The sequence below is a fragment of the Choloepus didactylus genome, chromosome 22 (assembly GCF_015220235.1).
Source record: "Choloepus didactylus isolate mChoDid1 chromosome 22, mChoDid1.pri, whole genome shotgun sequence".
NCBI classification, from domain to species: Eukaryota; Metazoa; Chordata; class Mammalia; order Pilosa; family Megalonychidae; genus Choloepus; species Choloepus didactylus.
This window is the reverse complement of record NC_051328.1, coordinates 29,958,374-30,175,019: the sequence shown is the minus strand read 5'-3', so window position 1 is coordinate 30,175,019 and position 216,646 is coordinate 29,958,374. Positions and strand designations below refer to the sequence as shown.

Genomic DNA, 216,646 nt, shown 5'->3' with positions numbered 1-216,646 from the left:
ACATATTCACTCAACACTTTTTAATGCATCTAACAAAATATTTAGTGTCCACTAAGTGTCAGGCACAGCACTGGGTTCTGGGATATAGTGTTGAACAAGACAGATGGAGTCCCTGTTCTTGTAGAACTTCAATATAAAGGGGAAACCACACCCACTAGGATGGGTATAATAAAAAAGACAGGTAATAACGTGTTGGCAAGTTGTGGAGAAATTGGAACCATTACACACTGCCAGTGAGGATGCAAAATGGTGCAGCCACTTTGGAAAACAGTTTGGTGGTTCCTCAAAAAGTTAAACATAGAGGTATCATGTGAGCCAGTAATTGCACTCTCAGGTGTATATACCCAAGAGAATTGAAAACATACGTTCACATAAAAACTTGTACACTAATGGTTATAGCAGCATTATTCATAATAGCTAAAAAGTAAAAATAACTATCCATTGACCGATGAATGGATAAACAATGGAATATTATTTGGCAATAAAAAGTAAGAAGTTCTGACACATGCTACAACCTGCATGAACCTTAAAAAGATTATTCTAAGTGAAAGAAGGCAGAGACAAGGGACCACATTATATGATTCCATTTATATGAAATGTTCAGAATAGGCAAACACAAAGAGACAGAATTTAGATTCGTGGTTGTGTAGAGCTCAGTGGGGAGAGGAAATGAGGAGAAATGGGGACGTGAATGGGTTTCTTTTTAGAGTGATGAAGATATTTCTGGAATTAAATAATAGTGATGCTTACACAACCTTGGGAATATACTAAAAACCACTGAATTGTACACTTAGAAAGGGTGAATTTTATGGTATGTGAATTACATCTCAATTTAAAAATTATAGACATAGAGATATACAAATGGGAAGACCAAGAAATACTGAAATAGGCAAGGACAATATGACATGTAAGCTTAGAACTGTGTCTGGCACATAGTAGGTGCTCATTAAATATCAGTCAAATGAATGAGTGGATGACTCAATGCTTTGAGAGTGGAAGACCATGGTGCTCATGGGAAGACAGAGGCAGGCATTAACAGCAATTCTAAGCTGAGACCTGAAAAGTGTATTGGAGGTTAACAAGGCAAGGGAGTGGGGAGAGGAGAAGAACGTTCCAGGCAAAGTGAGCAGCATGTTCGAAGTCCCAGAGGTAAGAAAACATGGCATGTTTAAGGAACTGAAAGATGCAGTAGAGCTACAATGGTAGACAGCAGGAGGCCAAAAAGGAAGCTGGTTGGCCGGGGCAGGCCACGTTACAGAGCGTGGACTGTATCCTAAGGGGATGGGGAGCTATGGGAAGATCATCAGCATCATTGTCACTACTACTAATAATAGTTGCCAAGTATTAAAGAGCACTAAGGTTGTGCCAGACTTAGTGCAGGTTTCTTTAAATGAATTTGACATTTAATTCAAATGCAGATAGGTACTATCCCCAAGGCTCAAATTGAAAAATGTGCCCTCTCTCAAAACAAAGATATATTTTTATTAGCTTGTTATGCATTAAAGAGACATAAAGCAATATGGTGCTCCTTGGGTGGGTGGAGGGGCATAGAAAGTGGGAGATGTCTTTTTGTATCTTGTGTTTTCGAGCCATGTAAGTTTGCATATGTATCATATCAATATATATATTTATGATATATACCACATGCACAATAAAGTTTCAAGCAACCAGTAGGAGCAGAATTGGACTTCTAACCCTTACAGTGAATATGCTCCTCGAGGAATTTTCAGGTGACAGTTTTGTTTTCTGTGTATGCTTTCCAATAGGAATATCAGAGCTGCCTGACAGCTCTATTTCCTATTGTAAATTAATCATTTGACCTTAAAATTTATTCCAGCCTACTGGTTGTCTTTAGCCAGTCTCTCACATCTAACACCGCAGTCTCTCACATCTGAACAGCTGGATCCTGAATTGCAAAGGGGAAGCCCCCATTTACTGCCTGGGATGTGGTGACACAGTTGTAGGTGCCTTGTGGGACCCTGAACTGGAGCCTTTCTCAGACTTGTTATCTCATGCACATTTCAAATTACAATCCCTCCCCACCCTGAAATGAAACTCTTAAAACATAGAGCTAGGAAAGTTCTTCATCTAGCATTCAATATTCAAATTTACATTGTGAGAAAGTGACTCGTGACATAGTGACAGGCATCTCCTGAAACCTGCAGCCTCAAATTAGTTTCCTTTTGTCATTTGTTGCATCGAGTCCCTGTGTGTTTTGCTCCAACTTTCCCTTGTGGGTTCATTTCCCCACTGTTGGGTAGTTGAGTTCTCTGGGGAGGTGAAAAGTCATTTTGGGGACTCTCAACACAAGGCGGTCAGATACAGAAATGATTCCAGCTAGATTTGGAACCTCAGCTCTTTCATCTTCATGTTCTCACTGACCCTGGGTGAGCTGCATCTTGGTTTCCTTCAGCTGTGGCTGTGAAACAGGGTTAATAAACTGCTGACCCACCTTCCAGAACAGTCAGGAGAAAGAGCTAATAAAATCGGTTGCCAGAGCCATTTGCAAATGTGGGTATAACAAGGTTGCAAAGCCTCAGTTATAAACATCTCAGGGAAAAACTGTTAAGTCTGGAACTTCAGCAGTTCAGAAAGTAGGAGGCATGATTCATTAGTGCCTGCCTACTCCTGGGAAGCAATGGGAAACCCCTGGCCTTTCTCTGTCTTGAGCAACAGAGGATTAGGACAGTGTCCCTGAGCCTTAAAGCCAGCCCCAAGCATCTCCTCTGAAGGTGGGCAAGAGTTCCTCAGTGGAAAGCTCCCTCTCAGCCCTCTAAAATTTCTTTACATTTTCATTGTTTTACTTGAAAAGGGAAAATTAAAACAGAGAAACCAAGATAATGAGCAACCAGGTACACATAGCAAGAAGATGATATGGGCATATCCATAAATATTTGGTTACTGATGAAGAGAGGGAAATTACTAATGAGGCTGGGGCAGGGATCCAAGATTCCCAGCCATAAAGGGACTATCTCCACATTCTGCAGAATAGGAAACAGAGGACTAGAAAGATAAAGGATCTTGTTCAAACTTGCTTGACTAGTTGCCGATAAAAGCCAGAGGAGGCCCTAGATTTCTGGGTTTGTTGGGTAGGCTGCTTTCCTGTGTCTTGGCTAGCAATGTCCCTCTGAAAAGACATTGTTTAACGATAAGGGCCCTGTGGCCTGGTCAGCAAGTATGGTTTGCTTGGCAAGGAACCCCAACAGACCCCAGCCTCCGATTTAGGCAGGACGTTTTCATGCGGATCTCAGAGGTACAAAGCAAAGAAGCAGCAGCCTGAGAGTTCTAGAATTAGCTCCGGAGTCCCCACTCTTTCATAGTGACAGTGTGGGCGGGAAATGGAAAGAGGGGCCTGAAGAGGCAGTTTGAAAGGTGCTCACATTCCCTCTCTACTGGGTCCTTTTCACATTTTTAAGAAAGAAAAATTGAGAGAACAGAGAGCACTAAGGATTTGAAACCCGAAGTACTTTCTGTGCCTACGAACCATGACAAGCAGATTTTTGAGAACTAGACAAATGTGAACTAAGGAGGTGGGGGAGGGTTGCAGGGATGCTCAGACAAGGGCAACCCTACTGGTTTGGGTGGGAAACAGGTCTACAAAGCTATATGTAGAAAAACAGATAGGGTGCTTTGGAACCCATATATATTTGTCCAAAATAAAACTCAAATGATTAAGCATGACCCTTTATAACTAGCCCTTTCCCAACTTTTCCAGCCTTAATTCATGCTACAACCAGCCGTAAACCCTGAGTTATAGCAATGCCTGACTATTTGCTAATCATTCATTCAGCAGGGATTTATTGAGCACTTACTACATACCATACAAAAAGCAAATAAATAAGTATGTGGTATGTTAGATGAATTAATTTATTCATCTATTCCTATGTGATGGCATAAGCATGCTTTGGAGGTGGACTTTGCCTTTCCTCTCTCCCTGCCCCTGGGCTTGCCTGGCATCTTTCCCCTTCCTGGCTGTCCGAGCTGAGGTTCTTCTCTATAGAACAGTCCATAGACTTAAGTGATGGAAAATTGGGAGGAAATAGAGGCAGGAAGAAAGGACCTTAGAGGATGAAGTTCTGAGCTTGAGAAGTGTTTCAGGGGCCACAGTGTGTGAGAATAGCTGATGGGTGGAAGGGAAAGAAAGCAAAGGGCATTTTAAAGAGAATGATTGGTCATTATGTGTTCCCTTCCTGGTGTAAAGAATTACAAGTAAAGACTCTGAATAGTTTCTGAAATTACTTCTGACTGCACAGAAGTGTCCTTTTGACCTTGACTGCACACGGGTTATGACTTTATAGGCTCTTCACATTCATTCATTGGACATTCCTCATGGAGCACCTAGTATGTTAAGGCACCATGCAGGGCCCAACAAAATAGACCTGGTACCTGTCTTCCCAAGGCTTGAAAATATTAAATAAACAAACACACAAATAAATTACAAATTGTGATGTGTGTTTAGAAGGAAAGAAACATGGAACTGCTTTATATTTCCAGAACACATCCTAGTCTTCACAATTTCAGGGTCTTTTTTCAAACTCTTTATGCTGAAATACTTTCCACACTCTATCAAAACCTAATATTACACTATAAAACTCAAATATCATCTCCTTCAGGAAGCTGTTTCAGGTCCCCCACTTAGGTTGTTCTCTCCTGGCACCCTGCTTGCAAGTCTATTATAAAACACAATTCATTCTGCCAAGTATATACCTATTGTAGAGCAACCAACTGTCCTAATTTGCCTGGGACTAAAGGGGTTCCCTGGATGCAGGACTTCCAGTGCTAAAACCTGGAGCAAACTGGGACAAGTTGGTTACCCTAACCTGTTGACATGTCCATCTGCCTCCCTTACGTCCAACATTCCATGAAGACGGTGAACCGTACCTTCTTATCTCCATTCATGCAATGACTTGTACATGGAAACAGTAATAATGTTAACAACAAGAACAACAATAGTTTATACTTGAGCATTTACTGCATTCCAGGCCCTGTGCTTAGCACCTTACAATAACCAAGTGGGGTAGATCATTCCCCACTTCTGCAAGAAAACAGGCTAAGCCACCCAGTTAAGCCAGGGTGGGAATGAAAGGGTAAGACAGAAGAGGGAAACTCAATCACTTCTCACCATGATCTAGCAGTGATTCTCAAACTTTTTTTTTTTTTTTTTTTTTTACCTCAGGACCTATTTACATATTAATTATTGAGGACCCAAAAAACTTTTATGTGCGATATATCAACTGATAGTAACTGTATTAGAAATTAAAACAGAATTAAAAAATATTTATTCATTATCTCATTTAAACATTCATGTTTAATGAATTACCTTTTTTATTAAAAAACAAAAAACAAAAAAACAAAAAAAACAACAACTATATTTTCCCAAACCAAAAAATTTTAGCGAAAGAGCAGCAAATCTCTGTAGTGTCTGGCTTAGTAGAGAACAGCTGTATTCTTACATCTGCTTCTACATGTAGTCTATTGCAATATGCATCATGTAGCCTCTGTACACGGGTAAGAGAATGAAAGTGAAAAAAGGAAATGGCTCCTTACTATGATTATGAAAATTGTTTTGCCTTTGGAGACCCCCTGAATGTGTCACGGAGACCCCCAGGGGTCCTTAGACCACACTTTGGGAGCCCCTGCTGTTCTGTATGAAACAATACATTGTGCAGACTTTGAAATGCCTTTACGGCAGGCCCCACGGGAGAAAGTAACCTTGGGTTTGCACGGATGTTGGGTTTGGGTTTCTAGACTGGTTTTGCGTCTTTGTCAGGAATACCTGACAGGAGATAGGGCAGACAGCGTATACCTCCCCTCTGCCAACCCTACCAGGAAAGCGTTTCAAGTCCAACCCAAGCCCTGCTCCACCTTGGACTACAACTCCCAGCAGCGCTCGCGGCAAGGGGCGGTTCCGCGGCCTTGTGCAGCATGAGTGACCCGAGCTGAGTGATGGACGTGAGAGGGGGGTGGGCCCGTGTGTGGCAGGCGCGGTGTCGCAATTGGAGGAGCCGGGAAGAGGGTTGGACCGGGTGTGTGGGTCAGCCAATGGTTTGCGTTCAGGCGGAGGGACCGGGCCGGGACGTAGCAGGGCTGGTTTGCAGGCTGCGTGGGGCACGCTGATCCCCGGAACCTGGGTCTGGGGGGAGGGCACCATCCTGGGGCCGGGGCGTTGGGACTGGGGAGATGGCGGCGCGATGGAGCAGTGAGAACGTGGTGGTGGAGTTCCGTGACTCCCAGGTGAGCTGGGGGCCGAATGAAGCCTCTGGGCATGCGCTCTGTCTTGGTTCCCCTCCCCCAAGCTGCCAGGTCTGCCCTGGGGATTAGGGGGAGACGCCCCCACCCCGGGCCTGGTCTATGGAGATGGGCAAGGGGTGTTCCGGAGCTGTCAGATCCGGGAGGGCGAGAGCCGCCTCGATGACCGTTGTGGGCAGTTGGGACGGGCGCGGACGGGGTTTCGGGGGTCTCCTTGTAGTACGGAGTGTGGAGTCCACTTTGGGCCACTGAAGCGCAGAGGTTGCGCGTGGTTGAGTGCTGAGTGAGGGGAGGCTTCCACGACCCGGGGTGAACCCGGAGGTGTTTGCTCCCGGGTCTGCGCCTTGTGACAAGTCGCCGAACTTCTCTGCGCCTCACTGTTGTAGAGTTAACCCTGCCTCACAGAGTTGGGGGGAGGAGTCGATGAAAAACTGCCCGCGGAATGCCTCTTTCAGCGCCTAAGTTTTTAAGTGGTTGCTGATGCTATGATATAGTGAAAACTACTGTGTGGTGAATAGAAATGCGGACCATTGCACTGAATACACGGGTTCGAATCCCGGCTCCGCCCCTAGCCTGTCGTCACCCTCTGCGCGTCAGTTTTCTCACTTGAAGAGGGAGATAAAAGTGCTCACCTTGTAGAGTTGGCCTGAGGGTTTTATGAGGCGAGAAGCCTGAAGAAACGTTAGCACTTTTTTTTAGGATTTTTACCATTTTTCTATTCCCGGTCTTCCACATGCCAGGCCTTGTGCTAAGTGGCTGATCTACATGTTTTGTTTTTCGAATTCCTGAAAGAACGGTGCAAGATGAGTAGGGGGTAGCCCCTTTTTTCCAGATGGGAAAGATGAGGCCGGCCCCAAGTGACATGCCCAAGGCCTCATAATGTTGCCTAATTGGGATGCTAACGCAGGGGTCTGCCCTAGAGCTCTACTTTGTCTCTGGCAGGAAGCTCAGCCTGCCTCAGGTCGTTCCACAGTAAATATTCCCCTTCCCCAGTGCCTGAGTGGATCTCTTCATTTATTTAAAACACATTTATTGAATACCTTCGTGTGTCAGGTTTTCATTCCTCGTTTATTCAACAAGGATATATTGCACTCTTACCATGTGATTTATACTGAAAGGCAATCTGCATTACAGTAGAGGGGATGACGTGGTTTCTTCTTTCTAGAAACCCCTTCCCCTTTTGCCATAAATATTAACAAGTGGAGATGCCACCCATCGGTTTGCCCTGGCCGAGAATTCGAGCAGCAGCTTTGGGATTAAGGGATCTTGAAGCACTTTGCACTGCCAGCATGGTGTCTCTGGGAAGCCTGCTCTCCCAAGAAAGGCGCCAGGCTCCTGGGGAAAAAGAACCATGTTCCTGCTACCCTTCTTGTTAATTGCTTTCACCGGGGACTAGGACAGAACAGAATCACTGTTGTGCGTCTACGCCTGCTAATTTGGAAGCTACTAATCTGCAAGCCCTTTAATTCTCACAGAAACCCAGGTAGTCTCACCCCTGCTTGTTGGAAGAAATGTAATTGAAGAAACCTGCAGAGAGGGTGCTGACACGTATATTAGGATGTTAGGAAGTAGTATCAAATAATTAAACCTAAACAGCAGTTGTCATACTAAGGGAACAAAGCAATTTAACTGCCTTATGGGAGGTTCTGTTTTTCTTTCTGATTTTTCTATTCAGTTGGAAGGGTACCTCTTTGTTGTGAATTAACATGGTTTTGTGGTTGAATCTTGTGACAGTTAGGAGTGTTGGGAACCAATGTAGAAAGGAAAATAAAACCCTTCATATTGGCTTTCCGAAAAGACTAGAATGATAAACTTTTCAAAACACCCACATCTTTTAAAAATACTTTGTCTAAAATAAAGATTTTAGACTTTTCAGGGAAAAACCTCAACCTGAAATGTGAAACTCCTTTTTACAGTTTATACAAATGTCATCTATTTTATAAAACAATGCCTTGAGATATTACCACCCCTAATTAATAGTAAAGAGTCTGGGCTGCTTGGCAACAACCCTGGAATCATTGATCAGTGTACATCAGCACTACAGGAAAACTTTTAGACTCTTCGGGAGCAACACCATCCAATAGAACTTTCTGTAATGATGGAAATGTGCCTGCTGTGACCTTGAAATGGAGCTGGTGTGACTGAGACATTGTATTTTTAATTTTATTTAATTTTAATTATTTGCCATTTAAATTCCCACTTAATGGATAATGGCTATGGTATTGGAAAGTGCAGTTTCAGGTCCTCAGAAGAGTGGAGGTTAAATAGTTTCTACTCTCAAGGAGAGGTAAAATGGCAGAATGTGCAGTTAAGAAGTCTCTAACTCAGTGCTATGAGCAAAGATATTACAGAATATAAATCTTGTGATGAAGGTAGAAACTGTAGACTCATAGCCAACTGCCCACTTAATATTCTCCACTTAGGGAGAGGTTTATCAAGCTCAATATGTCCAAAATAACTGTTTAACTCTCCTTGCACCCCAGCTTCCTGCCCCTGGAAGTTCCATCCTCCCCATAGCCACAGTGATTTTTCTTCTAATGCCAGGCTTATTGAGGCATAAATAATGTATAATTAAATTCACTCTTTTAAGTGAACAGTTTGTTGAGTTTTGACAAATTTATATAGTCATGTAACTACCACCACAATAATTTTCTGTCACTCCAAATGGAATCGTACATTTTGTAACCTTTTGAGTCTGGCTTTTCACTTATCTTAATACTTTTGAAATTCCCACATGTTGTTGCGATTATCAGTTAGTCTGTTCCTTATTGCTGCGTTGTAGTTCATTGTATGGATGGACCACAATTTATTTATCCATTTGGGCTGTTTTTGGTGATTATGATAAAACTGCTATAAATAGAAAGTGATTTTTAAAAAAATAAATTTGTTCCTATCTTTCTCTTGATGGAAATCCTTCAGTGGCTTCTTACTAAGAATAAAATATAAATTCCTTATTTTGGACTGTTCTCTGTAGTGGCCTCTGCTTCCTTTTCAGATCACATCTTTCACCACTTTCCCCTTCACTTACCATTTGTTTGTTTTAATCTTTCTTCCCCACTACCGTGTAAGCTCCCTGAGGGTGGAGACTGTTTTGCTGGTAGTTGTATCCCTAGTGCCTAAAATAGTGCTTAGTATGTAGCACTCAACAAATATTTGTTGAATGAATAAATTTTAAAAATCAACTATATTAAGAATATTAACAGGAATTAGGGAAAAAGTAGGTTTTCACCATTTTAAAAATAAACTTTTATTTTTATTTTAGAATAGTTTCAGACTTACAGAAAAATTGGGAAGTGTTCCCTTTTGCCCCATACCTAGTTTACCTATTTTTACCATCTTCAATTAGTAAGGTACATTTCTCACAATTAATGAACCAATATCAATATATTATTGTTAACCCAAATCCATACTTTATTCAGACTTCCAGGGTTGTTATCTAATCACCTTTTTTCTGTTCCAGGAGCCCATCCAGGATACCACATAATGTTTTCTCATCATGTCTCCTTAGACAATTCTTAGACTTTGTCACACTTTCTTTGTTTTTGATGGCCTTGACAGCTTTGAGGAGAACTGGTCAGGTATTTTGTAGAATGTCCCTCAATTGGGATTTATGATTAGATTTTTGTTATGGGTTTTGGGGAGGTAAAGTGCCATTCTCATCACATGGCTTATCATTGTTGATGCTGACCTCAATCACTTGGCTGAGGTAGTGTTTGTTAGGTTTTTCCATTGTAAAATTACCTTCCTATCCCTCTTCTGTACTGTCCTCTTTGGAAGGAAGGCCCTATATGCAGTCCACAATTAAGGAGTAGGGAGTCATGCTCCACGTCTTTGAAGATGGAGTATCTACATAAATTATTTGGAATTCTGCTCAGGAGATTTGTCTCTTCTTTCCCACTTATTTATTCAATCATTTGTTTATACAAGTATGGACTCATAGATACTCATTTTCTACTTTGGGTTATAATCTAATACTACTTTATTTATTCTGTTGCTCAAATTGTACCAGCTTTGGCCATGTGTTTCAGTTGGCTTCTTTGTTACTTTGACATACTATCATCATTGTGGTGGGGTTTTTTTGTTTGTTTATTTCTTTTTTTTTTATAGCACTTTCTTACTTTCTGGCACTTCAAGGTGCTCCACCCTCAGCTTGTATATTTCCTGCCCAGGGTCCTAGAATCCTTTCTCCAAGGAGCCCTGGTTCCTTTTATTGGAGAATGGAATTAGAAACCAAGATCTGGGCTCTAGGTGTGCTCACTGTTACTGGGGTGTCATTGCTTCCAGACTCTCTCAGATGACAGATCTAAGACATATGTATGTGCATACTAACTTATGTATATCTATAAATATTTCTTTATGTAGCCATCTATATCAGTATTAACCTGTACATGAGTTCATACGGATGTTTCTAACTCTAATCCATTATCACTTGGATCATTTTAGGCTCTTCTCCTTGCTTATCTTTAGCCTCCCACTCCAACATTCACAAACCTGTCTCCTACCATCCTCTATCCATTTACTTAATTGTTCAGTTTCAGTATACATGCTTATGTGTTTCAGAATTATTACCTTGTACACTTGTAAGAAACTACTTCATCCCTTTCTCTTTAGTCTCACAGATTCCACTCAGGTTTTTGCTGTTTTCAAGCAATGATTTTCTCTTCTCTGCATTCTGGTCTAGTCTATATGAGTCATTCTTTTAATCACATTTTAAAACATTTTACCTTACAAGTTGTTTTATTATGGAATATATCATCCAATATGAATAATAGAGATACCATATAAATAATAATAATAAAATATACCCTCCAGTCTGCTTAAGGAATAGAACATCCCCATTTTAAAGCCCCAAAGGCCTTTCCCTCAGAACTTATCTCTTTTCCCTGTAGAAGCAGCAACTCTCTTGAATTTTGGATTAATCATTTCTCATTTTCCTTCATAGTTTTACCATGCATACACACACACTCACACGCACACACAATATTTTGTTTCATTTTGTCTCTTTCTGACCATTATATAACTGGAATTATAAGGTATGAAGTCTTCTGTGACTTACCTTTTTTGCCCATTATTTTTGAAGTTCATATTCACGTTGATTACTATTGCTGAAGTTCTCTAATTTCTTTGTGAAGTAGTGTTCAGTTGTATGAATGTGCCACAGTTTATCCATTGTCATTACATTTTTGGGTATTTTCAGTTTTTTTTATAATTACAGATGTTATTATTATATCATGAACATGGTATTTTACATAGGCATGGAATTGCTGGATTGAGATGTTCGTGTTATTCAGCCTTATCTTAAAATGTCAAGCTGTTTCCAGAGTGATTGGGAATTTATACTCTCCTCAGTAGTACTTAAAGAGCCCCTAATGGTTCATATCCTCACCAAAATTTGGTGTTAGCAGACATTCAGATTTCTCATTCTTTCAGCAATTAGTTTTTGAAAGCCTGGTATATGCCAGACTCTGTGGATACAGGTGAAGAAAACAGACAGAAAGCCCTGCCAAGATCAAGCTCTCATCCTTCAAGTCTACTGATTTTCACCTATCTGGTGCATATGAGGTGGTCTATCATTTGGGGTTTTGATATGATTATCAAATCAATCATGTAAGTTGCTAATATGGTGATTTATATTGTATTTACATGTTTCTGGAGCAATCCAGCTTTGGTCCCTATTCTTCTAGTTTCACTTGAAGCTATATAGGGCTGTTTCTGTTGGAAGTGATTAATTAGGATGTGAATGCTGCAAATTATTTGTTTCCTAGAAAACTTAATATGAAGATGTAATGGTGAATTGGGAAGAGCATTGTATAGATAGAAGGTAAGCGTTTGGAGCTAGACTGCCTGGATTAGGATCCATGTTATGCCAATTGTCTGCCATGTGATCTTGGCAAGTGTGCTGGTTTGTATATATCATATCCCTTAGAAAAAGCCATATTCTTTAATGCAATATTGTGGGGGCTGATGTATAGTGTTGATTAGGTTGGAACTCATTGGTTCAGTGTTTCCATGGAGATGTGACTCAATCAACTATGGATGTATTGCCCCACCCATTCAGGTGGGTCTTCATTGGATCACTGGAGTACTTTAAAAAGAGCCACATAGGCCCAGATGCAGAGCAACTAAGAGTGACATTTTGGAGGTGCAACAGCCAAGAGGAACACTTTGAAGAATGCACAGGAGCTGAGAGAGAAGCTGGAACACAACCTGGGATTAGCAGACGTCAGCCACATGTCTTCCCAGTTAACAGAAGTTTTCTGGATGCCATTGGCCTTCTTTCGGTGAAGGTATACGTGTTGACACCATAGCTTGGACACTTTTATGGCCTTAAGACTGTAACTTTGTAACCAATAAACACCCTTTATAAAAGCCAATCCATTTCTGGTATTTTGCATTCTGGCAGCATTAGCAAATCGGAGCAGCAAGTTACTTAACTTTTCTAAGCTTCAGTTTATCCATAAAATGAGGGTAATAGTATCCATCTATGTTGGGGATCCCAGGACCACCCAGGTTCTGTGATTTTCTGGGAAGATTCACAGGATCAGAATATAGTCAAATTTATTGTTACGATTTATTACAGTGAAAGGATACAAAGCAAAATCAGCAGAGGGAAAGGTGCATGGGGTGAAGCCTGGAGGAAGCCAGATACAAGCTTCCAAGAGTCTTTTCCCTGTGGAGTCACCCAGGACATGTATAATTCTTGCCGCACCAAATTGTGACAACACATGTAAAATATTGTCTGCTAGGAAAACTCATTAGAGGCTCAGTGCCAAAGGTTTTTATTTGAAACTGGTTGTCTAAGCACCCTTGTCCAGCATGTACCACACTTCCAGACTCCCCAAAGGAAAGCAGGTGTTCAGCATAAACTACATTGTTGTATAAACTGTTTAGGGACAGTGAGCTACTCTTACCAGTTAGGGAATGGTGGGAACCCTCCCAAAATGCAGGTTCTCAGGCAGCAGCCAAGGGCCAACCTTGCGAGCAGGCAATTCTCAGGATAGCTGTCTCAGACCCGCTGTGGTAACTCTTCTCTGCATACTACTTCTAGAGTTTCTGTGAGGATTAAATGAGGTAATTGGTGTAGAGCACTTTGCACATGGTTAGCATATGTTAAGTGCTCAATAAATGTTGCTTATTATTATTGTATTAGAAAACTTGCTTAAGAAAGCAACAAATTTGGCCTAACAACGGTGTTTAATAGACTCATGGAGCTGAAAGGAACTTTAGAAGATGTCTCATCTCTTCTCCTATTTTACACACAAGGAACCTGAGACTCAGGAAGATTAACTGATTTACCTAATGATAACCACTTTGTACCATTTTAGTTTGTGGGGAAGTGAGGATGTTCTCATTTTAAAAGGGGAGACTTTCCGAGAAACACCCATTGTGCTAAGCATGTGAACAAGAGCGTCAGATAGATAACTTCTAGTAAGCTCTAGACAAGGATGGTTCAAAGGTGGTGTCTGTCCCCCATTTAATGAGATTGGATCTTGTCACTTGAAATGGTCTGATCCTTGTTATATCAGTGAGTTTCAGTTTGTGGTTTTATTCTATGAAACCTGATAATACATACATTATAGTCTTTGCTCAAGCCTGTGACAAAACTCGTATAAGGGGAACTGACCTAGCTCTGATTTGCATTGATTGGATGTTTCCACTTTGCAGCATTTGGAAGGATAAACAGGCAAAGTGCTTTCATTTTTTTAGAACAGCTCTTTCTAATTTATCTGGAATTGAAAGGGGAAGAGTTGATTCCTTTTTAGTCACTTCAGATAAACCCTAGATTTTGTTTCACAGACAGCAAAGGTCTCTTGAGAGGTTTTCCTTTGCACTGAATCAGGATGGAAAGATAATCCTATGAAATGTTATTATGGATTCTTCCCAGAAAGATCAACTTTCTAAAAAAGACTTTTGTGTTTGTACCAAAATATAACTGTAAATCCTGAATGAATTTGTAGTGTAAACTATCTCATTGTCATTTTACAATTACACAATGTCATAACTGTTGTTTTTTGAAAGATGAGAATGTTCTATTATAAGCTTTTTTTTTGGGTACAGTTTCATTGCAATGTAATTTACATGTCATACAATTCACCTATTTAAGCGTACAATTCAATGATTTTTTGGTATATTTACAGAGTGTGCAACCATCTCCACAATCATTTTTAGAACATTTTCATTGCCCTGAGAAGAAACGGTGTAACCATGTACCTTTAACACCGTCCAATGCTTCCGGACCCCATCCCCTGCCAGCCCTAGGTGACCACAAATCTGCTTTCTGTCTCTATAGATTTGCCTAGTCTAGACATTTCATATAAATGGAATTATATAATATGTGATCTTTGTGACTGGTTTCTTTGATTTTGGTTAATGTTTTCATGGTTCTTTCATATCATAGTCTATGTCAGAACATCATTCCTTTTTATTGCTGGATAATATTCCATTATATGGATATATACCATATTTTATTTATCCATTTATCAGTTGATGGGCATTTGAGTTGTTTCCACTTTTTGATTACTATCAATAATGCTGCCATGAATATCTGTGTACAATTTTTGTATAGCATAAGCTTTTTAAAATTTTATTTTATTTTATTTTTATTTATTTATTTATCTTAATTGAGATTGTTCACATGCCATACAATTATCCAAACATCTAAAGTGCACAATCAGTTGCCCCCGGTATCATCATACAGCTGTGCATCCATCACCACAATTAATTTTTTTTCAATGAACATTTTCATTATTCCAGAAAAGAAATAAAGACAAAAAAAGGAAACTCAAATCCTCCCCTACCCCTAACCACCTCCTGTCTTTTCCTATCTGTCTGTAGTACTCCCTTTAGTATTTCCTTAGAGCAGGTATCTTGTTCACAAACTCTCTATCGTTGCCAGTTTGTCAGAGAATATTTTAAACTCTCCCTTATATTTGAAGGACAGTTTTGCCGGATATACAAGTCTTGGATGGTGTTTTTTCTCTTTCAGTATCTTAAATGTATCACACCACTTCCTTCTTGCCTCCATGGTTTCTACTGAGAAATCTGCACATAGTCTTATCAAGCTTCCTTTGTATGTGATGGATCGCTTTTCTCTTGCTGCTTTCAGGATTCTCTCTTTGTCTTTGACATTTGATAATCTGATTATTAAGTGTCTTGGTGTAGGCCTATTCAGATCTATTCTGTTTGGGGTAGTGTGTTCTTCTTGGATCTGTAATTTTATGTCTTTCATGCGAGATGGGAAATTTTCATTGATTATTTCCTCTGTTATTGCTTCTGCCCCTTTTCCCTTCTCTTCTCCTTCTGGGACACCCATGACATGTACATTCATGTGTTTCATGTTGTCATTCAGTTCCCTGAGATGTTGCTCATATTTTTCCATTCTTTTCTCTGTCCTTTTGTGTGTAGGCTTTCAGGTGTCTTGTTCTCCAGTTCCTGAGTGTTTTCTTCTGCCTCTTGAGATCTGCTGTTATCTATGTCTCCATTGTGTCTTTCATCTCTTTGTTGTGACTTTCATTTCCATAGATTCTGCTAGTTGTTTTTCCAAACTTTCGATTTCTACCTTATGTACGCCCAGTGTTTTCATTATATGCTTCATCTCTTTTCCATATTTTCTCTAAACTTTTTGAATCAATTTAGCCTTAGTTGTTTCAATTCCTGTATCTCAGTTGAAGTGTAAGTTTGTTCCTTTGACTGGGCCGTGACTTCATTTTTCTTAGTATAGGTTGTAGTTTTTTGTCGTCTAGGCATCTGGTTTCCTTGGTTACCCCAGTTAGGTTTTCCCAGACCAGAACGGGCTCAGGTACCAGAATGGGGCAATATTCAGTATCAGGTTTCCCTGAGCATGTGTCTTAGAAGATTGACACACCCTGTGATGCCTCAAGCCACTGTGCTTTTCCTAACCTGCCTAGCAGGTGGTACCTGTCAGCCTGTTGCTGCTGACTGCTGTAAGGAGGTGTGGCCCGCTTAGTTTCTGTTTTGGCTGTTTTCCCCCAGGCTCTGGGGTCTGGTTCTGAATGGAAGGTGGGTAGTAGAGCTGGGCACCACCTCCTTCCTCTTAGGGAAGATACACCCCTTAGGGAGTTTTCATCTGCATTTAAATAGGTTCTTTGTTTCTCTGACACTGCTATCTGCACCCTTGTCTGTGTCAGAACTCTGGGAACTAAAAATGACTGAGGCTTTCTCCATTGAGCCACTCAGGTTGAGAGAGAGAAAAAGGGACAGAAATCTCCCGTTCAGGTCCAGTCCATGGCCCCCAGTTTCACCCATCGGCCAGAGACAGCACCTGGTCCTCTGGGCTCCCTTTCCTGGGACAGAGAAGTCCCCTGGCTCTCCAAGTTCAGTCATCACTAAAAGCCTCTGTCTGTTTTTTGGGGATTTGTAGCTTGCATTGAGCAGTCCACATTTGCCAATTAAAACCCCAGTTGGAGCTGGACTGAGGTATATTAGCTTTTTCAGAGAGTGCTGCTCTTTATCAAAGCAAGGCTTTGCGGTTTGAGCTGCCATGGGGGGAGGGGGCTCCTGGCTTGGGTTCGCAGTTTCTACTCACAGGTTCCACGCTGCAATCTCAGGCATTCCTCCCAATCCAGGTTGGTGCGCAATGTGTGGACAGTCACGGTTGTCCCCCAGCAGTTACTCCAGATCATTTACTAGTTGTTCCTGGTTGTTTATTAGTTGTTCCAGGGGGACTAACTAACTTCCACTCCTCTCTATGCCGCCGTCTTCTTCCTTCTCTCCTAGCATAAGCTTTTAAGACTTATATATGATAGCTAATATTTATTGAGTATACACTATGTATCAGGCATTGTGCTAAGTGAATTTTTACCCTCAAGGAAATTGCTGTCTAATGGGGGAAATATATCAGTAAATAGATAATTATTATAAAGTACCATAAGTGCTGCATAAGGGTAAGCCTTGGGTACTGTGGCAGCACATGGGGAAGCACAGCTAACTCACATTGGGCGTGTGTGTGAAGGGATGGTTCAGAAAACGTTTCTCAGAAGAGCCTGAACTGCATCCAGAAGAACGAGAAGGAATTACCAGCTGAAGAGTGGAGAGAAGTGTCTTCCAGGCAAGGAAAGTGTGAGGTCCAGAGATGAGAGAGAGTTTAACTGAATTGGGAGGACTGTGAGGAATTCATCATAAAGAATTAATTATAGCTGAAGTGTTGGGATGGGATTGGGAGGTGGGAAACACAAGATGGGCTGTAGAAGTGAGCAGGAGAGAGATCTTCAGTGACCTTTAATGCCTTGCTAAGGTTGTTGTACTTTATCCTGCAAACTGTGAGGAGCCACTAGAGGAGCCTAAGCAAGCAAGCAGCATAACCAGACTTACGTTCAGCAACACCACTGAGAGTGAAGGGAGTGAGGCTGGTGATAGGTTGGTGTACTAATCCAGCCGAGGACTGACAAAGGCCTGAAACAAGGCAGAGGATGGAAAGAAATGGACTGATTAGGAAGAGATGAGGAAGGAGAGTCCAAAGTTAGGAGGAGTCCTACGAAGGAGTCTCGTCACTTAAACCTAGCATTTTTTAAGGATTGATCATTAGTTCAGGTGCTACTGAGAGATCAAGTAAAATAACTACTAAAAAGTATCTAATGATTTTTTAAACTTTTTTTATTATGAAATATATATACAGAAAAGTGATAACTTTCAAAGTATGATTTAACAAGTAGTTATAGTATAAATTTCAAAGAATGTTATGGGTTACAGTTCCACCATTTCAGTTATCTTCTTCTAGCTGTTCTAATCCCTAGAGACTAATAATATATATATATATATATATATATATATATATATATATATATTTATTTATTTATATATATATATATTTATTTATTTATATATTTATTTATATAAAGATTCAGTATTCATAATCCTTTGTTAAATCCTATCTTGTCTGTTGCTACTTCTCCTCTTGTTTGATCACTATTTCAATCTTCAAGGATATCTGGGCAGTGACCACCCTAACTTGTTCATATTAAAAAGGAGTGTCGACATTAAGGGGAAGGGGGATACTTCTGGTTGATGTTCTTGAAGAGGTTGTTGCCTTTGGGTTTGGGGACATATCTGGCATAGGAACACTCTGGAGGATTTAAGTTTCTGAAAAATGAACTTAGTGCGTGAAACTTTTATAGAATCTCAGATAGGGACCTGGATATTAGGATTTTTGAGACTGCTGTGGATTTGAGCTTGGCATACTGTGGCCATTTGGAATATCTAACTGAAGCATGCATAAGAGTAACCTCTGGGATAGCCTCTCGACTCTATTGGAAATATCTTAGCCACTGAAACCATATTTTGTTACCTCTCTTTTCCCCATTTTGGTCAAGAAGGCACTCTCAATCCCTCAATGCCCGGGCCAGGCTCATTCCTGGGAGTCACATCTCACGTAGCCAGGGAGACTCACTCCCCTGGGAGTCATGTCCATGCATGTATGTGTGTGTGTGGGGAGGGGGGAGGGGTGTTAATGATTTTTAACAATGAAAGAGGTAAGTGACAGCATTTGCTCAATCATTTTTTATTTTTTTACACCTAAGAGGTGGTAGAATTGGGTTCTGAATTGAGTGCTGACTACCATGAGACCACACATGCCCTTTCTGCTGCACCAGACTACCCCTGTTTCATTCCTGGAGAGCCTTAGGTGGTTGCAGAAATGGCAAGTAAAATCTTCCTTTTGATGAAGGAAGGCCTGTTTCTTTGGATTGGTGAAACCAAATGCTTAAGGGCACAGCTGACTTTGGGGGTTGGCTCTTGAATAATTTACTTTTTAAATAAGGAAACAGCAATTTGTGTATGGAGGCTTACAGAATCTCATGGAATTTTATACTTTATTAGCCATTATTTAGCCTGCCTTTTCCAAATAAATTACATTTTCTCCACCCCAATAAGAATCAAACCTCACTGTCAACACTATGGTAGTCTTATTTCATAAAAAGCATATGATTCCTAACTTGTTCATGTGACAAAAACCATCATCCTTACTGCGGTTGAAGGAATAAGGGCTAAGAACTTTATTCTATTCTGTTTGAAGAGGTCTCTTTTGACAGGGTGCAGTTCTGAACAGTAAGTTTTTTTTTCCCACAGCTGGGAGAAGACTTTTCAATATGGAAAAACAAAGATTGAAAGAGGATATGATTGAAATTTTCTATTATAGAGTATGGGTAAGGTACACAAAATTTCTTTCATCAGATTTCTCTTTTCTAGTAGGTTTCACACAGTAGGCAGTAAACAATCAAAGTTTATTGTCCTAGAAGGTAATAAAGAAGCTGTTATAGGTTGAATTGTGTCTCCCACCCCCAAGATATTTTGAAGTCCTAACACCCAGGACCACAGGATGTGACCCTATTTGGAAATAAGATCATTGTAGATGTCAATTAGTGAAGATAAGATCACACTGGAGTAGGGTAGGCTTTTAATCCAGTATGACTCGAGTCCTTAAAAGAAAAGGAGAAAAGACACAGAGACAGACAGATACAGAGGGAAGAGGGCAAAATGAAGATGGAAACAGATTGGAGTTATGTTGCTGCAAGCTGTGGCATGCCAAGGATTGCCAGTCACCACCAAAAGCTAGGAAGAAGCAAAGAAGGATTCTTCCCCCAGAACCTTCGGAGAGAGCTTGGCCCTGCCAACCCCATGATTTTGGACTTCTAGCCTTCAGAACTGTGAGAGAATAAATTTCTGTTGTTTTAAGTCACCCAGTTTTTTGTGATTTGTTATGGCAGGCCTAGGAACCTAATAACAGAAGCTAAGGGACTTTAGAAATACAGCAAAATTTATGGATGATAAATTATTAAGGCCAACTACTGAAAAAATGCTTTGAGATTGTTGTATATTCTTTGAGATGCTTGCCAGATTATGAGCTGGAAGGACCCTGATTTTACCTTGTTTCTGACTTAACAAACATGTCATTAGGAGCTCTGGGGAAAATGAGGTAGACCTGCCATGCAGCCGCTCACCAGCTAGTGGGAAAAGATAAATACGTACAGAAACAAGCAAGTTGTGGCAAGTCCTTTGACAGAGGAGCAGAGACAATGCTTTCTTAGAAGGTGGAACTCCCTTGGAGGACTCTGGGAAAGCTTCTTAAGTCTTGGAACTTCAAGGATGAGTAGAATTTGAACAGCAAATTAGGAGAGAGGGGCTTCCCAGGCAGAGGGAAGAGCTTACACATCTCTCCAGTACTGAGAGACTTGCTGACCTTCTCTGAGAGAGGCGAGTGCTACAGATTAGTATGGCTTGAGCAGGTAGAGGATGAAGGGTAAAGACAGATATTCTGTATGCATCTAATTTGGAAGTGTTTTAAAGACTGAGGAATTTCTACTTTATTCTATTTGTAGTGAAAAACCAGCAAAGGTTTAGGGCAGTAAATTGACAATATCGGAGCTCTGTTTTCAGAAGGTTTAATGATAGGTAGGATGGAAAAGGGAGAAAGAAGGGAAGAGAGACCATTTGGAGATAGTTTCTGTAGACCAGGCCATTGGCATTGAGGGCTTAGGCCAGGATGGGAGGAAGGAGGGGAGAGGAAACTTGACCTAGAATGCCTTTGGGAAAAAGTATGATTTTATTATAAAATAATGCAAAAACAGAAATAGTGCAAAAATGTAAACTCATCTAGAGGAATAAAATAAAACCTCATAGTAACAACTACTTAAATATTTTGATATACCTCATAATAGCAAAAACTTAAATATTTTGATATACTTTCTTCAGTGTTTTTCTTAAGCATATATTTGTAAGTAGCAAGTTCAAAGTTTGCTCCATAGTAGGGTGTAAGATGCTGCTTTACTTTACTTAAAGCTCTTCTTTAATTGGCAACAAGGCTGCTCCTGTGGGTTGGTGAGAAACCCCCATATCTCAGTCATTATTAGAGTTTCCTGTTCTGTCTTCCAGTGGATGATATAAGAATCCCATGGTCACATGGTTCTTTTTTATTTTTCCCGTAAACTTTTTATTTTAAAATAATTTTGGACTTACAGGACAGTTGCAAAAATAATACAAAACCTGTATAGAGACACCCACAATCACTGATCTACAAGCTTTTGACATTTTGCCACATTTGCTGTATTATTCTATCTGTCCATCTGTTTATCCATTCATCCATCTATTTATCTGTCTTCTAAACATTCAAGAGTAGGAGGTATACATCATGTTCATTGAACACTTAATACTTCCATGAATATTTCCTAAGAACAAGAATATTCACTTATATATAATCACCTTAAGTACAGTTGTCAAATTCAAGAATTTTAACAGGGATATAAAGCTTATGGTCTTAATCCCATTTTTTTCATATGTCCCAATAATATCTTTTTGGACCTTTTTTCCTCCATTATTAGATCCAGTCCAGGGATCATGTATGACATTTTTTTTTTTAAATCTTCATTTTATTGAGATATATTCACATACCACGCAGTCATACAAAACAAATCGTACATTCGATTGTTCACAGTACCATTACATAGTTGTACATTCATCACCTGAACCAATCCCTGACACCTTCATTAGCACACACACAAAAATAACAAGAATAATAATTAAAGTGAAAAAGCAATTAAAGTAAAGAAGAACACTGGGTGCCTTTGTCTGTTTATTTGTTTCCTTCCCCTATTTTTCTACTCATCCATCCATAAACTAGACAAAGGGGAGTGTGGTCCTTATGGCTTTCCCAATCCCACTGTCACCCCTCATAAGCTACATTTTTATACAATTGTCTTCAAGATTCATGGTTTCTGGGTTGTTGTTTGATAGTTTCAGGTATCTACCACCAGCTACCCCAATTCATTAGAACCCAAAAAGGGTTGTCTAAATTGTGCGTAAGAGTGCCCACCAGAGTGACCTCTCGGCTCCTTTTGGAATCTCTCTGCCACTGAAGCTTATTTCATTTCCTTTCACATCCCCCTTTTGGTCAAGAAGATGTTCTCCATCCCACGGATGCTAGGTCTACATTCCTCCCCTGGAGTCATATTCCACGTTGCCAGGGAGATTCACTCCCCTGGGTGATGTATGACGTTTAATTGTCATTTTCTTTCAGTCTCTTTTTTTTAAGTTGTGGAAACATATGTACAATGTAAACTTTCCCATCTCAACCACTCCTAATCATACAGTTAAGTGGGGTTAATCACAGTCATGGTGTTGCACTACCCTTACCACCAACCATTACCAGAACTTTCCCCACATCCCACATGGAATCCTTATACTCATTTTGCATTACTTCCCCCTTCCTCCCACCCCTGGTAACCTGTACTCTACTTTCTGTCTCTATGCGTTTGCATAGTCTGGCTATTTCATATAAGTGGAATCATGCACCTTTCCCTTTGTGTCTGACTTATTTCACTCAACATGACGTGTTCAAGGTTCATCCATGTAGTGGCATGTATCAGAACTTCATTCCTTTCTAAGGCTGTGTAATGTTCCATTCGGTTTATCCATTCATCCGCTGAGGGACATTTGGGTTGCTTCCATCTTTTAGCTGGTCACATGGTTCTTAACTTCATGTCCAGACTTAGCTTCTCTTGGCCATTTCCCCATCTGGTCCCTGAGGATGGTGAGGTCTGGGTAGTAGATTCCTGTCCCCCACAACAGGCCAAATTTACTCGTGAGGCTGTTTTTTTTTTGTTTGTTTGTTTTTGTTTTTTTAACTTACAGTTATGGCTTTATTATAGTAAAAGGATACAAATCAGAAGCCCAAAGAAGAGGTGCATATGGCAAGGTCTGGGAGGGTCTCAAATGCAGCTTCTGTGTCTTCTCCAAATGGGGTCAGAACACGTTACCTGGCCTGCACAGCAATGCATCTTGTCAATGCTGGAAGCTTTCTTGAGCTTCAAGTGTCCCAAGTTTACATGGAGTTTCATTATGTAGGCCTGATTGGTGGAATCCAGAACCGTGCTGTTGAGCTCAGTCCCCAGCACCCTCTTATGCTATCCCCCTGATAGCATATGAACTATCAGATGTGGTCCTGCATCCACCATGAATAACAAGAGATACTTCTATCAGGGGAAATTCCAAAGATTTGGAGAAGATCTCCCAAGAACTGGGGGCAAATACCAGCCTAAGTTCTTTGTTATGCTACAATTCCCTTTTAAAAAAAATCCCTTTCCTGCCCTTTTAGTAGAATTTAGGAATATCACAGAGGTAAAAATTTGTATTCAATCTGCCATTTTTAAGCAGGAGCATCTCATTGTATTTTAGCCCCTTGGTCAGGCTGTTTTTACTTCCTCTGCTCAAAGCATTTCCCTCTCTCTGTTTCCCCTTTGGGACAGCCTAGCAAAACTCTCCTTAAGGTGTCCTACAAACACAATGTGGGCCTCTATTTTCTGGGGTAGGGATGAGAAAGATCAGTTAGATTTTTTTTTCCTCTTTTCTTTAACTAACTTCCTCTGATACAGTGAGCTATGATACTTTATTGCAGTTTGGCTTCTGCATTTTTCCATGTCATTTTTTAATGCTTCTAGAATATTCCATGATATAGATATGCATAATTTATTTGCAGATAATATGAAATAAGCAGCTTTTTGCATAAAACTTTTGCTGTATTTTAGATAGATTCTGGAGGTGGAATTACTGAGTCAAAGGGCATTTTTTTTTATTATTGCCATTTTTTTTTTATTATTGCCAAGATCACCCTTTGTTAGTTTTCTGTCACTGCATGCCGCAAACGTAGAAGCTTAAACAATACCCATATATTAGCTCTTGGTTGTGTAGGTCAGAAGTCTGGGCACTGCATGTCTGGGTTCTCTGTTCACTGTCTCACAGGTTGAAATCAAGGCATCAGTTGGCTGCGCGCTCATCTGGAGGCTTGTCTGAGGAAGCCAAGCTCATTCCAAACCCATTCAGGTGTTGGCACAGTTCCTAGTGGTTGTAGGACTGAGGTCTCTGTTTTCTTAGTGGTTGTCATTTAGGGGTCACTCTCAGCTCCTCTCGGCCACTCTGAGATCCTTACCGTGTGGCCCTCTCCATCTTCACAGCCAGCAACAGAGAATCTGCCTGGTGTTGAATCCTCATATTTTGTGTCTCTTACTTCCTCTGTCTCTGACCTTTAGATCTAGATTGAAAGGGCTCATATGATTAGGTCTCTCTACCTTAAAATCAGCTGATTTGGGACCTTTAGTTACCTTTATAAAATCCCTTCATGGCAGAACCTAAATTAGTGTTTGATTTAGTGATGGAAGAGAATGTGTGTCAACCAAGGGCCCAGAATATGGGGGGCCACCTTAGGATTCTGCCTACCACACACCCTCTAGGAAGATTGCAGCCCCCTTGGTTAGAGGTACTGTGTTGCCCTCTTTCGTACCATTTATCTATAAATTACACAAGAGAAGTTCTGGAAGTGACATCTCATTTTGCTATCTGCTTTTACAGCTGGGCTTTTCTCTGCTCACGACTCTAGCAGAATAAAGGATGCATATTAATCACTTTTCAGCCTCCAGTAATAGCACCCTGGCTTTTTGTCCCCAGTATTACCCATGACATGTTGCTTGAAGATATGCAAGTGTGAGAAATGCATTAATAAAACCTGTGGGGATGAGTGAGAGAATATCTGTGTACCATTTGTAGCTGTGGCAGAATGTGCAAAAAGGATTATCTCTTGATAGTCTTTTGGAAAGGACTTAAAACATTTAATAACCAAACAATGACATAAACTGCTTCATGGTAATGCCTTGGGGATGCAGCAGTATTTGAACTTGTCCAAAGAAGAGAATTTAGGACTGTAACTGCCATGATTAAAATCAACTACATACTTTAGACTGAATGCAAATTCACTTGACTTCATGTTGTCTTTTGGGAATTGGACATTGGATCTTGAAAAGATGGTACACCCTAAGAATTGTGAGACCTGGGAAATGGAAACCAGTAAAACATACTAGAAATTTCAGACTGAGTATGAACTGGCCATCTCACTAACAAGAATATGAGCTTGGATGCAGTGGGGATGATATTTGAATATTACCAACTACCATTTGGCTTGGAGGAAGAGTCCATGCCCTTTGGGAAGGCATGGATATTGTTGTTGGTGTGTGTTTTTGGGGCAGGGATGGGTTAGGGAGGTCCCAGGCTAGGTTTTGCTTGGAAGAGACTCGCTGCATAGAAGCTGCTGTTTGCTGTGAGCTAATCAGACTCCTCAAGGGCTCCAGGACCTCTGTCTGCTCAATTTTGAATGCTCTAGCTTGGTTGTGTGTAGTCCTGGTGTGTGTTTGGGGTAACATAACAGCTGGCCTACTGTGAATGGCGAATGTGAGATTTAGATGGGAACCTCGAAGGGGCTGAAAGTATTCACTGAAGAGGCCTAATGATAGTTGCTATCTGGGAACTACCTGGGAGCTGAGAAGGGGAGGAGTCAAACGTGACTTCCTCCCTTCTCTAAACTAGGCTTAGTTTGCTTGCAGAACTGAATCTTTGTTCTCTCTAACAGGCAACTGCCATGTCTGTGGACTGTCTTGGGCAGCATGCAGTGCTTTCTGGGTAAGTGAGCTTTCGGAGTTCATCTGCTACAATTTCTGGGAAGAAGTGACAAATCAAGAGATTTCTGGGAAAATGGAAAAATACTCTTATATTTAATGATTACAGTCATAGGTTTAGTTTGGAGATCATCGTGATCTCGGAGTTATTTGCAGTTTATTTTTGTCTCTGCCTTAAAAGGTAAGCAATAAAAATCCTCTGAAATTTCAGTGACTGGTAGTGTAATCTTGAAATTGCAATTTTTAGTTTATTGCCCAGGCTTTTTAGAAGGATGCTGCCTGGTACGGTCCAACAGTCAGTTATTAGGATTGAGGGGATCTGGGATCTAGTTAGCAATGCCGCTAATTGTGAGCCTATGGACATTTATTCAGTTGGACTCCCTAGACTTCAATTTCCTCACAAAAGAATTCTGTTTTATCAGGAAGGAATTGAGCTACATAGTTTCGGTAATGCCTCTGGCTCAAATCTTTTAAGATTCTGGCAATTAAAGACCATGTTTGCAATTTGCTAATGACCCTGACATTGTAGCAGTATAGTGAAATTTAATGGCCTGTGTCCCCCCTTCCCTTGCATATTGCTCTAAATTGGAGCCCATTAATAGACTGCTATCAGCGTCAGGCCCGACTGCTTTCCTGAGAACCCTCCAATTACTTCCCCCCACCCCAAGTTCAGCTGTATTTTTATTAACTTAGTTGTTTATGAACGATTTACAAATCAACGAAAGGGTTTTCTTCTTTATTAACTTATTTTATTTTTGAAATCATGTTTTAATTTACCTTTAAAAACATACAGGCACATGATAAGCACTTAGATAGCTCAAAAGGGTATAAATACACAATGAAAAGTTTCTCTTCTACCCCTGGCCTCTTCCCCAGAGACAACCGTTGTTTCCATTTCTTGTGTTACACTGAATACATAAGGAAAATTAATTTTGTTTTTTTTTTTTTTTTTTTGCCACTAGCTCCCTCCTCACTTTTAAAGCTTTTTTTTTTTTTTTTAACCAAGGAACTACCTGTACATAGTTTAAAAAGTCAAATAGTATTTCAAGGCTTATATTGTAAAACAGTAGTCTCCTACCTCACTTTTTGCCATTCCTGATGCCACTCTTCAGAAACAAATACTTTAAACTCTTAGCTATTTATCCATTTTTCTAAATAGTATACATATACTGCTATTTCTTGATTTACCCATTTTAACTATTATAAACTTTCTACAATGGAAGATGAGGATTTAGCATTTTTACTTTGCCTTATGGATCTCTTACATGCATATCTGACCTCCTGCCTCTTTCCAATATAGTTATGCGACAGTTGGATTGGGTTGAATCAGTATTGAAGTTCTTTCTTTCAGAATTGTTGAGCGGCCCAATGCCATTCTGATTCTGGACTCTTTGTATGTGACCTATTTTTCTGTTTGGAAGCTTTAAAAATCCTGTCTTTATCTCTACTGTGTGTGAAATTTTCACTATGGTTGCTTGGTATGTGTCTTGTTTTACATTATTACTTGTTTTGTCTAAACAATTAGAGGCATAAAATAACTTGGCGTCATGTAACCTTACTAGTGACCCATAAAATACTCTTCAGGTGCCCTGGAGTAACTCTGGTTCAGACATTAGACTTCCCAGCATTCAGTGTGTCTGATGCCATTCTTAGCATTCTAGGAGAGAATGGAGTTAAGTAACTGAAAGCATGTAAGTGTTTTTGTTTTAGTGTGTTCTTAGATAAGTATATGTCCATATTATTTTCAGCATGAGCTCAGAGCTCTCCATTTCATTTTCTTATATTGTATTTTAAAGTATATGTAGTAATATGTATACAGTACACTAAACTTAAGTGAGCAGCTCAAATAAATTTTACAAATATATATATTCACCCATGTGACCACCATTCAGATTAAGATACAGAATATTTTTTAGCATCTTGGTAGGCCCTTTCATCTGGAAATCTATGTATTTTAGTATGGGGAAATTTTCTGCAATATGTCTTTGATAATTTCCTCCCCTCCATTTTTCTTCTCATTCTTTCTTTCTGGAACTCCTGTTAGTTGATGTTCGATACCCTGCATGGATTCTCTTTTGGTCTTTTGTTACGTTTTGTATTTTGGGAGTTTCTGTCAACTTTATTTCTAACCTTTCTATCAGATTTTTCATTTCAATTAATATTTTAATACTCAGTTGCTATTTCTTGTTCTCTATTCTTTCATTGTCATCTCTTACCTCTCTGAGAATGGTAATGATAGTTTTTTCTTTCCTTGCATTATCCCTGTTTCCTTTGAATTCCTCTATTTCTTTTGATTGTATTGGTCTCTTTCAGATTTCGTCAAATGACTGATGATCTTTGGCTCTATGATGATATTAAAGAGTGATTGCAATCTCTATATATTTGGGCAATAGTGGGCATCAGGTGGGAACCAAGCTCTTTTGTTGGGGTATGCCCAAATGACATTATCTGTAGCACTTTGTTATTGTTATTACTATTATTATTTTTGTTAGCTTGCTTTTGTTTTTTCTTCGCCTGGTCATTTTCTCCTGAGAAGAATCCTCTAATGTCTTTCTGAAGAATAAAAGCCTAGCATTGTGAGCACTGAACAAGGGAAGAGGTCGAAGGGTTTCACATTTCGCTCCATGCCTTCTGCTTGCCTCTTGTCTTAGGCCCAGATTAGTCGCAAGCCTGGATTCTTCGGATTAGTTTCTCTAGGGAATAACAGCACTACCCTCCCCGGGGTGGGGAGAGGTGGTCACCTGCTGTGTGGGATAGACTAAACCACTCTCCTTAAAGTTTTTTTGGACAATTCTCCTTGTTTTGTTCTGCTTGTTGCTTTCTAGCCCTATCCCTTACTATTGCCTTTAGACCTAAACCTCAATTCCTGAACCATCCTGGGGCTCTGCAGTGTGGATCAGCTTGCTTCTCATTCAGTTCCCCTCTGCAGGCACTTGGGCTTTAGCTTTCTTTATTCTAGTTTAGTTACCATTTGTCAATTTGCTTTTCACTTCCTTTCTCATTTTCTTTTTCTTTGTGAGTTTCCTTTTCTCTTTTTAATTCTGATTTTAGTGGGGCTTCAGGGGGGAATAAAGATAAACATATATGTTCAGTCAGCCCTGTTTGTCCTGAAGTGCCCATTTTCTGCTATTCTACATTTGCTTTTTAATATCTCTGAAGTCACCTATCAAAGCAGCTGTGGCCTCCCATTTGCAGGCCTCCAGGGCCTCCTGCAGCACCAGTTTCAACCGCCATTTGGTGTTTTCTCAAAGAATTACTGTCTTTCTTTTTAATGGGAACATGCTGGCCTGAGTGCCACAGGATCAGGTGATTCTGTAGGTGCAGTCAGAGGTTATAGGTCTGTTGTGCACTGACTTTCCTAGGATTATTGGAAGTTCTGTGAATTTGTATCTTACCTGTGCTTTCCTTCTTTTTTCTTAACCATCCCTCCTTGAGGTTTCCATACCACCTAGAGTCTTACCTGCCATTTTAACTCTTCCATTTCCTTCTCTTCTGAACAGGGATGATTAGCCTTTCTTTTCATTATTGAGCCTGTCTATCCACACTGATAGACAGGGACTTGGAGCTCTCTCTAACAAAGATTCTATAGCTGATGGCTGCAGAGATATTGATTCATACGGCAAGAGTTTTTTACTTAAAATAGAAAGAAAATAGGATCCCTGTTTCCAGATCCTTTATATTGATAGGCACTTTGAAAGTTATTGGCACTTAGTATGCTATTTTAATTATTACTTATTATTTTTTTTGTAGTTATTTTCCCTCCTGGTAGATTTAACTTAGTTCCCTTCATGAGGCCGTCAACTTGCAAGGGGATCTGAAATTCTCTACAGGATATTTGTCTAAGTGAAAAGTGAAGTGTTTAATTCCAAATACATCTATCAGGTTATCACTATGTGCAAAGCACTGTGCCTGATGATGTGGGGGATACAAAGATAGTCAAGACCTGGTCCATGCTCCAAACACTCAGCAGATTTGGGATGAGAGCCTTAGCATTAGTTCTGCTGCAAGATAAGTGTTGTGGTTGAAATGCAAACCATGCAGTGGGAGTAATGTGGAAGCTGTGATTTATCTTAATGGGGAGAGTGGAAAAGGCTGGGAGCAGGGACAGGATTGGAGCTGAATCTGCTGGGAGAAGGTTAGACTTTTTTCCTGGATAGCTCTGATGGGGAAGACCATCTCTGGAAAGGGACTCTCACAAGGGTATGGTTTGTATTGCCCTGAAAGCACTGAGTTATTCTTTTATTTTTTATTATTTTATATTGAGGTGAAATTCCTATAACATATAACCATTTTTGGAACCTAAGATGGTGGCTAGAAGAGACAGGGCAAAAAAGCACCTCCATGAAAAATACTAGATAAAAGCCAGAAAGTGACCCAGAACACCAGTTCCAGCGATGCACCAGCTGGACAAGGTCTGCTGAATCCACAGGGACCATGCACTTGGTGAAACCAGGAGTCTGCATTCTGAAACAAATGAGTAAGCCACTTGTTATCTGTCTGCCACACTGCAGTGTGGGGAAACCGAGGATTGGCATTTGGAGGCGGACTAGTTCTTTTTTAAAAAAACCCAAATGGGGCTGCAGATACGACAGTGAGAACTACACAGTGAAGCGCAGCAGAAATGGGCTATGCGAATGCCTCAATATCTGGCACGGAAGGTAGCCTTTCTCACACCCACTGCTAATTGTCTCAAAGCGAGGAAGGCAGAGGTTAGCCAAAAGAGGAAAAGAACCACACCCCTTGCAGCCATCTTCCCGGTGGGGTGGGAACGCTCCTGCCCGGCACTGGGGCCACAGCCCAGAGCTGCATCAAGAAACCCAGTGTGATGGGGGTGTTTCCAGCGGCAAGTGCACACACCACAGTGTTGGGCGTGGACAGTAGCCTTTCACGTACCCACAGCTAATTGTCCTGGAGCTGGGAAGGTGGAGCTGTGCGAAAAGGGGGAAATTGGCACGCCCCATACAGCCATCCTTACAGCAGGCTGGGAAAGCCCCTACACAGCCCAGCAGCCCAGAACTTCCCTTGAGGGATGGCGCACACTTGTGACATAGCACAACCTTCCCTCAGCAGAGGCCCTAGAAGGGCATGGCTTGGAAGAGGGACCCACTCAGAAATCCCAGGAACCATACGCCAATACCAAAGACTTTGGGTCAGCGGCAGAGACAATCTGTGGTGAGACTGAAATGAAGGTTTAGACTCTTGCAACAGCCTTAAATCTCCAGGAACACCTGGGAGGTTTGATTATTAAAGTTGTCCTGCCTCCCTAACCGCCCAGACACACACCCCACATTCAGGGTGGACAGCACCAACAACACACCAAAACTTGGTGCACCAGTTGGACCCCACAAGAATCAGACCCCCGCACACCACAAAGACAAAGTTGGGGAGAACTGACTTGAGGGGAATAGGTGACTCATGGATGCCATCTGCTGGTTAGTTAGAGAAAGTGTGCACCACCAAGCTGTAGATTCAACAAATTAGAGATTCGTCTTTGAATAATCCTACATATCCTAAAAGAACCCTGTCAAGTAAAGCAAATGTCAGGAGGCCAAAAACAAAAGAAAATTTTAAAACATATAATAAAACCAGATGATATGGAGAACCCAAACCGAAACACCCAAATCAAAAGATCAGAGGAGACAGTACTTGGAGCAATTAATCAAAGAACTAAAGACAAACAATGAGAGCGTGGCACAGAATATAAAGGACACGAAGAAGACCCTAGAAGAGCATAAAGAAGAAATTGCAAGAGTAAATAAAAAAATAGATGATCTTATGGACATAAAAGAAACTGTTAGCCAAATTAAAAAGATTCTGGATACTCATAGTACAAAACAAGTACAAGTACAAGACAATATCTGGGGGTGGGGTGGTGTTGGAGTTCTCTGTATGGGGTTTGCATTGTATTTGCAACTGTCCTATATGTTTTAAATTATTTCAAAATAAAAATTAAAAAAAAAATAATAAAGTGACTGAGTAGCATTTAGTTGTGAAACCACCACCTCTAGTTCCAAAACATTTTCATCACCCCCAGAGGAAACCCTGTACCCATTAAGCAGTTTCACCCCATTCACTCCTCCCCCCATCCCTTGGCAACCACCAGGCTGTGTTCTATCTCTATGGATTTACCTATTCTGGGCATTTCATATAAAAGGAGTCATACAGTTTGTGGCCTTTTGGGTCGGGCTTCTTTCACTCAGCATAATGTTTTTGAGGTTCATCCACATTGTACTCATGTTAGTACTTCATTCCCTTTTATGGTTGAACAATATTCCGTTTCATGTTTTTACCATATTTTGTTTATCCCTTCATCCATTGATGGACATTTGGGTTGTGTCCACTTTTTGACTATTGTGAATAGTGCTGCTGTGAACATGCATGGACATGTATTAGTGTGAGTACCTGTTTTCAGTTCTCCGTTAGTTATTCTTGTCACTTGAATGCCTTTGAATACATAAATGTCATGTATATCTGGAGTGTTTTTGAACACTGCTTGCAAACCATATGCAATCTTAAATGTGCTTTTATATCATATGTTAATGCTTTGCATGTATTTCATGTTGTTCTCCTAGCCGCCGATTCCTGTACATCGTTAATCTAGATGCCCCTTTTGAAGGTCACCGAAAGATCTCTCGCCAGAGCAAATGGGACATTGGAGCTGTGCAGTGGAATCCTCATGACAGCTCTGCACACTACTTTGCAGCTTCGGTGAGCTCTTTGAGGAGTACAGAAAAAAGCTTTTAAATGTGATCTGGTGCTGGCAGGCCTTTGTCCTGTGTAGAGAAGAGAATGTAACCCTCATTTCTGAGTTAGAAAAGGCATTTGGGTGGTTCTAAAAGAAAGGCAGAGGCAAATTAGAGATTAGAGAATATGTATGTAAGAATGTTTACTGGTACCATGGATGTCAGACTTTGTATTTCTAGGGATTGAATTCAGATTATGAAAGGGAAACAGACAGAGCCTGCCATTTCTGTGTGTGGTTAGAACTCATTTTCATCAGCAGCGTTGTAACTAGCCGGTGACACAGTGGCAGATCACGCTGAAAGTGGTTCTTCCTGCTGTTCTCCAAGGTGTAAGGAGGGTACTGGTAAGCTGCTTTGTTGTCAACCTTCATCACTTTCACAGGGGCCACAAGACTCCATGCACCCTTCCACTCAAAGGAGGGGAGTCTTCCATGATTGTGACTCATTAGATTTATTAACCCCCTGAAATTTTATGCAAAAATTTACATGCCTGTTTATATGTGAAGTTTTCCAGGGAAAAGATGTATAATTTTTATTAGGTTTTCTAAGAAATTCATGGTACAAAAAAGATTCTGAGCTAGATGTCTCTGGTATCTTTGGCCAGATTCCATTGCATCATTCCATTCTCCCAAAACAATTAGAGATCTAAACCTTTTGCTGCATTTGCCCTGGGCATAAAGAACAGTATTTAAGAGAATCCTTATTAGCCAGGGGATGGAACCTTGCTTCTGTGCTGCTTGGGTCTGTTCTTATCACCAGTCACAGGCTGTGAAAGGAAAGCATCTGAAACAAGAAAGAGCAACCTGTCAGCTTTAGAAGGAATAAAAAGCTGTTCTTACTGGTCATTTCCAAAACAGACTCTGACTTTGAGTTTAACCACAGATGTCTGAATTGGGACTGTTCTGAAAGAGAGGGGAGAGTTTACTGCATTTCCATTCTCAACCTCTGTCCTCTATGTTAGGAAGAGTGCTCTTTGGTTTGGCTTGCGCTTCTTGGCCCTTTAGCTCCCCTCTCACCCTTGACCCCTGAACATTTAGGCCAGGGTTTCTCAGCCCCTGCTCCACGGACATTTTGGACCAGAAAATTCTTTGTTGGTGGGGGCTGTCCTGTGCATTGTAGGATGTTCAGCAGCATCCCTGGCCCCTGCCTACCAGATGCCAGCAGCAACCCCTTCAGATGTCCCCTGGGGAGCAAAACCACCACAGTTGGCAACCACTGATTTAGATTGACCCCTCAGTACTCAGTCTTAGTGGACTAGCTCTGCATTCATGCAGGAATGGCGAGAGGAAGGAAACCTTTTGCAGTGGAGAGAGCATGGACTTTGGAGTTAGGCAAATCTGAGGTCAAGCCCCAGCTTTGTCATTCACTGTTTTACCTTGAGTAAGCCTCCTAACCTCTGAGCCTGTGTCACCTCAGCTCTGAAATGTGGGTGAGTGACACCTCCTGTGCAGTGTGGTAGTAGAAATGAGAGGGCAGGCTTTTCAGGTACCTGGTGCACAGACTGGCTCAGAACAGGTCTGCAGTAAATGGATAGAAGATGATTAGAATGAGGGGACTTTTCTTTTCACTCCAAGTCCCACTGGAGGCTATTTTGAATCCTAACTTTTTCATAGAAGCTTTGCCTATTTTATTTGGAATTGGAAACTAGCATTTCAGGATAAAAATCTCAGAACTTTATATATCTGTCTGTCTCTAAGCTAAAATGAAAATCAGCCTATTCTCTAAATCAGTTCAGAAATTGTTAAATAGCTTGCCATTGTTTGCAGTCTGTTAATAATCTTTATTCACTTTAGTGTGTTTCATAAATTCATGATATTCAAGGAGCCTGCTGGTTGGTTGTTTCTTTTAGGTTAAACGTACATTGCTGAAGGCTTTTTCCTTTTTCTTCCTTTATCCTGTTGTAGCTGTAGCTTCTTCTGGCCCATTTTCTCTGCCTTTTCCTGCTTGACCCATTAAGAAATTAAGTATAGACATATTTCAAAAGATCTTATATAATTTACCTTCTAGGACACCCCTTTGGTAGTGTTTCTTTATTCATTCTTAGGCATCTGCATTTTTAAAAGTGTGGTAAATGAACTGTACGTATGTGATAGTGGGAAGAGTGGGCTGAAAGCACCTGATGTGATGGGAGTTAGCTGGAGATGGGTGCTGTGACCTTCAGAGTGGGGAAGAGTTTCTCTAGGGGCTGGAGGTGTCTCAATAACCCATAACCACATGCTCAGCAGTGAACCCATACACTGTAACTGTTCAGGATGAGTTTCTTTTGAAGATAATATTACCTTCCCTTTTTGAAATTCAGTGCTCTCCATATGAATTGAGCTGAGATTAGTTCAGCTAATCTTAGCTGTACTTACGTCTGATGGCCTTTTAGGAAATTCCAGTCTGTAGGATATTTGCCAGGCAAGTTGGTTCTTACATGGCTTCCTCTTCTCAGCTTTAAACAGATCAGGGTGAGAGTATATATTCTGATGTGCATGTTATGCTATGTTCTGCTTCCCTTCTCGTGTTTCTTTTTAGAGTAACCAACGGGTCGACCTTTATAAGTGGAAAGATGGCAGTGGAGAGGTGGGCACAACCTTACAAGGCCATACTCGCGTAATCAGGTAGGTAATCAGCCCTCCACAGATTCTTGCCTGTCATTTGTCATTCTGCTTCCAGATTGGACAGAGGACTGCTGTCCTTCTCCCACAGATCTCTATTCAGTGACCCTCAAAGCTCACAATATACAGCATCACTTTGTCACATTCCTCTGGGGACCAAGATGAAGATGTCATCCTCCCATTGCCTTGGTTTGATCTTCTCTGTTGCTTTGGCCTTGGGCGGCTAATGGGTCATTCGTATTCACTGAGGTGTAGGCTTTTATAGCAAAAACAACCCATATTTACGAACCAGCACCCATGTAGCTATTAACATCAATCCCAGAAGGCACTAGACAGATACAACCCAGTCTAGAGTAAAGGATTAGAGCTATTTTTGCTTCAGAAGGGAGAAGAAATTATGCCAGTAGAATCCTTCTCTTCACAACAGTGCCCAGGGGTACCTGGAGACACCTGGGAGCAAACCTCTGCTCTTTCTGCAGCAGCTGTAGATTAGCACATAAAACTGTATCACATTCAGTTATCCAAATCCAGACTTGCTTCCCATTCATGGTCTTCTAGTTGGCTTTTGTAGGGTTCCTTGATCCACTCTTTCCCTGGGTCACTATGCCTGGGTAGGGAAAACTTGTTCTTGGAAGTAACAGCAGGAAGTGCAGGGGTGCTGAAGCTGATCTGGGAAGTGATGGGCAAGATTAGACACCCTGGCTTGAGTCAAATGTTCTGTGCAGTCACCTCCTTTGTAGGAATGAAGGTAAGAGGAGCTGTGTGGCAGCATGGCTGTTGGTCACTGCTCTAAGAGATGTTGGGTTACCTCAAGGCACCTATGGTTGAGTCCAACTTAGAAAATGGTATCTCAAAGATTATGTGTTTTTTCCTTTGTTTTGTCTGTTTATTCAGTGGGGTATGTGTGTATTTTAAATGGAAATGTTCCATTTCTTTTCAGGAAACAGGCGATAGCTGGAGACTACAAGGGAAAGAACCTGAAGTTTCCTTCAGAGATCAATTAAGTCTTGTTTATTCCCAAAGAGTCTTTGGAGATTCCCAGCCTGAACCATGTTAAGAGACCCATTAACAGTGGCTTTCTGAAGCCACTGGAGACGAAATTTCCTAGTGCTTTGGAACCTGACTCTGATTTTTTTTTTTTCTTTTCTTTGTTCTGTTTGTTTCTTATGTTCCCAGTGACTTGGACTGGGCAATATTCGAGCCAGATCTCCTGGTTACCAGCTCTGTGGACACCTACATCTATATTTGGGATATCAAGTAAGAACAAGAGGCATAACCACTTGGTTGTGGGACTATTTGGGACCTTTGTCTTAGAGGTCAGATGTCTTAGTTTTGTTTTCCCTAGCAGCAGACCTTGGACAAGGACATTATTTAAGAGGTGTAAGAGGTGAGAGAAATGCTGGTGGGGGAATGGAGAAGAGAGACAGCATCGAGAAGGCTGCAAATAAAGGGTGTGTTAGCAACCTGGGTACCACTATGAACAGCTTAGAGCATTATCTTACTTGAGAATGCTGAGTGCTGGTGAAAACCTCCCTCCTCAGAGGTATCCCACCCAGGGCTAAGGAAGGGGGATATTTATACACTGTCAATCATTGGTTGAAGGTGGCCCCAGGAGGAGGGGTCTTTATTCCCTGGTACTTCAGGCCTGCCACAAAGGTTGGCGAAGTGGACTGCAGCAGCTAGGGAAATTCATTTGCAAAGAAACACGGGTGTTGGCATTTGGAAGTTGGGCTGTTTGCTGAACTGGTCAGGGAGGGGGTGGGAATTTGGATGGGGCACAGACACACCTTCTACAGCAGGCGGGGCTAAGAGACATCTGCTCAGCTCTTCACTCACTCTGGTGAGGCTTCCATTCCCCATCTGGAAAGGGGGCTTATCACTCCCACATAGGGTTACTTTTCATGGAATAGAGAGTAAAGGAGCACCCAGCCCAGGGCCTGGCCTGTCACAAGCTCTTAATAAATCTCTCTCTCCCCCTTCCTTTGTATACAAAATTCCCTTGGCTGTTATCATTAGAGGTGGGTACTTGGAAGGTGAAGTCTATAGAGTCCCCCAGAGTATACACCCACTCCCCTAACTGGGCTTCTCCACTTCTTAAATGGCAGTGTTGTGAAGCTTTACAGCAAACAATGGGATGGTAGGTGGAAGACAAGCCAGGCATGGGGCTTGCAACCAACCAGACAGACCAGCAAAAAAGGAGCTCCTAGGGAATCAGAGTGTGCAGCCGATTTACAGAGTGTCACATGCAGAGTGGCACTTTAGGTGACTGGTCTAAAGTGAGCACCAGAGGGGAGGATCACGAAATCCAGGGGAAATAGAAGAGGGAAGTCCCCAAACAAATAAACAAAAACCCAGGGTATCCCTCATTTATACGAAACAATCATTTTTGTAATTTAAAAACTTAATGACACTGGGCTGATGATTCTTTTTTAGGTTTTCTAAATAGTAAGCCGGAGCCTCAGTTTTGCCTTGTCTAGCCCTCTCAGCCCTAGGGTGCTATCATTTTACCATTTGGTGTAGAAGTTGCCCCTCCAGCTTTGTAGTGAACTACGCAGCCTCTCTTTCCACGAGACTCCCATTGTGTTCAGTAGTAGTTTTTTAATTCACCATTGAAGTGCTGTTGGGAAGGTTCTTGCACAGTCACGCTTCCATGGCTATCACCTGTTGCCACTAGGAGAAATGACACCAAGAAGGGCCTCTTCTCTCCCTCCATCAGGGTTACCGCAATCATGATGAATCATGTAAATTGTTTTGTACAGATACAACTGCATTATTTGAAATTTAGAAGCTGGCCAAGAAAATTCATCTACCTGATGGAAACAGGCCTCTTTTTACGCTTCTTCATTTTAAGACTTTCACAGCAGATCTAATTCCAAGTTTCCATTGAAAGGAAAGTGAAGAAATGAGTGCAAAGGGTGAAAATTACCAGATGGATAGTGGCATATGGACTGGGCATTTGATTTCTGACTTTTATATTTCAGAGATACCAGAAAACCTACTGTTGCACTGTCTGCTGTAGGTGAGTGTGTACTCCCCGCTGGCCTGCCTTCACTCCATTCCTTCCACTCCTTCTCACACTCTGACCACCCTGCACCTCCACTCTGCCATGATGGGGTGAAATTTTAAACCCCATGTTGCAAGGGGCTTGCTTTGGGCTACTCTCAGAAGATAGATTCAGGGATGGGGAGTATGGGTCAGGAACTTATTTCGGAATTCAAGAAGAAAAGCCAAGGCGGTTTGTTTTTAAATTTTTTATTGTGGAAAATTTCAAGTGTATATAAAAATAGAAGAAAATGAACTGCCTTGTGGTCACCATCCAGCTTCAATGATTGTCAACATATAACCAATCTTATTTCATCTTTACCTCCATCCACTTTCCTTTTCCCTGCCTCCACCACCACAGGATTATTTTGAAGCAAATCTCAGATATCATTTCATCAAAAAATATTTCAGTATGTATTTTTTACAAGATAAGAATCCTTAAACACACATACACATAACCACGATACCATTAACACACCTAAAAATGTTAACAGTCATTCTTTAATGTCAGCAAATGTTTAAGTAGTGTTCAGATTTCCCCAATCGTCTCTTAATTTTTTAGCAATTTGTTTGACTCAAGATCCAAATAAGGTCCACAGTTGCAAGTGGTTGATATCTTTCTCATCTTTCTAAATCTATAGTCTCTTTTTCCTTTCCTTTTTTCATTTGTTTGCTTCTCTTTTCCTGCAGTTTTGTTTTTTTTATTGAAAAAACCATGTTGTTTGTCCTTTGGTTTTCCCACAATCTAGATTATGCTGATTGTATCCCCATGGTGTCGTTTAATACGAACGAACTGAGCCTTTCAAGTTACTTTCTGATCTACCTGTTTCATTGCTTACTTGAAATTGACTATTTTTAGAATCCTGAACAGGGGCTTTTATGGAATACTTCCATGCCTTCCCAAGAAGACAACTTGGTTGTAGAACTGGTATAACTTACTCACAATGATGAAGTCCAGTCATCAGCACTGTGTTTTGGGCTCCTTGATAAAAATTATCATCTGTCTCTTAAACCCTGTTCCTTTATTCCTTCTCATCGTGTTTGGTGGTTGCTCTAAAATGGTTACATGATTCTTCGTGTCTCTCTGTACCTCCTTGCTTCATTATTTGAAGATATTTAGCATCAGGACTATTAAGTAACTGGATTTGTTTTTTTTTATGAATTTAGGGACCACAGCTATCTTGTTCAGTGTTAAAGACTAATGTTAGCATTTGTACTTGACCAGAGGAGATAGATACTCAGGAAATGTTTGTTGCATCAACTACCTATACTTCTGTGCTAAGTGCTTAAGAATTCCGTTGATCTAGCCACGCCTTTTTTGGCACTTAATTATCTGAGACAGGCTGAACACAGAGGACACTGAACAGAATAAAAATGCAGATGGTCTGTAAAATGCTTAAGTCACATTCCCCTGACTTTGTGACTGTTCTAGTTGCTAATAGCTGCCTTTTTGCAAAACACCAGAAATGGATTGACTTTTATAAAGGGGGGTTATTTGGTTAAAGAGTTACAGACTTAAGGCCATAAAATGTCCAAGGTAAGTTTTCAACAATCAGGTACCTTCACTGGAGGATGGCCAGTGGCATCTGGAAAACCTCTGTTAGCTGGGAAGGCACGTGGCTGGCATCTGCTCCAAGTTCTGGTTTCAAAATGGCTTTCTCCCAGGAAGTTCATCTAGGCTGTGGCGCCTCTTCAAAATGTCACTCTCAGTTGCTCTTGTGCGTTTGTCCTCTCTTAGCTTCTCCGGAGCAAAAAGTCTGCTTTCGAAGGCCATCTCCAAAATGTCTCTGTAAGCTTCAGCTCCTCTCTCAGCTTCCAGGCATTCTTCAAAGTGTCCCTCTTGGCTGTAGCAAGTCTGCTCCTTCTATCTGAGCTTATATAGTGCTCCAGTAAACTAATCAAGGCCCATGCTGAATGGGTGGGGCCACACCTTCATGGCAATTATCCAGTCAGAGTTATCACCCCACAGTTGGGTGGGGCGCATTTCCATGGAAACAACCTAATCCAAATATTCCAACTTAATCCCCACTAATATGTCTGCCCCCACAAGATTGCGTCAAAGAACATGGCTTTTTCTGGGGAACATGATATATACAAACCGGTACAGTGACTTACACGGGTTTTTAAATTGGATTAGTTTTAGAGGAGCCCTAAAAAAGAAAGACAATTCTTGTTTTCAGCCCACTTGTTCTAATTGCTTTCCTACTCTGTTAAAGGTCCTAAAAACTAGAAATATGAAACTTTTTCCCTCTTTGCATCTCAGTGAGGTGGCAGAGCTACCCTGGAAGAAAAAAGACGAAGAGGCTTGTGGGTCTTTATAAGCTGCTTGATCTAACATTCCATGACAGATGCAGTTGTGGTTACTGCCTTCTCCCCAGAGTCTGTGATCCCTGTCTGTCACTGAGCACGTTGTTTATGCCCTTTGGGATAGGGAGGCAGTAAGACCGTGTCTGTGTATACTTCAGTGCTCTGTGTCTGAGAACTTACAGTCTGGAACTTCCTTTTGACCCTGGTGTCACCCATCCTAGTAAAACAGTATTGCATTAGGGGGATCCCAGAATCTTTTGGCAGCCTTCATGTTTCTGATGGACTCCCCCACTGAGAAAATTATATTCTCTGGGAACTCTTCAAGTAAGTGTCAAGAGGAGCTAGAGCAAACTCTTCTCATTTACTTTCTCTGATACCCTTTTTTGCAAAGGAACTGAGTCTCTTAAGTAATACATTTGCTTGCTTCATCTCTAGCGGTCTTCACCATTCATTCATGGATGGTTTAAGATGCCCTGTGGCTCAGGGGACAAACAAACCAAACAAACAAAAGATACCTTCACCAAAACCAGCACAGTATATCCTTGGACAAGGACAAGTTCTGGGCCTAAACTCTCTGTTTCCAGTGAGACTTTCAGTCCCGCTTTATCATATGCTTTCTGGATTTCTTGGATCAGGTTGCTTTCCAAAACCCTATATCTAATTTGGTTTAACCCATCAGTAAACACCAAAAGGGAAAGGTGTCAAACAGTAATGACATCTTTTTTGTGAGCAAGGACAAGGTTCTGATTTAACTTAATGAACTCAAATTTTTTAAGAGTCAGCTAGAAGAGCCACGTGTTTCAGGTTTTCCACATCTCAGCCCTATCTGGCATCTTACTACATTATGCCTCCTCTCTTAAGCAGCTCTTTCATCATTGTTGTCACTTCCTTGTGTTGGCAGAGGGAGAAAAGGAATGAGTACACATAGTGCCGGGGGGGTCCCTTTGTCTGAGTCACCGTAGTGCCAGTGGCCATGTCTGACTCTGCTGGTGGGGAGATGAGAGTCCGGGAGTTGTGCATATAAACTTGTGATGGCAGAATTGGTTAACACTAGAGGTTATGCTTCAGCTGAGCTTCAGCTTGAGGCTGTACTTTTCCAAGACTGTCCCTAAAAAAAAAAAAAAAAGTGGGAGGAAGTAGGCATTTGAGCAGAGGTGCTTCTGATTAGGGGCATACACTTGGTCTCATTGAAGATGATAAAGGCACAGGTTGTGATGAGTCTTTACTATTGAGCAGTGCCATGCTGAACTACTGCACTATAATAAACTCCATTTTCCTGCTGATTCTGCTGGGAGGTAACCTGTAGATTTTTTCCTATGCTAGATTATTTCCTCAATTAAGTGACCATGATCCACTTCCCATGTGTTAATGCATTAATTTTTTTTACTTCATTCTATCTTTAATGGTAAAGTTGGTGTAGTCATAGAAACTCAAAGTTTTATGTGCTTATTCAACCAGAACTCATTATCTAACTCCCCTGGAACTGGTTCACTGTGGTTCTGAAGGCATTGAGGGCAGCAGCTTTCTTCCCTTGATTTTTGTTTGCAGCGGGTGCCTCACAGGTCAAATGGAATAAAAAAAATGCTAACTGTCTTGCCACCAGTCATGATGGAGATGTACGGATATGGGACAAGCGGGTGAGTAATCTCTTTTCTTTCCTCCCAGTTGTTTTTTGAGTATGGTTGTAGAGTATGAAGAGGATATTATGAGTACCAAGACTTACCTTGAGAATCTTGGGTACCCTGTGCAGCATTGTAAATTGCCATTTTAAGATCATAGTACCAGATGCCACTTGATTCCCAATCAACTTGGTAGAGAAATGAGATATTATGATCAATGGCTAAGAAAATGAACTTGGCTTGACCTAAGTTTGAGTCCTAGCTTCACTGCCTCCTAATTGTGACATCAGATAAGCCATTATAACTCCTCTAAGCCTCAGTTTCATCATCTTTAAAATAAAGATAATCATGAGTGGACCACTGGGGAAGTCAAGCCTTGGGGACCAGATACTCTTATAGAATGGTCAGCAGGTATCTTCTGATCCCTGCCCCAGATTGCAAAGTGAAAACTAGTTGTTCTAGGGTGTATTAGTCAGGGTTTTCTAGGGAAACAGAACTGACAGGAGTTACGTGTAAATATTATGAGATTTTATAAAATTGTCAAACACAACTGTGGGATTGCACGAATCCAAATTCCATAGGGCAAGCTGTAATCTGGGGTCTGAGGCAGATGTTCAGTGAATTCCCCAGCAGAAGCTGGCTGGCTAAGTAGAGATGAAAATTCTCTTCTGACTGCTGAAATCATCACTTCTCCTTTTAAAGCCTTTAACTGATTGGATGAGAAGTATCTCATTGCTGAAGGCAATCAACTTACTGATTATTTAAGTCCACAGAAAGTCCTCACAGTAACAATTAGGCTAGTGCTTGCTTGACCAAACAACTGGATGCCATTACCTGGCCAAATTGACACATGAACCTAACCATCACACAGGGCATAGATCATCTAGACTGCTTCCACTGTAAATTACCAAGGTGGAGTACTCATGCCCAAATCCTCCCTTAGGTCAAGAGGCTGTCCTGCTAGCCTCAAAATAGCACACAGAGCATACCTTTTCATGGCAGCAGCCTATGTAACTGATAGGCATGGAAGAGGTGCGAGATCTCGGGGTGCTGCTGTAATGGGAAGTCTGCTGGAAGTGTGGTATATTGGCATCAGTGAGAATATGATGCAGGGAAAGGGTCTCCCCACATCTGACTGCCAGAATATTGGGAAGTAGTCCATAGCGCCGTTGACTTCTGTAAGACCTGGAGTGCAGTCTGCTTCCTGCCTTGTGAAGCCTTAGGCTGCAGATCCCCAGCCTTTTTATGGGAGGGAGCTACTTTGAATTTTTCTGAAACTTGTTCAGGGGATGTCCCTGATGGGGTGTTGTTGATCATAAAGTCTCAGCATTCCTTCTGGCTGTACTCCTCCCTTCCCCTTCTTGTGGGGATATGGTCATCCATTTGGAGAAACAAGAGGGAAGTGAAACAAAGTTTGGGTGTGGCTTTGGGCTTGGGTTTAGGACCTGCTGCTACGGCAGAGTGCTGGCTTAGGTAGCTCCTTGGTGAGAAGATGATGATAGAAACAGAGGTTGGCATGGGGGCATCTTCTATAAGGTTAGCTTTTGTCTTCTGTCCCTTTAGTCCAGTCCAGACTGGCTCTTTTTATTTTTTAAATTGGTGATTGGTTTTGTTCATTTTGTCACCTGCATAGCACTTAAAAGTAGAAAATGTTTTAAATAAAATGGGTTTAATTAATTTGTAGTGCTTATATATTTGCTTTAGATTGTTTTCAGGGCTCCAAGAAAAATTGAAAATCTGTTATTTAGACCTGAACTCCTTCAATATCTGTTTTCCAAAGCCCTTACGTTGTAGAAATATACTGTGAAACTTTTCCTTTTTAGTCTCCTGACTTGTCCACTAATAACACTGACTTCCCTCAGCAAGTTTTTTATCTATTTTGTTTAAACTGATAGAGGGTTTTAAGATTGATTGATTGATTAATTGGATATTGATAATTAGAACTTGTGGTCACATGGTTTCTAAAACTTGTTGGTCATATTTTCACCTCTCTGGTGTTTTGTAGTGTCAAAGCAGTGTTGATAGCAAGTATCACAGGCCTAAACAAATACAGTGTCAATGATAATATTTGATTTTTATTCAAACTCATGTATGACTAATAATATTTGCTAACATTTACTGAGCATTTATTATTTGCAGGCACTGTTCTAAGAAATTTACATGTATTGATTTATTTCCCTTTCTAACAAGCCTGTAAAGTAGACACTAATATTATCCCCATCCTACAGGTGAGGAAGCTGAGGCACAGTTTGGAGCCAGGATTTGAACCCAGGGAAGCTGGTTCTGGAGACTGCTCTCTTAAACTTATAGACTAATAATGCTAATGATAGGAGAAATACATGCTCTTTGTAGAAAATATAGAGAATACCTAACATATTAAAGGGAAAATAAAAATCATTCCTAATCCTACTATCCAGAAACAAGCACTAACATTTTTTTTAACTCAGGTTATCATGTTGTGTGCATAGTTATGTGTTCTTTTTTTCCATTTAACATTACAACAGATGCATTTTCCCCATGTTATAAACTTTCTATGTATACCTTTTGGTAGCTACATCATATTGTATCCAATAGGTTTACAATAATTGATTTAATTATTCCCTACTTATTGGGCATTTAGGCTGTTTCTGGTTTTCTAATGTACCAGATAACACTGAGATGAACATCTTTTGTGTATAAGACTTTGTGAATTTGGGTTATTTCCTTAAGGAAGAAACATTTTTAAATCTCTTAATATTGCAAATTTTTTTCCCCAAAAGGATGCACCATTTTATATGTACACTAGCAGTGATTAATGCACACTCACCAGCATTGAATATTATTTACAAATGTCTTCTAATTTGATTGGTTAAAAATTTTTGTTTTAATGTGAATTTCTGAGGTTTCCTTCTGAGTTTATTCATTTTATATGCATGTATTAATCATTTGAATTTTCTTTAGTGAATCATGTGTTCATTCCCTTTTGGGAACTTAGTGCTCGATGCCTTTATGATTAATAGTTTTATTCTCAGGTTAGAGGGTGGGTCTATTTGTGTGTCATAGCCGCTCTTCTTGGGTGATTGTGGGAAGGGGAGTGGGAGCTGCAGACTGCACTATCAAACGCAGAGAAAGCCCCATTACTTCATAACTTTCATCGAGGCCACGCATGGGACTGGAGCAGAATATTGGTTAGGCTCACAGGTCCATTTACAGAGCATGTGTGAAGGAGGTGGACAAGTCTTTTGTGGTTGCTTAGTTTAAAAAAAAACAAAAAACAGAGTTTCTTGGAAGTAGAGACTATCCCGTAGTATTTTTGTATCTCCCCTTTGGCACCCAGCAGACTGCTGGGTATATAGTAGAAACTCAGTGATTTTTTTCTGAACCAATGACAGTCATTGCTTATCTGTTGCAGAAACCCAGTACTGCAGTGGAGTATCTAGCAGCCCACCTTTCCAAAATCCACGGCCTGGACTGGCATCCAGAAAGTGAGCACATTCTCGCAACCTCCAGCCAGGACAACTCTGTCAAGGTCAGTGGTGCCGGCTGTGGTGGAGCTGTTTGGGAGACGTCAGAGATGTGTGATAGCACTTCCTTCAGAAGGAAAGCTGCGATATGTTAGCCTCATATCTCTGTTTAAGGCGTACACATGCTCCTTGAGGGCTTGGCAAGTAAACCTGGCTATGTGGACCAGCAGGAGTGATGTAGAAACATCTGTCTGATCTGGCTTCTAGAATTTGTTCATATAGTTTTCTTCTTTCTCTTTGTGAAAAGAAGTCAGAGACAAAAGCATTTAGGAAAACAAGTTTATTTACAAAGAAGTTACAAGGAACAACTGGCTCATCAAATAAAAAACTACAACAAATATTTAAAAGGAAAACTCCAACAACATTGTCAAGGTTATCAAGTTTACAATCAATCTGTTTGTGGTGGAAAAACAGCAATTTTCTCACATGACTGTTTTATCTGCAAAAGTTATGTATCTTCAGACATCAGAATTGCATAGGTCTGGGATTCTCTAACTTAGAGGAAATGCTCAAGGTTTTGTGTGGTTTGATAACTCTTGTTATTTTTGGTTTGTCTCAGAGTGCAGCGTTTCTTTTTGTGTGTTTTTCCTCCCAGACTATGGGATGTGATGTGCATCCTTCTTCAAAATGATGGCAGGGCATGGGGTCGGTTTTGCTCCAGAGTTCTTCCTTGTGGTCAGGTCACCACCCCTAAGGACAGGGATTTGACCACAGATTGACCACAGGGATTTGACCACAGCAATTTTGCAATTCAGCATTGCGGTCGCGTTTACTGCTTCGGGGGGCGGCCGGTTGCTGAACCCTCGGCTCTCGGACTTGTTCGGAGGGTACCGGCGGCGGGGGCTCTTTCCCGGAGGCGAGGGCGAGGCGGGGGACTTGGCCAGGTCCCCGGCGGTGGCGTGCAAGGTGTGGAGGGCGGCGAGAGGAAACAGGCGGGACGCTTTTTTCAGGAGGGTAAAACCAAGAGCATTTATTCAGGGGTGAGCACAAGTTATATAGGCTGGCATAGAGGGCGGAGTCGGTGTAGGGGTGTGGGGTCCTTATATGGCAATGCTGAAGGGATAAAGGCTAGGATTGGTTCTGAGAGGACGCGGAAGCTGTTCGCAGCGGGCGGGAGTTGCTTTGGCAACTGTGCTTGCGCACTGGCGGTGGCGGGAATTGCTCAAGGCAATGGGGAGTGTGGTGCAAGATAAGGGGTGGGGGGGGGTTTCTCCGGCAAGCTTCCTTTAACGGTTGTATTTTGGGTGAGGAAATGGGGCCTGCATCCGGCTCCACTTTCTCAGGCCCGGGGGGCTGTGGAGGGCGCTACCGCCCGTGCCCACCACCCTCCCCAGGGGCGGATCCGGTCCCCCGGCCCAGGCCCGCCAAGTTGAAGCACGTAATCAGTATCCCACAAGCATCAATTTAATGCTTCATTATATTTACTTAAGCAAATAAGATGTCTCCTTTTTATGGTCAGCAAAATTAGAATCATAATACACTAAGGCTTAAAGTTGACTTCTATATTGAGGTTTGTAAGTCCCCTAGGGTTGTAATTTACTTTTTGTTGTGTTGTGTTTTCTTTTTTTGTCAAGTCTTAAAATATTTTTATTTATTTTTAAAAATTATTTATTTTAATTTGTGGTAAAATATACTTAACATAAAAATCATTTTAACCATTTTAAGTAGACAATTCTTTGACATTAAGTACATTGATAATACTGTAACTTTCACTGCTATCTATTACCAGACTATTTTCATGATCCCAAACTAAAAGTCAAACTTACTTAGCATTAACTCTCTGTTTCCCCTCACCCCACTGGGGTAACCACTATTCTGCTTCCTGTCTCCATGAATTTGCTTATTCTAAGTATTTCATATAAGAGAAATGATGCAATATTTGTCCTTTTGTGCCTGCCTTATTTCACTTAACATGATGTCTTTAAGGTTCGTCCATATTGTAGCATGTATTAGCACTTCACTTCTTTTTATGGCTAATACTCTGTTTTATGGAAATACCACATTTTGTTTATCCATTCATCTGTTGATAGACACTTTGGTTGGCTTCTTCCTTTTGACTGTTGTGAAAAATGCTGCTGTGAGCATTGGTGTACAAATAACTGTTCAAGTCCCTGCTTTCAGTGCTTTGGGGTATGTGCTTAGGAGTGGAATTGCCGAGTCATGTGGTAATTCTATGTTTAACTTTATGAGGAACAGCCAAACTGTTTTCCACAGTGACTGCTCGATTTCACATTCTCTCCAGCAATATATGAGGGCTCTTATTTCTCCACATCCTCTCCAACACTTGTTATTTTCAGTTTTTTTAATAATAGCTATCCTAATGTGTGGGAAGTGGTAACTCATTGCCGGTTTAATTTGCATTTCTTTAATGGCTGTGCAGTTTACTTTTAAGGATGGAAAATATGGAAAAGCATGTAAGAACATATGGAAAGCAGTGAAAAGGTCTGACAGATGTATAATTGTAGTTGCTCAGGGAAAGGAGAGAGAGAATAGAGTAGAAGCAATATTTGAAGATAAAATAATGGTTGAAAATGACCTAAAATGAGGAAAGCCAGCAAACTGTAGATCCACAAAGTACTTCCTCCCAAAATAAATAAAATATTTAAGAAGAATTAAAATTCAAATCAAAATTTTTTAAATTAAAAAAATATATATTTCCCCCTCCTCACACACAAAAAACTAGTTTTCCTAATGACCTTTTATAATGATAATCTGTTCTGTATGTACTTGTTCTTTCTTAAAACTTTCGAAAATTTAACTGGTCATAAAAATTTGCCTTTTCTTTTGGCCGGAACCGCCATCTTGCAGTAATTTGCCAAAATGACGAACACAAAGGGAAAGAGGAGAGGCACCCGCTATATGTTTTCTAGGCCTTTTGGAAAACATGGAGTTTTTCCTCTGGCCACGTATATGCGAATCTACAAGAAAGGTGATATTGTAGACATCAAGGGAATGGGCACTGTTCAAAAAGGAATGCCTCACAAATGTTACCATGGCAAAACTGGAAGAGTCTACAGTGTTAGCCAGCATGCTGTTGGTATCGTTGTAAACAAACAAGTGAAGGGCAAGATTCTTGCCAAGAGAATTAATGTACGTATTGAGCATATTAAACACTCTAAGAGCCGAGATAGCTTCTTAAAGCGTGTGAAGGAAAATGATCAGAAAAAAAAGGAAGCCAAAGAGAAAGGTACCTGGGTTCAACTGAAGCGCCAGCCTGCTCCACCCAGAGAAGCACACTTTGTGAGAACCAATGGAAAAGAGCCTGAGCTACTGGAGCCCGTTCCCTATGAATTCATGGCATAAAAGATGTAAAAAAGAAATAAAAGACTTGTGGATCATAAAAAAAAAAAAAAATTGCCTTTCGAGTACATTATGGGGATATCCAGTTCAGACTCAAAGATCTCCCATCAAAGAGGAGAAAATATATGTAAGTATATATATAAAAGACTCTGGAACTGGTTTAATGTGCTTAGAACAAAGAATACTTTCAAAAAAGTTTTGCTGGTAAGTGCCAACAATAAGGTGTTAATAAATCTTAGAAGTTGTTCCCCTATTAATCCATAATATGAATGAATGAGTATTTCAGAACACAGTACATAAAGAATAGGTAAAAAAAAAATCCTGTAAATTCCCAGAGTTCCCTAACTTGCCTAGGATAAACTCTTCCATCGTGCAAGTGTAAAATAATTTCTGAGCAAACAAATTGGTGCACTTTGCTGTCCTCTAGAAAAACATTAATGAATTAGATTATGATGAATTAGATTATAAGGTCTGTTAATTTTAATGGAGTTTCTGTTTTGATTCACTCAAGGAGAATAATAATCATTTATTTAAATTTAAAAGGAGAAAATTCAAGAATTTCTGGGAAGGAGAAAGAAATCAAATTTCTAATGCTTTAGATATACTGCTCTTTAAAAAGGCCTCAAATGTTTGCTGAAGCTGTAACTCAGGGGAAAAAAATTAGCAAATTTTTATAAAGTTTTAAAAGAAATATTGAGTATATAATGAAGAAAGTTCAGATAATGTTCCTAATGAAAATGACTCCCTGGACAAATTAGACTACTTTGATAATTTTGGTTTATAAACATGTATTCTCCTGATTTTATCACAGTATAAAAAAGATGTTAGCATGCTCTTCTAACTTAAGTAAGACTTGGATTTATTTTCTCATGGTAAGCTTAATTAAACTTCCTAAATTACATAAATATTTTTATGGATTATATAAATTATCATTTCCACAAATGTTTTTTTTTTAATTTTATTTTGAAATAAATTCAAACTTACAGAAACAGTTGCAAAAACAATACAAACCCCATACACAGAATTCCAGCATACCCCGACTCCCATCCCCCGATACCCCGATCCACCAACTTTAACGTCCTGTCACGCCACCATTTCTTTCTTTCCCTCCCTCTTTCCCTCCCTCCCTATCTATCATCCATCATCTATTGCTCTGTCTTCTGAACATATGAGAGCAAGCTCTACACATCTTTGAACAAACAATATAATTCACATACACATTTCCCATGAACAAGAACATTCTTTTATGTAATCCCATTAAGTGCAGCTAAGAAGTTCAAGAAATTCAGCATTGATACAAAGCTTACATTCTATATTTCCTTATTTTTTTCTCATGTCCCAACTGTGTCCCTTTGAGCCTCCTCTCCTCCATCCTCAGATCCCATCCAGGGTCATCCTTGACATTTAATTGTCATCTATTTAGACTGTCTTTTTTTTTCAATTGTGGAAACATATATACAGCCTAAATCTTCCCATTCCACCCCCTCCCTAGCCTTCCATTAGTGGGATTAATCACATTTAGAATGTTACAATGCTATCACCTTCCCACCATCCATTCCTAGAAATTTCCCTTCACTCCAAACAGAAACCCTACACTCATTTCTTAACTCTTCATTGCCCCTTCCCCCACTTCTTGGAACCCCTGCTCTACTATTCATCTCTATGGTCATATTCTCTGATCCTTTCTTTGTGTTTACCGTGGGGCTTAAATTTAACCTCTTAAATCCGTAACAATCTTGTTTTTCTTTGATACCAACTTAACTTTAATAGGACACATAAACTATGTTCCTATACTCCATCATTCCCCCACCTTTACGTAGTTCTTGTCAAATATTACATATTTTACATTGAGTCCAAAACCACTGGTTTATCATTGCAGTTTATGTATTTTAGATCCTGTAGGAAGTAAATAGTGGAGTTACAAATCAAAAATGCAGTAGTATTGGTATTTATATTTACCATGTGATCTTTACTGGAAATTTTTATTTCTTCATGTAGTTTCAGTCAATTGTTTAGTGTCCCTTCCTTTAAGCCTGCTCAACTCCCTTTAGCATTTCTTATAGGACTGATCTACTGGTGATGAAGTTCCTCAGCTTTTGATTGTCCGGGAATGTTTTCATCTCCCCCTCATTTTTACCCTCCAGGTGTTTGTGAATTCTCCAAGTTTCTGATGGTTATTGACTTCTATTTGTATTCCATTGTGGTCAGAGAATGTGCTTTGAACAAATTCAATTTCTTTTTTTTTTTAATTTATTGAGGCTTGTTTTATGTCCCAGCATACGGTCCATTCTGGAGAAAGATTCATGATCACTAGAGAAGAATGTGTCCCAGTGACCTGGGATGTAATGTTCTATACATGTCTGTTAAAATTCTCTATATCTCTCTCTCCTTTCTTTGTTTCTCTGTGTGTAGGGCTCCCTTTAGTATCTGAAGTAGGGCAGGTCTTTTATTAGCAAAATCTCTTAGCATTTGTTTGTCTGTGAAAAATTTAAGCTCTCCCTCAAATTTGAAGGAGAGTTTTTCTGGATAAAGTATTCTTGGTTGGAAATTTTTCTCTCTCAGAATTTTAAATATGTCGTGCCACTGCCTTCTTGCCTCCATGGTGGCCGCTGAGCAGTCACTACTTAGTCTTATGTTGTTTCCTTTGTATGTGGTGAATAGCTTTTCTCTTGCTGCTTTCAGAACTTGCTCCTTCTCTTCAGCATTTGATAGTCTGATCAGAATATGTCTTGGTGTGGGTTTATTTGGATTTATTCTATTTGGAGTTTTCTGGGCATTTATGCTTTGTGTATTTATATTGTGTAGAAGGTTTGGGAAGTTTTCCCCACAATTTTTTTGAAAACTCTTTCTAGACCCGTATCCTTCTTTTCCCCTTCTGGGACACCAATGACTCTTAAATTTGGATGTTTTATTTTATCTATCATATCCCTGAGATCCGTTTCGATTTTTTCATTTTTTTTCCCCATTCTTTCTTTTGTTCTTTCATTTTCCATTCTGTGGTCCTCAAGGAGGCTGAGTTGTTGTTCAGTTCCCTCTAATCTTGTATTATGAGTATCCAGAGTCTTTTTAATTTGGCCAACAGTTTCTTTTATTTCCATAAGATCTTCTATTTTTTTATTTACTCTTGCAATGTCTTCTTTATGCTCTTCATGTCCTTTATATCCTGTGCCATGCTCTCATTGTCTGTCTGTAGTTCTTTGATTAATTGTGCCAAGTACTGTGTCTCTTCTGATCTTTTGATTTGGGTGTTTGGGTTTGGGTTCTCCATATCATCTGGTTTTATCATATGCTTTAAGATTTTCTGTTGTTTTTGGCCTGTTGGCATTTGCTTTACTTGATCTCTCATTTGTCAGAACTGCAGCTTGGTGGCATACAGTTTCTCTAAATAACCAGCAGATGGCGTCTGTGAGTCACCTATTTGCCTCAAGTCAGTTCTCCCCAACTTTGTCTTTGTGGTGTGTGGGGATCTGATTCTTGTGGGGTTTAATTGGTGCGCTAAATTTGGGCGTGTTGTTGGTGCTGTCAGCCGTGAATGTGGGGCATGTGTCTGGGTGGTTAGGGAGGCAGGGCAGCTTTAATAATCAAACTTCCCAGATGTTCCCAGAGATTTAAGGCTGTTGCAAGAACCTAAGCCTTCATTTCAGTCTTGCTACAGATTGTCTCTGCTGCTGACCCACAAGTCCTTGGTATTGCTGTAGGGTCCCTGGGATTTCCGAGCAGGTCCCCCTTCTCAGTCATGCTCTTCCAGGACCTCTGCTGAGGGAAGGTTGTGCCACGTCAGAAGTGTGCGCTGGCCCTCCAGCCAAGCCATGCAGGGGCATTCCCAGCCTGCTGTAAAGATGGCTGAATGGGATGTGTTAATTTTCCCGTTTTCGCACAGCTCTGCCTTCCCAGATCCAGGACAATTAGCTGTGGGTGCACTAAAGGCCACTGTCCAAGGCCGATATTGTGGCATATGTGCAGTGCTGCGGGAGAGACTCCCCATCACACTGGGTTTCTTGGCGCGGCTCTGGGCTGTGGGTCCAGCCCCGGGCAGGAGCATCCCCAGCTCACCAGGGAGATGGCTGCAAGAGGCGTGGTTTCTTTCTCCTTTTGGCTCCCCTCTGCTCCTCTGGCCCTGAGACAATCAACAGTGGGTGTGGGAAGGGCTGTCCTCCATGCCAGACACCAAGGCGTTGGCCCAGCCCACTCCTGCCATGCTTCACTGCTCCTGCTGTGCTTCACTGCGCGGTTCCCCCCATCCTATCGGCAGCCGCTCCTGGGTTTTTGTTTTTTTTTTTGAAAGAACTAGTCCGCCTCCAAATGGCAACCCACCATTTCCCCACACTGCAGCGCAGCCACTGGACTCTCAGCCGGCTCACTCACTCATTTCAGAATGCAGACTCCCAGTTTCACCAAATGCACAGTCCCTGTGAATTTAGCAGACCTTGTCTGGCTGGTGCATTGCTGGAATGGGTATTCTGGGTCACTTTCTGGTTTTCATCTAGTATTTTTCACGGAGGTGTTTTTTTGCCCTGTTTCTCCTAGCTGCCATCTTAGGTTCTCTCCACAAAATTTTTAAAATTATAAAAATGTAAAAATTATATGTTAAGTAAATTGAATTATAGTAACTGATGTCTTTTAAGTGTTTGCTTTCATGGACTTTTTATAATACCAAAGATCAGAAGGACTTAGCTATTTTGTTGTAGTATCAGGAGAAATTTGTTTAATGGCTCTCTGATAAACATTTTTTTTACATTTTTTGTGAATTATAACGTATATACAGAAAAGTAATGACTTTCAAAGTACGTTTTAACAAGTGGTTATAGAGAATATTTCAAAGTATAGTGTGGGTTACAGTTCTACACTTTCAGTTATTTCCTTCTAGCTTTTCTAAAACCCTAGAGACTAAAAAAAAAAAAAAAAATCTGTATAATGATTCAGTAGTCATAATATTTTGTTAAATCCTGTCTTGTCTGTTGCTACTCCTCCCTCTCATTTAATCACTGTCTCAATCTTCCGGGATATCTGGGCAATGACCGCTCTAACTTGTTCATATTGAAAAGGGGTGTTGACATCATAGGGAAGGGGGATGCAGCTGGTTGATGTTCTTGAAGAGACTGATGACTCTGCGTTTTGGGATTTATCTGGCATAGGAACAATCTGGAGGTTTTAAGTTTCTGAGAAATAAACTTAGTGAGTGAAACTTTTATAGAATCTCAGCTAGGAACCTGGGTATTCTTTAGGATTTTTGGGAATACTGTTCGTTTGGGCTTGGCTTACTGTGACCATCTGCAGCATCTAACTGAAGCTTGCATAAGAGTAACCCCCAGGATAGCCTGTCAACTCTATTTGAAATATCTTAGCTCCTGAAATCTTATTTTGTTAAAGTTCTTTTCCTCATTTTGGTCAAGAAGGCATTCTCAATCCCTTGATACCAGAGCCAGGCTCGTTCCTGGGAGTCATGTCCCAGGTCTCCAGGGAGACTCACAGCCCTGGGAGTCACGTCCCACATAGGGGGGAGGGTAATTAATTTATTTTTAGAGTTGGGCTTAGAGAGAGAAAGGCCACATCTGAGCAAAAAAAGAAGTTCTCTGTAAGTGACTCTTAGGCATAGTTATAGGAAGGCTGAGCCTCCCCTTTACAGCAGTAAGTTTCATAAGAGCATGACTCAAGATCGAGGGCTTGACTTGTTAAGTAGGGGATACCTAATTTCCCATAGCAAATACTCTGTCCGGAATAAACAGTCATCTCACACTATGTTCACTTAGTTGTACAATCATCAGTACTCTCAATTTTAAGCAATTATCGTAACCTAGAACACCACATAACCTGCCCCCCCACAATTATTTACCCCTAGTATTCGTGTGGTGTGGTACTAGTAAGGTATTCCTATTAAATATAGTCCATAGTATACAATAGGTAGTTTTTCACATATACCACTCTGTTGTTAACTCTTTGTACAAGTCTCATATACCTTGGAAGTAGATCATGCAAGAACTTATTTATTTTTATAGTGCTAATCTGTGGGATACACAACTTTAAACAATCCCTTTCAATCATGTTCACCTTCAATACCACACTGATACTTAGAATCCCTTTAACAAACTGTCATCACCCCCATCCATTCCCATACTTTAAGTACAACCTCGTTAACAAGTCTGTACATATTAGGTAATCATTCCCCCTTCTCTAGCTTCTGTTTCTCTCTAAGTCCCTTTTAGTCTACATTTTAAGACACTAATTTTGCATTATTAGGGGGTTCATATTAGTGATATCATACTATATCTCTCCTTTTGTGTCTGACTTATTTCACTCAGCATTATGTCCTCTGGCTTCATCCATGTTGTCACCTGTTTCAGGACCCCATTCTTTCTTACTGCTGCATAGTATTCCATCATATGTATATACCACATTTTGTTTACCCACGCGTTGGTTGAAGGACACTTGGATTGTTTCCATCTTCTGGCAATCGTGAATAATGCCGCCATGAACATCGGTTTGCAAATGTCTGTTTGTGTCACTGCTTTCAGATCTTCTGGGTATAGTAGTACAATTATAGTAGTGCAATTGCCGGGTCGTAGGGTAACTATATTTAGTTTTCTGAGGAACCGACAAACTGTCTTCCACAGCAGCTGTACCATTATACATTCCCACCAGCAGTGGATAAGCATTCCATTTTTTCCACATCCTCTCCAGCATTTGTAGTTTCCTGTTTGTTTAATGGTAGCCATTCTTTTGGTATGAAATGATATCTCATTGTGGTTTTGATTTGCATTTCCCTCATGGCTTATGAAGATTAAGATTTTTTCATGTGCTTTTTAGCCATTTGTATTTCCTCTTCAGAAAAATGTCTTTCATATCTTTTGCCTGTTTTATAATTGGGCTATTGTACTTTTGTCATTGAGTTGTATGATTTCTTTATGCTGGGTATCAGTCCCTTATCAGATATATGGTTTCCAAATATTTTTTCCCGTTGAGTTGGCTGCTTTTTCACCTTTTTGATAAAGTCCTTTGAGGCATAGAAGCATTTGATTTTGAGGAGTTCCCGTTTATTTATTTGTTCTTTTCTTACTTGTGCTTTGAGTATAAGAATCAAAGAAGCTATATCTCCTATTACTAGGTCTTGAAGTCTGATAAACTTTTTTTTAAATTCAGTTTTATTGAGATATTTTCACAAAAAACACAGTCATCCACAATGTACAGTCAGTTGTTCACAGTTGATAAACTCTCGATATCAACTTTTGTTCCTTTATGGAATGTCAACTTAAATAGTAATTTCAAAATCTTTAAGTTAGTTTTCAGACCTTGGACTAATATTAAATTGAGTTTAATTAATGAACAACCTTTGAATATCTGGACAATTTCAAGTAAGATGAATTTTTTTAAATTAGATTACCAAAAAATAGTTTATACATAGACACACATGCACACAAAACACACCTATCCTTGATTCTTTTTTTTTAAAACAAAAATGCCAGTATTTTATTAAAAGTTTGCAAACATTTCTGAAAGCTCACACACATAAAACACTATACAGTATTGACAATCTGGTAAAACTGCTGACTGAAAACAGGGGTTAATTGTTATATGGGCAGAGTTCTTCTGTTTTAATTATATTTTACCAGAAAGAAGCTGTAACTCATACAATGAAACTATAAAATAGTAGACTTATTTCCATAAGCTACACTGGAACAAGTAATATAGCTACCCCTATACCACTTTTCAGTATGTTTCCAATTAATTACATTTTCCCTCCGTATGTTTCCAATTAATTACATTTTCCCTCATTCCTGTTCTTCATACATTTGAGTTGCCCTGAGCCCAGCAGGGTACTAATGGGCTTTCTAGCTGAAAAGAGGCATAATGTGGATGATCTTAGAAGTAAGATTCATCATCCAACAAGTATTTTGATTCCGTACTGTGTGGCAGATGCTGGTGTATAAAGCTGCCTTCAACTCACCACTTACTCAACGAATAAAGAAGGTGGGGCTTACCCAACAAACAGGGTATAGAGCTGATTCTTGGTAAAATGACCCAAGGTGCTTATGAACTTGTTCTTCTCTCTTCTCTCTGTGGTCCAGGCCTATTCCCTAGAGGATTCTGCAGGCTTAGCAGAGCCCCAGTGCCACAGCATCATTATGCCCCATTCTGCATATAGTGTTCAAGGGAGCCAGAGAATCAGCTGATAAATTCCTAAGAAATTTTACTCTCCCAGCTTGGCTGATCAGATTTTCTTCTTAAGCTCTTTTTGTTAACTTGACCCTTATCTACATAAAGCAGTGTTTCTTTGGTAAGTTTCAAGGTTCATTCAAGTCATAAATATTGGTTTCTGAACTTGGAAGTTGACCACCATTTCTCACCCCAACCTTCCCTCCCCATAAAACCCATTGGTATAAAAGATTTTTCACCTGTAGTAAACTAACTAATCAATTTAGATCCATTTAGTTTTTTTTATGCAATTTTATTGAGCTATAATCATATAACATACAGTCATTCAAAGTGTACAATCAGTTGTTCACAGTATCATCATATAGTTGTACATTCATCACCGCAGTCAAACTTTGAACATTTTCATTATTTGAAAAATAAAATACAGATTAAAATAAAAAAGAATATCCAAACATCCTATTTCCCTCCTCCCCCCATTGTTCATTTATTTTTTTAAAAATACAGTATAATTGAGTAAAATTAAACACACACCCTATAGTCATCCACAGTGTACAGTTATTCACAGCACCATAATATATTTGGGTGTTCATCAACAGAATCATTTGAACCTTTTCCTTATTCCAAAATAAAAATAAGAGCAAATGAACACCTAAATCATTCCATCCCTTCCATCCCACCCTATTCTTCATCTAATTTTTGTCCCCATTTTTCCACTCATCTGTCTATCTGGGTAAAGGGAGTGTGAGCCACAAGGTTTTCACAATCACACAGTCACACTGTGCAAGCTACTTAGTTATACATTAGTCTTCAAGAACTTGATTCTTATTTTTATACTTTATTTTCCAAAAGTTAAACAGATCAAAAAGGATGTACAAATACCTTTTCATCATGTTAGTATACAGGTCTATTTTTGCTGCTTTAAGAATGTAAAATATTCAGTATCAGCACATATTTTGTGGAGAAAAGTGGTCTGAAATGCTGGGCTCCCTCCCCTTCTGGATTGGGCCCTGCAGTTACTCACTGCTGGGTCAGCTCTCTGAGGCCTTCAGACAGATCCTTTTCATATTTTGTTCAGCTTTCTTGGTTGTTCTCAGTGGGAAGACTGGTTTAAACTACTTAGTCCATCATTGCCAAAAGCATAAGTTCTTTTATTTATTATTTTTTTCATTAAAAAAAAACTTTATAACATTTCAAGTGTATACAAAAGTAGAGAGGATAATAGGAACCCCGTATGTCTATTGCTCAGCTGCAACAGTTATCCATTCATGGCCAGTCTCATTTCACTTGGGCCACCTTGTGCCTTCACCCCCCAGATGTCATGTTATTTCATACACCTCTCATCTCTTTTTCTTTTAAATTCAGTTTTATTGAGATATATTCACAAATCATGCAGTCATCTGTGATGTATGATCAACTAACTGTTCACAGTACCATCATATAGTTGTACATTCATCACCCCAATCTATTTTTTGAACATTTTCCTTGTACCAGAAAAAGTAAAAATAAGAATAAAAAATAAAAGTGAAAAAGAGCACCCAACCCACCTCCCCCACCCTATCTCATCTCTTTTTTTTTTTAATTCAGTTTTATTGAAATATATTCACAAACCATACAGTCATCCATGGTATACAATCAACTGTTCACAGTATTATCATATAGTTATGCGTTCATCACCACAATCTATTTCTGAACATTTTCCTTACATCAGAAAGAATCAGAATAAGAATAAAAAATAAAAGTGAAAAGAGAATACCCAAACCATCCCCCCATCCCACCCTATTTGTCGTTTAGTTTTTACTCCCATTTTTCTACTGATTTTTTTTCAATTTTTTAACTTTGTTTATCAAAAAATTAAAAACAAACAGGCAAACAACAACCAAAAAAACCCCACAACATTTCAAACAAAGCAATGGATTAAGGAAAACAAATAACCTAAAATAACTACTTTGCTTCCAATATGTTCCTACCATACCCCAAGAAAATTAATAAACCATGTCCAAACAGAGGAGTAAGAAAAACAAATAATCTAAAATAACTACATTGCTTCCAACATGTTCCTACCATACCCCAAGAAAATTAACAACTCCTAAGAAAACAAAGGAATAAGAGAAAAAAAAACCTAAAATAACTCTATTGCTTCCAACATGATCTTACTATATCCAAGAAAGTTTATAAACCATAATCATTCCTGAGCATTCCCATAACATTGAGATTACCCTCCATAGTTTATCTGTTCTTATTAGATTATCATTCCCCCTCCACTAATTGGTATCTCTAGGTCCCCTACATTCTACAGTATAAAACATTGTACATTTTTCACAGAATTCACATTAGTGGTAACATACAATATCTCTCTTTTTGTGCCTGGCTTATTTTGCTCAGCATTATGTCTTTTTTTTTTTTTTTTTAATCTTCATTTTGTTGAGATATATTCATATACCACGCAGTCATACAAAACAAATCGTACTTTCGATTGTTCACAGTACCATTACATAGTTGTACATTCATCACCCAAATCAATCCCTGACACCTTCATTAGCACACACACAAAAATAACAAGAATAATAATTAGAGTGAAAAGGAGCAATTGAAGTAAAAAAGAACACTGGGTACCTTTGTCTGTTTGTTTCCTTCCCCTATTTTTCTACTCATCCATCCATAAACTAGACAAAGTGGAGTGTGGTCCTTATGGCTTTCCCAATCCCCTTGTCACCCCTCATAAGCTACATTTTTATACAACTGTCTTCGAGATTCATGGGTTCTGGGTTGTAGTTTGATAGTTTCAGGTATCCACCACCAGCTACCCCAATTCTTTAGAACCTAAAAAGGGTTGTCTAAAGTGTGCGTAAGAGTGCCCACCAGAGTGACCTCTCGGCTCCTTTTGGATTCTCTCTGCCACTGAAGCTTATTTCATTTCCTTTCACATCCCCCTTTTGGTCAAGAAGATGTTCTCCGTCCCACGATGCCAGGTCTACATTCCTCCCCGGGAGTCATATTCCACGTTGCCAGGGAGATTCACTCCCCTGGGTGTCTGATCCCACGTAGGGGGGAGGGCAGTGATTTCACCTTTCAAGTTGGCTTAGCTAGAGAGACAGGGCCACATCTGAGCAACAAAGAGGCATTCGGGAGGAGGCTCTTAGGCACAACCATAGGGAGGCCTAGCCTCTCCTTTGCAGCAACCGTCTTCCCAAGAGTAAAACCTGTGGTAGAGGGCTCAACCCATCAAACCACCAGTCCCCTATGTCTGCAGTCATGTTAGCAACCATGGAGGTGGGGTAGGCGAATACCCCTGCATTCTCCACAGGCTCCTCAAGGGGGCACTGCATCTTTTTTTTTCCTTGTTTTTTTTTTTTTTTTTTAACTTTCCCTTCTTTTTTAAATCAACTGTATGAAAAAAAAGTTAAAAAGAAAACGAACATACAATAAAAGAACATTTCAAAGAGACCATAACAAGGGAGTAAGAAAAAGACAAGTAACCTAAGATAACTGCTTAACTTCCAACATGTTCCTACTTTACCCCAAGAAAGTTACCTAATATAGCAACATTTCTGTGAACTTGCTCCTACTATATCCATCAGAAATTAATAGACCATAGTCACTCCTGGGCATCCCCAGAACGTTAAATAGCTTATCTGTTCTTCTTGGATTATTGTTCCCCCTTCCTTAATTGCTCTCTATTGCTAGTTCCCCTACATTCTAAGTTATAAGCCATTTGTTTTACATTTTTCAAAGTTCACATTAGTGGTAGCATATAATATTTCTCTTTTTGTGCCTGGCTTATTTCGCTTAGCATTATGTCTTCAAGGTTCATCCATGTTGTCATATGTTTCACGAGATTGTTCCTTCTTACTGCCGCGTAGTATTCCATCGTGTGTATATACCACATTTTATTTATCCACTCATCTGTTGAAGGACATTTGGGTTGTTTCCATCTCTTGGCAATTGTGAATAATGCTGCTATGAACATTGGCGTGCAGATATCTGTTCGTGTCACTGCTTTCCGATCTTCCGGGTATATACCGAGAAATGCAATCGCTGGATCGAATGGTAACTCTATATCTAGTTTTCTAAGGAACTGCCAGACTGACTTCCAGAGTGGCTGAACCATTATACAGTCCCACCAACAGTGAATAAGAGTTCCAATTGCTCCACATCCCCTCCAGCATTTGTAGTTTCCTGTTTGTTTAATGGCAGCCATTCTCATCGGTGTTAGATGGTATCTCATTGTGGTCTTAATTTGCATCTCTCTAATAGCTAGTGAAGCTGAACATTTTTTCATGTGTTTCTTGGCCATTTGTATTTCCTCTTCAGAGAACTGTCTTTTCATTTCTTTTGCCCATTTTATAATTGGGCCGACTGTACTACTGTCATTGAGTTGTAGGATTTCTTTATATATGCAAGATATCAGTCTTTTGTCAGATACATGGTTTCCAAAAATTTTTTCCCATTGAGTTGGCTGCCTCTTTACCTTTTTGAGAAATTCCTTTGAGGTGCAGAAACTTCTAAGCTTGAGGAGTTCCCATTTATCTATTTTCTCTTTTGTTGCTTGTGCTTTGGGTGTAAAGTCTAGGAAGTGGCCGCCTAATACAAGGTCTTGAAGATGTTTTCCTACATTATCTTCTAGGAGTTTTATGGTACTTTCTTTTATATTGAGATCTTTGGTCCATTTTGAGTTAATTTTTGTGTAGGGTGTGAGGTAGGGGTCCTCTTTCATTCTTTTGGATATGGATATCCAACTCTCCCAGCCCCATTTGTTGAAAAGACCATTATGACTCAGTTCAGTGACTTTGGGGGCCTTATCAAAGATCAGTCGGCCATAGATCTGAGGGTCTATCTCCGAATTCTCAATTCGATTCCATTGATCTATATGTCTATCTTTGTGCCAGTACCATGCTGTTTTGGCAACTGTGGCTTTATAATAAGCTTCAAAGTCAGGGAGTGTAAGTCCTCCCGCTTCGTTTTTCTTTTTTAGAGTGTCTTTAGCAATTCGAGGCATCTTCCCTTTCCAAATAAATTTGATAACTAGCTTTTCCAAGTCTGCATAGTAGGTTGTTGGAATTTTGATTGGGATTGCATTGAATCTGTAGATGAGTTTGGGTAGAATTGACATCTTAATGACATTTAGCCTTCCTATCCATGAACATGGAATATTTTTCCATCTTTTAAGGTCCCCTTCTATTTCTTTTAGTAGAGTTATGTAGTTTTCTTTGTATAGGTCTTTTACATCTTTGGTTAAATTTATTCCTAGGTACTTGATTTTTTTAGTTGCTATTGAAAATGGTATCTTTTTCTTGAGTGTCTCTTCAGTTTGTTCATTTCTAGCATATAGAAACATTGCTGACTTATGTGCATTAACCTTGTATCCCGCTACTTTGCTAAATTTGTTTATTAGCTCTAGTAGCTGTATCGTCGATTTCTCAGGGTTTTCTAGATATAAGATCATATCATCTGCAAACAATGACAGTTTTACTTCTTCTTTTCCAATTTGGATGCCTTTCATTTCTTTGTCTTGCCGGATTGCCCTGGCTAGCACTTCCAGCACAATGTTGAATAACAGTGGTGATAGCGGGCATCCTTGTCTTGTTCCTGATCTTAGAGGGAAGGCTTTCAGTCTCTCACCATTGAGTACTATGCTGGCTGTGGGTTTTTCATATATGCTCTTTATCATGTTGAGGAAGTTTCCTTCAATTTCTACCTTTTGAAGTGTTTTTATCAAAAAGGGATGTTGGATTTTGTCAAATGCTTTTTCAGCATCTATTGAGATGATCAATTAATTTTTCCCTTTTGACTTGTTAATGTGTTGTAATACATGGATTGATTTTCTTATGTTGAACCATCCTTGCATGCCCGGAATGAACCCCACTTGGTCATGGTGTATGATTTTTTTAATGTGTCTTTGGATTCGATTTGCAAGTATTTTGTTGAGGATTTTTGCATCTATATTCATTAGGGAGATTGGCCGGTAGTTTTCCTTTTTTGTAACATCTTTGCCTGGTTTTGGTATTAGATTGATGTTAGCTTCATAAAATGAGTTAGGTAGTGTTCCATTTTCTTCAATGTTTTGAAAGAGTTTGAGTAAGATTGGTGTCAGTTCTTTCTGGAAAGTTTGGTAGAATTCCCCTGTGAAGCCATCTGGTCCTGGGCATTTATTTGTGGGAAGATTTTTGATGACTGATTGGATCTCTTTGCTTGTGATGGGTTGGTTGAGGTCTTCTATTTCTTCTCTGGTGAGTCTGGGTTGTTCATATGTTTCCAGGAAATTGTCCATTTCCTCTACATTATCCAGTTTGTTGCCATACAGTTGTTCATAGTATCCTCTTATAATTTTTTTAATTTCTTCAGGATCTGCAGTTATGTCACCTTTTTCATTCATTATTTTGTTTATATGGGTCTTCTCTCTTTTTGATTTTGTCAGTCTAGCTAGGGGCTTGTCAATCTTGTTGATCTTCTCAAAGAACCAACTTTTGGTGATATTTATCCTCTCTATTGTTTTTTTGTTCTCTATGTCATTTATTTCTGCTTTAATCCTTGTTATTTCTTTTCTTGTACTTGGTTTAGGATTGGTTTGCTGTTCATTTTCTAGCTTCTTCAGTTGATCCATTAGTTCTTTGATTTTGGCTCTTTCTTCCTTTTTAATATATGCGTTTAGTGCTATAAATTTCCCCCTTAGCACTGCTTTTGCTGCATCCCATAGGTTTTGGTATGTTGTGTTCTCATTTTCATTCGTCTCTATATATTTAGCAATTTCTCTTGCTATTTCTTCTTTAACCCACTGATTGTTTAGGAGTGTGTTGTTTAACCTCCAGGTATTTGTGAATTTTCTAAGTCTCTGATGGTTATTGACTTCTAATTGTATTCCATTGTGGTCAGAGAATGTGCTTTGAATAATTTCAATCTTTTTAAATTTATTGAGGCTTGTTTTATGTCCCAGCATATGATCTATTCTGGAGAAAGTTCCGTGAGCACTAGAAAAGTATGTGTATCCTGGTGATTTGGGATGTAATGTCCTGTATATGTCTGTTAAATCTAATTCATTTATCAGATTGTTTCGGTTTTCAATTTCCTTATTGGTCTTCTGTCTGGTTGATCTATCTATAGGAGAGAGTGATGTGTTGAAGTCTCCCACAATTATTGTGGAAACATCAATTGCTTCCTTTAGTTTTGCCAGTGTTTGTCTCGTGTATTTTGTGGCACCTTGGTTGGGTGCATAGATATTTACGATTGTTATTTCTTCTTGCTGAATTGCCCCTTTTATTAGTATGTAGTGGCCTTCTTTGTCTCTCAAAACATCCCTGCATTTGAAGTCTATTTTATCTGAGATTAATATTGCTACACCTGCTTTCTTTTGGCTGTAGCTTGCATGAAATATTTTTTTCCATCCTTTCACTTTCAGTTTCTTTGTGTCCCTGTGTCTAAGATGAGTCTCTTGTATGCAACATATTGATGGTTCATTTTTTTTGATCCATTCTGCGAATCTATATCTTTTAATTGGGGAGTTTAATCCATTTACATTCAACGTTATAACCGTGAAGGCATTTCTTGAATCAGCCATCTTATCCTTTGGTTTATGTTTGTCATGTTTTTCACCTCTCTCTATTAATATCCTTTATTGTACCCATACCGAATCTCTTTAGTACTGAACCTTTCTCCAAGTCTCTCTGTCCTTTCTTTGTTTCTCTGTCTGTAGGGCTCCCTTGAGTATCTCCACTAGGGCAGGTCTCTTGTTAGCAAATTCTCTCAGCATTTGTTTGTCTGTGAAAAATTTAAGCTCTCCCTCAAATTTGAAGGAGAGCTTTGCTGGAGAAAGTATTCTTGGCTGGAAATTTTTCTCACTCAGAATTTTAAATATATCGTGCCACTGCCTTCTCGCCTCCATGGTGGCTGCTGAGTAATCACTACTTAGTCTTATGCTGTTTCCTTTGTATGTGGTGAATTGCTTTTCTCTTGCTGCTTTCAGAACTTGCTCCTTCTCTTCTGTGTTTGATAGTGTGATCAGTATATGTCTCGGAGTGGGTTTATTTGGATTTATTCTATTTGGAGTTCGCTGAGCATTTATGATTTGTGTATTTATGTTGTTTAGAAGATTTGGGAAGTTTTCCCCAACAATTTTTTTGAATACTCTTCCTAGACCTTTACCCTTTCCTTCCCCTTCTGGAACACCAATGAGTCTTATATTCGGACATTTTATATTATCTATCATATCCCTGAGGTCCATTTCGATTTTTTCAATTTTTTTCCCCATTCTTTCTTTTATGCTTTCATTTTCCATTCTGTCATCTTCCAGGTCACTGATTCGTTGTTCAACTTCCTCTAGTCTTGTACTATGAGTGTCCAGAATCTTTTTAATTTGGTCAACAGTTTCTTTAATTTCCATAAGATCATCCATTTTTTTATTTAGTCTTGCAATGTCTTCTTTATGCTCTTCTAGGGTCTTCTTGATTTCCTTTATCTCCCGTACTATGGTCTCATTGTTCATCTTTAGTTCTTTGAGTAGCTGCTCTAGGTGCTGTGTCTCTTCTGGTCTTTTGATTTGGGTGCTTGGGCTTGGGTTATCCATATCGTCTGGTTTTTTCATATGCTTTATAATTTTCTGTTGTTTTTAGCCTCGTGGCATTTGCTGAACTTGATAGGGTTCTTTTAGGATTTGTAGACCAATTGAAGTCCTTATCTCTAATTTATCAGATCTACAGCTTCTTGGAGTACACTTTCTCTAACTAACCAGCAGGTGGCGTCCACGAGCCACCTGTTCTCCACAAGCCAGTTCTCCCCTGCTTAGCCTTTTTGGTGAGTGGGGGAGTGAGTCTTGTGGGGTCCAATTGGTGTACCAAGCTTGCGTGTGTAGTTGGTGTTGCCTGCCCTGTATATGGGGCGTGTTTCTGGGCAGTCAGGGAGGGGGGGTGGCCCTAACAATCAAATCTCCCTGGTGATCCTAGAGTTTTAAAGCTGCTGCAATAGTCTAATCCTTCAGTTCAGTCCTGCCACAGTTTGTCTCTGTCACTGACCCACAAGTCCTTGGTATTGGCGTATGGCTCCTGAGACTTGCAAGTGGGCCCCTCTTCCAGGCCGTGCACCCCTGGTCCTCTGTTGAGGGATGACTGTGCTATGTCACAGGTGAGTGCCGTCCCCCCAGGGCAGTTCTGGGCTGCTGGGCTGTGTAGGGAAGCTCCCAGTCTGCTGAAATGATGGCTGAATGGGGCTTTGTTAATTCACACTGCTCTACCTTCCCAACTCTGGGACAATCAGCTGAGGTTGCAGGGAAGGCTAATGTCCACGCCCAGTTTTGTGGTGTGTGCCTGTTATTTGAAGCACTTCCGTCACACTGGGTTGTCTGGGGCAGTTCTGGGCTATGGGGCTGGCGATGGGCAGGAGTGTTTCCTGTCCACCAGGATGATGGCTGTGAGCGGACACCCCCCTTTTCTTGGGAAGTTGTGGTGGTTAGTGAATTTTCTCAGCCACTGGATTATTGCGTTTTGTCTCAGAGCTCTCCTAGTTCTGCTCTTGACTTGACCTGCCCAAATAGTAAGTCTTTGAAGCTTTCTGTATTGGGCTTCTTAGAGTAATTATTTTAGAAAAAGAAAAAAGGATTAAAAAAAAAACAAAAAAAAAAACCGGGCCCTCCTCAGAGATCTAATGGGTTATTGAAATGCTAAGAGACAAAGCAACCAGGGCCATTAAGGAAAGGTCCACAGGGCAGAGAGATCAGCTTTTCTTCGGGATTTGCATATGCGCCTCAGGGCCCTTCCCCTTTCTATGTTCACCAGAACTCCAAAAATCCTCCGCTTTTATTTTGGTGTTTTTGGTGTTGTTTTTTTTCTATGCCTGTCTCCTCTCTGCTGGGCTGGCTGCTCTCAGATTCTCTGGTGTCTGGTCTCAGTCTATCTATGCTTGGAGTTTGTATCAGTAGAATGAGTTTCCGATAAGGGCTGCCACTGCAGTTCTCCCTTCTCCTTCCCGGAGCTGACAGCCCCTCCTCCCCCGGGACTGAGCCTGGCAGGGAGGGGCGCGGGTCCCCTGGCCGCAAAAGCTTACAGATTTCGCTGATCTCAGCAGTTCCACGTTTTCATGAGTGTTGTATGAAGTATGCCCAAAGTCAGATTGCTCTGTGGTGTCCAGTCCACGCAGTTCCTGGCTTTCTACCTACTTTCCTGGAGGAGTAACTAAAACATACAGCTCACCAGTCTCTCATCTCTTTTTAAAAACATTTTAATTAATGTATGTAACAGATTCAGTAAAATGCACAAAGTACGCTAACCCTAAGTGTACATCTTGATGAATTTTGCACATGTATACGCTCAGGTAACTGCTCCCAGATCAAGATATAGAACATTTCCAGCACCTCAGAAAATTGCCACATGCCCTTTCCCAGTCAGTACTACCCTCCAGAGACAATCACTGTTCTGAATTCTGTCACCATTGATTAGTTTTCCTTGCTCTTAAACTTCATATTATTGGAATCAAACAGTATGTACTCTTGTGTGTTTGGCTTCTTTCACTTAACCTGATATCTACAGTGAGATTCATTCATTTTGTTGTAGGTATCAGCAATTTATTATTTACTCATGTAATGTGCAACAATTTATTTATCCATTCTTCTATTTATGGGCAATTGGGTTATTTCCAGTTTTGGGCTCTTATGAGGAAAGCAAGCTATCAACATTCTTTTATGTCTTTGGATGGCATATAGACTCATTTCTCTGGGGCATATACTTAGAAGTAGGATTGCTGGGTCGTAGGATAGCATATATTTAACCTCAGTAAATAAGGCCAAACAGCTTGTCGAAAGTGGTTGTATCAATAATTGAGAGTTCCAGTTGTTCCATATACATCCCAACACTTTGTATTGTAAGTCTTTTCTTCTCATCTTTTTGTTGAAGTTATCATACAGGAAAAAAAAAATGACCTCTTTTTCATGTTCATTTGGGTAACTACCACCACAATCAAGATTCAGAATAGTTCCATTACCCCAAAAAACTACCTAGTGCTATATTCACAATCAAACCCTTACACTGCCTCCAAGAATGTCATGTAAATGGAATCATACAGCATGTAACCTTTTGAGACTGGCTTCTTTTGCTCAGCATATTGCCTTTAAGATTAATGCAAGTTGCTTCAGGAATCAAGAGTTCTTAGACTTTTTATTGCTGAGTAGTAATCCATTGTATGGATATACCACGATTTATTATCTAGCCATTGTTGAGGTACATTTGAGGTGTTTCCAGTTTTTTATGATTGTGATTAGAGCTGCTATAAACACTCATGTACAGATTTCTCTTTGAAGAGAAGTTTTCATTTTTCTAGGGTAAATACGTAGGATTAGGATTGCTAAATCATATGGTAGTGTATGTTTAACTTTTTAAGAAACTGCCAAACTGTTTTCCAGAATGACTCCTGTCATCTGATTTGGAAAATAATGTCTTAATACCTGAATGGTTCAGTGTTTCAAGTTTGGTTTTCGTGCCTTTGGTGCTCTGTGATTTCCTGCTTTGGTGATAAATGCTTAGTTCTAAGTATTTTTGTCCCTCACATGAGATGCATAGGCAGCTCTAAGGTAGAGTTTTTTTCTGAGTTACCTTTGTATATCCTTCGGCCTCTAGTCCCACACCTTAAGTGTTGGAATGAATGAATGAGTATGTACTTGAATGAACTGGTATCCAGAATTGGTGTTCCTGTGTGACCTTGGGCAAGTTATAGCATTTAGTAGTTTAGATTTTACGTTTGAAAAAGAAATAACATCCATTATATGGTTGTTATAAAGATTAAATGGGGTAAAAAAAACTTAAAACTCTAAATGCAGTAAGTAGTCAGTACATTGCAGCTATTATCCTGCCTAGTGTAATAGTGATAAAGGATCAACACATGTCACTTTTAGCTTTCAATGACGAAGGTCGTTAAATAGGCAGGCAGACTGACAATGATCTGCCTCAGTTGATGGGCCTCTTGAAGTAGGGGAAATTCTCCTCTAATGTTTGTAAATGTGTAAGGGAGGTTTTCTTTGTGTGTCTGTCACAGTAACATCGTTATGGGGGCTGAACTAAAATACACTACTGGAATGTATCTTTAGAGGACAAAAGGCAATGAGTTTGAAGGTTATGCTTATTTCAATAGTTGAGTTTTTTTTAAATGGCATTTATTTCACAAATTATCCCACTTTTCTTTCTTCTAGTTCTGGGATTACCGGCAACCTCGGAAGTACCTCAATATTCTCCCTTGCCAGGTGCCTGTCTGGAAGGCCAGATACACGGTGAGTGAGACGCCCTGCCTCTCCGCCTCTTGGTGGGAAATTTCACATCAGTGCTTCAGAGACAAGGGGCCAAGGAACATTTTCTCTTTTTTTCTTTGTGAGGCAGTTTTCCTTTCCTCTGTTCTGTTGGTTTGGAAAAGAGGGTAAAGGTGATAATGATGACATAAAAACTGGTATCTATTTTATCTATTTTAAATTTTACCCTTGGAATGTTGGGTCAGTATATATATTAGAATTGCTAACAAAGCTAGACAGAGAAGCTCGGCACTGAAAAGAGGTTCACTAATGGTAGGGGAGCATGGTGGGATGGAGATAGAGGGTCAAGAGGCTTTAAATCAATGGATTGTAGAGGAAAGAACTCTGGCTTTGGATTCAGAGGACCTGGATTTTGGGCCTGAGTCTGCCATTTTAACATTTTTGTGGCACTGGGCAAATCACTTGTTTTTGATTAGCAGTTTCCTCCTCTGTGGAATATGAGAAACAATTTCTACTGTGCCTTTCTTGTGAAATAATGTATATGAAAGTGCTTTATAAACCATAAAATGCTATACAAATATAGGGAGTAGGCTATTACTAAACTTTCAACAATTTTTTCTCTGCCACATTGATAGCTGCTTATCGGAGATGACATATTTCTTTTAATGTCAATCTAAATATTAGATTAGGGAGAGTAAAACTACCTGTGTACATTGGGTTGTCACCACGGGGCATTGTGGAGCACAGAAGATAATTTGGGTATTATATTGTTTTGCATCTGGGAACACTTGCCAAGAAATTAGACACTTTTTTAATGAATTGAAATACTTCTCTGGATTAATATGTTAAATAAAATAATATGTTAAATAAAATAATATTGTAAATAAAAAATAATATGTTAAGTAAAATAATGTTAAATAAAAAATAAATAGAAAAGTGCTTCCATGTGAGGAGGTGAAGGTAAATGTGCTCTTACATGACTATAGTCTCTTCCTTAAAGAACAGAGATTAATTATAAACCAATTGAGCCTCTTAGCTACCCAGCAGATTGGATTTTGGTAATTAAAACATGTCAGTCCTGAAATTATGAGGTTTTTCTTTGAATAGTTGTAGTATGGAGGCAGTAGGAAGTGACGCTTCACGTGGGTGGTGAATTTCTGGTGCATTTCCACATGGAAAGAATCATATTTGTTGCTCATGCTGGGAAAGCACTCTCTTAACTCTTGAGTGGGAACTCATGGAGAAAGGCTAGGATGCAACATGGTGTATTCCAAAACAGTAGTCAGAACCATTTTCTTATTTTAGGGTGAAAAAGTTCTTCTCAAGTATTTGGTTGGGACTTATTTTTCATTTGCTGTGGTTCTTTTCATAAGCATAGAAGAGGGTATATGTGATGGTCAACTTAAAGTATTTGGAAAAATTTTCCCCAGGTGGGTTGGCACTTCCATCATCTAATTTATTTTAGTTAGGGAGCAATTCCCATTTTTGCTAACTCAAGACTCAGTTGATTCTCCCTGGAATAATCACATGCTTTTCCCTTTCTTGCCCTAAGCCTTTCAGTAATGGATTAGTGACTGTGATGGTTCCACAGCTGCGGAGAGAAAATAGTCTTCTCCTTTGGAATGTCTTTGACTTGAACACCCCAGTTCATACCTTTGTGGGGCATGATGATGTGGTTCTGGAGTTCCAGTGGAGGAAACAAAAGGAAGGTGAATATAAGAGAAGACTTGCTGCCAGATCATCTTCTGAACCCTGTTGAACAACAGTACCAGTCAGTGCTTTGGTCATGTGAAAGGAGGACAGCAGAAATAGGGCTGGGCTTTAGGAATGAGAGAGTTGTAGGATCACCAACTTTAATAGCAGGCTGTGTATTAGTAGGGGTCTCCAGAGAAACAGAACCAACAGCACATATGTTGGTTTATTATAAGGAATTGACTAATGTGGCTGTGGAGGCTGAAAAGTCTGAACTCTGTAGGGCAGGCCACAGACTGGAGACTCTGATAAAGGTGATTATGAAGTCCTTAGTCTAAATTCCCCAGGGAAAGCTGGAAATTCTGGCAAGAACCGATATTGAACCAGAAATTCTTCTTCTGACCCCTGAAACCTTCAGTTCTTGGTTTTAAGACCTCTAACAGATTGGATGAGATTACCTGCATAGCTGAGGGCAATCTCCTTTGTTGGGTGCAGATGCAATAAACTGATTGTAGATGCAAATCCCATCTACTAAATACCTTTACGTATCAACTGGGCTCGTGTTTGACCAAAAACTGGACACCATAACCTAGCCAATTTGATCATGAAATTAACCAAGATGGGGAAAGGGAGTATGCAGCTGCTGTTCTTCCCCCAAATTCTCTCCTTTTCCCTGATTTTCAACATAGTCTGTCTCCTGCTTGGAAGAGATCTGCTATAGTAAGAAGTTGATATAATAGGAGTCAAGAAACCCTTGGCCTCAGTTTCTCCATCAACCTACCATACAGATTTAGTTAGAGCCTTTCTTTTCTTGAGATCTTATTGGCGCGATCTCTAAATTTTTTACAGAACAGACATATATTTCTTGGTGTTCTCATAATTATAGAAGGCAGGCCAGGCAGGTAGAGAGATTTGACTTGTCCAGAGTCCCAGGAAAGATCTCCAGTAGAACTTGGATTAGAGCAGTCATCATCTTATCCCAGTTTGTGACCTTCATGTTCCTCTTCTAGGATATTTTTGAAGTGAACTTTTGATCATCATTTTTAAGTTTCCCATCCTTATTTCCCAAATCTCTTTCTTCTAGAAACATGAGGCTACCTCCGGTCTTTATCCCACCAATTGCATGCTTGGCTTTTGGCCTTCAACTTAATGTCTTGCATTTTGCCATAGGAATATGTAGTTTCCCCACAGTCTGATAGGGAAGGGTTGACCTGTAGTATGGGGCTGAAATCAGAATTGCTCAGCAGCCCATTGTTACTTTCTCATCTCTTCTTTAAGCTGGTAGGATAGATTGTATAGACTAGGACTGTCTAGCCAGTACTGAAATAGTTAGTATAAGTTACAGGTTCAAAAAAAAATTTTTTTTGATTGTGAGATGTATCACGTGTCTAGAAAATTGCATAGAACATGTACAGTTTAACAAATAATTGTAAAGTAAAAATCTATGTAGCCACCACCAAGGTCAAGAAAGAGCATATTTCCAGAACCCCAGAAACTTCCTAATCACAACCCCTTCCTTTCTCACAGAGATAACACTATCCTAATGCTTATGATAGGCATTTTAGTTTTTTTTTTCCCTTATTGTTTTACCATCCACTTATGCATCCCTGAAAATAGTTTAGTTTTGCTTGCTTTTAAACCTTTGATAAATGTAATTATCCTTCATGTATGCTTCTATTTTGCTTCTCTCTCAACCTAATGTTGCTCCAGTTTATTTTTTACTCCTCTTAGTTTTTATTGGACCACCTCAGGCTTTGATTTTGATTTTTTACTGTGGGTGAAGCAGCCTTCAGAGAGATAGGAAGAGAATCGGGTGGTTGTGGCCAAGAGAAAAAGATATTTCATGAAGGAAGGAATAGTCATTGGTTTCAAGTGTTGCTGAAGGATCAAACTGCAGATTAAGAGAAAAGGATTTAATTTAACGAATAGAAAACTATATGATCATTAATAGAGGACATCCAAAAGCAGATTGAGGCTACAAGCCACATTGCAAAGTAGCATGAATAGAGGCATCAGAAAACAGTTTTGTGAGTGAAGGAGTAGAATAGGCCAGTTGGCAGAGTCCTGCTGCCCTCTATTTGAAGGCAAGGAGAAGAAGCAAGTGCCCTTTGGAAATGAGTGGGAATAGGGCTGAAGGCATAGTTAGAGGAGTTGACTTTAGAAAGGAATCAGGCATACCCTTTCCCCAAACAGGGACCTGAAGAGTCCAGATGTGGGTCAGAATATTGTTGATGCTAATGTGAATCTAGATGGTAGAACTCAGGCAGTGATTCACAGTAGTTGCTGTTTTGTTGTCAGGAATGAAAAAGGATACTTTAATTAATTGAGAGTAAAGGCTGTGTTGAAGATACTGACCTGGAGAAGGACCTGATTGATGGAAAGAGAACAGGCTCTTGTTTTGCTACTAACTCATCCTGTTACCTTGGACAAGCCATTTTCTCTGCTGCCTCAGTTTCCCCATCCATAGAAGGAGGGAAGAGGATGAAATGATTTTTAAATTTTTTACTCTCTGACGATGGCCTTGAAAGATTTTCTAGTTACTGCATAATTATCCTGGAATATCCTGATCTTCATAAAGCTCTTTCATACAGCATCCAAAGCCTTATAAAGGCTTAGAATAATTTCCCTTTGACCAAATTTAATATGTGAAAATATAAGTTAATCAATTAAGAACATTAGAGAGTGGTTATTCAATTTATAAAGAGATGCATTTCTTTACCAAAAACTCTTGTAAACAGTAAGATACCATGATGCATTTAAAACAATTCATTTTACAAAAAATATATTTATCCTCAGCTCCTCAAGAGCATATAAAAAAAGGAAGAATATTTGTAGAGGTGAAAGTTTAGTGTGACATTAAATCCCAGCATCTTTCTTCACCTGCTGATGTGCCAGTTATTAGTTCACTTCGTTTAAATTTCTGCTCAAATGTGACTTCTTCAGGGAGTCCTATCTAAAAATAGTTCCCCCATCAGTCTCTGTCCTTTCATCCTGTGTTATTTTTCATAACACTTATCACTACCTGATATTATATTATATATTTAAGTGTCTATTTCTATCACTGAAATGTGAGGTCCATAAAGATAGAGATTGTTTTATTCATGTATAGTCCTAGAGTCTAGAACAGTGCCAGGCCCTCAGGAGATGTTCATAAATATTTGTTGAATGAATGAATGATTCTCAATCCATTGCGACCTGTAGCAAAGTTCATTTTGAAGTCAGAAAAATTTCTGGGATCCTCATTTGGTTATTTCTAGGGTCAAAGGATTACCAACTGGTTACGTGGTCCCGCGATCAGACCTTGAGGATGTGGCGGGTGGATTTCCAGATGCAGAGGGTATGTATTCAATGCTGTTGTGAGGGAATGTAACTGTATACTCTAGAAACTTTTTTAAAAATAAAAGATTTGGTATTTGTGGAAGTTAAAGGATACATGATAAACATTTAATGCATACTTTCGGGTTGGCTGAGTGGCTTGTGTAGGGCACACTGTGGATTTGAGGACTTAAAAGGGTGAACTTCAGTATTCATCACTTTAAGGACAAAAAGCTACTGAAATGTCTTTTTTGCTCTTGCTGTGATAAATAATAATATAGGTAGCATACTGAACACATGGCCTGGGAGCTTCCTTTTTTTTCTCTTTCTCTAAATGGGCGAGGAGACCCACCCTTGTACTCTGCTATGTTTGGAGCCCTCTGTTCCCTTCGAAAACACTTATTCTAGGAAGCCATTTTCGATTTTTACCTCCGGAGGATATCTGTCTCTTACATGAGCCACTGTGGTGCCTTGCGTGGACTGCTTTTGTGAACCTTACTTTGCTCTGCCTCATCACAGGCTACTGTCTTATCCTCATTTGATTCTAAATTCCTTGAGGGCAAGAATCATGTCTCACTTGTTCTTGTGTCCCCTGCAGTGCTCTGCATCCTGCTTTGCACAGAGCAGATAGAAAATGCTGGGTAGAATCTGTAGCACTGCTTAGAATGAAGTCACTTGAGCATTTTGACCAAGATTCACTACTTTATTGCCTTTTAAATAGATTTTCTCCAAAACACCATTTGCTCCAAATGTTTTGAGGTTATGATATGTTTGCTTGTGGGTTAGCTGAATAAACTCCATCAAGTTTTGGAATTTAAATGTTTTCTGAGGGTTGCATAAGCCATAAATGTGATGAAAGTTTCCAGGATAGAATAATAGAGTATATTATCCTGTGTATTTAACGAGGGAGAGTTGGTAATGGGCACAGCCCATTTTGATTGTATCTTGTCTTGCCTGACACTTCTCTATCCTTTGTGATTCCCATTTTTAAGTCAGAGCTTTTTACCCAAACATGTCTGCTAACTTCCCTAGACCTAGATCTTCTACCCTTTGTTTCAGCTTTGTGCAAATGACATCTTAGATGGTGTTGATGAGTTCATTGAGAGCATTTCTCTTCTGCCGGAGCCAGAGAAGACCCTTCACACTCAAGATACAGATCACCAGCACAACTCCAGCCATGGGGAGGAAGAAGGTAATTTGTCTAACTGATGTTTTAGGTGAGATGGTTCACTGTGTGTTTCATAGTTGCAGCAATGATTGAGGCAAGATCAGAACCCCAGAATTCTAACAATTGGTTGGGGGTGGGGTGGGGAGTCTTGGTAGAGCGGACAAGGGAGTGAATATCAAACTTAAAGAGGAGACATTTAAAAGGTAATTTGACATGGAGAAAGAATAAGAATCTTGTGAAGTTCAGTGGTATTTTTTAAACTTTCTGTAACTTGGACCAAAAGGACATAAAACTCAAATTAGAGGAAAAATCATGAAATGAGGGGGAATTAGCAGAAAAATGTGTATTGGAAGGCCCTCTTTATTTTTCTCCTAATTTGGAGAAATATTAGGGAACTTCAGGTGAAGGCTTTGTGTAAATAACATGTCTTAGTTACTTAAACTAAGTAAACCTTAGTTACTGAAGGTTTAAAATAAGATTTGATATCTGGTAGGATAATTCTTGAACTTCTGGAATTTTTTTATTTTTTGGTAAATGCTAGAATCCACTTGTAGCTTCCATTAAGGATCTGGTTGAGATTTAGATTAAAATTAGATTTTTACTGATTTTGCGGGGGAATAACATCTTTACAATAGTGAGACTTAACTCCATTAACATGCTTTATTCTATCTCTCTATTTATTTTGGTCTTGAATATCTCTCAATTTTGTTTCTTAATTTTCTCCGTAGAGGTTTTGTCCATCTTTTATTAGTTTTATTTCTGGGAACTTGACATTTTTAAGCTATTAAAAATGGATTCTAAAAATTTGTTTTCTCTTCATTGCTAACGTTATATATTTTTTAAAAATATAGTTCATTTGTGTATAATGATCTAGTAGATTGTTAAATTCTCTATTTTTATAATTTATCTTTAGATTATCTTGAATTTTCTGAATACGTAATCTCGATAACAGTTTTATTTTTCCCTTTCCAGTTTTTAGACCTGTTTTTTTTTCCTTTCATTTTTTTCTTTCCTTACTTTGCTGGCTGGGATCGTCAGTACAATATTGAACAGCAGTGAAAAAACACTATCCTTGCCTTGTTCTCAGTCACAAAGGGAAAGTAATATTGAGTTTAGGATTTTTATATTTATGTTCACATAGGAGATTGGTTTTTGATTTGTCTTTCCCTTAATGATTGGAGTCTTGATACTAATTTCATAAAATAAGTTAGAGAATATTTCTTGTTTTTTTTTTTCCCAGAAATACATTATCTTCCTTAGTGTTTGGTTGAACTTGCCGGTAAAGCCATCTGAGCCTAGAATTTTCTTCATAGGGAAATTTTTGCTGATCATTCAATTCTTTTAATAGTTTTCTAGTTCTTGTTTGGTCAGTTTTGGTAGGAATTTTTCTTTTTCATTTAATTTTCAAATTCAAAGGCATAAGGTTGTTTTTAATATCTTTTGATACTTCTAATGTCTGTAGCATTTGAAGACATATCTTTTTTCATTCCTAAATTGGTTATTATTGTCATTGCTCTCTCTTTGTTTCCTTTCTGATTATTCTTATCAGAGATTTGCCAACTTTTTGTTTTCTCTAAGTATCAACTTTGGTCTTTGTTGATACTCTATTGTATGTTTGTTTTCCATTTCATTCATTTCTGCTCATAATTATCTTTATCCTTTTCTTTCATCTTTGAATTTATTTTACTGTTCTTCCTTTTTAGATCTTTAATTCTCTAATTTTCAACTTTTTTTTTTTACTAATATAAGCAACTAAAATTATATATTTTACTTTTAAGTATTTCTTTAGCTTTATTTTATAAGTATTTTCATTATCATTTAGTTCAAAAAGTTTTCTAATTTCCATTAGAATTTCTACTGTAATCCTTGGCTTATTTTCAAAGTATGTTTCTTAATTTAAAAGTATTTTTTTTAATTTTAAAGTTTAGTTTTTTTCTGGTATCTTTGTGTTATTGATTCCTAACTTAATTCATTTTGGTCATAGGCTATGGTTTGTATTTTTTTAGTCCTTTAAAATTGTTTCAGACTTGAACCAATATATGGTCACTTGTAAATATTCCATAAGAATATATAAACTGCAATTGTTGGATAGAGTATTACCTAATACCCCTCCATTAGGTATAGTTTGCTAATGATGATGTTCAAATATTCTATATACTAATTTTTTGGTCTACTTTTTCCTATCAGTTATTGAGAAATTTGTTAAAATCTCCCACTGTAATTGTGGATTTGATATTTCTCCATATAGTTCTGTCAGTATCAGCTTTATCTCTGTTGAGGCTCTATTAATAGGTTTATACACATTTTAAATTGTCATATTTTCCTTTACCGTTATGAAGGATATCATTATGAAGTTAACTTTTTGTCTTAAATCTATTTTGTGTGATATTGATAAAGCTACACCAGCTTTGTTTACTTTAATATTTATTTTCAAGCTTTGTGTCTATGTCTTCAGATTGTCTCTTATAAATAGCATATGATTAAAAAAAGAAGTCTAGTGTGATAATCTTTGTTAATTTGAGCATTGGTCCTTTTATATTTAATGTAATTATTAATATTTTTTATGTCTGCCGTCTTATGTTGTATTTCCTATTTATTCCATATACTCTGTTTCTTTCCCCCTTATTTCTTGTCTTCTTTTGGATTGGTTATTTTTTATTCTGTTTTTCCCCTTTGCTAGTTAAAAACTCAGTATGTTTTCTTGGTGTTTACCCTATAAATTATGATATACATACTTAACCTTATCAAATCTCCTGAAAAGTTCACTTTAATTCCTTTTACCTTCCTTCTGGCTTCCTCCTATGATATTGCTGTATATTTTAATTCTATCTTTTAAAAAAAATCCCACAGGGCATTATTATTATGTTTTTTTTACTTCTAATAATTGTTTATATTCCCATATTTATCATGTTCTTGCATACCAGGTCTTCAATCTGATATTTTCCTTCTACCTGAAGCATACTTAAGAATTTCCTTTAATGATGGTCTGCTGGTAGTAGTTGTTCTGTAAATGTCCTTATTTCTCCTTGTCTTGGGAAATATCTTTTTTGGGTACAGGATTCTAGATTGGTAGTTTTCCTCCAACACTGAAGATTCTGTTGCACTGTCTTTGGCTTCCATTATTGGTATTGAGAAGTGAGTTGTCAAATCTAACTGCCCCAACTAAAATCAATGTGACTTGTCCCTTTGACTGCTTTACAATCTTCTTGCTTTTGATTCTCTGTGCTCTCATTATGATTAGGTGTAGGTCTCTTTTTAATTATCTGACTGGCTTGGGCTTTATTAGACTTCTTCAGTCTGTTGCTGTCTTAGGGCTAGAAAATTCTCAGCCAGTAACCCATCACAAATTAATTCTGCTCTATCTCTCCTCTCTTCTTAAACTCCAACTAAACATCTGTTAGTGCTTCTTATGTATTCCATGTGACTTAACTTCCTTTTTAAACAAAATAGAATACAACAATGTAACCCTGTATATCCATTTTCCAGTTTCAACAATTATGACATTTATGGCCAATATTATAAGGTTTTGAAGAAATTTTTTATCCAACATTTTTAATAGGAAGACTAGTCTGCATTTTACCTAGTCTACCATATTAACTTATAAATTTTAAAATGAAATATTTTACATAGAGAAAAGTACAGAGAATATTATTATACTTTCCATCCGATGTAACAAATATTGAATTTTGACATATTTGATTTAGAGTTATGTTATCTTATTACAATCTGAAAGTACCTATTCATCTTACTATGGATTGTACTTTCTAACATATTTATGCTTTTGAATGAATAAATAGAATGAGTTGTAGTGTCCTGGGAAAAAATCCTACTTAAGCTGTCCTTTCCCCTCTTCATCTCCAGGGTATTTCTGCATAAAATAGTATCTTAATTCCAATTTTTCACACCTACTCTCTCTTATTCTGGATGCTTTGTTTGTGATGTCTCAAGCTATGGTCATGAAATGAGAGGAACCTAGACAATGTGTGTGTGGCCCAAATCTGCCACTCAGGTGCCAAGTGCTGGCCTCAGAGGACATACCCCCAGAAGAAAGTCTGTGGACTGTCAGGTCGAACATTTTCATTGTCTCCTCAAATCTAAGCTAAATGATTTATTTTTTGGTTGGCTTTTTCAGCCCTCTCTTTTTCTCAAATGGTAGGAAAATGCAGATACCTTAGAATCGCTCTCTGACTTGTTTTCACAAATGTTTTCCAATAATTGAACTTCTCTTTCCTGCTAGTCTCAAAGGAGGATCCCCCTAGCAATCTCCTAGAAGAGAGGAAATCGGATCAGTTAGGGCTACCTCAGACTCTGCAGCAGGAGTTCTCCTTGATCAATGTGCAAATCCGGAATGTCAATGTGGAGGTATGTAGTGATTCAACAAATTGTCTCTCATGATTGCCAACCACAGTTTGTAGGAAGGAGAAATGTTCAGCTATGATTTTGGCTAGCAGATAGCTTTGCTGCTCCGATAGGTGAGTCTCCTGCTTGCTTTTTTGTTTCTTAGGTTTTCTAAAGATACAGATGTTTTATAAAAGCTAACTTTTTCCCTTACCCTATTCTTTTCTCACAAGTTGAACCAAGGACTAAACTGATGTTCATGTGCCTTAGCATCTCCTTAGATGCTTCTATACCTTGTTTTATTGTATATGAAGATACTTAGATCTGGAAAGGCTATGACTTGGCATGGGTCACTGATGAAATGGTGGAGCTGAGTGTAGATTCCCAAGCTCCTTATTCTCTAAGGCTCTTTTCACCATGCTATACTTTCTTCTCTTACAAGCTGGTCGTTACCCAATGACATAGATGTATAATAAGAAGGTGACCAAAGCCTTTTTGTTCACTTAGCACAAGGAAGGTTTGCTCCTTCCCTTTCGGGCTGCTTGTCTAAATTCTTTGCTTCAGAGAATTGAGTATCTCTCCATGACAGAGTTTTTCATTTGCCCAGATTCAATCAATAGTAAGCAGGGATATGTGCTGTTACGTAATTATCTCATTTTGCTTGTAAAGCACTCTTTGCAATAAGTGGTTTTATCCCCACTTCACAGATGAAGAAACTGAGACACCAGATGAAGTGACTTGTCCAAGTTTAGCAGCTATTTTGTAAGAAAGATCATATTTGAATCCAAATCTCCAGATTTCCTATATGTGTGACTCTTTTCACTTATACTGCAGCTGCATTTTCTGGTTGACAGCACAAGAAATTGAAGAATAAAAGATTCTTTGATTAATTGGTTATCTGTATCAGCTCACTTTATACTCCCCTTGTCCCAGTTGAGAACAGTGTGGATACCTAGTGATATAGTTCAAGAAAGAGATCTGACTTCCTTTCCCCAGGAGTACTTTTCTTTTTATATTGCGGTATAATTTACATTCTATAAACTTTATCCTTTTAAAGTATACAATTCACTGGTCCTTGGTGTAGTCACAAAGTTGTGCAACCATCAACACTATCTGTCTAGTTCCAGAACTTTTTAATCCAACCAAAAAGATATCCTGTCATCATTAGCAGTCACTCCCCATTTACCCTCTCTGTAGCCCCTGGCACCTACCAATGTGTTGTCTGTCTTTATGGATTTGCCCAAGAGATTTTTTAACATGTCAGATTATTTCACTTCTTCCTGCTCTATTTTCTTATCTCAAAATAAATATAAAAATTTTTACTCTACCTCATAGTTTCAGCAATTTTTACCTCACAGTTTTGGGATGAAACTTTTTTAAGTCAAAATATCTTGAACTTATTAAATAGGTGCTAAAATTAAAAATCTGTTTTGAAAATGAGTTTGTCATCCAAATCTTCCAAATTCCTTTGTTTTTGTAGACTCTCCTTTCACCCTAATGCCAGGAGCATGGACTGACATTCATTTAGCATCTTTAAATCCATTTGCATCTACAGACCCTTTAAAGTCCGTCTCCAGAGCAGTTCTTGGTTTGTCTCTTGCAGATGGATGCAGCAGATAGGAGCTGCACGGTGTCCGTGCACTGCAGCAACCACCGCGTCAAGATGCTGGTGAAGTTCCCCACGCAGTACCCAAACAACGCTGCCCCTTCCTTCCAGTTTATTAACCCCACAACCATCACATCCACAATGAAAGCTAAGCTGCTAAAGGTGGGGATCTGTGTTCACAAGTTTTCTATAATGTTTTAGGAGAAGAGCTCTGCTCATGAGCATCTAGTAAAGTTGAAGGAAAACTCTGTAGATAAGATTTGGAAGTTATCTGTTCCTTACACACTGCAGTGTTAGCATATAACTACTATGCTTGTCATTCATTTTGTGGAGAAAACACTATAGCAGTGGTGTTTAACCTTTTTTTGGGACATGGACCCCCTTGGAAAGTCTAATAAAAACTATAGATCCTTTCCCAGAAAAATTTGCCCAAATGTTGCATATAATTTCAGAAGGTTCACAGATCTCATTAAAGCTATCTATTAATCCTGGGATAAGAACCCTTCAATACAACTTCATTTATCTGGAAATAATAGGCAAGATCTATTCTGAAGCTAAAACATATTCTGTTATCAGGAAGAAAATATGTAAAGTCATTTTGAAAAAAAATGCATTCAATGAGAGGAGACACCACTGTGTTAATAGTGTGAGGTTGGCTGACTGCACAGGCCTGGTGTGATAGGGTAGCATCACCTGAATGGAGGCAGTGCAACAGAGCATCTGGTCTTTAGCCCTACAGGTTCAAGAACTTGATTTGTCAGCTAATTTAGAGCTAATCAGGCAGAATACCCATTAAAAAGCCAAATGAGGACTCGGGCAAGATGGCGGCATAGAGAGGAGTGGAAGCTAAGTAGTCCCCCTGGAACAACTACAAAAAACCAGAAACAACTAGTAAATAATCCAGAATAACTGCGGGGGGACAAACGAGACCATCCACTCATCATACACCAACCTGAATTGGGAGGAATGCCTGAGAACACAGCATAAAGTCTGTAAGTAAAACCTGTGGATCCAAGTCGTGAGACCCCCTCCCCCATAGCCCAAGCTGCAAAGCCTCGTGGTGCCAGAGAGAAGCTCTCTCCCAGCAAGCGAATATAGCTCAGCTGAGCTCCAACTGGGGTTTTAAGTAGTGAGTGTGAACTGCTTACTACAGGTACGCATCCCCAAAAAACAGACAGAGGCTTTGGGTGACAACTGACCCTGGAGAGCCGGAGGGTCGCCTTGGACTGGGTCTAAAGGGGACTATCTGTTTCTTTTTCAGCTCAGTGGAGAAAGCCCCAGTCATATTCAGTTTCCAGGGCTGTGACTCGGGGAAGGGTGGAGACAGCATAAGCAGAGAGCGAGACCACTGAAATGCTAATGACCTCCACCTGGGGGCTCTGTCTTCTCTAGGAGGAAAGGGATGGGGCCCTTTCCATTCAGAACCAGACCCCAGAGCCTGGGGGAACACAGCCACACCTCCTCACACCAGTCAAGAATTATAGGCTAACAGGCATCACCTGCTGGGCAGAAAAGCACAGTGACCTGAGGCATCAAAGGGTGGAGCAATTTTCTAAGACACACCCGCAGGGAAACCAGATACTGAATATTTCTTCCCTCTGAGACCTGAGCCTGTTCTGGTCTGGGAAAACCTGATTTGGATAACCAAGGAAACCATGCCTAGACAACAGAAAATTACAACCTACACTAAGAAAAACAAAGTTATGGCCCAGTCAAAGGAACAAACATACACTTCAACTGAGATACAGGAATTTAAACTAATGCTAAATCAAATCAAAAAGTTTAGAGAAGATATTGCAAAAGAGATAGAGGCTGTAAAGGAAGCACTGGGCATGCATACGGCAGAAATCAAAAGTTCAAAAAAACAACCAGTAGAATCTATGGAAATGAAAGGCACAACACAAGAGATGAAAGACACAATGGAAACATACAACAGCAGATCTCAAGAGGCAGAAGAAAACACTCAGGAACTGGAGAACAAAACACCTGAAAGCCTACATGCAAAGGAGCAGATGGAGAAAAGAATGAAAAAATATGAGCAACGTCTCTGGGAACTCAAGGATGAAACAAAGTACAATAATGTACGTATCATTGGTGTCCCAGAAGGAGAAGAGAAGGGAGAGGGGGCAGAAGCAATAATAGAGGAAATAATTAATGAAAATTTCCCATCCCTTATGAAAGACATAAAATTACAGATCCAAGAAGCGCAGCGTACTCCAAACAGAAGAGATATGAATAGGCCTACGCCAAGACACTTAATAATCAGATTATCAAATGTCAAAGACAAAGAGAGAATCCTGAAAGCAGCAAGAGAAAAGCGATCCATTACATACAAAGGAAGCTTAATAAGACTATGTGCGGATCTCTCAGCAGAAACCATGGAGGCAAGAAGGAAGTGGTGTGATATATTTAAGATACTGAAAGAGAAAAACCACCAACCAAGAATCCTGTATCCAGCAAAGCTGTCCTTCAAATATGAGGGAGAGCTCAAAATATTTTCTGACAAACAGACAATGAAAGACTTTGTGAACAAGACACCTGTCCTACAGGAAATACTAAAGGGAGCACTACAGGGTGATAGAAGACAGGAGTGTGTGGTTTGGAACACAATTTTGGGAGATGGTAGCACAACAATGTAAGTACACTGAACAAAGGTAACTATGAATACGGTTGAGAGAGGAAGGTGGGGAGCATGTGAGACACCACAAGAAAGGAGGAAAGATGACTGGGACTGTGTAACTTGGTGAAATCTAGAGTATTCAACAATTGTGATAAAATGTACAAATATGTTCTTTTACGAGGGAGAACAAGCAAATGCCAACCTTGCAAGGTGTTAAAAATGGGGAGGCATTGGGGGAGGGATGCAATCAGCATAAACTAGAGACTGTAACTAATAGAATCATTGTATTATGCTTCCTTTAATGTAACAAAGGTGATATACCAAAGTGAATGCAGATAAGGGGGGGGGGTAGGGGAGGCATGTTAGACACTTGACATTGGTGGTATTGTCTGATTCTTTATTCTACTTTGATTTAAGGTTATTTTTCCTTTTGCTGCTTCCTAGCTGTCATTTTTTTTTCCTCTTTCTTTTGCCTCTCTACCTTCTTTGACTCTCCCTCCTGCCTTGTGGAAGAAATGTAGATGCTCTTATTAGATAGTGGTGAAGGTGGTGAACACATAAATGTATGACCATGCAGAGAACCTTTGATTATTTACTTGGGATGGAATGTATGGTGAGTGAACAAAACCATATTAAAAAAAAATGGGTTGATGACAAAACCTCGAGGGCAATATACTGAGTGAAATAAGCCAGACACATTAGGACAATTATTGCAGGGTCTCACTGATAGGAACTAATTATAATATGTAAACTCATAGACATGAAATATAAGGTACCAAGATATAGGATGAGGCTTAAGAATGGGGAGTGGTTGCTTAGTATGAGCAGAATGTTCAATTAGGATGAACTTAAATGTTTGGAAATGAACATGGGTGTTGGTAGCAAGATGTGAGAATAACTAACAGCGCCAAATGGTGTGTGAATGAGGTGGAAAGGGGAAGCTCAGAGTCATATATGTCACCAGAAGGAAAGTTGGAGGTCAAAAGATGGGAATGTATAAAACTGAATCCTATGGTGGGCAGTGTCCATGATCAACTGTACAAATACTAGAAATCACTTCCATGAACCAGAACAAATGTATGACAATACAATTAGAAGTTAATAATAGAGGGGCATATAGGGAAGAACTATATACCTATTACAAACTATATACTACAGTTAGTAGTATTTCAACATTTTTTCATAAACAGTAACAAATGTGCTATATCAATACTACGAGTCAACAATTGAGGAGGGTTGGTTAGGGATAGGGGAGGATTAGAGTTTCCTTTTCTTTTTTTCTTTTTTCATCGTTCACTTTATTTCTTGTCTGGAGTAATGAAAAGTTTCTAAAAATTAAACAAAAATTAAGTGTGATGGATGCACAGCTGTATGAGGGTACCCAGGGGCAAGTGATTGTACACTTTGGATCTTTGGATAATTGTATGGTATCTGAACAATCTCAATAAAAATGAAAAAAAAAAAAAAGCCAAGTGAGCAATGATAGACCTTTTTTCAGTTTGAGTGGTGTCATGTATGAAGTAACTGAAAAGTCTTAACAAAATTATGTTGACCTGAATGTTATTCATCTTTTGCCCATTTTGGATCATACACACTTGATCGTTCATCTTATCTTGTTGGGATGTGATATGTAACTAGTTTTTCATGGAGCTTAAGGATCTCTGAAATGCTAGTTAGCCAGATTTTATTTGACATTTTGAAATTGGAATCTGAATATTTCATTGCCTAGGTCTGTAAACTAGATAAATTTTTCTATTGGTATAAAAACAATAGGATTAGGAAGTGTCTCTAAAGGTCTATTTCGCTTTCGAGGGCAGCACTTCTGCCTCTGAGGAGTGTTTGCCGCCGTTGCTACCGCCTGGAGTTTCTTCAGGCTCCAGGTTTCTCTGCCAACCAAGAGGAGTCCAGGGAGGAAAAGGGGCGCTCAGGAGCCAATAACCCACTCCTCACACGTCTCTTCCAGCCGGAGATCGCCCCTGCAGGGATGGGCAACAAGATGTGGTTGCTCTCCCGGTGCTCCTCCTGGTCGCTGTTCCCGCCGCGCTGTTGCGGGGGGCGGGCGGCTTCACGCCTTCCTTGGGCAGCGGCTCACGTTCTCCCTTCCAGCCGACCAGGAGTATTTCTTCCAGCCCATGCCCCGGAAGGCCTCGCTGGAGACCTAGAACCAGGTTTTAGATGGAGCAGGATTAGATATTGATTTCCATCTTGCCTCTGCAGAAGGCAAAATGTTAGGTTTTGAACAAAGAAAATGAGATGGTGTTCACACGATAGAGACTGGAGTTGGTGGCTACAGGTTCTGCTTTGACAATACATTCAGCACCATTTATGAGAAGGTGATTTTCTTTGAATTAATCCTGGATAATATGGGAGAACAAGAACAAGAATAAGAAGATTGGAAGAAATATGTTACAATATGTTGGAAATGAAACTAGAAAACATCCTGGAATCCATCAATAGCATCAAGTCTAGACTAAGCAAAAGTGGTCATATCCAAACTCTGCTTAGAGCATTTGAAGCTCATGATCAAAATATACAAGAAAGCAACTTTGATAGAGACAATTTCTGGTCTTTGGTAAATTTTAGTGGTCATGGTGGTGGTATTAGCCATTCAAGTTTATAAGCTGAAGAGTCTGTTTGAAGATAAGAGGAAAAGTAGAACTTAAAACTCCAAAGTAAAGTACTTACCACTCAAAAACATAGGTGGAAAAATGCAATAAACTTGTTACAGTCAAGGTCATTAATAGTTTTTTCCAAAATATTTCAGGCTTTATCTTGTGAAACAAGTATAATTTTAATGTAAAAGCAAAGACTTTACTTTTGTCCTTGCAAGTAATCTTATTGATCTAGTAGTACTTAAGTGAATAGCAGAAATATTTTTAAGAGTATATATATGTATATAACTAACTGAAGAATTTTACAATTGTCATAGTTCTTTTAAACAAATGAATATTGGGCCTCAGTGCAACTCCAAACAATCTATTTTTAAAAGGTCTCTTACCCAGAAGTTTCTTTGTAAATGTGGCAATTATAAGCTAATTGTAGGAGTTTTCAATATAATGTTATAAATCTTATCTGATAAGTACCTAATCATGGATTTACTATATGTTTAGAAGAGTAAGGCTCAACTTTTCTCTACATATGTGCCTCTCAATAATGTAAATAGAAGCATAACTTTGAAAATAGTAACAGTTTTCAGAATTTTATAACCAAATACTGTATTTCAATTACATTTCAATTTAAAATATTAGTTAAAAAAATATTAGTTTTATATCCTTAGCCTACATTCCCCAAAGCTAGTATTTTGACAATTATTAAAAATGCAAAAGGATATGATTCCTAGGGATGAATCTAGACCTGGCATCGTGGGATCAAGAACATCTTCTTGACCAAAAGGGGGATGTGAAATGAAACAAAATAAAGCTTCAGTTGCTGAGAGATTTCAAATGGAGTCAAGAGGTCACTCTGGTGGACATTCTTATGCACTATATAGATAACTCTTTTTAAGTTTTAATGTATTGGAATAGCTAGAAGTAAATACTTGGAACAACCAAACTCCAACCCAGTAGCCTTGACTGTTGAAGACAATTGTATAACAATGTAGATTATAAGGGGTGACAGTGTGATTGTGAAAACCTTGTGGATCGCACTCCCTTTCTCCAGTATATGGATGGATGAGTAGATAAATGGGGACAAAAACTAAATGAAAAATAGAGTGGGATGGGGAGGATGATTTGGGTGTTCTTTTTTATTTTTATTTTTTATTCTGATTCTGATTCTTTCTGGTATAAGGAAAATGTTCAAAAATAGATTGGGGTGATGAATGCACAACTATATGATGGTACTGTGAACAGTTGATTGTACACCATGGATGATTGTATGGTATGTGAATATATCTCAATAAAACTGAATTTTTAAAAAATTCAAAGTCATACTTTCCTTATTAAAATTATGACAAATTTTTTCTTTGAAGTCAAGAATATGATCAAAGATTGCTTAGTCCTCATAAAGACACAAACATTCTGTCTAGCTCTTAACAAAGGTATATGATTTTAAAATTAAATATGAGGAAATAGCTTATTTTTATATTACCTGTCAACAATGTTGTGTTAATTTTGCATGACTATTGACTTGTCAGTTGTGAAGGAAATATTGCTAATAGGATCTGGGCCTAACATAAATATCTTATTTTCTTATCTCTCAAAATGATCAGAAACAATAATAGGAGTTTAGGTCAAGTTAAGAGTATCAGATCAAAATAAAGCTGTCTGAAGCAGAACTATATATAAATGTTTGGAATCTGGCTCATCAGGATGATCCAATCCTAATTTATTATAAAGTATAGAAAATCAATTTCCAGTTATTTGGCTGTAGTTTTTATTTTTTTATATTATTTCACACTGTTTTAAATCATTTATAAGTATTCAGGTACATATGAAACTTAAGCTGCCCTCTAAGTTTCAGCACTGAATATATTTATTTATTTCAATTTTTATTATCACTTTCATAAATATCCTTTCTGATCATTTTATTGACCTTGAAATAAGGATTGGAAAACAACAGAATCCCTAGTTATAAAAACTCAATATGTGAATGATCATATACACATACAAGATCTCTGCATCCTAGCTTACTAATAAGTACTGTTAATTTAGCTACATCATCAGTTAAATAGATTATTAGGTTTCACTCATTTGTAATATTGTATATGACAAAATGTATTGTGAATTAGAAACAATCAACTTACAAATTTGGAGTATAGAATCCATTGACAAGTTAGTACTGCTGGAATTCTTGATAAGCGATAAGGATATCCAGAAACATAGTGGTTTCATTTATACTAAGAGTGGCAAATAAAGATATATTCCCCTTCTAGTCCCTTGGGAGAAGAATAGAAGCTTAGATTCCCTACCCTGAGGCTTTTAAGAAATGATGTAAACCATATATGATCAATTGATTACCTTAATTAATTAAGAAAATGCTTTAGGTGTCCTGTTTAACATATGCAAAACCTGGGCCAATATATGATCATTGCCTGTGAAGAACCGTCCCTTTTTCTGCTGTTAGATTTGTAACCAGAAGCAAATTTTAGTACCGTGACTAATAAACCAGGGTACAGATATTAACTAGTGCAACTTTTCTATAAAACTGTGAATATGAATTCTACCTCTTATGTATGACTTGTTACTGTACAGTACTCTGATTCCTTTCCTAATATTGAATATGTTTTATCATCTGCAAGTATGATTTGTGCCACTGATTATAACCCTATGACTCAATTATGTTTTACCATATAAAAATAATTAATGGCTTTATTTGGAAAACTTAGAAATGTTTTCCTTATTTCTTAGAAAGAACTTAGGAATGTTAAGGACAATTTTATTTTTATAGACACAAAGTGAAAAGAATGAGATTATTTAAGAAGCATATTCCCTGTATTAACCAAAAAAAAAAAAAAAAAAAAAAAAGTAAAATTTGCAAATAAAATCTTTTAACATTTTTAAAGGCATATTTTTTATCTGCTGTTTTAAGAAATGTCAGTATTTAATTTCTCAATTAAAATTATGCTAAAATTGAGCAAGCTATTAATCACTTAATATCTGATTTTGTCTTTGGTTGTTAATTATATAAACTTTAAAAATACTACAATATTTTACTAAGGCTTAGACTAGTCTGATTTATTTTTTATTTTTTTATTTTTTTATTAAATTCAATTTAATTGAAATACATTCACACACCATACAATCATCCATGGTATACAATCCACTGTCCACAGTATGATAACATAGTTATGCATTCATCACCACAATCTATCTCTGAACATTTTCCTTATAAGTCTGATTTATTTTTGTGTCATTAATGATGTGCTATTCTCTCATGAGAATGTCAAAAAATGGTTGGTAAATAACTTTGAAAATATCATTGAAATAAATTGCAAATTGAACTTTTTTTAAAAAGGTCTATTTCAAAGCTGATAGAAATATAATGTAGGCCACATGTAATTTTAAGTTTTCTAGTAGCCACATCAAGAAAATAGAGTAGCAGGTAAAATTAATTTCTAGTATATAATTTCCATGATATCCAGAATATCGTATCAACATAAATCAATATAAAAATTTATTGGGATCTCTTATTTTCTTTTTGTTGTTGTTCTGTCTTCAACATTTGGTGTGAATTTTGCACTTATAGCACATCTCGCTTTGGACTGGCCACATTTCATGTACTCAGTAGTCTAGTTTATATGCCTTTCTTCAGTGTGTGTATGTCCATAAATATAAAAAAATAAAGATATGTTATAGTTTTCACTAAAGTGAAATCTACTCCCCCTGGCTCAGAGCAATTTTCAACCCAGCCCAACATATATACTAAGTTACTGAGATTTTTTTTCATGGCAGGCAGTGGGTTGGGAGAGAGGAGGGGGATTGAATTCACTAGAAGGAAAGAATAGTCATCCTATTACAGGAAAGGTGCCCTCTTAAAACCAGCATGTGTGCTTACCATGGATAAGGAAAGGGCTTCTTTAAGAGACCTCATCAATAAGTCGTCCTCTTTGAGCCCCTAGAGAAGGTGAAAAGTAGTATTTTGTATTGGAAGCCTCAGATGTAACCATGGTCCAGTTGCCCTGAATCTTCATTGCTTCTGACTGCTTTGCAGAATAAAAAGCTAATCAGGAGAAATATGTTGCTATTCTTGCCTGTGTTCTTTGCCTTTTCCAGATCCTGAAAGATACTTCCCTGCAGAAAGTAAAACGCAACCAGAGTTGTTTGGAGCCCTGCCTGCGCCAGCTTGTCTCCTGCCTTGAGTCTTTTGTGGTAGGAAGGATGAAATAATTGTATCGACATATGCTTTAGTGTTTCGCTTCATCTCTTCCTCCCTAAAATCTTGGGCTACCTGTTTTTTTAAAAAATTTTCATTGTGTATATGTGCACAATACAAAGTTTCTCATCTTAACCACTTCCATGTGTGTACAATTCAGTGATAATTAATATTAATTCATAATATTGTGAATATAGTATGTGTTATATATTGTGCTTCCATCACCCCCATCCATTACCAAAACTTTATCACCTCAAATAGCAACCCTATACCCATTAAGCAATAACTCCCCACTCCTCTCCCTCCATCCCTGTAATCTACTTTCCATCTCTATAAATTTGCTTCTTCTAGGTATTTCATATAAGTGAAGTTAATCAGTGTTTGTCCTTTTGTGTGTGACTTATTTCACTCCACATGATGTCTTTAAGGTTCATCCACATTATAGTATATATCAGAACTTCATTTCTTTTTATGGCTGAATGATATTCCATTGTGTGTGTATACCACATTTAGTTTATCCATTCATCTGTCAGTGGGCACTGGGGTTGCTTCCACCTTTTGACTATTGTGAATAATGCTATTAAGAACATTGGTGTACAAATACCTGTTCGGGCCTCCTGATTTTGTAATAATGTGTCTCCATTTTGTAATTCAGCTTTAAGACAGGTTGTATTTTTTGTTGTTGATTTTTAAATTTCAGAACCAAGAAGACAGTGCTTCCAGCAACCCCTTTGCTCTCCCAAACTCTGTCACACCACCCTTACCAACATTTGCTCGGGTAACCACTGCCTATGGGTCATACCAGGATGCCAATATCCCCTTTCCTAGGACTTCTGGGGCCAGGTTCTGTGGAGCAGGTTGGTCTATTTTGGGGTCTCTGATTCTAGATTTAGAGGGAGCAGCTAAGAATGCCATATATTCTATAAAACATCTCCATTAGAGAATTTCTGTTTGTTTTGATTTCCTGAGAACTCAAAAAACTCTTATTAGCATTGTATTGTCTGATGCCAAATTGATGTCTGTGGATATATCCTAAGAGGATTCATCAGAATGCAGTCTTGATTTTTTTCATTCTGACGAGCTTGATTTGAGTTTCTACTGAGAGCATTGATTCTCAAGAGGGGGCAGACCCAGGAAATAAGAGTACCTGCGAAGACTTTCTCCAAAACACACACATCCCGTCTCTCCTGGATCCCGGAGATTCTGACCTTTGCTTCTGTTAAGAATCTCTATAGTCCTGATCCTTTGTACTTATGAAAATGCATCCATTTATTTATCTCAGGTTTATTGAGACAGAGAAAAGATTGACCAGTATTGCCTTAGGATTTCACACGGCCAGCTCATTGTCACTGATGTGCACATGTGCCATCTCCTTTGTCAGGTTATCTGGTGTATTTCACAAGGCCTATGACCATGCATCGTGCAGTTTCTCCAACAGAACCTACTCCTAGGTGAGTCTGGGAGATGCAGATGTAATCTCCATTCATGGGGCCAGAAGTGGGCAGAAATCTGGGAATGACCACTGAGTTTGTGGACAATTTTAGTTCTTCAGTAAACTCCCATGATCAGATTTATTTGAGAAAGATCAAGGTTCATTAAATTCAACTAAGCTGAGACTTCTGCTGTTAGGCTATTACCAAATTAGCAGAAGGAGTATCTTGATAAAACCCTGTAGTTAAAACAGACAAATTCTATATTCCCCCAATGCTGAAGTATTATTTGATCATTAAATAAAACTGGAAAAATGACAAAAATACCATCCATAGTCCTACAACACCAATCAATATCCCACTTCTAACAGTGTCAAAAAGTGTTTAATTTTTAAAAATAATGTAAATAGTATGTTGAAATAAGTCAAACAATATAGAAGTTTTAAATTAAAGTGTGGAAGTCCTTTCTTTCATTTCCCATGTTCCAGTGAGAGCCCTTGTTAACAATTTAACATTTCCCTTTCTAGTCTTTGTTATTTTTCTGTGCACTATATTTTTTGAGAGGTATTTTTTGATGTTATGTAAATGAAAATTTAAAACTGTTTATTTCCCAAATGCTTGTTTCTAATATATAGAAATCTAATAGATTTATGTAGATTGTCCTTGTGCCTAAATTTACTTAATAGTTATAGTAGTTTGTGGATTTCTTTGAATTGTTTATCTATTAAACAAGCGTGTCTTCTGCAGATAAAGCATTTTCCGTTTTGTCATTTCATCCATCTTTTCCTCTTGGTTTCATCGAGTGCTAAGAACAGCCCTACATAGAAATATAGAAAGCCTGAAGCCAGTATGGATAATTCTGCACTTTCATCTACAGATCTCTCTCGGCCTTGTCTGCTTATCATACTGGCTTGATTGCACCAATGAAGATCCGCACAGAGGCCCCTGGGAACCTTCGTTTATACAGTGGGAGCCCCACTCGCAGCGAGAAAGAGCAGGTCTCTATTAGCTCCTTCTACTACAAGGAACGGGTAAGCAGCAGAGCCATAGCCTTTGATTCTTTTCCCTTCCTGTGGATTCTTGTTCTTTGTCTTCCTGCCTGCCATGCACAGCAGCTAAATTAGTACTCCCCCTATTCTCTTTGACTTCTGTAATTAGTTTAAGACCATTACTTTGTTCCTTTCATTTGGTTTTAACTGGTGTAAATTGTGGGGAGTTTAGTTCCATATTCTTCATTCTTCATTTAACCCTATATTTGTAACCCTCATTCATTGAGTTGATTCCCATTATTTCAGGTAGAGTAATTAATTTAGCTTCAGATCTTCCTTGGTGTTCTGATGTTTCTCAACAAATTAAGGAATGCTTCTGAAGGCTTGGGATCTTGATATATTTTCCCAGTTTTAAGAAGCTCTAAAGTTGATCTCTAAAAGGTTTGTGTTTTAACTAAGTATATACTTAAGTTCTCGTTTGAATGGACCAGTTTATCCAAAAATCACCTGCAATTGTCTTTATGTTCCTGGGTTCTTAAGGAACTCATAGCACTAAAGTAGTTATTATTATAAGTTTCACAGAAGACTTTTGTGACAGTAACATAGAGGATGTTGCAGAGCAATGGGAAAGATTGTAAGAACTCCTCTTGTGTCATCAGATTCACACAGGAGGCTTAAACAGACTTTTAACTGACATGTGTTAAACAGTGTTACCATTGAGTTATTGCACAAACTCACTCCTTAGGAATTCTTTGTGGTTATCTCCAATTAAATGAGAAATGATAGATTGACTATAATTAAAATTTGTTTTTAAAAATCAAATTATTTTATATAAAAAATCAGTTTCTAGCAAATATTAGATGTATCTTCTCTTTGATTGCAGTATAATGTCTAATATTCCTGGTTTACAGTAATAGTTGACCATCTCTGACTTTGTTTGGTCTTGGGGCTATAGCAACTAAAACAAGAAGCAGAAACTAATGTTTGGGTCAGGGCTAGTCTTGGGCAAAATCATTCAGTTGAATAGGGAAAATAATTTTTTGTTGCCTTTATGGCCAACTTTCTACAGTTCCCTTCATCACATCTCTGATAAAATTCTGTCCCCCATCATAGACTTCCTTAGAATACCTCCTAAACTATATCCTCTCTAAGTCCTTTCTTTACCTTAAGTTCTTTTTTCTTTTTCTTCTTGCTAGCAGATAGCAGGGTAGATGATTTGATAAACTGGTTGTAACTGAGGAATTTTATTGACATAATAACCAAACAAACTCATGGTTGAGTAAATATGGGAATTTTCTTTAGTGTTAGGGCTAGGTTGAGGCAATCTTTAGTCAAAGAGGCAGATCTGAATTCCCCTCCCATTCATGTCATGTGCTACCTATGCTCGTGGTTAGACTGGGCAAAATAGGTTGACCAGTGCTTTTGACCCTGCAGTAGTGTGTAAAGGCCATTGTTAATCAAAATAACTGCAGCTCCAAGATGGGACCTCTCAGTGCAAAGCACTTATGGAGCTTGTAGAGCTTTTGATAGTCTGGCCTCTTTTACTATGAACACCACAATTCTAAAGAGGGGCCAAAGATAATTATCTATTATCAGCTAGGATTTGCTGGGAAGTGGAGGAAGAATTGCAATATTTCTGTTTGAGGTGATTCCCAGTATTCTTCGACTACAGAAAGGGGGTGGGCGGGGGGTCTAATTATAGTCCCTTAGTATGACCTAGAAAGTGATCTTTCAGTTTCATTTCACAAAGTGACCAAAGTAGGGGGGTGAGGCTATTGTACTATAAGTTTATGTGAAACTTTGTGTTGATATATAACATACACATGAAAGGTCGCAGTTCATTAGCATATAACTCAATGGATTAACAGTCACACAGGTCAAGAAATAGAACAGTACCTGAACCCCAGAAGCCGGGCAGTGGGGTGGGGGGGTGGGGGGGCAGTAGGGCTACATTTTAATAGATGACATGTAGTAATTATTAGGTTAAATCATATGAAATTGCAAAATTTGGCCATTTTTTGGCCTAACAAAACAAGTTTCATGCGGTTAAGCCTAATAGGTTAAGAAGGTAAAATCAATAAGACAGTTATTTTGTGATGAATTTGGAAAAAAGACTTCTCCTCAAGGCTTGTTCGTATCCATCCCATTTACATGAGACAGAGGGAGACTGAAGAAATGAAATGTGGCCATAATATCTTATGTAGGCTACCTTCTCTTCCTCTTGTGGGTTGATGCAGTTTTGTCCCTCAAAGAGTGTTTTCTAGTCTTCCAGGTGTCCAGTTTCACATGTCAAATGATACCACTTTTATTACTTTTTTTTTCTGGAAGTTATTCCAGTTTATTAAATCTCTTTGTGTTCAAATATTCATTTTCAGCCCCAATTTTTCTTTTACAAGTTTTTATTCCCTTTTAGATCTCTATCCCCTGAGAGCTTTAAATGAGTGAGAAGAAAGGACTAGAATATAACTGCTTTAAAGTGTAGCAGTGATGGAATGAGAAGGTATTTTTGAGACTATAAAAAATCTTCTTAGAGCCATTTGAGGATTACTATCTGTTTCTCTTGTCATTTTTGTGTGTTTTTAATCTGCCCTGCTTAGGTCATATTGTTATATTCACCCAAATGTTCTCCAGATGAAATTCCAAGGTTTGCTTCTAAAAATTTTTAGATGTGAGAGACCTTAAATAAAAACCTAGAAATTTCATAGGAAGTGAGAAACTACAGGGAAATGCTGACATTTGTTTGACAACTGGACCAACTATTAATAGTTGAGGAATCTGAAATATTGCTTATTCCCAGGGTAAATCAGAAGGCCCAAAACTTATGATAAACATTGTCCTATAAACATTTAAAAATTTTTGCATCCTTCCACATTAGCTTCAGTTTATGTTTCTAAAAAAAGCTCTGACGTAAATAAGTGGAGAGGTCTTGAAGTTAATAGAATAATTTCTAATTTCCCATAAATAATTGTTTGCTTTTTTGTTTTTTTGTTTTTTAATGTTCATATACTCATGTTAGCAGGAGTACCCTCAGGGGTGTAACTCCTCAGCTTTGGCTCTCTCTCTTATCCCTTCCTTTCTCCAGGACTCTCCTTTCCCCACGGCATCACTCTGTAAATAGTGCTGTAGTCCCAGGCTCAAGACTTCCAAATTCCCTCATCACCCCCCAACCACACACACACACACACACACACACAAGATTGAGTGTCTTGAAAAGCTTCTTCCTTTTTAGGAATGAGAATGCACTCTCACATACCTGCTCTCCTTCTCACCTGTTAAGAGGGGAAATGAGTCCTCTGCCTCTATTTTCCCACTTACACTATGATCTTATTCCTTGTTAGAGCAACTCAAACCTGGATCGTGGTTCCTTTGTCAGCAGTGTTGATGTCGGCCTCCCCATATCCTGAAATGTGTTTCAACAAAAGGACAATGAAATTGAAGCTGTATTTGGAGTGTGATGGTTTGGGAAGGCGGTGAGGGAATCATCAATCTATACTGCTGTGTTTAGGTTCAGAATTTTTAGTCGTTCCAATCCCGATTTTGCAGTGTATTATGGTACCTTTTAATCCATCAGATGTGTGGGAAGCTGTCGTTTTATTCTATATTTTTCCCTTTTAATTTTCTTGGTGTTTTTCTTCCCTCCTCCTGGGTGTAACGTTTTCACGCACAGATGTCTCCTCGCTCTGCCCGGCGACGTTGGTCCATACAAGCAATTAACGACTTCCCGGTACTGTGCGCTGTGCAAATGCTCTCCTTAACTAATCCTGTCTCTACCCAAAGGCCCAAGAATAAAATGCCACCTGCCTGGCTTTGAGGAACCTGAAATGACAGGTTGGCTGGTTCTCAGGACCAGCAACGATGAATTTTTCACTCTTGGGGAGTCAGTTGCCAAGGACTGCCTCCTTATTTAATCATGGAGTTGCAAATGGATGAATACTGATGTTGCTAAGGATTTTGGATGGAATTCTTTAAAACTGGAGCTTAATATTGAGTTTCTTAGAAAAAAAATCCCCAATTGTAACCCATTAGTTCACCTGATTTCACTTGAAGTGTTTGTATAATTTCATAGTGATTTCAAAAGCCTACCTTTGGCATGAGGGGAAGCAGAGGAAGATACAAGAGGCTTCCACCATTGTTGTCTCTCTGTTTCTATAGTCTTGGTCTGGTTAAGAGAGTGAAGTGCCCACTTGCTTCATTGACATGATGCATAAGTTAGTTTTTATCCTTTGGGAATTTTCTGGAACACATTTTTTTCCTTACCATTAATATTTTGCATTGACAATAAAACCTCTGCCATGAACATCCTCTCTTCCTTTTCTTTCTTTCTTACACACTCCTACTGGCCATCTACCCTCTTCTGTCTTCCTCTCCCACCCCCTTCATGACTTCAGTAGTGTCATGGTGATCTCAGGCTGTGTAAGGCGGCCTTGAGGCTTTTGTATAAATTGTGTTGGGTGTGACGAATGTTTAGTGGAGTGGATCTGTATAGCCTTTCTTATAAAAACACCAGTTGAAATCAGGAGCCCTGATTATCAAGTACCACTGCTTGCCAGCCACTTGCAGTTGGAGCCACCCGTGTGGCCACCTTTTCTCAAACAGCTATCCCAGCTGACCCAACTGCTAAATTCTGGAGCACTGGAGGGAACACCCTGAAAATTTGTCCATCTACTTATTAGGGTGCTATGAGGATCTGAAGCCCCAAGTAACATCTGATTTGAGATTTAGTGTATGTTCATTTAAATGCCCATTTAAATGCTTCTGGAAATGAATTCCCAGAAGTCCCTGCTCCTGCTGCTATTTAAACAGGAACTCATTTTGACTCACTGCCCACTCTGCTGATTATGCATTGTTGATGGGGTTGCTGCGAAGCAGTTGGTGGCTTATTCTTGGGCTGTTTTTACATTTAACCCATTTATTGGCATTGATGTTGCCTCCGATTGTAGCAGTAACACTGGTGGTGCAGTCACAAGCTGGCTATTGGTTTTCATTCAGTGCTATTTGCACCACTGCCTCCCCTCCTTTTTCCCCCCTTCCCAATCCACTCCTTTCTTCCCCATCCTCTTTCCCATAATTCCATGAATGCCTTCTTGGTATGTTCAGAAGAGCATTCTGGTACTCGTCATGTAATAATTTGTCTGTCTTGCTTTGTCTCTCTTGCCTCAGTCCCTTCTCATAAACTGTGTGGGGAAAGGGTACTTCCTATTGATGGGCATTGAAAAGACCTAAGAGCAATGCAGAGTCTTTTGTCCCCCACAGTTACCAGTTTTACCTCAGAGACGGATATCCACATTTAAACCCATTAAGAGTGGGACTGGAGCAGTGCAAGGGGTATAGAGCCCTCCCCCAACCTAGAAAGATGGACTCCCTCTTATCCTAATGTGTCATTGTTCTCTGGACCCAGAGAATCCGAAGGGAAATCTGCTATTGTTACCTGACTGTTGCACAGACAAGAGACTCCTAAAATTGCCAACAAGATATTAAGGGGGAAAGAGTCTTAGGTGAGGCGTGGATGGAATATGAACTCCTTTTGTTGCCAGAGCACTGGAGGGAACACCCTGAAAATTTGTCCATCTACTTATTAGGGTGCTGCGAGGATCTGAAGCCCCAAGTAACATCTGATTTGAGATTTAGCGTATGTTCATTTAAATGCCTTGTTTTACTTGAATCCCCAGAAAAATTGTCTGGGAGACAAGATTACAGAGTGACCTCTGCAGTCTGGAGGGGAGATATTTCATGTTTAAAAACCACCAATCAAATAAAAAAAATAAAAATAAAAACAAAACACAAAGCTGTTTTGTGACCCCTTAAAGATTTTTTATAATGTTTTCTAGTTATTCCTTGCTTGATTAAAACAGCTAATAATACTACCCCATAATTGCTTTTATAGTTTGATTTCTTGGTGGCAGCCGTATTTAGGTTGTGCCTATGTTAGGGAACCTCCTTCTGTTATAGGCTCAAAGGCAGTTTAGTAAGGTTCCATAAAATACCACTGTTACATTCAGTATGGATCAAACAGAGAAACACATAGAATGCTGATATCTTAAAAAGTGCTAGGAAGTACAGACTGATTTCCATAATTCAGCAAAGAATATTTGCAAAAAGTTGCCAAAGATCACTGTCTTCGTATTTCTATCAATAAGTGCTTGTTGACAGCTCATGTTGGTCTGTTTCTATTGCCCTCTCCAATCTAAGACTGCCAGTGGGGGAAGAGTCCTAAGACATCTCTTTGGACTCTGAATTTTCTCATATCTGAATATGCCTACTCCTAAATGTGTGGGGTGCAGACTGTTGAGCCCAGCCTGAAACGCAGCATCTTGCTCTGAGTCTGGCATGTCCTTTGTAAAGCCGCATGCTGTAGGGGCTGCCTGCCTCTGCTGATCTTTAGTAAACTACTCTGGTTCAATAGAACACAATCACAAGGCTGGCAGAAACGGACTTAAAAAGTGAGTCATTTGTGAAGGATGGTGTTGAAGAGGCATCACCAGAATTGCTGTTAATCATCTTTTTATATGTATCAATGGATCCATTTAAAAATGGAGCAAACTATTTACATATTAACAGGTAGTTTACTAAGGACTTAATTTTTTTCCTCTTAAATCTAAAATCATACACTTAAAAGCAAGTTAACAACTGTGGGCCTTGGCACCTGATAGGTCTGTTCAGATCTCTGTTCTCGTAACTGACTATGACCTTGGGCAAGCCTTGAGTCCTCACTTGTAAAATGGGGATAATGTCCGCTCTGCCATATGGCTGAGGCAAGGCTTATTCTGCTGGCTCAGAGTGATCCATCCATAAGTCAGAGCTAATATTGTTGTTCACAATGACAGACAATCCTAAATCAAACATTTTGTACACTTAGACTTTATGCCATTTGTCAGTTTTCTAATAAGCTAGTCTTCTTGCAGATAAGCCACTTTGGGCACAGGGGCCTTAATATAATTGCTAATATGCTTTTATTACGTTTGCTTTAAAAATCAGGAAATTGTGGTTATTTTTAGCATAGTCTGAAAGCTAGTAGACCCATTCCTCAGGAGGCCTCCATTTATTTCAGCTGCTTAATTAAACTGAGCCACAGTGAGTTGCTCACTCATTCAAACACTTGGCATTTTTTCTTTGTAATAAGAAGCCAGGGTGATTGCCTGGAACAGTGTTTAGAAGCCATCCAGCCAACCTGGAAGACCAAATTAGATGGATCATATTTAAGCTTTTGAAAGAGCTATGTTTCCATTCCAGGTGGAATCTTTTTAGCTTATTAGTTTTTTAATCCAGTACCCCAAATCTCATTTGAGCTGACCAATTAAGTGAGACCTATGGATGTGTGGTATCCTGGAATTTTTGGACTCCGGGAAACCCAAATGAAAATCTTAGTGAAATCAGTTTGTGTACTTGGTATCTTTCCCACTCTAGTAAGCCATATTGTGATTTTCACTGTCACTGCAAGGTAGAAATACACTAACCTACCCATGGCTATATAATAGTGGTTAGTGCACATGACTACATCTGTCTCACATTAGTTAACATAGCCTGGCTCCAGCCCATTTTGACAGGTTGTTTATTTTTTAACATGTTCTCCCCTACTTGCACCCATGTCAATATGATTAATGGCTAAAGGGATAGTATTTGTGTGAGTATGCTACAATTCTTCATAAAATGACAGGGAAAGTAGAGAATTGAAGAGCTACTCTAGAATAATAGAATAAGTGTCCTCTTTATTGCAGAAAAATGACTCATCTATAGATAAATAGCAAATGGTACCTGAACTGCTTCTTAGGCTCAAATGGGTTAAGGTTCCAAATTGATCATATAGCATATGTATTTATAAATTGTGATAAGCAATTCATAACCATTTCAGCTAAACTTCTTTATCTACCTGCCATGAAAGTCCAGGTGTCCAGGGTTTTGTAAGTTCCATAACACTTAATAATCCTATATTGAAGTTAAATTCATTGGGCCACTTAGGAGATAAGATGGGACATTAATGGCCAGAAATACTTGAATTTAGACCATGACTAGTTTATGGAAGAGTGTTTACTTAAAATCACTTGTGGAAAATGAATTTATTTATGAGTAATCTAAATAATGATCTGCTCTCAAATTCTAGGAGTTTATATTCATTCATAATAATTACATATTTTTTAGTTGCACATTTCAATTTATACAGCCCTATCCATCCACACCTTCTCATTGTATCCTTATTAACCTTGTGAGAGTGGTATCACAGAGCTTATCATTGCCCACAGTTTACATGTGAGTGAAGAGAGAGGGACATGCAAAAAACTCATAGCAAATAAGGAACTTTTCCAGTCATATTGAGCCAGTACATCAGGTTTTCTGACTCTAAATCCAAGGCCCTTTTCACCATCTCCTTTTGCCTTCTTTGTTAATATGTCACTTTCCTCCTAAGTTGACTCACTTTGGTGGCCCCTTTTAAAATTCTGGCAATAAAATAAAATAGAAGATTGCTCCCTTGGCTAGTTGTCATTTTTTTTTAAGATAGCAGTGAGGCTACACTCGGATAGTTCTAATTTTTCAGGACATTTCTCATATCACACTTCTGGGTTCATCTATAGCCATTTGTAGGCAAGGCTCTGGGGAGATGGCGTAATTGCTCATGATATTCCATGTCTATTACCCAAGTCCCTCTACTCAAGTATTTCTGACATTCTAAAATGATTGCTTTTAGAAATAATGGACGTCTGTTAGGAAAAACAGACATTCTGCTTGAGCTTCTAAGTTTCTTTGCGCTCCATAAATTAAGATTTACAGAGCTCACACAGCTGTGTCTGAATTAAATTTTCAAAAATCCTATTGAAACTGTCTGAGAAGAAAAAGATTTGATTAATTTCAGCCAAGAACTTTAAACCTAGTGCTGCCCCCAACCTTAAAAGCTGCTCTTCTCCCACATTTCTTGTGGTCTTTACTAACTTTATTTAGCTGCTTTTTTGTTTTTTGTTTTTCCTAATTCTGGCTTTCTGGTATCTATTTTTGAGCACCTGCAGAAAGTACCTAGCATTGTAGTAGGTGCTTGTTTTCCTATTAGGATTTTGGACTAAGAGCTCAATGCCCTTTGTCATCCTTTTATTTCCTACAGATGCTGATTCATATAATTGTGGGAATGAATAATGTGCAAAGTCTCTGTAAATTACCAATGACCCAAATATGATGTGCTATGCCACTGTAGGCTTCCATTCATCAGAGTCCCCGTTAGTTATATCTTGTCATCTCCCCCAGAAATCAAGGAGATGGAAAAGTAAGCGTGAAGGATCGGATTCCGGCAATCGACAGATCAAGGCTGCTGGCAAGGTTATCATCCAGGATATTGCCTGCCTTCTTCCAGTGCACAAATCATTGGGAGAACTATACATGTAAGTTCAAAATTTCAAGTATGCTTTGCTTATAACTTAGTCATGATTATCAAACTTTTTTTTTAAGTAGTGGAATCCTTATTTCAAAAGCAGTTTTTTAGAAGCCCAATATAGTAGTTTTCTATTGCTCATGTCACCAATTACCACAAAGTTAGTGGCTTAAAACAGCATACATTTATTGTCTCACAGTTTCTGTGGTCAGGATTCTGGGCACTGATAAGCTGGGTCCTTGCTTAGACTTTCCTAGGCTGAAATCACAGTGTAGGCTGGGGTAGCAGTTTCATCTGATGCTCAGGATCCTCTTCCAAACTCATACAGGTTGTTACCAGAATTCAGTCCCTTGCAGCTGTTGAACTCTTGGAGAATTTCATCTTCTTGGAGATGAGAGGAGAATATCTTTGCTGACTCTACACCTTCTTTCTAAGGCCTCATCTGGTTAAGTTGTCTCAAAGTCAACTGATCAGTAACCCAGTCACAGGCATGCTGTCCCATCATATTTACTGGTCTTGCCCACCCTCAGAAGGAGGGAATTAGACAAGGTGTGCCCACCAGGAGGCCGGAATCTTGTTACCATTTTAGAATTTTGCCCCTTATCCCTACTATGCAAGGCAGACCTACTTTTATTGACAGGAGCTGGGGTGTGGGTGATGGGCAAGCAGAGGCTGGTCTGCAGTTCCCATCCTTCTTTCTGAACTTGAACACATAAGGAAAAGTATTTATTTTGTAGTTTTTACACAGCACACTGCTCTTTGTGTTAGAAACCAAAGTCAGGGTGGCACATATTTAAATCCATTTTCATTAAACCTTCAAGCCTTGGGAACTCCACAGAAAAGCTGGCTGGAAAATTGGTACTTGAGTGTGTCCTCTTCTCCTGACTTTAAAGAGGCAAGCAAACTCACCTTCCCCAGCCTGAATCCACAGCGTGGGATTAGCTGAAGTTAAAGCTTTCCTCCATGATAGATTGAAAGGAGCTTAAGAACACCACAGAATAAAACATTTTGAGTGACAACCAGAAAGGCAATTTTTAGTCTGTTTGTTAAAGAAGGAATGATTGATTTAGGAAGTTAGGCTAGAAAGAAGCTTTTTTATTTTAAAAAAAAATTTTTTTTTTAGCTTGAATGTGAATGATATTCAGGAAACATGTCAAAAGAATGCCGCTTCTGCCCTGCTTGTTGGAAGAAAGGATCTTGTCCAGGTATTGTGCATCCCTTTTGGTGGAAAGCTGGATTTTTTCTTTTTGAATATGTTATTTTCACTTTATAGTTGTGATTTAGTAACATTTTCAAGGTATGCCTCCTATTTTGCAATTCCTTTCCCATTTTCTTTGGAAACATCTAAGGCTAAAGCAGGGTTTCAAATGCCCTGGATGTTTTTCTTATTATTGCTTAGTTGGGAAGGTCCTAAAGTAGTTACTAAGTGTTTCTTATTACATCTCTTTTCTGTTCCAAACATGGTGATTGTTATGAATCCAAATTAGGGTAACTGTGTCTTTACTATTTGCAGCCCGAATTCTTTTTTTTTTTAATTAACTTTTTAAAAATGCTTTATTTATTAAAAGGTTTACCAAAGCATTCCTTTAGATGGAGAATTGTTCAGTTTTTAAAGTATGATTTAATCTTAACAGAAATTTAAATTATCTTAATCTTTGAAGGAACTCATCTAGTGTAATACAGCAAGCTGCTCTTACATTGGTTTTTATTGACAGCTTTAATGAGATGTAATTGACATATCCATACAATTCACCCATTTAAAGTGGACAATCAGTAGCTCTCAGTATATTCAGAGTTGTGCAGCCATCACCACAATCAATTTTAGAATATTTTCATTACCCCAAAAAGAAATCTGTACCCCTTAGCCATCACTTCTCAATTCCCCCTTTCCCCCATAGCCCTAGGCTAATCTACCAATCTACTTTATGCCTCTTTGCACCCTTAATTCTTTAGCATGAGGATGAGACTGAGCAATGGGTTAGATTGAGCTATTTTTCTATCACCTCAGTTTTTTTCCTTATAACCCTCCAAATAACCCTTCTCTTGATTCTTACCTAATTAAAAAAATCCCGAGTGGCAGGCAGCCAGCGACTGAAGAGCATTGGAGATATCTGCTTGTGAAGCAAAGGTGTCTACCAAACTATGAATGATATAAGCACTTTACTTGAAATTAAAGAGTACCCTGATAATGAGGTACAGAAAAACCAAGTACTAACTCTGGAAGACTGGCAAGAAAAGTGGGTGAGCCGCAACATTGCATTTCATCAAGAACAAGGACATCAGCTATTAAAGAAGCATTTGGATACTTTTCTTAATGGCAAGAGTGGACTCAGGATATTTTTTCCTGTTTGTGGAAAAGCAGTTGAGATGAGATGGTTTGCAGACCTGGGACACAGCGTAGTTGGTGTGGAGATCATTGAACTTGGGATTTGAGAATTTTTTACAGAGCAGAATCTTTCTTACTCAGAAGAACCAATTGCTGAAATTCCTGGAGCCAAAGTATTTAAGAGTTCTTCAGGGAACATTTCATTGTACTGTTGCAGCATTTTTGATCTTTCCAGAGTAAATATTGGCAAATTTGACAGGATTTGGAATAGCCTTAGTCGCTGTTAATCCAGGTGATCAAGAATGCTATGTTGATATAATGTTGTCCCTAACAAGAAAAGGGTTCCACTACCTCTCATCTGTTGTTTCTTATGATCCAACTAAACATGCAGGCCCACCATTTTATATTCCAGACACTGAAATTAACAGGTTGTTTGGCACAAAAAATTGCCTTGAGAAAGTTGATGCTTTTGAAGAACGACATAAAAGTTGGGGAATTGACTACATATTTGAAAAATTATATCTATTTACAGACAAAATCTAGAACATCAACATGTTTTTGGGCAATTGGAAAATTATGCTGAGGCATGAAAATATAATGAATGACTCAAAAAATTGTTCACCAATCGTATCACAGATCTTTGTTCAAAAATGCATATAACTCCCGGGCGGGGCAAGATGGCAGACTGGTGAGCTGTATGTTTTAGTTACTCCTCCAGGAAAGTAGGTAAAAAGCCAGGAACTGCGTGGACTGGACACCACAGAGCAATCTGTCTTTGGGCATACTTCATACAACACTCATGAAAACGTGGAACTGCTGAGATCAGCGAAATCTGTAAGTTTTTGCGGCCAGGGGACCCGCGCCCCTCCCTGCCAGGCTCAGTCCCGGGGGAGGAGGGGCTGTCAGCTCCAGGAAGGAGAAGGGAGAATTGCAGTGGCTGCTCTCATCGGAAACTCATTCTACTGATTCAAACTCCAACCATAGATAGACTGAGGCCAGACACCAGAGGCTCTGAGAGCAGCCAGCCCAGCAGAGAGGAGACGGGCATAGAAGGAAAACAACACGAGAAGCTCCAAAGTAAAAGCAGAGGATTTTTGGAGTTCTGGTGAACACAGAAAGGGGAAGGGCGGAGATCAGGCCTTGAGGCGCATATGCAAATCCCGAAGCAAGGCTGATCTCTCTGCCCAGGGCACCTTTCCTTAATGGCCCTGGTTGCTTTGTCTATTAGCATTTCAATAACCCATTAGATCTCTGAGGAGGGCCGTTTTTCTTTTTTTTTTTTTTTTTTTTTTTTTTTTTTAAATCCTTTTTTCTTTTTCTAAAACAATTACTCTAAGAAGCTCAATACAGAAAGCTTCAAAGAATTGAAATTTGGGCTCGTCAAGTCAAGAGCAGAACTAAGAGAGCTCTGAGACAAAAGGCAATAATCCAGTGGCTGAGAAAATTCACTAAACAACACAACTTCCCAAGAAAAGGGGGGTGTCCGCTCACAGCCACCATCCTGGTGGACAGGAAACACTCCTGCCCATCGCCAGCCCCATAGCCCAGAGCTGCCCCAGACAACCCAGTGTGACGGAAGTGCTTCAAATAACAGGCACACACCACAAAACTGGGCGTGGACATTAGCCTTCCCTGCAACCTCAGCTGAATGTCCCAGAGCTGGGAAGGGGGAGCAGTGTGAATTAACAGAGCCCCATTCAGCCATCATTTGAGCAGACTGGGAGCCTCCCAACACAGCCCAGCAGCCCAGAACTGCCCTGGGGGGACGGCACTCACCTGTGACATAGCACAGTCATCCCTCAACAGAGGACCCGGGGTGCACAGCCTGGAAGAGGGGCCCACTTGCAAGTCTCAGGAGCCATACGCCAATACCAAAGACTTGTGGGTCAGTGGCAGAGACAAACTGTGGCAGGACTGAACTGAAGGATTAGACTATTGCAGTAGCTTTAAAACTCTAGGATCATCAGGGAGATTTGATTGTTAGGGCCACCCCCCCTCCCCGACTGCCCAGAAACACGCCCCACATACAGGGCAGGCAACACCAACTACACACGCAAGCTTGGAACACCAATTGGGCCCCACAAGACTCACTCCCCCACTCACCAAAAAGGCTAAGCAGGGGAGATCTGGCTTGTGGAGAACAGGTGGCTCGTGGACGCCACCTGCTGGTTAGTTAGAGAAAGTGTACTCCACGAAGCTGTAGATCTGATAAATTAGAGATAAGGACTTCAACTGGTCTACAAACCCTAAAAGACCCCTATCAAGGACAGCAAATGCCACGAGGCCAAAAACAACAGAAAATTATAAAGCATATGAAAAAACCAGACGATATGGATAACCCAAGCCCAAGCACCCAAATCAAAAGACCAGAAGAGACACACCTAGAGCAGCTACTCAAAGAACTAAAGATGAACAATGAGACCCTAGTACGGGATATGAAGGAAATCAAGAAGACCCTAGAAGAGCATAAAGAAGACATTGCAAGACTAAATAAAAAAATGGATGATCTTATGGAAATTAAAGAAACTGTTGACCAAATTAAAAAGATTCTGGACACTCATAGTACAAGACTAGAGGAAGTTGAACAACGAATCAGTGACCTGGAAGATGACAGAATGGAAAATGAAAGCATAAAAGAAAGAATGGGGAAAAAAATTGAAAAACTCGAAATGGACCTCAGGGATATGATAGATAATATGAAACGTCCGAATATAAGACTCATTGGTGTCCCAGAAGGGGAAGAAAAGGGTAAAGGTCTAGGAAGAGTATTCAAAGAAATTGTTGGGGAAAACTTCCCAAATCTTCTAAACAACATAAATACACAAATCATAAATGCTCAGCGAACTCCAAATAGAATAAATCCAAAAAAACCCACTCCGAGACATATACTGATCACACTGTCAAACATAGAAGAGAAGGAGCAAGTTCTAAAAGCAGCAAGAGAAAAGCAATTCACCACATACAAAGGAAACAGCATAAGACTAAGTAGTGACTACTCAGCAGCCACCATGGAGGCGAGAAGGCAATGGCACGATATATTTAAAATTCTGAGAGAGAGGAATTTCCAGCCAAGAATACTTTATCCAGCAAAGCTCTCCTTCAAATTTGAGGGAGAGCTTAAATTTTTCACAGACAAAGAAATGCTGAGAGAATTTGCTAATAAGAGACCTGCCCTACTGGAGATACTAAAGGGAGCCCTACAGACAGAGAAACAAAGACAGGACAGAGAGACTTGGAGAAAGGTTCAGTACTAAAGAGATTCGGTATGGGTACAATAAAGGATATTAATAGAGAGAGGGAAAAATATGGCAAACATAATCCAAAGGATAAGATGGCCGATTCAAGAAATGCCTTCACGGTTTTAACGTTGAATGTAAATGGATTAAACTCCCCAATTAAAAGATATAGATTCGCAGAATGGATCAAAAAAAATGAACCATCAATATGTTGCATACAAGAGACTCATCTTAGACACAGGGACACAAAGAAATTGAAAGTGAAAGGATGGAAAAAAATATTTCATGCAAGCTACAGCCAAAAGAAAGCAGGTGTAGCAATATTAATCTCAGATAAAATAGACTTCAAATGCAGGGATGTTTTGAGAGACAAAGAAGGCCACTACATACTAATAAAAGGGGCAATTCAGCAAGAAGAAATAACAATCGTAAATGTCTATGCACCCAATCAAGGTGCCACAAAATACATGAGAGAAACATTGGCAAAACTAAAGGAAGCAATTGATGTTTCCACAATAATTGTGGGAGACTTCAACACATCACTCTCCCCTATAGATAGATCAACCAGACAGAAGACCAATAAGGAAATTGAAAACCTAAACAATCTGATAAATGAATTAGATTTAACAGACATCTACAGGACATTACATCCCAAATCACCAGGATACACATACTTTTCTAGTGCTCACGGAACTTTCTCCAGAATAGATCATATGCTGGGACATAAAACAAGCCTCAATAAATTTAAAAAGATTGAAATTATTCAAAGCACATTCTCTGACCACAATGGAATACAATTAGAAGTCAATAACCATCAGAGACTTAGAAAATTCACAAATACCTGGAGGTTAAACAACACACTCCTAAACAATCAGTGGGTTAAAGAAGAAATAGCAAGAGAAATTGCTAAATATATAGAGACGAATGAAAATGAGAATACAACATACCAAAACCTATGGGATGCAGCAAAAGCAGTGCTAAGGGGGAAATTTATAGCACTAAACGCATATATTAAAAAGGAAGAAAGAGCCAAAATCAAAGAACTAATGGATCAACTGAAGAAGCTAGAAAATGAACAGCAAACCAATCCTAAACCAAGTACAAGAAAAGAAATAACAAGGATTAAAGCAGAAATAAATGACATAGAGAACAAAAAAAACAATAGAAAGGATAAATATCACCAAAAGTTGGTTCTTTGAGAAGATCAACAAGATCGACAAGCCCCTAGCTAGACTGACAAAATCAAAAAGAGAGAAGACCCATATAAACAAAATAATGAATGAAAAAGGTGACATAACTGCAGATCCTGAAGAAATTAAAAAAATTATAAGAGGATATTATGAACAACTGTATGGCAACAAACTGGATAATGTAGAAGAAATGGACAATTTCCTGGAAACATATGAACAACCTAGACTGACCAGAGAAGAAATAGAAGACCTCAACCAACCCATCACAAGCAAAGAGATCCAATCAGTCATCAAAAATCTTCCCACAAATAAATGCCCAGGGCCAGATGGCTTCACAGGGGAATTCTACCAAACTTTCCAGAAAGAACTGACACCAATCTTACTCAAACTCTTTCAAAACATTGAAAAAAATGGAACACTACCTAACTCATTTTATGAAGCTAACATCAATCTAATACCAAAACCAGGCAAAGATGCTACAAAAAAGGAAAACTACCGGCCAATCTCCCTAATGAATATAGATGCAAAAATCCTCAACAAAATACTTGCAAATCGAATCCAAAGACACATTAAAAAAATCATACACCATGACCAAGTGGGGTTCATTCCAGGCATGCAAGGATGGTTCAACATCAGAAAAACAATCAATGTATTACAACACATTAAAAACTCGAAAGGGAAAAATCAATTGATCATCTCAATAGATGCTGAAAAAGCATTTGACAAAATCCAACATCCCTTTTTGATAAAAACACTTCAAAAGGTAGGAATTGAAGGAAACTTCCTCAACATGATAAAGAGCATATATGAAAAACCCACAGCCAGCATAGTACTCAATGGTGAGAGACTGAAAGCCTTCCCTCTAAGATCAGGAACAAGACAAGGATGCCCGCTGTCACCACTGTTATTCAACATTGTGCTGGAAGTGCTAGCCAGGGCAATCCGGCAAGACAAAGAAATAAAAGGCATCCAAATTGGAAAAGAAGAAGTAAAACTGTCATTGTTTGCAGATGATATGATCTTATATCTAGAAAACCCTGAGAAATCAACGATACACCTACTAGAGCTAATAAACAAATTTAGCAAAGTAGCGGGATACAAGATTAATGCACATAAGTCAGTAATGTTTCTATATGCTAGAAATGAACAAACTGAAGAGACACTCAAGAAAAAGATACCATTTTCAATAGCAACTAAAAAAATCAAGTACCTAGGAATCAACTTAACCAAAGATGTAAAAGACCTATACAAAGAAAACTACATAACTCTACTAAAAGAAATAGAAGGGGACCTTAAAAGATGGAAAAATATTCCATGTTCATGGATAGGAAGGCTAAATGTCATTAAGATGTCAATTCTACCCAAACTCATCTACAGATTCAATGCAATCCCAATCAAAATTCCAACAACCTACTTTGCAGACTTGGAAAAGCTAGTTATCAAATTTATTTGGAAAGGGAAGATGCCTCGAATTGCTAAAGACACTCTAAAAAAGAAAAACGAAGTGGGAGGACTTACACTCCCTGACTTTGAAGCTTATTATAAAGCCACAGTTGCCAAGACAGCATGGTACTGGCACAAAGATAGACATATAGATGAATGGAATCGAATTGAGAATTCAGAGATAGACCCTCAGATCTATGGCCGACTGATCTTTGATAAGGCCCCCAAAGTCACCGAACTGAGCCATAATGGTCTTTTCAACAAATGGGGCTGGGAGAGTTGGATATCCATATCCAAAAGAATGAAAGAGGACCCCTACCTCACCCCCTACACAAAAATTAACTCAAAATGGACCAAAGATCTCAATATAAAAGAAAGTACCATAAAACTCCTAGAAGATAATGTAGGAAAACATCTTCAAGACCTTGTATTAGGAGGCCACTTCCTAGACTTTACACCCAAAGCACAAGCAACAAAAGAGAAAATAGATAAATGGGAACTCCTCAAGCTTAGAAGTTTCTGCACCTCAAAGGAATTTCTCAAAAAGGTAAAGAGGCAGCCAACTCAATGGGAAAAAATTTTTGGAAACCATGTATCTGACAAAAGACTGATATCTTGCATATACAAAGAAATCCTACAACTCAATGACAATAGTACAGACAGCCCAATTATAAAATGGGCAAAAGATATGAAAAGACAGTTCTCTGAAGAGGAAATACAAATGGCCAAGAAACACATGAAAAAATGTTCAGCTTCACTAGCTATTAGAGAGATGCAAATTAAGACCACAATGAGATACCATCTAACACCGGTTAGAATGGCTGCCATTAAACAAACAGGAAACTACAAATGCTGGAGGGGATGTGGAGAAATTGGAACTATTATTCATTGTTGGTGGGACTGTATAATGGTTCAGCCACTCTGGAAGTCAGTCTGGCAGTTCCTTAGAAAACTAGATATAGAGCTACCATTCGATCCAGCGATTGCACTTCTCGGTATATACCCGGAAGATCGGAAAGCAGTGACACGAACAGATATCTGCACGCCAATGTTCATAGCAGCATTAGTCACAATTGCCAAGAGATGGAAACAACCCAAATGTCCTTCAACAGATGAGTGGATAAATAAAATGTGGTATATACACACGATGGAATACTACGCGGCAGTAAGAAGGAACGATCTGGTGAAACATATGACAACATGGATGAACCTTGAAGACATAATGCTGAGCGAAATAAGCCAGGCACAAAAAGAGAAATATTATATGCTACCACTAATGTGAACTTTGAAAAATGTAAAACAAATGGTTTATAATGTAGAATGTAGGGGAACTAGCAGTAGAGAGCAATTAAGGAAGGGGGAACAATAATCCAGGAAGAACAGATAAGCTATTTAACGTTCTGGGGATGCCCAGAAATGACTATGGTCTGTTAATTTCTGATGGTTGTAGTAGGAACAAGTTCACTGAAATGTTGCTATATTATGTAACTTTCTTGGGGTAAAGTAGGAACATGTTGGAAGTTAAGCAGTTATCTTAGGTTAGTTGTCTTTTTCTTACTCCCTTGCTATGGTCTTTTTGAAATGCTCTTTTATTGTATGTTTGTTTTCTTTTTAACTTTTTTTTTCATATAGGTGATTTGAAAAAAGAAGGGAAAGTTAAAAAAAAAAAAAAAAAAAAAAAAAAAAGATGTAGTGCCCCCTTGAGGAGCCTGTGGAGAATGCAGGGGTATTTGCCTACCCCACCTCCATGGTTGCTAACATGACCACAGACATAGGGGACTGGTGGTTTGATGGGTTGAGCCCTCTACCATAAGTTTTACCCTTGGGAAGACGGTTGCTGCAAAGGAGAGGCTAGGCCTCCCTATATTTGTGCCTAAGAGTCTCCTCCTGAATGCCTCTTTGTTGCTCAGATGTGGCCCTCTCTCTCTGGCTAAGCCAACTTGAAAGGTGAAATCACTGCCCTCCCCCCTACGTGGGATCAGACACCCAGGGAAGTGAATCTCCCTGGCAACGTGGAATATGTCTCCCAGGGAGGAATGTAGACCTGGCACCGTGGGACGGAGAACATCTTCTTGACCAAAAGGGGGATGTGAAAGGAAATGAAATAAGCTTCAGTGGCAGAGAGATTCCAAAAGGAGCCGAGAGGTCACTCTGGTGGGCACTCTTATGCACAGTTTAGACAACCCTTTTTAGGTTCTAAAGAATTGGGGTAGCTGGTGGTGGATACCTGAAACTATCAAACTACAACCCAGAACCCATGAATCTCGAAGACAGTTGTATAAAAATGTAGCTTATGAGGGGTGACAATGGGATTGGGAAAGCCATAAGGACCAAACACCACTTTGTCTAGTTTATGGATGGATGTGTAGAAAAGTAGGGGAAGGAAACAAACAGACAAAGGTACCCAGTGTTCTTTTTTACTTCAATTGCTCTTTTTCACTCTAATTATGAATGTACAACTATGTAATGGTACTGTAAACAATCGAAAGTACAATTTGTTTTGTAAAAAAAAAAAAAAAAGATTTGGGGACCCACGAGAAAGCTGTATTAATCAAACGCATATCTTAACTCTGGTGGACTGTAAACCTCATCCCCAACCCCACAACCATCTTACCAGCTGTTTTTGGAAGTCTGTGGGATAAGGGCACTCTTGAGTTCCTGGATGGGGCATCTGGAATAGACCTTTCTCTAGTATCAGTGATAAAGCTAGGTGACATCTCTAAAAAAAAAAAAAAAAAAAAAATGCATATAACTTTTTAGAGAAAAGTACATTCTAAAATGTTAAAATGGCTACCTTTGGAGAGGAGAGTGTAATTAGGAGTTAAAGCATACTGTTTTACTTACAGATTGTAAAAATTTTTACCATCAGCATGTATTACTTGTATAATTAATATTTGAAAGAGAAATGCAATGCATAACAAAGGAATATAAGAGATGTAGAAAAATTGACATTGAGTGTAATACTTTAATAAGGTGCAACGTAAAAAGAAAGTAATCTAAGAAGTTATATAAAATAATAATTTTTACTATTAACACCCCTTATGCACCCCTTTTCACATTTTGTCTGCTTATATAATTTGATATGTAAGAGAAACAAATTTAAAACTTTAGTTAAATGAACTAACTTATGGAACCAAGTGTTTTTCCTAAATTGTAAAAATTTTACAAATTTTAAAATTAAGTTTTTTTCTGAGTTTGGAACTTTTTCGTTTTCTCTAGTTGATCTTGTTTAAATGATAGACTTACATGACATACAGTGAATCCAGATTCATGGTTTTTCACTATGAAAGTTTAGATTAGAATCTGTTTTTCATTAACACTCATTTTATTTAATCAAACATTCCCTTCTACCTGCACTATCTAATATCTGAAAGGTTTAGATTGTTTAGCTCATGTTAACAAAATGATGGATTTTATTAAAAGTAAGTTATTTGTGAAAAAAAAAAAAAAATCCCTAAGACTTCTATTTGTCTTCTAATAAATGCTGCCATGTCTTTGCCCCAAATCCGTTTAGGAAAAACTGAGAGTCATGGATTTAATCTATGTAAGAACCCAGCCACTTAAAGTGCTGTGCGCACTAAGGAGGCAACACGACGGAGTAGAAATAGTGTGTATTTTACAGTGAAAGATCTAGGTTCAACTTGGCTTCCTAGCAGTGTAAACATGAGCAAGTTATTGCAGACTCTCAGGCTCCATGTGTAGGTAAAATGAGACTCATGAGAATAATTACCTCATAGGTTCAGTGAGCAGATTGGTAAATGGAATACTAAAGCAGACCCAAGGTCCACGTTCTGAAAAAACAGTCTCTGAGGAAAAATTACTTCTAAAGGTTTTTGTTTTGTTTTTGAGTTTTCAGTACTTTTCTGGTGGAGTTGATTTGGAAAGGCAGGCTAGTCTGAGTGAAGTGGAAAGACCTTTGAGTTCAGACAAACCTGGGTTTAAATCTGGGCTTTGCCACTTTTTTGCTGTGTGATCATAGGAAAGCCACCTCATCTTTCTGAACCTCAATTTCTTCAACTGTAAAATGGGAACAACACTACTAAGGTCATTATGAGAACTAAATAAAATAATATATATAAAGTTCCCACCTATGCATGGTAGATGGTCAGCATCTATATTTGTACAGTTGCTTCTGCTGTTCTTTTCATGATCATCATCATTTGTGGCATGGGGACCATTTAATGCGACAGAGAAATGACTCCAGTGAAAATGCTTGAACAGTTTTTTTGTTCTTTCTTATGCACATGTCTGTTATTTTGCAAAAGGTTACAGAAATATACCCAAGTGTCACTATTTCTATTGAAGGCCTTTAGGAAGGGGTTATTGCAAGTGAGGGAGTATCATGTCTAGGTTAAGTATGTTGGTAGCACATAATTTGATTTTGTATGTCTGATGTTTGCCTGTTTTTCAGTGCTTTTATTAGCTTATTCTGTCTTCCTAGATTATAAGCTCCTTGATTCAAAGACCATGTCTTCTTTTTTGAAGAAGTTTCTCACAAAGTCTAATATTTTGTTTTCCAGTTACAACGATGTGTTGCTACCAAGAAAGATTTTCCAAAAGTAGTAGTAGATTTTTAAGGTATTGAGGGAATGGGAGCGTTTGTTTACAGCAGGATGTATTTAGCATTGTGCCTGGGATTTAATAGACTGTTAATGGACATTAGTTGCTCCTGATTCCAAGCCCCATGAGATGTTAAGTTTGGATGTATTCCCCAGATTTCGTGTCAAAAAAAAAAGAAAGCCAAGTCTGTTTTGTCTCTCCTTAGCTTCTAAGAATATCCTGAAACTTTAGTAATGAAGGCAACAACACTTTTCATTGCTTGGGCGAAAAAGGATTGATCTTAAAAGTAATACCCATTGCTTTTTGTCCACCATGCCAACGCAGTTCACTAATGAAGCAGCAGAGAGTCACATGAGTTAGTGGTTAAATAGATGACCCATTGAAGTTATTGCACTGGGTTATTTCTCTGAAGTTTGCTTAACTAAGAGTATTTGCAGCACATACAGGTCTCCTAAAGATCTTGTTAAAAGGCAGATTCTGATTCAGCAGGTCTAGAGTGGGACTGGGGATTCTGCATTTTGGTTGGTGGGCTCCCAGGTCTTGCTCTCCTCCGAGTAGCAAGGCTGAAGGCCATGCGTGGAGGATGGGTGGGGTTCTGTGGTGGCCTCTGTTCCTCCTCACCAGTCTGAGTCAAAGTGTTTCTTTCTTATCCGTTCAGGTTTGGTCGCTGGCTACTGTAGCTACAGATCTTTGCCTTGGTCCAAAATCTGACCCAGATTTGGAAACACCCTGGGCTCGACATCCTTTTGGGCGACAGCTGCTGGAGTCCCTGTAGGTTTTGAGAGCTAAAAGTGGGGAAATGAATAATGTAAATTTTAGGTCTCTAAACACTTTAAAATATGATACTGCTGAAGAGGAAGGTGTGGAGGCCTAAAGAATGTGAGGAAGATGTGAGAACTTTGCTTTTAGTGAGGAAATAATTTCTGTGCAGAACTAACTTCTTGTGGTGGAAGGAACTTCATAATATTTGTCATTTAAAACAAGGATTCAAGACCTGTCAGACTGATGTGACCTTTAGAGACTTATGCTTTAATTCATAAGTTCCATCAGTCTGAACACTGGAATTTGACCTCTTAAGACAGTAAATTTCTTCATGAGTACCATAGGGGTGAATCCTGAGAATTTATTAGAGAATATATTTGGCTTTCATGTTTGCCAAAGGCCATGATGCTTTCACCTTGTTAAGCGATTTATGTCATATAATCCACCATTGTCAGTTTGCTTAAAACACTGAATTTGTGTTCAGTTCATTACACTGAAATATGGCAGACTGGAAATATACAAAATAATGTACAACTATCTCCATAATAGTGAGGCCCTCTGCTTCCATTAGGCTTCCTTGGAGCTTGCTTTACTTACTTGTTGAGGCTAGACCTGGGATAAGGGCTTATTCCATCACAAAGGCAAAGTTCTTCTGATCCCTACCTCACATTCCAGTATAGTGGTTCTGAAAGGAGCAAAGGGACTAGAAGGTAAAAATATCCTTTGTTATTATGTAATAGCTCTGACATAATACTACCTCTGGATTCTATTGACTATTCTCCTCACCTTGCTGGTACAGTGTTTTCTGTCCACTTTCACATAGCTTTAGGTTATGTGAATGAAGTATATAGGAACCCCCCAAAAAGCAATGTGATTCTTCCTTGGAGTTTGGGGATACTGAGAGAGCATGTAATACATCATTTAGTTTTACTTCAGTCAACTTAATTCTTGGAGAAGCTACATTACATTTGAATCCTTGCCTCCTCCAGCCTGAAGATTTCAGATGGGTTATCTAGGTCATTTGTAATACTTTGATATATTTTATTCCTAAACAAATTGAGCTAGACTCAAAATAGGTCAAACCACTTGCTCTAAAGAAGCCCCAGTTCTTTTTTTTTAATACAATTTTACTGAGGTATATTCACACATCATACAATCCATCCGAAATATATAATCAGTGGCTCACTGTATCATCACTTAGTTGTGCATGCATCACCATGATCAATTTTAGAACATTTTCATTACTTCAGAAAAAGAAATAAAAATAAACAAGAACACCCAAAATATCCTATACCCCTTATCCCACCCATTCTTTCGTTTTTTAAACAGCCATACACACCATACAATCCATTCTAAGTATACAATCAGTGGCTCTTGGTATAATCACATAGTTAAGCATTCAGCACCATTGTCAATATGAGAACATTCTCATTTCTTCCAAAAAGAAAAAAGAAAAATCCCTAAATCCCCCTGTTATTGACGTTTAGCTTTGGTATAGTGCCTTTGTTGCAATTAATGAAAGAATATTACAGTGTTACTGTTAACCATAGATCTTAATTTGCATTAATTATATTTCTCCCATGTACCGCCCTATTATCAACATCTTGTAATAGTGACATACGTTTATTCTAGTTCATGTAAGAACTTTCTTATATTTTTACAATTAACCACATTGTTGTCCAATCTAGGTTTCACTAAGTTATACAGTCCCAGTTTTTATCCTCTAGCTTTCCTTCTGGTCACATACAAAGACCCTAGCCTTCCTCTTTCAACCATACTCACACTCAACTTTATTAATTACACTTACAGTATTGGGCTACCATCACACAATATTGTGCTATCCATTTCCAAACATTTATAGTCAACCTTATAATACATTCTGTATTCCTTAAGCATCACTTGCCCAATCTCTGCCCTCTTTCTCTCTCCTGATAATCTATGCTCTTAAATTTAACTCTCAGGGTTTGCTCATTATAGTTTAGTGAAAACATACAACATTTGTCCTTTTGTTTCTGTCTTATTTCACTCAACAGAATGTCCTCAAGGTTCATTCATGTTGCATTCATCACAACTTCACACCTTCCCGCAGCAGCACAATATTCCATCATATGTGTACATCACACTTCACCCCTCCACTCAGTTGATGGACCCTTGGGCTGCCTCCATCCATTAGCAATCATGAATAATGCCTCCATAAACATCAGTGTGCAAATGTCTGATCGTGTCCCTGCTTTCAGTTCTTCTGAGTATATGCTAGTAATGGGATTGTTGGATCATATAGCCCCAGTTGTTGACAGAAATTTTGAAGCAGAATTAAGCCTCCCTTCCTTGCTCTATGGTAATAACCTGCCAGGATTCTCACAGTTGTCCTTCTTTGATTCCTTATCTTGATTTGGTTTCTTTCCTCTCATCTTTTTCTTCAGGTTGGCTCATTACTGTCGACTTCGGGATGTTCAGACATTGGCTATGCTTTGCAGTGTGTTTGAAGCCCAGTCTAGGCCTCAGGGTACATCAAACCCCTTTGGGCCCTTTCTTAACCGTTCTTCCAATCTTGTGGTGTCCCATAGTCGATATGTAAGTTTATGTTTTTCTGGTTTGTGTCTGATTTTTCTTAAGTGTAAAATTCCATGTGGAATGGTACTTTGATGCTACACCTGTTCATTCTTCTCTTCCCATCTATAGCCTAGTTTTACTTCCTCTGGTTCCTGCTCAAGTATGTCAGACCCAGGGCTCAACACTGGTGGCTGGAACATAGGTTGGTATGGAAATGCCCTAACCTGTTCTTGATTTTTTTGTACTATAAAAGCTGTGTATGAGTCATTAATGTGTGATCTTTAGCTAATGAATATTCTCCATGTTTTTCCTTGCTTTCCATTTCTCTTTCAACTTAGTATAATAGGGCTACTATTGCCAGTAAGGCCTGGGCTTAATGTTTGAACAGGCCAATTTCTTATAGATCATCAAACCTTGCTGGGTTATCTTTTCATCTTGTAACCTCAAGACACTGATAATGGGATTTCCCACTATTCACCCCCAAAAACATAACCCTTATCTAGTTTCCCTTTCACAAGCCCCTTCCATGATCATCTACACTTCCGATTATCTCCCTCTTTCAGTGTAGAGAAATAAGACTGGGCCTAACTCCAGCTGGCCCAAAAGGTCTGTTTATTGAGTAGATGTATTTTTGTCTTCTGGGTTTTTAAAATTTCTTTTTTTAAATTGATCTTATTTTACTCAATAGTTAGAGTAATACATGCCTAGAGAAGAAAAAAAAGTATTAGAGAAGAAAATAACGTCTCATAACACTTTCTTTCAATCTCTGGTCATTCTGTATATGTGATTTTTATGTTTTTTTTTTTTTTTTAATCTTTTCAGAAGCATTTTCTCATGGTGTTTAAAGTCTTTTTAAATAGAGACTGCATAATATTCCACTGTGTCAGTATTACTATAATTTGCTTAATCATGTGTGTGCTTAATTACAAGGATACCTTAATAATAAATACCTAAACAAAAAGGTAAGGCTAGGAAAGAGTTCTCTTTAGTTTTATTTCTCAGGGCTTTCAGCTTAGCTTAACTTTTCTTCCAGGGGATAAATTAGACACATACTGCATTATGAGAGTTTTCAGATATCTTATATGCTTTCTCTGATTTCCATCTTCCATTCCCAATTGATTTTCTTCAGCGGGAAGAGAGGCAGAACATATATCTTCACCCTGGGGAGAGTCTTCACCAGAAGAAATACGCTTTGGGAGTCTGACCTACAGTGATCCTCGTGAGCGAGAACGTGACCAGCATGATAAAAACAAAAGGTAGCTAGAATCCCAGAGGAGAGCTGCAATTTCATAGCTCTCAGACTCAAAGTCAGGAATCTTGCTTTAAGAAAGGTATATTAAATGCCATTTGGTATTGAACTTGTTTTTTCTTAAAAAAAAATTGACAGGAACTTTTTAAAATTTTATCTAGGCTTCTGGACCCTGCCAACACCCAGCAATTTGATGACTTTAAGAAATGCTATGGAGAAATCCTCTATCGCTGGGGCCTGAGAGAGAAACGAGCTGAAGTGCTAAAGTTTATTTCCTGTCCCCCTGATCCTCACAAAGGGATTGGTGAATATGAATTTCTTTTCTTTTTGCTATCTGAAAGGTCCTATCATTTAACTTGTTCACAACATAAGACATGGAATGAAATCGTAGCTCCTTTCTCATTTAGAAGCAGAAATTTCTGAAGCATACTGAGTTTATTCCATGCTTCTGAAAATGCTTGCATTTTATAACAAAACTCAATTTATATTGTAACAGAAATAGTTTTATTTCTGAGTATACAGTACAGAGAAGTAGCAAAATTTATTCATTCCTTCAACTAATGTGTATCAGGTTCCTCTTAGGCACTAGGCACTGCCCCTTGTGGACTCATAACTTAGTGGGGGAAAACAATTAAATAAATACAATTTGTAATAAATATTAGTGGGCAAACGAGGATGTTGGGACAGGGAGAGTAGGGAGAGAGTTTTGGAAGATGTGTTGAGGTGTCTAGGTAGTCCTCTCCGAGGAAGTGATGTTTAGCCAACAGCTAAAGGGTAAGAGGGAACAGCCACTGGGAGAAATAACCAGTGAAGGAAGTCCAGAGTGGTGAGAACACAGTGAATGAGAAGAGTGATATAAAATTAGATTGCAGGGATAATTAGACAGGGACCTGTAAGTCGAGGTAAATAATTTGGATTTTATTCCAAGTCCAGTGGAAAGCTATGAAAGGACATTAAGAAGGCAAGTGGCATGACCTAGTTGACATCTTATGAGGATTACTTTAGCTGTTATGTGAAGAAAGGATTAGAGGAGGGCAGAAGTAGGAGGAAGACCAATTTTTAAAGGCAGTTACAGTAGTTGTTGCTGACAGGGCGGCGTAGGAATGACACACAGACACAAAGTTAAGAATTAAGGGCGCAGGGGGCCCACTGCATCTCGTGCTAAGTGGACAATAATGCCTCTGTGCTCCAGCTATTTATTTCAGAAGATAAGGGAGTATATGCTAAATGTCCTCAGGCACAGGAGAGCCCACCAGACACCTATGTTTACATCCTGTTGCATATCAGAAGGAACAATCTAGGTTTAGGACAATGGTAAACGTTGTCGTGGTAGTCACAAGACACATATCTTTACAGGGCGTGCCTGCACGGCATTCCATGCAGGCCTGCGGCTTAGCATTCCAAGCCACCACCCTAGATACGGCTCAGGCAACATGGAAGACTCAGTTTCCCACAAGTAGTCAGAGAAATTATGACAGTATCATCCGAGTATGGTATTGATGGAGACGAGGAGAGATGGATGGATTCAAAATATATTTTAGAGGTAGGCTCAACATGACTTGCTAATATATTGAATGTGAGAGTGAGGGAAAGAGACGAAGCTTGGGTGATTCCTAGGTTTCCAGCTTGAGCAGCTGGATAGATGGCGGTGTCATGTTCTGAGATGAAGAAGACTGTGGAAGAAAATCTGTGCGTTCAATTTGGGACACTTGGAGATGTGTGTAGGATATTCGGACTAGAGAAGTCATGTAGGCAGTCAGATGTGAGCCTGGAGTTCAAAGGAGACACTGAGGCCAGATCTATAAATTTGGGAATCTTCAGAATATGGATATATTCAAACTGTGAGAATGGGTGCATTTACTGTGGGGGTGGCGTGTGGTGGTGGGAGTAGGGGCAATGGTGTTGGGAAGGAGAGCTTGTATCCTGGAAGAATATCCAGAAACATAAACTCAGAATGAGAGACCAGTGAGTTTTTAGGAAAAGCAAGACTGGTGATAAGAAAGAAGTTGAGAAGAGATGGTTTTTAAAGGGTGGAGTGAAAATGGAAGACTGCCAAAGATAGTAGACTGAACAGACATTAATTTCATCCCTCTCCCCAGATCCACCATAATGGCTATAGAGAGCTTTCCTAAAAAGACCTGACTGTACAAGAAGTAATATTAGCAATAAAATTTGGGACCTGAGAATCAGATAGTATGGTGGTAGCTAATATTATAGGACCTGAGTAATATGAACTGGCAGTCAGAAAAATAAGATACAATTGTACAGCCCACAAATGGCTCATGAATTAGTAATACCAGGAACCTCTGGAAGTGGCATGAAGATGAGATTAAAAACAGGAGTATTGTTTAACAACTTTTTTAGGATCCCCACAGCCCTTTTCCTGGTTTGCAGAGCAGGTCATTACCCCTCCTCTAACCCAAACAGAAAACTGGGAAGTTATTCTCTGAAGAATGTCAGTGCATTTCAGATTGAAAGGGCCCACCATGTACATAGCCTAATGTGCCGGTTTGAATGTATTGTATCCCCCAAATGCCATTATCTTTGTGGTCTTGTGGGACAGACGTTTTGGTGCTGGTTAGATTTGCTTGGAATGTGCCCCACCCAGCTGTGGGTGGTGACTTTGGTGGGATACTCCCATGGAGGTGTGACCCCACCCATTCGGGGTGGGCCTTGAATCAGTGGAGCCATATAAACGTGCTGACTCAAAGAGACTGAACGGAGTGCAGCTGTGAGTGACGTTTTGAAGAAGAGCAAGCTTGCTAGAGAGGAATGTCCTGGGAGAAAGCCATTTTGAAACCAGAACTTTGGAGCAGACGCCAGACACATGCCTTCCCAGCTAACAGAGGTTTTCCGGACGCCATTTGCCATCCTCCGGTGAAGGTACCTGATTACTGATGTGTTACCTTGGACACTTTATGGCCTTAAGACTATAACTGTATAGTCAAATAAACCCCCTTTTTATAAAAGCCTATCCATCTCTGGTGTTTTGCTTCTGCAGCATTAGCAAACTAGAACACCTAATGAATGAAGAGACCAGGGGTAAAAAGAAGATTCTAGAAGCTTCCAGAGAGAGAACGCAGATCACATACAAAGGATAAAGACTGTGAATGGCTTCACAGTTTTCAGGAACAATACTGGAAACTAGATGACAATGAAGCAGTGCCTTCTAAATTCTCAAGAAAATTATTTCTGACCTAGAATTCTGTACCCAAATTATCAATCAGGTATAAAAGTAAGCCTTCAGCTATCTAAGGAGGAGGAATACATTCAATCCAGCAAAGAGTGGAGTAAGAATGGTGGTAAAAAGAGGTCTATATGACAGACCTAGAGATAGACCAGTCCAGACTGGAATGGGTTAGCAGGCTGCAGTAGTGATGTCCCCAAGGAGAGAAAATTCAAAAAATACCTAGTATATTTCAGTATTCTATGTATTTATAGAATATTTGGATATTTGAGGGAGACTTTGGAGATGAATTATCAATAAGTACTTAGCAAACTAAGCACATAAAAAGAACATGACTGGAGAGGCGGGGCAAGATGGAAGACTGGTGAGCTGTATGTTTTAGTTACTCCTCCAGGAAAGTAGGTAGAAAGCCAGGAACTGCATGGACTGGACACCACACAGCAATCTGTCTTTGGGCATACTTCATACAACACTCATGAAAATGTCGAACTGCTGAGATCAGCGAAATCTGTAAGTTTTTGCGGCCAGGGGACCCGCGCCCCTCCCTGCCAGGCTCAGTCCTGTGGGAGGAGGGGCTGTCAGCTCCGGGAAGGAGAAGGGAGAACTGCAGTGGCTGCTCTTATCGGAAACTCATTCTACTGATCCAGACTCCAACCATAGATAGACAGAGACCAGACACCAGAGAATCTGTGAGCAGCCAGCCCAGCAGAGAGGAGACAGGCATAGAAAAAAAAAAACAACACGAAAAACTCCAAAATAAAAGCACAGGATTTTTAGAGTTCTGGTGAACACAGAAAGGGGAAGGGCGGAGCTCAGGCCCTAAGGCGCATATGCAAATCCCGAAGAAAAGCTGATCTCTCTGCCCTGTGGACCTTTCCTTAATGGCCCTGGTTGCTTTGTCTATTAGCATTTCAATAACCCATTAGATCTCTGAGGAGGGCCCTGTTTTTTTTTTTTTTTTTTTTAATCCTTTTTTCTTTTTCTAAAACAATTACTCTAAGAAGCCCAATACAGAAAGCTTCAAAGACTTGCAATTTGGGCACGTCAAGTCAAGAGCAGAACTAAGAGAGCTCTGAGACAAAAGGCAATAATCCAGTGGCTGAGAAAATTCACTAAACACCACAACTTCCCAAGAAAAGGGGGGTGTCCGCTCACAGCCATCATCCTGGTGGACAGGAAACACTCCTGCCCATCGCCAGCCCCATAGCCCAGAGCTGCCCCAGACAACCCAGTGTGACGGAAGGGCTTCAAATAACAGGCACACACCACAAAACTGGCGTGGACATTAGCCTTCCCTGCAACCTCAGCGGATTGTCCCAGAGTTGGGAAGGTGGAGCAGTGTGAATTAACAAAGCCCCATTCAGCCATCATTTGAGCAGACTGGGAGCCTCCCTACACAGCCCAGCAGCCCAGAACTGCCCTGAGGGGACGGCACTCACCTGTGACATAGCACAGTCATCCCTCAACAGGGGACCCGGGGTGCACAGCCTGGAAGAGGGGCCCACTTGCAAGTCTCAGGAGCCATACGCCAATACCAAGGACTTGTGGGTCAGTGGCAGAGACAAACTGTGGCAGGACTGAACTGAAGGATTAGACTATTGCACCAGCTTTAAAACTCTAGGATCCCCAGGGAGAATTGATTGTTAGGGCCACCCCCCCTCCCCGACTGCCCAGAAACACGCCCCATATACAGGGCAGGCAACACCAACTACACACGCAAGCTTGGTACACCAATTGGGCCCCACAAGACTCACTCCCCCACTCACCAAAAACGCTAAGCAGGGGAGAACTGGCCTGTGAAGAACAGGTGGCTCGTGGACGCCACCTGCTGGTTAGTTAGAGAAAGTGTACTCCACGAAGCTGTAGATCTGATAAATTAGAGATAAGGACTTCAATAGGTCTACAAACCCTAAAAGAACCCTATCAAGTTCAGCAAATGCCACGAGGCCAAAAACAACAGAAAATTATAAAGCATATGAAAAAAACAGACGATATGGATAACCCAAGCCCAAGCACCCAAATCAAAAGACCAGAAGAGACACAGCACCTAGAGCAGCTACTCAAAGAACTAAAGATGAACAATGAGACCATAGTACGGGATATGAAGGAAATCAAGAAGACTCTAGAAGAGCATAAAGAAGACATTGCAAGACTAAATAAAAAAATGGATGATCTTATGGAAATTAAAGAAACTGTTGACCAAATTAAAAAGATTCTGGACACTCATAGTACAAGACTAGAGGAAGTTGAACAACGAATCAGTGACCTGGAAGATGACAGAATGGAAAATGAAAGCATAAAAGAAAGAATGGGGAAAAAAATTGAAAAAATCGAAATGGACCTCAGGGATATGATAGATAATATGAAACGTCCAAATATAAGACTCATTGGTGTCCCAGAAGGGGAAGAAAAGGGTAAAGGTCTAGGAAGAGTATTCAAAGAAATTGTTGGGGAAAACTTCCCAAATCTTCTAAACAACATAAATACACAAATCATAAATGCTCAGCGAACTCCAAATAGAATAAATCCAAATAAACCCACTCCAAGACATATACTGATCACACTGTCAAACACAGAAGAGAAGGAGCAAGTTCTGAAAGCAGCAAGAGAAAAGCAATTCACCACATACAAAGGAAACAGCATAAGACTAAGTAGTGACTACTCAGCAGCCACCATGGGGGCAAGAAGGCAGTGGCACGATATATTTAAAATTCTGAGTGAGAAAAATTTCCAGCCAAGAATACTTTATCCAGCAAAGCTCTCCTTCAAATTTGAGGGACAGCTTAAATTTTTCACAGACAAACAAATGCTGAGAGAATTTGCTAACAAGAGACCTGCCCTACTGGAGATACTAAAGGGAGCCCTACAGACAGAGAAACAAAGAAAGGACAGAGAGACTTGGAGAAAGGTTCAGTACTAAAGAGATTCGGTATGGGTACAATAAAGGATATTAATAGAGAGAGGGGAAAAATATGGCAAACATAAACCAAAGGATAAGATGGCTGATTCAAGAAATGCCTTCACGGTTATAACGTTGAATGTAAATGGATTAAACTCCCCAATTAAAAGATACAGATTCGCAGAATGGATAAAAAAAAATGAACCATCAATATGTTGCATACAAGAGACTCATCTTAGACACAGGGACACAAAGAAACTGAAAGTGAAAGGATGGAAAAAAATATTTCATGCAAGCTACAGCCAAAAGAAAGCAGGTGTAGCAATATTAATCTCAGATAAAATAGACTTCAAATGCAGGGATGTTTTGAGAGACAAAGAAGGCCACTACATACTAATAAAAGGGGCAATTCAGCAAGAAGAAATAACAATCGTAAATGTCTATGCACCCAATCAAGGTGCCACAAAATACACGAGAGAAACACTGGCAAAACTAAAGGAAGCAATTGATGTTTCCACAATAATTGTGGGAGACTTCAACACATCACTCTCTCCTATAGATAGATCAACCAGACAGAAGACCAATAAGGAAATTGAAAACCGAAACAATCTGATAAATGAATTAGATTTAACAGACATATACGGGACATTACATCCCAAATCACCAGGATACACATACTTTTCTAGTGCTCACGGAACTTTCTCCAGAATAGATCATATGCTGGGACATAAAACAAGCCTCAATAAATTTAAAAAGATTGAAATTATTCAAAGCACATTCTCTGACCACAATGGAATACAATTAGAAGTCAATAACCATCAGAGACTTAGAAAATTCACAAATACCTGGAGGTTAAACAACACACTCCTCAACAATCAGTGGGTTAAAGAAGAAATAGCAAGAGAAATTGCTAAATATATAGAGACGAATGAAAATGAGAACACAACATACCAAAACCTATGGGATGCAGCGAAAGCAGTGCTGAGGGGGAAATTTATAGCACTAAACGCATATATTAAAAAGGAAGAAAGAGCCAAAATCAAAGAACTAATGGATCAACTGAAGAAGCTAGAAAATGAACAGCAAACCAATCCTAAACCAAGTAGAAGAAAAGAAATAACAAGGATTAAAGCAGAAATAAATGACATAGAGAACAAAAAAACAATAGAGAGGATAAATATCACCAAAAGTTGGTTCTTTGAGAAGATCAACAAGATTGACAAGCCCCTAGCTAGACTGACAAAATCAAAAAGAGAGAAGACCCATATAAACAAAATAATGAATGAAAAAGGTGACATAACTGCAGATCCTGAAGAAATTAAAAAAATTATAAGAGGATATTATGAACAACTGTATGGCAATAAGCTGGACAATGTAGAAGAAATGGACAATTTCCTGGAAACATATGAACAACCTAGACTGACCAGAGAAGAAATAGAAGAACTCAACCAACCCATCACAAGCAAAGAGATCCAATCAGTCATCAAAAATCTTCCCACAAATAAATGCCCAGGGCCAGATGGCTTCACAGGGGAATTCTACCAAACTTTCCAGAAAGAACTGACACCAATCTTACTGAAACTCTTTCAAAACATTGAAGAAAATGGAACACTACCTAACTCATTTTATGAAGCTAACATCAATCTAATACCAAAACCAGGCAAAGATGCTACAAAAAAGGAAAACTACCGGCCAATCTCCCTAATGAATATAGATGCAAAAATCCTCAACAAAATACTTGCAATTCGAATCCAAAGACACATTAAAAAAATCATACACGATGACCAAGTGGGGTTCATTCCAGGCATGCAAGGATGGTTCAACATAAGAAAAACAATCATTGTATTACAACACATTAAAAACTCGAAAGGGAAAAATCAATTGATCATCTCAATAGATGCTGAAAAAGCATTTGACAAAATCCAACATCCCTTTTTGATAAAAACACTTCAAAAGGTAGGAATTGAAGGAAACTTCCTCAACATGATAAAGAGCATATATGAAAAACCCACAGCCAGCATAGTACTCAATGGTGAGAGACTGAAAGCCTTCCCTCTAAGATCAGGAACAAGACAAGGATGCCCGCTGTCACCACTGTTATTCAACATTGTGCTGGAAGTGCTAGCCAGGGCAATCCGGCAAGACAAAGAAATAAAAGGCATCCAAATTGGAAAAGAAGAAGTAGAACTGTCATTGTTTGCAGACGATATGATCTTATATCTAGAAAACCCTGAGAAATCGACGATACAGCTACTAGAGCTAATAAACAACTTTAGCAAAGTAGCGGGATACAAGGTTAATGCACATAAGTCAGTAATGTTTCTATATGCTAGGAATGAACAAACTGAAGAGACACTCAAGAAAAAGATACCATTTTCAATAGCAACTAAAAAAATCAAGTACCTAGGAATAAACTTAACCAAAGATGTAAAAGACCTATACAAAGAAAACTGCATAACTCTACTAAAAGAAATAGAAGGGGACATTAAAAGATGGAAAAATATTCCATGTTCATGGATAGGAAGGCTAAATGTCATTAAGATGTCAATTCTACCCAAACTCATCTACAGATTCAATGCAATCCCAATCAAAATTCCAACAACCTACTTTGCAGACTTGGAAAAGCTAGTTATCAAATTTATTTGGAAAGGGAAGATGCCTCGAATTGCTAAAGACACTCTAAAAAAGAAAAACGAAGTGGGAGGACTTACACTCCCTGACTTTGAAGCTTATTATAAAGCCACAGTTGCCAAAACAGCATGGTACTGGCACAAAGATAGACATATAGATCAATGGAATCGAATTGAGAATTCAGAGATAGACCCTCAGATCTATGGCCGACTGATCTTTGATAAGGCCCCCAAAGTCACTGAACTGAGCCATAATGGTCTTTTCAACAAATGGGGCTGGGAGAGTTGGATATCCATATCCAAAAGAATGAAAGAGGACCCCTACCTCACCCCCTACACAAAAATTAACTCAAAATGGACCAAAGATCTCAATATAAAAGAAAGTACCATAAAACTCCTAGAAGATAATGTAGGAAAACATCTTCAAGACCTTGTATTAGGCGGCCACTTCCTAGACTTTACACCCAAAGCACAAGCAACAAAAGAGAAAATAGATAAATGGGAACTCCTCAAGCTTAGAAGTTTCTGCACCTCAAAGGAATTTCTCAAAAAGGTAAAGAGGCAGCCAACTCAATGGGAAAAAATTTTTGGAAACCATGTATCTGACAAAAGACTGATATCTTGCATATACAAAGAAATCCTACAACTCAATGACAATAGTACAGACAGCCCAATTATAAAATGGGCAAAAGATATGAAAAGACAGTTCTCTGAAGAGGAAATACAAATGGCCAAGAAACACATGAAAAAATGTTCAGCTTCACTAGCTATTAGAGAGATGCAAATTAAAACCACAATGAGATACCATCTAACACCGGTTAGAATGGCTGCCATTAAACAAACAGGAAACTACAAATGCTGGAGGGGATGTGGAGAAATTGAAACTCTTATTCACTGTTGGTGGGACTGTATAATGGTTCAGCCACTCTGGAAGTCAGTCTGGCAGTTCCTTAGAAAACTAGATATAGAGCTACCATTCGATCCGGCGATTGCACTTCTCGGTATATACCCGGAAGATCGGAAAGCAGTGACACGAACAGATATCTGCACGCCAATGTTCATAGCAGCATTATTCACAATTGCCAAGAGATGGAAACAACCCAAATGTCCTTCAACAGATGAGTGGATAAATAAAATGTGGTATATACACACGATGGAATACTACGCGTCAGTAAGAAGGAACGATCTCGTGAAACATATGACAACATAGATGAACCTTGAAGACATAATGCTGAGTGAAATAAGCCAGGCACAAAAAGAGAAATATTATATGCTACCACTAATGTGAACTTTGAAAAATGTAAAACAAATGGTTTATAATGTAGAATGTAGGGGAACTAGCAGTAGAGAGTAATTAAGGAAGGGGGAACAATAATCCAAGAAGAACAGATAAGCTTTTTAACGTTCTGGGGATGCCCAGAAATGACTATGGTCTGTTAATTTCTGATGGATATAGTAGGAACAAGTTCACAGAAAGGTTGCTATATTATGTAACTTTCTTGGGGTAAAGTAGGAACATGTTGGAAGTTAAGCAGTTATCTTAGGTTAGTTGTCTTTTTCTTACTCCCTTGTTATGGTCTCTTTGAAATGTTCTTTTATTGTATGTTTGTTTTCTTTTTAACTTTTTTTTTCATACAGTTGATTTAAAAAAGAAGGGAAAGTTAAAAAAAAAAAAGAAAGAAAGAAAAACAAGGAAAAAAAAATGATGTAGTGCCCCCTTGAGGAGCCTGTGGAGAATGCAGGGGTATTCGCCTACCCCACCTCCATGGTTGCTAACGTGACCACAGACATAGGGGACTGGTGGTTTGATGGGTTGAGCCCTCTACCATAAGTTTTACCCTTGGGAAGACGGTTACTGCAAAGGAGAGGCTAGGCCTCCCTATATTTGTGCCTAAGAGTCTCCTCCTGAATGCCTCTTTGTTGCTCAGATGTGGCCCTCTCTCTCTGGCTAAGCCAACTTGAAAGGTGAAATCACTGCCCTCCCCCCTATGTGGGATCAGACACCCAGGGGAGTGAATCTCCCTGGCAACGTGGAATATGACTCCCGGGGAGGAATGTAGACCCGGCATCGTGGGACGGAGAACATCTTCTTGACCAAAAGGGGGATGTGAAAGGAAATGAAATAAGCTTCAGTGGCAGAGAGATTCCAAAAGGAGCCGAGAGGTCACTCTGGTGGGCACTCTTACGCACACTTTAGACAACCCTTTTTAGGTTCTAAAGAATTGGGGTAGCTGGTGGTGGATACCTGAAACTATCAAACTACAACCCAGAACCCATGAATCTCAAAGACAGATGTATAAAAATGTAGCTTATGAGGGGTGACAATGGGATTGGGAAAGCCATAAGGACCACACTCCACTTTGTCTAGTTTATGGATGGATGAGTAGAAAAATAGGGGAAGGAAACAAACAGACAAAGGTACCCAGTGTTCTTTTTTACTTCAATTGCTCTTTTTCACTCTAATTATTATTCTTGTTATTTTTGTGTGTGTGCTAATGAAGGTGTCAGGGATTGATTTAGGTGATGAATGTACAACTATGTAATGGTACTGTAAACAATCGAAAGTACGATTTGTTTTGTATGACTGCGTGGTATGTGAATATATCTCAATAAAATGATTAAAAAAAATTTAAAAAAATTAAAAAAAAAAAAAACTGCATTTAATGAGTTAAGGAGCATAAAGCTGGTTTAAGTAGTTAGACGTTAGCCCTGTCACTCTGGATAATATTTGTACGGAAATTTCCTCACTGCAGACCAAAGTTAAGTTAAAACCTAAATGACTGACTGGCTGGGCTGAGATAACAAAACCCAGAAAGAAGGGGGAACTAGAGACAAACAGAAATAATAAAAGAAAAAAATCACAGACACTATGGATGGTAGTGATGGGGTAAATGTACCAGTCATGGAAGTCTAGGAACATTCCTACTGGGAGTTACTGTGAAAACTTTTTGTCCCAAAGGTTAAGGAAAATTATTTTGGGATGTAGGCTCTAGGACCTTGCAATTCATGTTATATCTAGTATTGAGAATGGGTCAAAATATATATTTTTTCATTGCACACTAAAATCAAATGAGTCCTTGAAGCAGAAATGTAATACTTTTATATACATCGTCCTTCAAATCAAATTTTTCCTGTATCAGTAGTTAAGCCAAAGAAACACATGCCCAACTTCTTTATTCTTTATTTTTCTACCTCAATTGATGTATTCTTCCCTACAGGCAAATGTTCATGTCATCATTTAGGTTTGGCAAGCAATTGTATGTTTTTGGTTCCTTATGATTCGAGTTCCTTTTAAATTGTTTTGTTTTGGATTTGATAAAACTCCAAACACATTTTTCTTGGAGCATTTTCCCTCTAAGATGAAGTCTATTGTAACACAGATTTTTTTTAACACAAACATCAAAAAATTTTGATTTTGGAATGTGGAAAATGTTAGGAAGTGTATTAAAATAAGATGGGTGGTAGAATCATACCTCTAAGTGAACAAAGGAAAACAGGGCATATTACACTGTGTTATCTCAGAAATGGGAGATGTGTGTCACATGTCAGTGATAGTACTGACACAGAAAAAAAAAAAAAAGAACATGACTGTTTCTAACCCTAGGAAAAACAAAAGATGCAAGAAATGAAAAGTAATTATAGTGCATAGTACATAATATAAGGTTCACAGTACATGGTTTAGCTTGAATAATACTTACTTAGATAAATAATGTAAAATCTGAATTCTAGTGCAACCAAAATGATAACAGAACTATATGGGGAAGATAAAGGGACAAGTGTTCTATGTGTGTGGCAAAAAGGGTGGTTTGGGGGAGATCAGGGGAGTGAGAGAGCTTCCACTGTGGAAAGTCAGTAGATAATGCTTACATATGAAAATTAAGAAATAGCTTTCTGAATATGTTATTTAGAGATGGGGTGAAAACAAATGAAGCAGTTAAATGAATTGGAAAGTTTCCCTTTGGGGAATAGTGAGGAGGTACGGGGGTGAGGGGAGAGCTGGTTGTTGTAATAAGCTTTATGAAGCCATTTGACTCTTTAAATTATGTGTCCTTATAGTTTCTGTTTTAAAAAGTAAATAAACCAGAGTAAGATACATATTTTGATATTGAATAATGAGGATTAATATGGATTATTTTGGTGTGTGTACTTGAAGAAATGTAAAGACACAAAGTGCTATTTGGGCAATATATTTTTCAGATCAACTTAAATGCATGAAGGCATTTCAGGGAGAGATTAGTGATAGCCTGGGAACAATTTGTCTTTTAGAATTAGTTTTCAGGGAAATATATGAATCACAGAGATATGTAGCTTTTGTATGAATCCATCAATCAGCTAAACCCTTACTGACATCTGTTATTACACAGAAATGCTGGATTTTGTGGGATATACAAGGAAATCTAAGGTATGGTCTCTGGGGTTAAGAAGGCTATAACCCAATCAGAGTTAAGATATAAATATAATTGATATTCAAGAATGAATAATATGTCCTAATACTAATAAAAATAGCATCAGGAGATTAAAAAGGGGGGTGGGATGTGTAAGGAAGAGTCATACAAAAAACATTAGGAAAGCTATTTTTATTTGCACAGTTTTATAAAATAGTCCAGACTTTGGAAAAATTGGACTTTCCAAAATCAGGGCAAAACAAGTACTGAAAGAAAAAGACTTCAGGGTTACCAAGGTTGCAGTTAGTCTTTTCATGGGGGAAAATCAGCAGTTCCTCACGTGATTGCCCCATCTGCCAGAATCGTCACATATCTGCAGACAGGTTTACATAGCAAATTTGAGGGATAAATTTATTTTCATTTGGGAGTTAGGTATTTTTAGAAAGGGCTTAAGGTTTCATTTATTTTGAGAGTTAATGCTAGTCAAGGGTATTCTTTAAAAAAAGAAAGAATCCCAGGCTATAAGATGATTTTTGTTTTTGCTTTTTTCTAATTGTGGTATATGATGTGCTTTGTCATTGTGGTGGTAGAGCAAGGTGGGTGCTATCCTTTCTCAGTCCCTCCTTAGGGGGCAATTCCTGCCCCTGAGATGTGGTTTAGGTCATCTAATTTTATTCAGCAATTTTCTGATTCAGTTTATTAATTTAATGTTTTGTTTATTTGGCTTTTTTTTTCACATGTGTATAATTGGTGATGTTGATTAATACATGTGCCAGTTTGGATGTCTTATGTCCCCCAGGAAAAGCCATATTCTTTGATGCAATCTTGTGGGGCAGACATATTAGTGTTGATTAGATTGGAATCCTTTTGAAAGTTTCCATAGAGATGTGACCCACCCAACTGTAAGTGATAACTCTGATGAGATAATTTCCATGGAGGTGTGGCCCACCCATTCAGTGTGGGCCTTGATTACTGGAGCACTATATAAGCTCAGACAGAAGGAGCAAGCTTGCTATAGCCAAGAGGGACACTTTGAAGAACGCATTGGAACTGACAGAGGAGTTTCAGCTTACAGAGACAGTTTGGAGACGGCCTTTGAAAGCAGACTTTTGCTCCGGAGAAGCTAAGAAAGGACAAATGCCCCACGAGCAACTAAAAGTGACATTTTTGAGGAGCTGAAGCCTAGAAAGGAACGTCCTGGGAAAAAGCCATTTTGAAACCAAAACTTGGAGCAGACGCCAGCCACATGCCTTCCCAGCTAACAGAGGTTTTCCGGATGCCATCGGCCATCCTTCAGTGAAGGTACCCAATTGTTGATGACTTACCTTGGACACTTTATGGCCTTAAGACTGTAACTGTGTAACCAAATAAACCCCCTTTTGTAAAAAACAGTCCATTTCTGGTGTTTTACATTCCAGCAGCATTAGCAAACTAGAACAATACACGGAAATCTTGTGTGGTTAACCAAACTAGAGCCCTACGATACTAAGATTTTAGCATTAACTTCTGTCTATAGGTTTCTTCAAGTTTCTGGAATCATAATGTAATCGTTCTCTGTGCCAGAAATATTTTTATTGTGCTGATTAGTTTGTCTATTGGGAACCAAGAATGATCCACTTCTCCTCTACCTGGTTTCACCTGCAAAACCTCTACCTGTAGTAGTTGTCCTCCTTCCCAGTGAGCCCCAAGTTTGTCAGTGGTCCTGGCCTGTCAGGAAATGACATTGTTTACTTCCTGTAAGGCTGGTATTTCCCAAGCCAAAGAAGTTTCTGGAGAGGACTTTGTAGACTTCATACCTATGTATGATGGATTCTCCTTAGTAATAGCTTATCATAGCCAATTAAATGAGACTTGAATTTAAATGTGACATTTGACATGTCCTTGTTATAAATTTGATTTATCCACATGTATCCTGATAAGGAGGACCGATTCTTGTTGAATTTGTGTGAATACTTACTTTGTCAGGAAAAGAGAAGTTACTTTGTATGACACTTAACTGTAGTTTCAAGTAGTTTGCAGAGAAAGCTAATCAGTATGTGTTGTTTCTTATGGAATTATTGGCCTAAAGTTTTCCTGATGATTTATGACCTCACAGTCCATATTAAGATCATTTTTAAATTTTTCCTTAGAATTCTGAGAGGGTAATTGGAGCAAGATGCTATTTAAAGAGTGTTTTGTTGTAATTTATGTAAGTATAACCTGTTAAATTGAAGAGTAATGATGGAGCAAGAAGTAAGAAAAGGTGTTTTCTCAGAGGTCTGTTAGAAAATAGACCATTAACCATGATTAAATTTTTCATTAGTTTTATTCAGGCCTTGGTAAGTAAGTCTTATTCTAATTAACCTAGGTTATTTAGCCCTCTCCTTTCACTAAAGTTATCTGCTTCTGGATTGAAGAGTCCTGGGAATCCCATAGCCTTCCCACAATCTGTCAAGTGTCAGTGCCTCATTTAGGGGATGTCAGCATCTTCTGTAGATCTAGGACCCAGGAGTCTCTTCAGTCTAGTGTCAGTATGAAGATGCTCGTGACAGTTCTTGAAAGAGGTTTTATTTTGATGTTTCTTCTAGAAGTTTCTATTGCTGACCTACAGTTTATAGCAGGGGACTTCAGGCAAGTGAGGAGAAAGCAGAAATCTCCTGTTGGACAGTAAAGCTAAATGGCTCTGGTTAATTTATTATAATAAGTAACAATATTAGATTGGGGTGGAGTCTTCTACTTAGTTATATACGTAATCATTTCATTAGGATTTAGTTTGTGATTACCCTGAGAGTAAAACATTATGAACAGTGTGGACATTGCCAAATCTCCAGAGCCTTTTAATTCATCCCATAAAATGTTAGTTATGGTTGTAGCCAAATGAAAAAGAATATTTTAAAACCTAAAAACATTATAAAAGTCAGTTTGTGACACATTTGCCAGTCCTTGTAAAAAAAACAAGAGAATCCTTTTATCCATATTGAATGGTGCACAGTTGTTGAAAGAATTTCATATTAACAACCTTGTACTTATAAACAGTTAACCTAGAGAGTTTGAAATTCTCTTTATTATCTGTCAATACTTCTCATATTAGGATTCAATAAATATAAGAACTCTCACAATAGTGTTGAGCTAATTAAACCAAACATTCCCCATTATTTCTAGCATCTCTCCTTCTATAAAGTGAGGGAACAAATTTTTAGTGTTGCCCAATGGTCATCTGGAAAATCCCAAAGATATTTAAAATGTAAAAGATGTTCCGTGAGAGCTCTGCTACTCTGAATTTGGGGCCTGAAATTGGGAAAAGGCAATTTCAAAAAGAATTGCTAGATGTGGTTTTTCTTTAGGTGACTAGTTTACAACTAGGTTGTAGCTTAATATACTGAGATAATCTGATCATTTTTCTATTTAGGTTTAATTTAAGCAGCAGAAAATTTCTCATTTCATGTTTTATGCACCCATTTTGTTTTGTCATCTAAGACGTGCCCTTATTTTTATCATTTGATCTTGAATTATTAAGTAGATTGTTAAAATAAATGATGTTTTGCCACCCTTAAAAAAAAAAAAAAGAATTGCTAGAGATTTATAAGCATAAGTCATAAGTACATAAAGACAAGAAATAATTGCAGACTTGGTTCAGAATGACAATATTTAAAATAAACCCAAGAGCAAATAATAATTATTGTGATCGTTAGACTTTTCAGAAGTAGACTTTTGCTTAACATAATTCAAACGTATGACCAAAATCATCAAAAGTTAGCCAGTTCTCAAGTGAGATTATTTTGGTGCTTTCAAGAGCCTCTGTTTTCCAGGCACAGAATAACTTTTCTCTTTCTTGTTTACAGATCAATTTTCTTTTGAACTATTGCTTTTTTCTTCTCTATGGTTTATAAGATTTTTTTAAGTCTTAAAATACCTTAACACACACACATATACACATACAAAGAACAACAAATTTAAAGTTTTTAACTTTATTTTTAAATATACCACCCTTATCAGCACATTAAACAAGACAGAATGTGTACCTCATTGATTGACCATCTTAATAAAACTATAGCATTTCCCTTGATGAACAAACAAAGCATATCAGTTATCTGAATACAGATTCTTACCTCTTTGCGAATAGTACTAGTTTGCAGTTTGTATCTAGTATAGTCTTAACCACCCATATTAATTACAGCTCTTAACAGAAGTTAAGGGCTCTTCCCTCAGACACAAAGAAAATCTAGGGCTGTCTGTCACGTGCAAGTGCCTCTAGCAGACCATCAAGGAAATTCTAAAGATAGTTGCAGTGGAAAAGATACCTTGACAGCTTTATTACTGAGCACATTGTACATCTTATTTCTCCTAAAGTGGTAAAAATAAGCATTTACACAAGCATGGCCCAAAGGTGTCTGCATATCCTTTGTAACCTGTCACCTAATGGCCAGCTTCTAATGTATAACAGTAAGAGGTAAGGGAGAAACATAAAATTATGCTTAGTGACTGAGTGTTTTTGTGTTCTCTGTCTTTAAGAATTTAGCTCCACTTAGAAATTGTCCAGATATGCAAAGATTATTCATGAATTAATTAAATGAAATAGTAGTTCGAGGTCTTAAAGTTAATGAGGATCTTGGACATACTATCAAGAAACATAATTACTAATTGTTCTACTATGCTAATGCTGCCCGAATGCAAAACACCAGAAATGGATCACCTTTTATAAAGGGGGTTTATTTGGTTACACAGTTACAGTCTTAAGGCCATAAAGTGTCCAAGGTAAATCATCAACAAATGGGTACCTTCACTAGAGGATGGCCGATGGTGTCCGGAAAACCTCTGTTAGCTGGGAAGGCACGTGGCTGGCATCTACTCCAAGTTCTGGTTTCAAAATAGCTTTCTCCGAAGACGTTTCTCTCTAGGCCACAGCACCTCATCAAAATGTCACTCTCAATTGCTCTTAGGGCATTTGTCCTCTCTTAGCTTCTCTGCAGCAAGAGTCTGCTTTCAACAGCCGTCTTCAAACTGTCTCTCATCTGTACCTTCTGTGCATTCTTCAAAGTGTCCCTCTTGGCTGTAGCTCCTCTTCAAAATGTCACTCTCAGCTGCACTGCAAAATGTCACTCACAGCTGCACTGAATTCCTTCTGTTTGTCAGCTCAGTTATATGGCTCCAGTGATTTAATTTAGACCCACCCTGAATGGGTGGGGTAACACCTCCATGGAAATTATCCAGTTAGAGTCATCACCCACAGTTGGGTGGGGCACATCTCCACAGAAACACTCAAAGGATTACGATCTAATCAACACTGATACGTCTGCCCACACAAGATTACATCAAAGAAAATGGTGTTTTGGGGGACATAATACATTCAAACTGGCATATTCCACCCCCTGGACCCCAAAATGACATGATCTTTCCATATACAAAATACATTCATCCCACAACAATATCACAGAAACTGAAATCATTTCAGTAACAATAGTTAGGTACAAGATCCCATCAAAATCAATTATAGACATGGTCAGTCCTAAAGCATAATTCTCCTTTAGCTGTGGATCTGTGAACTTAGAACAAGTTATGTGCTTCCAGTATACAAAGGAGGGACATTCATAGGATAAACATTCCCATTGCCATAAGGAGAAACAGTAAGGAAAACAGGGTGAAAAGGACCAAAACAGTCCTAAAACCCGCAGGACAAACTCCATTAGATTTCAAAGTCTGAGAGTCATTAACAGAATGATGTTGCGGCTTTGGGGCTTGAGAGAGCCGGAGTCTAACCCTTCCTAAGGGCCTTTGTGGCAGCTCTTTTCTCTCCAAACGCTGAAGTGAGTGTTTCAACATATCCACACATTGGGGAGACCACCTTCTCAGCCCCACCCTCCTCAAACATCGGGGCAGCACCCGGATTCTCTTCCATCTCCGGGGCACACACTCAACCCCTTCAGAACAGTGGGGTAGCAGCCAGGCTCTCCCCAGTCCCCTGGGAATGTGCTCCACCCTCTTTGAGGCCTGAGGTGGCAACACCTTTCCTGAACATCGAGGTGAAAGCCCACCCTTGACCTCTGGGGCAGACTCACCCTTTCCATGCTTGTGGGCCTCTCCACTCTCCCAGCCTGAGATCTCTTAACTCCAGACCTCAACCTCCATGGCTCTGTCTTTGAAGGAATTTTTCCTTCAATTTTTTCCTTGTCTGTCTCCTCCAGTCTCGACCGGCAGCGGCTCTGTTGGTGAAGAGCTCGCAAAAATTCTGTTGGCTTCGCATGAAGCACACAGGGGTCAAAGCCATCAGACAATAGGACTTTCTACAAATTCTTTCTGGATAACTCCGTCTCCAATCTTGGCTTGTACTGAAATGGCCATCGGGTTCCAAGTTTGGTTAAATCCTCACATTGGGCTATAACTTCTGGAGTTCCACTCTCTGGAAGTCCAGAGTTTTTCAGGCCATCAATTTCTGTTCTTTGAAACCAAGAGTTCATTTCTCAGCTTATCTCTGTCCTCTCGTATTTTACTATAAGCTGCAAGTAAAAGCCAGGCTACTTCTATATTTTTCTTGGAGATCTCATCAACTAAATATTCCAGTTCATTGCTTTCAAATTCTGCCTTCCACCCAACAACAGGACTCAATTTTGCCAAATTCTCTGCCACTTTAAAACAAGGATTGCCTTCCTTCCAGTTTGCAACATCACATTCATCAGAATATATCTTTAGAGTCCATATTTCCACAGTCTCTTCAAAGCAGTTTAGGCCTTTTCTATCAAGCTTCTCACAATTCTTCCAGAATCTTCCCCTTATCCATTTAAAAAGCCATTCCAACATGTTTTGTATTTGCAAACTCAGCAGCACCAGCACCCCACTTCCAGTACCAAAATCTGTTCCAGTTTGCTAATGCTGCCGAATGCAAAACACCAGAAATGGATCACCTTTTATAAAGGGGTTTATTTGGTTACACAGTTACAGTCTTAAGGCCATAAAGTGTCCAAGGTAAGTCATCAACAAATGGGTACCTTCACTGGAGGATGGCCGATGGCGTCCGGAAAACCTCTGTTAGCTGGGAAGGCACGTGGCTGGCGTCTGCTCCAAGTTCTGGTTTCAAAATAGCTTTCTCCCAGGACGTTTCTTTCTAGGCCACAGCTCCTCTTCAAAATGTCACTCTCAATTGCTCTTGGGGCATTTGTCCTCTCTTAGTTTCTCTGCAGCAAGAGTCTGCTTTCAACAGCCGTCTTCAGACTATCTCTCATCTGTAGCTTCTGTGCGTTCTTCGGAGTGTCCCTCTTGGCTATAGCGCCTCTTCAAAATGTCACTCACAGTTGCACTGAATTCCTTCTGTTTGTCAGCTCATTTATATGGCTCCAGTGATTTAATTTAGACCCATCCTGAATGGGTAGGGTAGCACCTCCATGGAAATTATCCAATCACAGTCATCACCCACAGTTGGGTGGGGCGCATCTCCACAGAAACACTCAAAGAATTACAATCTAATCAACACTGATACATCTGCCCACACAAGATTACATCAAAGAAAATGGCATTTTGGGGGACATAATACATTCAAACTGGCACACTAATGATATGAGTTTTTTAGAGAGATGATATTTTAATAATTTACCCAGATGGATATGGAGAATAATTAGGTTTTCATTTACAGTGTAATCTAGAGTGCAAAAGAACAAACCCTTTAAAACAAAATATTGTTATAATTCAATTTATTTGAACATACACTTTTTACATTCTCATAATTTTAAATATCAAATGGAACTAATATCTAACCAGTAACACCATTAAGGAAATTTAAGCTTAAACTAATTAGGCATTTCATGAGAAAATAAACCTAAGTCTTACATAATATAAAATGTTAATGCTTAGAGGGAGAAGACATAGCAGGCTGTTAAACCAAAATTAACAATCCAATCTAATTTATCTTAGGATTTACCTTAACTCGGACTATCATATAATTTTTTCCTTAGTTATAGTGTATTAAACATTTTTATTGGTACATTTTTGCAAGTACAATTATCATAAAGCAGAGGGACTGGCTCCTGTAGAAAAAAGCACTCCCTCTGTTGAAACAGATGGAAGGAGAAGGGGAGCAAAGATAGGTAGATGTAAAGATCTGTGGTGTAAAGATGAAGGGCATCTGTTTTCTCAGGGAAGTGAGATGAGGGGCCATCAGGTGAGAGGGGAGTGACGAGACGTGGGAGGAGTTTGCAGAAAGTGGAGGGGTGTAAGTAGTCACTGGGGGATGGAAGACAAACAATCCCACTGCTGTGCAGTGCAGTATCCTTCGCCGTCGGTGAATTTGAAGGGAAACGCACAGCTCCAAGGTGGGCCTTCCTTCTGGACACTCCACTTCTTGGTGGAGACACGGAGTGGGGAGGTGATAGGGTGGAGGTTTTGCCACGTGGAACAGTGGAGGGAGAGAAGGGCAAAGGAGTTGAGGATATTTGCAAAAAAGTGATTATGAAATTGGTCTGTGGAATTCAGGCCAGCCAGAGAGGAAACTGCTGCCAGAAAGGGGCTGATGGACAGTCTGAACATGAGTTAAGATGAGGACGGTGATAACCTGAAAGGCCATATGTGCAAAGTGTACGCAGTATAGATTTTGAGGACCCCAGGGATCATGCCAAGAGTTGGGGTAGCAGGAAAATTTGAGAACCAGGCCTTCAGTGAAAGGGGTGTGCATGTGTGTTGAACAGTGTCAGTAGATGACAGCAGAAAAAAGGTGAGAGGCTGGTAAAGCCAGGTAGTGTTAGCCTCAAAAGGAAAGGTAGTGGTCTTGCGGCAGCAATGGGCACAGCATCCACCCCTCCTCCTGCCCCTGTCAGGGCCTCCAGATGAAGCAGTGCCCTTAGGCGGCAGCCAGAATTGAGTTGAGGTCAGATGGTGAAGGAAACATACAGAGAAGAGTGTACAGAGCCTGTGGGAAAGTTTGCATTTTGGGTGGCCCAATGGAAGGATTGGGCAGGGAGGAGAAAGGATAAGAAATTTAAATTAGAGATATGCAGAGGAGAGAGGGAAGAGAGAAGGGGGAGATATGGTGGGTCACAGGGGAGGCCAGGACTCAGGGTGGTAACAAGCACGCTGGGTGGGATGGGTGGATGGACGATGGGGTCAGCCCTCACGGTCTCCTCCAGGAAGCCTGGAAACAGTTCCAACATGGTGGCCCTGCTGGCTCCCCTCTGGGGCAGAGAAGCACGGTGGCATCCTGACATGATCCATCTTTGGTTGCTCAGTCAGTTAGTAGGCAGGTGTTAAAAAGGGCCAGCTGTAGACGTTGTACACCCCTTGAGCTCTCACCTGAAATGTTGACTTAATTGTTCAGTTCTTTCCGCAAACGTTTAAGCGCCTTCTGTATGTCAGGCCCCAGGCCAGCTATTGAAGGTGGGAAGGGGAATGAGATGCAGTCACCACTTAGGGTGGATGCCAGGGTTTCCACACAGGGACTCAGAGAGCCAGGCACCCACTGCACCCCCTGCCCACACCTGCCACTTCATTGGGAGCAGCTGCTCTTTAAAACGCTTGTCTAGATTTTAGCAGAAGGGGTTCTTCTGCTCTAAAAAGTTTGAAAGTTATTGATCTAATACAATCCTGTAGAATCCAAAGATGACTACATCCTAAATCTTTCTTGCCTAACAATGCCCAGTTTCCTTTTTCAGAACTAAACTTATTGTTTCTCTTTTCTTTGGCTGTCTCCAACTGCTTCCAGAGTTCGGCGTGTACTGCAGCCATTGCCGGAGCGAGGTCCGTGGCACGCAGTGTGCCATCTGCAAAGGCTTCACATTTCAGTGTGCCATCTGCCATGTGGCCGTGCGTGGCTCGTCCAATTTCTGCTTGACCTGTGGACACGGGGGACATACCAGCCACATGATGGAGTGGTTTCGGACCCAGGAGGTGTGTCCTACAGGGTGCGGGTGCCACTGCCTGCTCGAAAGCACCTTCTGAACTTACAGACCCTGGGAGTTGTTGGAAATTCCATAGGGCCCCATGAATGCCACGAGAGAGGCTCCCGGCCATCCCTGACCAGACTGGAGTGTGGTTCCCCAGAGAATGCTGCAGCGTTGGTGTTCTCAAGCCTCTGCCCTCTCTTCTGTGTACCATGGCTGGCAGTGGACATCGCTGTAGGGAGGTCGAGGCACCGTGTCATGGGTCATGTGCGTCAGCTAAGCTAGCAGGTTAGAGGTTATGTTGGAGAAAAGCACACCCCTCCAGAGCCAGGGCTAACCTGAAACCACTGTACAGCATCCTATGCTGGTTCCGATACCAAAGTCAGATACAAAGGAGTCTTCTGTGCCAAAGGACAGCAGATAATAATTTAACCGACAAGTGGCTCAATGATGTCAGTAGCTTTGGAGGTTGGTACATTTAATGAGCTGATGGGCAGTGGCCTTTTAAAATGATACTTAAATTATAAATATGTTATACTTAAGGATGCTTAAGATATATTTTGTACTTATTTCCCCTCCATCTGCTCCCCCTTGGCTAATAAAATTCTAATAGTTGTTTTTAAAAAAGAGAGGAAAAAAGGAACAGAGAAAGTTAAACATTTTAGTGAATGACTTCTAATCGAAGTTAGCTATTTTGGACCAAAGTCATTAGTCATGTTTTCAAAGGAAATGTTGATTTACTTTTGTCATCTAACAGAAGAAAGTAAAATTTGACATTTAAGTTTCTTTCCAACCCCAGTAGTCTTATAATTATTTTTTTTAGCAAAAGGAAGATGAGATTGCATCACAATGCTGATATAAAAGTCTCCTCTTGCCTGTGTGCAGGTTGGCTGGGTTCCAGTAAGTACCTTTCACTCTTCATTTGGGCTCCTCCAAAAACTTTTGCCTGGTGTTTATTTTTGTTCCAAATGGTTGTGACTCATGGGTCCACCAGTTCTTCAGAATAATTCTCAATTCTTCACATTTTATATGTACCAGGGAAGAGAATTTGATATTTCGTTTGAAATTTCTATTGCCTAGAATTTTACAATTCCAAATTGATTAAGGAATATAATTTTATGTCATATTATTTTGTGATATTATGCCCCAAAATATGAGAGTGTTATACATCATCATGTTTCAGACTACGGGTCAGGACCCATTAATGTATTGGAAATCAATTTAGTGGATAAAAGCCAGCATTCAAAAAAATGAAATGAATAAAAGAGAAATTATTAGAATGTACCATGCATGCATAGTTATGGTAAAATTGTTTTTATGTAACTTGTTTACGAATGTGTACGCACACACTTGCAAGTATGTATACTGGATCACACTGTAAATTCATTTATTAATGAAGGTTGTATTCAAAAACATTTTCAAAATACTGTTTTTTTTGTTTTGTTTTGTTTTGGGTCTCTCTTTTTTTTTAATTCAGTTTTATTGAGATATATTTGCATACCATACAGCCATCCATGGTGTACAATCAGCTGTTCACAGTACCATCATATAGTTGTGCATTCATCACCCCAATCTATTTTTGAACATTTTACTTATACCAGAAAGAAACAGAATAAGAATAAAAAATAAAAGTAAAAAAGAACACCCAAATCATCCCCCCATCCTGCCCTATTTTTCATTTAGTTTTTGTCCCCATTTTTCTACTCATCCATCCATACACTGGATAAAGGGAGTGCGATCCACAAGGTTTTCACAATCACACTGTCACCCCTTGTAATCTACATTATTATACAATCATCTTCAAGAGTCAAGGCTACTGGGTTGGAGTTTGATGGTTTCAGGTATTTCTTCTTGTATTCCAGTACATTAAAACCTAAAAAGTGAAGAATGTCTGCCAGAGTGACCTCTTGACTCCATTTGAAATCTCTCAGCCACTGAAGCTTTATTTCATTTCATTTTGCATCCCCTTTTGGTCAAGAAGATGTTCTCAGTTCCATGATGCCGGATCCAGATTCATCGCCGGGAGTCATATCCTGCATTGCCAGGGAGATTTACACCCCTGGGGTCAGGTCCCACGTAGCGGGGAGGGCAGTGAGTTCACCTGCCGAGGTGGCTCAGTTAGAGAGAGAGGGCCACATCTGAGCAACAAAGAGGTACTCGGGGAGACTCTTAGGCACAATTATAAGCAGGTTTAGCCTCTTCTTTGCAGTAATGAGCTTCATAGCAGCAAGCTCCAAGACGGAGGGCTCAGCATATCAAGCTGTCAGTCCCCATTGTCAAAACACTGTTTTAAATGATTATGCCTTGTTCCCTGTATTACTGGTTGTGAAACACTGACACAAAGAAGAGCTGTAAAAGGCTTAACCCGGGGCTCTGAGTTCAGATGCCAGCCCCTCAGCAGAGTGAGTGTAATAACCAGGTGCAACCAGGGGCACTGGGGAGGCTAATAGAGGAGAGAGGTCCGGGAATTTGAATTTGTTACACTGTGCTTTTCACTTCTTTTTCTTGTAAAGGCTACTGTTATGGTGATCACAGAAGAGATTGAATAATTTACATAGAGATAAAGGACCTGTTGTCTTCTTCAGTGAAATCACATCCCTTGCAGAGAACAGTCTTTTCCTGTTCCTGCTCAAGCTAATGTAAAATCTGTCCTTTTCTGTCCCCATCAAGAATGAGATATTTTTATTGTTTTGGTTTATTTTCATAGGAGTCTTGTCTAATAAAACTGAAAATTATTTAAATTGCCTATAATAATAATGGGTTTTAAGAAATTTAAAGTTTAAAATGTTGCATAATGTTTTCTTTCAATATGCAAATTCCTTTTGAATTTGCAAGAAGCCAGAACAAGTCTAATATTTGAAAAAATCCATATTTGGTGCTAGCCATGGTTGATAATCTTTCCACCTCAGAATAGTAGATTATTATAGGCAGTGAAGACATTTTTTTTTAACTTGAAAAAGAAAAAAATATATACAAACTTTGTTCCCAACTACCTTTGAACTTGATAATGCCATGTATATAGAATCAATAGTGTTTAAAATTTACTTTTTTTAAGATTTCATCTAATATAAAAATGCATTCGGTCTGAAGAAGCTAAGTTTTCATACTGGGAGCACCTATCATTGAGTGATTCCTTAGGTGGTTGACAGAATTCAGCAGAAAGCAGTTTCCTTTTAATTGGTTTAATATGATGCAGCAGGAACGTGAGGGAAAGACGAGTCATTTATTTTGTCAGAAGACTAATGTTGTAGCCACCCTTGACCTTGGAGGGGGTGGGTTGCTCATTGGTGGTGTCCATCTCCATGCAACAAGTCAGTTTCTTTGAAGGTTGATTTTGCTAGCATGGAAAAATAGTTCCAAAGTTAGGGTTGTAGATAACACACTCTACTAAATGCTTCCAAAAGGCTTACCTTTCATACCAGTATCAAACACACACTCAAAGGATGAATCCCAGGGAAAACACCTTGGTTTCTTCATTCTCCTTAGACCTACATGTTCTTATCAGAATCAGAAATAAATCTATTTTAGTTTCTCCCTTCTATCAGATTGGCAGGTGTCACAGCCTAAGAGGGCTTTTGTAGCCAAAGAACTAAAGAAAGCACTGGACATGTTCGGAGACATGAGTTTTTATTATGGGGCTTAAATACAGGGTGGGGAAGTCGAGCCACGTTGCCCTGAAATCAGGAGCTTCTCTGGATGGATTCAGGAGCTGCTCTGAATGGTGGCCAGTTCAGAGCACAACGTGGAAATAGTCCGCCCTTTGGAGGGCTGAATAAGCTGCTTATAAGGGCTCAACATTCCAATGGGTGTGAGAGCATAAGGCAGGGAGCTGGGTCATGCAATGTAGGGAGGGGTTGATTGCAATCAACGGGGAGGAGGGGAGGATTATAGAGATAACAGTATCTCAGGGAGGAGGTAGTTGAGGATATAGATTACAGTCAGCACCTGATATTACAAGGAGAATAGGTCAAACCTCAGCTGTCCTAGGTCAAGCAAACTGCTGTGTGCTGTTTTCAGGACACTTGGGGACCAGGGGCTCCCACATTCCACCCCCATGCAGCAATTTGCGTTGACCATAGAACAGACATTGCATCCATAATTCACAACAACAATACAGTGAACAGCAGAGTACAAGTAAACCAGTACATATGGACAGTAATCCTATTAACAAGTGGCACCATGGCCAAGTTAAAGAATTAAACCATTTGGACAAAGGATTATCAGATAAATGTTCAATATTTTGTATATGATCTGGCATGTGATCAAGAGCTTATGTTATATTTTGTGAGTTATTGGGTGCATATACACAACATTGAATATTAATTAAAGCACAGCCGCACCTGGAGCTAAAATAGCTAAAGGATAAAACTACCAGGCAGTCTGCTTTATCTAGTTCTTTTTGTTTGTTTTTACCATTTCCTAACTTTGTCCACAGAAATAAATTTCCCTTTCTGCAAACTTTCTGCAACTTTCTATAACCATCCAGGTTTTTGTCCTACATTTTCTTTTTTCCATTCTAAAACAACCAGTCATTTAGGACAAAACTACTTTCCTTTTCCTTTCCATACAAAACATTCTTTATACCTCTTATACTAAAATTACCAAAATAATTTTGGAAACTGTTTTCAAGCAGACATTCTACAGCATACAGTCACTACTAAATTTAAAACTTGTTACAATAATGCTAAATACAACACTTTAGTTAATGCATTATTGAAACAGTAATATACAATTTTTAACAAGAATTAATAGCACATGTATGAACGATATATAAGCTGAGTTTTCAGTAGTGGACAGAAGAATTCCAGATCAGGGTTTTTTCTTTTAAATGCCCTACTTTCTGCCCCTGCGGGGAAGCCCTTCGGGTCAGGTCTACAGTTAGTTTGGGGTTGCAAAGTTACGTATACAGTTACCTCGGGGATGGGGGCCCCAGATGGGAAATACAAATAATCTTTGGTACAATAAATACCCCATGGGCTTAGGATTCTCAGCCAGCTTGGCTGCATGGGCCAGAACCAGAGCCAATTGACCTTATTTTTCCCAGTTTCTAGTGTTTGTGGCACAGGCAAGAGCAGATTATTATCCCTACCTCTCTGCGGCTTGAGGGCAGCTGGCCTCTCTTATTTTAATTCTTAAGGCCTGCATGGGTCCCGCGGTTGCCATTTCCACAGGAGCAAGAGCAGCTGCTTTGGGTCTGGAGTTAACGCTGGTACAGTCATCGAGTCCATTGTTGTAAGGAGTTTGTGTTCCTTTAAAAGGCCATTCGTTCTTTCAGTTAACCCAGTTGCTGTGGGATTATAGGGCAAGTGAAAAGTCCAAAGGACGTTATGTTCTGTAGCCCAGGCCTGGGTTAAAATTGCTTGGTGAAGGGGGTCCCCCTATTGCTCTCCATGTGTGTGGGGACCCCGGAAAAGGCGCTTAATTTTTTTTAAGCTACGTATGGTAGCTCACTAGTTGGCCCTGACCTCTGGGAAGGCCAGCAGCAGTCCTGTAGCTGTATCTACAGAGGTGAGGGTATATTTTGCCCCTTTGGGCAGAGGAAGGGGCCAATATAGTCTACTTGCCACCAAGTGAGAGGAATCTGGTCTCGGCCGATGGGTCCAAGTCACTGAGGAAGCATTCTGGGCCGTCACAGCAAGCAGGAGGGGCTAGCGTCTTCTACTCCTTTTAACTCTTGTCAGGTCATAGGCAGCTGAAACTGCTGCACCAGCTTCCACAGGGTCTGGTACCCTCGGTGCTTGGTTTTCCGATGCAGCCATTCAGTCACCTCATGCATTGCTGCTGTTAGGTTGTGGAATTTCGCTAGGGCATCTGCAGCTGTTTACCTGGCAATGAGTTAACATTATGGACAGAAATCTGGAAAGCAGTTATCTTACATTTCTGGCAGGCTGTCCAGATGTCTTCCCACAGTTCTTTCCCCCATAGGGGGCGGTCGATTACCGTCCATTGCTCCTGCTTCCACGTGGCCATCCATACTGTTAGGCCTCAATATATGGCCCAATTATCTGAGCAAAGTGTCTCCTGGTTCATGAACAATTACCATCCATACAGCCCGCAGCTCAGCCCACTGGTTGCTTTGCAAAGTTCCAGTCTCCTACCAGATGATGTCAGTAACTGGCTGGACAATCACAGCCGTCCAGGTAGCATATTGCCCAAGTGCCAGTCTGTCAGTGTACCATGCAGAGTCAGGTATACTCCCTTGTCTGTCGATGGTAGGCATGGGAGGAGCCACCTCTGGAGGATCAAAAGGAGGCAGGGCATGCTGCTCTTCCACATGGGAGACTGGTCCTAAAATTTCATGCATTTCTGCACTCACAGGGCTATTGTTAAAAATTCAGCATTGTAGGATGTAGGCTTTCCATTTTGTCAGCGTGCTTGGCTGAGCACTCCCCGAACGGTGCTTATTTATAGTCTCCTGTGTCCACCCCTGTATGAGTGTGGCCACTCGGTACCTTTGAGTTTAACCTTCAACCTGTAACAGAGCATTATAAGCTGTGCACAATTGCTTTTCCAAAGGGCTATATCTGAGTTCTGTGCCCTTTCAAAGTTGGGACCAAAATCCAATAGTTACTCATTTAGCCTGTTGCCTTTGCCACAAACCCCACCCAAAGCCAATATTGGCATTGGTCACATCCAATTCACAGGATATATCGGGGTCCACCCCCCTTAAAGCCTGTGCTTGTAATTTTATAAACACAGCCTGCTGTGGAAAATCCCATTCCCATGCTTTTCCTTTTCTAATTAGAGTGTACAAAAGTTTAAAAATTTTTAAATAGAGTATAAACAGTTTCCAATAACCTAATAAACCAAGAAAAGCTATTAATTGTTTAGGAGTTAGCAGGATAGGATAACTTTGTATCTTAACAACAATAGCTAAAGGAATAGCTTTAGTTTTACCCAACCAGACAATACCCAAGAACTTGGTAGAATGTCCAGGCTCTTGCAATTTGCTTTGATTTATCGTCCATCCTCAACTTTCAAGGTGGGTCACCACTGTGCTAGCTGAAATTTCTAGTTCTGGAAAAGAATTACTGGTTAGCATGATATCATCATCATAGTGAAACATAGGGGTGTCCTTTTCTTTAAATCTTGTGCTGCCAGTCCATGGCAGATGGTGGGACTGTGGGGGTATCCTTGCAGAAGCACAGCAAATGCCCATTGTTGGTTTTCCCACGTGAAGATGGGCACAGTCTGGCTGGAGGGATCTAAAATACTAAAATAAGTTTTAGCAAGGTTTAACACAAAGTGAAATTGGCTTAATTGAGTACTCATATCCTGCAACAAGATAGCTATATTCGACACAGCTGCAAACAAAAAAGTTATTAAATTAAGTTCAATATAATTAATAGTCATTTGCCAGGTACCGTTAGCTTTTTCCAGGGCTGTTAAGTGACCCTGGTAATTTATACTGATACATTACTACAGAATGTCTGGGGGAAGGCTCCTTTTGTTGGACGAGAAGATGAGCATGCTTACTTTCCTTAGTTTTAATTTCCCAGTCAGACAGGGGCTCATCATCTTTTGATGAGGAATCAACAGGGTCCCACACTTCAGGGCCCCAGTCAGGGGAAGCTAGGGTATGCCTAACTTTCCCTTCGGGGCAGCTTATGCCCTCTTACTCTAGTGTACTGGCATGCCAGTATCTCTAAACTTTTATCCAGAGCATCTTTCAATTTGGCAGGGGTCAATTGCATATCCCTTTCTAACTTCAATTCTTCTTCTAAGTGGCAGACTGCCACATCAGCCATTAAGGCCTTTTCTCTAGCTGTACATACAGCCTCCAAGAACAGCCAGGCTACTGCTGCAGCAGCCTGGTGGCTTTCCTTTTTCTCATGAGTCCTGCAGCCTGTAGCAGGAGGGCTATTAGTCCAGCTGGGGAGCCGTACACATATCCATACTCCCTCTGCAGACCCCATTCATCTAGGAGGGTAGCCACCCTCCCCACATAAGTGTTGCAGGCCACCCCGGTATCCCTCCTGGGGACTTCCCCTCTCCCTTCCCCAAGTTCATGTCATCAGTGGCTGGGATTTCTTTAGTCTCCAGGCTGGCATGCCAGTTGTCACGGCCCAAGAGGGCTTTTGTAGCCAAAGGACTAAAGAAAGCACTGGACACATTCTGAGACACGAGCTTACCTACAGGGTAGAGAAGTTGAGCCACGTTGCCCTGAAATCAGGAGCTTCTCAATGGATTCAGGAGCTGCTCTGATGGCGGCCAGTTCAGAGCACAACATGGAAATAGTCTGCACTTTGGGGGGGCTGAATAAGCTGCTTATAAGGGCTCGACATACCAATGGGTATGAGAGCATAAGGCAGGGAGTGATTGTAATCAACAGGGAGGAGGGGAGGATTATAGTTTATTTTGTTTATTATAGTTTATTTTGTAGATAACAGTATCTCAGGGAGCCTCAGGGAGGAGGTGGGTAGTTTCAGGAGAAGGTAGTTTCAGGTATAGATTACAGTTAGCACCTGATATAACAAGGAGAATAGGTCAAACCTTAACTGATCTAGGTCATGCAAGCTGCTATGTGCAGTCTTCAAGGCCCTTGGTGAATGCCCTGTGCCCAGGGTTCCCACAGTAGTCAAGAAAACATGGCATCTGGGGACACTGTTAGTAGTTCCTTAAAAATGTCGCATAGGTTGGGGCCGATAAATGAGTCTGGGGAGGAAGGCAACAATGGGTCCTGAATGCTGTGCCAAGGAATTTGGGCTTTATTTGTAAGCCACGGTTTCTCAGTCTTTCATCCTATACTGACTATATAGTCGATATTTGACACAAATACAGACCATCAATTTTAATTTTTAAAAAAATTACCAACAGAAGTGTTTAAAAGAATCTTATCAGTCATCATCAAAGGCCCATCTTTCACCAAGGTTTCCTATGTTTGGCTTAAGGATGTATAACAGAAACCACAAGGGTGTCCATGTCTGGTCCGTTTTGTTTTTTACTCTATATTTCCCCCTGTAAAGTAAGAAAATTCTAAACTCATTGTTATAAGTTACTGAGAATACAAGCAAGTGCTTGGTAGTTATTGACATGAATCAGTGTCCCTTGTCTTGATAGTCTCAGTATTTTAATATCATATAATTCTTGATATTTTGACTCAAACATGCATGAGAACTTAAGGAGTGATTTCCCACCAAAGACCTCAATAAGATGATGAGCAGTGAGCATATATCTCAGAAGAAGATTCCATGATAGAGAGAACCATCAAACATTCCATGATAGAGAGAACCATCAAACATTCCATGATGGAGAGAACCATAACTGGATTCCTAAACCCCTTTTTGCTCTGTTGCAGCATTTGGCTATGATTTACAAAATATGCCCAGTAATAATATCATCTGCTCCTTTCCCTAACAAGTGAAGGAAATCATCAAGTTTTTGGAAAGACTAAAACTCATAACAGTCAAACCATTTACACCACAGTTCAGTGTGAGTCACTTTTGATAATTTGCCCTCTACATTATAAAAGATTTTTCTCCATGTTTGTTGATAAATTTGAACAGTTTTTTCTGGTGTCATTTTGCACTTGGTCATAAAACACTTGATTGATTTTCCAGAGAGACCCTACATCTAATTATCAAATGATAATAGCCATGATTGATGGAGTTTCATAACTGTGTACTGGGGAATAGGTGCAAATGGATCACCAGTCTAATAAAATATGATTTCAGGTATTTATTATACCTCCTATGCATAATTTTATTTTTCAGTCACTAATTCCACATGGTCACACTTAAAAATTCAATTATCCCAACACATAGAGAGTCATATTTTGTATTTTCTCTGAAGTCCTGTTCCCTGTTTTCACCTAGTATATATTCCAAGTATTAGTTACTACTTTTATCACTATTTTTTTTTCATTTTTGAGCCATTGATCCATTTTTGTAAATCAGAGATATGCTACGCACTAGTAATAATGAAAAATGCAAGTTTAACAGACAAGGTACAAATGATAAACAAGATGAACCAACATGGTCTTTGTAGCACATGTGCAACCTTCAAGGACATAATTAAGAACATACTGATTAAGAAATGAGATTTGTATAAAAATCATAGTTAATATTATAGGTTAAATTTGTGAAAAATATGCACTTACATTATTTTCTTTTTCTTCTGGAAGGCTAGAGCACCTGCAGACCAAGCAAGAACACAAATGGTTTGAGGATCTCACTTGAGAAGTACCACTTTAGGCAATGGGAGCCATCAAAGAGTTTTAAGGAGGGCAACATGGTCAGGTTTTAATTTGGCCATGCACATATTAGAGGTGGAAAAACTACAGACAGGGACACTGGTTAGGAGTCTATTTCTGTGCCTTAATTAAATTGGAGAAGAGGTTAAAAGAGTCAAAAGCTCTTCAGAGAGTAGAATCAGCAGCACTGAGCTCAGCCCTGGATTTGAGGCTACTAGAGGGTAGCTGAAGGCTGCCCCTGAGCAATCCCTTTCCCAGTGGCCCATACTCAACCGTCTACCCGAGGGTGGCCCCTGTGCTACCCTCATATCCAGGAGGCCTCACTTTTCTCCTGCCCGAGAGCTCCTGGCATTCTTCCCCATTTCTCTGGGGTGCTTTTGCTGGGAGTTGGTATCAGGCACCTGAGGTGAGCCTCCAGGCTCTGTCTGGAGAAGGACCACCAGGAGAGGGCCTTTTCCTGGGCTTTAAAGCTACCACTGGGTTTCTGCTTCCTTCCTGCCCACTTCCCTCCCAGACCTCTCAGATCTCCCTAGGCTTGCTTGACCCTCTCAGTGGTGGACACCAGGAACCCCCAAAACCCATCTAGCCTGTCAGGGGCAGTGTTAAGATGCAGTCCTGACCATTGCTTCAACCCCTTCACCCCTTCATTGCACAGGAGGAGCAACCAAAGGCAGAGGGAAAGCAGTGTCTCAACTCACAGTCTAGGTGACCCACAGCTTTTTATGAAATGATTTTTATGTATTTTTGAAACATTTTAAATGTTGTTACTATTTTGTCCTCTCCATCTGTCCCCATATGATTTCATAATAGGGTTTATTTTATTTTCACAAATCAGAAAAAATATAGACACAAAGGCACAAAGAGATGAAATCGTCTCCTTATGAAGTTTGTGTGGTCAGCCTTTGTGCTGCTTCCCAGAAGGTGAGAGAGTGGCTGTAGTTAAGAAAAAGCACAGGGAGCTTATACCTCAGGGCATAATTATAGTGCAATATCACAGCCAGGAAATTGACATTAATACACTCCATCGACCTTATTCCGATTTCACCAGTTTTACATGCACTGTGTAATTAGTTATATGCAATTTTATCACATGTAGATCTGTGTTACCACCACCACCACAGTCAAGACTCAGAACAATTCCATCACAGGGTTCCCTCATGCTTTTATAGCCGTGGTCACCTCCCACTCACCCACTCTCCCTAAGCCCCTGGCAACACTGTTTTCCTCCTCTATAATTGTATCATTTCAAAGATGTTCTATAAATGGAATTGTACAGTATGTAACCTTTTGAGATGAGCTTTTTCGTGCAATCCCTTGAGATTCGTCCAAGTGATTGCATATATCAATAGCTTGTACCTTTTTACTGTGTGATATTCCATGGTATGGATGGACTACAGTGTGTTTAACCATTTGCTTATTGAAGGACATTTGGGTTGTGCGATGGTTAGGTTCATGTGTCACCTTGGCCAGGTGATAGTACCCAGCTGTCTGGTCAAGCAAACACTGGCCTAACAATTGCTGCAAGGACGTTTGTGGCTGGTTAATAAACAAACAGGCTGGTTTATTGAATCATCAGTCAATTGACTGCAGCTGTGACTGATGACTCACCAAAGGGCATGTCTTCCACAATGAGAGAATGCAATTGGCTGGATTTAATCCAGTTAATCAGTTGAAGACTTACAAGCAAGACAGATAGAGGACCTTCGCTTATTCTTTGGCTGCCCAGTGAAGCATTTCCTGAGGAGTTCTTTGAAGTTGCTGGTTCGTTTCCTGAGGAGTTCATCAGACATCTTCCTTGGAGTTGACAGTTTGCTGACTGCTCTACAGAATTTGGACTACAGTTGCAACCTACAGTTGTGTGAGTCACTTTTACAAATCTGATAGAGACACCTCTCATTGATTCTGTTTCCCTAGAGAACCCTAACTAATACAGGTTGTTTCCAGCTTTCAGGATTGATTTTTTTTTAAACTTTTTGTTGTTGTTGTTGTTGTTAATTTCTTCTTCATATAAACAGAAAGTTTTCACTGCAATCAGTGAAACAATACAAAGAAATAAAATTAACCATCTTCCTCTGGTCTCCCAAGCAACCGGTATTAGCTGCTGTGTGTTTACCCTCACACACAATTACTAAAAGGAATTTTCTCTTTGTAGAAAAATGGGGTTCTGTTATATGTTTTACTCTATAATTGGCTTTTCTCACTTGAAAATACATGAGGACATCTTTCTGGTAATAGATGTGGTATAAAATAATAATTTAACATTGGCAGCAACACTTCCCTAGGAAATATCAAAACTGGAGACTGATGTGCCAGGACTTCTGGTCTGAACAAAATGATGTAGTCTCATTTTACTCTGCTCCTTCCTGTAATTATAACTATCAACCCAGGAAATGATGCAAGAAGGAACCAAAGAACCCTGAAAGGTGGAAAAAGAAAGTCGAGCTGGTTAGGAACCCCAGGACTGTAGGGACAACAGAGCAACAGGGCATCTAACAACCCCCCACCACCACCCAACAGAAGAAGGTGTCCTCTGACCAGTGTTATCCAGCCCCCAACCTGGCAAGCGAGGGGACCTAAGTTGATCAAGAGTCCTGCCAACAATACCAGGTGAGCCCAGTAGCACCAGCAAAGGGGATCAATTGGGAGCTCACTGATAACAAGCAGCTAGGGGAAATGATCTCCTTCCCTGCCAGAAGTGCACCCTCCTTCCTCATTGGACCTGAGAATCCCCTCCCCCACCAAGACACCAGTCGCTGTGGAGAAAGGGATCTTACCATAAGCACCCTACCCAGAAGCCTCTTTGTCCCCACACACCTAGAGGCATCGGGCAGCAAAGCCTGGGGAAGCTCATTCAGCTCCCTCAGGCAGCACCAGGAGCTACCAGTGGGAGCCCCAATGGCACCAGATAAGTTAAGCAGACCAAAACAGCACCACAAGGACTCTGAAAATTATATTACTGGAACCACAGCCCAGAAAAATAGGCCAGGCCCTATGTGCTAAACCTTAACAGGATGGCTGCCTTTTAAAATAAAAGATTTAAATAGGACCTAGAGTCTCCCAACATAATAGGCAAAATAACCAGGATACAACTGAAAATCATCTATAATACCAAGAACCAGGACAATCACAACTTGAACAAGAAAAGACAACTGATGTCAACACTGAGATGAATCACATATTAGCATTGTTTGACAAATATTTTAAAGCAGCTATCATAAAAATGCTTCAACAAGCAATTATAAATTCTCTTGAAACAAAAAATAGAAAATCTCAGCAAAGAAACAAATTTAAAAAAAGAACCAAATGGAAATTATAGAACCAAAAATTACAATCACAGGAAAAAAAATTTTGGATGAGCTCAAGAGTAGAGTGGAGATGACAGAAAGTAGAATCAATGAACTTTTGGACAAATTAAGAATTTACCCAGTCTGAACAGAGAGAATAGTGACTGAAAAAAAAAAAAATTATCAGAGCCTCAGGGACCTGTGGGACGATACAGAAACATCCAACATTTGTACAATGAAAGACCCAGATGCGGAAAAGAGTATTTGAAGAAATAATGGCTGAAAACTTCCAGAATTTAGTGAAAAGCATAAATCTACAGATTCAAGAAGCTGAGATTTATTTGTTTGTTTGTTTATCCAAATAGGATAAACTCAAAGTAGTCCATTTCAAGACACATCATGATTAAGCTTCCGAAAAGACAAAGAAAAAGTCTTGAAAGCACCAGAGAAACACGTTAATCTATATGAGAACACCACTTCAAATGCCAACAGATTTCTCATCTAGATGGAGGCTAGAAGGAAGTGGATAGCATTTTTCAAGAGTTGAAAGAAAAGGACTGTTAACCCAGATTATATATCTGGCAAAATTATCCTTCAGGGATGGAGGGGAAATAAAGACATTCTCAGATACAGGAAAACTATAAGAATTTGTCACCAACAGATCTACTATTTTTTTTTTTTTTCTTCAAACCATTTAGATTTATTAAATGGTTAATCTAACTCATGTGTCAGTAACTTTCAGTGATATTCTACTGTCAATTTCACAAATGTTATAGTATCTAGCATAATAATTATATTTAATGTCTATGCCCACAGACATACTATCAGTGTTAAGAAAATACCCAAGTTGTCAAGCCACCAATGCTTTTTTTTTTTCTGAATGTTGTAAAACCTCTCCTTGCTTTTTTTTAATTTTCATTTTATTGAGATATATTCACATACCACGCAGTCATACAAAACAAATCGTACATTCGATTGTTCACAGTACCATTACATAGTTGTACATTCATCACCTAAGTCAATCCCTGACACCTTCATTAGCACACACACAAAAATAACAAGAATAATAATTAAAGTGAAAAAGAGCAATTGAAGTAAAAAAGAACACTGGGTACCTTTGTCTGTTTGTTTGTTTCCTTCCCCTATTTTCCTACTCATCCATCCATAAACTAGACAAAGTGGAGTGTGGTCCTTATGGCTTTCCCAATCCCACTGTCACCCCTCATAAGCTACATTATTATACAGTTGTCTTCGAGATTCATGGGTTCTGGGTTGTAGTTTGATAGTTTCAGGTATCCCCCACCAGCTACCCCAATTCTTTAGAACCTAAAAAGGGTTGTCTAAATTGTGCGTAAGAGTGCCCACCAGAGTGACCTCTCGGCTCCTTTTGGAATCTCTCTGCCACTGAAGCTTATTTCATTTCCTTTCACATCCCCCTTTTGGTCAAGTAGATGTTCTCCGTCCCACGATGCCAGGTCTACATTCCTTCCCGGGAGTCGTATTCCACGTTGCCAGGGAGATTCACTCCCCTGGGTGTCTGATCCCACATAGTGGGGAGGGCAGTGATTTCACCTTTCAAGTTGGCTTAGCTAGAGAGACAGGGCCACATCTGAGCAACAAAGAGGCATTCAGGAGGAGGCTCTTAGGCACAATTATAGGGAGGCCTAGCCTCTCCTTTGCAGCAACCGTCTTCCCAAGGGTAAAACCTAAGGTAGAGGGCTCAACCCATCAAACCACCAGTCCCCTATGTCTGTGGTCGTGTTAGCTACCATCGAGGTGGGGTAGGCCAATACCCCTGCATTGTCCACAGGCTCCTCAAGGGGGCAATACATATTTTTTTCTTTGTTTTTTTTTTTTTTTTAACTTTTTTTTCTTTTTTAAATCAACTGTATGAAAAAAAAAATTAAAAAAAAAAAAACATACAATAAAAGAACATTTCAAGGAGACCATAACAAGGGAGTAAGAAAAAGACAACTAACCTAAGATAACTGCTTTACTTCCAACCTGTTCCTGCTTTACCCCAAGAAAGTTACCTAATAAAGCAACATTTCTGTAAACTTGTTCCTACTATATCCATCAGAAATTAACAGACCATAGTCATTCCTGGGCATCCCCAGAACGTTAAATAGCTTATCTGTTCTTCTTGGATTATTGTTCCCCCTTCCTTAATTGCTCTCTATTGCTAGTTCCCCTACATTCTACGTTATAAACCATTTGTTTTACATTTTTCAAAGTTCACATTAGTGGTAGCATATAATATTTCTCTTTTTGTGCCTGGCTTATTTTGCTCAGCATTATGTCTTCAAGGTTCATCCATGTTGTCATATGTTTCACGAGATCGTTCCTTCTTACTGCCGCGTAGTATTCCATCGTGTGTATATACCACATTTTATTTATCCACTCATCTGTTGAAGGACATTTGGGTTGTTTCCATCTCTTGGCAATTGTGAATAATGCTGCTATGAACATTGGCGTGCAGATATCTGTTCGTGTCACTGCTTTCCGATCTTCCGGGTATATACCGAGAAGTGCAATCGCTGGATCGAACGGTAACTCTGTATCTAGTTTTCTAAGGAACTGCCAGACTGACTTCCAGAGCGGCTGAACCATTATACAGTCCCACCAACAATGAATAAGAGTTCCAATTTCTCCACATCCCCTCCAGCATTTGTAGTTTCCTGTTTGTTTAATGGCAGCCACTCTAATCGGTGTTAAATGGTATCTCATTGTGGTCTTACTTTGCATCTCTCTAATAGCTAGTGAAGCTGAACATTTTTTCATGTGTTTCTTGGCCATTTGTATTTCCTCTTCAGAGAACTGTCTTTTCATATCTTTTGCCCATTTTATAATTGGGCTGTCTGTACTATTGTCATTGAATTGTAGGATTTCTTTATATATGCAAGATATCAGTCTTTTGTCAGATACATGGTTTCCAAAAATTTTTTCCCATTGAGTTGGCTGCCTCTTTACCTTTTTAAGAAATTCCTTTGAGGTGCAGAAACTTCTAAGCTTGAGGAGTTCCCATTTATCTATTTTTTCTTTTGTTGCTAATGCTTTGGGTGTAGAGTCTAGGAAGTGGCCGCCTAATACAAGGTCTTGAAGATGTTTTCCTACATTATCTTCTAGGAGTTTTATGGTACTTTCTTTTATATTGAGATCTTTGGTCCATTTTGAGTTAATTTTTGTGTAGGGTGTGAGGTAGGGGTCCTCTTTCATTCTTTAGGATATGGATATCCAACTCTCCCAGCCCCATTTGTTGAAAAGACCATTATGACTCAGTTCAGTGACTTTGGGGGCCTTATCAAAGATCAGTCGGCCATAGATCTGAGGGTCTATCTCTGAATTCTCAATTCGATTCCATTGATCTATATGTCTGTCTTTGTGCCAGTACCATGCTGTTTTGACAACTGTGGCTTTATAATAAGCTTCAAAGTCAGGGAGTGTAAGTCCTCCCACTTTGTTTTTCTTTTTTAGAGTGTCTTTAGCAATTCGAGGCATCTTCCCTTTCCAAATAAATTTGATAACTAGCTTTTCCATGTCTGCAAGGTAGGTTGTTGGAATTTTGATTGGGATTACATTGAATCTGTAGATGAGTTTGGGTAGAATTGACATCTTAATGACGTTTAGCCTTCCTATCCATGAACATGGAATATTTTTCTATCTTTTAAGGTCCCCTTCTATTTCTTTTAGTAGAGTTATGTAGTTTTCTTTGTATAGGTCTTTTACATCTTTGGTTAAGTTTATTCCTAGGTACTTGATTTTTTTAGTTGCTATTGAAAATGGTATCTTTTTCTTGAGTGTCTCTTCAGTTTGTTCATTTCTAGCATATAGAAACATTACTCACTTATGTGCATTAATCTTGTATCCCGCTACTTTGCTAAATTTGTTTATTAGCTCTAGTAGCTGTATCGTCGATTTCTCAGGGTTTTCCAGATATAAGATCATATCATCTGCAAACAATGACAGTTTTACTTCTTCTTTTCCACTGTGGATACCTTTTATTTCTTTGTCTTGCCGGATTGCCCTGGCTAGCACTTCCAGCACAATGTTGAATAACAGTGGTGACAGCGGGCGTCCTTGTCTTGTTCCTGATCTTAGAGGGAAGGCTTTCAGTCTCTCACCATTGAGTACTATGCTGGCTGTGGGTTTTTCGTATATGCTCTTTATCGTATTGAGGAAGTTTCCTGCAATTCCTACCTTTTGAAGTGTTTTTATCAAAAACGGATGTTGGATTTTGTCAAATGCTTTTTCAGCATCTATTGAGATGATCAATTGATTTTTCCCTTTCGAGTTTTTAATGTGTTGTAATACATTGATTGTTTTTCTTATGTTGAACCATCCTTGCATGCCTGGAATGAACCCCACTTGGTCATGGTGTATGATTTTTTTAATGTGTCTTTGGATTCGATTTGCAAGTATTTTGTTGAGGATTTTTGCATCTATATTCATTAGGGAGATTGGCCAGTAGTTTTCCTTTTTTGTAACATCTTTGCCTGGTTTTGGTATTAGATTGATGTTAGCTTCATAAAATGAGTTAGGTAGTGTTCCATTTTCTTCAATGTTTTGAAAGAGTTTGAGTAAGATTGGTGTCAGTTCTTTCTGGAAAGTTTGGTAGAATTCCCCTGTGAAACCATCTGGCCCTGGGCATTTATTTGTGGGAAGATTTTTGATGACTGATTGGATCTCTTTGCTTGTGACGGGTTGATTGAGGTCTTCTATTTCTTCTCTGGTTAGTCTAGGTTGTTCATATGTTTCCAGGAAATTGTCCATTTCCTCTACATTATCCAGTTTGTTGCCATACAGTTGTTCACAGCATCCTCTTATAATTTTTTTAATTTCTTCAGGATCTGCAGTTATGTCACCTTTTTCATTCATTATTTTGTTTATATGGGTCTTCTCTCTTTTTGATTTTGTCAGTCTAGCTAGGGGCTTGTCAATCTTGTTGATCTTCTCAAAGAACCAACTGTTGGTGATACTTATCCTCTCTATTGTTTTTTTGTTCTCTATGTCATTTATTTCTGCTTTAATCCTTGTTATTTCTTTTCTTCTACTTGGTTTAGGATTGGTTTGCTGTTCATTTTCTAGCTTCTTCAGTTGATCCATTAGTTCTTTGATTTTGGCTCTTTCTTCCTTTTTAATATATGCGTTTAGTGCTATAAATTTCCCCCTCAGCACTGCTTTTGCTGCATCCCATACGTTTTGGTATGTTGTGTTCTCATTTTCATTCGTCTCTATATATTTAGCAATTTCTCTTGCTATTTCTTCTTTAACCCACTGATTGTTTAGGAGTGTGTTGTTTAACCTCCAGGTATTTGTGAATTTTCTAAGTCTCTGATGGCTATTGACTTCTAATTGTATTCCATTGTGGTCAGAGAATGTGCTTTGAATAATTTCAATCTTTTTAAATGTATTGAGGCTTGTTTTATGTCCCAGCATATGATCTATTCTGGAGAAAGTTCCGTGAGCACTAGAAAAGTATGTGTATCCTGGTGATTTGGGATGTAATGTTTTGTATATGTCTGTTAAATCTAATTCATTTATCAGATTGTTTAGATTTTCAATTTCCTTATTGGTCTTCTGTCTGGTTGATCTATCTATAGGAGAGAGTGATGTGTTGAAGTCTCCCACAATTATTGTGGAAACATCCATTGCTTCCTTTAGTTTTGCCAGTGTTTGTCTCATGTATTTTGTGGCACCTTGATTGGGTGCATAGACATTTACAATTGTTATTTCTTCTTGCTGAATTGCCCCTTTTATTAGTATGTAGTGGCCTTCTTTGTCTCTCAAAACATCCCTGCATTTAAAGTCTATTTTATCTGAGATTAATATTGCTACACCTGCTTTCTTTTGGCTGTAGCTTGCATGAAACATTTTTTTCCATCCTTTCACTTTCAATTTCTTTGTGTCCCTGTGTCTAAGATGAGTCTCTTGTATGCAACATATTGATGGTTCATTTTTTTTTGATCCATTCTGCGAATCAATATCTTTTAATTGGGGAGTTTAATCCATTTACATTCAACGTTATAACCGTGAAGACATTTCTTCAATCAGCCATCTTATCCTTTGGTTTATGTTTGTCATATATATTTTTCCCCTCTCTCTATTAATATCCTTTATTGTACCCATACCGAATCTCTTTAGTACTGAACCTTTGTCCAAGTCTCTCTGTCCTTTCTTTGTTTCTCTGTCTGTAGGGCTCCCTTGAGTATCTCCAGTAGGGCAGGTCTCTTTTTAGCAAATTCTCTCAGCATTTGTTTGTCTGTGAAAAATTTAAGCTCTCCCTCAAATTTGAAGGAGAGCTTTGCTGGATAAAGTATTCTTGGTTGGAAATTTTTCTCACGCAGAATTTTAAATGTATCATACCACTGCCTTCTCACCTCCATGGTGGCTGCTGAGTAGTCACTACTTAGTCTTATGCTGTTTCCTTTGTATGTGGTGAATTTCTTTTCTCTTGCTGCTTTCAGAACTTGCTCCTTCTCTTCCGTGTTTGACAGTGTGATCAGAATATGTCTCGGAGTGGGTTTATTTGGATTTATTCTATTTGGAGTTCGCTGAGCATTTATGATTTGTGTATTTATGTTGTTTAGAAGATTTGGGAAGTTTTCCCCAACAATTTCTTTGAATACTCTTCCTAGACCTTTTCCCTTTCCTTCCCCTTCTGGAACACCAATGAGTCTTATGTTCGGACATTTTATATTATCTATCATATCCCTGAGGTCCATTTCGATTTTTTCAATTTTTTTCCCCATTCTTTCTTTTATGCTTTCATTTTCCATTCTGTCATCTTCCAGGTCACTGATTCGTTGTTCAACTTCCTCTAGTCTTGTACTATGAGTGTCCAGAATCTTTTTAATTTGGTCAACAGTTTCTTTAATTTCCATAAGATCATCTATTTTTTTATTTAGTCTTGCAATGTCTTCTTTATGCTCTTCTAGGGTCTTCTTGATATCCTTTGTATTCCGTACTATGGTCTCATTGTTCATCTTTAGTTCTTTGAGTAGCTGCTCTAGGTGCTGTGTCTCTTCCGATCTTTTGATTTGGGTGCTTGGGCTTGGGTTATCCATATCGTCTGGTTTTTTCATATGCTTTACAATTTTCTGTTGTTGTTGGCCTCTTGGCATTTGCTGAACTTGATAGGGTTCTTTTAGGATTTGTAGACCAATTGAAGTCCTTATCTCTAATTTATCAGATCTACAGCTTCGTGGAGTACACTTTCTCTAACTAACCAGCAGGTGGCGTCCACGAGCCACCTGTTCTCCACGAGCCAGTTCTCCCCTGCTTAGCCTTTTTGGTGAGTGGGGGAGTGAGTCTTGTGGGGTCCAATTGGTGTACCAAGCTTGCGTGTGTAGTTGGTGTTGCCTGCCCTGTATATGGGGCATGTTTCTGGGCAGTCAGGGAGGGGGGGTGGCTCTAACAATCAAATCTCCCTGGTGATCCTGGAGTTTTAAAGCTGCTGCAATAGTCTAATCCTTCAATTCAGTCCTGCCATAGTTTGTCTCTGCCACTGACCCACAAGTTCTTGGTATTGGCGTATGGCTCCTGAGACTTGCGAGTGGGTCCCTCTTCCAGGCCGTGTACCCCCTGGTCCTCTGTTGAGGGATGACTGTGCTATGTCACAGGTGAGTGCCATCCCCCCAGGGCGGTTCTGGGCTGCTGGGCTGTGTAGGGAGACTCCCAGTCTGCTGAAATGATGGCTGAATGGGGCTTTGTTAATTCACACTGCTCCACCTTCCCAACTCTGGGACAATCAGCTGAGGTTGCAGGGAAGGCTAATGTCCACACCCAGTTTTGTGGTGTGTGCCTCTTATTTGAAGCACTTCCGTCACACTGGGTTGTCTGGGGCAGCTCTGGGCTATGGGGCTGGCAATGGGCAGGAGTGTTTCCTGTCCACCAGGATGATGGCTGTGAGCGGATACCCCCCTTTTCTTGGGAAGTTGTGGTGTTTAGTGAATTTTCTCAGCCACCGGATTACTGCCTTTTGTCTCAGAGCTCTCTTAGTTCTGCTCTTGTCTTGACCTGCCCAAATTGCAAGTCTTTGAAGCTTTCTGTATTGGACTTCTTAGAGTAATTGTTTTAGAAAAAAGAAAAAAGGATTAAGGAAAAAAAAAAAAAAAAAAGGTGCTCTCCTCACAGATCTAATGGGTTATTGAATATTGAAATGCTAAGAGACAAAGCAATTAGGGCCATTAAGGAAAGGTCCACAGGGCAGAGAGATCAGCTTTTCTTCGGGATTTGCATATGAGCCTCAGGGCCTGAGCTCTGCCCTTCCCCTTTCTATGTTCACCAGAACTCCAAAAATCCTCCGCTTTTATTTTGGAGTTTTTTCGTGCTGTTTTCTTCTATGCCTGTCTCCTCTCTGCTGGGCTGGCTGCTCTCAGATTCTCTGGTGTCTGGTCTCAGTCTATCTATGGTTGGAGTTTGGATCAGTAGAATGAGTTTCCGATAAGGGCTGCCACTGCAGTTCTCCCTTCTCCTTCCCGGAGCTGACAGCCCCTCCTCCCACGGGACTGAGCCTGGCAGGGAGGGGTGCGGGTCCCCTGGCCACAAAAACTTACAGATTTCGCTGATCTCAGCAGTTCCACGTTTTCATGAGTACTGTATGAAGTATGCCCAAAGTCAGATTGCTCTGTGGTGTCCAGTCCACGCAGTTCCTGACTTTCTACGTACTTTCCTGGAGGAGTAACTAAAACATACAGCTCACCAGTCCGCCATCTTGCCCCGCCTCAGATCTACTCTTAAAGAGGAAGTTCTCCAAACTCAAAGGAAATGATTAAAAAAAAAAAAAAAAAAAGGAATCTTGGAGCATTAAGAAGGAGAGAGGAACAATGGAAAGAGCAGAAATACAGGTACATACAATAGACTATCCTTCCTGTGAATCATATAAATCATATTTGATGATTAAATTAAAAATTACAACACCATCTAATTCTCATGACAATGGTATGTAAAAGTGGGGAGGGTAAAAAGACCTAAATGGAAGTAGCGTTTCCACACTTCACTTGAAGGGGCAAGATAGTTGATACCAGTAGACTGTGATGAGTCACATTTGCAACTTTCTTAGCAACTGCTAAGAAAACTACAAGGTGATACACTCAAAAACTCTAGAAATAAGTTAAGATGATTTTTTTTAAGTGTTCGAGTAACCCACAAGAATGCAAGAAAAAGAGACACCCAAGAATGAAAAACAGAAAACAAATACTAAAATGGCAGATTTATAATAGGCCCAAGTTAGAATTAGCCCAGAAGTTCTTCAACAGGTGAATGGTAAAGCAAACTGTGGCACCCCATGCCAAGGCATACTACCCAGCAATGCAAAGAAATGAGCTATTGAAACACATATCCACTTGAATGAATCTCAAGGGCATTATGCTGAGCAAAAAAATCAATCCCCAAAGGTACATTCTGTATGATTCCATTTATATAATGTTCATGAAATGACAGAGAGCTGGAGAACAGATTAGTGGTTGGGTGGGCATAGGGAGGTGGGTATGGTTATAAAAGGGCAACAGAAAGGATCCTCGTGGTGATGAAACTGTTCTGTATCTTGGCTGTAGTGGTAGACACATGAAGCTATGGATTTATATATGTGATAAATTGCACAGAACTAAACACACAAGTACAAGTAAATCTGGAGAAATGACTAAAATCAATGGGTTGCACCAATGTCAATATCTGGTTGTGATTTTGTACTGTAGTCTTGAAAGAGGTTACCATCGGGGGAAACTAGGTAAAGTGTACATGGGTCTCTCTGTATTTTTTCTACAATGATCTCAAAACATAAAGTTTATTTTTAAAAAATAAAATAGCTAAATACTATGATTCAACACAGTTTGTTCTGGTAAATGACTATGAAATTTGAAAATCAATGCAGGTTTGCTATAACCTCTCTGAACCTAAGTGAAGACTCTTTCTTGACTAATGAACTGTGGGACTTATATTAACTAATTGCACATGGACTTATGAACTCCTCCTGTTCTACCCAAGGAGCAAGATTCAATTCTTAATTAGCATAATCACCCCCTATGTGTCGGTTTGAACGTATTGTGTCCCCCAAATGCCATTGTCTTTGTAGTCTTGTGGGGCAGATGTTTTGGTGCTGGTTAGATTTGCTTGGAATGTGCCCCACCCAGCTGTGGGTGATGATTTTGATGAGATGTTCTCATGGAGGCGTGGACCCGCCCATTCAGGGTGGGCCTTGATCAGTGGAGCTATATAAATGAGCTGACTCAAAGAGAGGGAATGGAGTGCAGCTGTGAGTGATGTTTTGAAGAGGAGCAAGCTTGCTAGAGAGGAACGTCCTGGGAGAAAGCCATTTTGAGGCCAGAGCTTTGGAGCAGACGCCAGCTGCCTTCCTAGCTAGCAGAGGTTTTCTGGACGCCATTGGCCATCCTCCAGTGAAGGTACCCGATTGCTGAGGTGTTACCTTGGATGCTTTGTGGCCTTAAGACTGTAACTGTGTAGCAAAATAAACCCCCGTTTTATAAAAGCCTATCCATCTCTGGTGTTTTGCATTCTGCAGCATTAGCAAACTAGAACACCCTACCACAGTACCAAGACTGTTGACTTCTCCTTCCTCTTGCAGTGCCACAAACTGGTGTGAGACCCCTTGCATGCCAGGCAAAGAAACTAGGAGCTCATTGTTTGGATTGCTGTAGCGATTTTTCTTTCCTTTAGAACAGCAAGACTTAAGAGCTGAGAAACCCAGAGCAGAGACTTAGAGCAGTTAAACTGACTTGACAGAGATTTTCCGTGAGCAAGCAGAATCAGAATTTGAAGCAAGGCTGCCTGCCTCAAGAGCACTTACTCTTCAGCTCTGTGCACCTGTTGCCTTTAATTCCTTCAGTAATGGAGAGGATGGTGGAATAGATAGGTGGCAGACTCATCAGGATTGAGTTCAGCCCTGGGTTTGTTGCTACTAGAGGGTATGGCTGATGTTTAATAAACATATCTAGTTTCTCATTCCAATTTTAGTCCTTTTAACTTTGTTCCTGTATGGTGGTTGTAATTATTTTCCAGTAATACCCATGCAAACTCATGATAAAACCAGGAATAGATGAGAACTGTGATGTTTGCCATCACTTTGGAAATATTCAGCTAATTCTAGGGGGAGTGGTTATTACCTCCCAAATCAGGTATCAGAAATTCCCAATGCTGCCACCAGGGAGAATGCTTGTTAATGTATGTGGAGGCCCACAAATAAGCTCTCTTCAGCTATGGCCAACAGATTAAAGTAACAAAAACTCAGACATGAGCACCCAGTTTTCCTTCAATCATAAAAATGTATCTTACAGTAGCATAAATCTCAAAACAATCTCTAATTGCTACCTCTATTTTATTAAGGTGAGCCAAAATACAGAATAAGGGATGAGAAAACAATTGGATAGAAAGTATGTATCTTTTTTCATTGATCTCAGCTCTTTGCTCTCCTGGATTACTCTGGACCGTCATTCAGGAAAGCATTCTCCCAGCCTCCATGCTTCCAGGCAATTGGGAGGTGTGCTGGCATACACTGGTGTGAGCTGCTAGCCACTTTGTGCCTAAACCAGGAGTGACACTGGTTTAAATGCCTGGGGCCAGGCCTGATATTCTTTCCTCTGCCACTTCCTTAATTTAGTGAGGATTGTTGGTGGATAACACCCCCAGATTTTCTCTCTATATTTTTTTCATCTTTTCCTCAAAGAGATCAGAATTGGAAGAAAAGGAGAAAAGGTCAACATCTGTGTCCTTAGTAGGTGGATTTTTTTCTCATCAGGATAAGTATCCCAGCAACTACTATGCTTGCTGACTTTTATATCTTAGAGGAATCAAACTTTTTCTTATACAAGCATTTTAGACACATTTGACCCAGGAGTTTAAACATGTGTGTGGTATAAATAGAGGATGTACTTTTTATTGTCGTCACCCCTGCCCCCACCCCACAAAAGATTTTAATAGAGTTGGAAATCCTACAATAGAGATAGCTGAAGGAGACCAAGATGTAATTTTTAGAGCACAAGCTTCCTTAATACTTAGTTCTTTAAAGCTGAGATTTTGTTAACACTAGGTGGCAGCAGAGAACTAGATTCTGTGACTGGATGCTCCTCAGTAAACGTGGGTCTGTGAAAAGAAATTGAGGATAAGGGTTAATTCAGGCTAGTCTACATCAGTTACTCTAGTAGTGAAATGAACAGTCTGCTTACCTGTAGATCACTTTAGAGTCATTGGGCCAGTAAGATTGAATACACACATAACAACATCAGGAAAGAAAGGCCATTTTGGAATTGTGTACCCTGACTTTCTAGTATGAACATGTCATCTCACACATTATTGCTAAAATCTGAGCTTTTAATGTTAATTTCAAATTGCATTTTAAAAACTAAAAACCTGATGAAAATACAGCTACCAAAAAGGAAGATGGATGTAGTTAAACCAAATCTAGGAGACTGGTCAGAAAGGTGCTTCAGAGGAACATGCATTCCAGAAACTAATGAGAAAGGCCCTAGTAAAGGGAAAAAAAATTAAAATAACATTAAGCTGAAACAAGGAGAAACCTGTACAGAAATTATTACTTCAAAGAAGATGTGATTTCAGCATCAGTGATGCTCCTCTGTGCTGTTTGAGTCTTGTCTCCAAGGCTGCGTGCTCTTCAGCTAAGCAGTAACAAAAACTCGCACTAGTGCACTGGTGTGTGTCTTTTTAGGTACTTTCACCATTGACTTTCATGCCAGCCCTCTCAAGCTCATTTTATGGTTGGTGAGACTAAGCCTCAGAGTCATTGTGTCATGCCAAGGTCAAAGAAAGCAGCAGAGCTGGATCACAACCCAGGCTTCCTATAATTTAGCCTGACTTGTTTCACTCTGTGATGTCACTTTAGCAGCAAGACTGTGTGGCAATCTCACATGACTCACAGGAAAAGACATTCTTATCATATTGTGCAATGAAACAGAGGTGGGATAGATAATTCATATGCTGGATAAATGCATCAAATCATGGTTAATGGATCCAGACTTAAAGATGATTTTTATGAAGGAAGAATGCAAAGTCTGCATTTGGTTAGAAACAACTGTAGAAGTACAAGATGAGGAAGTTCATATGAGAAAAATCGAGAGATTTTAGCTAACTGCATGCATAGCATGGGCCAACAATGTGCATTTATGGCCAAAAAAAATCAATGAAGTCTCAGATTTCATCATTTGGATGAAGAGAAACAGTAGTCCTGTTTATGCCACGTTATCATCCCACTTGTGGATCATTCTGTTCAATTCTGGGGCATTTTTAAAGGAACATGTTCAAGGGAGAAGCAAGTGGTGAAGAGTTTGGAAACTATGTAATATGAAGCATTATTGCAAGAATTGGAAATATCTGACTGGATAAAGAGAAGATACAGAGGACACATGAAAAACTGACTCTTAATAGCTAAATGTAAAGTAGATTTACTCTATAGTTGTGGAAGTCAAAAGCAGGACTAACGGAAACAAGTTACAAGGAAATAGATTTCAGGTCAGTATAAAAGTAGCAGAAAAAAAATAAAACAATCAATTGTAATGACTTTCAGCTATTAAGGTTATAACAGAATTCATATTAGAGTATTTCTGTTTAGGGAAATAACTTTGATGAGCCTTTGTGGATCAGGAAGGAGAAGTTACAAAAAATAAAGCTCATATTTTTTGACTGCTAAGGAGAGGGATTTTCACTTTCCCTGGGGAACTTTGGAAAGAAGAAAGAAATGTGAGGAGGGCTGGGAAAGGGAACCCCAAAAGGCCTAGACCTAGGGGGACACACTGAATGAGAAACTTGCTGAGGTGGGGGATGGCTGATAAATTTCTTGAAACAACGACCTTTAACATTAAATTTGAAATTATTTCTTGTTCTATGCCAGAATTGCTCTTGACTATTACTAACCCTTCAGTAAAATTCTGCCATGCAGAGTGACCTTGTGTCAGTGGTGGTTTGGGGGAAGAAAGGGAATAGGGTTCAGGATGGGGTGAAGAGGCCAGTGAGAGAAGAAAATGAATGTGGGCGCTGAGGTGTGATGTGGATGAGTGGAGCGAGCAGGGCACCCTGGGCTGACCAGATCAATATCGGTTCCCAGGAAGTCTGTGGGAATGTTGGAGAAGGCAGCCTGCAACCTGCCGTACTTAGATATTAAAGATAAAGGTGATTTCTGCAGGATGGAGGAATTGGGGATGTCACTAGTGGGGATTTAAAATTAGGATTGTTCAACAACAAAGTAGTAAGCTCCCCATCACCGTAAGCGTTTTCTTGCTAACATCTGCCACATTGTTATAGAGGGAATTCTTGCATTGGATAGGAGGTTTCACCAGATGAATTGTAAGGATCCTTATGGAAGAAACTCACCTCCTTTCCTTCTACTTGCCTCATTATGTCCTACATTCAAAAGACAACTTGGGAGTTTGCAGAAATTTAATGCGCCTTAATACATTAATATCTCAATAACTTTTTTTAAAGGCCTGGACTCTGCTTTACAGCCATCCATTTAACAAGTATCTGTTAGATTTCAGGTGCTGTGCCAACCTTTGCAGAGACACACTTGTTAATTAGACATGATTCCTGTCCTTTAGGCTCTTATGGTTTACTATGCACCATGCTTATGATAATGAGTGTTTTCTGGCTTAGGAACTGGGGGTAGTGGGAAGAGAATCTGAAGACCCTTGTTCTCAGTCCAACTTTGCAATGTGATTGAAGAGAAGGCACAGAACATCTGTAAATCTCTAATTATCTATCTATAAAACAAAGGTGCAGAACTATTCCTGGTGTTTGAAACTCAAAAGCCAGGGCAGTTCAGGCACATAATATAATTGCATGAAGCATGCGCATGTTATGATTTGTTTCATCTTAAATGGTATTCTCCAGACAGGCACTTTGCATATTAAACACACTGTATTTTTCTTCTTTTCCACAGGGAATTGTGTTCTCTCCTATTTTGTTTTCTTGAAACATGCAGCCTTCTATATCTTTTATTCATTTTCCCATATTGATAGAGACACAGTGTATGGGGGTCTTACTGGCACACTACAGCTACTTTAAGCAGAAAAGAGATTTATAAAAGGGATGTTAACTAACTCCCAGAAACCCTGGGAGGGCTGGGGAATTCAGGCTTGGAGGCTGTGCCAGTTTGAATGTATTGTGTCCCCCAAACTCCATTATCTTTGATGTAGTCTTGTGGGGCAGATGTTTTGGTGGTGATTAGATTTGCTTGGAATGTGCCCCACCCAGCTGTGGGTGATGACTCTGATGAGATATTCCCATGGAGGCATGGCCCCACCCATTCAGGGTAGGCCTTGATCAGTGGAGCCATATAAATGAGCTGACTCAAAGAGAAGGACCTCAGTGCAGCTGTGAGTGACGTTTTGAAGAGGAGCAAGCTTGCTAGAGAGGAACGTCCTGGGAGAAAGCCATTTTGAAACCAGAACTTTGGAGCAGACGCCAGCCACGTGCCTTCCCAGCTAACATAGGTTTTCCGGACGCCATTGGCCATCCTCCAATGAAGGTACCCGATTACTGATGTGTTACCTTGGACACTTTATGGCCTTAAGACAGCATTAGCAAACTAGAACAGAGGCTATGCAGTCAGGGGAAGGGTTACCAGATAAAATACAGGATGCCCAGTTATATTTGAATTTCCTTTGGAGCATATTTGTTTGTTAATAATCTGAAGTTCAAATTTAACTGGGCATCTTGTGTTTTTATCTGCTAAACCTGGCAACCCTAGCCAGAGGTTATGCCTAAATTATGCCCCAAGATGATTCCAGCTAAGGGAGGCTTGCACATGCTGACACCAGCAACTGCTTACCCCAACTCTGGACATGGGCTGCCACACACACCCCCTGCTGCCTCTATCCCCCTCCCCCCAATCTGTTCCTCATAGCTCCTCCTCCGCATCACTCATCCAAGTCAAGGTCTTGAGTAGGTGAATTGAATCAACAGAACCTAAGTCACATATCTGCATGCTGGGCTTCAAGGGAAGCTAGCAAAGTGAATTTTTGGCTTCCACCTTGGTGAGGTGAGATTCATTAGATGGGAAATAGCTCAAACACTGGAAGGGTGTTCAGAAGGTGCTGGATGCCTATACAAGACTGGCAAGTATTCATGACATCTGGATAGAATCAAGATTTTGCTCTTAACTGTGCTAAACACATGTACACACAAAACTAGCAACAAGAGTGCAGTAATGAATGAATGGTCACTGAAGTAGGGAGAAAATGTCACCCCACCCCCAGGATGTCCAAATTCTAATCCCTGGAACCTGTGAATATGTTCTCTTACATGACACTTAGAGAATTAAGGTTGCTAATCAAAATAGGGAGGGAGAAGAGGAGGTCCGAGTGAGAAGGACTTGACTGGCTGTTGCTGACTTTGAAGGTGGAGTAAGGGGGCCCCAAGGCAAGGCATGTGGGTGCCTCTAAAAGCTGGAAAAGGCAAGGAAACATTCTCCCCAATGCCTCTAGAAGGAACTCAACACTGTTGGCACCTTAATTTTAGCCCAGGGAGATATATGTATGACATCTGACCTACAGAACTGTAAGATAATAAAGTTGTGTTTTTTTAAGCCATTAAGTTTGTAGGAATTTGTTATGGCGGCCATAGGAAACTAATGTAGATATAAACACTGGGTCCTGGGGCTCAAGAGGCGGTAGAGAGAGGTGAGGTTTGAGGAATTTGGGAGAACACATTCCTTGTCTCAAGAAGGCAGCTGCCACTGGGTTCAAGGAAATTGTTTTCAGATGGGAATGCAAGACTTGGGTTGCCAGGTCTTTTGATTTTTTTTCTTTTAAGGAAACCAGAAATCCAGATTTGTATGTGAAATTATCTTTATTCTTCAATGTTGGTATCTAATTTGATGTTTTGAAAACACAATGTAGACCAAACAAAACATATCTGTAAGCCATATTCCACCTGTTGGCACTAGCTCGTGATTTCTCAAATCTCTAAAGACATTCTGCAGCATTAAAATTTTAGGCTTGGTACATGGCATAAATTGTTACTTTATTCTTCAAACGTATTTTGAGCACCTGTGGCTAGACACTGTGATAAGTGCTAGAGATAAAAAGATGACTAATTTGGTGCTCCCTCAAGGGCTTCACAGTTGATAATTGAGGCAAAGAAATACTTTGAGGAGTTGCCATTAAGGTATGTGAAAGGGCTGTGGAGGCCTGGGGATAGGAGTGACAGTTTGTGTCTGGGACACAGAAGGGATGGCCTGAGTAGAGTTAGGACCTGGCCAAATAAACAAGCGGGAAAAACTTTCTAGGCTGAGGAAAAAGAACATGCAAAGACTTTTCTACCTGAAAGATGGACTTGAAAGAACACGTGCACTTTTGAGTTACTGAAATGGCACCTTGCACAGGTGAAAATACCCTCATTGTATCACTGAATTCCCCTAGCCTTTCCCCTAGCCTTCTTCCTCTCCCATTCCCCAAAGCAGTCATTTCAGTATCATCTCTCTCTTCAGAATCCCCCTGCGCTCCCAGCTGTGAACTCACTTTTGTCTTCACAAGCACGTGGAGGGAATGGTGGTTGTGTGTCCTCCAGCTTCCTGGTTCTAGCCTACAGAGGCCTCTGCCACTTTCCACTTCCCTTAGTCAAGCTGTGTCCTTAGATCTGCTCACCTTTTTCTCCACCTGGGCTTAATGTTTTATTTCTTAACTTTTTATGACATAATTATAGAAAACTTAGAAGAGCAGAACAAAGAATTCTCACATAGCATTCACTCACATTCCCAAATTTTACCACATTCACTTTATCCTTCTTCCCTATCTCTCTCTCTCCTTTCCTGTAATATTGTTAGAATATTTTTTCCTGAATCATTTGTATGTAAGTTGCAGACCTGATGCCCCTTTCTCCCTATATACCTCAGTGTGTATTTCCTTAAACCAGGGACATTCTCAACATGACCACAGCACACCTATCAAAAGCAGTACATTAACACTGCTACAACACTAATATTTACTCTACAGCCTTTATTGATATTTTTCACTTTTCCTACTTAATGTCTTTTAGAGCAAGAGAAGATCCTGAAACACGAGTTGCATTCAGTTGTCATGTCTCTCTAGTCTCCTTTACCAGAATAGTTCCTCAGTCTTTCTTTGTGTTTCAATGACACAACATTTTTGAAGGGTACTGGCCAGTTGTTTTGTTATGATGTAGAATGTCCCTCAGTTTGGATTTGCCTGATGTCTCCTCATGATTTCATTTGGGGTATGCATTTTTGGCGGGAACACCCCAGAAGTGATGCTGTGTCCTCAGGGCACTGTATCAGGAGGTGCATCTGGTCAGTTGATCCCATTACTGCCAAGGTCAACTCTGCTCCCTTAGTTAAGGTGACATCTGTCCACTTTCACCACCATAAAGTTACTGTTTTCCTCTTTGTTTTAACAAGTAGGATACATAAATGGAGCAATGTTTTGAGATGACGTAAATATCCTGTTACATCTCAAACTTTTACCCATTAGTCTTAGTATCCATTGATGACTCTTGCCCGAATCCACTATTTTCTAATTCCATAATTTCTTCTACATTTACTAGATGGATGTCTATTATAAGGAAGAACTGTCCCTTCTAACCTGTTGATCTATTTATATCAATGTAGACTTAAAGATTCTTATATTATTCAATAGATTAAATCCTTTAATCTCATTATTTATTTGGATGCCTGTGCTGTCCCAGATTTGAACAGAGAGCTTACCTTCAAGGTGGCTCTTGTGTCCTTAGGGCATGTCCCCATCATTCTTTGAGCACTTCCTTACTTTCTCACATAAGACATTCTGTGTTCATCTTGTGCTTTCCAGGAAAAGCCAAGAATTAGCCATTGCTCCAAGGATCCCTGTTTTCTTTCAGTGGAGAATGGTATTTGGAAACCTAGAACTGGGTGCTCTGCACTTTTTAAACCACATCCTCTCTCACCTCCACCAGGACCTTACTCCATTGATTATATCCTCCAACTCCTGATTTGACATCTTCCTCTTTCTACAGAATTTCCTTCAGCACATGTTGCTTTCACCTTTTTCTTAAAACTGAGTATAGATTACTTTTTGCTTATTTTAGGTTACTTTATTTTTCATACTTACCACACTAATAAAAGCACAGAAAATGAATCACATATACAGTCTCTTTCATCACTTTCCACCAAAAAAGTCCTCCCTTGAGCATCTCCACCTTCTCTAGCTAAGCTTCTTGAAAGAGTAGCTGTTGCGACCTTTTCCTGCCTTTCACTCCTCAACCTGGCACAGTCTGACTTCTGCTCTAGCCATGCCCCAGGAACCACCCTCCTCCGGGTCACAAAGCACACTTTGTCTTGCCAAATCCAGTAGACCTTATTCTCTACTTCTCTGAGACATTTCACACTGGAATCCCTCCTCCTGATGGAAATTTGTCCTCCTTTGGCATCTGCTGTATCCCTCAGCACTGACCACCACCAGAGTGAACTTGCATTCTGGCTCCGGAAGCAGGAAAAGGGACCCCTTCAGAAAAGAGCAAGGTCAAGCTGGTTTTCAGCAAATTCTCAATGCCAGAAAAATATCACTCCAACAGTCCCACCTTAGATCTGATTATGTGTGGGTGGGCGGAACTGTCCTGGAGGAGAAAGAAAGGCTGGTTACGAGGCTGCTGTGGAGTATCAGAAGGAGAGGCCCTGTGGAGCCGCAGGAAGCCCCAGCCGGAAGGAGTGCTTTTTACTTCCTGTGTCGAGGGACCTCACAGCCCTGCCTTCTCCGCAGCCTTTGGCAGAGACTCCCTTGGCCTTTTGGAGGGAAGGTGGTGTTCCTCGGTGCAGCGTCACTCACAGAGGAGAGGAGGCGGTGAGTGACTCCCTGGTGGCGTCCGTGCCCAGGTAGACAGGGAATACCGGTCCAGGAACGGGTCCTTGAAGCCCACACTTCGCAGGCACAGACATGCCGTGTGCCACCCCAGCCGCTCTGCTCAGGGGGCCCACGGGGAGAATCTCGCCTTTGTAAGATTTTTTTCCTGAATTATGCTCTTGGAATCACTTATGAGTTCATGGCTTGATGCTACATTTTCTAAGAGTTTGTCTTTGAACCAAAAATTAAAAATTATAAGCTGCTATCTTGCCCGTTTATAACCTCCCCCTTGCTCAGACCGAAGAATCCATTTTTTATTTTATAGATCATGCTGGGAAGTTCTTCCTGAAAGGTTACCTAACTTCTCTTCTTATTAATTTCTTGTTACCATAGAATATTTTTTACCTCATTATGGTGATATTAAGCTTCTTTTTAGACTTTTGAGGTTTTCTGTAATAAACATGTTTCTCTTACAATATGAAAATATCAGTAATCATTAGTTTTTAAGTCCATTCTCTCTGGTACATAAAATTTGTTATATTAGTGAGAGGAACTGGTCAGGTGTTATGATCTGATACTTGTCTTTTCAGACAACTCATTTCTTTTATTCCAGGGTGACCTAACTTGTGGCCCACTTTTTGGCCCTGCCACCCTATTATCTTGTAGGAACACTGTTATTTTGCTGGCATAATCTTGATTTTTACCATAAAAAATTTACCTTCCTTCCTACCTTCCTTTTAAAAGACAGTATTTTATTTCATTATTGTACAAGTAACGTGTTCACAAAAAATCAAATATGCCAGTATTATAAAAGGGAATAAAGTGAAAAGTAAAAATGTTCCCTACTTCCCCCGTTCCCTCAAAGTACCAAGTAACAGCTTCTTGGGGCCTTCCAGGTGCATATGCAAGCAATTATGTCCATTTACATAAACAGAAATGATATCTTACTATATGTGCTAATCTGGTCTCCAACTACATTTTGAATACTACAGGAAAAGACTTAGAAAGTTGGCATTAAAATGAAAAACCTTTTTATGACAAAGAGACTATATAACCAAAGCCAAAAAAGACAAACCAGACCTTGGGAGAAAGTAGTTGCAATGTCAACCAAGAATTTCTATCCAGAAAATAATGAAAATCTGTGTATCATTAAGAAAAATAAAACACAGTTTAAAATGTGCAAGATGTAGAAACAGACTGTTCTTTGAAAAAGTCCAAATAAAGAAAGATGCTCAACCTCACTAGTAAACAGGGAAATGCAAAGCGAGACAAAAGAAGGCATTGTTGAGGCAGGATAGACATTGAATCTCAGCTTGCCCTGTCACCTTGTCGCTGCACCTTGGTTTCTTCCTCTCTAAAGTGTGGGTAATAGTACCTGCCCAAGTAAGGTTATTTTGAAGACTGTATTTCAAAGTTCTTTATGCCCTGCTTCCAATCCATTGGCAGGGTCTCCAGGAAAGAACTTATTCTTCCTGCACAATTGGAAACCATCAGGACTCAGTGCATCATGTCCTGTATCCTTGCTTATGTTAACAAACACAGAAAGTTTAGAAATGTATATCATTCATAGAAGTTCACCAGCAGCAATCACAAGTCATGTTGAGAGTATACCCTTGACACGATGTGATGAAAACAACATTTTAAGTCTGCAGTCTTCCTCCCCCCAAACCCAGAAACCAAGTCTAATGACAAGAAAAGCATCACACAAATCCCGAGTCCCAATTGATGGATATTTTACAAAATTTCAAAGTATTCCCTAAATCTGTCAAGGTCCTTATACACAAGGAAAGCCTGAAAAACTGTCACAGCCAAGAGGAGCCAAAAGAAATGTGAAGACTAAAGGAAATGTGGTATCCTGGATGGGATCCTGGAACAGAAAAAGGACATTAGGTAAAAACCAAGGAATTCTGAATAAAGTATGGACTTGAGTTAATAATAATGTATCAATATTGGTTCATTGATTGTAACAAATGCACCATACTAATAGTACAATGTTAAAAATGGGTGAAACTGGGTGTGGGGCATATGGAAATTCTATCTTCTCAATTTTTCTGTAAATCTAAAACTATTCTAAAATGAAGTGTTTACTTAATATTTCTGTAAGGGATTTAGAATGCCTCCTAGTGGCAGTAATAACTTTCTTCCAAAACTGCTCGTAAGAGGTAGGGGAAAGGTTGAAGTTTTTCCCATACTCACTTTTTCTCTGTTTAGCTTATTCCTGAGAATGCCTGTGTTACATAAGTGTACAGTATAGTAACCCTAATTTTTACTGTTCATTAAGTCCATGGTTTAACTTAGGTTCACCTTTTGTGTAGTGTTGTTCCATGGATTGTTAAAAAAAATTTTATTCTTTTACCATGTATACAATCTAACATGTCCCCCTTTAAAAATATTCAGATGTATATTTCAGTGCTGTTAATTTTATTCACAGTGTTATATTACCATCACCACCATCCATTACCAAAACATTTCCATCATTCCCAATAGGAACCCTCTACATTTTAAGCCTCAACTTCCCATTCCCTATCCCCAACCCCCTGCCCCTGTCCCCTGGTAACCTATATTCCAGATTCTGACTCTATTAGTTTGCTTATTCCAATTGTTTCAAATCAGTGAGATCCTTTTGTGTCTGGCTTTTTTCACTCAACGTGATATCTTCAAGGCTCATCCATGTTGTCGCATGTATCGGGACTCCATATTTTATTTATCCACTCACTGGTTGATTGACACTTGGGTTGTGTGCTAGTTGGGAGCTGTTATGTACCCCAGAAAAGGCCATGTTCTTTTAATCCATTCCCGTGGGTGCAGACCTATTATGGGAGGGAACTTTTGGTTAGGTTATTTCAATTGGGATGTGACCCAGCCCTTTCAAGGTGACTCTTAATCCTTTTACTGGAGTCCTTTATGAGAGGGTAAAGGACAGAAAAGGCTGAGAGAGCTCATAGAGAGAAAAGACCTGGAGGAGCTAAGAGAGGACCCACAGAAACTCAGAGAGGAGGTCACTGGAACCAGGAGCTGAAAGCAATGAAACCTGGGAATGAGAGACCATGAGACGCCTGCCATGTGCCTTGCTGTCTGACAGAGGAACCCCAGATGCCAGCAGACTTTATTCAGAGAAGGTATTGTCCTGTTGATGCCTTAATTGGCCTTAGAACTGTAAATATGCAAACTAATAAATCAGCATTGTAAAAGCCAACCCATTTCTGGTTTATTGCATTCTGGCAGCTTTAGCAAACTTAAACAGGTTGCTTCCATCTTTTGGTAATTGTGAATAATGCCGCTATGAAACATCAGTGTGAAAGTATCTGTTTGAGCCCCTGCTTTCAATTCTTTGGGTATATACCTAGTAGTGTGATTGCTGGGTCATATGGTAGTTCTATACTTAGCTTTCTGAGGAACTGCCAAACTGTCTTCCACAGCAGCTGTACCACTTTACATTGTCACTGCAGTGAATGAGTGTTCCTATTTTTCCACATCCTCTCCAACACCTGTTTTTAAATAGCAACCATTCCAATGTTTGTGAAGTGGTATCTCAATGTGGTTTTGATTTGCAATTCCCTGATGGCTAATGAGGTCGAGCATAGTTTCATATGCTTTCTGGCCATTTGTATATCTTGTTTGGAGAGATGTCTGTTCAAGTCTTTTGCCCATTTTTAAATTGGACTGTTTGTCTTTGTTGTTGTTAAGTTGAAAGATTTCTTTATATATACTGGATATTAATCCTTTATCAAATATGTGGTTCCCAAATATTTTTCCCATTATGTAGTTTATCTTTTTACTTTCATGATAAAGTCCTTTGAGGGACAAAAGTTTTTTTTATTTTCATGTGGTCCCATTTATCTATTTTTTCTCTTGTTGCTTGTGCTTTGGAAAGGAAGAAGTAAAGCTTTCCCTATTTGTAGATGGTATGATCCTATATACAGAAAATTCTGAAAAATCCACAAAAAATCTCCTAGAGCTAATAAATGAATTCAGCAAAGTGGTGAGGTACAAAATCAATACCCAAAAAATGAATAGTGTTTCTATACACAAGCAATGAACAATCAGAAGAAGAAATCAAGAAAAAAATTCCATTCACAATAGCAATGAAAATAATCAAATGTCTAGAAATAAATTTAACCAAGGATGAAAAGGACTTGTATGCAGAAAATTACCAAAAAAATTGTTAAAAGGAATCAAAGACCCAAATAAATGAAAGAATATTCTGGATTGGATGATTAAATATCATTAATATGTTAATACTACCCAAAGCAATTTATAAATTCAATGCAATCCCAATCAAAATTCCAACAACCTTCTTTGCAGAAATGGAAAAGTCAGTCATCAAATTTATATGGAATAGCAAGGGGCCGTAATAGCTAAAGCCATCTTGAAAAAGAAGAATGAAATTGAAGGATTCACACTTCCCAATCTTAAAACACATTACAAAGCCATAGTAATCAAAAGAGTATGGTATTGGCACAAGGACAGACAAATAGACCAATGGAATAGAGAGCTCAGAAATCAACCTTCACATTTATGGTCAACTGATTTTGACAAGGTGGCAAAGACTGTTGGGAAAGAATAGTCTCTTCAACAAATGGTGCTGGGAAAACTGGGTTTCCATTTGCAAAAAGTAGGAGGAGGACCCTTACCTCACACCATATACAAAAATGAATTCAAGAGACTGAACCAAGATGGAGGCTAGGTGAGACAGGGCTAAGGAACACCTCCATGAGAAACACTAGATAAGGACCAGAGAGTAACCCAGAATACCGGTTACAGCTATGTGCCAGCTGGACGAGATCTGCTAGTTCCCAGGGGCTGTATACTTGGTGAAACTGGGAGTCTGCATTCTGAAACGAGTAAGCTGGCTGGAAGTCCCACAGCTGCGTGGCAATCTGAGGAAGCCAGGGTTTGGCGTCTGGAGACCAATGAGCTCTTTTAAGTGGGAGGACTTACACTCCCTGACTTTGAAGCTTATTATAAAGCCACAGTTGCCAAAACAGCATGGTACTGGCACAAAGATAGACATATAGATCAATGGAATCGAATTGAGAATTCGGAGATAGACCCTCAGATCTATGGCCGACTGATCTTTGATAAGGCCCCCAAAGTCACTGAACTGAGTCATAATGGTCTTTTCAACAAATGGGGCTGGGAGAGTTGGATATCCATATCCAAAAGAATGAAAGAGGACCCCTACCTCACCCCCTACACAAAAATTAACTCAAAATGGACCAAAGATCTCAATATAAAAGAAAGTACCATAAAACTCCTAGAAGATAATGTAGGAAAACATCTTCAAGACCTTGTATTAGGCGGCCACTTCCTAGACTTTACACCCAAAGCACAAGCAACAAAAGAGAAAATAGATAAATGGGAACTCCTCAAGCTTAGAAGTTTCTGCACCTCAAAGGAATTTCTCAAAAAGGTAAAGAGGCAGCCAACTCAATGGGAAAAAATTTTTGGAAACCATGTATCTGACAAAAGACTGATATCTTGCATATATAAAGAAATCCTACAACTCAATGACAATAGTACAGTCGGCCCAATTATAAAATGGGCAAAAGATATGAAAAGACAGTTCTCTGAAGAGGAAATACAAATGGCCAAGAAACACATGAAAAAATGTTCAGCTTCACTAGCTATTAGAGAGATGCAAATTAAGACCACAATGAGATACCATCTAACACCGGTTAGAATGGCTGCCATTAAACAAACAGGAAACTACAAATGCTGGAGGGGATGTGGAGAAATTGGAACTCTTATTCACTGTTGGTGGGACTGTATAATGGTTCAGTCACTCTGGAAGTCAGTCTGGCAGTTCCTTAGAAAACTAGATATAGAGTTACCATTCGATCCAGCGATTGCACTTCTCGGTATATACCCGGAAGATCGGAAAGCAGTGACACGAACAGATATCTGCACGCCAATGTTCATAGCAGCATTATTCACAATTGCCAAGAGATGGAAACAACCCAAATGTCCTTCAACAGATGAGTGGATAAATAAAATGTGGTATATACACACGATGGAATACTACGCGGCAGTAAGAAGGAATGATCTCGTGAAACATATGACAACATGGATGAACCTTGAAGACATAATGCTAAGCGAAAAAAGCCAGGGACAAAAAGAGAAATATTATATGCTACCACTAATGTGAACTTTGAAAAATGTAAAACAAATGGCTTATAATGTAGAATGTAGGGGAACTAGCAATAGAGAGCAATTAAGGAAGGGGGAACAATAATCCAAGAAGAACAGATAAGCTATTTAACGTTCTGGGGATGCCCAGGAATGACTATGGTCTGTTAATTTCTGATGGATATAGTAGGAGCAAGTTCACAAAAATGTTGCTATATTAGGTAACTTTCTTGGGGTAAAGTAGGAACATGTTGGAAGTTAAGCAGTTATCTTAGGTTAGTTGTCATTTTCTTACTCCCTTGTTATGGTCTCTTTGAAATGTTCTTTTATTGTATGTTTGTTTTCTTTTTAACTTTTTTTTCATACAGTTGATTTAAAAAAGAAGGGAAAGTTAAAAAAAAAAAAAAAAAAAAACAAGGAAAAAAAAAAGATGCAGTGCCCCCTTGAGGAGCCTGTGGAGAATGCAGGGGTATTCGCCTACCCCACCTCCATGGTTGCTAACATGACCACAGACATAGGGGACTGGTGGTTTGATGGGTTGAGCCCTCTACCACAGGTTTTACCCTTGGGAAGACGGTTGCTGCAAAGGAGAGGCTAGGCCTCCCTATGGTTGTGCCTAAGAGCCTCCTCCCGAATGCCTCTTTGTTGCTCAGATGTGGCCCTGTCTCTCTAGCTAAGCCAACTTGAAAGGTGAAATCACTGCCCTCCCCCCTACGTGGGATCAGACACCCAGGGGAGTGAATCTCCCTGGCAACGTGGAATATGACTCCCGGGGAGGAATGTAGACCCGGCATCGTGGGACGGAGAACATCTTCTTGACCAAAAGGGGGATGTGAAAGGAAATGAAATAAGCTTCAGTGGCAGAGAGAATCCAAAAGGAGCCGAGAGGTCACTCTGGTGGGCACTCTTATGCACACTTTAGACAACCCTTTTTAGGTTCTAAAGAATTGGGGTAGCTGTTGGTGGATACCTGAAACTATCAAACTACAACCCAGAACCCAGGAATCTCGAAGACAGTTGTATAAAAATGTAGCTTATGAGGGGTGACAATGGGATTGGGAAAGCCATAAGGACCACACTCCACTTTGTCTAGTTTATGGATGGATGAGTAGAAAAATAGGGGAAGGAAACAAACAGACAAAGGTACCCAGTGTTCTTTTTTACTTCAATTGCTCCTTTTCACTCTAATTATTATTCTTGTTATTCTTGTGTGTGTGCTAATGAAGGTGTCAGGGATTGATTTGTGTGATGAATGTACAACTATGTAATGGTACTGTGAACAATTGAAAGTACGATTTGTTTTGTATGACTGCGTGGTATATGAATATATCTCAATAAAATGAAGATTAAAAAAAAAAAAAAAAAAGACATAATGCTGAGCAAAATAAGCCAGGCACAAAAAGAGAGATATTGTATGTTACCACTAATGTGAATTCTGTGAAAAATGTACAATGTTTTATACTGTAGAATGTAGGGGACCTAGAGATACCAATTAGTGGAGGGGGAATGATAATCTAATAAGAACAGATAAACTATGGAGGGTAATCTCAATGTTATGGGAATGCTCAGGAATGATTATGGTTTGTAAACTTTCTTGGATATAGTAAGATCATGTTGGAAGCAATAGAGTTATTTTAGGTTTTTTTTTTCTCTTATTCCTTTGTTTTCTTAGGGGTTGTTAATTTTCTTGGGGTATGGTAGGAACATGTTGGAAGCAATGTAGTTATTTTAGATTATTTGTTTTTCTTACTCCTCTGTTTGGACATGGTTTATTAATTTTCTTGGGGTATGGTAGGAACATATTGGAAGCAAAGTAGTTATTTTAGATTATTTGTTTTCCTTAATCCATTGCTTTGTTTGAAATGTGGGGTTTTTTTGGTTGTTGTTTGCCTGTTTGTTTTTAATTTTTTGATAAACAAAGTTAAAAAATTGAAAAAAAATCAGTAGAAAAATGGGAGTAAAAACTAAGTGACAAATAGGGTGGGATGGGGGGATGGTTTGGGTATTCTCTTTTCACTTTTATTTTTTATTCTTATTCTGATTCTTTCTGATGTAAGGAAAATGTTCAGAAATAGATTGTGGTGATGAACGCATAACTATATGATCATACTGTGAACAGTTGATTGTATACCATGGATGACTGTATGGTTTGTGAATATATTTCAATAAAACTGAATTAAAAAAATAAATAAATAAAACGTCCAAATTTAAGACTCATTGGTGTCCCAGAGGGAGAAGAGAAGGGTAAAGCTCTAGAAAGAGTATAAAAAGAAACTGTTGGGGATAACTTCCCAAACCTTCTACACAATATAAATACACTAGGCATAAATGCCCAGAAAACTCCAAATAGAATAAATCCAAATAAACCCACTCCAAGACATATTCTGATCAGATTCTCAAATACTGAAGAGAAGGAGCAAGTTCTGAAAGCAGCAAGAGAAAAGCAATTCACCACATACAAAGGAAACAACATAAAACTAAGTTGTGACTACTCAGCGGCCACCATGGAGGCGAGAAGGCAGTGGCATGACATATTTAAAATTCTGAGAGAAAAATTTCCAACCAAGAATACTTTATCCAGCAAAACTCTCCTTCAGATTCTAGGGAGAGCTTAAATTTTTCACAGACAAACAAATCCTGAGAGACTTTGCCTGTAAAAGACCTGCCCTACTTCAGATTCTAAAGGAAGCCCTACCAACAGAGAAACAACAGAAAGGAGAAAGAGATATAGAGAATTTTAACAGAAGTATATAGTACCTTACATCCCAAAGCACCAGGACACTCATTTTCCTCTAGTGATCACGGATCTTTCTCCAGAAGGGACCATAAGCTGGGACATAAAACAAGCCTCAAGAAATTAAAAAAAAAAAAAATTGAATATACTCAAAGCACATTCTCCAACCACAATGGAATACAAATAGAAGTCAATAATTTTTGAACTGTAACTCCACTATTTACTTCCTGCATGATATAAATTACACAAACTCTAATGACAAATCAGTGGTTTTGAACTCAATGTAAAATATGTAATTTTAGACAACTATATAAAGGTAGGGGAATGGAGGAGTATAGGATCATAGTTTATGTGTCCTATTGAAGTGAAGGTAGTATCAAAGAAAAACAAGATTTATATGGATTTAAGAGGTTAATTTTAACCTCCACAGCAAACACAAAGAAATTATCAGAGAATATAACCACAGAGATGAAATGTAGAGTTTGGGTTAAGAGAAATGGGGGAAGGGGCAATGGGGAGTTAAGAAATGAGGGTGGAGTTGCTGTTTGAGGTGAAGGGAAATTTCTAGTAATGGATGGTGGGAAAGAGCATTACAACATTCTAAAGGTGATTAATCCCACTAATGGAAGGCTAGGGAGGGGGTGGAATGGGAAGATTTAGGCTGTATATATGTTTCCACAACTAAAAAAAAAAAAAAGAAAAGAAAAGAAATAAAGACAGTCTAAATAGAAGATGATTGAATGCCAAGGATGAACTTGGATGGAATTGGAGGATAGAGGACAGGTGGCTCAAAGGGACACAGTTGAGACATAGGTAAAGGAAATATAGAATGTAAGCTTTGTATTATTGTTGAATCTTTTGTACTTCTTAGCTGCGCTTAATGGGATTGCATTAAAGAATGTTCTTGTTCATGGGAAATGTATACATGACTTATAGTGTATGTTCAAGGATGTGTGCAGCTAGCTCTCATATGTTCAGAACACAGAGCAATAGATGGTGGATGATAGATAGGGAGGGTGGGAGGGAAAGAAATAGCGATGTGACAGCATGTTAAGGTTGGTGGATTGAGCTATCGGGGGAGGAGGGTCAGGGTATGATGGAATTCTTTGTATGGGGTTAGTATTGTTTTTGCAACTGTTCCTATAACTGCGAATTTATTTCAAAATAAAATAAAATGAATTCAAAATGGATCAAATACCTGCAAATGAGAGCAAAAACTATCAAACTCCTAGAAGAAAATGTAGGGAAGCATCTTCAGGACCTTGTGTTGGGTGTTTTGTTTTGTCTTATTTTGTTTTGTTTTCAATTTTTAAAAATTTATTGAGGCTTGTTTTATGTCCCAGCATATGGTCTATTCTGGAGAAAGTTCTTGGTCCCTAGAGAAGAATGTGTATCCTGGTGATTTGGGATGTAATGTTCTATATATGTATGTTAAATCAAATTTATTTATCAGATTGTTTAGGTTTTCAGTTTCCTTATTGGTCTTCTGTCTGGTTGATCTATTTATAGGAGACAGTGATGTGTTGAAGTCTCCCACAATTATTGTGGAAACATCCATTGCTTCCTTAAGTTTTGCCAGTGTTTGTCTCATGTATTTCGTGGCACCATGATTGGGTGCATAAACATTTACGATTGTTATTTCTTCTTGTTGAATTGCCCCTTTTATTAGTATGTAGTGGCCTTCTTTGTCTCTCATAACATCCTTGCATTTAAAGTCTGTTTTATCTGAGATTAATATTGCTACTGCTTTCTTTTGGCTGTAGCTTGCATGAAATATTTTTTCTCATCCTTTCACTTTCAACTTCTTTGTGTCCCTCTGTCTAAGATGAGTCTCTTGTATGCAACATATTGATGGTTCATATTTTTTTATCCATTCTGCCAATCTATGTCTTTTAATTGGGGAGTTTAATCCATTTACATTCAACGTTATTACTGTGAAGACATTTCTTGAATCAGCCATCCTATCCTTTGGTTTATGTTTGTCAGATATATTTTTTCTCCCTCTCTCTCTTATTGTCCTTTAATGAACCAATATAGAATCTCTTTAGTACTGAACCTTTCTCCATATCTCTCTCTCCTTTCTTTGTTTCTCTGTTGGTAGGGCTCCCTTTAGTATCTGAAGTAGGGCAAGTCTTTTATTAGCAAAATCTCTCAGCATTTGTTTGTGTGAAAAATTTAAGCTCTTCCTCAGATTTGAAGGAGAGCTTTGCTGGATTAAGTATTCTTGGTTGGAAATTTTTCTCTCTTAGAATTTTAAAAATGTCATGCCACTGCCTTCTCACCTACATGGTGGCCACTGAGTAGTCACTACTTAGTCTTATGCTGTTTCCTTTGTATGTGATGAATTGCTTTTCTCTTGCTGCTTTCAGAACTTGCTCCTTCTCATCAGTATTTGAGTCTGATCAGAATGTGTCTGCAAAGTGCATTCTCATTCATGACCACACCTTGCACTGTGCCTATCTGTTCCTGAGGACACATTCAGAAGGAGATTAGTGGGATCAACTGCATCCCTCATCACTGCATTTGATCTTGGGGTCACAAATGGCACCCATTCTCTCTCTCCTCCACTATCCATTCTAAATTCCCTTCACCTTCAGCTGTCATCTCATCAGGTTTTCATGGCTATCTAGTGGTGTGACTCAAACCTTCATTCTGGAAGGGTCTGAATCCTTGGTAGTCATACCAGTCATTCACAACTCAAGGTTGCTTCACTTGTCTATTCACAGTTACTAAGAGGCTCCCAAGCAGATCACCTGGTCAATATAGCTGCTGCTGCCTCTGAATGATCAATCTGTCAGCCACAGAGACAAACACTGAGAACCTGATATGGCCCTATTCCTTGATTTCTCTGATTTATACATTTAATCCAATATATGCATTAAATCAGAGACTCCCAACTGGCCCCCTTCGTGGCAAGTTGACTACATTGAGCCCCTCCCATCTTGGTTCATTCTTACAGGGATAGATACCTATTCTGGGTATGGGTTTGTCATATTCTTCCCCACTCCCAGTTTGTGAAAGCAGCCCTACCTCTCTCTTCCTGCTGATCAGGGTAAGTTATGCCTGCCAGGTGAATCTGTTTTCCCTGCTGGTCCCTGGGCACAAGGAGTCTAAAGTTCCCTGGCAGTAGCCCTAACTTGTAGTTCAATTGAACCTTTGCTGTCTCCTGGCAAGAGTGTACACCCCTTAGGAACAAGGACCCACCAACCCTGAAGAGCCCAGAGCTGCTGGGACAGGAAGCACAGAGTCACCCAGAGAGTCACTAGGAGTGATGGTAAGTGGAGCCACTTCTGCTTCCCCACCTCGGTTCCCTTTAGAAGGTGGTACCAGCATTCTCTCAGCTGGCTGCCTCTGGATGATACAATACATGATATGACCGGCAGATATGGGCCCATTCCCACACCTCCTTTACCATGTGTGCTGGTTTAAATGTATTGTGTCCCCCAAACACCATTATCTTTGATGTAATCTTGTGTGGGCAGACGTTATCAGTTTTGATTAGATTTCTTTGAGTGTTTCTTTGGAGACATGCCCCACCCAGCTGTGGGTGATGACTCTGATTGGATAATTTCCATGGAGGCATGGCGCCACCCATTTAGGGTGGGCCTTGATCAGTGGAGCCATGTAAATGAGCTGACGGGCAGAGGGAACTCAGTGCAGCTGTGAGTGATGTTTGAGGAGGAGCTACAGCCAAGGGGGACACTTTGAAGAAAGCACAGGAGCTGCAGATGAGAGACAGTTTGAAGACAGCTGTTGAAAGCAGACTCTTGCTCTGGAGAAGCTGAGAGAGGGCAAATACCCCAAGTGCAACTAAGAGTGATATTTTTGAGGAACTGCAGCCTAGAGAGGAACATCCTAGAGATGCCATCTAGGACTTTCTTAGCTAGAAAGAAGTCAATGCTTGGCTTCAAAGCTTCAAAAGGCTGACTCTCTTATTAAGGGCTAATGTAGCTGGTGACTGTAAGTTTAAGCCAGTGTTCATTTCCATTCTGAAAGTCCTAGGGCCCTTAAGAATTAAGCTGCTTCTACTCTGCCTATGCTCTAGAAATGGAACAACAAAGCCTGGATGACAGCACATCTATTTACAACATGGTTTACTAAATATTTTTAGCCTACCATTGGGACATACTGCTCAGAAAAAAGATTCTTTTCAAAATATTACTGCTCACTGACAATGCACCTGATCACCCAAGAGCTCTGATGGAGATGTACAATTAGATGAATTTTGATTTCATGACTGCTAACACAACATCCATTTAGCAGTCCATGGACTAAGGAGTCATTTCAACTTCCAAGTCTCATTATTTAAGAAATACGTTTTGTAAGGCTATAACTGCTGTAGAAAGTGATTCCTCTTATGGCTCTGGGCAAAGTAAATTGAAAACCTTCTGGAAAGGATTCACCATTCTAGATGCCATTAAGAACATTTATGGTTCATGGGAGGAGGTCAAAAATATCAACATTAACAGGAGTTGATTCCATTCCTCGTGGATAACTTTGAGGGGTCCAGGGCTTCAGTGGAGGAAATAATTGCAGATGTGGTGGAAATAGCAAGAGAACTAGAATTAGAAGTGGAGCCTGAAGATGTGACTGCATTGCTGCAATCTCATAAAACTTGAATGGATGAGGAGTTGTCTCTTATAGATGAGCAAAGAAAGTGGTTTCTTGAGATGGAATCTACTCCTGGTGGAAAGGCTGTGAACATTGTTGAAATGATAACAAAGGATTTAGCATATTACATCTTTGTGGTGATAAATCAGCAGCAGAGTTTGAGAGGATTGACTTCAACTTTGAAAGAAGTTCTGTGGGTAAAATGCTATCAAACAGCATTGCTGTTTGTCCTTGGGGTCCTGCCAAGGACCATTTTCTTCCAGAGAAATCTTTCATGAAAGGAAGAATCAATCCATGTGTCACATTTCATTGTTTTAAGAAATTGCCACAGCCATCCCAACTTCCAGCAACCGTCACTCTGATCAGTAAGCAGCCACCAACATTGGGGCAAGATCCACCAGCAAAAGATTATGACCCACCGAAGGCTCAGATGATGGTTTAGCACTTTTTAGCAATAAATTATCATTAATTAAAGTAGATACATTTTTTTAGACATAATGCTATTCCACACTTAATAGACTACAGTATAATGTAAACATAACTTTTATATGCACTGGGAAACCAAAAAAAATTGTGATTTTCTTTATTATGATGGTTTGGAATAAAACCTGCAGTATCTCCAAGGTATGCTTGTATTCCCTTTTTGCCTTTTCACCTCTATTGAATTCTCTCTGTTAAAATAATGAGCATGGTTGCTGTTTTTCTGAATGGACCCTGACTGATAAACTTACTAAACATTTAAAAGGCTCAGTGGGTCCATGGGATGGTTCTGGAGGACCTTGGATCAAATTAGATATATCAGGGGCAAAGATCATAAGGGCAAAATGAGAGAATCAGGCCACACTTGATTGGTTGGGAGAGAGACTCTCCATTCTGGATTGCAGGTAGCATCTGGAAGAGGCTGAATAGTTATTGTCATGATTTTCTAAATCAGAGCTCCTACAAGATCAACCTCATCTTGTTTCCCCAGCCTCTTCCTTGTTGGCATCCCTACAACCCTGACTCTTGACCTGTGGCAGGACCCCATCTTGTCCTCATTTCTGCACACTTGTGTCATTGTGCATCACCTTCCACCCTTAGGCCTCATAAGATTTGTGACCAAACTGGGTTAGTCCATTGCAGGGGCTGCTGGCAGTTTCTTCAAGCAGTGCCACTCCCAGGTCCTTCATCTAGTGACTTCTCTTGGTTTGTCTCTGAGCCGCCACCCAAGCCATTTCCTTCCAGCAGTTTCTTTCTGTGTCCACTGCCTCAGGGTTTCTGTAGGTATCTTATCCAAGGAGATCACTCAGCCCAAATTTCAGACCACCCAACAGCTGAGAATAGACACTCACATGTTGTCAGTCAAATCTATATTTGCAGCTGGGGTGGTGGAAATCTTAATTCAAGATTCTCTTAGTCTAGGCTGCATTTCCTTCTTCTTTCTCACTTACCACTTTCACTCCTAGATCTCAGGAGAAGTGATTATGAAACATCTTCTAGTTATGGATGGGGCTGACTTCATGGGCATGTGATCTGTGCCATCACACAGGGGCTACTACTTGGTTTAATGCTCTGCTGAACTTGTCTTGAAATTCTTAATAGTTTTTGAATGAAGGGTCCTGTGTTTTCATTTTCACTGGGCCCAGCAAATGATGCATTGAGTCCTGGATATGGGGCATGTGAAGTCCCAGCAAAAAAAGAGTGAAGATTTTTGAGTATTGACCCAAGAGTACAACTTGCCCCACCTACTCTCCCCTCTAAACCCTGAGCTTCTGTTTGAGGCAGGAGATGCTGGGAGAGTACAAGAAAGGATATGGGTTGCCCTTTCTCTGGGGCAGGATCACTGCTGGACATCAGAGATTCTGTGGTCCAGGCTGTGCGTCCAGAGAGCCACTCTTCCCACCACTCTTGAACTGTAGCCTTGTTTCTCCTCTATCCCTAACTGCCTCCTCAACAAGTGCAGGCAGGCAAGGCAGTGGTGGAGGCAGGTGGGCAGCTGGTCAAAGCCAGCTGTCACGCTGGTCAGAGCCACCATCACCTCTTGCCTAGATTATTGCACTAGTCCCCCCTCCCCTCTCCTCCCTCCCCTCCCTCACGTCCAGTCTATTCTCAATACAGCAGCCAGGTGATCCTGTCAGAGTGACTATATAATTTTCCATCCTCTTTTGATAGCCAAAAGGAATGCTGCTAATAATTACAACTGACAACAGGAGTAAGCTGCTACTGTCCCACGGAAACTGGACTATATGGGCACCTTGGTTAAAACATAAGTCAGATCATGTTGCTCCTCTGCTCAAAACCCCCTACTGCCTCCATATTTCACACAGCATAAAAGGCCGTCCTTACTAGGGGTCGGGAAGCTCTGCTAGGTCTGCTTTCCATCATCTCTCTGACTTTATTTCCTACTATTCTTCACCTTGCTTGCTCCAGCCGCCTGCTTCCATCTGGAAACATGCCAGGCTTATTGTTTCCATGTGGAAACATCTTCAGGGCTTTGGGAATGACTGTTCCCTCTTCCTAAACAGCTCTTCCCCCAGATCTCTGCATGGCTCAGTTCCTCCCTCTTTCAAGTCTTTGCTCATATGTCACTTTCTGGGGGAGGCCCACCCTGGGCACCCTAGAAGTTCAACCCTGCTCCCACAGAAACTTGACCCCCATCATGGCTGCTTAGTGACTTAGCAGGGCCCTGGAGTTTCACCTGATCTGCTTTGGGGAGGTCTGCGTTACCAACCCCACTCCCAGGAGCCCCTCAGCTCAGACAGAGAAATGGGTAGGTACCTTCTGCTCTGCCCCAAATGCATTGTGGGATATTGAGTGCACCTCCTGGGTCTCAGTGTCTTCATCCCAAAACCGAAGGGTGAGCCTGGATGCTATCTTAGGCCCCTTCCACTCCTGCTTACCCTAAGAATTTCTCTCATCCTGGTGGCCCCAATCCTACCTTTGTCCAGTGCTGCTCATGGCCAGCTCCCTCAAGTCAAGACACCAGAGAAGGCTGAGGAGGCAGGAGCTGCTGGGCACCGAAGCTGGGACAGAACTGGAAGTTGCCTCCTGGGCATGGAGAAACAGTTGTCTAACTGTAGTGTCCCTGTGCAGGATTTAAGGGGCTCAGTTTAAATTTCTCACCACCTCTATCTTCACTAAGCCTTCCTTACCCTGGGATCTGTCGATAGAACCCTGGGGTCCATGAACTTGTATGGGGAAAATAATTAAATCTTTATTTTCAATAACCTCTAAATTATATGTAGCATTTTCTTCAACTATGAATATAGGGAACAAATGAACCACAGTGGTATTAGCAGCACCGAGAGAAATCAAAGATAAGCTCATGTCCTAATTCAGCCATGCAGATCGCTAGGAGAGTCACTTGTGCTTATTATCTTTTCAGAATTACTGGATCTGGTTATTTATTCCTATATACTTTATTGTGTGCATTTTAAAACATTATTCTGAGAAGAGCCACAGCTTTAGCAGACGCTAAAGGTTCGTGGCACGAAGAAAAGGCTACGAATTCCTGACGGGTTAATTTTCACTTCCTTGGGCCAAGGCGCGGTTTGGGGGTGTGGTTTGCAAGAGGGAAGAGACTGACTTTCTCGAGCCCGGCCCCACCTCGTCTGGAGCCCCCTGCGGCAGGGGCTGTGAGCGGGGCAGGCGGGTGGGCAGCTGGCACCAGCCCGGGTCCCGCAGCCGATTTGGGCTGCGAGGCGACCACGCGGTGCGGCGGGCACCAGCCCTACCCGCCGCGAGCGCGAACCCACCACCTCGTGGTAAAACGCAGCCATGGCGCACGGCGGCCCGGCGCCCCCTCCCGGAAGGTGCCCGCCGGCGGTCCCGCTGCCTCACGCCGCCGCCTGCTCCCAGGACCTCGGATGGGGCGATTTCCCCCGGGCAGGGCCCCGAATCTAAATGTTCTCTTCTGCGTCTCTCTCCAGCTGGTGCTGGCGTGGATGCGAGGTCCGGAACACGCGGCTGTGCTCAGATGATGCTCTGGGCCCTGCTGGACCATGCATAGGGAAGGGAAGGGATCCAGCTCAAGGTCGCCGGGCAGAGGGACAGGTACACTTCCATCCTCCGTCCCTCCCGATAGACAGTTTTCTAACCTGGTGCTTTTGAGGAAAGCCTTCCTCAGGGGTGGGGACCACTGTCCAGGACATACAGCGCCCTCCAACCCCACACCTTTTGATCCTCTATTCACAACCAGTACCCTCCTCCCATGGATTTTGCCATTCCCAAGTATCATTATTTAAATAAATATAATTAGTAAGTTATTAATAAATAATATTCATAAATTCCTCGTAAGAGTTGGTTGACTGCCAAAGGCTCTAATTTTCAGGGAGATGTTAAAGACTAAGTAGCATCAGTCTTTTTCTTGGGCATAATCTGAAGGACTTGGGGGTGGGACACATGCGATTGAAAAGGGAGCTGCTTTCTTACCACCACAGTATTCATATTACTATAGTGAGATCATCTTGGTCCTCCTGCACAATCCTACCCTTTGGGGAACACTGAAGGAGACTTAAGTGGACCCAGCAGTGGCTTCCCAGGACTCAGCAGCAGCACCCTGAAGAGGGGCTGACCATGCAGGCCAGGCCTGGGGTTAGGGGTTCTGAGGGTTGGAGGGGGCGGTGATTCATAGGCTCTAGTACTGATGGGCATTTTGGAGACTTTCTTCTTTCCCCCAAGTAGACCTGCAGTATCTGTTTCCTGAGCTGAAGCTGGAAAACCACTTGGAGCTTTTCCTGGGCTGTGGCAGATTTTCAGTGCACTTAGAGTTCAGGGAAGCTGCCAAGGTGCATGTGGGAGTGGACAAGGGGGGCCAGACCTGTGGTCCCTGCCGGGCCTCCTTCCCACAAGTTCACTGCATGGCCAGCACCTTTGCTGAGCAGCCGGCTCCTGCCCTGGGTTTTCCGCCAGGTTTTGACACTCAGGGCTGTACATTGCTCCATTCAAGGCTTACCTACAGGGTTTCCAAAGGAGAGGAAGGGTCTGAATAGGGACCTGGCAGAGCCAAGGGTAGTGTAGGGTACTGAGTGAGAATGTACATGAGTGTGTGTGTGGCACACATGTGTGCATTTATGTAGATAGATGTTTATGTCTACATCTGCCCACTTGGTTACAAACATGGATATCAGGTTAACGGCTCCTTCCACTTAGCCTAAATCTGCTCCTTCATTTGGTTGTGCTTCATTAACATAAACTGTGTCCCTACTACATGCCACAGATCCTGGGGAAAGAATATGGACAGTTCTCCAGAAAGCTATCCTGACCCTTGGCAGTATGTTTCAAATCTGTGTTTTCTAGTGATCCCTCAGAAGTTTCTCTTTATAGACAAGGAAATACATATTCTATATCCAAATCAACTTAACATTCCTAGAGCCCCAACTGTGTGTCAGGCACTGAGAAGGGCTACTATACATAGAGGTTTTATGCATAGTTGGCGACTTGTCTCTGGTCAAAATCACCACTGTATGTTTGTATATATACACAGTGTGTACATGTGAGTTGTTTAAGCAGGTGTAGTACCTACTAATGGACACTGAACCCCACCCAACAAATAACCCTCCATACAGGCAGCTGTAGAACGGCTGCCCAGTGTTCGACTTGTTGTCCATAGGACAACAGGAGCCTACCCCTCCCCACTTGCCTCAGGCTGCATCATCTCTTGGGGTCCTTCCCTTATACTTTATTGAGAAAGCGGAGGTGTCAGACAGTGAATCCCTGTCCACGCCACCCGAGCCACCCATCTGCCCACAACTGTGCCAGATTCTCTGCCCTGGATAAGGCATCCTTGCTCCTTTCACAGACCATCTCCTCCATTTGTCCTCAGAATCCCTGTGGCTTCTCACCTCTTAACTCATAAGCAATGTGTTTGGTGTGAGGTAAGAAGTAGAAGTCAGCCTACTTCTCTCCCTCTTTATGCCACCCACTTTCATCCACTGCTCTCTCCCACACAGATTACTGCAGGTGCCTCCTTGTCAGTCTCTGAGCTTTCGTTCTTGCTCCCTCTTGCCTCGTCTCCCACAATCCATTCCCCATAAAAACCGTAGGAGCATTTTCAGGTCACTCCCATGCTCTTATTTGTCTCAGCTCTGACCTCCCCCTGAGCCACCTGTCTCCCAGGTTCCAGCCGCCTCGGCCTTTGCAGTCCCTCAAACACTGCCATCAAGACCTGTGCCTTTGTGTTCTCTCTCCTAGAATGTTCTTCCCCGGAACGTAGCTGGCTTCTTTTCTTCGAGATCTCACCTTCCCAGAGTCAACTTCCTGATCGCTCTTTTGGTTAAGAGCTTTGTTAGCACATGTTTAAAGTGTACAACTTGATAAATTTTGAATAAGGAATCTTTGAAACCATCACCCAATCAAGAAAGCAAACCTATCCACCATCACCAAAGTTTCTTCTTGCCTCTTTGCAATTCCTCCCTCTAGTCCCTCCCCACCATGACCCCAGGCAAACACTGATTTGCTCTCTGGGACTGTAGAGCAGTTTGTTTATAGGAGAATCTTATATAAGTAGAATCATACAGTATATACCCTTTTTTGTCTGGCTTCTTTCACTCAGTGTTATTATTTTCAGATTCATCCTTGTCCTTGTGTGTATCAGGAGTTCATTCCTTTTTATTGCTAAGTAATATTCCATTGTATGAATATACAACACTTTATTTTCCATTCACTTATGAAAATTTGGGTTGTTTCAAGTTAGAGCCTGTCCTAGTTTGCTAATGCTGCAGAATGCAAAACACCAGAGATGGATTGGCTTTTATAAAATGGGGGTTTATTTCGCTACACAGTTACAGTCTTAAGGCCACAGAGCGTCCAAGGCAACACATCAGCAACTGGGCATCTTCACCAGAGGATGGCCAGTGGCGTCCGGAAAACCTCTGCTAGCTGGGAAGGCAGCCGGCGTCTGCTCCAAAGCTCCGGCCTCAAAACGGCTTTCTCCCAGGATGCTCCTCTCTAGCAAGCTTGCTCCTCTTCAAAACATCACTCCCAGCTGCACTCCGTTTGTTTCCTCTCTCTGAGTCAGCTCATTTATATAGCTCCACCGATCAAGGCCCACCCCAAATGGGCGGGGCCACGCCTCCATGGGAACATCTCATCAAAATCATCTCCCACAGCTGGGTGGGGCACATTGCAAGCAAATCCAACCAGCACCAAAAACGTCTGTCCCACAAAACTACAAAGACAATGGCATTTGGGGGACACAATACATTCAAACCGGCACAGAGCCCATTACGAAATTAAGCTGCTGTGAGCATTTGTGTACAAGTCTTTGCATAGCCACATGCTTTTATTTCTCTTGGATAAATTCCTAGGAGTGCAATGGCTGTCACATGGTAGGTATATGATTCATTTTTTAAGATATTGCAAAACTATTTTCCAAAGTGATTATACCATTTTACATTTCCACCAGCAGTGTATGAGAGTTCTAGTTGCTCCACATCTTTGCTAACACTTGGGATAGCCAAACTTCTTAATTTTAGACATTCTGATGGGTGTGTAATTGTATCTCATTTGGTTTTAATTTGCATTTCCATAATAATTACTATAGATATTAAGCATATTTTCATGTGATTATTGCCATCTATATGTCTTTGGCTCAAATCTTTTACCTGTTTTTAATTGGATTATTTGCTTTCTTATTACTGAATTTTGAGTTTTTAAAATATTCTAGCTACAAGTCCTTTATCAAATGTGTGCTTTGTAGATATTTTCTCCCAACTTATTGCTTGTCTTTTTGTTCTCTTAACAGCATCCTCCCAAAACAGGTGTGACAGGCCAAGAATACTGGGACCCCCAACTCTTTTATAGAGCAGAGATTGCACACCAGGAGAGGCAAGCTGAGAAGATCAGAGGCACCAGGCAACACCATGAATATTGGCTTACAGATTTTGCCAAAGGGGAAGGGCAATCCATAAGATCAGAGAGCTCCAGTGCTCTCCCCAGAGAAACTGACTTTACTTGAAACAGTGTGGCAAAGTTCAAGCCCCTGGGTACACTCAAAAGCAATGGAGATTTTAATAGAAAACAAATAAGAATAGGTGGATAGTTCCTCTTAACGAAGACCAACATGCTAAAAGATAGGCCAGCTAGTTTTCCAGAGAGAATGAGAGAAATAAATATCTAAGAAGAGACTCCTGGGGTCAGAAAAGGTATTCAGACACTGGCCTCAAAAATAACACACTCCTGAATAACAGAGTTATCACAAGGAATTAGAAAATACTTTGAATTGAATGAAAATGAAGACACAACATCCCCAAACACATGGTATGCAATGAAAGCAGACTTAAAGGGAAACTTATGACTTAAAGGGAAACTTATGCCTTTATTAAAAAAAAGGAGACACCTGAGCTGGACCTCAGAGGGGCTGCACCTGGCCTTACGGGCTGAGAAGAAAGCCCAGGTAATTGCAGTAATGAATACTGTGGAAGAAAACCAGGTGTCCGGGGAGTCTCAGAAGGTAGAGAAGGCCAGCCCTCCTGCTGTGTAGCAGCTCACCGACCCCATATGCCCCACTGTGGGGGCCGATGTAGGGGACAAGAACACCACCAAGGTGATGTTGATGAACTGGAGCTTGAGGACAGCCAGGGCTTTGGCACTGGAGGGCGGTGTGGGGAAAACTGCGGGGTTCTCCTGGTGGTCGCATTGTATCTTGGAGGGTGACGGTCCGTAGACGAGCAGCTTAAGGCACTCGCTGGGTCATGTGGTTCAGAGATGGCAAGTTCTCAGTGGTGTGTGTTGAGAAGCTGATGCCGCTGAACTCCTTTTTGCAGTGCATTCCAGCAGGCCACCTACCACAAGCAGCCCATGCACCGCAAAGCCATCCACAAAGTCCTGCAGGTGTCCGGCAGGCGTGCAGGGAAACTGCTCCCGGTGTGCCACAACAGTGATGAGACTGACACTGCCAAGGCCGTGGAGGTGCAGAACAAATAGATGGTCGAATGAGCACTCAGGGGCTTCCAGCCCTCTGGCCCCAAGGGACTGGGGCCCCCAGAAGAGGAGAAGAATCCCTACAAATAAGTTTACACAGACACCTGTGTTGAACTTGAGGCAGCTGCCTATGCACCACCCCCAACAGCCAAAAAGCCCCGAAAGAGCACAACCGAGAAGTCCAGAGTCAAGGAGGTTGTGGATGCACACACGAGAGAACGCACGAGAGAAGGCACAGACATGCCGGAACATCGAGGACATTTGCTTCACATGTGGGAGTCTCAATGTCACCCTGGAACACCCTCTCTTCACTGGGGGAATGTGCCAAAATTGTAAGAACTGCTTCCTGGAGTGTGCATACCAGTACGATGATGACGGCCATCAGTCCTACCGCACAATCTGCTGTGGGAGGGCGCGAGGTGCTCCTGTGCGGGAACAACAACTGCTGCAGGTACTTTTTTTTCTTTTTAAATTAAATTCAGTTTTATTGAGATATATTCACATGCCATACAATCATCCATGGTGTAAATCAACTGTTCACAGTACCATCGTATAGTTATGCATTCATCACCCCAATCAATTTTTTTAAAAACTTTTTATTATGAATAATTTCAAATTTATAGGGCAGTTGCAAAAAATATGAACCCCATATAGAAAACTCTAACATACCCCACCACCACCCAAATATCCACATCCACCAATTTTTTCCCTTGCAATTGTATTGAGATATAGTCACAAGCCATACAATCACCCAAAAACTATACAATCATTTGTTCACAGTATCATCATATAGTTGTGAAATCCACCAATTTTAACATTTTTCCCCTTTGTTTTATCCTTCCTTCCTTCCTGCTGTCTGTCTGTCTGTCTATCTATCTATCTATCTAATCTACTTACCTACCTACCTACCTGCTTTCTGAACATTTGAGAGCAGGTTGCACATATCATATTCCTTGAACACATAATATTTCCATGTTCATTCCCTATGAACAAGTATATTCACTTAGGTAATCACTGTAAGTGTAGTTATCACATTCAAGACATTTAACATTGATATAAAGCTTACATTCTATATTTTGATTTTGTAATGTCCCAATAATGTCCTTTTGAGCCTTTTCTCCTCCATTCTTAGATCCCATCCAGTATCATGTATTACATTTAATTATCATTATCTCTTTAGTTTCTCTTTATTTCTTTTTTTAAATTGTGGAAACATACATAAATCTTCCCATCCCAACCCCTCCCAAGCATAGAATTCAGTGGGATTAATCACATTCACAGTGTTGCAGTACCATCACCACCATCCAGTAATAGAACTTTCCCTTCACCCCAAAAACAAACTCTACACTCATTTCCCCATTTTTTAAACAGTTGCATACTATACCATTGAATGGATACTACTATCTATTGAACAATTTCCTATTGATAGATATTTAGATCATTTGCATTTACTTATGTAATAACAATAAATAAAAAGGAGTAGCATTGTACATATACTTTTTTAAAAAATTAAATTCAGTTTTATTGAAATATATTCACATACCATACAGTCATCCATGGTGTACAATCAGCTGTTCACAGTACCATCATATGGTTATGCATTCATCACCTAACCTATTTCTGAACATTTTCCTTACATCAGAAAGAATCAGAATAAGAATAAAAAATAAAAGTAAAAAAGAACACCAAAATCATCCCCCCATCCCACCCTATTTTTCATTTAGTTTTTGTTCCCATTTTTCTACTCATCCATCCATACACTAGACAAAGGGGAGTGTGATCCACAAGGTTTTCACAATCACACTGTCACCCCTTGTAATCTACATTGTTTTACAGTAATCTACAGGAGTCCAGACTACTGGGTTGGAGTTTGATAGTTTCAGGTATTTACTTCTAGCTGTTCCAGTATATTAAAACCTAAGAGGTGTTATCTATATAGTGCATAAGAATGTCCACCAGAGTGCACAATCTATTTTTGAACATTTTCCTTACACCGGAAAGAATAAAAATAATAAAAAAAATAAGTAAAAAAAAACACCCAAAGTATCCCCTCATCCCACCCTATTTTTCATTTAGTTTTTGTTTCCATTTTTCTACTCATCCATCCTTACACTGGATAAAGGGAGTGCAATCCACAAGGTTTTCACAATCACATTGTCACCCCTTGTAAGCTACATTGTTACACAATTGTCTTCAAGACTCTAGCTACTGGATTGGAGTTTGATAGTTTCAGGTATTTACTTCTAGCTATTCCAGTACATTAAAACCTAAAAAGTTTTATCTATATAGTGTGTAAGAATGTCCACCAGAGTGACCTCTCGACTCCATTTGAAATCTCTAGCTACTGAAACTTTACTTCATTTCTTTTTGCACCCCCCTTTTGGTCAAGAAAATGTTCTTAATCCCACAATGCTGGGTCCAGATTCATCTCCAGGAGTCATATCCCACATTGCCAGAGAGATTTACACCCCTGGGAGTCAGATCCCACATAGCGGGGAGGGCAGTGAGTTTACCTGCCAAGGTGGCTTAGCTAAAGAGAGAGGGCCACATCTGAGCAACAAAGAGGTACTCAAGGGGAGATTCTTAGGCACAATCATATGCAGGTTTAGCCTCTCCTTTGCAGTAATGAGCTTCATAAGGGCAAGTCCCATGACAGAGGGCTCGGCACATCAAACCGCCAATCCTCAATGTTTGTGAGAACATCAGCAACAGTCCAGGTAAGGAAGTCCAACACTTCCACATTTTCCTCCCAGCTCCTCAGGGGGCCCTGCATATACATTTTTATTCTCTGCCCAAATTACTTTGGGATGTGTCACTATTTCACACTAACCTATACTAACCTACCATATCTCACTTCCTATTCAAAGTTCCATGTAATTGTGGTGTTTGAACAACTGTAGTGTTTAGAAAATATAGATCCTGCACCAAATGAACAGCTCTTCCCTTGGTCTCACATGGAAGTTGATGTTTTAACACACAGTTTCAACCTTTACTGATTTGCCCTAGTCTTAACCAGATCTTGCTGCAGGTGTGCGTGGATCTCTTGGTGGGGCCAGGGACTGCCCAGGTAGCCATTAAGGAAAACCCCTGGAACTGCTACCTGTATGGGCACAAGGGCATATACAGGCTACTGTGGCGGCAGGACGACTGCCCGTCTCAGCTCCGGATGTTCTTCGCCAATAACCACAATCAGGAATGTGATCCCCCAAAGGTTTTCCCACCTGTCCCAGCTGAGAAGAGGAAGCTCATCCGGTGCTATCTCTTTTTGATAGAATTGCTACAGGGCTCCTGGTGCTGAAGGACATTGCCTAGGAGGTGTGTGAGGACTCTCTCACGGTGGGCATGGGGTGGCACCAGGGCAAGATAATGTATGTTTGGAGACATCTGCAGCATCATGCAGAAGCATATCCAGGAGTGGGGCCCATTCAATCTGGTGATTGGGAGCAGTCCCCGTGGTGATCCCTCCATCGTCAACACTGCCCGTGAGGGGCTCTACAAGCGCACTGGCCAGCTCTTCTTTGAATTCTACTGCCTCCTGTGTGGCACGTGGCCCAAAGAGGGAGATGACCCTCCCTTCTTTTGGCTCTTTGAGAATGTGGTGGCCATTGGGCATTAGTGACAAGAGGGACATCTCGCAATTTCTCGAGTCCAACCCTGTGATGATTGATGCCAAAGAATTGTCAGCTGCACACAGGGCTGGCTGCTTCTGGGGTAACCTCCCCGATATGAACAGGCCAATGACACCCCCTGTGAATGGCACACTGGAGCTGCAAGAGTGTCTGGAGTGTGGCAGAATAGCCAAGTTCAACACAGTGAGGACTGTCACTACTAGGTCACTCTATAAGGCAGGGCAAAGACCAGCATTTCCCTGGCTTCATGAACGAGAAAGAGGACATCTTATGGTGCACTGAAATGGAAAGGGTGTTTGGCATCCCTGTCCACTGAACGGATACCTCCAACATGGCAAGGCAGAGCCTGCTGGGCCGGTCATGGGGCGCACTGGTCATCCACCACCTCTTAGCACCACTGAAGGAACATTTTGCTTGTGTACAAGGGACATGAGGGCAAACAGAGGTAGTGACACAAAGTTAAATGAAAAACATGAAAAACACAAAACAAAAACACCAGGAGCATGAGGATGGAGAGAAGTATCAGCTCCCAGAAGAGAAAAAGGAATTTAAAAACAAAAACCACAGATGCGAAATACTGGAAGACTTTGTCTTGCAAAAAGGGTTGGGCACCATCTCCTGATTTTTCAGTGTGTAAACTATTTAAAACCAAAACCGAGACCCCTCCCTCCCCACCCACTTTTATTTTTGGTCAAACCTTTTGTTTTCTCCTCTTTCCAGAGGGGTTTTCAGTTTGTCTGCATTTTTGTTTCTTGCTGTGACTGAAACAAGAGGGTTTATTGAAGCAAAAATCAATGACCAGGGCGGGGCAAGATGGCAGACTGGTGAGCTGTATGTTTTAGTTACTCCTCCAGGAAAGTAGGTAGAAAGCCAGGAACTGTGTGGACTGGACACCACAGAGCAATCTGACTTTGGGCATACTTCATACAACACTCATGAAAACGTGGAACTGCTGAGATCAGCGAAATCTGTAAGTTTTTGTGGCCAGGGGACCCACGCCCCTCCCTGCCAGGCTCAGTCCCGTGGGAGGAGGGGCTGTCAGCTCCGGGAAGGAGAAGGGAGAACTGCAGTGGCAGCCCTTATCGGAAACTCATTCTGCTGATCCAAACTCCAACCATAGATAGACGGAGACCAGACACCAGAGAATCTGAGAGCAGCCAGCCCAGCAGAGAGGAGACAGGCATAGAAAAAAAACAACATGAAAAACTCCAAAATAAAAGCGGAGGATTTTTGGAGTTCTGGTGAACATAGAAGGGGGAAGGGCAGAACTCAGGCCCGAGCTCAGGCCCTGAGGCGCATATGCAAATCCCAAAGAAAAGCTGATCTCTCTGCCCTGTGGACCTTTCCTTAATGGCCCTGGTTGCTTTGTCTCTTAGCATTTCAATAACCCATTAGATCTCTGAGGAGGGCCCTTTTTTTTTTTTTTTTTTTAATCCTTTTTCTTTTTCTAAAACAATTACTCTAAGAAGCCCAATACAGAAAGCTTCAAAGACCTGCAATTTGGGCAGGTCAAGTCAAGAGCAGAACTAGGAGAGCTCTGAGACAAAACACAATAATCCAGTGGCTGAGAAAATTCACTAAACACCACAACTTCCCAAGAAAAGGGGGGTGTCCGCTCACAGCCATCATCCTGGTGGACAGGAAACACTCCTGCCCATCGCCAGCCCCATAGCCCAGAATTGCCCCAGACAACCCAGTGTGACGGAAGTGCTTCAAATAACAGGCACACATCACAAAACTGGGCGTGGACATTAGCCTTCCCTGCAACCTCAGCTGATTGTCCCAGAGTTGGGAAGGTAGAGCAGTGTGAATTAACAAAGCCCCATTCAGCCATCATTTGAGCAGACTGGGAGCCTCCCTACACAGCCCAGCAGCCCAGAACTGCCCTGGGGGGACGGCACTCACCTGTGACATAGCACAGTCATCCCTCAACATAGGACCAGGGGGTGCACGGCCTGGAAGAGGGGCCCACTTGCAAGTCTCAGGAGCCATACACCAATACCAAGGGCTTGTGGGTCAGTGGCAGAGACAAACTGTGGCAGGACCGAACTGAAGGATTAGACTATTGCAGCAGCCTTAAAACTCTAGGATCACCAGGGAGATTTGATTGTTAGAGCCACCCCCCCCTCCCTGACTGCCCAGAAACACGCCCCATATACAGGGCAGGCAACACCAACTACACACGCAAGCTTGGTACACCAATTGGACCCCACAAGACTCACTCCCCCACTCACCAAAAAGGCTAAGCAGGGGAGAACTGGCTCTTGGAGAACAGGTGGCTCGTGGACGCCACCTGCTGGTTAGTTAGAGAAAATGTACTCCACGAATCTGTAGATCTGATAAATTAGAGATAAGGACTTCAATTGGTCTACAAATCCTAAAAGAACCCTATCAAGTTCAGCAAATGCCACGAGGCCAAAAACAACAGAAAATTATAAAGCATATGAAAAAAACCAGACGATATGGATAACCCAAGCCCAAGCACCCAAATCAAAAGGCCAGAAGAGACACAGCACCTAGAGCAGCTACTCAAAGAACTAAAGATGAACAATGAGACCATAGTACGGGAGACAAAGGAAATCAAGAAGACCCTGGAAGAGCATAAAGAAGACATTGCAAGACTAAATAAAAAAATGGATGATCTTATGGAAATTAAAGAAACTGTTGACCAAATTAAAAAGATTCTGGACACTCATAGTACAAGACTAGAGGAAGTTGAACAATGAATCAGTGACCTGGAAGATGACAGAATGGAAAATGAAAGCATAAAAGAAAGAATGGGGAAAAAATTGAAACAATCGAAATGGACCTCAGGGATATGATAGATAATATGAAACGTCCAAATATAAGACTCATTGGTGTCCCAGAAGGGGAAGAAAAGGGTAAAGGTCTAGGAAGAGTATTCAAAGAAATTGTTGGGGAAAACTTCCCAAATCTTCTAAACAACATAAATACACAAATCATAAATGCTCAGCGAACCCCAAATAGAATAAATCCAAATAAACCCACTCCGAGACATATACTGATCACACTGTTAAACACAGAAGAGAAGGAGCAAGTTCTGAAAGCAGCAAGAGAAAAGCAATTCACCACATACAAAGGAAACAGCATAAGACTAAGTAGTGACTACTCAGCACCCACCATGGAGGCGAGAAGGCAGTGGCACGATATATTTAAAATTCTGAGTGAGAAAAATTTCCAGCCAAGAATACTTTATCCAGCAAAGCTCTCCTTCAAATTTGAGGGAGAGCTTAAATTTTTCACAAACAAATGCTGAGAGAATTTCCTAACAAGAGACCTGCCCTACTGGAGATACTCAAGGGAGCCCTACAGACAGAGAAACAAAGAAAGGACAGAGAGACTTGGAGAAAGGTTCAGTACTAAAGAGATTCGGTATGGGTACAATAAAGGATATTAATAGACAGAGGGGAAAAATATGACAAACATAAACCAAAGGATAAGATGGCTGATTCAAGAAATGCCTTCACGGTTATAACGTTGAATGTAAATGGATTAAACTCCCCAATTAAAAGATACAGATTCGCAGAATGGATCAAAAAAAATGAACCATCAATATGTTGCATACAAGAGACTCATCTTAGACACAGGGACACAAAGAAACTGAAAGTGAAAGGATGGAAAAAAATATTTCATGCAAGCTACAGCCAAAAGAAAGCAGGTGTAGCAATATTAATCTCAGATAAAATAGACTTCAAATGCAGGGATGTTTTGAGAGACAAAGAAGGCCACTACATACTAATAAAAGGGGCAATTCAGCAAGAAGAAATAACAATCGTAAATGTCTATGCACCCAATCAAGGTGCCACAAAATACATGAGAGAAACACTGGCAAAACTAAAGGAAGCAATTGATGTTTCCACAATAATTGTGGGAGACTTCAACACATCACTCTCTCCTATAGATAGATCAACCAGACAGAAGACCAATAAGGAAATTGAAAACCTAAACAATCTGATAAATGAATTAGATTTAACAGACATATACAGGACATTACATCCCAAATCACCAGGATACACATACTTTTCTAGTGCTCATGGAACTTTCTCCAGAATAGATCATAGGCTGGGATATAAAACAAGCCTCAATAAATTTAAAAAGATTGAAATTATTCAAAGCACATTCTCTGACCACAATGGAATACAATTAGAAGTCAATAACCATCAGAGACTTAGAAAATTCACAAATACCTGGAGGTTAAACAACACACTCCTAAACAATCAGTGGGTTAAAGAAGAAATAGCAAGAGAAATTGCTAAATATATAGAGACGAATGAAAATGAGAACACAACATACCAAAACCTATGGGATGCAGCAAAAACAGTGCTGAGGGGGAAATTTATAGCACTAAACGCATATATTAAAAAGGTAGAAAGAGCCAAAATCAAAGAACTAATGGATCAACTGAAGAAGCTAGAAAATGAACAGCAAACCAATCCTAAACCAAGTAGAAGAAAAGAAATAACAAGCATTAAAGCAGAAATAAATGACATAGAGAACAAAAAAACAATAGAGAGGATAAATATCACCAAAACTTGGTTCTTTGAGAAGATCAACAAGATTGACAAGCCCCTAGCTAGACTGACAAAATCAAAAAGAGAGAAGACCCATATGAACAAAATAATGAATGAAAAAGGTGACATAACTGCAGATCCTGAAGAAATTAAAAAAATTATAAGAGGATACTATGAACAACTGTATGGCAACAAACTGGATAATGTAGAGGAAATGGACAATTTCCTGGAAACATATGAACAACCTAGACTGACCAGAGAAGAAATAGAAGACCTCAACCAACCCATCACAAGCAAAGAGATCCAATCAGTCATCAAAAATCTTCCCACAAATAAATGCCCAGGGCCAGATGGCTTCACAGGGGAATTCTACCAAACTTTCCAGAAAGAACTGACACCAATCTTACTCAAACTCTTTCAAAACATTGAAGAAAATGGAACACTACCTAACTCATTCTATGAAGCTAACATCAATCTAATACCAAAACCAGGCAAAGATGCTACAAAAAAGGAAAACTACCGGCCAATCTCCCTAATGAATATAGATGCAAAAATCCTCAACAAAATACTTGCAAATCGAATCCAAAGACACATTAAAAAAATCATACACCATGACCAAGTGGGGTTTATTCCAGGCATGCAAGGATGGTTCAACATAAGAAAATCAGTCAATGTATTACAACACATTAACAAGTCAAAAGGGAAAAATCAATTGATCATCTCAATAGATGCTGAAAAAGCATTTGACAAAATCCAACATCCGTTTTTGATAAAAACACTTCAAAAGGTAGGAATTGAAGGAAACTTCTTCAACATGATAAAGAGCATATATGAAAAACCCACAGCCAGCATAGTACTCAATGGTGAGAGACTGAAAGCCTTCCCTCTAAGATCAGGAACAAGACAAGGATGCCCGCTGTCACCACTGTTATTCAACATTGTGCTGGAAGTGCTAGCCAGGGCAATCTGGCAAGACAAAGAAATAAAAGGCATCCAAATTGGAAAAGAAGAAGTAAAACTGTCATTGTTTGCAGATGATATGATCTTATATCTAGAAAACCCTGAGAAATCAACGATACAGCTACTAGAGCTAATAAACAAATTTAGCAAAGTAGCGGGATACAAGGTTAATGCACATAAGTCAGTAATGTTTCTATATGCTAGAAATGAACAAACTGAAGAGACACTCAAGAAAAAGATACCATTTTCAATAGCAAGTAAAAAAATCAAGTACCTAGGAATAAACTTAACCAAAGATGTAAAAGACCTATACAAAGAAAACTACATAACTCTACTAAAAGAAATAGAAGGGGACCTTAAAAGATGGAAAAATATTCCATGTTCATGGATAGGAAGGCTAAATGTCATTAAGATGTCAATTCTACCCAAACTCATCTACAGATTCAATGTAATCCCAATCAAAATTCCAACAACCTACTTTGCAGACTTGGAAAAGCTAGTTATCAAATTTATTTGGAAAGGGAAGATGCCTCGAATTGCTAAAGACACTCTAAAAAAGAAAAACGAAGTGGGAGGACTTACACTCCCTGACTTTGAAGCTTATTATAAAGCCACAGTTGCCAAAACAGCATGGTACTGGCACAAAGATAGACATATAGATCAATGGAATCGAATTGAGAATTCAGAGATAGACCTCAGATCTATGGCCGACTGATCTTTGATAAGGCCCCCAAAGTCACTGAACTGAGTCATAATGGTCTTTTCAACAAATGGGGCTGGGAGAGTTGGATATCCATATCCAAAAGAATGAAAGAGGACCCCTACCTCACCCCCTACACAAAAATTAACTCAAAATGGACCAAAGATCTCAATATAAAAGAAAGTACCATAAAACTCCTAGAAGATAATGTAGGAAAACATCTTCAAGACCTTGTATTAGGCGGCCACTTCCTAGACTTTACACCCAAAGCACAAGCAACACAAGAGAAAATAGATAAATGGGAACTCCTCAAGCTTAGAAGTTTCTGCACCTCAAAGGAATTTCTCAAAAAGGTAAAGAGGCAGCCAACTCAATGGGAAAAAATTTTTGGAAACCATGTATCTGACAAAAGACTGATATCTTGCATATATAAAGAAATCCTACAACTCAATGACAATAGTACAGTCGGCCCAATTATAAAATGGGCAAAAGATATGAAACGACAGTTCTCTGAAGAGGAAATACAAATGGCCAAGAAACACATGAAAAAATGTTCAGCTTCACTAGCTATTAGAGAGATGCAAATTAAGACCACAATGAGATACCATCTAACACCGGTTAGAGTGGCTGCCATTAAACAAACAGGAAACTACAAATGCTGGAGGGGATGTGGAGAAATTGGAACTCTTATTCATTGTTGGTGGGACTGTATAATGGTTCAGCCACTCTGGAAGTCAGTCTGGCAGTTCCTTTGAAAACTAGATATAGAGTTATCATTCGATCCAGCGATTGCACTTCTCGGTATATATCCGGAAGATCGGAAAGCAGTGACACGAACAGATATCTGCACGCCAGTGTTCATAGCAGCATTATTCACAATTGCCAAGAGATGGAAACAACCCAAATGTCCTTCAACAGATGAGTGGATAAATAAAATGTGGTATATACAAATGATGGAATACTACGCGGCAGTAAGAAGGAACGATCTTGTGAAACATATGACAACATGGATGAACCTTGAAGACATAATGCTGAGCGAAATAAGCCAGGCAGAAAAAGAGAAATATTATATGCTACCACTAATTTGAACTTTGAAAAATGTAAAACAAATGGTTTATAATGTAGAATGTAGGGGAACTAGCAATAGAGAGCAATTAAGGAAGGGGGAACAATAATCGAAGAAGAACAGATAAGCTATTTAACGTTCTGGGGATGCCCAGGAATGACTATGGTCTGTTAATTTCTGATGGATATAGTAGGAGCAAGTTCACAGAAATGTTGCTATGTTAGGTAACTTTCTTGGGGTAAAGTAGGAACATGTTGGAAGTTAAGCAGTTACCTTAGGTTAGTTGTCTTTTTCTTACTCCCTTGTTATGGTCTCTTTGAAATGTTCTTTTATTGTATGTTTGTTTTCTTTTTAACTTTTTTTTTTCATACAGTTGATTTAAAAAAGAAGGGAAAGTTAAAAAAAAAAAAAAAAAAAAAGGAAAACAAGGAAAAAAAAAAAGATGTAGTGCCCCCTTGAGGAGCCTGTGGAGAATGCAGGGGTATTCGCCTACCCCACCTCCATGGTTGCTAACATGACCACAGACATAGGGGACTGGTGGTTTGATGGGTTGAGCCCTCTACCACAGGTTTTACCCTTGGGAAGACGGTTGCTGCAAAGGAGAGGCTAGGCCTCCCTATGGTTGTGCCTAAGAGCCTCCTCCCGAATGCCTGTTTGTTGCTCAGATGTGGCCCTGTCTCTCTAGCTAAGCCAACTTGAAAGGTGAAATCACTGCCCTCCCCCCTACGTGGGATCAGACACCCAGGGGAGTGAATCTCCCTGGCAACGTGGAATACGACTCCCAGGGAGGAATGTAGACCTGGCATCGTGGGACGGAGAACATCTTCTTGACCAAAAGGGGGATGTGAAAGGAAATGAAATAAGCTTCAGTGGCAGAGAGATTCCAAAAGGAGCCGAGAGGTCACTCTGGTGGGCACTCTTATGCACACTTTAGACAACCCTTTTTAGGTTCTAAAGAATTGGGGTAGCTGGTGGTGGATACTTGAAACTATCAAACTACAACCCAGAACCCATGAATCTCGAAGACAGTTGTATAAAAATGTAGCTTATGAGGGGTGACAATGGGATTGGGAAAGCCATAAGGACCACACTCCACTTTGTCTGGTTTATGGATGGATGAGTAGAAAAATAGGGGAAGGAAACAAACAGACAAAGGTACCCAGTGTTCTTTTTTACTTCAATTGCTCTTTTTCACTCTAATTATTATTCTTGTTATTTTTGTGTGTGTGCTAATGAAGGTGCCAGGGATTGATTTGGGTGATGAATGTACCACTATGTAATGGTACTGTAAACAATTGAAAGTACGATTTGTTTTGTATGACTGCGTGGTATGTGAATATATCTCAATAAAATGAAGATTTAAAAAAAAGAGAAAAAAAAAGAAAAAAAAAAAAAAGAATGACCAAACACGCACATGCATGCACACACACACACACACATACACACAACAGTAACAATAAATTGCAGAGGAAAGATGGGAGAGAGGAAAAAAGAGAAACTATATAGAAATCTATATGTTTGGTTTTTTTTGTTTTTTTACTGTATATCTTTTTGTTGTTGTCTCCAGGCTGATAAGCTAGGAGGAGCACAAGCATGGAACAGAAAATCTAAAAACACATTTGGGCAGCAGAATTCCCTCGCCGTCACTGAGCTGTCATACCAGCACCTGGTCTTGCAAAATAGAACCCAACTAGCAGCAGGGACGATGAGAACAGCCACTCATGACACTTTTCTACAGTATTTCAAATGTCCACCACAGGAACCCTTGAAGAAAATCAGTTTATAGAAGCCACTTGTTGTAGTTTGCTAATGCTGCCGGAATGCAAAACACCAGAGATGGATTGGTTTTTATAAAGGGGAGTTTATTTGGTTACACAGTTACAGTCTTAAGGCCATAAAGTGTCCAAGGTAACACATCAGCAATAGGGTACCTTCACCGGAGGATGGCCAATGGTGTCTGAGAAACCTCTGTTAGCTGGGAAGGCATGTGTCTGGCATCTGCTCCAAAGTTCTGGTTTCAAAATGGCTTTCTCCCAGGACGTTCCTCTCTAGGCTGCAGTTCCTCAAAAATGTCACTCTCAGTTGCTCTTGGGGCATTTGTCCTCTCTTAGTTTCTCTGGAGCAAAAGTTTGCTTTCAACAGCCATCTTCAAACTGTCTCTCATCTGCAGCTCCTCTCTCAGCTTCTGTCCATTCTTCAAAGTGTCCCTTTTGGCTGTAGCTCCTCTTCAAAATGTCACTCTCAGCTGCACTGAGTTCCTTCTGTTTGTCAGCAACTTTATACTGCTCCAGTGATTTAATTTAGACCCACCCTGAATGGGTGGAGTAACACCTCCATGGAAATTATCCAATCAGAGTCATCACCCACAGTTGGGTGGGGCTCATCTCCATGGAAACACTCAAAGAATTACAATCTAATCAGCACTGATACGTTGGCCCACACAAGATTACATCAAAGAATATGGCTTTTCCTGGGGGACATTATACATTCAAACTGGCACATCACTGTTACCTCTTGTTTACAGTTTATATATGTATGCTAGATAGGAGATATATATATGTAAAAGGTACTTTAACTACTGTACAAGCTGATTTCATAATGTGCTTTAACGAGTTTAACTATCAGCTTCCATGTGGCCTTAAGTGCAAAGGGTTTTAACTAAGGATGGAAAAAGGGAAGCAGTTTGAGGTTGAATAATTATAACAGTGGGATTTCCCCCAGGGTTCTGTCTCTCCCTGCCAAAAGAGGGGGTAAGGTGAGGTGGTCGGGACCATGGAAAGCTGAGAGTGAAATTTTATCCAAACTCATTCAATAACCTTTTGATTTATTTCTAAAAGGAAACATGTAAGGGTAAGTGGTCTCCATTCCCCAAATTTCACATCGCTGATTTGAGGGCTCCTTGTGGTGGGATCAGAAATAATTAGAGTGTGGGAAAAATGACAGTTAAAACCGCACCTGGAGCAAAAAAAAAAAAAAACAAACCACATACAAAACGAACTGCTGCTTTCCTAAGTCGCGTTCTTTTACAAGCCCCCCTCCATCCACCCTTCCGCACATAAGGTGACTTCCTGTCGTCTAGAATGTGATGTTTTGGTCATCTCCAAAGGCTGCAGTTTTATACTGGGGGACTGATGACACCTTTTATCATTATAATTATTCTTAGGGTTCTGGTTATAATTATGTTTAAGATTTTCTTTTTAAGAAAACAAAAAACCCAACCCCCCTCCCTTTAGGTTTCAAACCAAGATGCAGGGAGCAGGGTGCCTTTCAGTGAGCGGTGGCTCTGGTGCCCTGGCTCCCCAGCCCTCGGGCCCAGTGGGCTACTTGGTGTGGCAGCCCCGCGAGGCTGCCTCCAGCTCAGTCTTCTCCTCTACTTCCCCTCCCCTGGGTTAGGTGTGTCAGGGCTGGAGGGAGGACCGGGCGTTTCTCTCCTCGTGTGTGTGACTTGAGTGGTGTGTGTTTCTTCTCTAGCGCTTGATCTCATGATCTCTGTGCTCTTACCTCGAGTTGGCTGCACCTGGAGCCCCACCTGCACGGCACCCTCCCACCTCCTACTGAGGCAGGCAGCCTGGGGTCCACGGGAGGAAGGGACGATGCCTCACGGCTCCAGGGTGAGAGCCCGATGGGCAGATGCGAGCCTGGATAGATGCTTGCTTAGTAGGTATGTGGCATATAGAGATACATAATTTATAATGAGAAGGGGAATGGCACCTCCTGGGACTGGCAGAGATGTGAAGTATGTTGCCAAGCACATGGGTCCATGATCACATCCCTAGAAAGATGAGGCCTATGCCATAGACACAATATAAACCCATAGATGGGGTTGTGTATAAGAAATATTATGTAGAGGGGAGCAGGGGATGGGGGCTCAGTATACAGAGCCTCGGTCCCCATTGCAGACAAGCCCCATGCCAATCAACCGGTCTCTCTCTCTCACACACACAGGAACCTGTTTCTACGCTGATGCATAACAAATGCTCTCCTGCACAAACACCAGGGAGCTCCCAGCACTTTTTTCCCCAGGATTCGGGATGTTGTGGAGTCATCCAGGCCCCTATTGACCTCCATTGTCCTGACTGCAGGAGGCTGGTCCATCCCAGAAGTTGCTAAGTGCTGAAGGTAGGAAAAGGAGGAGGCTTTATTTTAGCAGGTGCTCTCCTCTAGCAGGTAGCATTCTATCTTTTTGCCCCTGGTGCTGTCAAAAAATTCTTCTCTTAACAACCTGTGAAACTGACCTGCAAGTCTAGGCACCAGGAAAGTTGGCCCTCAGTTGTCTCCCTACCAAAATAAAATTGGCGTCCAGGTCAAAAAAAGAAGGACCTCAAGTCAATAACCTAAACTTCCACCCTAGGAAACTAGAAGAGCAAACTCAAGTCAAAGCTAATATAAGGAAGGAAATAATAAGGATTAGAGTCAAAATTAATGAAATAGGGAATAGAAAAACAATAGAGAAAATCAATTAACCCAAAACTTGGTTCTTTGAAAAGATCAACAAAATAGACAAAACTTTTATCTAGACTGATGGTTGGGGGGGAGACCTCAAATTACAAAAATCAGTAATGGGAGGAGGAGAGCATCATTATGACTTACAGAAATAAAAACGATTATAAAGGAATACAGTGACTGACTGCACACCAACAAATTAGATATATGAAATGGATGCATTCCTACAAAGATGCAAACTACTGAAGCTGACTCAAGAAGAAATAGAAAATCTGAATAGACCTATAACAAGTAAAGAGATTGAATTAGTAATTTTAAAAACTACCCACAAAGAAAAGTCCAAGCCAGATGGCTTCACTGGTGAATTCTATCAAACATTTAAAGAAAAACTTAAACCAATATTTTACAAATCTTACAAAAAAAAAAAAAAAAGAGAGAGAACAGATTGCTTTCCAACTCATTACATAAGGCCAATATTATCCTCGTATCAAAACTAAAGACATCACAAGAAAAGAAAACAACAGTCCAATATCCCTTATGAATAAAGCAAAAATCCTCAATAAAATACTAGCAAATAAAATCCAGCAGCATATAAAAAAGATTGTACAATATGACCAAGTGGGATTTATCCCAAGAGGGCAAGATTGGTTTAACATTCAAAAATAAATAATACAATGTACCACCTCAGCTGAATAAAGGATAAAAACCATGGTTTTGCACAGGAGTGTGCAGTTGTTCCAGCACCATTTGTTGAAAAGTCCATCATTTCTCCATTGAAATACCTTTGCTACTTTGTAAAGACCAGATGATTACATTTGTGTATGGCTATTCTGGGCTCTCTATTCTGTTCCATTTATTTATTTGTCTGTTCTTCCACCAATACCATGCTGTCTTAATCATACTTATGATTTCAATTATTGAAAGAGTTATGTTGAATTCTCTCACTATTATGGATTTTTCTATTTCTCCTTGCAGTTCTAGCACTATTTTCTACCTGTATTTTGAAGCTCTGTTATTATGGCCATACGTTTAGGACTGTTATGTCCTCTTTATGAATTAAACCCTTTATTATTATTAAATGACCTTCTTTACTACTAGTAATATTCTTTGGTCTGAAATCTATTGTGTTTGATATCAATATAGCCACTCCTGCTTACTTGTAATTAGTGTTTGCATGATACAACTTTTTCTATCCTTTTACTTGGCCTTATTTATGTCTTTATATTTAAAGTGGGTTTCATGTAGGCAGTGTCTTAATTGAGGTGTTTATATGCTTAATATTTAATGTGATTATTGATGTAGTTAGGTTTAATTCTGCCATCTTGCTGTCATTTTCTATTTGTCCCACCTGTTTGTTGTTCCCCCTTTCTTTTTTTTCTGCCACCTTTGGATTAATCAGGTATTTTTTCTGGCTCCATTTATCTCCTTTGTAGACTTGTTAGCTATAACTCTTTGTTTTATTATTTTGGTTGTTGCATTAAGGTTTGTAGAATACATAAAATTTAACAGTCTGCCTTCAAGTGAAATTACAAAATTTGGATATAGTAAGAGAACCTTACAATAGTCTCTTATTCCTCTCTTCCTGCCTGTGTAACATTGTCATACATTTTACTTATATATATATATATATGTTATAACCCCCCCAAAACATTGTTATTATTTTTGTTTAAACAATCAATTCTCTTTTAGAAATATTTAAATAATAATAAAAATTATTTTTATTTACCCACATCATTATCATTTCACTTTTCATTCCTTCAAGTAGATGAGAATTTCCATCTGGTATAATTTTTCTTCTGCTGGAAGAATTTCCTTTAACATTTTTCATAGCACAAGTCTGCTGTCAATGAATTCCTTCAGTTTTTATATGTCTGGAAAAGACTTTGTTCCTTTTGTTCTGTAAAGATATTTTTGCTGAGTATAAAATTCTAGGTTGACAGGTATTATGCTTCCAGTACTTTAAAGACGTTGCTCTGTGCTTCTGGTTTGCACTGTTTCTAATGAGAAATCTGACATTCTTATCCTTGTTCTTCAGTGTGTAATGTGTGCCCCCACCCCGCTTTGGTTGCTTTTAAGATATTTCTCTTTATCACTGGTTTTGAGCAATTTGCTTAAAATGTTCTTTATTGTCATTTTCTTCATGTCTCCTGGATTTGGATTTCCTTAAATTCTTGAACCTGGAATTTTATAGTTTTCAACAAATTTGAGAAACTATCACTCTTTATATATTTTTATATTTTTGTTCCCTCCCTCCTTCAGGGACCCCAAGTACCTACATATTAGCCACCTGAAATAGTCTTACAACTCACTAATGATCTATTCATTTTTTTAGTCACTTTTCTCTGTTTTTCACTTGGATAATATTTATTGCTGTATCTTCATAGTCGCTACTCCTTTCTTCTGCAATTTCTAATCTCTCCTTAATGCTCTCTAGTGTATTTTTCATCTCAGACATTGCAGATTCCATCTAGGAAGTTTGATTTGGATCTTTTTTTTTTTTCCATATTCAAAGTCTACTTAACATGCTCAATATTTCCTCTAGCTTCTTGAACATATGGGATACAGTTATAACTGTTTCAATGTCCTTTCCTAGTAATTCTACCATCTAATAAGCCAGACACAAAAGGACAAAATAGTGTGTGATAACGTTTATATGAAATATCTACTATAAGCAAATTCATAGAGACAGTAGATTAAAGGCTTCACGGGCTGGGGAAAGGGAGGACAAGGAGTTATTGCTTAATGGGTACAGAGGTTCTGTTTTGAATGATGAAAATGAAAGGTGGTGATAGCACAATATTGTAAATATAATTAATACTACTGAATCGTACATTTTAAATGGTATGGCAAATTTTGCTATACACACACACACATACATCACTATAATTTAAAAAACAAACAAACA

The 216,646-nt window shown here is 39.8% G+C and overlaps 2 protein-coding genes and 3 pseudogenes across 5 annotated transcripts; all 5 read left to right on the top strand.

The window, feature by feature from the left end:
- Positions 1-6,085: 6,085 nt before the first annotated feature.
- On the top strand, positions 6,086-144,200 carry WDR59 (WD repeat domain 59). 4 transcript variants are annotated; one of them, XM_037815684.1, is made up of 28 exons: positions 6,086-6,234; positions 25,655-25,704; positions 32,273-32,408; positions 34,961-35,046; positions 36,220-36,300; positions 38,025-38,062; positions 41,941-42,029; positions 45,403-45,519; positions 69,129-69,206; positions 70,735-70,891; positions 74,132-74,211; positions 75,249-75,381; positions 79,595-79,719; positions 81,299-81,463; positions 90,635-90,730; positions 91,435-91,591; positions 92,116-92,185; positions 93,042-93,195; positions 96,821-96,877; positions 102,382-102,515; positions 103,629-103,710; positions 115,919-116,031; positions 118,446-118,596; positions 118,705-118,777; positions 119,705-119,831; positions 119,986-120,128; positions 142,587-142,771; positions 143,588-144,200. In XM_037815684.1, the coding sequence occupies exons 1-28, from the start codon at positions 6,181-6,183 to the stop codon at positions 143,618-143,620; spliced, it is 2,964 nt and encodes a 987-aa protein (XP_037671612.1). In that variant the 5' UTR covers positions 6,086-6,180; the 3' UTR covers positions 143,621-144,200. The 4 variants fall into 4 exon arrangements, with proteins under 4 accessions (XP_037671612.1, XP_037671611.1, XP_037671613.1 ...); XM_037815683.1 differs by lacking the exon at positions 143,588-144,200 and having other exon boundaries at positions 142,587-143,396; XM_037815685.1 differs by lacking the exons at positions 96,821-96,877; positions 143,588-144,200 and having other exon boundaries at positions 142,587-143,396.
- Positions 48,315-48,832, top strand: LOC119518507 (60S ribosomal protein L21-like). Its single transcript, XM_037815688.1, has one exon. The coding sequence runs from the start codon at positions 48,335-48,337 to the stop codon at positions 48,815-48,817; it is 483 nt and encodes a 160-aa protein (XP_037671616.1). The 5' UTR covers positions 48,315-48,334; the 3' UTR covers positions 48,818-48,832.
- Positions 85,906-87,289, top strand: LOC119518506 (annotated as a pseudogene).
- LOC119518505 lies at positions 104,578-105,504 on the top strand (annotated as a pseudogene).
- A 53,239-nt stretch (positions 144,201-197,439) lies between the features above and the next one.
- On the top strand, positions 197,440-202,473 carry LOC119518572 (annotated as a pseudogene).
- Positions 202,474-216,646: the final 14,173 nt, after the last annotated feature.

Bases quoted from the DNA above. Each gene is read 5' to 3' on its own strand.
- WDR59 (XM_037815683.1), top strand. From the start codon at position 6,181: ATGGCGGCGCGATGGAGCAGTGAGAACGTGGTGGTGGAGTTCCGTGAC. The intron at 74,212-75,248 runs GTATGTATTCAA...CCTTTGTTTCAG, and splicing joins TGGATTTCCAGATGCAGAGG to CTTTGTGCAAATGACATCTT. The intron at 90,731-91,434 runs GTAGGAAGGATG...TTTAAATTTCAG, and splicing joins CCTGCCTTGAGTCTTTTGTG to AACCAAGAAGACAGTGCTTC.
- LOC119518507 (XM_037815688.1), top strand. From the start codon at position 48,335: ATGACGAACACAAAGGGAAAGAGGAGAGGCACCCGCTATATGTTTTCT.